General features: G+C 43.2%; 2 protein-coding genes, 2 non-coding genes and 2 pseudogenes across 12 annotated transcripts; 4 read left to right on the top strand and 2 right to left on the bottom strand.

Moving 5' to 3' along the window:
• Window positions 1-18,454: 18,454 nt before the first annotated feature.
• Window positions 18,455-27,938, top strand: LOC149455018 (embryonic protein UVS.2-like; annotated as a pseudogene).
• Window positions 27,939-38,485: 10,547 nt separating this feature from the next.
• LOC149455017 (embryonic protein UVS.2-like) lies at window positions 38,486-55,075 on the bottom strand (annotated as a pseudogene). Its single transcript, XR_016314129.1, has 8 exons — window positions 54,964-55,075; window positions 52,939-53,114; window positions 51,418-51,499; window positions 50,778-50,812; window positions 48,992-49,285; window positions 43,789-43,907; window positions 40,360-40,582; window positions 38,486-38,674 (listed from the first exon to the last, which is right to left on the bottom strand). The product of XR_016314129.1 is annotated as an embryonic protein UVS.2-like (transcript).
• Window positions 55,076-82,603: 27,528 nt separating this feature from the next.
• Window positions 82,604-174,389, top strand: CKAP5 (cytoskeleton associated protein 5). Of its 8 annotated transcripts, none has more exons than XM_089686753.1 (46): window positions 82,604-82,752; window positions 116,710-116,806; window positions 123,100-123,293; window positions 125,170-125,376; window positions 125,558-125,729; window positions 125,838-125,961; window positions 127,205-127,308; window positions 127,978-128,091; window positions 128,200-128,304; window positions 128,494-128,583; window positions 128,686-128,850; window positions 130,184-130,312; window positions 130,408-130,602; window positions 130,705-130,809; window positions 131,585-131,695; window positions 131,773-131,865; window positions 132,752-132,937; window positions 133,453-133,547; window positions 134,263-134,320; window positions 134,396-134,521; window positions 136,022-136,161; window positions 136,494-136,668; window positions 136,780-136,893; window positions 137,742-137,870; window positions 138,306-138,500; window positions 145,635-145,770; window positions 145,909-145,991; window positions 146,687-146,776; window positions 147,168-147,293; window positions 150,191-150,340; window positions 150,440-150,643; window positions 152,835-152,970; window positions 153,055-153,248; window positions 153,346-153,515; window positions 154,707-154,730; window positions 157,807-157,983; window positions 162,388-162,508; window positions 162,592-162,771; window positions 163,216-163,403; window positions 163,476-163,551; window positions 165,589-165,777; window positions 165,955-166,092; window positions 168,719-168,799; window positions 170,846-171,005; window positions 171,108-171,265; window positions 173,656-174,389. In XM_089686753.1, exons 2-46 carry the CDS (start codon window positions 116,750-116,752, stop codon window positions 173,905-173,907), a joined length of 6,216 nt encoding a protein of 2,071 aa, XP_089542879.1. In that variant the 5' UTR covers window positions 82,604-82,752; window positions 116,710-116,749; the 3' UTR covers window positions 173,908-174,389. The 8 variants fall into 8 exon arrangements, with proteins under 8 accessions (XP_089542879.1, XP_089542883.1, XP_089542882.1 ...); XM_089686757.1 differs by lacking the exon at window positions 82,604-82,752 and adding an exon at window positions 101,892-102,045 and having other exon boundaries at window positions 171,150-171,265; window positions 173,659-174,389; XM_089686756.1 differs by lacking the exon at window positions 82,604-82,752 and adding an exon at window positions 101,893-102,045 and having other exon boundaries at window positions 171,150-171,265.
• Window positions 146,887-146,994, top strand: LOC149455016 (small nucleolar RNA SNORD67). The gene has a single exon (XR_016314131.1). It is a non-coding gene; the product is annotated as a small nucleolar RNA SNORD67 (small nucleolar RNA).
• LOC149455015 (small nucleolar RNA SNORD67) lies at window positions 150,682-150,789 on the top strand. The gene has a single exon (XR_016314132.1). It is a non-coding gene; the product is annotated as a small nucleolar RNA SNORD67 (small nucleolar RNA).
• A 5,311-nt stretch (window positions 174,390-179,700) lies between the features above and the next one.
• On the bottom strand, window positions 179,701-250,382 carry F2 (coagulation factor II, thrombin). Its single transcript, XM_089686760.1, has 14 exons — window positions 250,217-250,382; window positions 243,011-243,171; window positions 228,905-228,929; window positions 221,991-222,044; window positions 218,999-219,104; window positions 215,296-215,432; window positions 211,593-211,898; window positions 209,221-209,325; window positions 207,772-207,895; window positions 202,942-203,109; window positions 191,809-191,982; window positions 187,224-187,402; window positions 186,395-186,465; window positions 179,701-180,005 (listed from the first exon to the last, which is right to left on the bottom strand). Exons 1-14 carry the CDS (start codon window positions 250,278-250,280, stop codon window positions 179,844-179,846), a joined length of 1,836 nt encoding a protein of 611 aa, XP_089542886.1. The 5' UTR covers window positions 250,281-250,382; the 3' UTR covers window positions 179,701-179,843.
• Between the last annotated feature and the right edge of the window lie 36,700 nt (window positions 250,383-287,082).

The following is a 287,082-nucleotide window of genomic DNA, read 5'->3' as shown; positions in this document are numbered from 1 at the left end:
TCTGACTGGAGGAGAGAGATACAATGTATCTCTCTCTCCTTGCAGGGAGAAAAAAAATGCGTGTAAAAAAAAGATAAATAAATATTTGAAAACAAAAGAAAAAATACGTAGATCAAGGTTTGATCTAATTCAGTGCCAGGGTTAGTGTTTGGGTCAGGGTCAAAGGTCAAGGTCATGGTCAAAGGTCAGGATTTTTTTTTTTTTTCATTTAATTGGTATCAGTGTCAGTCTCAGTGTGTTTTAGGTAAAAAAAACAACAAAATGTGTACTATTGTTTCTGGGCTGTAGTACAAACAACAAATAACATATACATATATGATATCGCTGTGATCGTCAAGAGCTGGAAATTTATTTTGGGTTGTTCTTTGGTGGTTGGTTTTTCAGCTAAATAAAAAAAAAAAACAATTTTTTGTACTATTTTGGGCCAGTTTTTCTTTGATAATAAAAAAAATCAGGAGATATCCATTACCATTTACCACCAAATGAAAGCCCAATTTCTCCTGAAAAAAAAGCAGTTATAATTCACCTGGATGTACAAAGTAGTTATGATGATATGTACGGTTTTACTAACACATGTCAAAGTTGTCAAATTTTACTTAGGCTTTAAGATTTGTTTTACCCTCAGGCATGAAGGGGTTAAGAAGTCCAAACTGAGAAATTTGAGAGTATTTTGCTGAAATTTCAACCCTGTGAAATCAAATTTAGCAAAATCCTTCCACTGATCCCCAGTTACATCGAATTTTTCTTCTGTGAAGTCAGTGAGGTTAGAGGTGAGGATAGCAGCATGGCACAACCTATGGATGATTTTCTGCACTCCTCATATTCATATATTGTGTTACAAGCATACCAATTCTGTATCATTATATTAGGCAACTCTTGTTCTTTCTGCTAGTATTGATTTCATTCCTGCTAATGTTCTGATGCTCGGTATCCGATATCGAGCTGCCCACGCCCTTAGAAGTCTTTGTTGTTATTCATTGTAGTTTCATAAAAGAAAAATTATAATAGTTATGGCACAATTTTACTATTTTATTTAAAGTGTATGCATAGCCAAAACATTTTTTCATAAATACTGCAGGGTTCAAACCCATCTTGGATCATTTTTCGCTTTTTGTGTCCAGCTAGACATATTTCCTTCCACTCCTCACTGTATTGAGGACACAGCAGACTGTGAAAGGAAATCTCCTCAAAGTGAGGATTGTCAGCAGAACATTACATCCCGTTAAAAGATTTCATCTCACTTCCTGTTCTCGTGGCAGCTCTAAAATTTAGGTTTTCCACCTAGTTTCTGTCTCAGTGACAATGGCCACCAGGACAAATAGAGGGGTGGCTCTTCACTTGCTTCCTACTTTAAAGGGAATGTGTCACTTTGTCTATGCAGGACAAAGTGACAGGTTCTCTTGATAGCCACCTCCCAACCCTCTGCCTTTCCACGACAATAGTCACCATTGCAGCACATCTCCACTGCTCCATGTCTGTCGTTGAGCTTGGCCTGATCCCTGGATAAGTTCCATGGTAGTTAGTGTCAGAGCTTACAAAGACCTAATGAGCCTGGGTATTGGCTGATCAAGACCTGGGAGGAAGGTGAGAAGATGGTCGCAGGAGCACCTGCCATAATGTCAAGTATATAGGGCATGTTTGTATTGCACATTGTTGCAAAAAATAAAAATCCCAAGAGAGGTTGTTGAAGGCCATCAATGCAATAGAGAACCAGCTCTGAGTGATCTCATTATTTCACCTTGTATTCATGTATGGCCCCCAGTGCTCAATCGTAGAGGGAACCTTTAAGCAAACCAAGATAAAATCCTACTATATATATATATATATATATATATATATACTGCATGTTGAAATCAGGGGCAGACTGACAACTCATGGGGCCCGGGCAATAGGGGATCATGGGGCCCCTGTGCCCTTGCCCAAACTCAAAAAAGCCTATGAAAAGGGTACCAGGGGCATCTCATGGGGCCACCTACTGACCCCGGGCCCTCTGGCAGTGCCCGAGTTTCCAAATGGTCAGTCCGCCCCTGGTTGAAGTGCATTTTGATAACAAAATATATGAAAAATATTTTTTAAAATCCATTTCAAATATACTGTATGTCTTTAAAAATCCAAATCTACATTTTTGGAATGCATTTACAGATATATGTAAAAGTATAGGTTAAAATGACTTTTTTCTATGTTAAAACAAATCTGAAGAATATATTTAAAAAATATATATTTTTAAAAATATATTTTTTTTAAATATATTCTTCAGATTTTTTAACATATAAAAAAGTAATTTTAACATATATTTTTACGTATATTTGTAAATTCCAAAAATGTAGATTTGTATTTTTAAAGACAATCAATCCAACACCTCTGGGATATCATGTTTCGGTCCATCTGACGCCGCCAGGTTGCACCTCAGACTGTCCAGGACCTCAGTGATTCCCCGGTCCAGATCTGGGAGGAAATCCCCCAGGACACCATCCGTCGTCTCATTAGAAACATGCCCCGACGTTGTCAGGCATGCATACAAGCACGTGGGGGCCATACAGACTACTGAGGACCATTCTGAGTTGCTGCAATTACATTTCAGCAAAATGGACTCGCCTGCTGCATAATTTCTTCACTTTGATTTTCGGAGTGTCTTTGAATTCAGTCCTCTGTAGGTTGATCATTTTCATTTCCATCAAACGATGGGCATCCTTGCGTTCCTAATACATTACCCAGTCCATATCAGTATAGATATCCAGCAGGAGATTTTTCCCCATTGAGATCTGATGTGTTTTCAAAGTGTTCCTTAATTATTTTGAGCAGTGTATAAATAAAATAAATAAAATGTCTAGATCAGGATATGATCTAGGTTAATGTCAGGATCATTGTCAGGCTCACGGTCATGGTCAGATCTGGCGGCTCACCAACACCAATTTTTTAGCAGTAAGCTTCAAAAGGAAATGTTGGGGTCACCTGCCAGGCAGAGCAATTTAAATCATAAAACATACTGCACAGAATACAAATGTCTTTCAATATGGTCTTGTGTTTCCTCTATTTGACCATCGGGTGGCAGCAGAATACCAGATAGGAGTAATATCTCTTTAGGTTTAGTGTCAACACAAACTTCTAGAATCAGTAACAATATAAAATTGCTGATAAAGCCAATGACAATTCAGTTTGCTGGTACAAATGTTATTCACATGCATGATCTTAAATGCAATTACTGTGATTATTATGGGGTGAGCAAACCCTACCATGTTCAGTTTGTGGGAGGTTCAGAAAACTCAGAGGAAAGTCTAGGAAAACAAGATTTAGTGGTGGCTCCCAATGAGATCTATGGGAGCCAAAACTAGCTATTGTTTTAAAAAGCAATCTATTGTTGAAAAAAAGTCTATGGGGAGCTGAGCACTGCCATCAGAGACAAGCATCAATGCAAGGAATTAAAAACATCTTTTCACATTTTCACACACATTCTCAAATCTGCATTGTTTGCTAAAAATTACTTTAACCCCCCCCCCAAAAAAAAATGACATATTTTCTAAAAGCAGAGACCCTGGAGAATAAAACGGTGGTAGTTGCATTTTTTTATGTTGCAAATATTTACATAACTATTTCTGAAACTCATATTGTCAGTAAAACGCACACTAAATTATTTTTAGTTCAAAGAAGCACAATATTGTTTTCTGTAAAGTATAAAAGATAGGGTTGCCTCAAGTAAAGAGATACCAGACCTGTCAAGCCATAAGCCCGGGTTCACACTGATGCGGTGCGGAATTTGCAGCGGTTTCTGTGATCAGAATCGCACCATGTTCATGCAAACTGCTGCGGGTGCGTACGTTAAGTTAACAACACCCCGACATCGGTCCGCAAAACGCGGTGCGATGTGCAGAATCAGATTGCATAGGTATGAATACCCATGTGATCCGATTCTAGTGCGGACCAAAAAAAGGGTCCTGCACCTTTTTGGTGCGGATGCGGTGCGATTGGAGCCATACAAAATGTATGGCTTAAATCGCACTTCACAGAAATCACAATGGATATGCACAGTAAAGTGGTGCGGTTCCTGAGTGAATCACATGCGATATGCCACACCGCATATGTGTGAACCCAGGCTAAAAGTGCACATCCCCATGAAATCGCAAAAAAAAAAAGCTGTTACCCAAAATTGTTCATTAACCATTCGAGTTAAAGTGTAGCTGAGAGCAAAACTTTTATTTTTTAGTTTTGGATAGATTGGAGAGGGATTAGAACCCCTGTCAGTTTTTATTGATCTCTTTGCCCCCCATTAGGGAGATTCACACTCTCTATTTGTCCTGTTTACTGTTATCATTGAAAGTGAAAGTAAAATAAATCCCACATTTTGGGTTGTCATCATAACAGTGACGTAGGAGAAATCTTCCAATGGGGACACTAGTTCTGGTGACTCTGATGACACCCGGGGAGACAGGAAGTGAAAGGAAATCCTCCAAAGGAGAGAAAAAAACTGACAGGGGTCTGTAAAGGGGTAACAAAGGTGCTTTAACTTTTTTAAATAATATTTTTATTTACTTCATTTTTTTATTACACTTTTTACATTGTTTTTCTTTATTTAACTTTATTGCCGTCACAAGGGGGCCCCCGATGTAATAGCATTGGGCAGATGACAAATCCTCTTTACCAGAGGCGGACTGACCATTTGGAAACTCGGGCACTGCCCGAGGGCCCGGGGTCAGTAGGGGGCCCCATGAGATGCCCCTGGTACCTTTTTCATAAGCTTTTTTGAGTTTGGGCAGGGACACAGGGGCCCCATGATCCCCTATTGCCCGGGGGCCCCATGAGTTGTCAGTCCGCCCCTGCTCTTTATGGAGACATCAGAGGTTTATTAAGCCCCTCACTGCAGCTAATTAAGCAGAGATCGCAGCCGAGGAATGACGGCTGTGACCCCAGAAGAGACGTAAATAAGTCACAGGGGATCAGGAATAGATGTTCCCCTATCACTTCTCACTGTGAGAGCCAGCTGGGGTAGGGGGCACACCTTCACAGCCCCCATAAAAGCGATCTGAAAGCCCTTTGCTGGTTGTACCAATTGATATTTATTTATTATTTATTACAGGTACTTATATAGCTCCGTCAGTTTACGCAGCACTTTACATATATATTGTACATTCACATCAGTCCCTAACCCTCAAGGGGCGTACAATCTAAAGTCCCTAATTTACATTCATACATACACATACTAGGACCAATTTAGACAGGAGCTACAATTAACCAGCATGTCTTTGGAGTGTGGGAGGAAACAGGAGTACCCGGAGGAAACTCATGCAGGGACAGGGAGAACATGCAAACTCCAGGCAGGTGGTGCCATGGTTGGGATTCAAACCAATGACCCTAGTACTGCCAGGCAGAAGTGCTAACCATTATATTGTATCATTGTGGTAGACAAGGGGATAGAGAGCAACATTGAAAATCCACAAATCCTTTAAATAATATGTAGCTATAGTACAATGTAGTAATAAAAGTCACAGTAAATATAAATAAATAAATAAAACATGTAAGGTTTTACCTAATACTCTAACCAGACATCTATCCCAGCATGCAGCTTGGGTGGCCAGGAAATGGAGGCAGCGAGCATGTACCCCCTCCCTTCCTGTACCTGTTCCTGAGATATTCACCCTTCCCTGGACAGTGAGTAGAAGATTACATTAGTACCCCTGGCCTATTCCTACAAAGTGGTGGAAGTAAATAAAGCCACCCTCACTGTGGAAAAGTCCTTTACCCCCCAAAATGTAAGCAATGTCCCCAGATGTAAATCCATAATCAATAACATCGTCCAGAGATGCAGATCCATTGTCAATCAGGATGACCCATTACCCACCTCCCTAGAGACCCCCCGCCAGGCCATGTTGCCATACCACAGCTAAATGGCAGAATCCCCAGCATTGCTGGGTGACATCATTGACTCATTGATCAGATGGGTGAACTGGCCAAATATGACCAGTTTATTGGTCGCTCTGCTATGGAAAATATTTTCCCTGCATCAGTGTTGTCACTGACGTGGAAAAATGTTGCCGCTTTACTGGTGTCAGTCTGGACTGATTGGCATTTGTGTCAGTGAGTAGAAAGAAGAGAGCTGGGAGAAGGGATCTGAGGGGTACATGGAATTTCCCTGCAAGAGCAAATTGGTTCGTGCTTTGCTGGGGGGAGTTTTTGCCTTCCTCTGGATCACCTGTGGGTGTAGGATTATAACTTTTTTTTTCTATGGTTGAACTGGATGGAGTTTTGTCTTTTTTCAGCCAGACTAACTATGTAACTATAGGGATCTATGGGACTGAAAGGGCTCTAAGCATTGGCATAGCTATAGGGGTCGCAATTGGGACCCGGCCCCATGCTCCAGGGGGCCTGTGTGGCTCACCTGTCACATTTGGTTCTACTGGACAGGAGGGGTGGCGGGGGCAGCATATACAGGAACCAATACCGTCCATTTTCCTCTTGCAGATGCTGAAAAACTGCTTCTCCTCCCTCTCCCTTTTAAATTGAAATATAAAAAATGAAGTTGCACCAAGTAAATGGATACCCAACATGCCAAATGTTAAATTTGCATGTGCCGTGAAGGGGTGACAAACTTAGGTACCCTATAATTTCTATAGGCAACAAGTTAAAAGGAGGTCTTGTGGTAGAAATATTGCTCTCACTCTGGCGTGCGTGTCAATATGTAACGTGTCGCAATCAGTGTTTTCATGCATGCATTTATGTCTGTATGTGGGGGTCTGCAATTTTTTTTTGGGGGGGGGGATTTTGTATGCTTGGGTGTAACGTCTTACTTTTTCTTTTCCCTAACAGTTTTTACTCATCACATAGGAGACAGAAAGTCCCCTATGTGCAGATTTTTTGGTAACAGTTTCTCTTTAATGAGACATCCAGGGTCTAAGAGCCCCTGCATGTTTCCTCTGTGCTCCACTGAATGTAATGCAATGCAGATTGCATCGTTTTATATTTTTTCCCGGCCATACTGGCCAGCAACACGAAGGGGAGGGGAGCGGACATGTGTCCGCTCAGCTCCCTTCCTCCTACCCGGCAGAACCCAGGCCTGCAGAATAGCAAGTGGAGGCCAGGATATGTACATGGTGGTGGGGGAGGTTGCTCGGGGGCCCATGAACATTTTTAGATTTTTTTTCTTTGCATTGGTACATAACCCTCATGGCTGTGTCCACATACCTAATGCTTTATATATAATAACATAACCTTTAAAAAGTCCAGAAAAAAATAACCCAATAGACTTCAGTGGGGTTTAATGCTCTTTTCAGGTTTATTGCCGTATTACTTTGACGTTTGAATAAATAAAAGTTGACAAAAGGCTCTAAAATGTATGGAATGCATCCTTGGAAAACTCTCCGTTGGAGCTAATCCTCACAATATGTAGTGTTTCATTTTTATTTGTCCCACTAACACAGATTTTTCTAGTCATGTAGTCATACAATATTTCTCTTGTTTGAGAATACAGTGCAAATGTGGAAGTGCATTGTGGCTTGGAGCCTGTGGTTCCCGTTCCTTGCCCAGTGCCGCTCTCCCTGATTTAAAACTGCATCTCCCAGGGTACAAAGCGACAGTTTCGCCTACCCCCTCAGTGTATTGGCCAGGAGGTGCTGCCAAGGAACGGGAAGAAGAGTGGAGGAGGAAAAGAGTCTTCTCACACAGACCTCCCACCGACACTATGTCCATCTCAAATGCAGCAGTGGTGGGGGGCCCAGTACTGTGGCCACTGACACCCAGCTACATAAAGGATGAGGTTGAGCCAAGTAAATTGATACCCAACATGTCAAGACTTAAAATGATACCTGCCCTTCAAACGGTGACAAATTTTGGTACCCTAAATCTTCCAAAGATGATGCTTTAAAAACCCCTACAGATCACCAGCTTAGAGTTTCCCATGAATAATGATCCTAGAATTATTGCTTTCAATATGTAGCATGTGTATTGCAATTGATGGTTTCGTGTTTAGGCACCCGTGATGTAACAATAAATGCATACAGATCGTCCGTGAAAAACAGCTCCAAAAAATCAAGGGGAGTAGTTAAATTTGCTGAATTCTGGGTTAGGCAGTGAATGGGGGAAGTACGGGTGCTGCAGAATTTGTGGGCTGCCAATCAGGATTTGCAAGCACACCTGGAAGGACACTAGGGGCTCTATGGGCCTGTGTGCAAATTCTTGGTGGCTACTTGTGCTCGCCACCGCACCAGCTTCTATTGCACTTATAGGACTCGCCACGTCACCAAGTGATACTGCAGTGCCTGTATGTGAAAGACCAGGATGTACTCGGCCGCTGGTGCTCGCCAGTTCACCAAAAGGTAGAGCGGCACTAGTACTGGCAATCTGCTGCATATGAGAATCATCATGCAATTGTAACACCTCAGCAACCTGGGAATGGGGTCGGGTATGCCTGACCTTAGCAGGGACCTCTTCTCCATCATCTGAGCTACCTGTCAGGGTGCCACTGCTGTCTACAGGTTCGTATTCTGAGGCTGATTGTTCAGTGAGGCTTCCCCTTCGATCTCATCTGACATGCTCAGAATCCTGTAGGACACTTCACTAGAGTACCTTTCATTGGACATTTTGGACTCTAAATTTACAGATACCTAGTGCGACTCACGGGAAAAAGAGCACCTGGCTGTCAGGGACTGCTTGAACTTCTACAAAAAAATTGTAGGCCTGATTCTGCTAACACTGTGATTTTGTGTGCAATGTATCAAGTGACAGTGATCTACTGACACTGCACTTGCTGGGGGAGAAGGGGGGGTTAAGCGTAGGGGCTAAACACAGCTGCTGGCAGGTGCCGGGACTGATCCCGCTGCGTTTTTGGGGACACTACTTTTGTGAATGCTGGTATAGTGCTGATCTGATCAAAGATATTGATCCTTTCAGACACTACACTAGCAATGGAGGTTTATTGTGTATGTGAACATGTTCCTGGCAATCAAAGGGTTAAATGTGATGACTGATGTAGTGGCGGGCAATCTGACGCTATCTGGAAAGAACGCTAGTGCCAGCTGAAGTCACCCGTGACACTAATACAGTGATCAGTAAAAAAATCTGTACACTGTACTAATGACACTAGTGACAGGGCAGTGAAGGGGTTAACTGGGGGGTGATCAAGGGGTTAAATGGGACCTAGCTGTGCTTTTGCTGTAAAAGCGTGCTGTTTTTATTCACGTGTATCTGCTTTCTTCTCTCTCTGGGATGGAATGTGCCCAGAGAGAGAAGATTTCATCATTTCCTGTACCTGTGTAAGTGCAAACACAGGTACAGGACAGGGGCGGACTGACAACTCATGGGGCCCCCGGGCAATAGGGGATCATGGGGCCCCTGTGTCCTCGCCCACACTCAAACCACACCCAAAAAAGCCTATGAAAGGTACCAGGGACATCTCATTGGGTCCCCTACTGACCCCGGGCCCTCAGGCAGTGCCCGAGTTCCCCAATGGTCAGTCTGCCCCTGGTACAGGAAGATCTGTGATAGGGCAGGGATCAATCATCAGATCCAGGCCGAACATCACTGGCCTGCATTTGCTGATTGATCAGTGGTGCACTGAATCACAGCACCACTGGGTGCATATGCATGTGCCCCCCCCCCCCCCCCGCAATCACGGCGGGAGCACGAATCACATATATATACATGATTTTGCGCACAGAGTCCTCCCTGTAGCAATAGTCTTGCTATAAGAAGGAGCTAAACCGGTTAACTTTAGACTACTAGGGTGTAATATATTTATTGGAACCAATTATACAATGTTGGGACACTAATGGTACTACTTGGACTGATCATATGCAATTGGGACACTAATGGAACTACTGGGACAAATTGTTCACTTCCAGGACACTAATGAAACCAAACACCGGCAACACAAAAAGAAAAGAGTTTAGCGATGGGACATAGCTAGGAAAACACTTGAACCAAAGTTTTCGTTTTACTGCAAAATGTCTTCAATTTTCGATTTGACTCACTTTATGCTCAGTGGATGCTGTCATTACGAATCCATAGGTGGGATTAAATGTGCGTTCACTTTTAATATCAACTCGTGCTTATTAGATAAAAATACGATAAAGATAAATATTTTATTTGTCATTTTATACATAAAAAAAAAATTCTCATGAAGTCAGTTAAGTATAGACCTGTCATGTAGACCTCTCCTAATCTGCACCTATTTTGATGCTAATTTGTTTGCTAAGTGTCCTCCCTGTGTTTAGCAGATGCCTGAGGACAGTGTGCCTCTTTTGTGAACTCTCCATGTGTTATCTTTTATTTAGCATTTTCTTTGTTGAAAGAATGAGCACCTTCCAGTTTCATGCTGCAGACTTTCTGTCTATTCAGGATGGGTGCAGAAAAACTGGAAAAGCAAAACCCTGACCAGCCAAAACTACCATCAGCACCGAGACTTGAATTTAAATATGGCATTAGGATCTTAGTATTTGAATCTCACATTATTAACCTAACAAACTGATACATTTAAGTTACCCATAGATTTTATTTATTACAGGTACTTACAGCCAGACTCATCCACCTTACCAACCGCTCCGTTTCCGCCACCCCCCTCTGCCAATCCCTCCACTGGCTTCCGATTGCCCAACGGATCAAATTCAAACTGCTAACACTGACGTACAAAGCTGTCCATAACTCTGCCCCAAACTACATCACAGACCTAATATCCAAATACCACCCAAAACGCACTCTCCGCTCATCACAAGACCTCCTTCTCTCTAGTTCCCTGGTCTCCTCCTCCCATGTCCGCCTCCAGGACTTCTCCAGGGCATCATCCATCCTCTGGAACTCCCTACCCCAATCCATTAGGCTATCACCTACTCTCCTCTCCTTCAGGGAAGCCTACTTCGCCCTCACCTAATTGCCGATCTCCTCCACTCTTCCTACCACTCCTACCACTCCATCCCCCACAGCTTTTCCTCCCGTTCCACTATCCCCTCCCTCCTAGATTGTAAGCTCCAAGAAGCAGGGCCCTCGAACCCCTCGTGTATCGCACTGTATTGTTATTGTACTGTCTCATGTATTGTCTCCCATTGTAATGTACAGCACTGAGTGAACTGTTGGCGCTATATAAACACCAAATAATAATAACATATAGTGCCATCAATTTATGCAACACTTTACATTTTTATTACACATTCACATCAGTCCTTGCCCTCCAGGATCTTACAATCTAAGGCCCCTAACTCACATTCATACATACACATACTAGGGCCAATTTATCTACCTGTCTTTGGAGTGTGGGAGGAAACCAGAGTACCCGGAGTAAACCCACACAAGCACAGGCAGAACATGAAAATTCCAGGCAGGTAGTGCCTTGGTGGGAATCAAACCTACGACATTAGTGCTGCTAGGTGGAAGTGCTAACCATTTAGCCACTGTGCTGCCCAGGGATTAAAATTTAGCCAGTTCAGCAGGGAACAGCCTAATTTCATTCCATCTATGGCCTTTCCTGTTTGACAGAAGTCCATCTAATGATAAATGTTGAATAGGACTGTTGGAAAATTTTTGTGGATCAATGGCTGCAGAATACAGTGGCATGGGGGGAGGATTCCTGCATCCACCTCATTTGTGTGGATGGGTGAATCCGTTATTTTTTATTTTCCGATCAGCCCCTTGGCTGATTGATAAAAAAAAAAGTGGCATCTATGGCTAGCCTAACCTCAACAATAAATTACCCTGGGCTTAGCCGCTTGTAGTGGAGTAGTTAGGAGCTTCTGTGGAGTGATTGTGTCTGTGCCCTTTTTATTTAGTTGGAGGAGTTTGGGTTGGAGAGTCTGCCAGGTGCCACAGAGAGGAGAGGACAACTGAGGGGTTTCTGGTGTGCTCCCCTTTCAGAGAGGAGGTGATAGAGGACTTTGTCCTTATCTAACAAGAATTAAAGCAGCCATAAACCTCAGACATGAAATATGAACAAAGCATATCCCTCTATAATGTGTACATGTTTCTATCCAGAGCACTAAGTGTCATTTATGTCTGCTGGTTCGTTCCTGTGCTATCAGCACAAATCGCTTCTGACAAGTTTTCCCGACACCAAGAGAAAAATGGTGACAGGGGAGGGACCTATAGAAGATTGACATCCTCAGCTCTGTTCCCGCGAGCTGTGCGGAGGGGTGTGTGTCCCTTTCCTCCAATCAGCTCTCAGAGCTTTCCTCACTTAGCTCTACAGAGTGTACCTTCAGCTCTCCGCCCCCTGTTTCTGACAGCAGTATAAGCTTTATAAATTCATCACTTTCAACTGATGTAGAGAAGAGAAGACTGCAGATACACAGGTACAACTTGGGAGGATCTGTTTAACTCTGTATATCACCCGAGGCCAGTCACTTCAGTGGGTATATGTAAGGGTTTACAATCACTAAGCTATGGACTGTTAGCTAGTTGTGAATACCTTATTGTTCTACTACTGTTACAAGATGCTATGATGTAAAAGACTGATATGATCTTCTACAACATTATCTGGAAAAGGTATTACCATTATTATGGACTCTTTGCTATATCACCAAATAAAGAAACATCAAGAACAACAAGAAGCATCTATGTAATGTTCTAACAGAAGTAATGAGTTAAGTACAGCCAATGCCTGGGGGTGAAGACTTGTGCACTGTACTGGTGAAGTCCTGGTTGGCTCTGGAGTGGGTGGTGATAGAGGGAAGGCTGTCCCCTGTCTGATGGTGAGAGATAACCCTCTCATGTTATAAGTGTTAGGTGGCCCAGGCCCAGGGGCGGACTGACCATTTGGAAACTCGGGCACTGCCCAAGGGCCCGGAGTCAGTAGGGGGCCCTGTGAGATGCCCCTGGTACCTTTTTCATAGGCCAGGCATGTCCAAAGTCCGGCCCGCAGGCCATTTACGGCCCGTGGGTCGGTTTAATACGGCCCTCCAACAGCCCTTCCTGCTCTGTGTAATGTGGCCCTCCCTTCTATGGCAGACAGTCTTCTGCTTGAGAGCAGAGGGCAGTGCACATGCCTGACTGCGGCGCGTTCTCCCTGGTCTGTGTAAATGCGGCTGTCGCACGGCCCTCCCTTCTGTGGCAGACAGTCTTCTGCTTGAGAGCAGTGCGCATGCGTGACTGCGCCGCGCTGGGAGCGACAGAGAGCGGTGACGTCAGGGCCGGGCTTCCAGCGTGAAGTGTGTTTCTCTTCCCCTCCCGGCTGCCGAGCAGAGACTTCAGCTCCAGCTACCTTTTTCACCCTTCACATTAGTGCAGGTAAGTTTTTTTTTTATTTATTTTCAATACATTGTGAATACTCAGCTGTCAGTTGATCTTAATGTTATGAAATGAAAAGTATGTCGTTTGCAATTAACTTGGCATAAAATAATTTATTTGCATTTAATTGTAATGGTTCAAAGAATGTTCGGAAAAATGTTCGGCCCTCCACCATGTTCACTTCATCCAATCTGGCCCTCTTTGAAAAAAGTTTGGACACCCCTGTCATAGGCTGTTTTTGAGTTTGGGCAAGGACACAGGGACCCCATGATCCCCTCTTGCCTGGGGACCCCATGAGTTGTCAGTCCGCCCCTGCCCAGGCTCCTATGTCTCATGGACCCCGGGTGTACAGTTGGGCTACTTGAGCTTCTATCTGGACATGACAAACATAGGCGTATGTTTGAGTACTCCAGGCCTGAAAGCGTCATTGTGTGAAGTGACCTGGAGAATGTGGAGGAGAGTCCCAGGACTGACATCCATGCACACGGATAGTATTTGGGTTTTGGGCTAAACACCTGTGTTATGCCCTGCAATCCTGTAGGTAAAGGTGGAGTCCCAACTGCACATGACACCATGTCAAAATAAGCTGGGACCCCTTACATGCTCACGCCTGATAAATAAGTTATAAAGCAGTATTCAACCACACAGATACAAAACATTGTGTATTCTATACATAATTATATACTAAGAGTCAGTCATCTGCAGCCCTTTGTTAGCCTTTATCCAGGCACCATTCCTCCCACTGATTTGAGGCAATATTCCTCCGACTGACACCAACAGTGCAGGCATAATTTCTGCCACTGACATTATTGATGGGGCTTTATTCCTCCCACTAACATCAATGATAGGGCACTATTCCTCCCACTGACATCAATGATGGGGCACTATTCCTCCCACTGATACCAATGATGGGGCACTATTCCTCCCACTGATACCAATGATGGGGCACTATTCCTCCCACTAATACCAATGATGGGGCACTATTCCTCCCACTGACACCAATGATGGGGCACTATTCCTCCCACTAATACCAATGATGGGGCACTATTCCTCCCACTGACACTATTGATGGGGCACTATTCCTCCCACTGATACCAATGATGGGGCACTATTCCTCCCACTGACATCAATGATGGGGCACTATTCCTCCCACTGACATCAATGATGGGGCACTATTCCTCCCACTGACATCAATGATGGAGCTCCAACAATGGGGTGCTAATTCTTCCACTGATACCAATGATGGAGCACTGTTCCCCCCACTAGTATTAACCTCTTCACACCAGCCATACACATGTAACTTACTGTGCTGAGAGTGTTCTCCCTGCACTGTTCCAGCACAGTAGCCGACAAGGATTAGTAAGCTCCCGATGTATACTTGCGATCGGGAGCTTTCCGATCATGTGACCGCTGTGACAGCCAATCTCAGCAGTCACATGATCCAATGCCCACCTCCACCCCCCAACTTTTAGAACTCTTAAAGGACTAGGAGGCACTCGGTGTGAAGCGGTTAATGGTGGGGCAATATTCCTCCTACTGACACCAACAGTGGGACATATTTCCTGCCACTGACATTAATGATGGGGCTTTATTTCTCCCACTAGTATTAATGATGGGGCACTATACCTCCCCCTGACTCCCACAATGGGGTGCTATTTCTTCCATTAATACCAATGATGGGGCATTACTCCTCCTCCCACTGACCACCAACCCTGGGGCTATGTTTATTCTCACTGATGCTGGGCCCGGGATGATTTGTACCCCCACTGGCTACAATCCAGCCCCCCAAAATCTGAAGGACAGTGAATTGGCCCTTTGAATTTGCTGAATACTGGAATACTGTTATTTGTGCACTCTAATTTTTAGTAATTCATTCTTTTAAACATTTTAAATAAATAAATACGCTAAAAGTTCTTCTATGTTGTTTGAGCGCTGCAAGTCACTTTGAATATATGATCATCTGATTACTGGAATATTTAGCTTAAGTTACATCCTAGTGGATATATACTTGAGTCATGTTATATCTGATGATGGAATGGAGGGCAGCACAGTGGCTAAATGGTTAGCACTTCCGCCTGGCAGTACTAGGGTCATTGGTTCAGATCCCAGCCATGTTACCACCTGCCTGGAGTTTTCATGTTCTCCCTGTGCCTGCGTGGGTTTCGTCTGGGTACTCCAATTTCTGCCCACACTCCAAAGACATGCTCGTAGGTTAATTAGATCCTGTCTAAATTGGCCCTAGTATGTGTATGTATGAATGTGAGTTAGGGACCTTAGATTGTATGCCCCTTGAGGGTTAGGGACTGATGTGAATATATATGTAAAGCATTGTGTAAATTGATGCCGCTATACAAGCCTGTAATAAATTTGGTGACATTTGATCTGCCTATAACTTGGAGGTCAAATAAGTCTGCCAAGTGTTGGTCTTATAGGTGGAGGGTCACATCATGGTGTTGCCACACTTTGGGAAAAGATGGCTGTTATAAAGAAGATCTGGATAATTTCACTGAAGTCACTAATTGGTGGAAAATACAAGAACATTTAACGTGGACTCTAATAAGTTGTTTTTTTTGCTAATTAGTGGAATATACCATAATCAGCCATAACTTTATGATCACCCACCTAATATTGAGTAGGCCTCCCTTTTTCCAGCCAAAACATCCCTAACCCATCAAGTGTTATGACCACCCACCTTAACCTGCCAAGACACGGACTCCACCAGATCCCTGAAAGTATATGGTATCTGGCACTAAGCCGTCAGTAGCAGATCCTTTAAGTTGAAAGGGGCCTCCATGGATCAGACTTGCTTTCAAAAAACACTCCACAGATGCTTGATTGGATTGAGATCTGGAGAACGTGGAAGCCAAGTCAACAGCTTGAATTTGTTGTGTTCCTCAAACCATTCCTGAACCATTTTTGCTTAAAGAGGCCACTGCCATCAGGCATATTATTCTGCTGAAAGAGGCCACTGCCATCAGGGAATACCATTTCCATGAAGGGGTGTACTTGGTCAGCAACAATGTTTAGGTAGGTGGTACGTGTCTAAGTAACATCCACATGAATGGTTTCCAAAAAGAACTTTGCGCAGAGGATAACACTGCCTCTGCACGCTTTCCTTCTTCTCATAGTGCATCCCTGACCCCAATAATAACCTAATTTGACCTTTAAGCCAACCCGACCCCCTTTGCAGCATAGTCACCAAACTTGCAACTCAAACCAAACAGGTCTGAACTGACAACTACTGGCACCAGGCTATTGATACCAGGGAAGCCTATAGAAAATGAGGAATGCACAAAAACTATAATACAGCTTCAAATGTAAACATCATTATATTAAAAAAGAATAAATGATGGGAATTCTTTAACTTAATTATTCAGAGCTTTAAAGTATAACAGCTGTTAATTATTAATGTCTTTTAAATAAAGATGAATATATATATATAATAATATAGTATATAGAAATTCACTTTTCTATACAGTTTATTTTGTATATGTGTTAAAGGTCTCGGTGATTTTGTTTCAGTGGTTGTCAGCAGCATTTGGTGCATATTGAGTCTTTGTATGTGTATTCTCTCATTAGAAGGTGCAAATGCGGCATGCTAATACTACAAGAGTGATACTTGTCACCCTTCTCCCCTTGTCATGTCTCTGGGGTGGAAATTCCCAGCTGAATCCAAATCAGATTGGCTACTGTATCCTGATTGGATGAATTCAGCCCCTCTATATGTTTATAAATCAGCCCCATCCCATGGTGTGTTAGATTTGTTCTCCTACATCTGGTGACTGAGGCTAAGAAGACATGGTACCCGGTGCGATACTCCTCCTTATCTCTGCTTCATTCTGGTCCCTGGGACTTACTTTAATAGCCCGTCATTGTACTGGTCATATAAGTCTGACTTTGGCTCACTTTGTAGATTATCTACACATAGTGGTCATCATTGTCAGTCTGTGTTATGTTTGGTGCAATATAAAGATGAAAGTTTGGAGATTTTATTCCTGTATTATAAGGAATAATGATAAATGATTGATATGAAAGAGGGTCTATTAGGACAGAAATACAACTACCTTCGGTGGCGATGAATGGACCATTTCTCATCAAACAGAGGAAACAAATGAATGTAATGTTAAGGTTACACATTAATCTCTTTTCTATCCAAATAATCAACTGTTGTCTAATGTCTGTCTTAAACTCATAAATGTTCAGGGCTGATTATTTGCACTTTGGGAAGAATTATACTGGATGGCACAAAAGTGAAAGGTTTCTATGCGTTGCACTTTCCTCAAAGGAGAGGTGATTTTGACAGAGAACTGCTAAAAAAGGAGAAATATTGGATATATAAACTTGATACACTGTACCCAAAGGGGTTAAATGTGGAATGTGATCTCCAAGTATTTTTGGATAAATAGATTTACATGGTTAGGTATCCTTATATTGCCATGCGTTGGTTAACCTGTGGCAGTTCTTTATCTTTATCAATGGTTGGACTATATGTTGAATAACTAAGGTAAACCTTTTTTATCTGGGAAATATTTAATGACCTGATGGTATAAATTTGAATATAGGTCTAAAAACGTAGAAGGGATTGACTGTTGAGCTAACCATGTTCCTCTCCCTTGATAATAACTGTATACCAATAAATGGGTATTTGAAGTTTAGGTATCTTTGGTAAAATAATCCACAGTGAGAGTTGTTAATTAACATTGCCATCTTGTGGCGGCTTTGCGGTAATTCATATTGTATCCTTAGGTACTGTTGATTTAATGAATAGGCCTGGTGATTCTTTCATTAATATCGCCATCTCCTGGTGAAAGTGTGGTAATTTTCTAATTGATTAGTATATATAATCTATGGGTTTTGATTCGTGTATGCATTGTTGAAATTGTCAAGCCTTTCCTCTCTCTGATATTTCCAGTCGCCTGCCTTTTTAATTGAATTTAACAATGACCAGCAGCTGTGCTAAGTATTTAGCCCTTTTTTTCTTCCATTGGGAATAACTGCAAGTTAATTTTTGCATAAATGGGTGGGTCTTAACCCACTATAAATAGAAAGCTGAAATGCAGGAATCTCATTGGTCCTGACGAAGCTGAGTGAGATACGCCCATCGGCGAAACGCGTTGACGTCATACGTCAGATACGTCATTTCCGGTCATGCGCACTAGGTGGAACGCACGCTGACCTACAAGGAGGAAGCCATCTTCACATGCCATGAGGCAAGCTTAAGCAGCACAGGCGCCAAGAAGAGGTCGGAACCCGCGGTATGTCGGTTGATGTAAGCGGTGGTTCCCTGGTCTCGCATGGCAGTACTTATGAAGGACATCTTTTCCTTTCCTATTATCCATTGCACAGGTGGTGAGTGGACTGTTACAGGACATTAGATAAAAGGTCCTATGTGATCTATATGACCTATACATCTAATATAGAGTGAAAGCTCCTTCAGTGACTTTCCACATATTGTTTGTTTTACTACAGGATGGGGACATTATGGTGCTTCATATAGGAAACAAGATATACCACGTGTATTTCAACAGGCAGAAGATCCATTGGGCCTTATCTTGTTTTCTTACAGAAAGTGGTTTGTAGTCCACATGCAGTGGTGAAGAAACCATTTTAAGCAGTGCTCTGCTATTTGCATCTATCTTTCCATCCTGGTAACAACCGGGGCTTATTCTCATTTAAGAGCCCTAGGAATCAGTCGCTTTTATTACAGATGAATGGGCCCCAACCACATGTGCCGGCATAGCAGTGTACTGTATTCTATGTATGATATCCATTTTTTTGTGTTATATAGGCCTAGAGGCATGTCTCTCTGTTTGACGCACACTGTGCTTGCTGCATTGCATACATGTGATATTTCATATCTATGGTATAATTTTTGGAAACTCCCTTCCATGGGATATAACCATTATAGTTGTAACATATGTCTTTATATTTACAACATGTAACATTGTATACCTATGGTATAATTTTTGTATACACCTCCTTTAGGAAGTGTTCACCTATGTGCCAGTGCTACAAAGACCTTAGACTCCAGTAGTCATTGTCTTTGTTGCACATGTATCCAGACCGGTCTTGGTGTCATTTTATATGGTTTTAGGCCTGTGTGTATTGTCTCATACTGAGGTGATGGTAAACCAGGGCGATTGCCCATGTGTCAAATTTGCATGTGTAATAAAGCATAATTTTTGGAAATTTTTCCGAGTATCACATTCTGTTCATAATGTAGCCGCTTTTTCTGTGAATTTCTTTTCACAAACCCCCCTCTTTCTGATGACCAAGATCTACCTTTAGATCAAAAGAATGTCCTTTATTATGTATGTTTTAAAAATGTAATTTGCATTTGTTAATGTGCAGCTGCTGGTCCTATGTTGGGAAGTTGGGTGGCAAACAGACGGTGAGCATCGATCAAGATTACTGTATGGGCTATGGTGTAATCCAACACGAAATTATGCACTCACTGGGTTTCTTTCATGAACACACCAGAACCGACAGAGACAATTATGTGGTCATCAACTGGCAGTATATCTCACCAGGTAGGTGGAATGGTCAGATATAAACATGATATGGTGCCCATGTGTAAAACCTCCTAGATATATAGAGTCCACGTGATTCTCATCACTCAAGTGGAGGTCTTCTATGGCAGACATTGGTAAAAATGGGTGTCAGAGAGTCAAGGCTTTTATGATGCTGCAGGAGCCAACCTTCCAAGTAAACAGTGAGGCGGACACTTTGCTGGACATGTGCGTGTATTAAGCTTTTCATCTCACAGCAGTTTAGGTAACAACGACTAGGAAGTGCTGAGATACTGTAACATTAGGAGAACCCAAGGAAATCCAAAAAGCATACAATTTAATTTATTATAGTGCACTATGTTGAATTACCATTTTCCCAGCGTACCACCCAAAGTTTTAGATCATACTTACAGTTGGAATTATTGCTTTGGCTGCTGAAAAAATGCAAAATGAACTGAGCATAGGGAGGATACAAAGATTGAAATCTTACAACCTCTCCTTGGAGGATTGGGAAATCTTTTTATGCAATAATCTGTACTTCTGACTTCTGTATCTCCGTCAGAAGCACCTGTGTATAACCACCCAAAGACTTCCAAAGGAGACTGCACTATTGGAATATCAAGGCTGCCACTCCTAACCTCTGCTTCTAAAAAATTATAACTACCTGTCTGTCATTCTTACCCAATGGCTTTAAAAGAGAACTCCAGATGAAATTCTGGCAATTCTTCAAAACGTTCTTGAGAACAAAATACTGAAACTAATGATTTGTAGTGGAAATGGTTCTTGCTGATGGAAATCAGCCAGCAGGGTTGAGTGTACAGTGTAGAATTGAGGTAGACATCATTGAATTAGCTCGTATACAAGAGACTGAACCAATTTTCTTTATAAGGGGAGTGTTGGGTGGTAGGGAAGAAGGGTAGGGGGAGAGGGTGGAAGGATGTAGGGGTATGAAACATCCATGCTGTTTTGATGGCTCATGTACAGGTGATGTATTTTACAGAATATCAAGGATATTTCAAGATCGGTGATGGGAACTCTACCAATATTCCTTATGACTATACTTCTGTGATGCATTAGGGCAGGTAAGAGAAGACAGTATGGAACCCTGTTCTAAATCTTGACAATAAAAACAAATCACAAACTAGAACCCTGTATATCTCATACATTTTAGTAGTAAAAGTAGATTCTCACACATCCTGATGCAGCAGGAAAAGTTGCTGCATAAAAAAGAGCACCCAACAAGGAGTGGATACCTCTTTAGCAGTGAAGCTGGGAACTCTGGTGCAGAGTCCTTGAGATATATAAGAAGATATTTGATGATTCCAATAGACCACTCTACACTAGACAACAGGATATGTACACATTTTATAGGGTGGTATTTACCATAAGAGCACCAATAGGCTGTGGTCTGGGGCAGCACAACCCATAAAGCTGCCAAACTGTGATACATTTTTTATCTTACTTTGTTCCTCTATTCTGGCCATCTATATATCTATAATTTACAACAGAACTGTAGAGGGCAGGGGATCCAGACAGGCGTCAGAAGACTCTTAATAGTAATTTTCCTTGTTTTGTTGCTCTGCACAGGAAAAGAGAAATGGTGAACATAACACCGACAGCATGCTGCTTCTAAAAGCACATACTGCTAGCTTGAATTAACAATAGCACAATACTGTGTAATTACTGTGGTTTTACTGTGTCCTAAATCTATATCTGAATGTCTTTTTATATTTCCAGGCAATCATTTGTTAATACATCGGGGGAGATGTCAATCATACCGATACCAAACCCCAAAGTTGTAATTGGTCAGACCATTGGGATGAGCAGCCTGGATGTGAAGAGGATAAATGTGCTCTATGATTGCAGTAAGTTTTCTGGAAAAATATATCTAACTTCGGAGTCCTTAAACCTTCTAAACAAAAGGACCATTTCACTGTCCTTGAGAATTCAATGGGCAGAAGGTAAGTAGAAGTAGAGAATGATCTAGTATTGGTGGTCATGGATGTAACAAAATGCCTCAGGCTTGGTGAAAATGGCTTAGTGCCTGTGCCTAATGGGAGGAGAAATATTTGGGGTTTATTAGTCCTCATTATAATCACAGGATAGACATAATGTTAGAACTAGAATTAGCATTTTCTCAGTCCAATTTCCCCTTGTGTTTAATACCAGAATTAAGAGGTGTTACTTGACAGTAACACTATAAAATATAACACATATAACTCTCCGTGAGAACCAGTGTATCTGCGAAAGTATTCTTTAACTGGCCAAACACTTTGCACCAAAATTAAGGTCCCAGTGTATCTTACTGTTCCATGGACCTGTTGCTTCATTAAGACGAAGGGTAAAGCCAAGTGGTTCCGAGGTCAGAGTATGTCAGAAAGTTTTCAACCCAGCAATGTCCTGTTCCCTGACAATGCTGACCCAAAAAATGTCTTCTCAGAGGGTGCTCAGTTGGCTGTCTGATGGCTGATGTTGGAGTTGGAACCAATGAAACTGGGGGACCTAAAACATTATATTAAACCTCTTAAGTGGAAAAAGCATGTGGAACCCCAGTTTTAAAAAAAAGGTAGGGCAGTATAAATGTTGGGCTGTTAGAACTTTTCTCAGATTTTCTAGACAAAAGAGTGAGTGCTGATCTAATGGTGGATCTAATACTGGTCAGGTTCTTTTAGTGGGCTTGGGGCAAAATGATCCTTGGAGGCATGTACAGATCTTTAGCATACAAAGGTTCACATTACTGGCTTTTCTTGTCACCTGAAAGCAAACATTTTACATTAATACATGCCCCCACCAGCTACACATACTCACCTTCCTTTGTGCCCCTGCTGTATATTCAGCTGAAGGGAGTGGAAAGACAAAGCCCTATGTAAATTCTGAGTCGCTCAAATTTTAAACAAGGCTGAGTGTCTCTTCATGCTCAGGTGACAGTGATGGGAGTTAATCACCTTCTCCACTATATCAGAAATGGTCAAGCTCTTTGCTCTTGGAGAATGAACAGAGTAGCATAATAAAAGCAGAATAAAAGATGAGTATGTACCCCTTGGGAGGAAAATGCTAAAGCAAACCTGTTAATTTACGTTGCATGGGCACAGCACAGTTTTGCACGGAGGAAGGGATATATGTACATATTATTTACAATCCTATTTCCACTCCTGAGGATGTAAATATTTTTCCTGTGAGACTGTGAAATTTGTTGGATGTAATAATCTCGGGTCTGACAGTTGTTTTTTTGCACAGATCTATGCAGGACAAAGTTGCTGGGTGCCTCTGGAAATTTCTCTTCAAGTGATGCTACTCCTGTCAACACCAGTGACAATTGTCTATGGCTCCTACAGGCTCCATCACAACTGGTAATTATTCAGTTTGCTCTGTTATTCATGGTGTATTAATGTACCAAGCAGGGGCAGACTGACAACTCATGCGGCCCTCGGGCAGTAGGGGATCATGGGGCCCCTGTGTCCTTGCCTACACTCAAATCACACCCAAAAAAGCCTATGAAAGGTATCAGGGACATCTCATGGGGCCCCATACTGACCCCGGGCCCTCGGGCAGTGCCCGAGTTGTCCAATGATCAGTCCGCCCCTGGTACCTAGTTGTAGAACCGTGTGAAATATGCAGATTTGGTTATTTCATTACTAATACTCAAGAAGAATCTTGTCCCGGTAGGTACCTACTGGATTGTCTGAGCTTGTGTATATTAGGGGTAAAAAGATAAAACGATGCAGGACCTTTGGTTTGGGGGGGGGGGTAATTGGAGGACAGGCAGGAATGGTGCAAATGCCCTCTAGACCTCTTAAATTGTAAAAACAGACGGCCAGACTGAGAGCTGAGATATGTTAGGTCAAATGTATTTTAAATCATTTTTTGATAAATCATACTCAATAGGAAGTAAAAGAAAATCCCTCTACTGTAAAGCAGCAAATATTAATCTTTTTACCCCCAAGAAACCCTTGAAAATATGTTCATGTCTTAAGGAACCCTTACTAAAAATTATATCTATGGCTCACAGTACACAATAATAATAGTTTTAAAAAAATAAAGCACGTGGCAAAGTTTTAGGTGGGTCATTTTTCCAACACTTTCTGCTCTGTATGATAAAATAATTTTTAATAGCAATTGCAAAAATTAAAATTAAAAAAAAAAGTTGAGAAAAGAAACACATTTTAGTGGTCAGTGGAGAAATGCCTGCTTCCATTGGTGAAGGCTCCTCTTACACTGGTGGTCAGTGGGAGGGGTGTCCACTTAAATCTCTGCAGTGTGGAATGAAGAATTCCCCTACATTGTAGATTAGTGGAAAGAATGCATCATTTGTTTGGGGTCAGTTGAAAGATTATATAAATCCAATGAACCTTGTGAGCTGTTATTAGTAGATACTATATTGCAGTGAATCGCCCACACTATTCACAGTCTCATATGCAATGTGTTAACTGACACAATATTCACCTAAAAAGTGCTGCACTTCACTTTAAACCAAAGGATGGAGTGATGCAGGACTTCAGGGTGGGGTGGGGCGGGGAGGGGTAGTTGGAGGAAAAGCAGGAATGGTGAAAATGCCCTCTAGGCCTTTTAAATTGTAACAACAGAGGGCCAGACTGAGAGCCTAAGCTAAGTGTCTCCACACAGTATGCCTTATCAGGAGATAAGAGGGGGGCACTGGAAGGAGGTGGAGGATCAGAGAAGTCAGGATCAAACAGTGTTTTTATACAATGTAGAGGATTAACCCCTTAGGTTCCACAGTGAGTATAACAAGCATACTTTATTGCATATACAGACTGATTTTACTGTTGTGGGCTTAGTAACACTATAAGGACCCTAGCAATCTTAGGAGGAACCCTACGGTTCCACAGAACCCTGCTTGAGACTGGCTTTCTCTAAAGTGAGGGAAATCCCCTCCATGACAGTTGTAAGCAGAACAAGTATCACCATTTGAAGAATTCCTTTTTAGTGACAACTCAAAAGTTTGGATTTTTATTCAATAACAGTGGTCACCAGGACAAATAGAGAGGGTGAATCTATTCAGCGGAGGGGGGGGGGCACAGATTGTAAAAAAAAACTTCACAAGGGTTCTAAACCCTCATCACTGCACTGCAACACAGGTACTGTACACTGGGAAGATGCTTTGAGCATATTAATATCTCAGCAACTGCGCTGATTCACAAAAGCAGGATCTGCAATTAAGGTTTTGTTGGATTCCTGGAGACAGTGGAGACAGGCATAGCTGTTCAGGATTTATTTTTAAATCTCTCAATGCAAGTGGAGATTCCCTTTAAGTTGATGAACATTTTTAATATTACAGATCTTGCTGCAGTTTTCCACATTTGTTTGTTCAACGAACAAATGTAAAGCTAAAATCAACGTGTATGACGGGGTGAGCAAGAACAGCCGTCTGCTAGCCACAGTAAGCGCTGGCCAGCCTCTTCCAGTGCTCATCTCAAATGGCACAATGATGCTGCTGGAATATATTACCGACCCATCTTCTCCAAGCAGGTTTAATGGATCTTATACCTCAGGTATGTATCCAACTCTGGAATGTATTATATGGTCATAAAAACATTTATTCACTGTGCCCTAACCACTTGTGAACCAGCCTGTACATTATACAGTATATCCCTTCATAACCAGGCCATTTATCAATTTTCAATAGTTTGGCTGACAATGGTGTGCCAAAAAGAATTTTATATTATTTCTTTTAAACAGAATATTTTTTTGGTGGTATTTAATAACTGACAGATTTTTTACTGTATAAAGGAGAAATAACAAACAAAATAAAAAAAAAGGTTTCCTTTACTTTCTCTTATAAAATATATCAAAGAGAATTGCCAGGACAGTATAAAACCCCTAAAAATACTCCTCTTTGAAAGTAGACAAAGAAGGTAATCTAATTTTTTTGTAACAACTTTTTGAAAATGAAGAAACATGCTGGTAATGAGGTGGAATAAGATTTGAAAAATATGTCAGGGAGAGGCAGAGGGCCAATCAGTGTAATTCCTACAACTATTGCAGTGCTTTGTATATAATGTATGGTTTTTTTTGTTTAATTTACAGTGACATATGGAGGTACCTATACCACAAATGGTGGGACCGTGACATCCCCAAATTACCCCTCCTCCTACCCAAACAATGTAAATGTCACCTATATCATCATTGCTCCTCCAGGAAATCGAGTGAGTATATTGGAAAAATTATTAATGGAGAACTTTCCTTCCAAATTGTTAAAGAACCTTTTGTTGCAGTATTTTTCGCTGTCCAATATATTAACACAATAGAGCAATGGGTTCCAGCACACCGTATCTCGGTCTTTCCATCTACTGCAGGGGCTCCAGTCAATGGGCCTTGCATTCATGAGTTTGATGTGCTTTTGGGACGCACCTCAATGCAAGTGAGCAAAATCCAATTGACATCCAATTGTAAATAAAGCCTGACAGAGATTCTTACTTTCTCCTGGCTTTATTTAAAATAAAAAAAAACGGTCTGAAGTCAGGCTCGGAGATCAGTAGCTATAGGAGTAGAGGGGCTCCCACTGACCAACAGGATAGGCATACAAGCAGGTCATCCCAGCGAATGACGTGGGCTCGCCCAAGGTCCGGAGTCTAAGCACTAACCGGTATTCACCGGAGCTCCTGATGGTGGAGATGGGTTTTGCTGCGTGTTAGTATCAGGTCGCGGTCCTCAGGATCTCCTAACCAAGAGGTGAGCAAGCCGGGGTCCATTAGCAGATATAGCAATTAGGAATCAAGTAGAAGTGTAGTCAGTAAACAAGCCAAAGGTCTGTAACAAATGGTTGAAGGTTGGGATGAAAGGTTGGGATCAAGCAGAAGGGAAGTCAAGAAACACGCCAAAGGTTGCTGGTAGCGAAGCTACAGACAGTAGCAGGAGTGACGAGTGAGATGTTGGCTGGAGAGAGCACAATAATCTGGCAAAGAGGAAGTGCAAAGGCAGAACCTAAATAGGAAGTTCATTGGAAGAGCAAAGAACTTAAGGTTCACGAAAAACAAGGTACAAGGCAAGATTGTCTAATAAATCAGAGCAGTCCAGCAACTCAGGTAGCTTTGCAAGAAGAGTTGTCAGACATAGCAGAGGTCATGGGTTCAGATCCAGACCCTGACAAAGAAATTTTAGCTGGTGTTTAGTTTTAAATGTAGAGCTTTACAAATGAAATGGAATTAATCCTGTTTGTTTGATAACTAACATTTGTTGGATTAAAGTTATATTCTATGCAAATGCCAAATATTAGTTCTGATGCAAAGCCTGCTGTTGGAAAGTAAGGCAGCTCATTATACTTTTGAACCAATGGTAAGGTATGGAAGAGGGTGGAACTAATTTTCAAGAGCTAAGCTTCATATTTGGCAATGTTGCTCTGGGAATCCTTTGTCATCTATTGATTCTTTTTAACAAAATAAAGAGTTACACTATATATATTTATATATTACAAATAGGGGTCCCCAGCACTTTCAGGCTAGCTGTCAAATAAAAACAGCCAACACATTTGGGGTCAACAAACCTCCTCCTTTATCAGGGCTTAAAAAATAAAATAGGGACTCAAATGGTTTCAAAGGAAACCACAACCAAATGGATCTTTATCTGATTTGGTGCAGAACCATCTTTAGGATTGAAATTCTTAGAATGGAATCAACAGTTGCAAATATGGGTCTGTTATATCCAATATAATTTCCTTTTGAATCCACGGAAGTCCTTATTCCATTCTCCTTGCATATTTTATAGATCTCAAGTGTGACATGGACTTAACTGTACTACCTTTTAAGTGCTTTTAAGTGCTACCTTGCTACTTTGTAAATATTCTATATATAATGTGACTTCATGATTGGTGCATATTTATGAAGCTGTACTAAACATTGATGACAGGTGAATCAATCATTTTAATGTAAAATACACGCAACAGTAAGATACACCTGCAGTGAATTCTTGGTGAATGTTATGTTCAATGCTATACAAATGTCTCAGTCTTACAATAATGAATTTTTGGATTTTCAGATATTCCTGAACTTCAATGACTTTGCCTTAGAACCATCCTTCCAATGCTTGAATGACTACTTGATGATCAGAGAGGGTGGGAACTTTACTTCTCCACGCCTTGCTCTTTACTGTGGACTAATGTACAACATGGTTGTAAGATCCAAGGGGCCAATGGTTCTGCTCCAGTTCTCCAGCAATGCCTGGTTCAGTACAAGAGGATTCAGTGTAAATTATTACTTTGGTAAGTTGATGCCCTGACATACTTTTAGAGATATAGTTATTATTTACTAGCATGAGCTAAAACAAAAACAACAACACCTGGCGGCAGGGACTTAAAAAGACCCTGCATGTCCCAAGATGGCCACAGGGGCCACCTGGAAACAATGTACACAATCGAAACGCTATCCCAAGGGAATCATAGAGAAACCCAGTTTCTCTTGACTTTCTCCCCCAGCTGCATTGTCAGTATGAATGAGCGCCACCTGCAGTGAAGAATGTAGACTGCACCTGCCTACAAGAAGATATTGATTTGTCTCATTCCCAAAAATAGTTATATTCCTCATTTCAGAACAGTAGACAGAGCCATTCCTTTACACTCCAAAGGTACAAATCTCAGGACCACTGGGGTATAATAAAAATATAGCCTAATATCATAGATCCTTAGAATTCATGGTTTTCAACCATGGCACTGATGATAGTCAAAAGCTTGAAATAAATGTGCACAGTTTGGAAAATGTCAGTCCAATAAGATGACACCATACAGTCAGATTTTCACTTGAATGTTTGTATAGAAATTATGAAAAATCCTTAGTCAGAGCATTCTTTATGCCCTTTTTTTTGTTCAAAAGCCCTTCAAATTTCATCCAGATCTGCAATTTAAATGCAATCTCAGAAGCATTAAACAGGTTTCATTACAAAATTTATGGGGTTTTTTCCTGAATGAAAACATCATTCACAGTTTGCATTTTTGCATTTTCTCATCACTATGGCTGAAAATGAACACTGATTTTACTCAGCTAACAAATAAAATATGGAATGAATGTTTCAAGAAAAAAAAATGAACAAAATTCTACTGGTATACGGCTGGCTTTACATTTAGGAATTTTTTATTCAATTCTTTGGCCAAAGATAAAGTATATCAAACCCCTTTTTCACTTTTTGTTGTGTCTTTGCAGTCACTTCCCCTCTATTTGCACCCCACCAATGTCTATATGGTGTTTCTCAGGGTGGGTTGTCAGATGGTGACAACAGTAGATCTCGGGGTTGATTTACTAAAGGCAAATAGTCTGTGCATTGCAAGTACAGTTGCTCTAGATTTGAGGGGAAACTCTGAAACAAGGGGAAGCTCTGCTGATTTCTATCATCCAATCACGTGCAGGCAAAAATGCTGTCTTTTAATTTTCCTTGCATGTGATTGGGTATTCTTTGCAAAATGAAGTTTTACCTCATTTACGAAGCACAGGAGCAAATGCACTTCCATGCACAGTATATTTGCCTATAGCAATCAACCCCCATGCCTTTATAACATGTGATGAAATGGCCACTTGTAGTCTCCATCGGAGGCCCCGTGTGACCAGGAAGGAGCGTTGTTGGGAAGCAGGGACAGAACCAGGGGCGGACTGACCATTTGGAAACTCGGGCACTGCCCGAGGGCCCGGGGTCAGTAGGGGGCCCCATGAGATGCCCCTGGTACCTTTTTCATAGGCTTTTTTGAGTTTGGGCAAGGACACAGGGGCCCCATGATCCCCTATTGCCCCAGGGGCCCCATGAGTTGTCAGTCCGCCCCTGGACAGAACTGAGTCACCCTATGACAGGAAATGCTGGAATGGGGGCTTTCATGGCAGGATCGCCAAATATTTATTTATTTAAGTCAGCTGCAGATTTAATCATATTGAAAATGATTTTTGAACTGACATTAACATGCTGAGTTTAGGAGATTTAAGTGATTGGATTGTAAATGCTTTGAATGTATTACAAACGCATACAGAGTTCTGATCCGATGTAAAGTCTTCCTCTAAAAGATAGATTGTGTCCGTATTCAATTGTATCTCCATGTAACATCACCTGCATTCTATTCTACAATTTCCCGTCTTTCCAGCACAACTGAAATGTATTTTACAATTCTTATCATTTCAGCAGCCACAACATAAAGAGTCCGACTGAACAAGAGAAATAGAACGACGCAGATAGTGAAGATTCCCGTTTCTTGGTCAACACAAACATCCATTGACCCGTGACTGAGAACTCCATCTCCACCAACAGCACCCTAAAATATATTGAAATCCCAATCTTATTAGCTTTAAAAAGACTAGGCTAGGATTAGAACCCCTGTCAGGTTCTTATTGCTGTCTATGTCCCCATTGGGGAGATTCACCTCTCTATTTGTCCTGGTGATGATTATCATCGGGAAAAATGGGAGAGGAAAATCCCAAATTTTGAGTTGCCACTAGACCAGGAATATAGAGAAAATATTCCAATTGCAGTTACAGTGACAACTGTCTGTGAGGGAGCTTTTCTCTCTTTGGAGAGATTTCTTCTCACTTCCTGTCTTGGCTACAGGACAGAAAGTAAAGGGAAACCTCATCAAATGCAACATAGCAAAAAAAACCTGACAGGTGTGTAAAATGATTGTAAAATTTTTTTTAGTAAATAACATGTCATATTTACTCTGCAGGCCCTCATGGCTCTTCCCCCCCCTGCTGAGTGTCCCCATAGAAAGCCCCTTGCTATGGGGACACTCATGTGGGCTCAAGCCCAAGCCAGGCTGTGTTTGTTCATAAGCATTTCCCCACTCTCTCCTCACAGGATTTGATTGACAGCAGAAAGAGCCAATGGCTCCCAATGCTGCCTCCATGCCCAGTGAGGAGAGAGACGCTGATCTTGGGCACAGCGCTGAGTCTAGATCAGGGTCAGATATGCATTAGAGGGGGCTGGGTGGGGGTGGGTGAGCTGCACACAGAAAGTTTTTTCTCTATCTTAATGTATAGGATGCATTAAGGTAAAAAAACCTTCTGCCACTACAACCACTTTAGCTCCGTGGGGTCGACAGTATGCAAATACGTGGCCTCCCGGAGGCTGCGCCTTGACATTGACAGGCCATATATTTGTGTACCCAAACATGTAAACAAACATCTGCATGCTCCTGGCTAGGGGCAGGCTGACAACGTATGGGGCCCCCGGGCAATAGGGGATCATGGGGCCCTTGTGTCCTTGCCCAAACTCAAAAAAGCCTATGAAAAAGGTACCAGGGGCATCTCATGGGCCCCCTACTGACCCCGGGCCCTCAGGCAGTGCCCGAGTTTCCAAATGGTCAGTCCGCCCCTGCTCCTGGCACAGTTACCAGCACCTCACAGAAAGCTCCTGATCCCTACTAGTGATCAAGAGCTTTCCAATCATGTGACCGCTATGACAGACAATTACAGTGGTCACATAACCTTAAACCCCACTTCCCAGCGTCAAAAACCCCTTAAATGGCCAGGAGGCACGGCGCCAAGGGGTTAAACTACTCCAATCCAAAAAAAAAAACTAAATACAAAAAGGTTTAAGCTTTACATATACTTTAAACTGTCAGAAATGATAATTAAGATATAGAAATTTAGATATTAAAAAATTCCTTAGATACGTATTTGCCTGTCCCTCATGAATTCTAGCCATGTTTGCCTAACACATTGATTTCCTATGATCCTCAGTGACCATACTATAGATGATCTCTATAGTATGGGAGAAGGTACTATACTTTTCTCATTCAGGGTTCTGTAGAGCCTTAGGGTTCCTCCAGAGGTTGACAAGCGTTCCTTGATCAATGACCAATATCTCCCTTCCATATAAGCTCTCACCAGGGGCGGACTGACAACTCATGGGGCCCCCGGGCAATAAGGGATCATGGGGCCCCTGTGTCCTTGCCCAAACTCAAAAAAGCCTATGAAAAAGGTACCAGGGGCATCTCATGGGGCCCACTACTGACCCTGGACCCTCGGGCAGTGCCCAAGTTTCCGAATTGTCAGTCCGCCCCTGGCTCCCACTGACACCAATCACTATCTGTAAGGGGGGATTCTTCCCACCGACCATCACACTAATGTACAGTAAGCTATAGATACAATCATCATTCTCAGGGGTTTCCTGAGACTGGAAGTTATTTCAAGGGTGACTTGAAATGCCTCAATTAGGCAAATACTACATCATGGCCACTGGCTAGTAAATGGAGCTGGCCATCATCGGAAAGCACTATAGCCAAAATACAGACAGAATTCATGAAAGCTAAGTGAATGTTTGACATCCATCTAACAATTTATTTTTTACATAGAAAAAATTAGTGAATGAATGAATGGACTGCCAATGCACCCTACTGTGCTGAAAATAGCACATGACCCTTTTTTTGCGGTATATGGCAATGCATGCTAATTGCAGAACACAACACCAATGGTGCATTGCCTCAATGTGATGGGTGCCATTCAAAATGAATTCAAAATGGTACTGCAATGCAGCAAGTGTTGCACCAACATGCGTAGTAATGCTTGTGTTACCACAACATAGAAATGTAAATGGGCGCTAAAAGTGTATTGAGGATGGAATTACCTAACTTTGTAATAATATTTGTTTTATAGATTGCTTTCTTAGCATCAGTTAGAGCTGCTTTGTTTTAGAAATGTGTACAATATAATATTTTGTAATAATTAGTGTAATCATATATTGTAATAATCATTAAAATACATTTTGTTTGTTTCAGTAAATATTTTTTGTGTGTTTTATTTCCTTATAATTATCGTAAAATTATTTTTTACCTAAAGGTTTATCTAAGCCCCCTTGAACTTACCAGTAAAGTCCAAATCGGAGGTCACCGTAATAGTGCCCCCACCCCCACAGTGCTGCCAGGTTCCCTCCTCTCCTCTCCTTCCACCGGCACCTGCAAGCACACAATAGGATCCTTCAGGGTGGAGAGTGGGTGTAGTGTCCAGTAAAAATGTCACATTTACCAGCCCCTTCCTTTCCTGAATGAGCACAATGAGTGATCGGTACTTATCCTTATCACTCACTGTGTTCACTCATAGCTGAAGCATAGTAAACTGTGTAACTTTTTTTTGGGGGGTGGGCTGTAAGGTTGGCTGTATGGGGCCCCCGTGGTTTCCAACAGCAGCCTTGAGTGCAATGCAGGCCAGCCCTCCGTCATGTTTGGCGGGCACTACCGCTTGCTGAACCCAACCTATTCATCTGAATGGGGCCATGCAGCAACCTCAACAGCATGCAATGCACACAGTCGGGGCATGGTGGTGTAGGATTTTAGGGGTTAAAACAGGTGGTGAGTAGGCAACATAACTCCCCTTCACCGTCTGTCAAACGCCCTCTGAAAAGCTTTCCACAGAGTATCGCTCCTCAGAGGGTACCACCAGTGTAAAAGAGTCCTTTCTCCACTGTACTAAGGAAATGTGTCTTCAGTGCCGGCTGTATCCCCATTGGACAAGGGTTTCATCACTTTGTGTCCCAATGACGCTCTGTCACTGGGGCAGGAAGTGAGGAAAAATCTCCTTGATGAAGACTTGGACTACAGTAAAACCCGGAGAGTGCATTTAAACCTCTTCTTGCTATATGAAATCAACAGAAAAACTTAAAAGAATAACTAAACACAACTTATCATACTCCTGTTATGTGCCTGCTGTACCGTTTACTTATATGAAAAGGTATCCAGTTGTCTTTGCATTACTTCCTTTGTGTGAAATCCCTGGTGTTCCCACCAGTCCCTGACCACACTAGGCATGGTAACCATGAGAACACATTGTGGTCAGTTTTCTAGCTGTGCTGGGTACTCAGCCTGCTCTCCTTCAATGATCAGACTTGTCCTGACTCCCCCCCCCCACCACACACACACAACCATTCACTGGGAAGACCAGTGTGCTGCTGTTTCCCTATCCCCAGCTCTCTGAGCACCTTATGCAGCTGAGAACAGAGGATATGCGATGAATTATAAAAATGGGAGGAAACAGTGTTTTTATTTTTTTTTAGATCTATACACAAATGTTTTGCCTTTCATAATATCTATTTTAAACTGAATGGGTTGTTTTACAAGATGAGGGTTTACATATTCGTTAAAGTTGGTCTTTAAACGATAAAGGTTCCTGAGTACTGGTGGGTGGTATTTTGAGGTCAGCATATCTGACAATTATGAAATGAAAGTCCATTCTGTTTTTGACCCATAGAAAACTCTGTAGCATATCTCAAATGGCATCCTGCTGTTCGTGCTTTCAGGACATCAGACCAGCTATTGCACACAATGCAAACAAAGTTAGCAGCTATGGTAGGCAGATTTGAAAATTTTTACCCTTAAGAAAACCTGTACTGTGAGAAATACAGAGGCTGTCATTGGTGATCTGCAGCTGAAAATATGGCTGCCTGGCTGTCTCTGGTCTAAAGCAATATTAAACCCTCAGCTTTTTAAGCACTTTCATCAGCTGATTTAACCACTTACTGAGTATGCAACTTCTTCATCTTTTAATCCTTGCCTGTGCTCCCATTTAAGCTGTGTCATGAACGCTGCTCCAGGTTTCCTGTTTCAGGGTGACTCCTTTCTCTTGCAGTGTCCTATTGAGCCACCCTTGCACTCAGAGTTGTGCCTCCCTACACTGTGTGCATCAATAGAAACACACAGCCCCATAAGCTAAGATGGCAAGGACACCCCTCCCGCTCCTCCTTCCTCCTCCCCCCTATTTCTCCATTGTCCACTACTAATTATTTCCTGTAAAGACCGGAAGTTCGGGGAAGCAGCACTGAGACAGCAGGAGCTGGCAGTATTGAAGGCTGTAAACTGCAAATTCTGTGTTAGAATTATAAAAAAATAATTTGCTGTAGCACTACCCTCTTAGGAGTTGCTGAGTTTTGGGTCCCCCTATATTTCAACACACATTTTCTACCTCCACGCTTGCACACTGGAGCCAGTAGCTAGTCCTTAGGCTTGTTTTGTAGTTTTATTAAGGGATACTGAACTTGGATAGGGTTGAGGGATGCATGGGGTGCCCAAGGAACTGTGAACTGTGAGAAAAACTCTTTAGCAACTATGTACAAGTCTATGGACAAAAAGAAAAGACTGTCTCCTCTCTGAGAGCACTCCAGCTCTCTGTTGAAAATCCTTAGACCCCAGATGACTCCTCCTCCTCATCCAACTGTACTGAGGATATTCCCTGGGCAAGGGAACCCAGAAACTGCCAACTTCAACAGTTCCAGCTGAGGAGCTATTTGGGTTCTCCACCTGACTGCCCTCTCCCCTTATCCATCCCAGGGGGTGTAAAGTTACACACACTGTCCTTCCTGATAGTTTAATGGGTTGGTGGCTTCCTTCAGGCCTTCCACTGGGCTGGGTCCTTCCCTGCTACTCAGGCTGTCCCTCCTGGTAGACGGTGGTACAGTGGAGATCCCCTTCTCCAGCACCTGCTTGTAGTTAGGTCATTTCCCTGAGCGCCCTCCCAGGCTCCAAAGGGGAAGATCGCACACGCCAGCCTGAGACCCCTAGCCAAAGGGGGGAGATCGCACATGCCAGCCTGAGACCTTCAGCCAAAGAAGGGAGATTGTACACGCCAGCCTGAGACCCCCAGCCAAAGAAGGGAGATTGCACATGCCAGCCTGAGACCTCCAGCCCAAGAAGGGGAGACCGCACATCAGTCCTGCCTGAGACCCCAGTCCAAGGGAGAGACCCCACGCATACTCCGGATTCCAGCAGGTACCTGTGTCACACTATCTTGTCCCTTGGGAGACTGGGCACCCTGTTGGATCCGTGAGTACCTACTCCCCCTGTTTTGCCTGAACTGTCCCTGAATTGCTCCTCTACCTCCCTGTGGGATTATAACTGCTGCAGAGACTTTAAATTGGCCCCTGGAGCTGGACTACAAGTGTTTTGCTCTCTCCTTACTATTCCCCTAGTGGGGAGGGCACCCTCCTTGCGATTCCCCCTGTTGAGTGGCTGTCATTTTGCCTCAATAAAGCTTTGTCTGTTTGCTATCCGCCTTGTGTGTTCTGTCCTACCTACCCTCCGTCACAAGTAGTTTAGCCACAACAGCTAAATGTTGGATCAAGCAATCAGACGGCAATAGGTGTATAGCAAGCGCTAGCTCAAGCACTCAAGCAACAGTAGCTTTGCAGGAAAAAGCCATGAGTGTTACTTTACACTTGGAACAATACATTGGCATTCTTGATTGATTGATTGATCGATCAGCAATTTAGCTAAGATAAGCTACCAGTTTATACTTTGTGAAGGGTCCAATATAACAGGAAGGCCTGGAGTAAAAAAGAAAGAAGACCTGAACGAAGGACCGGCATGACAGGTATTAAAGGGGGTTGGGATAGGAGAGTCCCATTAGCAAAAGGGGGAGTCTAAATGGTTTTAAGGAGGAAGTGGGTGGAGCTACAAGTGGGGGTTTGTTAGGGTGTGGCAGGGGGGTCTTCAATCTGAAGAGAGTTTTCACAAGGCAAACTTCCCTCCCGCCTGCCCATTGTTTTATGGTTTGTTTTAGTGGTGGCTGTGCCATGTTGGTAATGGGGGACGACCAGCGGGGTGCAAGGTCCTCGTTGGTTAATGTGGGCACAAGAAAGACACTTTGTAGGAACCCGTCTGAGGTACGGCTTCCAGTTGTTCTGGTGGGGGTATGTGCGGTGGTTTCCCTGAGTCGGTGGTGTTGCGGCTGGAGGCCTAGTTAAGCAGGACACAGGTATTCATTTTCTTGATGCCTATTGGGACCTTGAAAAATGTATATTATACTGTGTTTCTGTTATTTAAATGTTATTTGTTAATGGTTGTAATAAAAGGCCATTTGTGGGCCATTAACTCCATTTTGTTGTCAGTTTGGTTACTTAGGTAAAGGATGGGGGGCAGGTATTGGTTCAGGGGGACTGGATTAAGCCATCTTTAGTCCCCTGGTCATGAAAAATGCATTTAAAATATAGGAAAGGGGAAAGATCTGTATGGCTTTGTGAACATATGGGTGTATTTTAGTATGGTATATTATAGGTTATAAAAATAAACTTTTATGTTTCGAAAAACATGGCTGGTAAATTTAAAAAAATGTGCTTCACCTAAGAATTAGTAGCAACTTAAAATGAACCTGTAGTCTTTCCATACTAGGCAAAGCAGAACAGTGGGCACCATAAAGTGTTTACCCTTTCCTGCACCCCCTTGCCAACTTGATAAACCACTGGACCCCTGAAAACCTTCCCCCCCAATACTAAAAGGTATGGGGAATATGGTTTGTAATACAACACTCAACAACTAGTGCTGGGAAAGAGCCTACTGAGCCCAGCTTGGGACAAGTTTATGGAGGGGATATGGTGTCAGTGGTTTACAGAGATAGTATTATACAGCCATTGTTTGAGGCCTGATGTGCAATGAACCTGCTATTATAGGCAAATGACAGGTCCACTTTAATCAGTCCTTTACTGTTTAGCGGTAGTCAGTTCTCAAAACTTTTACTGCTAAAAAAATAATTTAAGGTTTACTTTTTGCTATTTCTCCATTGGGGCTTGCCTTTTCCACCATTATTGACCCAAGGTCAGCAGCCTTGAAAAGCATCATCGTTTTCTGGTTTTACAAGCCTCATTTCAGGTATGGCAGGTTTAGAAAGGACTCTCATAACTTTGCATAATTGATTCCAGGGGGAAAGGTAATTAAAAAAGTTAACAAATCAACATCAGAAAATTAGATGCAAATCTGCTGCCCTTTTCACCTTTTCATCCTTTTCTCTGGGGCTTGTCATTTCCATAACGAAGGTGCTAACCTGCACTTCCATATCTGATGCTCATTATCCCATAACTATTATTTCATCAGACAATAGTGCACATTTACCCCGGAGGACCCACAGGAAGAAGAACAGATGGGATCCTTGGTCACTGACCAGTGCATGGCACCATGTGTGGGCATGATTCAATTTCTTTTCAGTCCATTTTGCTGAAGTCAGACTAAAAAAGAAACAGGTCTGAAAATTTGTGAACGTTTTCTGCAGGGTTGTGGCATGTCTAGTATCTAATCATTTTTTAATGAATTGTTTGACTGCATGCAGGATAAAAATTGTTTAAATGGAAAACCTTTGTCATCTGAATGAAATTGAAAGAAACCAGAAAGCACAATCAGAGCGAATCAAAAACAAATACGCTCAACAGCAAAACTGAGTAATTGAGCGACTAGAAAAAAATGGATGCAAAGCTGATGTGTGTGAAAAGCTTAAGTCTGGAACAGGTATAAAAAAAAAAGATTTATGCAGTTAATATACTCTGTATAAATAAATATACTGCATATAAATATGAGGGTTCATCAAAAAGTTTCCATACTTTTTTAACATATATATTACAAATAAAAATATATATACACATGTCAGTCAGTCCGCCCCTGCTTCCGGGAGATACTGTAAAATTGTTACACAAGTCACATTGTAATTGAATGTTGACCTTTCCTTTTAAATTTGCAGCGCTTTAATTTTCTGTAAAATGCAATACAATATGGTTACCTGGAGGCGTTCTGTACACAGGTGGTGTACAGAGCGCCCCCCAGAAATGTAATTTCCTGCTTGTGTGATTGGCTTACTTATTTCCCCAGAAGTCTGAATTAAGATACAAGTCAGGTCTCATTGGAGATCTGCAGGTCAAGCAGCTGACTGATCATTATAAAATCACTTCCACACAGATTTACTCTGCACATGGACACAGACAAGCAAACAGCTATTTCTTCAGAACAACAAAAGGTAGGAATCTACCACAAAGTTTAGTAAATTCCCTGCAATGTACATAGATCACCTAGAGGGAATTGTTTTTTTCTCAAAAAATTGGAGTTACTCTTTAAGCAAAGACAGTACAGTCTTTTAATCTTTATTAAATCACTTAAAAATCACATTACAATTTCCTTAATTATCAACATGCGAACACAGCCAGGAGTATGCATGTATAAGTAACAAATAAATACCAAAACTGGAATTGCAGTATATCTTCTCTTATAGATTTGGCTTCTTCCTCTTATATTTGTTGCACTAGAAAGAAAACATATAAAGGGATTTAGAGTAGTGATCAAAGTGTAAATAAAAGGTAAGAAGGAATTCCAGATATGAAGAGGTGTTTATGGCTCAGAGAGGCTCCCACTGGCTATACTTAGGCTGGCCATACATTATACAATTATCTGCAGATTTTTGGTTTAGATTTACCAAAAACCATATAATAGGAGGACAAACCTAAACAACACTTTCAGTTGTATCCAATTAGGCAGGCCCTTGCACTACATAGTTGAAGGTAAATCTAAAGGAAATTGGGCAGAAAATCTGCAGATAATTGTATAATGTATGGCCAGCCTTAGGCTAGGAGCTGTAACTCCAAATTTCACTTACATCTTCTTCTGGTAACAATTAGTATTGTGCCACAGCTGTAAGGCACAAAAGATTTCTATGCAATTAATAAATGAAAGCGTCTCCAAACCCAGGAACACAAAAGGTAATATATTGTAGCTTCCTGGTTCTTAGATTTTATGGCTACCTTGGTTTTCTTTTTAGACTTTTGTTTTTCTTTATTTTCACCAGTGATTCTGCCAGTATCACACTTCCTGTCCTTGTGTGACAACACTCACTCATCGTATTGTAACTAGGGAGGAGAATCATTGTCACCCTATACCAGGACCATAGAAACCTTCATTTCTCCATAGCATAGAGCACCCTTTCTCAACCTTTTTAGCCAAAAGGAACGCTTGAAATAAATTTTAGTGGCATTGGCTTCTGAACGATGAAGGCACCATCAAAAAGGAGGCCAGTCACCCACAGTTCAAGGAACCCCTACCAACCTATGGAGGAACCCAGGTTGAGAACGGCTGGCATATAGGGTAGGGGTAATGAAGCCCATAGAGATAATTGGGAACAACGTAACTCAGGAGAGGCCGAGCCTAGATCAGTGTTTCTCAACCTTCTATCCCAGAGGAGCCCTTGAAATAATTTTTAGGTCTTGGGAGAACCCCTGCTAAAATCAGTTCTTTGAGGGTCACTGGTAAAATGGCTCTCACATTGGTGGTCAATGGAAAAAATGCTCCTAATAGTGATGGTGGTAGTCAGAATGCCCCCTAAAAAGAGCATTAGTATCCCGCAGCTGTCCCTGCCAAGTAGCATTGACCGCACAACTATGGAGGTATCATTAAATGGGAGGTCAATCAACCACAGCTCAAGGAAACTCAAGGATTCCAAGGGACCCTGTTTGAGAATGGCTGTCCTACAAGAAGCTATCAGCTGACAAGATCTCTGGCAGAATCAACTGGTATTTTTTGCAATAGAAATGGTTTTAATGGGATATTTAACTGACCAAAAGTGAGAAAATAAGAGTTGTACATTGTTAGGGTTTACACACGCTTATATCATTACTGCTTTGGATTTAATTTACTAAAGGCAAATATGCAAAGTGAAGAGCCTCTATGTCTCTTGTAAGCCAACCTCTTTGTGTTCTACTAGTGTGCTATCTGCATACAGGGTCCCCAGTACAGCTTGTTCTTTTGTTGAAGCATCATTTCTGGCCTTGACAGGAAATGGTGGAAAATCTCTCCAATGTGGACACTGAGCAATACTAACCTAACAGTGGCACTGCACCTTCCACTCTCTTTCCAAAAAAATAAAATAAAAGGCTTTAGCTGGCCCTGGTCTGTAAGAATAATCTCTTCCCTTTTCTACTTTTCTGATATACTTACCAAAAGCATATTTGGCGAAGAACCCTTTGAGCTGAATAGAATCATTGCTGTGCAACTGAATAACAAGGCTATTGCCTGTGGAGGGTAATGTAGGTATGGTGCTTTTGCCACAATATCTTCCCATCAATGGGGAGGTGGTCTTTGGTCCATTGAAAACAAGCATATAGTCAAGATTGCAGTTGCTTGTGTACTACAGATTGAAGTCTGTCACATTTAAAGAGACCTGGAATAGAATGGAAACATAAGAATTATTGGCTATTTGCACTCAGCAATATTGACGGACTTCCCTGGATAGTTTCAAGGGATAAATGGATCAACTAAGTTGGATTTTCCTTACCAATCTGTATCATTCTTTTAAGATTTGTATACACTTGTATGCTTGACAAGTGTTTTGACTGCTGTCATATCTATGGGCACCTTTAGACAGTAATGGATAGTCCCAGAAAGTTCCTATCTCCAACTTGTTTTCTAATCCATAAAGCAAGACATTGTACACTATCTATTTTTGCCAACAAACGTTTCGGTACCAAATATATATTACAGAAACACATTTATCCACTTCCAACATTCCATTTGACCAATTCAATGTTCGGCTGTAGCACACTTTCCTATACACCAGCCTTTCTTAACCTTGTTACTGTGAAGGAACCCTTGAATTATCTTTCCAGTCTCAAGGAACTCCTACTAATAATTACTATATCTACAGCTCCTTACCTTGGTGGCCAGTAGGGAGAATTCTCCTTACATTGGTGGCCAGTAGGGAGAATTCTCCTTACATTGGTGGCCAGTAGAGATAATTCTCCTTACATTGGTGGTCATTGGGAAGAATGCTCCTTACATTGGTGGTAAATGAGAAGAATACTCCTTATAATGGTGGTCAACGGGAAGAATTCCCCTTACATGGATGGTCATTGGGAACAATTATCCTTACATTGGTGGTCAGTAGACAGAATTCTCCTTACATTGGTGGTCATTGGGAAAAATGCTCCTTACATTGGTGGTAAATGAGAAGAATACTCCTTATATTGGTGGTCAGTTGGAAGAATTCCCCTTACATTGATGGTTATTTGGAAAAATAATCTTTACATTGGTGACCAGTAGGAAGAATTCTCTTACACTGGTGGTCAATAAGAAGAATGCTCCTTACTTTGGTGGTCATTGGGAAGAATGCTTCATACATTGGTGGTCAATAAGAAGAATGCTCCTTACTTTGGTGGTCATTGGGAAGAATGCTTCATACATTGGTGGTCAATAAGAAGAATGTTCCTTACTTTGGTGGTCATTGGGAAGAATCCTTCATACATTGGTGGTCAATAAGAAGAATGCTACTTACTTGGTGGTCATTGGAAGAATCTCTCCCTTACAGATAGCTAAAAAAAAATCAATGGTTTCAACGTTTACACGCATGAGAGGCAAAAGCTGCTTATTGTTCAAGGAACCCCTGGCAACCTCTGAAAGAACCTTAGGGTTCTACAGAATCCTGGTTCAGAATGGCTGCTACACACTCTTTCCTTTGAAGAACATGATGGAACAGGATATCTTATTACAGCAGGCTCACCTATCACCCATCACAACTTGATCTACTGAATGAACCTTCTCTTTAAATTGTTCAGCAACCAGTGTTTTTGTCTGATTCTACAAATCTTTTGAAATGTAATTCCAGATTATATCATATTGTTTTAAAACAATTAAAATGAAGAGAGCATAATGTTACCTAACTAAGGATCTCATGTAGTATTGGAATTATTAACTAGGGCCCCTTTTTATTACTAATGTCTGTAACCTTGTGATGGACCTGCTCAGTTCTTCCCCACATGCCCGTTTATGTTGAGTAGGTTGACATGTTTTAAATTTAAAATAATAATTATGAGTTCAACTATATATAAACTGATAATTGGCCTGTAATAAGTTTCATCTTAGCTGAGGTTATGTGTCTCTGCTGCTCAGCAGATATCTGAGCAGTTGAAATTCAGAGAGGGTTCACCAAGCTACCCCTTCCCCCCACCGCTACTATGCAGAAAAAAGTAAAGTAAGGGGGTTCATTAGGGTGACTTACAACATAAAACCCAGAATTCTGCTGTAACTGTCAGCCTATAAAGGTTCAAGATTAGATAGGTGGTATCAAAAAGTTTCAAGACTAGTTTTGTAACACGCCAACAGATGATAGCACAAGGCTGCACACGCAGTCACAGGGAGCACCGACCTTCATAAGTCAGTGTGCCAAAAGACATCGTCTTGTGTACATCGGGAGCTGTGCAACTGGTGCTATTCTGACCACGTGCGTTACTACACCTGCTATTTTATCATGGACAGCAAGTTAGAACAACGAGCAAATGAGAAATTCTGTGTGAAAAATGCAAATCGCTGTATCTCTGCAATGTTGTCAAAACGGCAACCTTTGAGCTGGGCTTTCATCTTTGGGAAGAAGGCATTTTTGGGGGTTAATCTCGTTGATCTTCCTGGTCTCTCATCATCTTCCAGTGATGTTCTTCAGCTCTTGAACCGCATGTGCAATTTAAAACATCTCGAACGACTCATTGCAGCAATGCCATAAACTTGCTGAATCATGTCAAAAGTCTCTATGGCTGATTTGCCCAGCTTCACGCAGAATTTCACGTTTGCTCTTTGTTCTAACTTGCTGTCCATGATGAAATAGCAGACATGGTAACGCACGTGGTCAGAATAGTACCAGCTGCATAGCTCCTGATGTACACAGGACGATGTATTTTGGCACACTGACTGAGGCTAGGTTGACACCTATGCAGTTTGTGGTTGATCTGTTTCTCCATTGCGTTTTGCACTTCTTTCTTGTTGCTAGGCAGATTTAAAATGCAAAACGCAAAAATGCATCAAAAATGCACTACATGCTTTACTGCAGCATTTCCATTGAAGTCTATAGAACCAAAAACACAACTTTTTGCGTTCAAAAAAGTCCCAGACCCTTTCCAAAAACCGCACTTGGTGAAATCGCGGAGATGTGAACGCGTCCCATAGGAAATCGTGTTAAATGGACTGTAGCACATTTCAGCAAATCGCTAAATGTGGCGGAAAACGCTTAGGTGTGAACGTAGGATTATGAACGTCGGTGCTCCCTGCAACTTTGCATGCAGCCTTGTGCTGCCATCTGTTGACATGTTACAAAACTAGTCTCCAAACATTTTTATAACACCCTGTATTAAAAAAAAGAATACTTTTAATGGAAAGGTATAGTGGTTTTAAATATCATTTATTTTCATTAAAATTTTGCAAGTTTGCAAGCTTATATGCTTTTTTTGCACATTTTCATTATTTTTGTAAAAACCATAAATATAAAATTCACATTTCATACAAGGTGCTACATAAAGCCCATCACCAGCTACACACCAAATAAGACCTAATTAGAAAAGTACATTGTTAGGGTTTCTATACTCTTTCATTCTGGTTACTGACTAGATAACCAGCCGGGGCCGTCACTACCCAGGTACAGTCCATATTGGCGGGATAGTTAGAGGGGTAGTTGGGAGTAGAGAATGTTCCCTGCGGGTTGGTCAGCATTGAGCCGCAAGTCACTAAAATAATGAAAATATCATTACTGGAATATAAACCAATCAGACCAGGACTGTCAAACAAATCAAAGATAAGATAAAAAGAAATAAAAGATTTATATTTGCAGTCAGACTTCTTTCTTAGTAAAGACATTTCAGACATTTAAAAAAATGACTGCAACACTGTGGTGGTTATTTACTAAAACTGCATGGTAAAAAATCTGGTGCAGCTCTGCATAGAAACCAATCCACTTCCAGGTTTTATTGCCAAAGCGTAATTGAACAAGCTGAAGTTAGAAGCTGATTGGCTACCATGCACAGCTGCACCAGATTTTGCACTCTTGAGTCTTAGTAAATCTACCCCTATGTATATATAATACATTTTTGATAAACTGTTTTAAGCTAGGCTCACACCTATGCAGTTTGTGTTTGATCCGTTTTTGCAGTGCTTTTTGCGGTGCGTTTTAGCACATGCGGTTTTGACATGGTTTTTTTTTTTCCAACTTGTTGCTGGGCAAATTAAAATGCAAAATGCATCAAAAATGCACTACATGATTTCTGCAGCGTCTCCATTGAAGTCTATTGAACCAAAAAAGCAACATTTTGTGTTTAAAAAAGTCCCTGACCCTTTCCAAAAAACACACCGGGTGAAAACGCAGAGATGTGAACCAGTCCCATACGAAATCATGTTAAATGAGCTGCTTTGCGTTTCTGCAAAATGCAATGGAAAATGCATAGGTGTGAATCTAGACTTAAAGTGCAGCCTTCAGCCAAGGATAAAGAGTCCAATGGTAAAGGATCAGGTTTTTATTGCAATGTTCCTGCTGAAAAGATTTCTCTCTCTATTAGTAACAGCTGGCCAAAGATGGATGGAACTCAGTCAGTTCAGCAGGGACCAGACATATTTCTTTACATCTGTGGCTATTCCTGCTCGACAGAAGTCACTCTAATAGCCTTCTTTTGTCGAATGGAATAGTGTGAACGGAACTGGAAAACTTTCATTAGATCAGCGGCTGCAGCACCGATCAGTAAATTCTGGCAAGTCCCCACTGTAAGCATACAATGGCACAGAAGGGAGGATTCTTCCATCCACCTCGCTTGTGTGAACGTGGGGTGGGGATACATTTTAATTTTTTTTATAGGACACAAGTAGAGAGGAAATCTTCCAATGTGAACAACTGTTAGAGGTGGAGAGATTTCTGTTCTTTCTTCCTTCTGTATCTCTGGGGAAAGGAAATACAAAGAAATCTCCTTGCATAGGCAGCAATAAAAAACTGGCAGGTCCTATACCTGACATTATCCTAAGGCTCCATGTACATTGGAACATTTTTCTACTGGCAGCAGACAAACGCAAAACGCGTGTAAATGCGGTATCGCATTTAGAGCTTGAACATTTATTCATTTCATTGGCCACAGTACTTGCTATTGAAATGAATAAATGCCCAAGCATTAACACAGTTAGCATTTAGACGTGTTTACACGTGTTTTTGATGCGTTTAGCATTTTATGGGCAAACCGTTCCTCTCCTGAAAGCGATTCTTTTGCATTCAGAAAAAGAATATTTAATTGGCCCTAAACTCTGCGGCTATTAAACTCTGATAAAAATCTATGTGTGAGTGGACACTTTTGCAGGCCATAGATGGGGAGAAAACCGGCCGATTTTTCTTTAAAAATTCGAAAAATCGGTCGTTCAAGTGGCCGACGTTACCAGGAACGGTAAAAAAAATTGGCCGATTTTCATCCAGCCTACAGCCGGCAAAAAGTGTCCCTGCAGAGAGCTCCGCTATTTCTTTGACAGTTCTTTGACATTTATAGCGGTTGCAACAATGTATCTATTTGTATCCATTTAGGATACAGATGTTTTTTCCGGAAACAAATAGATACATTGTTGCAACCGCTATAAATGTCAAAGAACTGAGAAAGAAATAGCGGAGCTCTCCGCAGGGACACTTTTTGCCAGACTGGAATTCCTCTTCTTCATCCTCTTCTTCTTCTTCTTCTTCCTCTTCTTCTTCTTCCTCTTCTTCATCCTCTTCTTCTTCATCCTCTTCTTCTTCTTCATCCTCTTCTTCTTCTTCATCCTCTTCTTCTTCTTCCTCTTCTTCTTCTTCCTCTTCTTCTTCATCCTCTTCTTCCTCCTCTTCTTCATCCTCTTCTTCCTCCTCTTCTTCATCCTCTTCTTCTTCCTCTTCTTCTTCCTCTTCTTCATCCTCTTCTTCTTCATCCTCTTCTTCTTCATCCTCTTCTTCTTCATCCTCTTCTTCTTCATCCTCTTCTTCTTCCTCTTCTTCTTCTTTATCGGTAAAAAAACTTTACCGATAAAAAAATCTGCCAAAATACTTAAAAACGGCCGAACAATTAGCCCACTAACGATCCGAAAATCGGCCGATTTTATTTTCGGCCGAAAAATCGGCCGATTTTTGACCCATCTATGGCCTGCATTAGGCTTCTATTGAGTTTTTGGGGATTTGCCAAAAAAATGCCAAAAGCTCTTGAACTCACGTTTATGAACAGTAGTGTGCATGAGGCCTAATACAAAATGAAACTGAAATACAATATCTTAAAGGAACCTTTAGGCCTCGTGCACACAGGCGCTTTTTTCTCTGCCTCTAAACGCTCCTCTGTGTTAGGTTATGTGTCCATGCGCTCATAGGCGTTTACAGATGTTTACAGGCAGAAAGAAAACATCACTTGTGCGTTCAGAAGAGGTGCGTGTGGGCAGAAAAAACTACAAACGCATATTGAGGCTAGACGCATCTACACCTCCTCCTTGGCAAACTAATACACTCCCACGGCTTCAATTACCACCTCTATGCCGACGACACACAAATTTACCTCTCCACCCCCCACCTCACCCCCTCACTCTCTGCCCGCATCGCCCACCTCCTGAACGACATATCAGACTGGATGTCGCTCCATTTCCTCAAATTGAACCTGTTCAAAACTGAGCTTCTGGTCTTCCCCCCAGCCCGCGCCCCCCCATCCTCTCCATCACTACTAGCTACTCACTACTAGCAACGCCACCATCACCCCCATCCCGCAAGCCAAAGTCCTAGGTGTCACCCTGGACTCGAACCTTTCCTTCCAACCTCACGTCCAATCACTATCAAGGTCATGCAGGCTCCACCTCCGCAACATATCCAAGATACGTACGTTCCTCACCCCAGACACCACCAAACAACTCGTACACTCCCTCATCATCTCACGCCTGGACTACTGCAACTCCCTTCTCACTGGACTACCCAAACAAACGCTATCCCCACTCCAGTCTATCCTGAACTCAGCAGCTAGGCTCATCCACCTCACCAACCGCTCCACATCTGCCTCCCCCCTCTGCCAACCCCTTCATTGGCTCCGCATCAAATTCAAACTCTGACCTACAAAGCCATTCATAACGTCGCCCCAAACTACCTAACCGACCTGATACCCAAATACCACCCAACCCGTGCCCTCCGCTCCTCACAAGACCTCCTACTCTCTAGCTCCCTGGTCTCCTCCTTCCACGCCCTATTGCAGGACTTCTCCAGGACTTCCCCCATCCTCTGGAACTCCCTACCCCAATCCATCAGACTGTCACCTACCCTCCTCACCTTCAGGCGCACCCTGAAAACCCATCTCTTCAGGGAAGCCTACCCCACCCTCACCTAACAACTGATCTCCTCCACTTCTCCCACCACTCCATCCCCCACAGCCACTTCCTCCTGTACCTCTACCCAGGGGCGGACTGACACCTCATGGGGCCCCCTGGCAATAGGGGATCATGGGGCCCCTGTGTCCTTGCCCAAACTCAAAAAAGCCTCTGAAAAAGGTACCAGGGGCATCTCATGGGGCCCCCTACTGACCCCGGGCCCTGGGGCAGTGCCCGAGTTTCCAAATGGTCAGTTCGCCAATGCCTCTACCCCCTCCCTCCTAGATTGTAAGCTCAAAAGAGCAGGGCCCTCGAACCCCTCGTGTATTGTACTGTTACTGTCTTGTCTCTTGTTCTGTCCCCCTCGCCATTGTACAGCACTGAGCAAACCCTTTGGCGCTATATAAATACTGTATAATAATAATAATAATTTTGCTTTTGTGCATTAATCCATCCTAATGGCCAAAATAAATAAATATTCTGGCCAATAGAATGCATTAACGCCCAAAACATATGCAAAACGCAGCTTTGGGAGCTTTTAAGCTGCATTTTCTCTCTCCCCCGGAGCAAAGGCATCCAGGGGAGGAAAAAAACCATCCTGTGTGCATGAGGCCTTACTGATATAACATGCTGCCCCCCTCCGCTGCTGTCCTCCCCTTCTGGAAATTCTAGTTTCTACCGGATCTGATTCCATGTCAGCATTTTCTGAGTCACTGACATATAAGAATTATGGAATTAGGTGCACTCAGCACTGGGATAGGTTCATCTAGCACCCGGGGCAAGGATGTGGGACTGCGCCCCCTCCCCCACTGTTAATACATGCTGTAGAATAGATTTACTGCCCTGTGTCCATTCTCTGCTCCTTTGCTCCGCTGTGCCCAGGGCACTTGTCCCTCCTGCCCACCCCATTTTGGGCCTGGGTGCACTGACGTCATTCTGCTGTTCCAGATCTGCATGCTTATCCCTGCTGGTGACATCAGTGACCAGGACAGTGACAGATAGCAGTTCAAAGGAAGCTAAGCAATGGGAAAAATGTAAAGCTCTCAGTGGGGGCTCATTCACACTAGTGGATGTGGGACAAGAAAACCCCATAGTTGAGCTGTGTTTTTACCGTCCCGCAAATCAAATGCACCCTCTTAGCTGCCTAGGCAGAGGCTGGGGTTGTACACATGCTTTGCTTTGTGGTTGTAGCAAGAATTATACCCCTGTTGGTTTTCACCCGCCAAGCGTGACCCATTCAAGTGGATGCAGTTTTCAAAAGGTTAAAGCAAGCAGTGATGAGGAGATACAATGATACAGCCCCTCCTCGCTGCCTGTCAAATGCTCTCTGAAGAGCAATCTGAATGTGACTGCCCTTCAGAGACCAAAGCTTGTGTGAATGAGTCCTAAAGGTTCCCATTTATTACATTTTATTATTTTCTTTCCAGAACTTCATATGATAAAATGAGGTAAAGCTCGGCACTGTGGTGTGAAGTCTTACCAGTGCTGTATTCAGCCTTGAATCCAGTGGCCTCGGCACTGTTGTCACTGACAAATTCAAGGAGCATTGTATTGGTTGTAGAGATCATCGGGGGAAGCTGGCCGGATCCACAGGCTCTAACCAATAACATCGGGGAGGAAGTGGTGGGCCCATTGTAGATCCTCAGGTAATCAGAAGTACAGTCCATGGAGGTCTGCACATCAAAGGCGAGGAATTGCAGGAAGACCTGGCGGAAGAAGGAGATGTCAGCAAGAGAAGGAAACCTCGGGCATTGGCTTCGTGAATAGCGGCTCTCTGTTATTAAAAAGCAATGAAACTGTATCTGAGCACCATAAAGACAAACTGCTATTACTTTCATTTTTAATATTCAAAACAAACTCCCCCATCTATCCAGGTCTCTGTGCTTTATTCTGCTGAGAACTCATCCCCTAGCATTTCTAGCTGTGGCCATCTTGAGTAATGGCAGATGATTTATGTAGCATTTAATTCCTGGAATCCATCTGCCCATAACTCAGGCAAGCAGACAGGAGGGTGTGCTTAGCTGAGAAAACCCCTGCTCCAGATGACAAAAAAAAAATGCCCATGAAGACTCCTGGGATGTATGACATCATTTTGGCCTAGGCCAGATACCAGGAAGCAACTGAAGAAATAAAAAAAAAAAAATTTAAAAGCCATTTCACATTAGAACTGACAGCTGGCTTTACTTGTCTGGCTGCTGCCCACGTCCTACTGCGCTAGGTGCAGTGTGGTGCGGGATTCAGCGCATTACATGGCTCCCCCCCCCCTTTTTTTATGTTTTGGACCAACTTTATTTGAAGTGTACAAAATGTACACTTTATTCATGGCACTGTACAAGAGCGCAAGAAAGAGTGAGAAAGAGAAGGTGAACCATTCTTCCCACTAACACCAATGATGGGGTACTATTCCTTCCACTAACACCAATGATGGGGCACTATTCCTCCCACTGACACCAATGATGGGACACTATTCCTTCCACTGACACCAATGATGGGGTACTATTCCTTCCACTGACACCAATGATGGGACACTATTCCTTCCACTAACACCAATGATGGGGCACTATTCCTTCCACTAACACCAATGATGGGGCACTATTCCTTCCACTAACACCAATGATGGGGTACTATTCCTCCCACTGACACCAATGATGAGGCACTATGCCGTCCATTGACCCCAATGATAGGGCACCATTCCTCCCACTGACACCAATGATGGGGTACTATTCCTCCCACTGACACCAATGATGGGGCACTATTCCTTCCACTAACACCAATGATGGGGCACTATTCCTCCCACTGACACCAGTTCCTCCATATTGTGGGACCTTTGAATGATGACGGAAAAAAAAGAATTTGTTGATTTGGAGGAGGCTGACAGCAATAGAAGGACATTTTATGAGTTAAGAACACAGGAATAGAATTGTTTTTTTAAACCAGAGTTAGTGTCACATTAATCCAATATCACTGAAGGAGTGCTAAATTGTGCTAAGAACATTTTTTGGAAGTCCAAAAAAATAAAAAAGAACCTGTTGATCCTGACAGAAATCCAGTGTCCATGCAACTCTCTGTGCCCGGAACTGAAATCTCAAAAAAATGTCAGCTTTCCCAGCTATCTTCTGTGAACTACACAACCCCTCCTCCCAATGTAAGGAGATGAGGAGGGGGGGTGTACAATCAAAATCAGAACAGCCCAGAGTGACCACCCCTCCTCCATAAATACAGTGCAGTGATTCAGTGTTGTTACTATAAGACAGGAAGTGTGTTACTGGCAGGATCACCAGGTGATAACAAAGGAGTAATCCTGAAATAAAGAAAATGAATCTGATGACCGATAACCTGCAATATATTACATTTTTGGGGGGTTGAAGAATCAGGATCAGTGAATGTTTCAATGTTAATAGATCCGGCTGTGCCGCGTACAAGGATATTGCAGCAGTTTAATGGTAGATTTAGCTGTGTGCCTAAATCTCCTTTTCCTCTGAAGCCTGATCCGAATTGGGATCGCGCTTCAGAGGCTACTGATAGGTGGCGAGGAAGCGATGTGATGCCTCCTCATCATGTTTTAACCCCATTTTTGCTGACAAACACTCCACAGCCACGTGCATTGCATGTGGTTGCAGGGTGTTTGGAGCACTTACTGATTTGCTTGAGTGTGCTTGTCGCCCACCGATTGCTGCATGTCAGGTAAATTTTGCCGCAGGTGTGGAGCACAATAGCATGAAAACACCCCCATCCGCTGCCTAGTTCAGCATGAGGGGTGGCAAAAACACAGCTCAAACACTATTTTTTTGCCGCCCCCCCCCTCTACCCCACATTTGAATGAAGTCTGAGAATAAAACCGTTTTTCTGGCAAATACAAAGTGCCAAGTTTTTTTTTATCTTTCTATATAATTTCACCATCTGTACCTTGAATAATGCATGACGGAGCCATAGTCGTATTCCATGCCTTGATTCTGTGTGTCAAACTTCTGAAAGTTCCCCTCGGCCCCTGAAGGAGGCAAAATTGCAGCATTATATCACATTATTCCATTGTATTAAAAGGAAACCTTCACAGAGATATGGGTTGGCCTCCATTGCTCACATCCTACAAATGCTAGTTGTCTGGCTGCCATGATGATCCAGTGTTCAAAGACCCAAAACAAACATGGAGTCAGGAGTCGTCACAACACTTGCTGCATGCTTGTTCAGGGTCAGTGACTCAGGCACACTGGGCATTTAGCTGTAGGTGGAGGGCATAGGCGCACCGTCCAGCATTGCTGCCAGCAGCCTGTGAACCTCTATGAGAGACTGACAGCCAGGATGGGGATGGGCAGTGCCCTCGGTGGTACCTCTGTTCAGGGCAGTAGGTGCCTAGGGATGAATGCCCGGAACACAGACTGCTTGCACTCTGAGCATTCGTCCCCTAAAGCATGACAGGCTGCTGGCAGCAAAGCTGGACGGTGCGCCTAAGCCCTCCACCTACAGCTAAACGTGTGCATGAGGCCTTAATGAAAGAGACAGCAACTGGCATCTTCTGAACAAAGGTGCTATGAATAATCACTGGGCCACAGTTTTCTTTTTTTTTCCCCTTGTACCAATGAGGAAATTTCTGCCCATTTCCTGTGTAGTCACTGAGACAGGAAGTAAGGGGAAATCTCCCCACACTTAGGCACGCATAGCTATAAAAACCCCAATGATATTCCAGCCTTTCCACACTCCACCCAAAACACGAAGGCCTCAGGCATTTGCCCAGTTCTTCCGAACGCCTTTTCTCCTAACAAAAATAAAGCAGCACAAAAAATGCACCTAAGGCTGCTTCTAGACGTAATTTAGGTGTCAAGTGTTTGGGCGTTCATTCATTGCATTGGCCAGAATATTACTTTATGAATGGATGCTCAAGTGCTAAATGCACCTAGGTGTGTTTAGATGTGTCAGGCATTTTGTCTGCCAAAAGTATATGGATATATAGGCTAACATGAACGGGAAAAAAAGAAAAATTCAAAACGCCCATAAAAGAGGCATTTTTGATGCCCATTGAGCCTGAGGTCTAAAAATTGTAGGCTGGAGCTCCACTTAAAAGGAAATTTCCACTGATCCACCTCCTCCCCTGCATGTAAAGTCATTCTGTGCATCTTGGGAAAAATCTAATATTCTCAGGCTATATTCTCTGTAGACTGAATATGCCAATGAAGACAATACTGCATTATGGCCACTGGATGGCACTGATGGGCATACCTATTTCCTATGATACCCAGCGCCATCTTGTGGCTACAATGTAGTATTTTCCCCATTTTCAAGTTTGATCTGCAGACAATATAGCCTTAGAACATTCCATTTTGCCTCATTTGCACAGAACAAATTCACATGCAGTTTTGATGGACGATCAGCTATGCAAATGTTTGTAATGATACTCCCCTTGTAATGTAATGAGATCACCCAGTCTGATACCTGGCATGATGTTGCTGTATGTGATATTGATGTAGTTGTCGCGGTCACTCCTACTCTGTTCATGGAAGAATCCCAGAGCGTGGTTCAGCTCATGCTGGACGGAGCCGTGGACCATGCAGCTGCTTGTCACCGATACAATTTGACTTCCTCCAACCTTACCGACATAGGACCAACATCTGCGGGGAACGGGAGAAATCATATTATTATGTCATCACAACGGGCGATGTGCCAGGTGCTGCAACCAGTAGCCGAGCACATTAAAGTGTAGGGAACGGTGTATGTCAGGGCAGCTGCAGCCATGATCTCCCATCTCCTCTGTGACTAATGAAACCCGAATCAACGGGGATTTCATCACTTTTGGTTTCAGAGCTGTCTTGGCCAGGCTGTTACAGCCAGAGAAGCATCTGACCAAACATGAGAGCAGAGGAGAAATCAGGGGTCTAATAGACCCATGATGTCTCCATTAAAAGGACCTGTGACTGCCCAAAGCTATCACAATGGAGCTTGTTGACCCTTTGTGATAGCAATAAAGTTAAATGAAAAATAAAAAAGTGTAAAAAAATGTGAATAAAATAAATATTTTTTTAAAATAATAATTCTAGCTCCAGGACTCATATTTAACTCTAAACTGATAACCTGGAAAGGCATTCAAAGTGTCACCTATGAACAATTTTAGGTACTGCAGTTTTTTGCCAATTCACAGGCAATGTCAAATTTTAAATCTTGGCATGTTTGGTATCTATTTACTTGATGTAACATCATATTTCAGATTTTAAAAAAGGGTATTTTCTTGTGTTTGTGTGCGCTAAAATTCATTGAAGTGTGTTTTTTCCTATCGTGTGATATAAAAAATTGCAACAGCCACCATTTTATTCTCCAAGGCATCAGTTTTCAGAAAATATATAATAAGTAATTTTACTAAAGGCCGTTCACACCACAGAAACGCAGTCCAGATGCATTTCTGCATGCATGTTTTCAGCGCATCCCAGTGCATTTTCCACTCTTGTTTTTTTTACAAGGTTCCTGTTTCCTTGTTTGTTGCTGTAATGCATTCAGTGTATTTTTGATGCGTTTGGAAGTGATCCGGTGTGTCTTTGATGCATTTTGCCGTTTTCCAGTACAGTTCAGCGCAGAAAAAATGCAGCATGTTCTAATTTTTTTGACTGCACTGGAACTAGTCTGAACCAGGGGCGGACTAACCATTTGGAAACTCGGGCACTGCCCGAGGGCCCGGGGTCAGTAGGGGGCCCCATGAGATGCCCCTGGTACCTTTTTCATAGGCTTTTTTGAGTTTGGGCAAGGACACAGGGGCCCCATGATCCCCTATTGCCCGGGGGGCCCCATGAGTTGTCAGTCCGCCCCTGGTCTGAACTATGCCATTGGAGCCCACATAACCTACTGTCCATGTGTTTGTGATGCATAAAAAAAAATGAGCTGGACTGCATCTGCTGTGAACCGGCCCTAAAACAAATGCTGATTTGAACATGTGAAAACGTGAACATTTTCGAAAATCACCCCAGTAGGTAAATGTTTATAAGGCATGTCGCATTCCACGGGTGGTACTGCGACCAAATGTCACCCACTCAAGTGGGTAAGATTGCAGTGCATGTGGTTGCTGTGCAGTGAGGTGGCATTTTGAGGGTTAACACCAGAAACAGGCAGCACCACCTGATCCACCGTGGATCGCTTTTCAGAGGGACCGCAATTGTAGCCGCACATGTGAATGACCCCTTTGAGAAGGGTGTCTTGGAGCAAAAAGCATAAGGCCATTACGAAGAAGACCATTTTTCATCGCGCGGCTGTCTGCAATTTGGCCTCAAGCTCTGAAAAGAGTTCCATAGAAGAGCGATACAACTAGAGGAGCAAAGCAATGCCAGTTCCAGGATGTCTCAACTAACTACATCTGCGATGGTTGTAAGAAAGGGACATTTACATTTTTTGGCAGCTGCATACATATGAGTACTGGCTCTACATTCAAATCAAAAATAAAATAAAAGGTAGAGATGAGAGGAATTTTTCACATACCTGCTGTCAGCCATAATTTGCAGAAAGTTAGATTCTGTGGTGCGTGGGATGAAGCGCACACAGGTGAGAGTCGCAAATTCTTCCATGGCACCAAGAAATACCCCTTTATCAGAGGAACCTGTGGAACCAGAAGACCCCTTTATTAGGCACATCTTGTGAAATAATACTGGCGTTGCGTTTTCCCCACACCCACTTTATTCAGATTTGTATATTATTTCCTATATTCATTTAGCAAAACTTTTCCTCCACACCTTAAAGGTAATGAATGGTGTTTGCAATTATTTTTGGATATACTGTGTATGTAAAAATTTTAACGTACGTTAGTTCATCGACATACAGTAATGTTGTAAAAGGCAAGATTCTATGTATATATATATATATATATATATATATATATATACACGCACACATACTTATATATACAGTATATACACATATCTATCTATCTATCTATCTATCTATCTATCTATCTATCTATCTATCTATCTATCTATTTTTAAAGATAGATAGATAGATAGATAGATAGATAGATAGATAGATAGATAGATAGATAGATAGATAGATAGATAGATAGATAGATAGATAGATAGATAGATAGATAGATAGATAGATAGATATACAGATGAAACTCAAAAAATTAGAATATGGTGCAAAAGTTCATTTATTTCAGTAATGCAACTTAAAAGGTGAAACTAATATATGAGATAGACTCATTACATGCAAAGCAAGATAGTTCAAGCCGTGATTTGTCATAATTGTGATGATTATGGCTTACAGCTCATGAAAACCCCAAATCCACAATCTCAGAAAATGAGAATATTGTGAAAAGGTGCAAAATTCTCGGCTCAAAGTGTCCCACTCTAATCAGATAATTAAGCCATAACACCTGCAAAGGGTTCCTGGGCCTTTAAATGGTCTCTCAGTCTGGTTCACTAGGAATCCCAATCATGGGAAAGACTGCTGACCTGACAGTTGTGCAGAAAACCATCATTGACACCCTCCATAAGGAGGGAAAGCCTCAAAATGTCATTGCAAAAGAAGTTGGATGTTCCCAAAGTGCTGTATCAAAGCACATTAATAGAAAGTTATGTGGAAGGGAAAAGTGTGGAAGAAAAAGGTGCACAAGCAGCAGGGATGACCGCAGCCTGGAGAGGATTGTCAGGAAAAGGCCATTCAAAAGTGTTGGGGACTTTCACAAGGAGTGGACTGAGGCTGGAGTCAGTGCATCAAGAGCCACCACACACAGACGAATCCTGGACATGGGCTTCAAATGTTGTATTCCTCTTCTCAAGCCGCTCCTGAACAACAAACATATGAAGCGTCTTACCTGGGCTAAAGAAAAACAGACCTGGTCTGTTGCTCATTGGCCCAAAGTCCTATTTTCTTATTAGAGCAACTTTTTCATCTCATTTGGAAGCCAAGGACCCCGAGTATGGAGGAAGAATGGAGAGGCACACACTGCAAGATGCTTGAAGTCCAGTGTGAAGTTTCCACAGTCTGTGTTGATTTGGGGAGCCATGTCATCTGCTGGTGTTGGCCCACTGTGCTTCATTAAGTCCAGGGTCAACGCAGCCGTCTACCAGGAGATTTTGGAGCACTTCATGCTTCCTTCCGCAGACGAGCTTTATGGGGATGCTGACATCATTTTCCAGCAGGACGTGGCACCTGCCCACACTGCCAAAAGCACCAAAACCTGGTGCAATGACCATGGGATTACTGTGCTTGATTGGCCAGCAAACTCGCCTGACCTGAACCCCATAGAGAATCTATGGGGCATTGCCAAGAGAAAGATGACAGACATGAGACGGAACAATGCAGAAGAGCTGAAGGCCGCTATTGAAGCATCCTGGTCTTCCATAACACCTCAGCAGTACCACAGGCTGATAGCTTCCATGCCACGCCGCATTGAGGCAGTAATTGCTGCAAAAGGGGCCCAAACCAAGTACTGAGTACATATGCATGCTTATACTTTTCAGAGGTCCGATATTGTTCTATGTACAATCCTTGTTTTATTGATTGCATGTAATATTCTAATTCTCTGAGATTGTGGATTTGGGGTTTTCATGAGCTGTAAGCCATAATCATCACAATTATGACAAATCACGGCTTGAACTATCTTGCTTTGCATGTAATGAGTCTATCTCATATATTAGTTTCACCTTTTAAGTTGCTGCACTGAAATAAATTAACATATTCTAATTTTTCGAGTTTCACGTGTGTGTGTGTGTGTGTATATATATATATATATATTACACACACACATTCTGTCTCCCATGTCTCTGTCATGTTTTGATATGGAGCTCAGCAGAAGGAACCAGTAACAGCTGCAGATGATCCAAAGAATGACTCTCACAGAAGTGTTGGTTTTCAGCAGAGGAAGATTTCTGTTGAATGGAGCTGTGTTCTCTGCAACATGGGAAGCTAGAAAGCCAAGTATTTCTACTTTTATTGTTCAGGTATGCTTTTTACTAACATATGTCATGACAATGTATTCATGCCATCATTTTCAGTCTGTGACTAAGGCTGGCCATACATTATACAATTTTCTTGAGAACTTTGCTTTAGATTTACCAAAACCATATAATATGAGGTCATATTAGTTTCACCTTTTAAGATTCATTACTGAAATAAATGAACTTCTAATTTTTCGAGTTTCACCCGTATACATATACGTATATATATATATATGTGTGTGTATGTGTATATGTGTGTGTATATATTACATATAAATATATGTATGTATGTATATTTATGTGTGTATAAATGTATATAAACGGAGGCAGCCATATTCATCTCATTCCAGGATATGTTCACCTTTGGAACCATTTTTAGGGTGGAACATATAACATGTTCCCATAGCTGCAGCCCCCCCCCCCCCCCCCCTGACAGATAATACGGGGAGAAGTCTCAACATACTATCTGTCAAATTTGAAAACAGTGTGGCCGTGCATGGCTCCGCCCACACAGGCGCGTCATTCATTCATTCATTCGTGGACTGTGAATGAATTGAATGAATGAATGAATGAACTGCAGGTTCCGATAGCTGTGGAGCGCCGTGGTAGTTCATTGAAGCTTCCTGTCAGAATGTACATCCCATATAGCAAGCAAATATACTAACAGGTCTGCAGGAGACCTGCATGGCATCAGCGATATACTGATTGGTGGTGCAATGCTTTCAAGGCTTCTTTGGACAAAGATAATAAATTCACATTATTTTTGTCCAAAAGGTGAACTTATCCTTTAAAGTTGGCACCTTGAAGGGATTGAATGAAAATGGTGCGTTGGCTCCCTCTAGTGGCTGAATAACAATTATCTACTCAATGAATGCAATATCAAAACTATGGAATGACAAGCATGTAAAAATGTGAAACTAACATTAAAAAGTTGTATTTTACTGTAAACAATGCAAGAATACATCAAAGTATGTACTGAATGTAAATACAGTTTGCTGCTCTTTCTGTCACAGCTATGTTCCACGTTATTGTTAGGGTAGATTTTGGACATGTCTAAATCTCCTTTTCCTCTGAATCCCGACTCATGTTCACATCATGCTGCAGGGACAGGTGGTAGGGAAGTGATGTGAAGTCTCCTCACCGCCTGTTTAAACACCATTTTTGCCGACACACATGCTGCAACTGTGTGCACTGCATGTGGTTGGGGGGGCGCTCACAGCACTTAACTATTTGCTTGACTGTGTAGCGTTTGGCGGTCTTGCTGGGTGAACTTTGCATCGTGGAAAAATTGCAGCTATAGCATGTTAACATCCCCATCTGCTGCCTATTGCAGCTTAATGACTTAGTGCCCACAATGTACTGTGGACAGGCGGCTGCTGAAGGTAAAGGTATATTGCTGCCTAATTCCGGGTTTAGGGCACACGCATACGCGCCCCGCCCGGTACCCCATGTGATTGTACACAGCAGGAGCCTGTCATCAAGTCCCAGCCAGTGATTAATGGCCAGTACCTGCTGATCGGCTGTGTGCAATCACAGCCCAGAGCTCTGTGTTAGTAAACAACACAGAGCTCTGTACAGAGGAAGCGATCTGTCTGTTTCTCATCCCTGTGAAGCAGGAATGAGAAACGGAGAGATCTAGTAGTAAAAGCAGCACACTGTACACACATTACACATAGTGAGGCACACATTGAACCCCGTGATCACCCTAGATGTTAACCCCTTCCCAGTCAGTGTTATTAATACAGTGACAGTGTACAGCATTATCACTGATCACTGTATTAATGTCACTGGTGATGTCAGTGTTAGTTAGTGTCAAATTGCCCACCACACTATCGCAGTCCCGTTATAGGTTGCTGATCGCTGCTATTAGTATAAATAAATAAAAAGAATAAAAATTCCAGCTTATATACACTTTAGTTTGTAGACGCGTTCACTTTCACGCAAACCAATCGATAGACGCTTATTGAAGATTTGTTTAACCAAAGGCATGTAGCAAAATTCATTTGGCCTAAATTTTTTGAAGAAATTTGATTTTTTTTATTGGATATGTTTTATAGCAGAAAGTAAAGTTTTCCCCAAAATTTTCAGGCTTTTTTGTTTCTACAGCAAAAAATAAAGACCCAACGGTCATCAAATATCACCAAAAGAAAGCTCTATTTGTTTGAAAAATAATTATATGCTTCTTTTGGGTACAGCGTTGCATGACCACACTATTACCAATTAAAGTAGTAGCGCAGTGCTGAATAGTAAAAAAATGGCCTGGCCATGAAGGGGGTAAAACCTTCCAGAGCGGAAGTGGTTAAGGAGGGGCAATTGGCAGGTGGCAAAAACACAGTTCAACGGCCCAAATTTGTCCGCTCCCCCAAACGAAGTCTAAACGGAGCTTTATTGCTTTATTTTACTAAACAGCTGTAAGTCCCAGTGTCTGGAATATTTCCTGTATTGTATTACCCCCCCCCCCTTCATGCTCCCTTGTTATATCTATCACTTTGCAGGTTGTCACGGCAGATGATGGCGCTATATCAATACATTATTATGTAAATTAAACCAACTCTGCTCTAGGGGAGACACTCTGCTACCTGGAAGCAAAGCTGCCACTGAACTGAGCAGGACAACTGGCTAAACTGCAGCGTACAAGACCCTGAAGAGAAAGAGGAGATGACTGTGTGCCTTTTGAGCTGCAGAGAATCTTGTGACCACCCTCAGGAATAGTGAAGTCCCTTTTCTGCTCAAAGCTATCATACAATAACCATAGGAACCTGCAAAAATCCCTAAATAATTGAAAATGGTGTTGCCTCTTCTGCTCTAGCCGGCTGTCTTACTGTCTTCTACAGGACCTTCAGGATCAACACAGAGAGTAGGCAAAGTCTTCAGTCTCAGTGTCCTTGTGGGAAATGGCCCCCAGGGGCCCCAGCACTGCAGATTCATGTGTTTGCATGGGAGGAGTCAGCATACTCACTGTAGTCGGAGGAGATGGTGTAGGGAACGTTCACGAATCCAGTGCTGTTTTTACTCCATCTGCAGGAGTTGTTATCACACTTTAAAGCGTTGCGTTCAAGATCCACAGCGATGTCTCCTTCCTGCAGCAGCATTTTGCTCTCTATAAACAGTGAAGACATTTGCTAGAAGTTATAAAACAAAAGTGACAGACGGGACTAAAGCCCAACCCCCAATTAAATCTGAGCTCCGGGATCAGCAAATATTGACTAAATACATAAATAATAACGAGTCATATGTATTCTTCCTTGGATCTTGGTGCGCTTTGTGTATTTCTGCCAGATCTGCCCAGTAATCCAGTGTGAACCTTCACCTCTGTGCAGGAGCTTCCTGTCATAAAGACCGCTCTCTGCTGCTCTCTCTCCTTGTGCAGGGTGACTGGTCTTGTCTCCGCCCCTTCCTCTAGTTTTCTGCAGGCAGCCTGTAGTGGGTGGAGTTTGCTGGGTCCCTCCCACAGCTCTGCTGTCTGCAAAGACTATATACAGCACAGTGATGATGTCACTGCTACTTTTACAATTAAAGTAGTAGCGCAGTGCTGAATAGTAAAAAATGGCCTGGTCATGAAGGGGGTAAAACCTTCCGGAGTGGAAGTGGTTAAGGAGGGGCAATTGGCAGGTGGCAAAAACGCAGCTCAAAATCCAGTGTGAACCTTCACCTCTGTGCAGGAGCTTCCTGTCATAAAGACCGCTCTCTGCTGCTCTCTCTCCTTGTGCAGGGTGACTGGTCTTGTCTCCGCCCCCTCCTCTAGTTTTCTGCAGGCAGCCTGTAGTGGGTGGAGTCTGCTGGATCCTTCCCACAGCTCTGCTGTCTGCAAAGACTATGTACAGCACAGTGATGATGTCACTGCTACTTTTACAAGGTAATATCTGGCTTTGTTAAGGAATTTGGTACATAAAGTGAATTTATATCCTTAGAGGCTCCAAGAAATATATTTCAATTAAAGTGTTTGTGTTTTGAGTTCAGCTGTAATTATTGTTTCTAGTTTCAGACAGCGTGGGGAATAAATGTTCAGTCTTTTTTTGGCAGTGACACCCTGTTTGTCACATATTGTCTCTGTGAAGCCTATACAAGAGTAGGAGAGCAAACTGAATTCAGGTCTGAGTCACTAGTGAGGCTGTCCTTAGGCCTCATTTATATTTGGCAGGGAGGGGAAACGGGAAAAATACGTGGCTGAGCCATTTTATTACTGCCCCCAAACTGCAAAGGCAGCGGAGGGGGGAGTACATATGCCACATGGCAAAAATTATTCAACCTATCACATTCAGTGGGAAGTACCACCCGCTGAATGCGACCCATTTAACTTAATGCAACAACATGTGACACATGAGGTTGCAGCACACTATTGTCGGGTTCAAGGGGTTAAATCAGGCAGAGAGGAGGCGATACAACTCCACCTCACCACCTGATGAATGTCTCTAAAGAGCGTTCCAAACACAGATCGCTCATCAGACAACACATGTGTAAACTGGTCCTTAAAGTGACCCCGTGTTTGCTTTGGCTTTAGCAGATAAACAAGCAGAATATATATATTTTATCTGATTAAAGATTACTCCACTTTTGCTGGGAAAAAACATTCCCCTCTGGGGGATCTCTGTACATTGCAGGGATTTTACAAACTTTGTTGCAGAGTCCGTCCTTTTGTTATTCTGAAGAAATAACTGTTTGTTTGTCTGTGTCCATGTGCAAAGTGAATCTGTATGGGAGTGGCTTTATAATTATCAATCAGATGCTGCACCTGCCGAGCTTTGAGGGAAGTGGCAGGGTCTGCACCCCTTTAGACGTGATTTCCTAGTCCCATATCTCACCTAAAATTATATTTTTGTTGCAGAGGATGCCAAAAATCTGACTTGTATCTTATGCAGGCCATAGACGGGTCGAAAACCATCCGTTTAAAAAAAAACGAAAAATCGGTTGTTCAATAGGCCGACGTTACCACCAATGGTAAAAAAATCAGCCGATTTTCGGCCCGTCTACAGCCGGCATTTAACTACTTCTGTCCCTGCAGAGAGCTCCGGTAATATATTTGCTTTGAAAAAGTATACCGGTTGCAACAATGTATCTATTTGTATCCATTTCGGATACAGATGTTTTTATTCGGATACAAATAGATACATTGTTGCAACCGGTATACTTTTTCATGTCAAATATAATAGCGGCCTGGAATTCTTATTCTTTTTCTTCTTCTTCTTCTTGCAGGTCACAGCTCATGCACAGATTTTTTATCGGTAAAAAGATCGTCTGATTTGCCCATCATTGCCACGAAAATCGTCCGATTGGCAAAATCTACCAATGTTTTTCTAACTTTACCGATAAAAAAAATGTGCCAAAATCCCGAAAAACGGCCGACCAATTAACCCACTAACGGTGTGAAAATAGGCTGATTTTTTTTTCTGCCGAAAAATCAGCTGATTTTCGACCCGTCTATGGCAGGGTCTGCATCCCTTTAGACGTGATTTTCTTTTGGGACTATTTCACCAAAAATCTGCCCAAAATCTGACTTGTATCTTAGTGCAGACTTCTGGGAAAATCAGTGAGCCAATCACACAAGCAGGACATGATATCTCTGGGGGGCGCTCTGTACACCATCTGTGTACAGAATGCCTCCAGGCAGCCATACTGCATTGAATTTTCCAGAAATGACAGCGCTGCAGATTAAAAAGGAAAGGACATTTTTATAACATTCAATTACAATATGAATTGTGCAGCAATCCTATATGCTATATTTATTTTTTTTGCTATTTGTTTCCCATGAAAGTGGAATTACCGTTTAAAGGAAACCTGTACTGAGAGGAGCATGGGGGCCACCATACCTGGCCCAGCAAATGCTGATGACCTGGCTGTCTCTGGCTTCATTGGCGTCACAAGACCTGGAACAGGAGTGTAGTGGATGAAGTCCAGATCTACATTCCTGGTTCCAGCCCATAAGGCAGAAAGAATCGAAGCCATGGGATCTGAATAACAGCCAGGCAACTAGCATTTTCAGCCTGTCATTGGGTGCCTACAGTAATGTCCTTCTATTTCTACCTTTGTTGGACTCAAGGATGAGACTGAAAACATCAGGAGGCTCCACCTCTGGGCGCACTGCCATTGTATCAGCTGAAAGACAGAAACATGGAGATAACATCAACACTAATAAGAACCATCTCAGAATGATGAACAAAAACAACCTTCACTGACTGCTCAATGATACTATGGGCTTGGTTTACTAAAGGCAAACAGACTGCGCACTTTGCAAGTGCAGCTGCACTCATTTTCCTTACTAAATGTAATGTGATGAAGCGTCACTTTGTACAGAATACCCAATCAGGTGCAAGGAAAATTTAAAAAAAAAAGCATTTTTGCTTGCTCATGATGCACTTGCAAAGTGCCCAACATATTTGCCTTTAGAAAATCAACCCCAGTATATCTTGAAAAATTCCAATATGTTCTTAACCAGGGGTCTCCAAACTTTCTAAACACAGGGCCAGTTTACTGTCCTTTAAATTTCAAATAGTGTCTCCTCGTTGGTTTGGTACTAGGGAAAGAAATAATGCCCCGTCGTTGGTGTCAGTGGGAGGAATAGTGCCCCATCGTTGGTGTCAGTGGGAGGAATAGTGCCCCACCGTTGGTGTCAGTAGGAGGAATAGTGCCCCATCATTGGTGTCAGGGGGAGGAATAGTGCCCCATCGTTGGTGTCAGAGGGAGGAATAGTGCCCCATCGTTGGTGTCAGAGGGAGGAATAGTGCCCCATCGTTGGTGTCAGAGGGAGGAATAGTGCCCCATCGTTGGTGTCAGAGGGAGGAATAGTGCCCCATCGTTGGTGTCAGTGGGAGGAATAGTGCCCCATCGTTGGTGTCAGTGGAAGGAATAGTACCCCATCGTTGGTGTCAGTGGAAGGAATAGTGCCCAGGGGTGGACTGACAACTCGTGGGGCCCCCAGGCAATAGGGGATCATGGGGCCCCTGTGTCCGTGCCCAAACTCAAAAAAGCCTATGAAAAAGGTACCAGGGGCATCTCAAGGGGCCCCCTACTGACCCCCGGGCAGTGCCCGAGTTTCCAAATGGTCAGTCCACCCCTGATAGTGCCCCATCTTTGGTATTAAGGAGAAGAATAGTGCCCCATCGTTGGTGTCAGTGGAAGGAATAGTGCCCCATCGTTGGTGTCAGTGGGAGGAATAGTGCCCCATCATTGGTGTTAGTGAGAGGAGTAGTGCCCCATCGTTGGTGTCAGTAGAAGGAAAAGTGCCCTATCATTGGTGTCACTGGGAGGAATAGTGCCCCATCATTGGTGTCAGTGGGAGGAATAGTGCCCCATCATTGGTGTTAGTGAGAGGAGTAGTGCCCCATCGTTGGTGTCAGTAGAAGGAATAGTGCCCTTTCATTGGTGTCACTGGGAGGAATAGTGCCCTCCACAAGAGTACAGCCAAATGAGCTCTGGCTTCACTTCTCCTTTAAGGGCCAGTTCACACCAAACCGTGGTGTGGGAAACCTTTGTTCAGTGAACGTTTTCCACACCGCATTCAAAAAGTGCTGCAGTGGGAGTTAATATTATGTTAATGACACCCCAAAATAGGGGCGGACTGACCATTTGGAAACTCGGGCACTGCCCGAGGGCCCGGGGTCAGTAGGGGGCCCCATGAGATGCCCCTGGTACCTTTTTCATAGGCTTTTTTGAGTTTGGGCAAGGACACAAGGGCCCGGGGGCCCCATGGGTTGTCAGTCCGCCCCTGCCCCAAACACAGGTCGCAAATGCAGGGTGTTTGCCGCACTGGATTGAATGGTACAGACGTACCATACGCTCTGGTTACAGTGAGTTTCCAAGAGCAGTGCATGCAGTACTGTGGTGCGGTGCGATTTCAGCCCATTCAAAATGAATGGGCAGTAATCACACCACACAGAACTGCATGTGAATCACACAGGAATGCGCAATGTGCTAAAGGACTGTGAGTAAAAAGACAGTTGCCATTTCTTGTTAAAAACATGAGTACCATTAACTTCAAAACAAAATTGAGTCCCATTGATTTCAATACAAAATCGCGTCCCATTCATTTCAATGCAAAATCATGTCCCCTTGACGTCAATGCAAAGGCGCCCCCTATTACCTTTAATACAAAAGCGCCCCCTATTGACTTTTGCAAAAGTTGAATCCTATTAACTTCCATGCCAAAACGCCTCTATTTAAGTTTTTTATATTTCATTTTATTTTCTGTATAGTTTTTGTTTGGTACTTTTATTACATTTTTGTTACTGGATTGTATTTTTTAAATTCATGTTCATTTAAATTTAATGATATTAATTAAAAAGTTGAGTATAGTACACTTATATATATAAAATATTTTTTTTTAAAAATGGTCTATTTCGGTTTTCGAGTGCATCCTGCATTATCGGTTTTGGTCTAGAATTTTCATTTTGGTGCACCACTACTGCGTGGTATTTCTCAGGGTTGTTTTTTTCCCTTTAAATGTATCCCTCTAAAACGGAACTTCACCCAAAAGGGAAGTTCTGCTCTTTCTCCTCCCCCCACCTTCAAATTTGGCATTTCCATTGCAGCAATCCGAGCAGCAGTTTGGTCTTCCCTCCTTCCTTCCTGGTGCCGGCCGAACGCAAATGTGCGGCCTCCCGGCATCTGGGCCTAGATGCTGAGCGGCCGCACATTTGCGTTCTATTAAAAAAAAAACATATGTGCTGAGGGCGCGCGCCCTGTGCACTCCCAGCACACACGTTCGGTACTCACGAAAAGGTCCCAATCTCCTCTTTCGATTGGGACCTTTCCCGGTCATGTGACCACCGTGACAGCGAATCACAGCGGTCACATGACCCTAAAACCCCACCCCGCCTCACGGTTTCTGGAACCCTTAAAAGGCCGGGAGGTGCCGGCTCCAAGGGGTTAATGTGGTTCTAAAGGTTCAAGGTTTTTTACTTTGTGTATGTAGCAGCCCCCCTAATACTTACCTGAGCCCCTTCTCAATCCAGCGATGTCCACTAGAGCCTCAGCTCTCTGGAGACTCTCACTCCTTATTGGATGAGGCAGCATTGGCTCCCACTGCTGTCAATCACAGCCAGTGAGCCAATCAGAAGGGGGGAGCAAGCCACGGCTCTCTTTGTGAATGTACATGCAGAGCCGCGGCTCGGGAGCATGTCTGCTTGGGTGCCCCCAAAGAAAGCTGCTTGCTCTGGGGGCACTCAGCAGCAGGGAGGGGCCAGGAGCACCAGCAAAACCACTGCACTGAGCAGGTAAGTATGACATGTTTGTTAATGACACTTTAAATCCAATGGATTCACACCAGTTTTTGTGGTTGCGATTCATTTTTAAAAGTCCTGCATGCTACATTTTTGGTGCATGTTTAAAAAACGCACCTCCCCTTTGAAATGAATGGAAAACGCATTAAAAATCTATCAAGCACAGTGGCTAAATGGTTAGTACTTCCACCTCGCAGTACTAGGGTCGTTGGTTTGAATCCCAGCCATGGCACCACCTGCCTGGAGTTTACATGTTCTCCCTGTACCTGTGTGGGTTTCCTCCAGGTACTCTGGTTTCCTCCCACACTCCAAACACATGCTGGTAGGTTAATTGGATCCTGTATAAATTGGCCCTAGTATGTGAATGTGAGTTAGGAACCTTAGATTGTACACTCCTTGAGGGTGAGGGACTGATGTGAATGTACAATATATATGTAAAGCGCTGCGTAAATTTGATGGTGCTATATAAGTACCTGAAATAAATAAATAATAAAACACACCTGTAATGGGTTTTTTTTGTGTGTTTTTTAAGTCACTGTCCAGGTTTTACAGATGCATGTCTGTAGCCAGGAGTTCAAAAACACGACAAAACCAAAAACACATTTTTACTGCAGTTTTTTAAGAGCAGTGTGAAAGCACCCTAAAGGACCCAGTCACACGTATTTACACATTTTGGTCCTCACGCACACTGAGCTTCAAAAATGCAGCTGTTAGAGGCGCTTGACTTTTTTTTTGTTAGAGGCGCTTGACTTTGACTCATTTGTGAGTTCAGCAGAGGAGCATTTGGGCAGAAGAAATGCCCGTTGTGCCTAAATGCTAGCCGCTAGTGTTCATCATCATTCAACTCAATGATCAGAATAAAATAATATTCTGGCCAATGAAATAATTGAACGTCAAAAAGCTGAATGTGCCTAAACGCATCTAAAGAGGATTGAAAAATGCAGCTTTAGGCGTGCTTTTAATGCTGCTTTTCTCCTGCCAGGAGAATGGCGTTCAGAAGAGCTGGGCAAACTGCCTGTGTGCATGAGGCCAAAGTGCGTTGTGTTCTGGCAGCACCTTCCTTCATGCTTTCGGGCAATACAGGGCACAGGTCAGGGGCGTTTCTTCATACCGGATATGTGCGTTGGGGTGTCATTCAGAACTATTGGTAATGCACAGATAGCACCTATTGTGGATGCTAAGGGCCCATTTATTTCTGCACCACAGCAACATGTGCATTGTGGTGCCATTCATTTTGCATGGCACCCCACTGTACTAAGGCAAGTCCTGTGCGTTGCAGTGTGCCCCAATCCACGGCGACACAGAATAGTGCGTTGCAGTGCAACATGTTTGATTTTCACTTTCAGCAGATTATTCTTTCAATGGGCTGCCTTAATGCAATGCATGTTACTGGCAGCATCAGAGACCAGGATAGTGCCTTCCATAACTGAGATCTGGAGCATGCGCAGACATGCCGTGAAGCTCTGCCAGATGTACAGGACGTGGCAGAAATGCCCTTGACGTGTGCGCATGCATGCATCATCCCCCGCACATACACAGATGAGCCAGTTCTGTATCACAGACCCCATGGTGTGCGTGCGCGCATGCATGATATCTCCTGGGATGGCGGTGTCACACATCCACAGAGAAGCTGTGCTAACACATGCCATAGATGGCCAGTTCACACCACATGCAGTCCAGTGCATTTTTTTTACAGCATCAAAAACGCATAGATAGTAGCATAGGTGTTTATGCACCGCAAAGCTCAAACACGTGTGCGTGTATCTACATATATATGGCCCTGGCACATTGATCTCCCTGCCGGCACAGTGAAAGAGAAGTGTGTAAGCACTTCTTTTATGGCAGAGCTGGTAAGAGGGAGATCTTTGCCATTTCCCTGCTGGCACAAAAGTGTTAATTCTAATGCGCATGGAGTGTGTAGGGTGCGCCCAGCACATCCAGCACACCCTGTGCACGCCTATGGATAGTAGGTTATATGGTTTCCAATGGCATAGTTCACACCAGTGTGGTCAGTTCCAGGGCACTCCAGTTCCAGAAAAAAAAGTAGAACATGCTACATTTTTCCTGCACTGGAACATAATAAAACGCATCAAACACACCGGAATGCATAAAAAATGCCCCAGTAGAGTGAGCCTGGGTTCACATATGTGCAGGCTGGTTTTGACAGAGCGATTTCAGGCCCCTCCGGTGCGACTTTGTTCAGCGGTTCAGGTGCGAGTTGTCAAAGTGTATAACATTGGAAAAACCGGACTCAAAATCGCACCAGACTCTTTTTGGAAACCCACTGCGGCCGGCCCGCACATATGTGAACCGGCTCCATTGAAAAGGCTGCAGATTCATATGTTGTGCGAATCGGAGGCGGGTCAAAATGCATCCAATTTGCATACATATGAAAACAAACGGAAAAAAAACAAGTATCTGGAATGCACGCAGAAACACATCAAAAACAAGTTAAACATATACCAAGACCGGTATATAATAATTATTATCAAGAGAGGCAACACCCACAAGAGAGATGGTATCCACCATATGGTGAGGGAAGAAGTCCCATAGAACAGTACAATAGATATGAACCACTGAGAGAAGAATTACCCCAGAGAGATTTTTTAGAGAGAGAGACAGGAGTCCGGAGAATGTAAGGTGGAAAAGTCCACCCAAAGGAGGGGGTGCCGGGCAGGGAGGAAACAACAAAAGAAAAAGAGAATAATAGGGGAAGGTGTTTTTAACTTAAGTGGATGCGAATTATCCAAAGAAGAAATGATGGCCTTAGACAAGGGCCTTAAATTCGCACCACCTAAGGTGGCTAATAAATTTGATATTTATGTAGATGCACAAAAATTTATTCGCAAACTTAATATTAAAAAGTATTTTTTAAATTTACCAGGAGCTAAGAGCAGCATAGCGAATTGCGCTAGCAGCAATTTTTTACATAGCCATCTTTCAAATAAATCGCTTTTTAATCCGCAGGTACATAATAATGACCACATTGAAGTTTTTAAACAGATGATCACTAAAGATTTGGACAATCTGAAAATCCCCAAATGCATTAATAATATAGGCATCCAAACAGGGATTAAGAGACTTACTAAGAGAGACAACATAGTCATCAGGCCTGCTGATAAGGGAGGGTGCATAGTGGTGTTATCCAAAGAATATTATTTACAAGAATTGGCACAACAGTTGGCAGATGATACCACTTATAAAGTTATGTCTAAAGACCCCACATCGTTGTATAAGAAACAATTGGTCAAACTAGTAACAAAAGGGGAAAATAAAAAAATCTTGAATAAAAAGGAAACCAAATATTTGATACCTGAAACTTGCCGTATTCCAGTGATATACACTGTACCGAAAATACACAAGCATATGAAGGATCCACCAGGTAGACCAATAGTGAACGGTATCCAATCAGTCCTATCAAGACTTGGTCAATATGTGGATTTCTATCTACAGCCAGTAGTTAAAAGAACTAAAGCGTACCTACGGGATACGAAACATTTAATTCAAATATTAGACAAAATTGAAGGTCACCCAGAAATTATCATAGCAAGTGCAGATGTAACTTCGCTGTATACCATTATTGACCATGATGGAGCAATGGATGCAGTGAAGTGGGGACTTGAAAAATATAGTGATATCCAACGAGTCCAAAGGAAATATACATTGGAGTGTCTAGAGTTTTGTCTTTTACATAATTACAAGGTTTGCCCCCAGTGTTGCCAATCTATATATGGCCCACTGGGAGGAGGAAGCCATTTACAAACAAACCCCATGTGAACTTATCTCATATTATCGTTATATTGATGATGTTATCATCATTTGGAAGGGAAATAGACAACTGTTGATTAATTTTCTGAATGGATTAAATAATAACACGAAAAATATTAAATTTTCCTTTTGATAATGAAAAAATTAATTTTTTGGATCTTAACATTATGAATCAACAAGGGAAAATTTATACAAGTACTTATTTTAAAGAAGTGGATCGTAATGGATTCATACCATCAGACAGTTGCCATTACCGCCCATGGCTCTATAATATACCTAAGGGCCAGCTAGTGAGGTTGAGAAGGAATTGCTCTGATAAGGAAGAGTATAAGAAACAAGCAAAGACCTTAGGAGATAAGTTTATCAAAAAAGGCTACCCTGAGAAAGAAGTAGAGAAGAGAATAATTGAAGTGCAAAATATGGAGAGGGAGTCACTGATTGTAGACAAAAGTAAAAAGGAGAATTTTGAGAGTCAAATGGCAATTATTCTGGACTACAATGTCCATTATAAAAAAATCGAGAAAATATTTTCTAAACATTGGTCTATTCTTAAGACGGACCCTGATCTAAATAAGATTTTGGGAGATAATCCAAAATTTATATATAGGAAGGCCCCTTCTCTGAGGACGAAACTAGTTAAAAATGTACTTGAGCCACCAGTCAAAAAGAAGAGTATTACATTTCTTGACCAAGTAGGTTTTTTTCCGTGCCGAAAATGTTACGCATGTAGAGCAACCAAGGGTAAAAATGGCAAATGTAACACTTTCAAGGCCAATTATGATGGTACAACATATAAGATTAAAGATTTCATTTCATGCCACACAGAGGGAGTAGTTTATGGCCTTGAATGTGCATGTGGTTATCAGTATATAGGAAGAACCAAAAGGCCTATGTGGAAACGCATGAGGGAACATGTACAAAACATAAAAAAGGGGTTCCCTAAACATAGCGTTTCCCGGCACTTCTTAAAACAGCATAATAAAGACCCGTCAGGACTCAAGTTTTGGGGTATACAGAAGTATGTGAGTCATTGGAGGGGGAGTAATAAGATTAAATCCCTTAGTCAGGCAGAGTCGAGATGGATGTATACCATTCATACACAGGCACCGCATGGCCTTAATATTGAGTTTGATCTCAACTGTTTTATTAGCGATTTTTAAAATGTGTATTTTAAATGTTAAAAGATTGATCTGGTAATAATAATTTATATATAAATTATCTCTGGTAATATTAACTTATTTATTGTATTTTTTAATTTTGTTAATATGACGAATGTATTTTTTGTAAACCCAACCTATTGGTATTTGTGCATGCCACTTTATTTAATTTTAATTTTAATTCTCCTTTTAAAATTGACATTTAACGAGCTCTTTGAGCATTTATCCGAATGACCTTTTTTTTTTTTGTTTTGTTTTTTTCTTTTCATATTTATTATTATTTTTATTTTTATTATTATTTTTATTTTTATTTTATTTTTATTTTTATTTATTTTTTTATTTTATTTTTTTATATTTATTTTTTATTTTTATTTCTATATTTATCTTTATTAATTTTATTTTTATTTTTATATTTATTTTTATTTATTTATTTTTTTTATTTTTATTATTATTTTTTTCAGTTCATTTAGGATATATATATCTATTTAATAAGGAAGCCCATTATGAGTAATGGTTTTAACATTTTTATGATTAATAAAGTTCATGATTCGATAACAGTGCATCTATTTAGTTGTAGATGTGGTTTATATAGGTTTATATATATCATCCGTTCTTTTCCCACATAGATATATCTTGAATATGATATAGGGAGATTCGTGCCCAGCACTAGAATTCATATATGGGATAGATTCATGTATGTGATATGTGAGTGCAGGACTTCAATAAGATGTCCGCCGTATGCCCGCCCTCACAATAGAATCCAATTAGGTTTTTTTTTTTTTTTTTTTTTTTCTCTATAAATACCATTGAGTCACCAGGGGGTGGTACCCTGATGAAGTCACGACGCACGTGACGCAACGTGTCGGTTTGTCTACTTCCTGGTAACGTATGTCCGGACGCAGTGGCCATATTGGATTCCCCCAGGTGCATGCATATCTACCCACAGGCTGGGAAAAACGCTTGTTTATGGAAAGGAGCATGTGAGTGGTTTACTTTGTCACTTTTTACTTTGCCTATTAAAACTTACTACACTATGGAAGGCTTTCTTGTCTTTTTATGAGTTGCATAAGAGAGGAGGAGGATTAAGGAGTCTGCCAGAGGAATACACCACTGAGGTGGTAACTGCTTTGAGGCCCTGTGTGGGTCGAGGAAGGGAGGTGAGCAGGCATTGCTGCCATTTGAAGGAGAGTACTTGCACTTAGAAGTGGAGATCACGTGTGTGTTCCAGCTTAAAGCACAGTCACATGCATGGAATATTTTTTCACCTTTGATATTGTCTTTTTCACTTATGGCATATATTAGTTATGTTTGATTTAGACACCATTGTATGTGGCCAATTATTCTGTTTTCATGTATATATACTTTGTTTAGTATATCTGATTTATGCACTACATATTTAGGTTCTTAATGTGTGATATTTAGCTATTATAGTCATTTCGGTTGACATTATTTTTTCTATCCACTAGAGGGAGTTCACATATTTTTAATATATATAGTGGTCACTTTGATTTACTATTATACTTTATGGAGACACATGATTGTATTCATGAGATACAAGCGCTTCACTAATTTTATGTTTATTTCTTGCACTTATTGGTATTAGTTAAAGTGACAGCAGCTGTATTGTGTTAGTTATTCCCATGAGCGCAGGAGGATCCCATACCATTTAAAAACAAGTTAATAACGCGCATGCAGAAATACATCCGGAGCGGATCTGGCGTGCGGTTTTGTGGTGTGAAGCGGTCCGGAGTCACCATGGTATATTCACACATGCAGGGGAATGTGATGTCATTCTGGTCCAGGCCTGAAAGGTAACAAATGAAAATAAATGAGGATTCCAATGATTTCCAGCCCGCTCTTATTAATCTGAATGATTTGTAGACTTACGTTGTGACGTTTCCCGCTCAGCCACTTCCTGGAATTCTGGGACACATACTCAGTAGGTTCCGCTGTGTCACCCATCTCACAGAGCCCGCCTTCCCTACTACACAGAGGGAGGAGCTTCAGGAGGTGGAGCCAGTACAGGAATCACACCTAGCAGGCAGCAAAGCACCATGGGATATGTTGTCTTTAGAAATTGAAAAGCTGCAAAGCATGCTGGGAATCCAGGAGGGAGGAGATGGCAGCAGGCAGAACTCCTCCTATGAAAGGAGAGTGTGGAAGTTTCTATTGGATTGTCAGATGTAAGTATTGTTTGTATTGTCATCACAATGCCGATGTTGTAGGATGACGGCGTATGCTGCGACCACAGAAATAGACGCGGAACTTCACTCTCTCAGTCCGCATGGACTATTGTCATCCTTAGTAAATAGGAAATTATATCACATTTATTTATTACAGGTACTTATATAGTGCTGTCAATTTATTATTATTATTATTATTATTATTATTATTATTATAATACAGTGTTTATAAAGCGCCAACAGTTTGCTCAGCACTGTACATTGCAATGGGAGACAATACACGAGACAGTACAATACAATGCGATACACGAGGGGTTCGAAGGGCCCTGCTCCTTGGAGCTTACAATCTAGGAGGGAGGGGATAGTGGTATGGGAGGAATAGCTGCGGGGGATGGAGTGGTAGGAAGAGTGGAGGAGATCGGCAATTAGCTGAGGGCGGGGTAGGCTTCCCTGAAGAGATAGGTTTTCAGAGTGCGCCTAAAGGAGAGGAGAGTAGGTGATAGTCTGATGGATTGGGGTAGGGAGTTCCAGAGGATGGGGGAAGCCCTGGAGATGGGCATGGGAGGAGAAGACCAGGGAACTAGAGAGTAGGAGGTCTTGTGAGGAGCGGAGAGTATGTTTTGGGTGGTATTTGGATATCAGGTCGGTGATGTAGTTTGGGGCAGTGTTATGGACAGCTTTATTTACATAGCCCTTTACAAATATTGTACATTCACATCAGTCCCTAACCCTCAAGGGGTGTACAATCTAAGGTTCCTAACTCACATTCATACATACACATACTAGGGACAATTTAGATAGGTGCCAATTAACCAACCAGTCTTTGGATTTTGGGAGGAAACCGGAGTACCTGGAGGAAACCAACGCAGGCAAAGGGAGAGCATTCAAACTCCAGGCAGGTGGTGCTGTGGTCAGGATTTGAACCAACGACCATAGTACTGCCAGGCGGAAGTGCTAACCATTTAGCCACTGTGCTGCCCATATTTACTTATGCAAGGAGATAATAGGCGCATGGAGTCTGCAGACCAAAAGTCCATAGTAATAGGAGTCCAATGACGGAGAAGGGGATGAAACAGTCTGAATACCAGGGCAGGCTATGGCAGAGTGAAGCGGACTCTAATGTGGAGGAAACAGGAAGAAACACAGCAAGTGTTATAGCTAAAATGTAAGTAGGCAACTCGTATGTTCATTGATAAATAACAAGCTCATCATAATATAGATGCTCAGTCCGCCTCATCACCAAGAGGGTAAGCCACAGTGGGATGTAAGATGGTGGAGAGCACTGAAGGTGGAGGAGATCTCCGGGATGTACTCTGCTGTGGTGGACCACTGTGCAATTCCGAGTGGTGGCGTCAGCGTCCAACGTCATCCAAGTGCGACGCGTTTCTGAGTATGCGCAAGGTCCGACATAGACCAGCGCACTCCTTTCTCATGCATCATATTTGCTTTTTTTAATTTTTTTTTTTTTACATTTCTTCAGTTGCTTCCTGGTTTCTGACCTAGGCAACTGACATCATACATCCCAGGTGCCTTTAGGAAAGGAGGAGGGGTTTTCTCAGCTAAGCACACCCTCCTCCTGCCTGTATGCCTGAGCTAAGGGCAGGTGGACTCCAGGAAGTAAATGCTACATGTATCATGTGCCCTTACTCAAGATGGCCAGAAATGGTAGGGGGGTGTTTTTCAAAGTGATTTCTCAGCAAAATAAAGCATGGAGACATGGATAGGTAAGGGCGTTTGCTTTGAATTAAAAATTTAATTAAATAGCGTTTTTGGTTTGTTTTGCTCAAGTGCAGTGTAGTTACATAGTTAGTCTGGCTGAAAAAAGATAAAAGTCCATCCAGTTCAACCATTAAAAAAAAAAAAAAGTTGTAATCCTATTCCACAGTTGATCTAGTGGAAAGCAAATGAACCCAGCAAAGCATGGTCCAATTTGCTCCTGCTGGGAAAAAATTCCTTCCTGATCCACCGAGAGGCAATTGGATATTCCCTGGATCAACTTTACCTATAAATGTTAGTATCCAGTTATATTCTGTGTATCTAGGAAAGAATCCAGGACTTTTTTAAAGCAATCCACTGAGCTGGCCAGAACCAGCTCTTGAGGGAGTCTATTCCACATTTTCACAGCTCTCACTGTGAAGAAACCTTTCCGTGTTTGGAGATTAAATTTCTTTTCCTCCAGATGTAAAGAGCGCCCCCTTGTCCTCTGTGATGACCTCAGGGTGAATAGCTCTACACCGAGTTCACTATATGAACCACTGATGTATTTATACATGGTGATCATATCCCCCCTTATGTATTATACATGGAGATCATATCCCCTCTTATGTATTATACATGGAGATCATATCCCCCCTTATGTATTATACATGGTGATCATATCCCCCCTTATGTATTATACATGGTGATCATATCCCCCTTATGTATTAGACATGGTGATCATATCCCCCCTTATGTATTATACATGGAGATCATATCCCCCTTATGTATTATACATGGAGATCATATCCCCCTTATGTATTATACATGGAGATCATATCCCCCCCTTATGTATTATACATGGAGATCATATCTCCCCTTATGTATTATACATGGAGATCATATCCCCCCTTATGTATTATACATGGAGATCATATCCCCCTTATGTATTATACATGGAGATCATATCCCCCCTTATGTATTATACATGGAGATCATATCCCCCTTATGTATTATACATGGAGATCATATCCCCCCTTATGTATTATACATGGAGATCATATCCCCCCTTATGTATTATACATGGAGATCATATTCCCCTTATGTATTATACATGGTGATCATATCCCCCTTATGTATTATACATGGAGATCATATCCCCCCTTATGTATTATACATGGAGATCATATCCCCCCTTATGTATTATACATGGAGATCATATTCCCCTTATGTATTATACATGGTGATCATATCCCCCCTTATGTATTATACATGGTGATCATATCCCCCCTTATGTATTATACATGGAGATCATATCCCCCTTATGTATTATACATGGAGATCATATCCCCCCTTATGTATTATACATGGAGATCATATCCCCCCTTATGTATTATACATGGAGATCATATTCCCCTTATGTATTATACATGGTGATCAAATCCTCTTTTTTGTATTATACATGGTGATCATATCCCCCCTTATGTATTATACATGGTGATCATATCCCCCCTTATGTATTTATACATGGAGATCATATCCCCCTTATGTATTATACATGGAGATCATATCCCCCCTTATGTATTATACATGGAGATCATATCCCCCCTTATGTATTATACATGGAGATCATATCCCCCCTTATGTATTATACATGGAGATCATATCCCCCCTTATGTATTATACATGGAGATCATACCCCCCCTTATGTATTATACATGGAGATCATATCCCCCCTTATGTATTATACATGGTGATCATATCCCCCCTTAATCTCCTCTTCTCCAGAAAGAATAAATTCAGTCCCTCTGATCTTTCTTCATAGCCGATCTCCTCCATGCCTCGTATCAGTTTGGTTGCCCTTCTCTGTACTTTCTCCAGTTCCCCAATGTTATTTTTGTGAATTGGTGCCCAAAACTGAACTGCATATTCCACTGAACTTAAGTTATAAAAATATTTCACGTATACACATTCCATTTACCCCAATATTACCCCCCGCCCTTCCACCCTCCCCCCAACCCATATTCCCCATCACATCCTCTTTCCTGAACTATATCTTCTCTCATGTTTATCTGTCTTTCTCTGATACTGCTCTCCCTCAAATTCTCAATTAAGGCTCTCTCCTGACTTCTAAACTTCCCCCTCAATTCCAACCAGTTTCATATATCTTGCAGAGGATTTAAATTTCAGCCAACTACACCATGTTTTCCTGAACTTTTCCATTTTATCCTCTTCCATGTGACATAGCTCCTCCATCCTATAAATATTTTCAACTCTATTTATTCATTTGTTAATTCTTGGTGCTTCAGAAACCTGCCAGAACTTGGGAATCAAACCCTTAGCTGCACTAATTAGATGATAAAGTATTTTTATATAGTTTCACCGAGGGCTCAAAGTTATAGAATAAGCATCTCCAAGGATCTCTCTGTACGGTTATCCCACATATCTCCTGAATATATTGGATTATTTCCCTCCAGTAATCTTGTATTTTTGGGCAACCCCACCATGTATGTGCCATAGTACCCCCTTCTCCACATCCTCTCCAGCACAAAGGTGAGGTATCTACTTGTTGTCTGTAAGCTACGTTTGGTGTAATATACTATCTAGTTAAACATTTATAGTTCATCTCCACTGTTCTCATATTTGTCACCTCATGTGTTAATTTGAAAACTTTATGCCATTGCTATACATTCAATTCTGTTCCAAGCTCCTTTTCCCATTTTTCCAAAAACCCCAGAGGATCAGTTCCTTCCATAACCATTAGGATCTCATAAATCCTAGAAGTAACATGTTTTGGAGTTATTTTTCCATTTAATGGTTTTTCAAATAGATACATGTCCTCCGACATCCTCAGTGGTTGAGGGAGACTTGAAACAAAATGGTTTAATTGATAATACCGCCACTGATCAATTTTTTCTTCTTTAAATTTTGAAAAGTGTGCAATTTCCCTTCATTCAATATATCCTTCAAGCGTGCATTCTTATCCCTTATCCATTTCCCAAAAATATTATCCTTCCCAGGGAGAAAATACTCCGTTCCCACCAAAGGAGTCAAAATTGAATTATATTTCCATCCTTTTTGACTATACATTCTATCTCATATACTCAAGACTTTCCTCGTCAGTGAACTAATATTAACATCCAATGTGCGAAACTTATGTGGAATCCATACAATCTTCTCTAACTGTGCTTTACTCAAAATCCCTTCCATCTTCACCCATCCTTTCCCTTGTGAGTTAAATGTCCAATCTACTATTTGTGATAAAATCACTGCTAGATAGTAATTCCTTACATTGGGAAAGCCCAAACCCCCATTCCCTTTTTCTCTACTCAGGACCTCATAACTGATTCTTGGTTTCTTATTTGCCCATATAAGTTTGGTGATCATCTTCTTTATTATCCCAAAAAAAGACTCTGGGAGGTGAACCGGAAGCATGTGGAACTTATACAGTATTTTTGGCATTATCACCATCTTTACCAGATTTATACGTTCTATCAAAGAGGCTCCTCTCTTTGGAAGTCTCCTTAGTTCTTCCTTAATTTTATTTATTTGCCTGATATATACTTTTCGTTGAGGGGGTTAATTTTACTCCCAAGTATCCTATTTCCCTTTCCCTCCAAATAAATGGAAACATTTGTTGTGGACTCAACTTCTCTGACATTGGAAGGTTGATATTTAATATTTCTGATTTTACCGGGTTTATTTTCAAGTTTGATAGCTCACCATACTGTTTTAATACTCTCATTAGGTTAGGCAACGTTATTCTAGGTTTAACAATATAAAACAACATATAATCTGCATATGCGGCTACTTTATTCTCTACTTCACCTATCTTTATTCCTGCTATACCTACACACTTCCTTACCCTTGCCAGAACAGGTTCCAAAGACAGCACAAACAAGGAAGAGAAGGGGCATCCCTGCCTAGTACCGTCATACATTCTAAACAAACGAGAAAGTGATCTGTTAACCTTAACCGCCGCTGATGGATTATTATACAATCCTTTTACCCATTTTAGCCCTATCCCTATTACCTCTAGTGTGTTAAACATAAATCCCTAATTAACCCTATCAGAAGCCTTTTAGGCATCAATCGATAGGAGTATTGCCTGCACTTTCTCTCTCTTAGCTCTTTGTACAAGAATCAAGGACCTTAAACCATTATCCCTACCTTCTCTTCCTGGGATATAAAACCCACCTGATCTAGATGTACCCATTCCGGCATCAAGTCCTTCAGTCTCGTCGCCAACATCTTAGCATATAGTTTAGTGTCTATGTTTAATAATGACATGGGCCTATAACTGGCACGCTGTGTGCTATCCTTCCCTTCTTTAAGAATAAGCGTTATACTAGTTAGCAGTGACTCTGACTATCTTAAGCGAATGTGTATTAATGCATGTGATATAAAGCAATGCACCGGGAAAGTGTGAACACAACCTTATGCATGTGCAGTATTATCTACTCCCCCCATCCCCCTTAATCCCGTTTCCTACAAGCAGTTGTCACAGAATACAGTTTTTACAGTCCCCCTTAACTCAGAGCTTGATGATGTCTTACATACCCTTCCTCTTCACTGGGGTATGGCTAACGCTGGAGTGTACATTCTATAGCAAAGTGTCTTTGTTCACAAAATCTGCATATGTTTGCTATAGCTTGTTGGCTATATCCATATTTATCTACATCGTGAAAAAAAAAATCCCAGTTTATGGACTATGTAGTCCTGGAAAATCTTTTTTTCCTCCACCTCAGGTTTTGCATTCTTATGAAAACCTACCAGAGTTCGATGAACTGACATCTTTTTAGGGTTCCCAAGGCCTGGATCCATTCTCCTAAAATGGAACCACTCTCCATCATCCTCAAGGTCAATGTGGCTGAACAAAGTAGAGGAGACCAGAAGGATGGAGGATCTCACTCTTTCCTCTCAGAACAGGTACATATGTTACAAAACTTAGTTCTATTGGATTAGTTTCTCCCACTCGGATGAAGGCATTGTTCTACTAGGGTGTGCCTCTTATCCCCAGTGCCCAATTTCTCCTTGGTTGCCTGTCCACCACTCCCACCACTCTATGGCCTATTGTGCTCTTCACGTCTTTCCTTCCTCCTCTACTCCTTGTTCCTTCTTTCTTCTTGCTCCCTCTCTGCTACTCCCACCACTCTTTGGCCTACTGTGCTCTCTGCATATCTTTCCTTCCCCCTCTACTCCTTGTTGCTTCTTTCTTCTGGCCCAGCAATCTTTGGCCTACTGTGTTCTCTGCATATCTTTCCTTCCTTCTCTACTATTTGTTTCTTCTTTCTCCTTAGCTCCTTATCCACTACGCCCACCACTCTGTGGTTTACTGTGCTCTTTGCATGTCTTTCTTTCCTCCTCTACTGTGCTCTCAGCATCAGAACCCTACAACCACTGGCCAGGGTTGTGGGGAAGAGGCCCTTGTCCCCATCAACATGGGGACAAGGTGCTATGGGGGGAGCCCCCCGCCCCAAAGCACCCCCCGCATGTTGAGGGCATGTGGCCTGGTATGGTTCGGGGGGGGCGTTCGCTCATCCCGTCACATGTCCCACATGACCCGTCACATGTCCTAGAAGACTACGGGGAGGGGGGGGGTCAACCTCCACTTCCGATCGCCTAGGCCAGTGATGACGACACTTTTAGGGCCCAAGTTCCCAAACTGCAACTCAAAACACACTTATGTGTCGCAAAGTGCCAACACTGCAATTACATCTGAATACTGAGGTTTTCGTTTAGAAAAAAATACAACCCCATACATTAACATCTTTTGTCTTAAAAGTAAAACACAATAAAAGAGCTTCTACTGACCACCAGCACAAGGGGGCAAAGTGCCACTGACAACCAGCACAAGGTGCAAAGTTCCACTGACCACCGGCACAAAGGGGCAAAATTCCACTGACCACCAGCACAAAGGGGGAAAGTTCCACTGACCACCAGCACAAGGGGGCCAAGTTCCACTGACCACCAGCACAAGTGGGGAAAGTTCCGCTGACCACCAGCACAAGGGGGGTAAGTTCCACTGACCATCAGCACAAGGGGGCCAAGTTCCACTGACCACCAGCACAAGGGGGCAAAGTTCCACTGACCACCAGCACAAGGTGCAAAGTTCCACTGATCACCAGCACAAGGGGGCAAAGTTCCACTGATCACCGGCACAAGGGGCAAAGTTCCACTGATCACCGGCACAAGGGGCAAAGTTCCACTGATCACCGGCACAAGGGGGCAAAGTTCCACTGACCACCGGCACAAGGGGGCAAAGTTCCACTGACCACCGGAACAAGGGGGCAAAGGTCCACTGACCACCAGCACAAGCTAAAATCTTGTGTTAATAAAAATGAACGTAATAAAACTCACAGCCAGTCCAATATATACATCCTTGGCAGCGCACTGACCGGCCATGCGAAAGCTCGGACGAGTCGCGGCTCGTGATGTCATCACCTGACGCCACTTTTTCCTTTCCGTGCATGTGCATGGCCCCTATGTACGCTGTTATCCAATGCATGGCTGTTTGGGTGACTTGGTTCTCGTGCCAACAGAGAGGCCTCTACGTGACCACTGGGGCACACGTGCCATAGATTCACCACCACTGGCCTAGGCGAACGCAGCGGAAATGGGGGCGGGTTCCTGTCAAATTCGGGTACCACCGCTCCCCAAAAGGCATCAATCCTTAAAAGGGAGCGGGGGAGACAAAGTCTTAAAGCTGAACTTCCCCTTTTGGATGGACCTCCGCTTCAAAATTCACTAAAAAGAAAGTTGGAGTGGAGGTCACATGCTTCCTGTTCAGAGTGGAGCTCCAGTCTGCAGCCAGTCTGCAACCAGACACCCATTAAAAGTACACACAGCAACTATAGGACAGGAAACATGTGACCTCCACTTCCTTGACTTGTGTCTATTGGTTCTTTGTTGCATTAAAGTTCATTTAATTTTAAAAAAAGTGGAGTGGAGGTCACATGCTTCCTGTTAAATGGAGGTTAAATGGAGCTCCACTCTTCGGGCTTTGGTTGTTTGTTACATTAAAGTTCACGGAAAAAAAAAAGAGGGGAGTGGAGGTCACATGCTTCCTTTTGAAAATGGAGCTCCATTCTGCAGTCTTCACACTCCACCCTCCTCTCTTTTCCATGGGGCTACGCCCATTGCCTTCAAACTACCCAACCAGCTGGCAGCCATAGATGTTACTCTGGGAACCAATCAGGTTGAAGGATACTGCGCTGTTGGTCAGTTCAAACAGTGGTGCAGGAACGGCTGAGAGCCCGGATTGCCGGGTGTATCGCGAGACATCGCCGGTCTGCGGGAGGGAGCGGTGCGGGGACAGGTGAGGGGAGCTCCGTGTGTGCTGCTGATGGGGGGGAGGGAGGCTGGGGACGTGCTGACAGGAGGATTGGGGCCTGTACAGGCCGGGTGTACATGGTGAGGGGTGCTGGGCAGGGCTGGAGGAGACGGTGCTGGCTGCCCTAGGTGACCACTCTGTATATATAGCAGAGTACTGCCTGGAGCTGGGTTGCTATTGGCTGGCCTGTGATATCCATTCACACTGTTGTCTGTAATGACTGAGCTGTAATCTGTACACTGATCAGCCAGAACATTATGACCACTGACAGGTAGCGTGAATGCCATGGATGATCCTCTGACACGTATTAGGCAGCCAGTGAACATGTTGTCCCTGAAGTTGATGTGCTGATAGCAGAAAAAAACCTAGCAAGTGTACTGCCGAGCGGTGGATTGTAATGGCTGGATGATTGGGTCAGAGCAGTGCCGAATCTGCAGCTCTTGTGGTCTGTGCCCAGCTTGCGGGGGTCCAAGGAAAGAAAACTGGCTACAGGGTCAAGGGCCATTGATGCACATTGGGAATGAAGGGTTGCCTGTGTAGTCTGACCCCATAGAAGAGCTGTTGGGGGTCAGTGGTGTATTTTGGTTTTGTGCTGCCCTAGGCAACACAGAAATCATCTGCCAACATGGACACCGACCAACGCCACCCCCACTTCCCCCTCCTGCAGAGAGAGAAATGACAGTGACCAACAACACCCCTGCACCCCACCTGGGAGAGCCTTCCACTTACTCCCCCCCCCCCCCGGCGATAGAGAGACACTCATCTTCACAGCTCTGGACATCCCCAGGAGTGAGAGCCAGACTCTACATACACCATCAAACAGCCTGCAGCCTCTCTAGGATCCCCCCTGTAGTGGAGAACAAAACAGCGCGCACAAACCGTATGCATTACCTCAGTAAACAGTGACCCTAGGTTCACATCTGTGCAGGTGGTGCAGCATCGGATCCGAATGAAAATCCATGCAGCCGCACCACGCGTACAGAGAAATGCCGACCTGCTACATGCCTGCTAAAAAAAAAAACACCCCAATACTTGTAAATTGGTTTACGTGAAAGTTATAGTATCTACAAATGGCGGTATATATTGGATTTTTTTTATTTTTACTAGTAATGGCGGTGATCAGGGACTTATAGCGGGACTGGGGGGAACTGACTTGGTGTCACTGACATCCCCAGTGAAACCAATACAGTGATCAGTGCTAAAAAAAAAAAAGCACTGAGACTGTACTAATGGCACCGAGCAGGAAGAGGTTAACATGAGGGGTGATGTACTAATGGCACCGAGCAGGAAGGGGTTAACATGAGGGGTGATGTACTAATGGCACTGAGCAGGAAGGGGTTAACATGAGGGGTGATGTACTGTCACTGAGCAGGAAGAGGTTAACATGAGGGGTGATGTACTAATGTCACTGAGCAGGAAGGGGTTAACATGAGGGGTGATGTACTAATGGCACCGAGCAGGAAGGGGTTAACATGAGGGGTGATGTACTAATGGCACCGAGCAGGAAGAGGTTAACATGAGGGGTGATGTACTAATGGCACCGAGCAGGAAGGGGTTAACATGAGGGGTGATGTACTAATGTCACTGAGCAGGAAGGGGTTAACATGAGGGGTGATGTACTGTCACTGAGCAGGAAGGGGTTAACATGAGGGGTGATGTACTGTCACTGAGCAGGAAGGGGTTAACATGAGGGGTGATGTACTGTCACTGAGCAGGAAGGGGTTAACATGAGGGGTGATGTACTGTCACTGAGCAGGAAGGGGTTAACATGAGGGGTGATGTACTAATGTCACTGAGCAGGAAGAGGTTAACATGAGGGGTGATGTACTAATGTCACTGAGCAGGAAGGGGTTAACATGAGGGGTGATGTACTAATGTCACTGAGCAGGAAGAGGTTAACATGAGGGGTGATGTACTAATGTCACTGAGCAGGAAGGGGTTAACATGAGGGGTGATGTACTAATGTCACTGAGCAGGAAGGGGTTAACATGAGGGGTGATGTACTAATGGCACTGAGCAGGAAGGGGTTAACATGAGGGGTGATGAAAGGGTTAACTCCTGTTTTACATGGTGCTGTTAGTGCTTCACTTTAATCACATTGCTTTGCATGGCTGTGTTGTGCACAGTCATCCAAAGCAGTGTGCTAGAGCTGACAGGGAGAACTGTTGTTTACAAACGGTTCTCCCCCCACCTTCAGAGATGCTCGACAATCACCGGGCACCGGTGAGTAATCACTGATTGGCGTGCGTGCCCCCTACCCGGAAATGCAAAATCATATATATATGCGTGACTTTGCGCACCCGTGCGCCCCGTAACAGTATTTCTGCTATAGGGCGGTCGGGAAAGTGGTTTAAGGCAATTTTTAAAATAAAACATGTTATTCTCATGTGCTCTGTGTAGTGGTTTTTGCTCCTGGCTTTTTCCTCCTGCCTAGTGCCCACTGAGCAAGCAGGCTCGCTCCGGGGGCACCCAAGCAGGCTCGCTCCGGGGGCACCCAAGCAGGCTCGCTCTGGAGCCACTACTCCATGTCCACACACAGCTGTGGCTTGGACCCACCCCCTCTCTCCCCTCATTGGCTCTCTGGCTTTGGTTGACAATGGCCGTCTCAGCCAATAAGGGGGGAGAGTTCCCAGAGAGTTGAGGTTCACTTGCACATTGCTAGATCACAAAGGGGCTCAGGTAAGTATTCGGGGGGGGCTGCCGCACATAGAAGGTTTTTCATGTATAGAATGCATGAGGGTGAAAAAAACCCTTGAGCCTTTACAAGCACTTTAAAAGAGAAATGTCATTTCCCCCCCCCCCCCCCTTATACTTACCTAGGTGGATGCAGCGTCTGTCTCCTGCCGGCTCTGAGGGTGAAAACTCGGCGATCACTGAGATCTCACAGCTGCTCTGTCTCTGATGTTTGCTCTGCCCCCCCAAATCTGTGGGAAATGCTGGAAAAAGAAGTCCATGGAGACTCCGCTTCACAGCCTACAAAACTTAGGATCTTCTATTGAAGGCTTGCTGCCAGATATCACAGAATACCCTCAGCCAGGGTTCACACCAATGCAGTGTGGGAAATGCTGCAAATCCTGTGCGTTTCCCACAGTGCATTGCGATCACATCCCATTCATGCGATCTGGTGCTGGTGTCAATGGTAAATTAATGACACCCCAAAACAGATCGCAAAACTCAATGCGATTGCCAGAAATTGAGACCACCCATGTGATGCGATTCAGGCGCAGATTTAAAATATGGTCCAGCACCTTTATGGTTCAGATGTGATTTGAGTGATACGAAATGGCTGAAGTCGCACCACACAGACATTTGCATGTAATTCACACAGGAATGTGGTGCGATTCCTATGGGAATTACATGCGGTGTCCTACACCGCATAGTGTGAACCTGGGCTCAGAGGTTTAGTGGAGTCCAGGCCTGGATGGCTCAGGGCTGATTTGTGCATTAAAAGGGAATCCGCTCAATATTAGGCAGGTGGTAATGTTACGGTAGGTGGTCATAAAGTTATGGCTGATCGGAGCAGGGCCGTAGTTAAGGGGGTACCACTAGTCATCCTGTAGAGGGCCCAGGCAGCTGGGTGAATTAGACGTGGTCAGCACAGTGTGGGGGGCAATTACTGGAACCAATGGCTCCAGTATGGCTCCCTCTGCAGCAGTTTTTTTTTTTTTTTTTTTTTTAACCTTCACCAGGTCCCTCTATATACATTCAAACAATTTCAGCCGTATTCATGAAATTAAATACAATGGCTAGAAAATTATTGGAGAATAAAGTTTTTCTTCAACAGAATGTTTATTTTTTATATATAATGTTGATAAAGTGCTGAGCAAACTGTTGGCGCTATACAGGGGCGGACTGACAACTCATGGGGCCCCCAGGCAATAAGGGATCATGGGGCCCCTGTGTCCTTGCCCAAACTCAAAAAAGCCTATGAAAAAGGTACCAGGGGCATCTCATGGGGCCCCCTACTGACCCCGGGCCCTCGAGTTTCCAAATGGTCAGTCCGCCCCTGGCGCTATATAAATCCTGTATAATAATAATAATGAGAAAAAAATATGGGTTCAAATGTGCCCCTCCTTCCATGAGTTACCAGACCTTAGAGCTGTGCCTAGCAGAGGGGAACGTCCTCCTGAACGTTTGTATGACCCATAAGAGCTAACTAAAGCTTTCCTCGACTCTGTGCTGCCTTTTATCAGCGGTGTGACAGGGCTACACAAATCCCTGATGGGGAGGCTGAGATATTGGTTCCCCATCCGCTCCACTTTTTTTTTTTTTTTTTTCCTTGTGTTTGACAGCAGGCAGTAAGTGGTTTGCAAAGCCAATAACAGGCTGTCTTATTGGCTATGTATCCTCCCACTGCCTGCTGTCAGCCCCAGGGGGGTGGACATGATGGAGAACTAGTCTGTGAATCTCAGTCGGGCTCCACCGACTTGGCTTTAAAGCTCCTCTGCCGCCGCTCTCTGGCAGCCTAGAGTGTCCATATGGTCCCAGTGTGTGTGCCCCAAATCTATAAACCTTTCTACAACTGGTACCTGAATTTGTCTCCTACACAGACATTTGATGTGTGGAGGGACAGGAGAATTCTAATGAGTTTAAAGTGATTGTAAACTCTCATCTTGTAAAACAACCCATTCAGTTTAAAATTTATAAAACATTTTGTATATCGATATAAAAAAAATTATGAATACTGATCACATTCCCTCTGTTCTCAGCTGTATAAAAACTGGGGCAGGAGAAACAGCATCACACTGGTCTTCCCAGTGAAAGGCTGTGTGGGGAAGAGGGGGGGGCGGTGTCAGGATAAGTCTGATCATTGGAGGAGAGCACTGCTAGAGAACTGACCACACTGTGTGCTCCTGCTTTGTGTAGTCAGTTTTTATTAGGAAAGCAGAGGGACTGGCGGGATCACCAGGGATTTCACACAAAGGAAGCAATACAAAGAGATAAGGGTACTTGTGCATACAAGTACATGGTACAGCAGGCACATATCAGGAATAGGATGTGGGGGGGGGGGGGGGAGTAATCAGCTGAAAAACTGTGGCTGCTGACTTTTAAAATATAGACACTTACCTGTCCCTCGGTCCAGCGGTGTCCTCACCACTGCTTGTTTCACTGGCCGTCTTCTCTCCCTGGAGCTGGCATCTTCTGTGTAGGCACCTGGCTGTGACAGCTTACAGCTTCACAGCCGGGTGCCCACTGCGCATGCATGAGAAGTGCTGCGCTTTGTGAATGGCCCCGTAGTCGTCTAGGACCTGTCGCATGTCCCAGAAGACTGAAGGGAGGGTAGGAGGACAACTTCCACTTTCGATCGCCTAGGTGATTGCAGCGGAAGTAGAAGCGAGTACCTGTCAAATTCGGGTACCCACTCCCCAAAGGTGCCAATCCTTAATGGGGAGGGGGGACAAATGCTTAAAGCGGAACTTCTTCTTTTGGGTGGAGTTCTGCTTTAAGCCTCAGTTCAGAGCCGCAAGCGAATTGAACAGGAACCAGAGCGCTTTCCTGAGCAATTCACATGCGATTCAGCGTGGTGCCATCTGAGTCATTCATTTTGACTATGCGATCTGATGAAGGCAAGGGCACTGCGTTTTATGATCTGTTCGGGGTGTCGTTAAGATTGCACTGACACACACTGCAGATTGCAAGGGCAGTGCGATTTGTATGCAGTGCAGGAATTGCGGCGTTTCCCACACTGCATTGGTGTGAACCCACTGTGAATTCTCCCTGATGTTTTGGAGGTTTTGTCATTTTTCATGTTAATGTGGTTTTTAACATGTGCAGAAAATAGGAAAACTGGTCTGGCAGTGAAAGATTTAAACCTGCTCTCTTCAATATTGTGCATGTTCATCTAGATCAGGGGTAGGCAACCTGCGGCTCTCCAACTGTTGCAGGACTACAAGTTCCATCATGCCTCTGCAAGTCATAGCTGTAACTGTCAGTTTTGTAATGTTGCAATGCCTCATGGGACATGTAGTTCCACAACAGCTACAGAGCCGCAGGTTGCCTACCCCTGATCTAGAATAATAATTGTGTAGCTGTAAACATACAAAGGGCTATGTAGTCCAATCAGGCACAGTGTTCATTGATGTAGCTCTTTGGTGAAAATGAATCCTTGTATCTTTTATCTTTGTGATGAGCGTCTGTAGGAGGAGGTCAATCACACTGCAACTTATAAGTAACATTTGCCAGATGCTCAGACCCCACAATGGGGAGAAGTCGGAGCACATGTAGGGAACCCTTCCGGTTCCTCTATTGTACATATATCAATGCTTTAAACCTGAACTCTGGTGTGGATTGTACTTGTGTCCAAGCTGGACCAATGTTAGTATACATTTGCTGACACCGATGTGGAAGTGGAGAATCCCTGTAGTAGTTGCGGCTACTACAGCATTTACTGCTGTCTTCACGGTCCAGCGCTGAGTGGATTCCCTGGTCCACATTAACCAAAGAGGGTCACTTACAGGGTAGATTTGATTTAAATCACTAGTTAAAAGGCTCGATTTCTAAATTATAATTGTTAAAGAGCGACTGTCATCTCTATCCTGCAGCGGCGGCTCCTCTGACCCGCTGTTGACTCACCGACGGTCCCATTCACTTTAACCTCCCTGGCGGTATGATTATTTCAGATTTTTGGTGCTGAAAGCGGTACCATTTTTTTGCATGGAAATATGTATTTTTTTTATTGTAGGCTGTAATTTTTAGGAAAAACTCACTAAAATCTGTCCGAACAAGAGTCTAGTAAACATCCCGGGTATCATATAATTTGAAACACGAAATCATAAATTATAATTTAATAAATAATCATAAAAATAATATAAAAATAATAAAAAATTTAATTCAATAATATAATCAAACCAAAAACACTGAAATGTGAAATAGAGCGCCAAGTTCGCACATTGCTGAGCTCAGTCGCAAAATCGTTTTCAGTGTCTGATGACGAATTTCCCCCACGAATCATTATCACTCAATTCTGCAAGTGGTTCTGATTTACTATCGCTGTTCTCTAGCTGATCTAAACCGCTTTTGACCTAAAGGGACACTTTTTGGACGCCATGGACATTTCTCAGTTTCCAAGCAGAAAGAATAGACAAAATGCAGGCAGGGCACAGGACAAAGCACTCGGGACAATATGTATGTGAAATTGGTTGAGACAGCAATGTTTTACTAGGTAAAATGTAAAAAAAAAAAAAATGACATTTTTTAAAATTTTTAAATTTCCCGCCGCCGGCGGCTGCGGCGCCCGTACGTCCCGACGTCACAGGGACAGGACACAGAAGCCGGATGCCGGCATCGGCCGGAGGAGATGGCCGGGGACGCTGCAGGGGACATATCGCAGAGCGCAGGGTAAGGTAAGTGAACCTTGCCGGAGCAGTGCCTCAGGGTAAGCCCGAGTGTAGCTCGGGGTTACCGCTTTTGGTACTGAAATGTTACCCCGAGCTACACTCGGGAATACCGCCAGGGAGGTTAATGGGACGGCTGGTGATGCGGCAAAGACACAACAAGGTGAGGGACGTGGCGGCAGCAGGTGAGTGGATGCCCGCGAACAGGCGCTGCCATGATGAATCTAAGATGACAGGTGCTCTTTAAATGTTAGGGATCCGACTCATTCTTGCTGGTAGTTAGAATCTTTAATATTTCCAAACCAAATGAAGGTTTCCTTTTTAGAATAATAAGCTGTCAGGTTAAAGTGGAGTTCCACCTGGAAAACAAAAGGGGGGGGGGGGGAAATCAGCAGCTACAAGAACAGTGATCAGTGCTAGAAAAAAAAAAACAGCACTGAAACTGTACTAATGACACTGGGCAGAAAGGGGTTAGTGAGGGGCGATCAAAGGGTTAACTGTGCTAAGAGTGTTTTTATTAGGGGGCGAGGGTGTGTACTTCACTGTCAGCACACTGATCCTCACTGTGCCCAAGCAGACAGCGAGGAAGACTGTAAACAAAACAGTCTTCCTCCCTGTCTACGATTAACTGGCCGGGACCCGGTGATTGATATCAGTGGCTGCGCGGGTAGGGCGTGCGGCTCGCGTGCGCCCCCTACCCGGAAATTCAGTATCACGTGTGTGTGTGTGTGTGTGTGTATATATATATATATGTGATTTTGCGCACCCGTGCTGCCGTGTAGCAGTATATCTGCTATACTGTGGCGGGTAAGCGTTTAAACAGCGATATCCGAACTGATTTTAGGTTAACAGGTTAATCACACATAGCGGGAGAACAACTTTAAATTCTTTTATTTCATGTTTTTTTCTCATGGTTCCTGTGAAATTGTGTGAATGCATCAATGCAGTTCATGTTATCTCAGCTTGCAGAGCTTGGATTCATTGAATGAGTTTACCAAAAATGTAAATATTGCAGAATATACAGATGCATGTTACATAACGAAGCTCCATTTCATGCTGAATAATCTAAATTATTAATGTATCTTAAATAGAAAACTATCTTTAGATATATTTTTACTCCAAAAGCATTGTATTAAAAGAAATTTGATAAAAATGAAAAAAGCCGATTTTAAATTAAAAAAATCGGCTTTAAATATTAAAAATTGGATTTAAATGTTAAAAATATATATATATATTCCTTCCCCCCCCCCCCCCCCCCTTTTATCGATTTCTATCCACCCTGGTCACTTGCTTGGCATGGGTACCATTCAGAGAACATCCTCCATTTTTTTTTTTTTTTTTTTTTTTTCCTAAATGAATACAAGGCATTTTGTAATTGGACGAGGTGGAGAGGCAGGGTGGTTATGTCACAATGTCCACCTCATCCACTCAAGGAACACCTTGCATTAATTGAGAAAAATGCAAGTTGTGCTGAGCAGTTAGCTCTTTCCATTACTATGCAGCTGGGCAGCCACTTAGCATGCCACCCAGGAAGACTGCGTCAATCCTTGTAGCACTGACATCTACACTGATTCTCCTCCAACATCCATCCCACAGAAATGGCAAATGCATACTTAAATAAAATCCATACCTGCAGTGAAACCTTAGGCCCAACTTTTAGTTTCAGGTAAATCGGAGAATGGGCGTCCTGTTTTTATTGCTGTCTCTACTGGGGAGATTTCCTTCCACATCAGGCAGGAAATGGTGGGAAATCTCTACAACTGTGATGCAGACACTATACAGTAGAGGAAGGAAGGGTTATTATTGCCAATGCCTTGTCTCTTTAGTAATGATTGCACCCCATTTTGTGGTGCCGCAGGGGTAAAGGGGAGGGGGGAAATCATTTTAATGGGGTCACAACAAAAGCTTTATCTTAACTCCAGCCTTCCCCTTCAGTCTTGCATAGCTGTATAGGTTCCTCTCATGTACTGGAATTGCTTACTGCCATTTCACAGAACACTGTGAGCTTCACACAGTGTGCACTAGAAGTTACAGCAGGTTAGATAGAGCCCACCTCATTTCCTGGCTGGAGGATGTCCAGTGTCTAGCCCTTTCCTCTCCAACCTGACTGTCCCTGGCCCACCACCTCCTGCATTAATTGGGCTTTCAATCATGGAGGCTTGGAAACGTGTGTGGGCATTACCTAGGGTGCTCTGCATGTAAATATAGTCTTCTTCCAAACTGACCCTCAACCCATCAAGGCATTTTAAAATGTGCAAGTCACCCACTGCATGTATCAAGGCCGAAGGCTCTTCACTTGTTGGAATTATCGCAGCTTCCTGTCTTTGGTAAGCCATGTATGATACTCTGCCAGACCCTCCCACCAGCATGCATTGCATAGAAAAGCACAGAGACCCATTTTTTTTTTTTTTTTTTTTTTTGTCACTGGGAGCCAAATTAGTTTTGTGATGAAAACTAGGGGTGCACTGAAATTTCGGTGGCTGAACACCCCTGTTGGTCGATATGAAAATAAGCACCGATACAGGTGCTGAAAATAACCCCGCCCCCTCGCTACTGCCCGCCGCTGTTGTCACCCGAATTCACTCGGTAGTTCTCAGCCTTACCTGAGAAACCACCGAATGATGCTGAGCATAGAGATAAGTGAAAGGAAAGATGGCCTCCACTCATCTCTATGCCCTTGGATGGCCGGAGCAATGTCACTTTTGGTTCCGGCGCCTTGTAAATAAGGCCGCTTTTTTTTTCTTATTGACCCCATATCTCTCCTGTCACTAATTTCTATCACAAGGGATGCATGCATTCCTTGTGATAGGAATAAAAGTGATTACAATTTTTTTTTTTAAAGGGACAGTGTAAAATTAATTTTAAAAAAATTAACTACGTAGTGGTGAACGCTTACGTAGGCCACACCCACCCTCTAAACAGTGTTCAAACCACACTTGTGAGGTATCGCCATGAACGTCAGACCAAGAGCAATAATACTCGCACTAGACCCCCTCTGTAACTTTACACTGCTAACCTGTAGAAATTTTTAAAGCACCACCCATGGAGATTAAGTACTGCAGTTTCACACCATTCCACGAGCGTGCACAATATTAAATCAATATTAAATCATGACATGTTGGGTATGTATTTACTCGCCGTAACATCTTTCATATTTTACAATAAAATTGAGGTATATGTGTGTATATATATATATATATATATATATATATATATATATATATATATATAATTTTTTTTTTTTTTTTTTTTTTTTGTAATCCGTGTATTTTATGCCCTAAAAAAATATATTAATTTTTAAAAACTGCATTTCGGTTTTCGGCCAAGTGCATCCTGAATTTTCAATTTCAGCATCAGAATTTTAATTTAATTGCAATTTCGGTGCACTACTAATGGAAACAGGTTTTGATGAAGATGATAATCATAAAATACAAAGTCATTAGCCTGTTGATGAAGGGGTACAGTGGAACAAGCAGGAAATGTAAGCAGATTATACTTCAACTTTATATCATAAATCTGAAAAATACATTTTTGACTAGATTTGGGATTTAAAGTGTTATTAAGAAAAAAAATGGAACATGGAACCCCCTATTGCTGTCTGGAATCTCTAGCAGAGATTCATGTGTGTGGGGTTTTTTTTTGGGGGGGGGGTGGAAACTATCCAGGACAGGAGTTAAACGTCATCCTCCTCCCAGCCCATACCTTTTTAATACTTTATACAGATTTCCTCAGATTTCTTTATCTCTGGTACAGGAAGTAGAGAAAAATCTTCCCGTGTGTGTGTGTGTGTGTGTATGTGTGTGTATGTATGTATATATATATATATATATATATATATATATATATATATATATATTCATTCATTCATTCATTACACCTTGGCTAAAAAAAAGCATAGCCTTTTGTTCTCCAGTATCGGGGGATGAAGAGCACTGCAGGTTGTATATCACTGACAATGTATAGAGGAGAGTAATGAGCCATATGTAATGCTGTTCAACTGACTCCCGATTTCTGTGTTTCTCTGGTTTGTTGTGGTTTGCTTTCATTTGTATTACTATAGCTTCTAACTGCCATTCATTCCTCCTGGTGGCTGTTGTGTTTGCTGAAATTTTCTGGCCTGTTCTCTTGGAATGTGTGATGTGACTGTGGCCTGGGGCACGGCATACTTGATACCATAGACTTTCTATTTTGTTCATTTATAAAGTGACCCAAAAAAGTGTAATTGTATGATCACTAAATCGCGCCAAATGATGCTCTTTAAATATTATTATATCCATTTAGCTGCCACTATAAATGCTATGTCAAAACTTACTTCAAATATTACCACCTTCAATGCTAGTGATTATTAGCGGCGCATTATGTATCTATAACACATTAAAACCTATTGTCAATCTCTGTGCATAATTCCTTGTCTTCACTGCTGCAATGCAAACATATTGTGCACAAAATATATAAAAATTATTACAACAAATTATATGTGACATTATATATGTGACATTATATAGTGCCCGGATTAAACACCATAAATCATAAGTCTCGTGAAAAAATTAATAATAAAAAGTCCAAAAAAAATCCTTCCGCAATGTGAGTCCTCTATTAATGTGATTCCCAGTGAAAAATGTAATAAACCGCGTGCTGTGCCCTTCATACACACCCTCTCAGGTATGCACTCACCAGAACATAGCCTTTTATTAGCCTTGTTACATAGATTCCAGATACTAGGATCACCAGAACACAGCCTTTATTCCACCTTGTATAGATTCCAAATGTTGAGACCGGGAGGTTCCTCCAATAATCACCCATGATACCAATGGTAGCCAGGATCATAATATATACTCCTCTCCATAGTTACATAGAGAAAAAATTCGCTCTAATCGTGTATTACCCAAGGTAAGCAACTTTAATAAGCCACAATATTGCACTTACAACAATCAAAAATTAGGTAAGCCTTTAATTGTGGAAGGAAATTTTTTTGGACTTTATAATTTTTATTAAATTTTTCACGAGACTTATGATTTATGGTGTTTAATCCGGGCACTATAATTTGATGTCACATATAATTTGTTATAATTTTTAGTTTTTTTTTTTTTATATATTTTGTGCACAATATGTTTCTATTGCAGCAGTGAAGACAAGGAATTATGCACTGAGATTGACAATAGGCTTTAATGTGTTATAGATACATAATGTGCCGCTAATAATCACTAGCATTCTATTTTGTTCATTGTTAACATTTTCATAAACTGACCATCAGGAGATGACTCCTAAGAACCGGCAAAGAGGCAGAGTTGTCTGAACAGAAAGTGAAACTCGGGTTGCCATGGGATGTTTCTCTTCTGTGTGTCTTTCAATCAAAGCACACCTTTTGGTATAAGCTGGATGTACAGTGGCTAAATGGTTAGCACTTCCGCCTGGCAGTACTGGGGTCATTGGTTTGAATCCCAGCCATGGCACCACCTGCCTGGAGTTTGCATGTACTCCCTGTGCCTGCGTGGGTTTCCTCCGAGTACTCCGGTTTCCTCCCACACTCCAAAGACATGCTGGTAGGTGAATTGGCTCCTGTCTAAATTGGCCCTAGTATGTATATGTATGAATGTAAATTAGGGACCTTAGATTGTACTCCCCTTGAGGGTTAGGGACTGATGTGAATGTACAATATATATGTAAAGTGCTGCGTAAATTGACAGCACTATATAAGTACCTGAAATAAATAAATGTTCTTTCGGAATAGAGAGCCACCAGAATTGCTGGATGGGCACCTGATATGCAGTACAACATGCAACACCGTGGAATGTTATCGGTGCAGCTTGTCCCTCACATCTGATGGAATAGCTGAGTGCAGACTTTAAGTAAAAAGTTGACAGGTTTGTCTTGCTGTTGCCTTTAATGCGGTATTAACCCAAAAACCAAAATTGTAATATATTGCAGCTTACCAGTCACTAAATGCAGTGGCTGCATTAGTTTTCTTTTCTTATGCTTTCTTCCCTCTGTTTTCACCTGGTGACCTGGCCAGTAACACACCTTATTCTGTGTCAGAGTGCCCCCACTCTGGATGAAGGAATAACGGAGATAACGTTGGACAGCAGCATTGTTAATCTACGGGGGACAGGAGTATTAGGTGTACTAGCAGATTTAAATGCACTAACCCTAAACTCCAACTAATACTTTTTAAACCGTTTCAGTGACAGTTTTGTTCATTATAGGATGCAGAATTTGCCTAAATATAATCTGATCATTGTAAGCACTTCTTTTGCAGGGGTGTGGAAATCTTTGAAAAAATTACTTGTCCTGGTACTAAATCTGGGTACAGCCCAAGATCTGGATTTTTTTTTTCCCCCTGAACCACTTCACGTCCGGACACTTTTACCCCCCTTCCTGTCCAGGCCAATTTTCAGCGCTATCACACTTTGACAATTGCGCGGTCATGCAACACTGTACCCATATGAATTTTTTTGAGACACACATCTTTAATTTGGTATTTATTCACCTATATAAATGAGAGTCAAATTTTGAAGAAAAAAAGTGTTTTGCAAATCTTTCTTCATAAATCTTGGCCAAAATTTATTCAGTTATCTTTTTAGTAAAAAAAAGAAAACCCAAATTAGTTTATAACCAAAAATTGTAATTTAATTTTTTTTTTTTTTTTTTTTTTAACATACTGTCACCCTAGCAGTACAGTGTCACCATAGTGACACTGTACTGCTAGAGTGACAGCATGTTAAAAAAACAAATATAATAAAATAACGTAAACATTTTTTTTTTTTTGAAAATTACAATTTTTGGTTATAAACTAATTGGGGTTTTTTACTAAACCCATAGTGACACTGTACTACTTGGGGGGGATGAAGATTTTGTTTTTTTTTTTTAAATTTTTTTTACACTAATTGCTTTTACAGCCCTTATGGGAGTAAAAGCAATCTTTTCTCCTTCTCCCTGGCTGCGTTCTTGCAGTCATTGAGAAATACTGTGCGAGCTGTGATTGGTCACAGCTTGTCACATGGTACAAGGCTGTTGTGAATAGCCTTGTACCAGGTGACCTCTGTGATCATTCACAGGTTTCACATGTAGTAAGCAATGAATGTCAGAAGTGACATCTTGCTTACTACTATTCACTACTACTGATTGGCCAATCAGTGATCACATGAATTGGGACCTCACACAGAGGTCCCGTACAGTGCGGTGCCGTGCGCTCCCAGGGAGCGCGCACAGGCTAAAATGGCGGGTGCCGTTTATGAATGGCAACCCGCTCTTGCACTGCTCCCCTCTGGCCCATGTATATAAGCGGTTAAAAGTGGAACTACTAACATTTTTAATTTCAGTGTCTCTGATTTCAGAAAAATAATTGGGGTGTCAATGTTCAGGCCTACAGATGTGCATTTTACCATGTGTAAATGGTTCTTGTAGCAAAAGAGTTGGAATATGCAGCATAATTTATTGCTTATAAAAACTCAAAAATCATCCAGCAACATTTCAGGCATTCCTGCCCTTTGTCAAGTTATTTTATTATGAATCCTATAATGTACAAGGCAGGAAAGTGGAAATGATGAGAAACGGATACAGAGTAAGCATTGGATAATACAAGTAAAACATTGTAACAATCATCATAGCCTCCTCCACATGGCTGTTGAGCTGCATTCACCGGTTTCCAGCAGCAAGAATCAGAAGATTCCTGTGGCTGGAATGACAGGCGCATGAGAAGAGCGGCTGCTGCTCAGCCTGTACAAAGTATTGACCGGCTGACCGCGGCTGTCGCTGTTCACACATAGCAAGTGTACAACCGAAAGGCACACGTTCCTGCGTTATAAACGGCTGTGTGTATAAGTGGGTGCTGCAGCGACCGTCGGCTGGAACCGAACAGAATCGGCAAGGGAGAATGTCAGCAGCACACTGAGGATCACCAATATGGGTCCAACAGTTTTAATAAAACAACGCCACCATCAAACCCGCCCGCAGGCCAGAGTACTGGGTGTCATTCTGGACTCCAACCTATCCTTCCAGCCCCAAGTCCAATCTTTAACAAACTCGTGCAGACTCCACCTCCGCAACATCGCCAAAATCCGCACGTTCCTAACCCCAGAAACCACTAAACAGCTCATCCACTCCCTCATCATATCACGACTGGACTACTGCAACTCTCTCCTCACTGGCCTGCCTCGCCACTGGCTATCCCCGCTTCAGTCCATCCTGAATACGGCAGCCAGACTCATTCACCTTTCCAACCACTCCATCTCCGCCACCCCCCTCTGCCAATCCCTCCACTGGCTTCCGATTGCGCAACGGATCAAATTCAAAATCCTAACGCTGACGTACAAAGCTGTCCACCACACTGCCCCGAACTACATCACTGACCTAATATCCAAGTACCACCCAACACGCACACTCCGCTCCTCACAAGACCTCCTTCTCTCTAGTTCCCTGGTCTCCTCCTCCCATGCCCACCTCCAGGACTTCTCCAGGGTGTCACCCATCCTCTGGAACTCCCTGCCCCAACCCATCAGATTATCACCTACTCTCCTCTCCTTTAGGCGCATCCTGAAAACCCACCTCTTCAGGGAATCCTACCCCACCCCCTGCTAACCTGCCGACCTCCTCCACTCTTCCTACCACTCCATCCCCCACAGCTATCTCCTCCTGTGCCACCATCCCCTCCCTCCTAGATTGTAAGCTCGAAAGAGCAGGGCCCTCGATCCCCTTATGTTTTGCATTGTATTGGTATTGTTCTGTCACATGTTCTGTCCCCCTTTGTAATGTACAGCGCTGAGCGAACTATTGGCGCTTTATAAATACTGTATAATAATAATGAATGATCACATAGTTACAGCAAGGCAATGTTTCGGAGTCTCGCAGGACCCCTTCATCAGGCATCGTCACATTCCTGAGACTCCAAAACGTTGCCAAAACGAGTTAGGGACCTTAGATTGTACACCCCTTGAGGGTTAGGGACTGATGTGAATGTACAATCTATATGTAAAGTGCTGTGTAAATTGACAGCGCTATATAAGTACCTGAAATAAATAAATGTTTTTGATGCATTTAGCGGTTTTCTGCTGCCAGTAGAATGTTACAATTTATATGGAGCCTTAGGGGGATTCACCCTTATTTTTGTCCTGGTGACTGTTAATCTGTAAATCTCTTAAATTTTGGTTTGGCACTGGACTAGGAAGAGATGGGAATTGTCCAATGGGGACACAAGTGATGACCAGGGATTACCTCACTTTAGGGAGATTTCCCTTCACTTCCTGTCACATAGCTAAAACAGGAAGTGAGAGGAAATCCCTCCAAATGAGCCGCAGATGGCAATAAAACCCTGACGGAATATAACCCTCCCTTACTGTCTATAAATGGAGGAGGGTGTGTACACTTACTGCAGTGTTGGTACCCAGTGGTACTAATATACAGAGTTCAAAAATCCATTGAACATCCTTGCACTTTAGTACAGGAAAGCAATCACCACCACAGCTTGGGTCCTTTACCATCCTTCTCTACAGTGGTTGGTGCGGACATTGACTTGGGTGTCTCGGGCCCCTCCCACACAGGAAATAAAATCAGATCTGCATTTTTTCCTTTTTTGACCCTTTTTTTTTCCTCCCTCTACCCTCCCCCCTCTTTTTCCGCTCTCCTTTTTCTTCTTGTTTTCCCCTCCTTTTTATTCCCCCTCTTTTTCCATTTTTTTTTTTTCTCTCTCTCTCTTCTTCCCCCCTCCTTCCTTTTTTTTTTCCCCCCTCCTTCCTTTTTTTCCCCCCTCCTTCCTTTTTTTTCCCCCCTCCTTCCTTTTTTTTCCCCCCTCCTTCCTTTTTTTTCCCCCCTCCTTCCTTTTTTTTCCCCCTCCTTCCTTTTTTCCCCTAACTCTTTTTTCCTTTTTTTTTTTTTTTTTTTTCCCCCCTCCTTTTCCTTTTTTCCCTTCCTTCTCCCCCCCTTTCTAGTTATATCATTGCATTACAAAACCATAATCTGACACTATAACTGACACACATGTTGATATTGTACTGGAAGTTCCAATAGCAAAAACAGACAGAGTGACAGATCAGGAATTTATCCAGGTCTGAAAAGGTGGAAAAGGTCTGCATCCTCTCCTGGACTTTAGTAACAAATCAATGGAAATCTGATGTAAAAAGAAACAAGTCCTTCTTCCCTTTTTCTGTCCATCCCGAGTTTCAGCTTGGGTCTGGAAGTCTCTGGTTTTTTAATGTTTCAGCAGGGAATCTGTTTTCTGGGTTTATTGCTGATCAGCACCCATGTGAAAGGGGCCTTAGAAGAGGCTTCAGGGGGCCGTGCGCACAGATGGAGGGGGCCTTCTAGAGCAAGAAATAAATGCTCTATTAGCCCAGATTCACATATATGGGGCTGTGTGGGCCGCGTTTTGCACAGGCATGAGAACCTATTCATTTGAATGGACTCCCGTGCCCCGTGACACGCAGGGAAGAAGTCCCTGCACTTCTTCCGAAAACGAAGCCCAAACAGGAACCTCGGTTCCCAGTACGGTTGTGTTTTCCAGTGCGTGCGACGTGCCATTAGAACTGATGGCGCCCCCCCACGGGTCTGCATTTCTCTGTGCAGCTGCACGGATTTTTGTGCGGATCCGCAGTGGCACCACCCGCATAGATGTGAACCTAACCTTACACCTTATTCCGCTACCCTCATGCAGGCCATACATGGATCCAATTTTCTTTAGAGAATTGGAAATTTTGTAAATTGATGGCGCCACCATTGATTACAAAATTCGACCAACCAAGCCTTCAATGTCACATGTTGCTACAGAAGAGTTTTCTTTTGGCTAAGAATTTTCTTTTCTTTCCAGGTCACAGCTTGTACCTTTTTCCATTACATTTCTCGCACGAGTCTCCCATCACTGATTAGAGATTTGTTCATTTTTCAAAACATTTCCAACGTGCCCGATCATTCGATGGTCGCACGAACATCGGCCATTTCTGTGGCCCACTAATGGTGTGAAATGCGAATGAAAATTCTTAGAAAAGATTTTCAAAAGAAAAATTCTTTCAGAATTCGACCCGTGTATGGCCGGCTTTAGGCCTCATTCACACTCAAGCATACCCCTTGTGAGGGCCGTGGTTGTCCACATGGGGTTGCACAGTTGGGTTGTGGCTGCCATGTAGGCACTGCCACTGCGTCCCAACTGACATCGGATCTCCGTCACAAAACCCCTGCACATCCTGGGGGGGGACCCTCACATGGGCGTTTTGAATAAGTACCCCTTTTGTGAGCAAGGCATTCGACTGAAAGGGGAACTCTGCCCAACCCCCCCCCCCCCCACCACCACCACCTTGGGATGAGCTCAAATGCAGGTCGCCCACCCAGTGAATCCATGGCTGTGATCTGTCAATCCCATGCCACCATTATATATAGATAGATTCTGTGCCATCCGGACAGGCACCTACATGACATAGTTGTTGGGAGATTGTACAATCACATTGTGACGTGTGGTGCGCTTACAGGATCTTGTACAATCTGGTTGTATGGTATATGGCCCGCTTGTTTTGGGCTGGTTGCTGTCCTCGCTCCAGTGTCACGTGCTGCCTTTTTATATTTGTAGCGGAACAATGATTGGAGTTGCTATAGGAAACGGTCAGCTTCCAGATTGTCTGCAGTGATGATCGGATGGGGGTCATGTGCTGCTTTTGTTGGGTGGGTGTGTCACCCAGCGATGTGCTGCCATCTCCAGCAGGGGGCGTGGCTGGCTGGACGTGTGCGGCCGGCTCTGTGAATGGCCGCTCTCCGAGGAGGGGGCGCACGCTCGCTCTGGGTGGTCCTGATGCTGATGTCCGGCGTCTCCCATTGGCTTGTGGCTGCGGAAGAGGCGGGCTGCGGGTTTGGGCCGTGACATCATTGGCTGCGCCGGTGTGGTTGGAGAGCGGCGATTTCCCGGAGGATGCGGCCGAGTCTATTGTGACAGCCGGGCCTCCCGGGCCGCCCCGCCCGCCTACAGGTACCAAGACCGTACCGCTGTGATCGGGGGAGCTGTGCGGGTTTATGGGGGGGTACCTGGCCTTCATCCCGAGATGTCTGGCCTGTATTGCACTGCATGCTGTCTGTGTATTGCAGTGTGTGTAAGTGATTGCACTGTCTGTGTCTAGATTGCAGTGTGTGTAGGTGATGGCACTGTCTGTTTGTCGATGGCACTGTGTAGATTGCACTGTCGGTGTGTCGATGGCACGGTCTAGATTGCACTGTCTGTGTCTCGATGGCCCGGTCTAGATTGCACTGTCTGTGTCTCGATGGCACGGTCTAGATTGCACTGTCGGTGTGTGCAGATGGCCCGGTCTAGATTGCACTGTCGGTGTGTGCAGATGGCCCGGTCTAGATTGCACTGTCGGTGTGTGCAGATGGCCCGGTCTAGATTGCACTGTCGGTGTGTGCAGATGGCCCGGTCTAGATTGCACTGTCGGTGTGTGCAGATGGCCCGGTCTAGATTGCACTGTCGATGTGTGCAGGTGGCCCGGTCTAGATTGCACTGTCGGTGTGTGCAGATGGCCCGGTCTTGATTGCACTGTCGGTGTCTCCAGGTGGCCCGGTCTTGATTGCACTGTCGGTGTCTCCAGGTGGCCCGGTCTAGATTGCACTGTCGGTGTCTCCAGGTGGCCCGGTCTAGATTGCACTGTCGGTGTCTCCAGGTGGCCCGGGCTAGATTGCACTGTCGGTGTCTCCAGGTGGCCCGGGCTAGATTGCACTGTCGGTGTGTGCAGGTGGCCCGGTCTAGATTGCACTGTCGGTGTGTGCAGGTGGCCCGGTCTAGATTGCACTGTCGGTGTCTCCAGGTGGCCCGGTCTAGATTGCACTGTCGGTGTCTCCAGGTGGCCCGGTCTAGATTGCACTGTCGGTGTCTCCAGGTGAAGATTCCTGCTCTCCAGTGATCTGTGCAGCTATCCCCCCCCCTCCCCTCCCCTGCCCTCCCCCTCCATAGAGCCTTGATGGGGTTTATTTCTGTCAGATGACACATCACACTGGGCTCAGTCCTGCCTGCAGAGATGAGATGGGGGGGGGGGGGGGGGCAGGCTGCATCTATTCTTCTTCTCCATTATTCATCAGAGAGGAAATGTATCTGAACTGTAACATTGACTGCAGCCACCAACCCGGATCAGTCACCTTTCTATGGACACGTTCCATTGCTGGTGGCTGTCGGTTTCCCTTCAGCAGATTTGTTACAAGGGGGATTCTGCTGACCTTCTGAAAGTTGTGATGTGCCTGGCTGTCCTGTCTGACCTCACCGGAGGTTCCTTCCTATCTAGACAGGGTAAAGCCAGAGGATTGGAATGACTGGCAACTAAGTTGTAGAACCTTTTACTTATTCCAATAGTGATCATACACATTGCAATCTTCTTTAGCTCTGACAGCTACTTTGAACAACAGCCTACACCAGGAATATACACCGGATTGCTTGGGTTGGCCGGTCCTACATGAACGTTTGGTAAATCGGACGATTGTACGGTCTGCCTGGAGTTCAGCTTTCGGCTTCACCAATCCCAGACGCTGTATATTTTTACATGGTGACCTTGTCCCAGTTTGGGCCATTCTGTCCCTTTATATACCATACCCAGGTGGTGATCCTGGAAGCTGGAAATCCCTGAAGTGTACGGCTACTCCACTGATTTCCACTTCCATGTCCTGTGCTGAGCGGCCAACCTGATGATTTTCGAACACAGGAGGTCAGCCACTCAGCACTGGTGCCATTCAGAGAATGCTTTGCTTTTTTTCTGAATGAATGCAAGGGGTTCTCTGAATGTGGTAGAGAAGTTGGTTGATGACCTTAGATTGTACGCCCCTTGAGGGTTAGGGACTTATGTGAATGTACAATATATATGTACAGGTGAAACTCGAAAAATTAGAATATGGTGCAAAAGTTCATTTATTTCAGTAATGCAACTTAAAAGGTGAAACTAATATATGAGATAGACTCATTACATGCAAAGTAAGATAGTTCAAGCCGTGATTTGTCATAATTGTGATGATTATGGCTTACAGCTCATGAAAACCCCAAATCCACAATCTCAGAGAATTAGAATATTACATGCAATCAATAAAACAAGGATTGTACATAGAACAATATTGGACCTCTGAAAAGTATAAGCATGCATATGTACTCAGTACTTGGTTTGGGCCCCTTTTGCAGCAATTACTGCCTCAATGCGGCATGGCATGGAAGCTATCAGCCTGTGGTACTGCTGAGGTGTTATGGAAGACTAGGATGCTTCAATAGCGGCCTTCAGCTCTTCTGCATTGTTCGGTCTCATGTCTCTCATCTTTCTCTTGGCAATGCCCCATAGATTCTCTATGGGGTTCAGGTCAGGCGAGTTTGCTGGCCAATCATGCACCGTAATCCCATGGTCATTGAACCAGGTTTTGGTGCTTTTGACAGTGTGGGCAGGTGCCAAGTCCTGCTGGAAAATGAAGTCCGAATCCCCATAAAGCTCGTCTGTGGAAGGAAGCATGAAGTGCTCCAAAATCTCCTGGTAGACGGCTGCGTTGACCCTGGACTTAATGAAGCACAGTGGGCCAACACCAGCAGATGACATGGCTCCCCAAATCAACACAGACTGTGGAAACTTCACACTGGACTTCAAGCATCTTGCAGTGTGTGCCTCTCCATTCTTCCTCCATACTCGGGGTCCTTGGTTTCCAAATGTAATGCAAAAGTTGCTCTCATCAGAAAAGAGGACTTTGGACCACTGAGCAACAGACCAGGTCTGTTTTTCTTTAGCCCAGGTAAGACGCTTCTGGCGTTGTTTGTTCAGGAGAGGCTTGACAAGAGGAATACGACATTTGAAGCCCATGTCCAGGATCCGTCTGTGTGTTGTGGCTCTTGATGCACTGACTCCAGCCTCAGTCCACTCCTTGTGAAAGTCCCCAACACTTTTGAATGGCCTTTTCCTGACAATCCTCTCCAGGCTGCGGTCATCCCTGCTGCTTGAGCACCTTTTTCTTCCACATAACTTTCTATTAATGTGCTTTGATACAGCACTTTGGGAACATCCAACTTCTTTAGCAATTACCTTTTGAGGCTTTCCCTCCTTATGGAGGGTGTCAATGATGGTTTTCTGCACAACTGTCAGGTCAGCAGTCTTTCCCATGATTGTGATTCCTACTGAACCAGACAGAGAGACCATTGAAAGGCTCAGGAACCCTTTGCAGGTGTTATGGCTTAATTAGCTGATTAGAGTGGGACACTTTGAGCCGAGAATACTCCACCTTTTCACAATATTCTCATTTTCTGAGATTGTGGATTTGGGGTTTTCATGAGCTGTAAGCCATAATCACCACAATGATGACAAATCACAGCTTGAACTATCTTGCTTTGCATGTAATGAGTCTATCTCATATATTAGTTTCACCTTTTAAGTTGCATTACTGAAATAAATGAACTTTTGCACCATATTCTAATTTTTCGAGTTTCATCTGTAAATTGACAGCCCTATAGAAGTACCTGAAATAAATGACATTGCACTTCCTCTCCACCTCACCCATTCAGAGAACACTGTACAATCGTTCAGAAAATATATCAGTGTAAAAATATACCATGTCTAAATTTATTTATTTTATTTTTTTTTCAACCTACAATTGTGACTGAGTGGACGCCCCTTAAATTGTAAAGCAGTGTATGCACTTCACTGCACATTCACAGCAGTAATTCCACAGCTAAACACAGATAAAACTGTGTGATAAAATGTTGTTTATATTTTTTACTTTTTTTTTTTTTCAAGTGCATAGATTTTGAAGAATGTGTTTTGTTTGGTGGTTTTTTTGTTTTTTTTGTTTTTTTCTGTTTGTTTTTTTTCCTGTGAAAGGAATTTGTACTTGTGCCCATCCAGTCTGAGGATTTACACAGCTCTGCCACACAACACAACCCTGTCTAGCCAGGTTGAGCAACATTATCTGCTGCAGGTTTTTCTCCCTTCTAGTTCCCCTCCCCTATCCCACCCTAGTGAAGAAACAGTCAAAGGTGAAGCAGAACACAAATGAGTTCCTGTCTGTACCTATGAGAATGCTTCTTGCAGTGCATCACACCTGATTGGCTATTAGTGCTGCATCTCCCTCCCTCTTTAGGCTCTGCTGTACAGGGACTGTAAGGCTGATACCAAGTCAAACCCGGGTACTTCCACAGATTGCACTGGTGAGAGCTGCAATGTGTGCCTTTTATGTGTGTCTGAAGTTGGGTTTTAAAGGGCTGTGTTGATCATCTTTGGTCTTGTCGTTGGACATATGCAACCTAATATTTGATATTCATCAAAATGCAGCAATGCATTACAGGTGCAGCGACTTCCCTCTGCTCAGACCTGGATTTGCATTCCCTCGACTTGTATGCAGAGAGAAGCGGCTCTAATGTGAACAATAAGGCTGCTGATGCCGGACCTTAAATGCTATAAGTTCACCTTTTACAAATAATAAATGCACCCACATTTACTGAAAATGAACTATTATAATTTCGTGGGGGGGGGGGGGGGTGTTAACCACAAAGCATTGCATCCTCTATCAGTTGATGGCATTTTGCAGTGCACGGGCTCCTGCAGACTCTTCCTCCAGCTCTATATAGAGTTACAGGCTTTCATTTAGAGATCCAGAGGAAGTGTCAATGGACTACCAGTGCTCTGATTATTGCATTCTATGTTCCATTGGCAACTACAAGTCAGTCTGCTGCAGCAGCCGATGGGACTTTGTAGTTCATTCTCAAATATCTATGAATGTTTGAGGGTTATGAAGGGGTTTGGGGGTGGGGGGGTTGACTTGCCACCATGTTGCCCCCTAAATATGGGTGTAATATACTCTGAAAGGTCTGATTTGTAGAGTCTGTGTGATTATCAACTATGTACCACAGAGGCCTGCCTTTGTCAGGTGTTTTGGTTAAGTCTGAAGGAGATTGTATGTATGATCATATTGTACGGTTTATGGCCAGCTTTAGACAGATTTCGTTTGAGATCGAATTCTGATCATTTAATTCAGCTTTTGAGTCAAAATACTGCTTTTAACTGGATCACTTTTATAACACATTTTTGTGAATTCATGACATGTGAAAATAGAGTGTGACAATAGATTTGTGAGCTGTCAGTTTTATAAAGCAGAACTCCGGGCAAACATGTTTAAATTGATAAATCTCATGGTGTATGCCACCTTCAGGATCACTGCCTTGGCTTAGAATCCTCTCATTTGTCTCATACTGGATAGTATCGTATTCACTGGATTTTAGGCCCTCTGTGTCTGTCCAACACTGAAGATGTCCTATTTAACTAGTATGGAGAGGAGGAGAGCATAAACCGTATGACTTCCATGTATGAGGACCACAGAGGGACAGAAATATAGTGATTGCTTTACTAGGCCGCTTGAGTCAAACCTGTAGGCTATATTGGGCATAAATAATAGACTTCTACTGTTTCAAAACACAAAAAAAAACACCTCCTGATTCAGGACGACAGTTGGCTGCCAAGGGGGAGAGAAATGCCCATCTTTGCTCAGCCTGTTCCAGCATCACAGTAATACTTTCCATATTCTTGCAGACAACACACACATACACACCCTTTTTGATTCTTTTCCTCTGTGAAGTGTGGCACAAATACTGATTGATGTAGAATTGAAATGAATCTGCTGCACAGTGATTGTGTTTGACTGCTCTGCTCCCTTGGTGCTGTTCTTTGTCATCACAGACCCTTAAAACCTGATGATACTCCTATAGTGCTGTTATCAGCGGTTCAGCCTGTTAGGGGGTATACACCGATCAGCCATAACATTGTGACCACCCAACCAAAACCTGTCAAGGCATGGACTCCACTAGACCTCTGAAGGTATGCTGTGGTATCTGGAACCAAGCCTTTAGTGGCAGATCCTACAGTGGTTGAAGATACCAAGTGGAGTGACTGGCCTCAGGTGATACAGAGATTAAATAAATCCTGCATACGTTGTATTTGTATATCTGCAGTAGGGATGCACTGAAATTTCGGTGGCCGAACGTTTCGGCCTAAAACACCCTTTTCGGCTGATATGAAAAAAGGCACCGCTACAGGTGTCGAAACCCCCCCCCTGTTCCTTGCTGCCGCCACCGCTCCATAGTTCTCAGCCTTACCTGAGAAACCATCGAACAATCTCGGCACTGGGCATAGAGATGAGTGAAGGAAAGATGGCCTCCACTCATCTCTATGCCCTTGGAGGACCGGAGCGATGTCCCTTCCGGTTCCGGGGTGTTTTTTTGTTTTTTATTTTTTTGGTTTTTTTTTTTTTTAGCACTAGATCAATGCTTTTTTTGATCCCATGCTTTACATTTAGAGGAGAGATGTGGGGTCTTATGGACCCCATAAAGAGGACTTGTCACTTATTTCCATCACAAAGGATGCATGCATTCCTTGTGATAAGAATAAAAGTTATTAAAAATGTTTTTAAGGGACAGTGCAAAAAAAAAAAACGAATTGAAAAGAAAAATTCCCCTCCCCCCGCTTTTCTATTGGATTGGACTACACCGGTCAAGCTTTGCTCTCCACATACATTGAGTCATGGCCACCCATGACCCTGTCACCTTCTCACCAGTTTTCCTTCCTTGGACCACTTCTGGTCGGTCCTGGCCACTTATCCCTTTGGGATAAACGTTTTACATACATACTGATCATTGTAAGCACCCTTGTCAGTGTTTAAATGGTTGTCTCAGCCCTCTAACTACTACATCTGCAGGACAGCTTGTTGTGTTGAAAAACAGACTTACTGTCTGGATCGCCTGGTGAAACTAATGGAAAGAGCCTATAGAAAACTAATGTAGCCACCACATCTAATAATTGGTAACAGTGGGCCAGAGTGTTCTTTTACAGTGACACTTTGCTGCATGGGTAAAGTAAGTATATTTTTTAGCACACATTTTTGTAGCTATTGGGTATGTGGAGGAAAAATGAAAATCATTTGTTAGGTATTTGTGCAGAATGTGTAGAGGAATTGTTCTGTGTTCCAGGTCTCCCAGGACTGCAGGGTATCGCCCATCTCTGCATTCTACCTGCTGACATCTCTGTAGCTTGACTGATGCTAATAGATGGTTTGCTCACTGTAGCTACTATCCACCCTTCATAAGTGCTTGTCAGCATGTTTTTCAGAGTGCTGCTTAATGCTACCACAACAGGAGTTATGCGATCATAAACCAGTTCTACTGTGTGCAAGGCAGCAGGTTAACAGTCACACCCTTGGTAGCCAATGTTGGTTCCGAGGAGCAGCAACTCATTTTTTTAGCCATTTTTATTCTGCATAATTAATGTACAATTTAGCTCCTGATTTCTATTTTCTTGTGTCGGGTCTAACGCTTTCAATACAACCCCCCTAATTCCCAAAAAGTAGGGACAGTGGAAAATATACATAAAAACAGAAACGAAATATACAGTAAAGGACTATTGAGCAGTTAGAACTCTATATCAGGCAATAATGGAACACTATTCCTCTCCCAAAACTCCAGCAATTGGTCTCCTTATTCCCAGGACATTTACAGAGTGTTGTTTAACTACTTGCCAACCGCAGATAGGCGAATGACGGCTACACTGCGGCCGGCCAGTTTTGGGAGATCGTCATATGATGTCCTCCCAGAAGGCGCTCTCCTGCGCGCCCCCTGGCGATCTCCGTGATCGCTGTGTCCCGTGATGTGGTAAAAGGCCAATCACAGCGGCCTTTTTCCACGTGATCAGCCGTGCCCAATGACATGCTAATGCTGATAATCTCCCTCGATCTGGGGCTCCACGCAAGATCTCACTCCATGGGGTCAAAATGATCACAAGAACGGTGAGCAAAAATCCCAGGACCACACGGGGGGACCTAGTGAATGACCTGCAGAGAGCTGGGACCAACGTAACAAAGGCTACCATCAGTAACACACTACGCCGCCAGGGACTCAGATCCTGCAGTGCCAGACGTGTCCCCCTGCTTAAACCAGTACATGTCTGGGCCCGTCTGAAGTTTGCTAGAGAGCATTTGGATGATCCAGAAGAGGATTGGGAGAATGTCATATGGTCAGATGAAACCAAAATAGAACTGTTTAGTAGAAACACAACTCGTCGTGTTTGGAGGAGAGAGAATGCTGAGTTGCATCCAAAGAACACCATGCCTACTGTGAAGCATGGGGGTAGCAACATCATGCTTTGGGGCTGTTTCTCTGCAAAGGGACCAGGACGACTGATCCATGTAAAGGACAGAATGAATGGGGCCATGTATCATGAGTGCAAACCTCCCATCAGCAAGGGCATTGAAGATGAAACGTGTCTGGGTCTTCCAACATGACAATGATCCCAAACATACCGCCTGGGCAACGAAGGAGTGGCTTCGTAAGAAGCATTTCAAGGTCCTGGAGTAGCCTAGCCAGTCTCCAGATCTCAACCCCATAGAAAACTTTGGAGGGAGTTGAAAGTCCGTGTTGCCCAGCAACAGCCCCAAAACATCACTGCTCTAGAGGAGATCTGCATGGAGGAATGGGCCAACATACCAGCAACAGTGTGTGCCAACCTTATGAAGACTTACAGGAACGTTTGACCTCTGTCATTGCCAACAAAGGATATATAACAAAGTATTGAGATGAACTTTTCATATTGACCAAATACTTATTTTCCACCATAATTTGCAAATAAATTCTTTCCAAATCAGCCAATGTGATTGTCTGGATTTCTTTTCTCATTTTGTCTCTCATAGTTGAGGTCTACCTATGATGCCAATTACAGGCCTCTCTCATCTTTTTAAGTGGGAGAACTTGCACAATTGGTGGCTGACTAAATACTTTTTTGCCCCACTGTATAGGTACAAGTGAGCTAGCAATGTTTACTATGGCTTTAAAAGAGTGGATGCTACGCTGTGGTGTTTGTGTATATTTTGATATTTGCAAATCATTGCATGCTGTTTCTTTAATGTACGCAGCGTCTTAACTTTTTTTTTGGATTTGGGCTTGTAATTGCATCTGGCTGTTAGATGTATCTGTACACCTGGGAGACTTTCTGAGAACTGTCTGAATTATTTAGCACGGTTGGCTTCCAAGTTCTTAGTACTGGTGCCTTATGGATGACAAGTGTCTCTCACGGCAGCCAGTTGTTTTCAGCGCAAGCTATAAAAGATTGTGAAATGTTGTTACGGACGTTCTTTGTATTCTGGTACATTTATAGCATTACTGTTCTATGTCCAGTGCTTTGTGATCAGTACTAGTTTATGCTATTGGAGCTTCTTGGTGTTTATTACGTCTTTAGATTGTAAGCCCCATGGGCAGGGTTCTCCTTTTCCTTTATTGTAATTGTACTGTCCCCCTATATATTGTAAAGCGATGCATAAACTTTTGGTGCTGTACAAATCCTGTATAATAATCATGAGGATGCCCAGTAGAGTACAGTAACCAGTTGACTTGTGGAGCTTGTACTAAATCGGTATGCTGTGGACATGTTTCTCCTATGTTTACAGTGCTTTAAGAGGAGGTACATGCAGAGAGACCTTGACGCCTAATTGAGATTTCAGTTTAAACTGGCTAAATAAGTTTTATCAAAACAAACGGAGTGCAAAGTCTTGTAGTTCATTTCCTCTAGAAAGCAGCCACAGCTTGAGTAGAAAAGCCTGTCCCCCGCCAGCATGCTGCACAGGCAGATACTTGTGTGGAGGCATTGGTCTCTCTGCAGGGATCTGATGCATTCCCTGATCAGTCAGAGATGGAGCTCTCCAAACAGAGCATGATCTTTGCTTATGGTATCGATCAGCCTTTCTCAACCAGGGTGCCCAGGTACCTTGGGGTGCCTTGAAGTTTCTTCAGGGGTGCCTTGGCAAAATGTCTAAAAATTGCCCAAAATTTGTATACAAGCCAGCGGGTGGAACAAGCCTGCCGTTTAGTTACTTAAGTCACAGGTTTTCATTGTGCACCATTACGACCTTCTTGCCGCTGGCAACCAATTACATAATCGGTTAATAAGGAGGATGTCAGTTACCTGCACAGCATCCTAGTTTGACCCTCCCTGCCCGCTCCATCAGTGCTGGGGTCACATTAGCTCAGAGATTGAGAAAAACTGAGGGAGAGGAGAAACAATGGAATACTAGTCAGTACCAGTGGGCAATAGTGTATTTGCTTTGGAAGAATAAATCATCTCTAGCGTTGGGTGTCCTTCATGTGTGGATGTTGCTGCGTTATATGAAAATATTAGAATAGTTTTTCATATTTTAGAATGGGGTGCCCCTTTAAAATCATGGACCACCTTGAGGCACCCAATTTTAGCATGGGGTGCCTCAAGACTGTCCATAATTTTAAAGGGTGCCTCGGGACTGTCTATAATCCTTAAAGGGTGCCTTGACTGAAAAAGGGTTGCGAACCGCTGGTATAGTCCATAGATTTGACTTGCTGGGGAGTGTGTCCAGACCTTTGTAGAGAGACTTCTGCTTCCATACAGCCAGGGTCCTTTGCTACAGCCTTCTGGCAGGGAACAGGTATTTTGACTGTCTTCCAAAGTAGACAAATTTTGAACAACTTTTTTTTCTTTTGAAGCTCCTAGAATATATTTAGATTTTAAACCTAAAGAACTCCAGGATTGAGATTATACTCTTGCTTGGGTCATCTTGGCTCAAACTATCCAGATGTCACTGCTGTGTGACTGATTAACAAGCTGTAATTCATTTTTTTTTTTAGCCCATCTCCATATCACGGGTGTCAAACTGGCGGCCCTCCAGCTGTTGCCAAACTGCAAGTCCCATGAGGCATTGCAAGGTTAACAGTTACAAGCATGACTCCCAAAGGTAGAGGCATGTTGGGACTTGTAGTTTGGAACAGCTGGAGGGCCGCAGTTTGACACCCCTGATTCATACAGTGAGTGGTGCCCTGTTCTCGTGAGTGCATAAGATTCCTTCTCTGTAGACTAAACAGTCACTTCCCACCTCCTACATTCAGGAGAAGCCTTTTATTTATTTTGGGGTGGGTGGTGGTTGCCTCCTTGTAATGCTTCCAACCTACCAAACTCTACTCTTCTTCTTTTTTTTTTTTTTTTTTTTCTCTTTTCTTCTAAGAATAGAAGTTGTATTCTTCTCCCTGACCTACTCTGTGCCACGTAAAGCATTGTGAAAGGACTTCCATCTAGGGGTTTTTCATGTTATCCCAACCCCCTCAGTTTGAGATTTCACCTGTTCTTTGTTGGTATGATATCACCGGTACATGCGCTTTTTTTCCCCCTCCTATTGACAGCAAGCTCATTGTGCCATCAGTCTCTTTAATACAGGTGCCATGCCTCCATCATTGCACTCTACAGCATTGCATAGCAATCCCGCGACAATTCAGGCCCATTTCTATTCACTGCAAATGTGTGCGTGATTATCTTACAGACACAGAAAAGGGCAGAAGTATACCGCTGTATGGAAACAGACTGCACATGCACTATATTGCCAAAAGTATTGGGACGCCTGCCTTTACATTAGAATTATTCAGGATTTATTTAACGCCTGCAGTTTGCACAGCGCTTTACAAAATGAACACATGAACTTCAATGGCGTCCTTAGTCTGTAGGGTTCAATATTGAGTTAGCCCGCCCTTTGCAGCTATAACAGCTTCAACTCTTCTGGGAAGGCCGTCCACAAGGTTTAGGAGGGTGTCTATGGGAAGGTTTGACCATTCTTCCAGAAGCACATTTGTGAGGTCAGACACTGATGTCGGGGGAGGAGGCCTGGCTCGCAGTCTCCGCTCTAATTCATCCCAAAGGTGTTCTATGGGGTTGAGGTCAGGACTCTGCAGGCCAGTCAAGTTCCTCCACCCCAAACTCGCTCCTCCATGTCTTTATGGACCTTGCTTTGTGCACTGGTGTGCAGTCATGTTGGAACAGGAAGGGGCCATCCCCAAACTGTTCCCACAAAGTTGGGAGCATGAAAATTGTCCAAAACTTTCTCCTGGCAACCGCCAAACCCAGACACATCCATCGGATATCTAGACAGAAAAGCGTGATTGGTCACTCCAGAGAACACCTCTCCACTGCTCTAGAGTCCAGTGGCGGCGTGCTTTACACCACTGCATCTGACACTTTGCATAGCACTTGGTGAAGTAAGGCTTGGATGCAGCTGCTCGGCCATGGAAACCTATTCATGAAGCTCTCTACGCACTGTTGTTGTGCTAATCTGAAAGCCACATGAAGTTTGGAGGTCTTTAGCTATTGACTCTGCAGACAGTTGGCCACTTTTGCGCACTGTATGCTTCAGCATTCGCTGACCCCGCTCTGTCATTTTAGGTGGTCTACCACTTCGTGGCTGAGTTGCTGTTCCCAGTTGCTTCCACTTTGTTACAATATTGCTAAGGGCTCGTTCACACTTGACTTTATTTCTAACTCTTGCCAAACGTCCCTATAGCGTTTGACAAGCGTTAGACAGGCGTTTGTAAAGCATTTTTAACGCTCCCAAAACGCCCTATGCACGGTTTTGAGGCGGTTGATAGGTGTTTACCAAGCGTTAAAACCGCACCACAAACTCCTATAATGAAGTTTAAATGAAAGTATTAACACTCCGCAACTGCACCGCAAACACCGGCCAGGCACCATAGACTTGAATGGGAGGCTTCAACTCCTCCTGACTTGACCAGAGGTGTCAGTTTTGCCGCGACGCTAACACTTCTGTGTGAACAGCACTGTGTGCTGCTGTGTGCAGATTTTCAGAGGCGTTTGGGAAGCGTTTTTAACACTTCTCAAACGCCTGTCTGATGCCTGCTGACAAAGCTAGTGTGAACGTAGCCTTACAGTTGACCCTGGAATATATAGTAGTAAGGAAATGTCACAAATGGACTTATTGCTCAGGTGACAACCTATCACCGTACCACGCTTGAACTCATTGAGATCCTGAGAACGACCCATTCTTTCACCAATGTTTGTAGAAACAGTCTGCATGCCTAGGGCCTTGATTTTATACACTTGTGACCATGGAGTTGATTGGAAAACCTGAATCCAATGATTTGGAGGGGGGGCCCAATACTTTTGGCAATCTAGTGTATATGGCACCTTCTTCGGACAGAACATAGGAAGTCAAAGTACAGTAAGAAACATGCTGCGGGGATAACTAGTTCTGAGTTGTGTGGGGAAATACTTAGTGTAGTGGCCTTACGATTTCTGAGGATTTGTGCACCATGGAATGGTTGGGGCATTGATATACTCTAGACCAGGGGTGGGCAAACTTTTTGACTTGAGGTCCGCAATGGGTTCATATATTGGACCCGGGGGCCGGACCAAGAGTAGATGAATGATGTGTATGTGTCATCCATAGTAAGTATAGTAATATTCCCCCATAGTAAGCATAGTAATACATCCCCCATATAATAATTCATCCCCCATATAGTAATTCATCCCCCATATAGTAATTCATCCCCCATATAGTAATTCATCCCCCATATAGTAATTCATCCCCCATATAGTAATTCATTCCCAATATTAAGTCCCCCCTGTGTCAATTCACTTACCTTTGCTCCGCGCGTTCCTCTCGCCGTGTTCCCGCGCCGTTCTGGTGTAGCATGAAAATCTGTCTCCTATGAGGATCTGTCCCCCTCGACGTATCTGCGCATGTGCCAGTTTCAGGCATTAGCAGCTGATCGGCGATCTCCGGCACATGCGCAGATACATCAAGGGGGACAGATCCTCATAGCTCCGCGGGCCGGATTAAAAAGTCCGCCGGGCCGTAGTTTGCCCATTGCTGCTCTAGACTCAGACCTGTCCTTCCAACCCCATGTCCAATCATTGGCAAACTCATGCAGGCTCCACCTCCGCAACATCTCCAAAATACGTTCGTTCCTAACCCCAGACACTACTAAACTACTCGTTCACTCCCTTATTATCTCACGTCTGGACTACTGCAACTCCCTCCTCACCGGCCTACCTCATCACAGCCTATCCCCGCTTCAGTCTATCCTGAACTCAGCGGCCAGACTCATCCACTTTACCAACCGCTCTGCTTCTGCCACCCCCCTCTGTCATTCCCTCCACTGGCTCCCAATTGCCCAACGCATTAAATTCAAACTACTAACACAGACATACAAAGCCATTCATAACACTGCCCCAAACTACCTCACCGACCTGATACCCAAATACCACCCTACCCTTAATCTTCGCTCCTCACAAGACCTACTTTCTAGCTCCCTGGTCTCCACCTCCCACGCCCGATTGCAGTACTTCTCCAGGACTCCCCCCCCATCCTCTGGAACTCACTACTCCAATCCATCAGACTGTCACCTGCCCTCCTCACCTTTTGGGCGCACCCTGAAAACCCATCTCTTTAGAGAAGCCTACCCCACACTCTCCTAACTGCCGATCTCCTCCACTCCTCCCACCACCCCATCCCCCACAGCCACTTCCTCCTGTACCACTATCCCCTCCCTCCTAGATTGTAAGCTCGAACGAGTAGGGCCCTCGAACCCCTCGTGTATTGTATTGCTACTGTATTGTCTCATGTACTGTCCCCCACTATAATGTACAGCGCTGAGCAAACCTTTTTAGCGCTATATAAATACTGTATAATATTGATGTAAGGCTGGGTTGGGTGAAGATCTGCTGACTCTTTGAACCCCTAATATTTCAGCCTTAATGATTTTTGCTCCTTTTTTATCTTCGAGATCCACCTCTGTAGCAATGCATTAACCTGCTACTAATTTTGTTTTGTTTTTTTGTTTTTTTAGCTCTCCACTTTAGCACTGAAACAGAGAAAGGGAAATCACCATGGGGGACGACAGCGAATGGATGAAACTTCCTGTTGACCAGAAGTGTGAGCACAAGGTAAATTATACCGGATGCCGATTCAATATGATCCTTGTCAACACGTATGTGTTTAAAGGAGTACTTAAAGTGATTGTAAATCCTTACATATACCAGTGAAATGACTGCTTCTGGTGATGCACAGAGATAAAACTAATACTCCTTCATAAATTGAATGGATGTAGAGCATATAAGACTGCAGATAAACTGGTACAGAGTCAAGAATTTAAACATGTCTGCGTTTTCAGAAAATAGGGAGCGGAGAGATAAAATTACACACTGCAGAGCTCAGTGAGGAGAGCTCTGAGAGCTGATTGGAGAAAAGGGACACACTTCCTGCACAAAAGAAAAGAGCAGAGGCTGTCAATCACAGGCTGTGCCCTCCTTTGTCACCTTTCTTTCTTGGGGTCAGGAAAACTTGTCAGAAATGATGCATGCTGATAGTAGAGGAATGGGGCAGCAGGCAGGAATGACACTTTTATGCTCTAGATAGAGACAAATACATACTATAGAAGGATATGCTTTGCTCATTTTTCTGTTTCAATATTTTTATTAAAGTTTTGTTTTAAGAATAAAACAAGCTCAAGATACGCCCACACAGGGGCAGAGCAGAACAATAACACATAAACAGACATCCCGCTGATTTGTATTCGTCAAATAACGAAATGTCCAATGACATCAAGGAGGGACGGCAAAAAGCCGAACCAAATAGCAGCAGTAATCCAACATAATATCAGAAAAATAACAGGAAAAAAAAAAGTTTAGAAGAATGGGGAAAAAAAAAAAAAAACAACAAAAGGGAAACCGAAAACATGGAAGAAGGGAAACTAGAAGGATCACAGATTCAGGGCTAGCACAGGCAGCGACTATAACAGGCTATAACTAGTAGGAGGCAGGGATGGCAAGGAAGAACATATCCAAGGTTCCCAAACCTTAAGGAATCTCGGATGAGAATCATGAAGAATGCTAGACATCTGTTCATTGATGAGCATAGCATTCATCTGGGTCTTCACCCCCTGGGAGACAACTGAAGGGGTTCGCCAAGGTTGAGCTATAGCACGTTTGGCCAAAATAAATAGGTAGGATGCCAGTTTCTGCTGAGACCTAGACAGACCCAAACTTGGGCAATGCAGGAGGGCCACCCTTGCATCCCTACGGACCGTAATATGAAAAAGCGTTTGTAGCAAACCAAAAACCCTAGACCAGAAGCCTATCAGTCGCGGGCACGACCACCACATGTGCAAGACGTCCCTGTGTAGACCACAGTTCCGGAAACGCCTATCTCCGCCAGTTGGATTAAAGTGAGGAGTCCGGCTTTGCTCATTTTTCATGTCTGAGGTTTACAACTGTAAACCCCTTACCGCCACCATGTGACTAATGCCTGAGAAGTGGCACAGCTGCACTATCATGTGATCATTGTAAATTGCACTCACAGCAAAAGACTGAGTGCCCATCCTGCTGATTCCCAGTTAGTGGTTGTAAACCCCAAAAATATAAATTTTAGATAATCACATTACCGTAATCTGCACAACTGGACAGTGCATCCACCCCCAATCTGCCTGGAAAAGGATCAGGCACTTTTTTTTTACATCTTCCTCTTTATCGCTCATTGAACAAAACTGTCACAGGCTATAACGTTTTAAAGGAAGTTGTGAGCGCTATGGACAAACAAAGCAGCCACAGCACCAAAAAGGATACCAAAAACCTTGCAAAAACATGAACTCTAAAAGATGCGGCGCTATATCACAGATATTATTATGCAAAACGTCCAAGATATCAATATATAGTGATTATAAATCACGTGACTAATGTGATCACAGACATTGTCACAAGCAGAGTAACATGCAGTGCAAAATAAACAGTCTTAGTGACAATCCCTCTCCTTCAAAGTACTTCTTCCAAGTGGTGATAGTGAGAAGGGTAAGGCTGTGCACTCACCAGATGCACAGTGTAACTGCGCATTTAGAGATAAATCTCTACTGGATCCACTGGTGGCTCCTAAAGATCAGGTCAGGCCAGGTATTCCTCCCCCCGCTGGATGTTGCTGACAATCCACGGTCTCCCTTTTGGGTGGCTCTCTAGGTGATAAGTGACTCACCAAGGGCCACAAGGAAAGGAGACCAATAGCGTGATACCGTTTTTAAGGAATTAATTTTCTTTCAATACAGTATAGCATAGGTAAAGGAATCAGAAAATGCCACTGACCATGAGGTGAATTAGAAGATGGCCGACGGTACCTCCATGGTGCCGGTGGCAGAAAGATAGTGACGCTGTAGCTCCTTCCCTGATGCGTTTCGTGCTAATCGCACATCATCAAAGGGGATAAAGTGGTGTCGCCACGCTCCCTCTCCTTTGATTGACAGCCTACATAATTCTACTCCTGTACGAGAAGTGGCCGTGTCTTTTGAGCACTCCTGTACAGATCTCCCTCCTGCTGCCCCTAGATTGGCAGCTCTGTTCCTCAGCATTGTGGAAGGGGTGGAAATCAGGTGGTGCAGATCCAGGTGTCAGATTGGACAGGACTCACCAGGGGACATAGGCAGCCGACATGAGATCATTCGATCCAGCCAGACTCCCGGTCTTTTGCCAGAGCAAATGTTACACTCATTAGCAATCCTCACCATTGTGTCCAATAGAAGTTATGCTGTGATTAGAGACAGGTAGCAGGCCAGGAGTTCTCGCATGTGTGCAGGTGCCAAGTAGATTTGACATGGACGAGCATTGTAGCACAGTGCACGGGCCGGTGTGCACGTACTAGCACTCACACTGTGCGCACCACTATGCTGGGGATGAGGGCGTGGAGGGGAGTCCGATGATGTCACTGCTACACCTTCCAAGCTTTGGACTGCTACCGCGCCCACAGAAAGGGACAACTTCGGAGGGCTACATCACAAACAGAAAAATGTTTACAATAGGCGATCAGACTCTGAGCACTCAAAAGTATTTATGGAAGGCAGTCTTCAGCATTTGACTAACATTGGGTATATGACCGCTCGGTTAGAGAAAAGTGAGCACGCTCTCTGCACACAACCTCAAGCTGTCGTGGACGCATATGTGCGGCAGATTACTAAGAGGTTAAGGTGTTACTAAACCCAGGACCCTCCATTCACTCTATCTGGTCTCCCACAGTACACACAACATGGAAATGCATCTATTTTTTTAGTAAATATAAACTGCTATATGCCCTTTCTCATCAGCAGTTAGAGCAGTCTTGTGACTTCTATCAGTGTTCAGCAGAGCACTGGTTACAGCTTGTTGGAGTTTTCGTTCTGTAGCAGGATGCAGGATCTCTGACTGCTGTCTGGAGAGTGCTGATTGGCCCTGTGCTGATCACATGCATTCTCCCAAGAAAAAAAAAACTCTCTAGCAATACACACCAAACTAAGCATGTGCAGCTTGCCCCTAGCCTCTGATCCTCCCCTATTTCCAGTGTGTCCCAAATATCTCCTGATAGAAGAGGATCAAATATCCTTTTTCCACAATGCAGAGGATTAACCCCTTAGGTTCCACAGTGAGTATAACAAGCATGGTTTACTGCATATACAGACTGATTTTACTGTTGTGGGTTTAGTAACACTTTAAGTCAAGGGTGTCAAACTGGTGGCCCTCCAGCTGTTGCGAAACTACAAATCCCATCTTGCCTCTCCCTTTGGGAGTCATGCTTGTAACTATCAATCTTGCAGGGCCTCATGGGACTTGTAGTTTGGCAACAGCAGGAGGGTCGCCAGTGTGACACCCGTTCTTTAAGTGAAGGGAGCATCATTCACTGCACATCCTCCATGTTGCTACCACAATGTGAAACTCCTTTACCTGCTCTAGAGATCCACTGTGTGGCCTTACCTGACGCTGCATAGCCTTTGCTTAATTGGCTAAAACAGGGGTCTCCAAACTTTTCAGACAAAAGGCCAGTTTACTGTCCCAAAACTTTTAAGGGGCTGGATTGTGGCCAGTGAGGGTAGAAAATATTACAAGCCCAGAATAAACATGGCCTCGGGGTTGGTGGTCAGTAGGACGTGGCGTAGTGCCCTATCAGTAGGAGGAATATTACCCCATTACTGGTATCCGTGAAGAAATAGTTCCCCATTGTTGGTGTCATTGGGAGAATAGGGCCTCATGTCATTGGGGAAAAAGAGCACCTCAAGGGCCAGATAAAGGCTAGCAAAGGGTCGCATCTGGCCCTCGGGCCACAGTTTGGAGACCCCTGGGCTAGAAGGATAAAAGTGAGCTTCAAAAAGGTGTGTGTGGTTTTTTTTTTTTTTTTTTTTTCCTTTCACCAGGATTTCTCTGCACTGAGACATCTGTATTCACAATTTAAAGGGATACCTTCCAGTAATCTTAGGAGCAGTAAAATCCCTCATGTATAAAGTACCTCCCGGAGGAATGGTCTGTTTTTCCCCAACCAAGCAGTCTGTTTTATTTCCGGTTGCCAGGGAAGCTTGCAACAGCAGCGAGAGAAAATTAACTGGTTAGTCATTCTGATCTCCAGGCAAACCTCTCAAGACAGTGGTGAGATGTGTATATGGGAGTTGTTCTACCTGGTCAAAGAATATATCTTCTCATTCCAGTTCTCAGATCTGCATAGCAGATGATATCGCTTTGTCTGTTAGACTGTAGAAGAGATGCTTTGGTATCTTCTCTCCACTACCAACTTACTGAACACTAGAAAAAGCAAAAGACTGATGGAACCATCCTCTGCTCAACCCTATCTGCCTTCTCCTTGTCCACATTTTCATGCTACACGCCTGATTGGCTCCTATTCTGAGTGCTGATGTACAAGGCTCAAGTAAATTTTTAGTACTTCCACTAGTTGCCTGCGGGGAAGTTCGCTTTTAAAATTATTGTAAAGGCTTAAAGTGGAGCTCCACCCAAAAGGGGAAGTTCCGCTTTAAGGACGGCTCCCCATTAAGGATTGGCACCTTTAGGGGGCAGGGGGGGAGCGAGTACCCGATTTTTAACAGGTACCAGCTTCCGGCGGGCCAAAGCGGAAGGTGTCCTCCCTCCCTCCCCTGTAGTCTTTTGGGACACGTGACAGGTCCCAGAAGACTACAGGACCATTCATGAAGCGCACTGGGTACTCGGCTCTGAAGCCACAAGCTGTCACAGCCGGGTGCCCACACTAAAGATGCCGGCCTCTTGGAATACAGGACGGCCGGTGAAACGGGCTGCGGGGGACACATTGAGGAACAGGTAAGTGGCTGTTTTTTTTTTTTTTTTTTTAAAAAGTCAGAAGCTACAGTTTTTGTAGCTGCTGGCTTTAATTTTTTGACAGGGTGAGTGGAACTCCGCTTTTAAATGTTGTTTTTTAAAAATTGTTTGTTTGTTTGTTTTTTGCTTGCTTGTTTTTTGCTTGCTTGTTTGTTTGTTTTTTGCTTGCTTGCTTGTTTGTTTGTTTTTTGCTTGTTTTTTTTTTTTTTGTTTTTTTTTTCAATGTATTTTCTGTATAAAGCTAAAAAAAAAACAACCCTGTGCACAGGCCCCCTTCTATATACCTACTTGAGCCCAATCTCAATTCAGTGATGTGTCTGAGAGCGGTGGCTCTATCCGCTCTCTCATCCTCACAGGACAGAAGCAGCTGCTGTCAGTCAAATCCTGTGATGAGAGGGCAAGGCTGAGCCATGCTGTCTGTGTCTGACACATTAGTACCCCCATCACAAGTGGCTTCTTCTGGGGGCAAGCGTTGAAGAGGAGGAGCCAGGAGCACTGGTGTGGGAGCCTAGAAGAGGAGCATTGGGGCTGCTCTGTGCAAAACTATTGCACAGAGCAGGTAAGCGTGACGTTTGTTTAAAAAAAAAAAAAAGTAAGGCTTAGAAATGCTTTAGGAGAGAAAACTGACCTTTACGTGTCTAAAGTGAGCTGAAGTACAGATGGAATAAAAGTTTTTAAAGCAGGTTGAAGAGATGTGAAATTTGTAGCTATAGCAGACAGGAAATCGGCCAAATACAGTTTTCACCCTTCTTATGGATTTCATTTTAAACCGTTTTTTATGCTTTTACAAACCTCTGCCACACTTTACAGACATGCAAGGAGTGGATTTATTTCCTGGTTCATCTTGGGTATTCTCTCTGCACCTAGATTTTTCATTGTGCAAAAAATAAACATTCTCTCATGCCCAGTTAGCTGACTGGTGATCAAAGAATCTAAAGCTGGATCAGGAAGTAGATGGTTGCACAGTGTGTCAAAGTTAATTGAGTTAATAGTTATCTGGCAAAGGATGGTAATTCTGTACAGCTGGTCCTTCACGGGTGTAAACCTTTATGTCTAGGATGTCTCCTGTTTCTCTGCTCATCTTGTTTGCCTTTTTCTCCTTTTTGCAGTTATGGAAAGCCAGATTAAATGGTTATGAGGAAGCTCTAAAAGTATATCAGAAAATCGTAGATGAGAAGAGCCCAGAATGGTCCAAATACCTGGGCTTGGTCAAGAAGTTTGTCACAGACTCCAATGCTGTTGCCCAACTAAAAGGCTTAGAAGCTGCCCTGGTGTATATAGAAAATGCTCATGTTGCTGGGAAGTAAGTGCAATATTTATCTGTACTCTGTGCACAACTCACATCCTTACCCATTCTGTTGTCTTATGACGCTAAAGTATACGATTTGTTAGTTTTGGCCGATTTTCATTCATATCATGTTCATTTTTATGCAAAGTATCCATTCAGTTTTAACCTCTTGCTGTCCGCCTGCTGTTTATAAACGGCAGGGCGGTGGCACTCCAGGGGCGGGTTGTCGTTCATAAACGGCACCCATCTTTTCTATCTGTGCGCGCTCCCTGGGAGCACGCAGCACCGCGATCCAGTGCCTGCTGTGTCCTCAGGACACAGTGAAACGCCGATCGTTGCACGGGACCTCTGTACGAGGTCCCGATCATGTGATAATTGATAGGCCAATCAGTGATCACATGCAAAGTAGTAAGCAAGATGTCACTTGTGACATCATTGCTTACTACGTGTGAAATCTGTGAATGATCAGAGAGGTCTTATGGTACAAGGCTATTCACAACAGGCTTGTACCATGTGACAAGCTGTGACCAATCACAGCTCACTCAGTACTTCTCAATGGCTGCAAGAATGCAGACAGAGAGAAAGAGAAATGATTGATTTTACAACCTATATGGGTGTAAAAGCAATCACTGTAAAAAAATCTTCATCACCCCCCACAAGTAGTACAGTGTCACCATGGTCACACTGTACTGCTAGGGTGACAGTATGTAAAAAAAAAACATAAATAATATAAAAAAATAAAATAAAAATGTTTAAAAATTATAATTTTTGGTTATAAACTAATTTGGCTTATTTTTTTTTTACTAAAAATATAATTGAATAAATTTTGGTCAAGACTTATTATGAAATTATTTATTTGCAAAATGTTATAAGAAAAAACACACTTTTAAAATTTTTTTGGACATTTCCATTTACATAGCAAAAAAAATAAAAATCCCAGCGGTGAATAAATACCACCAAAATAAAGCTTTATCTGTCTCAAAAAAATGGTAAAAAATTCATACGGGTACAGTATTGCATGACCGCGCAATTGTCATTCAAAGTGTGATAGCGCTGAAAGCTGAAAATTGCCCTGGACAGGAAGGGGATAAAAGTGTCCGGACAGGAAGTGGTTAAAGGCTGTATGTTTGATTCAGGTCAGTGGCTTAGTAAGTAGTATAGCGGATATCCGAGTGACAACTGTAGACCCTACATCTCTAAAAGGGAAGAACTATTAAACGCATTTGATATTTTAACTGTATGGCAAAGTAAAAACAAATACAGTTCATTTCCTCAAAATATGTACTTTCCACTCTTTTTTTTTTAAAACACTATAGTACAGTAAAAATCCTGATGATACTGTCAAATCTTTTTAGCGCCTAACTTTTTGTTGGTTGATGCCCTAGAGCTGCTACACTGTAATCCCAAGCAGCGTTAATTGGCCTTTTCTGAGTTCCCTCTGCTGGACTACAGAACTTCTCCTTTCCCCATCCCTTTTCACAAGCATACATAGATAAAGTTCCCAGCAAAACAATGCAAATGACTTGACTACCGTGAGCCTACATGCCTACTGTGTAGTGAAAGGGTTTCTTCGAATATTTAGTTCTGGGGAGAGTTGCCTACATCAATAAGAGCTGAGCCGGGCACCCTGATCATCCCTCCTTCCAGCATCCACCCCTGCAGGAAATTTTACAACCCTATGTTCAATCCTGCAAAAATTTTACAACTCTAAGGTTCTCATAAGTTGTCTTGCTACAATAATAGGGTAATAGAATTAAATGCTAGAACATGCTGTAGAGGCGAAGAAGGCTTTTTTGGGGTTATTTTTGGGTCATGCCTGAAGATCACTGTTAAAGTCATCCTCCCGATCTGTGATGTAAATGCACTAATGCAAAGGTTTCTTCACGTGCAGGACTGCTGGGGAAGTAGCTTCAGGAGTAGTAAACAAAGTGTTTAATCAGCCAAAAGCTAGAGCCAAGGAGCTTGGATCGGATATCTGCCTAATGTACATAGAGATTGAGAAAGGTGAAGCTGTACAGGAAGAACTGCTCAAAGGTCTAGATAACAAGAATCCAAAGATTGTGGTGGCTTGTGTTGAGACTTTAAGAAGAGGACTAAGGTAAAGGTTCTTCTTGTTTAAAAAAATATATATATATATATATATATATATATATATATATATATATATATATATATATATATATGTAATTTATTTATTTTTGGATGAATGATCTTCTTTACAAACCACTTGTGTGTGTTTTTTTTTTTTTGTTTTTTTTTGTTTTTTTGTTTTTATGCAGTGAGTTTGGTTCAAAAATTATACCCCTGAAGCCAATAATTAAAGTATTGCCAAAATTGTTTGAGTCTCGAGAAAAGGCTGTTCGAGATGAGGCCAAGTTGCTGGCTGTGGAGATTTACCGCTGGATCAGAGATGCCCTGAGGCCTCCTTTACAGAACATTAATCCCGTGCAGGTGAGCAAAGTCTGGTGTATGGAGAATCGCAGATTAGTCCAGTTCATTTTACATGTTGAAACCATTTATGATTGGCCAACCTTAAGATTTACTTTTATATCTCTGTAGCTTAAAGAGTTGGAGGAGGAGTGGGTGAAACTACCCCAGTCGGCTCCTAAGCAGAGCCGCTTCTTGCGCTCACAGCAGGACCTTAAGGCCAAGTTCGAGCAGCAGCAAGCAGCCGGAGATGATGGTGGGTTTTCAAAGTTTTAGTTATTTATGTTCTTGTTTAAAGCGGGACCACACTGCATCTGGGTACCACAAAATGCTATTTCACTCATTTTTAATTTTCAAAGCATACTCACCCATCCATGTCTCCATGCTTTTATACTGAGAAACCACTTTTGAAATACATCATCCTAGCATTTCTGGCCATGGTCATCTTCAGTACAGGAAGATGATTCATTTAGCATTTTCTTCCTGGACTCCATCTGCCCTTAGCTCAGGCATGCTTGTAGGAGGATGTGCTTAGCTGAGAACCCCTTCTGGAGTCTCCTGGGATGTATGACATTTTGCCTAGGGAAGAAACCAGTAATTAACTGAAGAAATGTACACAAGTTTACAACATGTAAATATACTATCCCATCCATTTTCAAGTGCTGGCAGCATTAGGATTAAGAAGTCAGTGCTGATTAAAAGAATGACGTTCCTGTTTAGGTGGGGGGTGCTAGGGGATGTTAGGATGCTTTCTTGGTACCAGTTAGATTAAAGTTTAACTAAAGTAAAAACATTTTATTTTTTATTTTGGCTAGAGTGGAGCGGTGTTAGAATGTGTTGTTGTTTTTTGTTTTGTTTTTTTATTACTGTTGGTGTCCCTGCTAGGGAGTATCACCCTCTTTGTCCTGTTTACCATTCTCATTGAAAGTAACAGGAAATCCCAAATTTTTGTCCCCAGAAAAGTAATCTTCCTATGGGGATACTAGTTGTGGTGACCTGGGGGTCTCCAAGAAATTCCCTTTAATTTGCTGGGAATTCTTCTCACTTGCTGTTTGGCCATGGGACAGGAAGTGATGGGAAATCTTCATAATGGGACACAAATGGCAAAAAAAAAAAAATCTGACAGGGGTTATAACCCTCCCTTGCTCTAGCCCCCTAAAATTTGGCTTTAGTTCTACTTTAACTCTGACTGAAAGGGATAATAGAACATTTTTAAAATTGGCAACAGAACATAAAACTTTAAGTTGGGGTGCTTGTTTCGAAGACAACTAAATAACACTTTTCCTTCTTGAAGGTTGTGTTTTTTTTTTTTTTCCTTCTCCATTGTCCCTTTTGTGTCTACAGAAGAAATGGTAAATGGAAAGTCTCTAGTAACACAGAAGGCTTTTTATTTTTTTAACTATTCTCTACTGTATCCTATATTTGGGGGGGATCGGGCTTCATATATAGGTTAGGAATGGATCTCTGACCCATGATTTCTTTCCCTTCCTCTTCTTCAGATGAAGATGGAGATGAGGAAGCTGCACCTCAGGTGGATGCCTATGAGCTACTGGAAGCTGTTGAGATTCTCTCCAAACTGCCAAAGGATTTTTATGACAAAATCGTAAGTGGCCTTGTAGATTAGTAACGAAGCATATCATGCTCAGTAACTGTTGTGTTTTAAAGCTGAACTCCAGGATTAGCGAGTATTGCCAAAATACAAGAGGCATGTGTATTCGTACAGTGATCTAGCATGAAGCTTTCTCTGTGCTGGAGCTTCCTATAATGCAGCACAGTGATGGTGCCAGATGTTTGCTGCAATGACTGATCAGTGGTCTCCAAACGGTGGCCGGATGTGGCCCTTTGCTTGCCTTTTATCAGGCCTTTGAGGCACTATTCCACCCATTGATACTGATAAAACTCATCAGGTGTCATTTGCCTTTCATTTTGGTTTGGGAAGAAGCCATTCTGAGGATATCGGAAGCCCATATACACAAGCCTTTATAATTGTACTTCAGTTAAACTTGAAACTTCTTCTTTTATTTTTGACCCGTATGCAGTTACTGACTTAGCGACTCAGGGTTTATGATCTGTTCTTGTTACTGGTTTTCACTGCAAGTTAAATAAATCTTTGACAAAGTATTAATCACTGCAAATAGGGAGTGGGTTTCACATTGGGGGGTTACAGGTGGGATACTCCTTACAGCCACTTAAAAAAAATTGTCCTAATTGTTCAGTGGATATCTATTAAAATTGAAAACTTACTGACGTTTTCCCTTATAACTTTGCATAGGAGGCCAAAAAGTGGCAGGAGAGAAAGGAGGCTTTGGAAGCTGTGGAAGCCCTTGTTAAAAACCTGAAGCTGGAGGCAGGTGACTATGCAGACCTTGTCAAAGCTTTGAAGAAGGTAAGATTCTGAGGCAAAAAAAATGAAGGGGGTTTTGTTTTAGAAATTTTTGGTCTTCTAAAATTGTGATGGTCCCGTTTTTTGTTTTGTTTTTTTTTTATCTTGCAGATTGTTGGAAAAGACACAAATGTCATGCTTGTAGCACTGGCTGCCAAATGTCTGGCAGGGCTGGCCGCCGGTCTGAGGAAGAAGTTTGGTTCGTACGCTGGACATGTAAGTAGAAACTATACCAAAACTGCATCTTACATGCCACAGAAGAGCAGTGCTTTTCAGTTTTAGTATATTAAAGGCCTGATGTATGGATCTTAACTGTAATGGCTGGTTTCAGCTTTTTAGGAGTTCAAGTATATAATATCATTAATTTTTTATAACCTCATAACTTTTTTTTTTTTTCTTTTGCAGGTTGTGCCAACTATTTTTGAGAAATTCAAGGAGAAGAAACCTCAGGTAGTCCAAGCCCTGCAGGAGGCCGTAGATGCTATTTTTCTCACAGTGAGTATCCATGAAGCATTGTGCGAAAACCCATCGGTCATAACATTGTGCACATTGGTGTCATTCTCATGGGGTTTTTTTTTTTTTTTTTTTTTTTTTCAGACCACTCTGCAGAATCTCAGTGAAGATATCCTGGCTGTTATGGATAATAAGAACCCAACAATAAAGCAACAAACCTCCCTGTTTCTTGCAAGGAGTTTCCGTCACTGCACTCCATCCACGCTGCCCAAGAGTTTGCTGAAGCCTTTCTGTGCTGCTCTCCTCAAGGTATACTCATTTGTCCATTTCTGTTGAATGTTGTTCATGATTGTTTCATGGCAGAGCATCGAAGTCCTTTATAAACAGTCTAAGGACTGCAACAGTTGGCATTTATTTTATGCATAGGAGGTACTGAGGTGTTGTCGGTCTGACCCATATGCGGACTTGTTACTTGCTAAAGAATACTACTAAATAGTGTTTGTAAGACCGCTTTACACCACTGCAACTTCCAATTAAGTCATTCCTTTCTTAAAAAAAAAAAAATGGTTTTGGAGTCTTTATGCCTGTAACATCTGGAAGCATTAAAGTGATTCTAAAGGCTTAAATTAAAAAAAAAAAAAAAAAAAAAAAAAAAAAACACTAGCATGTCTATACTTGTTGAATGCAGTGGTTTTGCACAGAGCAGCCCAGATCCTCCTCTTTTCGGGTCCCCCACTGGTGCTCCTAGTCCCTCCCTCCTGTTGGGTGCCCCCACAGCAAGCAGCTTGCTACGAAGACACCCGAGCATGCACACTCCCCAGCCGCTGCTCCGTGTTATCCATTCACACATGGAGCTCTGGCTCAGCCCTGCCCCCTTCCATCATTGGCTCATTGGCTGTGATTGACAGCCAATGAGGAGAGAGTCCCGGTATAGCCGAGACTCCAGTGCACATTGCTTGATCAAGAGGGGGCTTAGGTGAGTATTAGGGGGGGGACTGCTGCTGCTGCTCAGTGGTTTTTTACCTTCATGTATAGAATGCATGAAGATAAAAAAAACCTTGAGCCTTTACAGCCACTTTTAAAAGCATAAAATTAGAGGCAATTTTTATCACGGATAGCTTCTGAGGTCACAACGGAAGGACCACATTACCCATGAATCTCCGTAAACAATGCTCCTTTCAACTGTCTTTGCAAATTTCCCTTATAAATTTTCTCTCGAATTGAGACACAACTGGCAAATAGATAATAATGCAGGTTTTAGCAATTAGTCTTTTTGCAGGTAAAAACATAGATTGCCGACCTATACTTAGAAGGTAGGGTGTGGAGGAGACAAGGACGTCACTGTGCAGGAGCACGTTTAAATAGAAGGGCTTTCAAGTTGGCGCTCTGCTTGTTTGATAAACTTGCAAAGTGCTGGATCTGCTGTCTGTCCAGGCATAGCGAACCTTCTTTTTTTTTTTTTTTTTTCTTTTTTTTTTTTTTTTTTTCTTTTAAAAATTAAAATAACATCCTGTGGTGTGTTTGGTCCTGTTATGGGCTGATCTAGGAAAGGTGGTATTGATAACTGTCACCCTCCTAAAATAATAAACTCAAGATCTGGTTGTGTTTGCATGTTTATCCAGTTTGTATTGCTTCTTTACAGCAAATCAATGACTCTGCTCCTGAAGTCAGAGATGCAGCCTTTGAAGCGCTGGGCACAGCACAGAAAGTTGTTGGGGAGAAAGCCGTTAATCCTTTTCTTGCGGAGGTCGATAAACTGAAGCTTGACAGGGTATGACAGAGCTGCTGACTTTCTGCAATATATGGAGAACAATGTCTATTGTATGATGGTATATTTAACTTTTTTTTTTTCTGGTGGGTACACAGATCAAAGAGTGTGCAGATAAAGTAGAACTAGCCCATGGTAAAAAGGGGGGTGCTGCTTCTGGAGAGAAAAAAGAAACTAAACCACTTGCTTCCGCTGCCGGGAAGGGTGCTCCATCTCTGACTGCAGCTCCTGAGAAAGATGCAAAGGATTCTGCCAAACCAGGCATGGCTACTAAGAAGCCACCTGCAGCCAAGGTATGTTTTATTCTATGCTCTCTTCAGGGAATTCAAAGCCTGACATCTCCCTGCTACCCTGACACTTTTTATTTTTATTTTTTTTTATCCTCTCACTTAAAGACTGGAGGACTGGTCAAAAAAGCCAAACAACCTGCGTCTGGTGGAGGTGCTGCAAAGGGCAAGAAAGCGGCTGATGTCAAAGAAGTTTTTGAGCAGGAGCTCTCGGTAAGTGTATTTTGAAGTCCTTTTATTCAGCATTTTATGAGCGTGTAAGTGATCTTCCAGGTATTTATGTGGCGATTATGGGGGGGGGGAAGCAAGCCCGGCAGGGGAGAAAGCAGAGACCACACGAAGGCAGGCGCCTGGGGCATAGAGTTCAACCAGCTCCCAGGGCCACCGGGGCTCACTGTCAGCTCCTCCATGTGTCGTCCTTGCCATCTTCCCAGCCAGCCAATCAGAAGCTGCCATCCTCCACTCGTCTCCTGATTGGGGGAGGGTCAAAAGGGAGTTGGAGGTTTTGGCCAATGTAGAGTGGGAGGCTGACAGGCTGCCCAACCATCGCTCGCCCACGCAATGCAGACATGTGATACGTGGCCAATGGAAGAGAGAAGGTGAGGAGCTCAGTGGACGGCTGCCCAAGGAGTTGCTCCTGCCTGGTGCTAGCGGTGGACGGGCTGGTGGGAGCCTGGGCACCAGGATGCATTTTCTGGGTGCTGTGGCGACCTGCCGCCCGGGATTTGTCGAGCCCTGGCTGTTAACTTGGCTAAGGAAGCGCTCATAACTCTATGAAGTTGCACTCTGAGTTGGCTGCAGGTCAAAAGTGAGTGGCAGCTGAATATAAAACTTCCTGTTCTGAAATTTTACAGTAAAGCCAACAGATTTAATGCAGTGGTATTGTGCTATGTCGCTTCTGTAAGTCCAAATGAATTTAGAAATGTTCGGTATTTAGAAGGCTTGGTGATGTTTGTCTAGTTCTGACACTTCTCATCCCTTTTTATAGCCTGAGGCCTCTGAAGAGAAAGCAGCAGCAGTTCTTCCTGCTTTATGCATGCAGCAGCTGGATAGCAGTAACTGGAAGGAAAGGCTGGCAAGCATGGAAGATTTCCAGAAGGTATTTATTTTTAGGTTTATGCTTTTAGAATGTTTGAACTGTTTGATCAAAGGGCTAAAACACTGATTTTTCTTTAGGCTGTGGAGTCTATGGAAAGAAATGACATACCATGCCAAGCTTTGGTCAAGATGTTGGCAAGGAAACCTGGATTTAAGGAAACAAACTTCCAGGTATGCCTCCTCTTCTGTTTGAACTAAAGAAATATTTGCTTTTATTTTCTCAATTAGCCCTAAGACTGAACAATATGTAACTCATTTGAAGTAAATGTTTGGGTTTAATTTTTATGCAAAAAATCCTCATGAAAAACCCTGGAAAACGTACAAATCCCTGACGATGGTTACTTCTGTTAATCATCCAGTTCACCATGAGTTGTACACCTGGAGTTTTTGCCACCTTCAGATGATTGAACACTGGAAAAAGCTTTGCTGATCCTGTTCCCTTTGCCCTTGTATATTCCTCCCACTCTTAGACTCCAGTGTTTTTGTTTGTGTTCTTAGGTGATGTATATCTTTTCCTTTGGAAAAGTCATAAAAACAATTATCGTTGTTTTTTTCACTACTTCAACTGACCTTTCTTACTTAGCATGAGCGCTCTTTAGAAATGTACATTTTTCTTTAATTACGGGTTCACTCTTAAGCAGCCTCATACTCATGGACACATATTCAATTTTTTTCTTGGAGCTTTTTTGAAAACAAAACAAAAAAAACCTCAAGAAAAAATGGAATATGTGGTCATGGGTATGACGCTGCTTAAGAGTGAACTTGTAATTAAAGAAAAATGTACATTTCTAAGTAGCGCTCATACGAAGTAAGCCCATGATGGTTTGAGTGTGTCTCCCGTAACCCTCACACAAATACACCATTTTCCAGAACGTGGTAACTGAATGTCGTGGAGCAGAGTGAATTCATTTGCTCACCCCTTACAAATTGTAAACTGCTTTATAATTGGGCTGAAATTCTTCAACAAAGTCTATTTTTATTCAACATTACTTGTGACTGGTTTCTAATAATGTCTTGCTGCAGTAGTTTGACAAACAAGCGTGCTTTTTACCTCTAGGTCATGCAGATGAAGTTGCACATTGTAGCTCTTATCGCCCAGAAAGGCAATTTCTCCAAAACCTCTGCCAATGTGGTCTTTGACGGCCTAGTAGACAAAGTGGGAGATGTGAAATGTGGCGGTAATGCCAAAGAAGCACTTAGTGCTATTGCAGAGGCCTGTACCCTGCCTTGGACTGCTGAGCAGGTAAGATGCCAATTTACCACCTTTTTGTTACATGTAGTGAATTGACCCACTTCAGTGTTTTGAAGGAGGGATTGTACCAAAGAGTGAGCACAAGAGCCGGCATTCCTTTAGGCTCTTTAAAGCAGCCCTGTTGCTGCTTAACAGAAAAACTTGTAATAGGAAAATCGCTTCCACCACCTGTCCTTGCTTTTAACTCTATTCAGGAGATACCGTCTCACAGCAAAATCTCTCCATTTGCCATGTCATGAGGTTCCAGCTGCTGGTCACTACAGGACATTGCACTGTAGACGCCAACCGATGTAAAAGAATCTAAAAGCACATTGGCTGTGAAGATTCTGCTGTAGAAGCAATATTTTTTTCAACAGAGCAAGGCTCAATCAGTCTTTTGTGTGGAGTTAGTGCTTTTGTTTTTTGTTTTTTTTTTTCTTTTTTTTTTTTTTCTTTCTATCCACTACAGGGTCAATTTTAATAATTGGGGTTTGCTGTAAAGCGCAACTGCTGCTGTTCTCTTGTAGGTTGTATCTTTGGCTTTCGCTCAGAAAAACCCCAAGAACCAATCTGAAACACTAAACTGGCTATCAAATGCAATTAAAGAATTTGGGTTTTCAGGGTAAGTATTTAATCTTCTCATTATTAAACTAAACCTCACTTTAAAGCCTCGCTAAGATCTGTAGTCACAAAAAAAAAAAAAATCAAATTCAATACCATTTGTTGTCACTTTGTACTTCTACAATTGTAGCATCTGTCTGCACATCCTGAAATCCTGATTATAAAAGCTGCTGTGCTTTAACTTCTGTTGAAACTGTATGTGGTTATGGAGTGGCCCTGTGATCACTCCTGAGATGAACTACAGTACTGTGTGCTGACTAAGCCGGCGGCGGTATGTAACGGCACAACATGGACTTGTGTATGGATTGCTGACGAGGTCAGCACTGGCGCGTAATAGCACCATTTGACAAAATCCTATAGGAAGTTCACTCTATTGGTGGAGCTCAAAGATAAAAACACCAAAAAAAAAGTAAAATCTTGTGTGCGAGTTATTTTAGTGTGTAAGATTTAGTGACCCTCTTATGAGGATAAAGCTGCCCATGTTTGATTGTTCCAAATGGCATTCCCATTATTTCTCTGCCATTTTCCACCAGTTAAGACCTGTTTTTCAAAATTACCTCTGTATTTTAATTTATATTTCCTATATCTGGCCAAACATGTCAAATGTTGTTGCATGCAATGTGGTAACCTGGTCTTCCAGGAGCCCTTTTTAATGTTGTAAATGAATTCTTCACACCAAAAAGGGCTCATAGTAACTGATGCCAATTTCTTTTCAGGCTTAATGTCAAGGCTTTTATCAGCAACGTAAAGACAGCCCTCGCTGCCACAAACCCAGTAAGTAAGCGGAGAAAGAGGGTAAATGTCTTGTGTTGGAGCTGTTTTCGCTAACTCTGATAACCATCCTTACAGGCTATTAGGACATCTGCCATTACCTTGCTGGGTGTGATGTATCTATACATGGGGGCACCACTACGAATGTTTTTTGAAGAGGAGAAGCCTGCTCTCTTATCCCAAATTGATGCAGAATTTGAGAAGGTATGTTGCCCAAGTGTTGTGTAACCACTTTAAACTGGACAGAGCAGAACCACAGTCTCTAGTAATAGTTGCACCTAAAATGTTAATGCTGGTCATCAGAAGCATGCTACTGGCACTGTAATATAGAATAGACTACCTTTTCCTGCCAGGTTCTGAGCTTGCAGGTTAACTACTTCCCACAGCAGAAGTGTTTTATAGAGTTTTTATGTTCAGATTTAAGACTTCTCATATTAACCACTTCCCGCCACATGTACATAAACAGCTGGACGGGAGCAGTGCAGGAGCGGGTTGCTATTCATGAACTGAACCCGTGTTTTCAGCCTGTACGCACTCCCTGGGAGCGCACGGCACCTTGATCCGGTGCCCCCGTGTCCTCCAGTTGATGTGCGGGACCTCTGTGTGAGGTCCCGATCATGTGATCACTGATTGGCCAATCAGTGATCACATGAATAGTAGCAAACAAGATGTTCCTTCTGACAACATTGTTTACTACTTGTGAAATCTGTGAATGATCACAGAGATCACATGGTACAAGGCTATTCACAACAGCCTTGTACCATGTGACAAGCTGTGACCAATCACAGCTCTCACAATAATTCTCAATGGCTGCAAGAATGCCACCAGAGAGAAGGAGAAATTATTGCTTTTACAGCCTTTATGGGTGTAAAAAAAAAAAAAAAAAATCTTCATCTCCCCCACAAGTAGCACAGCGTCACTATGGTGACACTGTACTGCTATGGTGACAGTATGTTAAAAAATATATATATTTATATATTAAAATGTAAAAAAAAGTTTAGAAATTAAGATTTTTGGTTATAAACTAATTTGGGTTATCTTTTTTTACTGAAAAGATATCTGAATACATTTTGGCCAAGACTTATAAAGAAATTATTTATTTGCAAAATTTTATAAAACACTTTTTTCAAAATTTTTGGACGTTTTCATTTATATAGCAAAAAAAAAATCCCAGTGGTGAATAAATACCACCAAAATAAAGTTTTATCTGTCTCAAAAAAATGCTAAAAAATTCATATGGGTACAGTGTTGCATGACTACTCAATTGTCATTCAAAGTGTGACCGAACTGAAAGCTGAAAATTGGCCTGGACAGGAAGGGGGTAAAAGTATCCGGACTTGAAGTGGTTAAAAACATCTAGTGCTGTCATTGTTGCTAGGGGAACATAGCAGAACTTTAGGGATAAGCCATACCTTTGAGGACTCCTCTGTTGAGAAATATTGTTAGCCATTTTATTTATTGATAAACATGGAAAGAGATTATGCAGCAGAAGAATCTTATCTTATAGCTTTGCTTCATAACTCCTCCAATCAGCAGGCTGGGGTTGTGTTTTTGTTTTAGCTGTTAAATTGAAAGTCAATTATTTGTCAATTCTACTAGATGGGGAGTTTAAATCGCTGCACTTCCAGAACAGAATAAGAAGTTCTTGCAGGTACAGGTCTTTTGAATTTGTGTCTGATGTTGGTATGATGTTGAAATTGACAGATGAAAGGACAGACACCACCAGCTCAAACCCGAGGGTCTTCCAAGTCTGGTGCAGGGGGAGATGAGGGTGATGAAGCAGACGAGCAAGAAGAGGACTCCCATGCTGATGTCATGGATATGCTGCCCCGGGCAGACATAAGGTGAAATGAAGCACTTTCAACTATGCAGGTCTACTGTAGGTGATCTATAATATGTATGTCAAATTTTATTTTCTATACACCTACAAAGCAAAAAAAAAAAAAAAACTTTGAAATGTGTCCTTCCTGCCATGTGTACAGTTAAGTTTAGAATTTGTTCATTGTCTAATGCAAAGGGTAAAACAAAAACATAACAGAACAGTATCAATATTGGTTTCTTGTATATTTTAGTTATGTTGGGTATTATAAAATGTACATTCTTGTAGGATCGCAAAATATAAAAGCAATGTTTTATTGTACCTTTATTATTATTATTTTTTTTTTATTTTCTTTAGTGACAAAATCACTTCAGATCTGGTATCGAAGATTGGTGATAAAAACTGGAAAATACGCAAGGAGGGACTTGATGAAACAACGGCCATTATTAACGAGGCTAAGTTTATCCTTTCAAATATTGGAGAGCTTCCAATTGCACTAAAGGGCCGTCTCAATGACTCAAACAAGATCCTGGTATGCATTGTTAATTTTAGCATCTTTTAAAACTTCAACATTTCTTTTCGGTGCAAATCTTGAAGGATGTCTTGGTATAAGTTTCTTTTTGTCTGTCTTTTTATCTGACAGGTTCAGCAGACACTGAGTATCCTGCAACAGCTGGCCACTGCCATGGGTGCAAACATTAAACATCATGTTAAGAACTTGGGCATACCGATCGTAACTGTTCTTGGGGATAGCAAGGTGAATAACCTATGCTTAATTTTATAGAGCTGAGCAGCCTGATGACCTTCAATTGTCAACACTGTGGCGAGACCAGATTGATGGGATTCTTTCCTATTTTTTTTATTTTTTATACCATTTTCTCTCAGCAGCTTCTTGTCTGCTCATGTGTTTTTCATGTAGCCTTTAATTGCTGCCAGTTTCAATGCTGCTGTACACAGGATTACAGAAGCTGCTGTTTTTTGAAACTGTTGGAATGGGGACTTGAAGGAGCTATTCTGCATAGCTTTGAACGCTTGATACTTTCATGAGGGTTATTGCCCTGATTTTTATATATATATATATATATATATATATATATATATATATATATATATATATATATATATATATATATATATATATACTCTGTACTACATCTATTGTATGCTGTTACAAAAATTGTATTCCTGCTTTTTGAGTTAGATAATACTTTAAACCAGTGGCGAGGTGGATGGGTAAGAGTTTCTGGTATCAGCATAACTAACCTGCGTTAACATGGGGATCCTGCAATTTCAAGTGTCAATCTAATGAGCCAAGCCTAGCACAGGTCATGCTGCATACCTTCTAGGTGTAAAACTACCGTAATGTTTAACTCTGAAGGTTCTGGTGATGTCAGCAATCCTGTCTATAGCTCAAATTTGGTCACATGACTCTCATAGCAATTGGTTACATGGCCTATAAAGGTAGCTCAGCATTATTCTTGTATGAGTGGACAGGAAGTTTAGGCTGTTTTTAATACCACTGTGCTGATGGTTTTTAAAGCAAATTCTGTCTTGCATTTAGATTTGCATGAGATATAACTAATCTTTTTCTTCTTCCTTTATCAGGCAAATGTTCGAGCGGCAGCACTGGTGACTCTCAATTCTTGGGTGGAACAGACTGGTATGAAGGAATGGCTGGAAGGAGAGGACCTGTCTGAAGAGCTGAAAAAGGAGAATCCTTTCCTGAGGCAGGAGGTAGGATATTTATAAATGTGTTTTTATTTACAGGCTGAATGTTTTATAATGTTAAAGTGGCGCTCCACCCAAAATGGGAAGTTCTGCTGTAAGGTCTCATCCCCTGCTCCTCGTTAAATATTGACACCTTTTTTGGAGGACTGGGTACCCAATCTTGACAGGTACCTGCTCCCACTTCCTATTTGATCACCTAGACACCGAGGAGAGAGGATGGCCGGGGAAACCGGCTGTGGTGAGGACACCGCTGGATCAAGGGACAGGTGAGTTTGTTTTTTTTTTTTGTTTTTTTAAGAGTTAGCAGCTAGTTTTTTTTTTTTTTGTTTTTTTGAAGTTGCTGACCTTTTAACATTTTGACTAATGCTCCACTTTAATAGTACATTAGTCTACTGTTCATTTTATTAAATGTGTTCTCGTGTTTTTTTGTTTTTTTTGTAGTTGCTAGGGTGGCTGGCTGAGAAACTGCCTACGTTGCGAATGGTCCCTTCAGATCTTCAGTTGTGTGTTCCGTATCTGTATGGGTGCTTGGAGGACCGCAATGGGGATGTCCGAAAAAAAGCCCAAGAAGCCCTGCCTATGTTCATGATGCATATAGGATTTGAAAAGATGTCCAAAGCTACTGGAAAGCTCAAGGTATATTTTTATCACCTATGACCAGTGATCTTCTAGGGCACCTTTGCAGTAACTAATCGGTAACTTTTGTAATGTATAGTAAGAGGTGGATGCTGTACACTCTCATCCCTCTGTTTCAAGGCAAGCTTCCAAATGACTGAAAAATGGAATTCCTTCTTGGTCACTTCTTCTCATACATATCATTTGCCACTGGTAACCAGTCACAGCAAATGGATACAACCAGTGTTTTGCACACAAATTTGCCAGGATGATGAAGCCTTATTTACTAACTTGTGTTACAGTTGCCACATTTTGTACACTGCCACTGCTAAATTGAAAGGCAAGTTGAAACCTGAGCTTAAATCTACTCCCACCTCCTTTCTAAGCCTATTCTATCTACTCTGTAAAAGGAAAGATGCCTGTTCTTCCTATTCTGAAGTTGCTCTGGTCCAGTCACGTGATCGGGTCCCAGCACTGACTTCAGTGTAGAGGGACAGCCAACAACAGATTCCCCATAGTAAGACTATGGGTGACATCAGTGCCCAGGCACTACAGCCGTTGCTGGCGATTTCTCTCTTCCATGTGACCATAACAGTGCAGCTTTAGAAATTTTGGTTAGGTATACAGATCTTTCCTTTACAGGGTAGATAGAATTGGGATGGGAGCAGGTTTAAGCGTAGTTAGGTTTTAACTTGCCTTCTACTTTCAGATGAACAGCTTAATTATCTAGCTGTCCTTTTTCAACAAAGGTTTGAGTTGACTTGGGCAAACAGTTGGGGTGTGTGTGCGTGTGTGTGCGTGTGTGTGCGTGTGTGTGTGTTGCCGTAAATGCTCTCTCGTTCATGACGGACTACAGGAGGACTGGATACTGGCAAAAAAAAAAAAAAAAACCTGTAGACTAGTCCAGGGTAATTTCACGTATTACCAGCATGCCTCAGGTTGTTTTTATTTTTTTATTTATTTTTTTTCCCCCCCCCCCCCAAGGAGCAGAGGATGTTTTTTAGAAACTCAACTTATTTTTTAGCATCTTTTGGAGAAAAAAAAAACACTCAACTCTTTTAAATCACTGCTGGAGCTTTGTCTTTTGATTGCAGCTCTCTGGAGGAGCTGCCTTTTTGTAGTACCTTGTCCAAGTGGATGGATTTAGCAATGATTGCCTGGAAATAACTCTCAGGCACTCCATGTAGGGAGCTTTTCTCACTGTGGAGCACTTTCAGTTCTGGAGCTGCTGACAATATCTCAGTGCTTGTTGATTGGCAGGTAAGCCTGACAGGCCAAACTCTCAGACCTACATAATTTACCATTAATCTCTGGGTGCCATTACTCCCTGTTCCTGCCGGCTTTGCTACAGGCGGGGTTGAAACAGTAGGATTAAGTGCTGCGGTCATCCGCTGGGTGAGGGTGATGTACTCCGCTTTTCCCAAAAGCAATGAGAGAATACCCCCCCCCCCCCCCCTCTTACAGGGAGCTAGGTGGAACTTCGATCTGTTCTGCTGCACACCAGCAGGCCACATGTGGCCATCCGGCACTCTACCAGCTGTTTGAGTTTTGTGGATACCCCTTACCCCCACATGGTCACAACACATCTGTTTTTCTAGACAAGGTTGAGGGCAGTCCTATTGTACGAAGTGCCCTCAAATACACACCATCTGTTGCAGCCTTCCAACATCTGCAGCCTGCAGTTCTCTGCTCGTAGTCTGTTCTGTCCTCAAAGTATTCAGGCTCGGTTAGATGTTGCTGGACCCAGACCCATTTTTTTAGCTTTTTCAGCCACAGGCATACTCCCACGCTTCCTTAAGCTGATTCTATATCGGAATTGACCAAGGCCGTATCGACTTCTTCTGACCCATTGGCCACAGTCTGATTCTGAGTTGCTCCAGTCCTTGATTGATGAGCTCACTCTTGAGGAGTCTGTCTACTGCTGAATCTAGAGGACCTGCATATGCGTAAGACTGTTATAAAATGCAAAAAAAAAATTGATCCTCATGGCCTTTTGTGGTAAAGCGTATTATTAAGGTTGCTACAAGTAGCAAGAGAACCTGTCTTCCTCAGCAGAAGGCATCTAAATAACCGACTGCAAATTATTCTACTTCTGACTTTTAAAACTCCTCCCTTGGTTTTCTCCACATGCCCTACCTCTACTTTGAGACTCTACTCGAAGGTTGTACATTTTGTGCACATGTGGTTAGCTTGCATCTCAGGCAGGTTGCAGGATTTGGTATCCCTGGATTACATACTGGCATTTCCCTCTCTGCCCCTTCCTTGGTATCTCCCCTCAAATATTCCTTTGTCAGCAGATCTCCATTGAGCCATCTCAGGCCCTCTGGATCAGGGTGTCATTGTTCTTGTGCAAGAACAGTTCCAAAGGTTTTATTCCAATCTGTTTTGTTTCCATGCCCAAATGGGGCATTTGCTCCATTCTTAATCTCAAAGCTCTGAATGTCTGAGTCCAGACATTCTGCACATCTACTAAATCTGTCATGACCCTCTTCACAAAGGGGACCTTCTGGCTTCTGTGGACAGTAAAGATGCTTACCTAAGTGTTCCTATTATTCCAGGGCGTCATCACTATTTATGCTATGAAGTGGAGCCCCTGAGCTACTAGTTTGCAACCCTGCCCTTTGGCCTCTCATCTGCACCTCGGGTATTCACCAAGATGCTGCCCCCAACTGTGCTCTTGTAGCATCCCCCTTATGAGATTCTTAGACCTCCTGTGGAGGAAATAGTTGGTGCAAACTGTGGGATAACTTAACATGTACCATACTGATGTTAAAGCAATTAGGATGGGTCCTGAACGTTCAGGAATCACTGCTGGAGCAGTCTCATGGTTTTAGAGTATGTGTATCTAGAGCTGGACACAGCTAAGACTTGAGTGTTTTATCCACAGAAGAAACTTCAGTTGCTCTGGTCTTCGCTTCAAATTCTTCAGTCCAGGAGCTGTCCAACTCCATGCTTTAGGTCTGATGGTAGCCTTTTTCAAGGTTATTCAATCTGCACAGTTTAGGTCCAAACCTCTGCAGCGTAACATTGTCTTTTGGGGCAAATCAATCTGGTCTCTGGACTGATTCATCTGTCACAGAGGACTCTGTAGTCAAATGCCTTCCTGGCTGAGAGAGTACTGGACACCACCTCAGTGCAGGGGATTAGGTTGTCATAAACTTGTCTACCAATGAACATCCTGGAACTTCAGGCAATTAGGGTTGGACCATTCTGCTGGATGGTCATTGGGTTCAGTTGGACAACCCCGTGGCAGTGGTGGTCATCTGGGAAGTACCAGAAGGTAGGTCAGATTTTTTCCTGGAGAAAACGCAGCCTTGTCCACTGTGTGCATTCCAGATGTGGACAGTTGGTAGATTTTCTCTACCAGCAGGAACTCCATCTGGGAGAATGGTCCCCTTTTTTTTTCTTTTTTTTTTTTTTTTTTTTTTTTTTTTTTTTTTTTTTTAATCTGAAGGTGTTCAAGAACCTATGTCAGAGTTGAGGGACAGCGATGGGGACCTCCAGGTTCTACAGCAAACTGGACAGGCTTCTCTCCAGGGATCCTCTGGCATCAACAGTGGATGTGCTGGTGGCACTCTGGGATTGCTTCAACCTGATGCATTTATTTTCTCCTCTGAAACTTAATGTCTGCTTCAAAGGCTAAAGCTGAAGGTCATTCTGGACTGGTCAGGGCATGGGTATTAAGGCTCCTGGATCATCCAGCATTTTCTGTCTCAAGGACAAATTTGTCATTCTGTTCAGTTGCTGGCTTTAATGGTATGGCTGTACCAGGCCCAGGTTCTGCTGGCCAAGGGCTATCTTGGTCTGTAGTTCTTTAAAATGCTAAGAATTGACATGGTGGATTCATTTTTAACCGCTTGCCTTCTGGGCACTTTTACCCCCTTCGTGCCCAGGCCAATTTTCAGCTTTCAGCGCTGTCGCACTTTGACAATTGCACAGTCGTGCAACACTGTACCCATATGAATTTTTTTTTCCCACACAAATAGAGCTTTCTTTTGGTGGTATTTAATCGCCACTGGGTGTTTTATTTTTTGCACTATAAACAAAAAAGAGCAAAACATTTTAAAAAGTTTGTTTTTCTATTATAAAATTTTGCAAACAGGTAATTTTTCTCCTTCGCTGATGTGCGTTGATGCTGCACGGATAGGCAGCACTGATGGGCACGGATGATGTGACACTGCTGGGCACTGATCATCAATGCCAATCTGTTCTAGGACAGTTGCCGGTTATCAGCAGTACTTTCCTCATGCTGTGACAGTGTGAGGAAAGTGCAGCCGATAACCAGCAACTGTATTTACTCCGTGATCTGTGTTATTGGACACAGCTGATTATGTCGTAAAAGGCTGCTATGATTGGCCTTTTACCTGATCACAGAGATTGCTGGGGGCACACAGGAGGATGCGTTCTAGCAGGACGTCGTATGGCACCCTCCCAGAACAGGAGAACTGTGCTGTAGCTGTCATTCGGCTATAGCGCAGTTGGCAAGAGGTTAAATACAGGGTTTGGACAAAATGTATGGAATAACCAGGTTAAAGAACAAAATTGTTAGTCAGTATTGTTTTGGACCACCTTTTGACATCCAGATGCCCTGAATTCTGGGAATTGACAAATCTAAGTCTTGGATGGTGGATAATGGCATCTGGTACCACTTTTCGTGCAAAAATCTTTCCAGTTCCCACGGAGGTGGAAAATGCGCCCGAACCTTGTTGTCCAAATTTGACCATAGAGGCTCTGATATTGAGGTCTGGTGACTGTGGCACCCAGGGAAGTTGCAAGGCTTCATCTGCATGCTAGTCAAACCACAATTTGACAACACCAGCTGTGTGTATTGGAGCATTATCATTTTAGTAAATGGCTGCGGTCTTCAGGAAACTATGCACTGTGTGTTGCACATGGTCGGCCAAAATGTGTACTTTGGTGCTGGTGGTGACTCTACCTTTCAGTATGATGATGGGGTCTGCAGAATACAAAGATATGACTGCCCAAACCAGGATTATTCCGCCGCCATGCTTTACCATTGGCAAAAGACAGTCGGTCTGCTACAGCTGTCGGTCACCAGGTCCCGGCCAGAGATTCCCCTCTGGCACCCGACAGTCGCTGAGTATTACTGACGGAGAGGTCTGTACGTAAACAATACAGATCTCTCCCTTGTCAGCTCCAGCATGCTGCAGAGCAATACAAAACAGCATGCCTTCCTAGTAAAGCACAGCACACAGTTAACCCTTTGATCGCCCCAGTTGTTAACACCTTCCTGCCCAGTGTCATTAGTACAGTGATCGTGCTTTTTAGTAGCACTGATCACTGTATTCGTTTCACTGGGATGTCAGGGAGTCGGTTCCCACCACAGTTCCACTATAAATCGCTGATCGCCTCCATTACTAGTATTAAAAAAAAAAAAAAAAAAAAAAATGCCAGTATGTGTGTATATATACCGGCATTTGTAGATGCTATAACTTTCACGTAAACAAACAATTTAATTTTACACATATTGAGATTATGTTTTTTTTTTTTTTTTTTTTTGTAGCAAAGACTTGTAGCAGAATACATTTTGGCCTAAATTTATGGTAAAATTTGATTTTTTTTATAATTTTTTTTTTAAATTGTCAGTCTTTTATATAGCTCAAATTTAAAACTGCACAGGTGATCAAATACCACCGAAAGAAAGCTATTTCTGGGGGAAAAAGGACATAAATGCCATTTGGGTGCAGCGTAGCATGACCGTGCAAGTGTCCGTTAAAATAACGCAGCGCTGTATCCAGGGTGGATTTGATTTAAATCACTAGTCAGTAAGGCTTGATTTAAATCCTAGTTTTCTACATAAAGACTAATTCTTGCTGGTATAACTTTAATATACAAGTAGATGAAGATTTTTAGAATAACTTTTCATATTAGTTTTTTTATCCCCAGTTTAATAGGTTAATCATTCATATTTGGACAACTTTTCTGTTGTACTTAGAAAGGAGAAAAATAATCATTACCTTAATAACAACAATTTAAATAGATTTATTCAACTGAAACAATAACATTCCAGCATATGTGATTTGCTTAAACATCCATGTTTGGTAACTAATTTGGCAAAACAAAATATATATATTTTAAGAAACTTCGACTGTCAGCCCCTTCCTCCTCACACTTAGTTTCACTTTCTTCTTGTGCAGATCTATTCCACTCCAAACAATCAGAAAAATATTGTTTCTATTCTATTCACTGAACTTCTTGAAACTTGGCACTGAAGGGGTTGATTCTGTATTCATAGGTTTGTAGAAGTTAGGATGAAGGTCTTTTTCTTAACTCTGTTCATGTTATAACATTTTTGCTGTGAAGAAGAGGCATGTGATCTCCGCTGAGTCAAATTCAGTTTTGAGAACTGCAAAAGTAAACCAAACATCTGTGATAATATCTTGTAGGCAGAGAAACTGCCCAATAATCTTACAAAAACCTCTGGAAGAGCATGACATTGTGAATGGATTCATGGAATTTATTTACCAAAAAAATTAAACATATACAGCCTTATTCTACATAATTAAAAAACTAATCTTTATTTCATGATGGAATAACCTTTGGATGGTAATATATTTTCCTCAAAAAGCATTTTATTTAAAAAAAATCCGATTTAAATAAAATCTGATTTTTTTTTTTTTTAAATTTTTAAAAAAAAATCATTGATTTTTATCCAACCTGGCTGTATCACAAAAAATGGCCCGGTCAGGAAGGGGGGTAAATCCTCTGGAGGGCAAGTGGTTAAAGAAAAAGCCGTGTGCTGCTGATATTTAGCCACAAAGAAACCACTGCAGAAGGAGGTTAACAAAGGATAATTTTGCTACGAAAGGATGTCCCTCATGTCTGGATGTAAGCTAGAAATGTGTTTTTAGAACTGAAATGGGGCACAGTCTTGCTCCACAAACTTTGCCCAATTCAAACTTTTTTTTTTTTTTTTTCCCGTTTTTGAATACAGCATTTTTTTAGCTACCTAGTCAAACGAGAAACCTATAAACATGATGCCTTTATTTAAAGTAACTGAGACACCAGCCAGTGTTTTGTATGTTGTGCTAAAATATGTAGATCTACTTGGTCACCATAAACTGTAGGCAAGTGTGCTAGACTTTTAAAGAACAATCTGGCCAGTTTCAGCATGTGACATACTTGATATTACAGCCAGCATCCAAGGACCAAGTTATTGCTATGTTGGAGAAGGCTAAAACCAGCATGCCAGCCAAACCTGCTGCTCCTGCAGGGAAGACCAACACCAAGCAGGCAGCTGCACCACCTTCAGCTCCTGCCCCAGCTCCAGGTAAGCGTGTGTAGTTTTGACTCTGACTTTCTGTAGTGTGTGGCTTCAAAACTTTTCTTTTTTTTTTTCCTCTAACAAGGTTTGGTGCCTGCTGTACCCTTTCATCATTCATTTATTTTATTTTTTTTCCTCTTGCAGCTTTTGATGCTGGACCACCAGCACCTGAGAGTAAGCCAGACCCCAAAAAAGGCAAACCAGGTGCCCCAGCAGCTAAAGGAAAGGTAAGTTGTCCTGTCCTAATGTTATAAGGTGTGTGTGTTTTAAATGTGTAATATATTGGGGTGATATTTTGTTTCACTTTATTTTTGTGTATAAAACCGATTTTAGGTTTTGTGTTTTTTTTTTTTCTTGGGTTTTTTGCTTTTTCTCTGACCAGGAAATCCTAGTGGGGGCACACAAATAACAAAACCCTGACTGTGGTTTTACGATTTCCTTAGTCTTCGCAGAAGTAGTTTTTTGCTGAAGTTAATGTTTTTGTCTATAGTTTACCTATTTATTGAAAACCCATAAAATTTCCACTGAACAAAAACAGTTTCCTTCCAATACCCCCTTACCCCTACTTGTAGGCAGGACTCTTCTATTCAAGAGTCTCTAGACTTGACTTCAACTGCCAGAAATTCAGTATAGCGACCTTTGTAGGAAGTCTAGGAGAGAGTCATTGGACCTTCTTGTTGGAGCCTAGGAAAGCAGAGAAACTAAATTCTTGCAAAGAGTATGTTCCTGCAGAGTGCTGGAGTCACTTTTCACTTAAGTTGGGCTCCTGCAGCATTTCCAGGATCCCGCAAACAGGCCCGGTGGCACCATAATCGCTTACAGTAAGCAGCCATTAGTGCTAGAAGCTGTTTTGTATGCTTAGACGGAAGTTTTGTGTATCTTTTTGTTAATATTGTGTAAATGAGGAGTCCTTTCTCTGTAGACCCAGTCTGTGTCATCAGAGGGTAATACCAGCATGACCCCAACGAAAGTAAACACCAGCATGTCCAAAGCCAAGACAGCTAAACAGGCGGTAAATAAAAAGGCACTAGGAGGGGATTGATTGCTATCAATGCACGTGTGTGTCTTCTCTCCTGCACTCTGGCTATATTGGCGCACACACTCCGCATAGGCCTGTTTGAGATGGAGGATGATGAGTTGCACTTATGGGTGCTGCGGTGCCGAGCACTGCACACTCTGCAGAGCCAGGCTGCTGACATAACCATGTGCACAGGGGCCAGCTGACTCCATATTACTTATCACTTTCTCTGACTAATCTCAGTGCTGTGCTAAGCATGACTGAGACCTAATCCACACTTTTTTTTTTTTTTTTTTTTTGTGGCACCAGTAATAGACCTTAATTAACCCAGTCATTAATTACCCTTGGCTACATTATAACTGGGTCTAATGTTACCACCCCCCAGGCTGTGTCTGCTAAGAAAATGCCCAGCAAGCCGACAGCGAAGGATGAGGAAGACAAGTCTGGACCCATTTTTATCATTGTTCCAAATGGAAAGGAACAGAGGGTAAAGGAAGAGAAGGCTTTAAAGGTGAGTGAAGTGGTGATATGGTGGTTGTGTGTGCTGTTTGATTACTGCATTTGAAGATGATTTGCAATTTATTTTTTTTTTATAGGCAACATTTAAATATGTTAACTGCCAGTAGCATGACCGCGCAATTGTCAGTTAAAATAACGCAGCGCTGTATCACAAAAAATGGCCTGGTCAGGAAGGGGGGTAAATCCTCTAGAGGGCAAGTGGTTAAAGAAAAAGCAGTGTGCTGCTGATATTTATCCACAAAGAAACCACTGCAGAAGGGAGGTTAACAAAGGATAATTTTTCTACGAAAGGATGTCCCTCTTGTGTCTGGATGTAAAGCTAGAAATGTGTTTTTAGAACTGAAATTGGGCACCGTCTTGCACCACAAACTGTTTGCCCAATTCACACTTTTTTTTTTTTTCCTTTTGAATACAGAAATAACTTTATTATATCCTGGAATTGACTGAAAAAAAATTTGGTGCACATCGTACAATGTCACTATGGCACTCTTGTGCTTTGTTCTTCATAGCTGTATAACTACAGTTTTAGAACTTTGGACATTGCTGCCTCCGACTGCAAGTCTGATTTTAGGTTTGAAGTGAGAGTTGGTAATGGCATTGCTATGCAGCTTCCTGATGTTCTGAGGGTTTGCTGGAGGGAAAGCTGTTGCAGAGGATTTGCCAGGTTTTCACCTTTCTGCTTTATTTAGTGAACATATACCATGTCTCCTGCTTCATGTGTAAAACCCCCACCACATGCTTGTGACATGCAGGTCAAACTAAAAAAGAAACTGTCTTCTGTGTGTCCTTTTTTCACACTACAATGCTGCCATTACCTTGGTTGGGTTGCATTGCATTAAAATTCAACAGGTATGTATTTTACAAAGGTCTACAACAATGCTGCGCTGACTTGGGTTGTGTTGCATTAAATGACAACATGTGGGCATTTTAATGGAATACAGGTTAACGCAGCTCTATAGGGTGAACAGGACACACACAATGTTTTTGTGTTTGTTTTGACCTGCATTTTACATGTGTGCTAAAAGACAGATTAATGCATGTAAAAATAAAACCCCCAAATCATAAAGTGTTTATAGTGGTGCTAAATAAATGATCAATAATATGTCCCCTGAATACCCATAAACATTAATGGTGACAACACAAACTGTCCGTGATTAATGCGACAGAAATCAATGTAAAAATAAATATAATAAAAAGTGAGTCAATGAAAACACATGATCGTGATCCAAAGTCTATAAAATCAAATCTTCTCCTTCACCATGTGCTTCATAGGAATCCCCCACATGGATGTAAACTCTCCACAAATATTTTCCTTCCGCTCGTGGTTGGCAAACGAGCTTCCTGGGATACTTTTCCCAATTAAAGATGACTTCTAGATAACTTGAGATAAAGATTCCACTGCATCCAAATAGACCATGTAAAACAAACAACAAACCGCTCCAATGGTGTAGTATGAACAACCAGATCCTTTAATTAAATGATTGGACCTTACTCACAAGAGAACTGATAAAACGAGCCCAAATGCTGTATCCTTTAATAGGTCTGACGTGAACATAGACCAGGTGCTCTCACCACCTCCGGTTTGTTGGTAACAGATTGCATCGCATCACTTCCGGTCACGGTCCACATCACTTCCGGTCACGGTCCACATCACTTCCGGTCACGGTCCACATCACTTCCGGTTGCCGCACTGTCACGCTCTGAGGTGTTTTTGTCACTTCCGACTTACTCATAGGGTCGATTAATACATTAAAACATGACAAATTTAAATTTTCCCTGCATTTTATCGCAAGGCAGTTTGCATTTAACCTCATTGTGGGTTGCCCAGCTGGCATGACCAGAGCCTTGTGGTGGCTTTTTTTTTTTTTTTTTTTTTTAATATTGGTCTTAACCACCTCCCATCTGGCCGTTGTGTATATAAACGGTGGCAGTGCAGGGTTGGGTGGCCGTTTATTAACTGCCTCCCCGCCCCTTGCTTGTGCACGCTCCCTGGGAGCGCGCAGCACCGCGATCCGGTGCCTGCTGTGTCCTCCGGACACAGTGGAACACCGATCGTTGGACAGGACCTCTCTGCGAGGTCCAGATCATGTGATCACCGATTGGCCAATCAGTGATCACATGCAGAGTAGTAAGCAAGATGTCACTTCTGACATCATTGCTTGCTACATGTGAAAGCTGTGAATGATAAGACTATTCACAACAGCCTGGTACCATGTGACAAGCTGTGACCAATCACAGCTCACACAGTAGTTCTCAATGGCTGCAAGAATGCAGCCAGAGAGGAGGAGAAATGATTGCTTTTACACCCATAAAGGTTGTAAAATCAATTGGTATTAAAAAAAAAAAAAAAAATCTTCATCACCCCCCACAAGTAGTATAGTGTCACCATGGTGACACTGTACTGCTAGGGTGACAGTATGTTAAAAAAAAATAAAATGATATTGAAAAAAAATTAATAAATGTAAAAAAGTTTTAAAAATATAATTTTGGGTTATAAACTAATTTGGGTTTTTTTTTTTTTTTTAACTAAAAAGATGATGGAATAAATTTTAGCCAAGATTTATGATGAAATATTTATTTGCAAAATGTTGTAAAACACCTTTTTTTTTCAATTTTTGGACTTTTTCATTTATATAGCAAAAAAATTAAAATCCCAGTGGTGAATAAATACCACCAAATAAAGCTTTATTTGTCACCAAAAAATGCTAAAAAAAATTCATATGGGTACAGTGTTGCATGACCGTTCAATTGTCATTCACAGTGTGATAACACTGAAAGCTGAAAATTGGCCTGGGCAGGAAGGGGGTGAAAGTGTCCGGACTTGAAGTAGTTAAATCACTTTTGTGCTGTGGTTTGCATACAGTCATTTACAGTTGGTATTTATTACAGGTCTTGAAATGGAACTTCCCTGCCCCTCGTGATGAGTACATCGAACAGCTCAAAACCCAGATGTCAGCGTGTCTTGCAAAATGGCTGCAAGATGAGCTTTTCCATGCAGATTTCCAGCACCACATAAAGGGCATAGCTGTGATGACTGAGGTGAGCAGAGATACTTTGGTGCAGGAACACAGCATGCTTGGCGATACAAGCTTTTCTTGTTTGGTGTGCAGTTGTGATGAGTTCTTGATGTCATTTTAGCATCTGGAGAGTGAAAAGGAAGGTGTTATGAACTGCTTGGACCTCATCCTTAAATGGTTCACCTTGCGTTTCTTTGACACAAACACCAGCGTTTTGATGAAGGCCTTGGAGTATCTGAAGTTACTCTTTGCTATGCTTAGCCAAGAGGAGTACCACCTAACAGAGTTGGAGGCCACCTCTTTCATTCCATACCTGCTGCTGAAGGTGAGCGATTTTCAGCAATTTTTGTCTGGTGGCTGCTTGTGGAGGATGATGAGTTGCACTAAAGGGTTCCACGGTGCTGTGTAACTGTGGTGCTCCAGAGCCATTGTGTTGACAAAATCATGTGCACAGGGGCCAGCTGACTCCATAATGCTTCCACCAAGTTCAAACTTTCTGAAAAACTTAGTTTTGTAGGTAATTTGAATGCTGTATGTGGGTAATCTGACCTCCTGTATGTGGGTAATCTGAACTCTGTGTGATCTCGTCCCAGTTTATCAGATTTGTTTACTCGAGGAAATGTTCTGGGCATTTTGCATGTTCACATTCAGTTTTATGGTGGTCACCTATTCTTAAGCAAAGGATTGTCTAATCTTGGTTATCTGAAGCTAAAAAGAGGTGCTATTGGTTTGGGACCTTTTGTTTCAGTGCAAGGATGGCAATTATTAGCAGTAAGGCTTTTTATCAGCACTAGAAGCTGTGGGAAGCATGTTGGCAACAGTATGAATAAATGTTTTCCTTGTTAACCTCACAGGTAGTTGTCGGTAAAAATTGTCAAATGTCGCTTGCGTTTATAGTTTCCCCCGGACTGTCTAAGGTGACCCTTTAACCTCCTTAGCGGTATTCCCGAGTGTAGCTCGGGGTACAATTTCTATACCAAGAGCGGTAACCCTGAGCTACACTCGGGCTTACCATGCGGCGTTGCTCTGGGGGTCCCTGCAGCACTTACCTTGTCCTTCGCTCCCGCGATGTGTCCCCTGCAGCGTCCCCGGCCATCTTCTCCGGCCGATGCCGGCATCCGGCTTCTGTGTTCTGGTCCCTGTGACGTCGGGACGTACGGGCGCCGGAACCGGCGGGAAATTTGAAATTTTTAAAAAATGTCATTTTTGCTGTCATTGCTGTTTCAATGCATTTCACATATATTTGGTCCCTACTGCTTTGTCCTGTGCCCTGCCTGCATTTTGAATGTTCTTTCTGCCTAGAAACTTAGAAAAGTCCATGGCGTCCAAAAAGCGTCCCTTTACGTCAAAAGCGGTTTTAGAACAGCGATAGTAAATCAGAACCACTTGCAGAATTGAGTGATAATGATTCGTGGGGAAATTCGTCATCAGACACTGAAAACGATTTTGCGACTTTGCTCAGCGATGTGCGAATTTGCCTCTGTATTTCAAATTTCAGTGTTTTTGGTTTGATTATATTATTGAATTAAATGTATTATTATATTATTTTTTATGATTATTTATTAAATTCTTATTTATGATTTTGTGTTTCAAGATTTATCCTACCCGGGATGTTTACTAGACTCTTGTTCATACAGATTTCAGTGAGTTATTCCTAAAAATTACAGCCTACAATAAAAAACTACATATTTCCATGCAAAAAAATGGTACCGCTTTCAGCACAAAAAATCGGAAAAAATCATACCGCCGAGGAGGTTAAAATTACAAGATCTGCCAGTTATGCATCACAGATCTACTGAGTCTCTTCCAGCAGAAGAAGTCCCAATCTTTTAGCCCCGGTTCACACTGATGCGGTGCAGAATTTGCAGCGTTTTCAGTGCGAATTCTGCATCAGAATCGCACCCCGTTCATGCGAACCGCTGCGGGTGTGTGTTAACAGCACCCCGAAAGCGATTCGCAAAATGCCGTGTGATGTGCAGAATTGGATTCTGCACATCGCACAGCGATCAGATTCTAGTGTGGACCCAAAAAAGGGTCCTGCACCTTTTGGGTGCGGTGCGATTTAGAGCCATACAAAATGTATGGCTCCAGTCGCACCGCACACAAATCACACGTGATTTGCACAGGAATGCGGTGCGAATCACATGCGATATACCGCACTGCATGTATGTGAGCCCAAGCTTAGAGTCCTGCAGTTACACTTTACTTTTCTGTTACTTGCTAGTGAAAATGGTGTTGCCTTTTTAATCCTAATTTACAGCGAACACCAAAATTAGGACTTTTTTTGTTTTTTTTAAAAAGTGTTTTCATCTTCAGTGAGATTTAAAGATTGGTCCATGTCTGAAAGCAAATATTACAACCTGTTACAGCATTGGGAATTGAGCCCTTTGTCACTACATGAAAGGGTCCCCTTAAAGTAATCTGTAGTATTCTTGGGAGAGTTTTGTGTTTTTTCCATTGTTATATGATACTCGTTGTTGTTGTAAGTTATACCTGACATGATTCTGCACTCTTAGGTGGGCGAGTCAAAGGATGTTGTGCGGAAGGATGTGCGTGCCATACTGAACAAGATGTGCCAGGTGTACCCAGCTAGCAAAATGTTTAATTTTGTAATGGAGGGAATCAAATCCAAGAACTCCAAGCAGCGGGCAGGTAATGAGGAGCAAAGTTTTTAAAAATGTTGAGGGGAGGAGTATTGTGTGCAACACGTCTGCAATTGTTTTGCCTCTTCCATAGAATGCCTAGAGGAGCTGGGCTGCTTGGTGGAATCCTATGGTATGAATGTTTGCCAGCCTACGCCTGCCAAAGCTCTTAAAGAGATAGCTTCCCAGATTGGAGACCGTGACACGACTGTACGCAATGCAGCACTCAACACAATCGTGACTGTTTATAATGTGCACGGAGAACAAGTCTTCAAGCTCATTGGAAATGTGAGTTTATCCTACAGATTGGTGTATGAAGGTAGTTGCTAAATAACTCGCTGTGTATACATGTGCTTATTGATTCTCTTTTATTTTTTTCCTGCAGCTCTCTGAGAAGGATATGAGCATGCTGGAGGAGCGAATAAAGCGTGCTGGGAAGAAGCAGACAGTGGCTGCCCCAGCTAAACAAGTAGAAGAGAAACCTCAGCGTGTTCAGAGTGCCAATGCCAGTATGCTTAGGAAAGCACCACCTGAAGATATGTCTTCCAAACTGAAGTATGTTCAGCTGTGCGCTTGTAGCACCCCCCTCTCGTTTTGTTGTGGTTTTGTAGCAGTCTCTTCCAATTTTAGATATGCATTAAACACAGTAATCCAGTTCTGGTACCAAAAGAGCTTGGACACATCAAAGTGAAATGTACATAAATATAATCTGCATAAACCGTGCAGTATGTCCAGTTCATCCAGCCTACCTACATAAATTGTAGCGTAGGTGAATGAATTGAGCGACTTTATTGGTTGTAGTGGAGAACTGCACTTCATAAAAATAGTGCAGCGCTTAAAATGATAGTCCTTGTTCCTGATCAGTAAATGTTCCTCACAATCGGAATAGAAGACGTGCCCACTCACCAGAACCACACTTGGTGTGTTGCAGAAAGTTAGAATTGATTCCTGGTTTCCCTGAAGAAAAGCCTCTGGATCAGCACATGGATGGATATCCCTCTTATGGTCAAGCAAGCGCAGGATCATAGATAATTAGGCTCCGGCACAGAGTTCCCCTTAAGGGATATGTGGGTGTTGCTCTATAGTAGTAGTAGGAACCTCCCTCTCTGGTTATACTCGGAGCAGTACTGATTCTGAAAAGTGCTCCCCATCCGGGGTCAGAACAAAAGAGTACCCATAGTGTAGTATGGTTGGAAGAAATTAAACATTTATTCTAATTCGCAGGATGCATCCACAATGTATCAAAATCAGAGCGGCAGATAGCAAAAGTACACTGACCGTCCCTGAAATGAGATGGCCGCCGGAGCTCCACGATGCTCCGACGGCGTGACGTCAATAGTGCGAGCAGGCTCCTCCTTACGCGTTACGTGCCACGCACATCATCAGAGGATTGAGCTGGCTTTTCTTCAGGGAAACCAGGAATCAATTCTAACTTTCTGCAACACACCAAGTGTGGTTCTGGTGAGTGGGCACTTCTATTCCGATTGTGAGGAACATTTTCTGATCAGGAACAAGGACTATCATCATTTTAAGCGCTGCACTATTTTTATGATATTCTATATTGAGGTTTGTTTGGTTACCTTGAGTGCATAGCTGCTGAACTAAATTGCGCTCGCTTTATACTTTAATTGGAGAACTGCACTTGTCTGCGCCGTATGTTTTGCAAAGCCCATGCATTTGTTTTTGGGTTGATGCTGCATGACCTCTAAATATTCTGTTCTTCTATCACTGCTTCTCTTGGGACAGAATTATGTATCGCACTTATAGAATGTAAGTAGCCTCTTCTACTTTTTCCTTTTCCTACTATCTGTGATTCATGGTTTCATTGCTATGATAGAAAAACATTTAGTGTGCTAATCACAACAATCAGTGAAATGAACATTCTTAGAACAATGAGTGCTGAGTTTACAAATGCAGGGGTAAATCTAATGGGAACACATCCTGCCCATTTAATAGTACAGCCGGTGCTTTTAATGTGAATGGGATCCCGTTGCATTGTGCAGTACAAAATGTATTGTAAAAGAAGTCTTGTAAGAGGTTTTGTTTTTGTGTTTTCCTTTTTTCCATCCATTGTGGTACGTTTGTGATTTTAGAATGGGCTACCTTAATGCAAAGCATGTTGTTGCATGCTGTAACGCATGTTAATTCACTGCAAAGGAACGCTTTGAAAGTTTTTTACAGTAAGTTTTTACAGAAATAAGCCAATAAAATACATCACAGTACAGAGACTGAGGCCTGTTTCACTCACATTTCAGCTTATATAGGAGCAATGTGAACAGTAAGTTTTTATTAACCTCCCTGACGGTATTCCCGAGTGTAGCTCAGGGTAGAGTTTCAGTACCAAAAGCGGTAACCCCGAGCTCGGGCTTACCATGCAGCGTTGCTCAGGGATTCCCTGCAGCGCTTACCTTGTCCTTCGCTCCCGCGATGCATCCCCTGCAGCGTCCCCGGCCATCTCCTCCGGCCGATTCCGGCTAACGTGTTCCGGTCCCGGGCGCCGGAACTGGCAGCAAATTAAAAAAAAAAATGTAATTTTTTAAAATTTTCAAAATGGTTATTACATAGTAAAACATTCCTGTATCAACCCATTTCACATACATTTTGTCCCGAGTGCTTTGTCCTGTCCCCTGCCTGCATTTTGACTGTTCTTTCTGCCTGGAAACTTAGAAAAGTCCATGGCGTCCAAAAAGTGTCCCTTTATGTCAAAAGCGGTTTTAGACCAGCTAGAGAACAGCGATAGTAAATCAGAACTACTTGCAGAATTGAGTGATAATGATTCGTGGGGGAAATTCGTCATCAGACACTGAAAAAGATTCTGCGACTTTGCTCAGCGATGTTCGAACTTTGCGCTATATTTCAAATTTCAGTGTTTTTGGTTTGATTATATTATTGAATTAAATGTATTATTATTATATTATTATTTTTTATGATTATTTATTAAATTATAATTTATGATTTCGTGTTTCAAGTTTTATCATATCCGGAATGTTTACTAGACTCTTGTTCGGACAGATTTCAGTGAGTTATTCCTAAATTACAGGCCTACAATAAAAAACGACATATTTCCATGCAAAATAATGGTACCGCTTTCAGCACCAAAAATCTGAAATAATCATACCGCCAGGGAGGTTAAACATTCAATGATGTTTTGCATAGCTTTTGGCATGCTTCAAGCGGCTTTCTCTAAGCCTTTAAAGCACCCTTCAGTACCCATTTGGAAATGTTGTGCAGAGATCTTAACCGCTTCCTGTCCGCCCTATAGCAGATATACTGCTACAGGGCGGCATGGGTGCGCAAAATCACACGTATATACGCGATTTCACATTTCCAGGTAGGGGCGTGCGCCCTGCCCGCACCGCCATTCACTGCCACGGTCATCAATCACCGGGTCCCGGCCGGTGATTACCAAGGATCTCCGACTGAGGGGGAGAACTATTGGTAAACAAAACAGTTCTTCCTGTCAGCTTGTGCACACTGCTTTGGCTGTGCCCAGCGTTGCGTGACTGCGCAATGTCAGTTAAAGTAACGTAGTGCCATAATGCAAAAAATGACCTGGTCGGGGGGGGGTATTAGTTAATAGGAGTGCTGATTGTCACTTTAGGCAAGCTGCGAGCAGGCATTAGAAGGTTTTTAACAAGAGGGTGCACCACCAAAATGTGTAATGTGTAAAAGAGGTAATCTACTCAAACGCATGACATGCATTAGCATATAATAGGATGCGGGTGAGACCTCCTCCAGGTGCACAGTACTCCAGCCAGTGGTGTAGGAAGTCTCCGTAGTGTCCAAATGCTTACACGTTTCAGATATTGGACTCCCTTCTTCAGAACCATAGGTTTTAACAAGCTTCAAGTAGTGCTCAAGCCTGTTGACATCTTGTTTTGAAGTGACAATCAGCGCTCCCTTTAAGATCTGTGTTCAGCCTTTGGAAAGCTGAAGCTAAATAGTACTTGAAACTTCAACAAAGCTTTCTTAAAATCTTTGTAAATTTATTTCAGGTACTTATATAGCGCCATCAATTTACACAGTGCTTTACATATATATTGTACATTCACATCAGTCCCTAACCCTCAAGGGGTGTACAATCTAAGGTCCCTAACTCCCATTCATACATACACATACTAGGGACAATTTAGACAGGATCCAATTCACCTACCAGCATGTCTTTGGAGTGTGGGAGGTACCCGGAGGAAACCCACGCAGGCACAGGGAGAACATGCAAACTCCAGGCATGTGATGCCATGGCTGGGATTCGAACCAACGACCATTTAGCCACTGTGCTGCCCAATGTTTTGTAAAAGCTTGTTCACTGTTCTTATAGAAGCTGGAGCTTGTGTGAAAGAGGCCTAGATGCTTTTCAATATGGATCATTGAACAAAACTATTTGCACTACAATATCCCAGATTTAAGTATCACTCTTACTTTTTCATGGACACGTTTTTTATGCTGTAGGTGGTTTAATACAGAAATAAAAAAGTTTGTGCTTTCGCTAGGTACACAGCTCACTGGATTATGTGATGTACCCTCCCATGTAATGTTTGAACTGGGCTCACGGACTTATTTTTTGACATGTCATGACATCCCCCTCTTCTTCTACAATAGATGACCAGGCTTCTGCAAGGAGTGTGGATGTTATTCTTGCCATGGCAGTGCAGTAGGGCTACTGCCCATTAGGCCACAGTAGGTCTGACTTAGGTGTCACATTATGGGTCATTGGGTGTGGACTCAACTTGGGAAGGCGCTGCTCTGGGATGGGTTATCAAAGTGTTAGCAGTGATTCCCCTTTTATTGTTCTACAGTTAACGAAGCAATTTTTGATTGTCATTAAGAAGTTTTATGTTCCACACAGCCAAGCCCGCAACATGGGAGGACATTCTGAGCCTGCACATAATACTGTTCCACGAGAATTTCAGCTGGATCTGGATGAAATTGAGAACGACAACGGTACTGTAAGGTGTGAGATGCCAGCATTGGTTCAGCACAAACTGGATGAGATTTTTGAACCAGTCTTACTCCCAGAACCTAAGTAAGTGTCCCTTTACTTCTTACAGAACCCTGTTGCTGTTGGTTTTGCCTTACTTTTCTAGAATTCAGGTGTTAGGTTCTGGACTATTTATTTCAGGTACTTGTATAGCGCCATCAATTTACGCAGTGCTTTACATATATATTGTACATTCACATCAGTCCCTAACCCTCAAGGGGCGTACAATCTACGGTCCCTAACCTACATTCATACATACACATACGAGGGCCAATTTAGACAGGAGCCAATTCACCTACCAGCATGTCTTTGGAGTGTGAGAGGAAACCAGAGCACCCGGAGGAAACCCACGCAGGCACAGGGAGAACATGCAAACTCCAGGCAGGAGGTGCCGTAGCTGGGATATGGACTAGTTTAACCCATCATATGCAGGTGTTTTAATCTTAAAATTCTTCTCATGGTTGCGTGTTTCGGCTGGTGGCAAGCTGAACTGCAGGCTTTTTAAATTTATTTCCTCAAGGATTTCAGTGGTAAGGCAGGCACACAAAAAGTTCTTTTTTTTTTTTTTTTTTTTTTTTTTTAGCAATTATAAAGCTGAATGATGACTCTCCCCTCATGGCTTGTTGCCAATATATAATAAATACTATCAGGACTCTGATTTATTATATGTTCACTAAATCTTTGTGAGGGAGAAAAATGCAAGCTAGCATTGAATTCCACTGTCAAGTCTTAAGATGTGACAGAAGGTAATTCTGTACCTGCTCAAAATTAAGTTAGACGTTTTGGGCTTGGCTGGGTTTTAATGAATCCTTTATTTCTGAAAAGGTTAAAAACAAAGGCTACAAGAATCAGATTAGTGATGAATAAGAACCTGAATCCCAAAATATGTTAAACACAATCACAAGAATCTGTGGCCCCCCCTGCAGTCTAATTTCTGTTGATTTTGTCAGTCCACCGAATGCATCTTCCAGTGGTGGTGTGGCAACTATGATGCACTGCGCCTGTATTCTGAGAAGAGTTGCCACACTCATGTAGGCTGTTCCTCCTTGTACTACATTGGGATAAAGTTACAGGGAGCTTTAACCCATCAACCTGTAGCTTGTGAATCTGCACACGGTCATACCTGGCCTGGCCCCACTGCTTTCAGTATTGACAGTACAAGCTATTGCTGAAATGACAATCGGCGCAACTCAAACCCAAATTCACTGAATAGTGCTCTCTAATAGTTGCTGCTAAAACAGTGTTAGTGATTTCACCACACCTTTGCACAAATATATACATATGTGTATGTATATATGTGTGTAGTGCAACATGCAGATATAATCTTTTAAGAAAAAAATGAATAAATAAGATAAAAAAAAAGGAACTGTAGTACTCTCCATTAAAAAAAAAAAAAAAAAAAAAAAACTAATCTTACTAAGGAATCCCAATCATGGAGTGTAACGCGTATAGGTGGGAGGAACCGAGCCCTAGACGTCTTCTCTGATGACCAACTAATGCGTAGTGGCTCTGGGAGCAACGATCTGCAGAGATGTCAATGACTCCTCAACCTTGTTAGCTGAACAATCCACGTGTAGGTATATGGAACCATATGAGAGGAAAGGGAGAGGAAGCTGCATAGCGTGAAACCATAAAATACTTTAAAAATCAAAAAAATGCAGCTCTGAAATTATGATTGTGGTAATGACCATCAAATGCAAACAGAATGTTCGAATGGATTATCCCTTCATAAAGCAAAAACTTGAAAGTCCTGTTGATGTAACGTTTTCAAATATTGCAGAGGTCAAAGTGATGTGATATACTTCTGGCTACTCCGTGAGGTGATAGTACAATAATGCATTTACCAGAAGTACATACAAACTGAGCGTTGTATGTAAATAATCCGTGGAGATTTCAGGGTCTGGTCACCGGAATGGCGTCATCTAGGGCTGCAGCAGACTCCCAGGAATGGTGTCACTCACACACTTGGGGGTCATCACAGGCTCACCAGAAGGTCCAACGCCGTTCAGACTCCTGGATCCACTCCTCCCTAGTTGGCTCGAGATATAACGAGCCCGGGAGGCAAAATGGTGCTAATAGTGTAATCCCGTTTATTGAATCCACAAATATGTTTAAAAAATGCAGAACACTCACATATGTTACAGCAGAAAGGTTTTCAGGCATAACCTTAAGGAATTCACCATCTGGTAGTCAAACAGCGTCAAAATAGGGGATTCCCCTGACATGTTTCGTGCAAAACGCACGTTATCAAAGGGGAATAAAATACTTTATTCCATTAAGAAATAAAAGTCACACTTACAATACACCGTGTCATCGCTGACACTAGCATGAACAGCATGTGTATATTAAGACAGGTGAACTCCGGTCTCAACAATCACCGACTGTTCACCCATGGTACGTGGTGACGTCACCTCCAAAAGCCCCGCCCTACGCGGTTCGTCCTCCAGGACCGTCCTTCACAAAAATTTCACTCTAAATGTGCAAAGCTGGTAGAGACATCCCCTAAAGACTTTTTGGGTAATTGAAGTGAAAGGTGGTTCTACAAAGTGTTTACTCCGGGGGGCTGAATACACATGCACACCACATTTTTCGGACATTCACTTGTAAAAAAATTGAAAACCATTTTATAATTTTCCATCTACTTCACAATAATGTGCCACTTTGTGCTGGTCTATCACATAAAATTCTAATTAAATACATTTAGGTTTTTGGTTGTAACATCACAAAATGTGGAAAATTTCAAAGAGTATGAATACTTTTTCAGGGCACTGTATGTAAAAGTGGAGAGTCGGATGAGCTCTGGACTAGAGGCTTTAAACCAAAGAGTCTGAAGTTTCTACTGTGGAAGAACACAATGGCCTGAGCTTTTGTCCAGGACTAGACCCAGATATTTCTAAAGCAAAGCATGTGTTCCAGCAAGGATTTCTGATAGAATTTACCCAAATGGCTGTAGCATGTGGTCAGTCAGACATTGTGCAACAGAGTTCAGAGATTGTCCAACTATATCACGCTAGGTATGCTACAAGATTACAACATGCCCAATACTGGGCACCAGCACCTAGGTGAACACCTGAGGTGCAGATATTTACATGTTAGGTTGTAACATGACAAAATTTCAAGGGATATGAATAGATTTTCAAGTCACTGTAAGTCCTGGGCCTGATGGAAGCTTTCTTCAAGGCAGTTCCCTTTGTCCAGTTTGACTTCAGGTATCTGCAGCAAACTATTGTGGGACAAGTCACTGTGGTCTCTGGAAAGACCAACATGTTGGCCACCATGCAGGGAAGTCCTCTGTGTCAGAGAGCTCCATCTCTGGAATTAGAAGTCCTTTATTCCTTAATTTTAACATGCTGACCTCAGCATGTCTCCCAGTGCAGAGGACTTAGTCATCAGAGGAATCTTGCCTACTGATCAACACCTGGAGCTTGTCTATTGGACAATATGGTGAGGCCCAGGACTTCTTTCTTCGTAAGGTAATTTCTGCATTTCACCTCAACCAGGATATAGTTCTTCAGTTCCTCTGGCTCCAGTTCACCAAGATGGAATTTTCCCACTTAGAAGGCACTGCTTCTTTCAGAAAGTCTGTCATCCCAAATGGTCCCCAGAAGGTTGCGCTGGCTTCTTGCTACACCATCTCTAGGTTGTTTAGACAGACCATCATTGATGCTTACGGTCTCAAGCATCACATTCCACCCTTTTCCTGTCGAGGCACTAGTAGATCACTGATGCCTTCTTGGGCTTTGAGCCATCAAGCTTTGGTTCCTCAGATTGCAAGGCTACCACCTGGTTGTCTTGACTTTTTTTTTTCCTCTCTCCACCCCCCCTCAAGTTCTGCTACGTAGATGATTTGCCCTCATATGATAGCTTCTGGGTTTAAAGCTGAAGTCCATGAATTCAACTGCTTTGTAAAAAGTGATGAATTCACTATGAATTCAGTTCAGAGAATATACATGGCGTCTCTTGAATTTCTATCACCTACATGTGACAGGTATATAGAACTCCCAAATCACTGTAGTTCCTGAGGCTGTGGTCTCCGCTCCTTCAACAGAGTTACTCAATAGAGTTGGTGCAGCTACTTTGCCCACTGCTCCTCTCCTCCTGAACTATCACAGAAATCTTTGTATTATGTGAACTCATTGACAAAATACAAAGGCTTCTGTGAATAAAGAGCAGCAATGTTGCCCACCATCAGTTGTGCTGCTTCTAGGCTTCCCAAAGGTTCCTGTGTCCCACAAAAGATGAGAAGACTTCCTGAGCTCTGTTGGTAGTAGGTTTTCCCTTTTTTTAGTCTCTCAGCACCAAATGGGGAACAATTCTGTAGCGCCCAAAATCCCTATGATATGACTTTTGTGTTTTGTTTTTTTTTTGTTTTTTTTTTTTGTTTTTTTTTTTTGTTTTTTTTGTTTTTTTTTGTTTTTTATGGTTTTTAATTGTTATATTTATCAATAGGATCCGAGCTGTCTCCCCGCACTTTGATGACATGCACAGCAACACAGCCTCCACCATAAACTTTGTAATCTCCCAAGTTGCCAGTGGGGACATAGGCACCAGCATACAAGCCCTGGCTCAGGTAAGCTTGAGGTCTATTATGTGCCATTCAGAGGTTATGATCTGATCTGGTGGGTTGAGTTTGCTGCGCTTGATGTCTTTCAGATTGATGAAGTTTTGCGCCAAGAAGATAAGGCTGAGGCCATGTCTGGACACATAGACCAGTTCTTAATTGCCACCATTATGCAATTGCGTCTGATATACAATACCCATATGGCAGATGAACGGCTGGACAAAGATGATATTGTACGTTTGTACAGCTGCATCATTGGCAACATGATCTCGGTAAGAGTTTGAGTGCTTACTAAGCTGGTCTTTCTTAATTGGCATAGTCAATTTGAGGAGCAAGCCACATATCTAGTAACCAGGAGTAGAGCGAGGCTATGCGGAAGGAAAGACATTCTGACTCTTTATCCAGTTAACCCATTTCAGTGTTCCCAGATTGTACTCTTCAGTCATTTTGGTGTTGATGTTGAAATTAGCTTTGTCTCGATTGTCTAGCACCTCCTTCTGGCAAGTTTCCGTACTCCTGCTGTGGGGTGTTAAGTATTCTACAGGCCTTCATGGCTCCCAGATTTCAGAATAGACTTAATTCTTACTGTGATCTCATGCATCATGTACAGTTCCTCCTAAATTCATTTAGAATAAGAGTGGGAATGGCGTTTCATGACCAGGTCTCCTTCCTTATGCACAAGTGAATATTTGTTGATATCTGAAATATGTTCCCAGCTCTTTCAGATGGAAAGCCTGGCTCGGGAAGCTTCCACTGGTGTGCTAAAGGATCTGATGCATGGCCTCATTACCCTCATGCTGGACTCCCGAGTGGAGGATCTTGAAGAAGGCCAGCAAGTGGTGCGCTCAGTCAACCTCCTTGTGGTGAAAGTACTGGAGAGATCTGATCAGACCAACATTCTCAGGTAAGGCTTGGTGGCTTTTATGGGACTCCTGCAGACTGCGGTACTTGACCTAACCTGTACCTTCTTCCACAGTGCTCTTCTGGTGCTGCTTCAAGACAGTCTGCTTGCTACTGCCAGCTCACCCAAGTTTTCTGATCTTGTCATGAAGGTAAAACTGTCTTTTTAGAGTGAATTATTATTGTGCAGTTTTCATTTATTGATATCCAGAAACAATTTCACAGGTTTTTCTAATCTAGAAGGCTTATTTGGGTAAGCACAGTTCTGCCAGTATCTGGAATACATTAAGCCTGCATCCTACGTCCAAAGTGGTTTAAGCTTTGATTTTTATATTGTCTTGTGAACTTTATTTGCTGTATAACGTTTTTTTATAAATTGTCACGCTCAAATGTCCCAACTCAGAATCTGTCACAACCATATAAGAACATAAATGTAGAAATTAATAGTCCCAGTGTTATGAACCATATAGTAGATCATGTCTTCATAATTAGTGCTCCACCACCAGAAGATGGTAGGACTCTTTGCATGGCCATACTGAGAGGTATTCTCGTGTGATTAAGAATGGGGAGGGATTGAAGGTGATACTTCCATCCAGTACCATGATATAACATCCAACTCTGAGGGATTTGGTGGATATATTCTCATGCATTTGTGACTTTTATAAGGGTCCACATGTTCTGGTAAGAGTCCTACCATTTTCTGGTGGTGGAGCACTAATTATATTGAAGATACGTGGTGATCTACTATTCATAATACTGGGACTATTTAATTTCTACATTTGGACTTGTCTGTTATTACTTATATCAGGCATGTCCAAAGTCCGGCCCGCGGGCCAATTGTGGCCCGCGTTCCGGACTGAAACGGCCCCACAGGTGAGCTACCCAAATATATAACTTACGGCCCATGGTAGTGATTCCCTGAAAGCTACTGAGGACTCCAGCGGTCTCTAGCTGCGGCACTTGACATAATCAGCTGGCGCAGGAAGGAGAGCCAAAATCTCTTGACGTCCGAGATCTCGTGAGATTTGGGCTTACCTTCTCTGTGTGCCAGCTGATGACGTCAATTCCCGCTCAACAGATCCCTGGAGTCCTCAGTGGCGTTCGCAGAATCACTAGTGGAGGGCCGTAAGTTATATATTGGGCAGCTCATCTGTGGGGTCCGGAACGTGGGCCGAGGGATCCCAGGTGGTGCGCAGGGAATTACTACTGGGGCTACCATTTTATCAATTTGGGCTATAATGGATTGGTGCTCAGGATCGCTTGACGTCATCAGACAATGCAAGGAGAAACAAAGCCCAAATCTCGCGACCTCCGAGATCTCGCGAGATTTGGGCTTTCCTTCTCCCTGTGCTGGCTGATGACGTCAAGTCCAACGGCAAGAGAGTGCTGAGCCTCCACACAAAGCCACAAGGGCCACCATTAAGGCAGAATATTAAAAGAAGTAAAAAAAAAACAGAGATTAAAGGCAGAGTGATTTAACACCTGTTTAGATTTGTCATCCAAGTCACAAAATGAAAAGTATGCCGTTTTTCAATAAACTTTTGCATAAAATAGTTCATTTGCATTTAATTTTAATGGTTCATCAGAATGTTGGGCAAAATGGTCGGCCCTCGCACATGTTCACTTCATCAAATCTGGCACTCTTCCAAAAAAGTTTGGACACCCCTGACTTATATGGTTGTGACAGATTCTGAGTTGTGACATTTGAGCATGGCAATTTATTTAAAATATTTGTATACAATTGACCTGATTGTCTCGCAGCTATTTTTCCACTTTTTCTATTTGCGCAGCTTTTTTGTATAACATTTTTACATTTTTGGGATGGTGTTCAGTTCTAAAAGTTTTTTTTTTTGTTTTTTTTTTTAATTCTCACGTGTGTTTGCTTTCTTAACTGTTGGATTAAGATATGGTAAATAGTTTCCTGCTCATTTAAAACATTCGAGTATTGTCTGTGATACTTTATTTGCACTAACACAATTTTTCAGGGCAAGATTTCGAGGTATGTCCCCTTCTTCAAGGTCCAAGCAGTACTAATACACAAAGTTTTGGCAATATGTTAATGCAAATATAAAAAGTATCATGGACAGTGTTCAATTGTTTCCATCACAAGTGCACGAATATGCCTACAATCACCTCAAGCAAGATGGAAGACACTTAACTTCACTTTATTTCCATTTTTTTACTTTTAGTGTTTGTGGCGAATGATACGGCTTCTCCCAGAATGTATTAACAACGTCAATCTAGACCGAATTCTTTTGGACATCCATAATTTTATGAGGGTCCTTCCTAAGGAGAAGCTGAAGGCACACAAGAGTGAGCTGCCTATGAGGACTCTGAAGACCCTTCTGCACACCCTCTGCAAACTCAAGGGCTCAAAGGTGAACTGATGGAAGAGGTGGTGGCTGATTTAGACAACTGTATTGTGGGTTGTAGGAGGCTCCCAATAAAATGTGTTATGTTATAGTCAGAAATGATGGAGCGCCTTGTTTGTGGTGTAGTTTTGCAGCTTTGGTGGCAATTCCAGCTTCTAACTGATCTGATGAACCTTTTTTCAGATCATGGATCACCTGGGGATGATTGAGAACAAGAATGAATCTGAGCTGGAGGCTCACCTGCTGAGGGTTATGAAGCACTCTATGGATGGAACTGGCTCCAAAATGGACAAGGAGACTGAGAAGGGAGCATCCCGCACAGTGAGTTTCCTGCATTCAGATTTCATACAGCTAGCAATAAAACACGAAATGCTCAGCATTTGTCACGTTGTGAACTTTTAAGAACCTGTTCTGCTAAAACTAATTTCACTTTGTGTGGGCCACTCTTCAGATGTTGCTGTAAACCTAGATTAAAGCCCAACTTCAGGATAATTGTGATTTGTCAAATGTTTTGTCTAGGGTAGAGGAAAAAAACGTTTTATTTTCCTGATTATCTACTTTCCCTTGCTCGGCGGGTGGACTATTCTCTGCTTCCAATGTAGTGATATAGACCCTGTATTGGTCTTGATGTCAGGAATGGAGGAAAGATGCTATGTGACCCCTTTAGCAGCATGGGGGAACAGAGGATTGAATAAATCATTTTATTGTTCCTCTTAGACCTAAATGAGCAACTAACACCTTGCATTGCAGGCACAACCCCACTGCAAGGGATACATTTTTTAGATGCTTGGCATCGGGCTTTAAAGTATACTTGGCAAAATTAGGAGAAACACATCTCTGCAAGAGCACATTTCACCACGTTTTATCCGTCTAAAATGCTGAAATACAGAAAATTGCCTGTTGAACTGCCAGACACCCAGTATGTTTCTGAGTTTTGTTTAGGCCAAGAGTCTCTCTGCTGCACTGAAATTCCAGAAAGTGTTGTCAGCCCTATCCAGTTCTTTCATATTGCATTACAGAATACCTCCCCCTGTTCTGTATTGAAGGGGGGAGGTGTTCTGTAGCCCAGCAGTAGAGGGGTCAGGGCAGGGATGATGACACTGCTTTGGGGTTTTAGCGCAGCCTTATAATACTGCTGTATATAGGTGAGCGCTGGAAATAAATGAATATAAAGCTGCTAGCACACAAGGTATAGGTAACCATCCCCACAAATATAAAATATAAAAAAAGTGCAGCACTAAAATCACAGTAAAAAGCTTAATAAATCAAGTGGGAACAGTGAAGTGTAACATAAGTGCACTGAAAGTGCAAGTAAAATAAAAAAAGAATATTCAGTAAATAGCATTATGGTAATAATGTCCGTGATTACAAGTGATTAGCGAGGCAATAAAAATAAATAAAATGATATAGTCCGAAAAAGTATAAATGTCCGTAGGACCACAAGGTGCAGCAATCTTAGGTGCAAAATATAAATGTGGTAATGATCAAGTGAGGGAACCACCACCTCCGTCAGATGTGCACTTACCAGAAAGTTACTGGCAATAGACATGTATGTATATCACATCTGAAGACCTGGGGGCAGCCAGGGGGCCTAACACGGCCTGGGGGCAGCAAGGGGGCCTAACACGGCCTGGGGGCAGCCAGGGGGCCTAACACGGCCTGGGGGCAGCCAGGGGGCCTAACACTAACTGCTCAGTCGTAGGCAAAGTTGAAAGATGAGCCCTTGTCCTAGGAGAGAGAGCTCACCACAGGAGCCAAGATGGCTGCCGCTCCGTCCTCTGTTTTTCCTAAAAGCACCAAACCTGTAAATATTTGGTCTATGGCAGGGCTTGACATTTCCACTCACCTGTTCGCCATTGGCGAGTGGAAATTATGGTGGGGGTGATTGTGTCCCCCAGGACCGTCTTGCTGAGCAGGCTCGGAGCTCAGGCCGGATCTGTCATTGGCACTGGGAGCCGTCAGACTGCTCAATAGCTGAGCGCAGTGAAAACAAAGCAAGGAGTGTGTGCTGTGCTCTCTGCTTCCCCCTAGAGTGCAGTACCCTCTGTGCGTGAACGACGTACTGCAACTTTTTATGGGGGGGGGGGGGGGCCTGTACGTGTCTGTGTATGCATGTACAATTGTACGTGTGTGTGTGTGTACGTGTGTGTGTGTGTGTGTGTGTGTGTGTATGTACGTACCAGGGGCGGACTGACCATTTGGAAACTCAGGCACTGCCCGAGGGCCCGGGGTCAGTAGGGGGCCCCATGAGATGCCCCTGGTACCTTTTTCATAGGCTTTTTTGAGTTTGGGCAAGGACACAGGGGCCCCATGATCCCCTATTAACCGGGGGCCCCATGAGTTGTCAGTCCGCCCCTCGTATGTACGTACATGTCTGTGTATGTATGTACATGTGTCTGTGCGTGTGTATTTCTGTGTATGTACATGTATCTGTGTGTATGAGTGTCTGCACGTGCCTGCGTGTGTATACATGTCGGTGTGTGTACATGTGTCTCTGCGCGTGTATTTGTGTATGTGTGTGTGTGTATAGGTGTCTGTTTGTGTGTGTGTGTGTGTGTGTGTGTGTGTGTGTGTGTATACATGTTTGTGTGTGTGTTGGTGGTGAGTAACTCTAAGGCCTGGCTAATAGCTGAGGACTTGAAATTTTAAGCCCTGGTCTATGGCATGTGACTTTTGGATATGTGGCGATCTCCACCACCTCCAGATATCCCATTATTCTTTTACATTGTTTCTGTCAGACTTACTACAAAGTGCTGTCTTTAGGAACCATCAACCTGCACTTGTCCTTTCTTAAATGAATAAGTATTTTCTGTAGGATTTTGGGATCCTCATATCTGCACTAACCCGGGGCCTGTAAAAGTGCACGATTTGTGTATAAAATGGCATACCTGTGAAAAGTTTGTACCTTGAGTTAATTGAGGGGTGTGTGTGTTTTTTCCCAATGAAGGAAAAGGCATCAAAACCGAATGTCGGTGATTATCTGGCAGAGATATTCAAGAAGATTGGATCAAAAGAAAATACAAAAGAGGTCAGTGTGCACAGCTCAAATCTGAGACATGGCCATGAATGTCACATGTTTACAAATTTCTACCCACAGTTCCATACCTAATGCATGATACCTGGCAATGAAAAGGACTTCACAGTGGTAGCATTAGTCTGAAATTCTTTCTTGTGAGTCTTCCGTTTTTAATGAGTGTCGTAAAATACCCCGAATTTTTCTAATACCTCTACCAGACAATATGACAATCCACACCTTCAGCCATGCATGTCAAAGAATTGTCACCTTTGCAAACTTCTGATGCCAAAGGATGGGATTGTGTAACTGGAACAGTGTGGTTCCTCACGTTTTTACCCTCCCATCCGGTTCCTTTGGAAGGTAGACATCTGCCTCTGACATGGTCCATGGTCTTTGCATTAAGATGACTTACTGTGGATATAATTGCTGGAATATGTTCCTGACACTCATTACAACTGAAAATGGCTTGGACAATCTGCAAGATGTCTTCAACATTACAGAATATGTCCAGTTTCTCAACTAGGGTTCCTCCAGAGGTTGCTCGAGGTTCCTTGAGCAATCAGCAATTTTGCCTCTCAGGTAAGTTCCCACTGACACCATTGATCTTTTTAGCAATCTGTAGGAGGGTAATTTTTCCCAGTGACCACAAATGTAAGGAGCATTCTTACCTCTGACTAGATCTACAATTCATGATACATTAGTGTGATAGTCATTTTTAGCAGAGGTTCCCTGAGACCAGAAAGTTATGTCAAGGGTTCTTCTGTGTTTGAAAAGGTTGAGAGTCAGACCAGCCTTTCTCAACCAGGGTACCTTGAGGTTTCTTCAGGGGTGCCTTGGCTAAATGTATAAAAATTGCTCAAAACTTGTATACAAGCCAGCAGGTGGAACAAGCCTGCCTTTTAGTTACACAAAGTCAAAGGTTTTCATTGCGCACCATTGCCACCTTCCACACAACGGCGTAATGACAACCAATGACATCAGTTGATAACTAGGATGTCCGCTGCCTAAACAGCATCCTAGGTTGACCCTCCCTGCCCCTCTCCATCAGTGCTGGGGTCACATTAGCTCAGTGATGGAGAAAAACTGAAGGAGAAGAAAAACAATGGAATACTAGTCAGTACCAGTGTGCAAAAGTGTATTTGCTTTGGAAGAATAAATCACCTCTAATGTTGGGTGCCCTACATGTGTGGATGTTGCTGCATTATATAAAACTATTGGAATAGTTTGACATTTTAGAATGGGGTGCCTCGGGGCTGTCCATAATTTTAGAGGGTGCCTCGGGGCTGTCCATAATTTTAGAGGGTGCCTCGGGGCTGTCCATAATTTTAGAGGGTGCCTCGGGGCTGTCCATAATTTTAGAGGGTGCCTCGGGGCTGTCCATAATTTTAGAGGGTGCCTCGGGGCTGTCCATAATTTTAGAGGGTGCCTCGGGGCTGTCCATAATTTTAGAGGGTGCCTCGGGGCTGTCCATAATTTTAGAGGGTGCCTCGGGGCTGTCCATAATTTTAGAGGGTGCCTCGGGGCTGTCCATCATTTTAAAGGGTGCCTCGGGGCTGTCCATCATTTTAAAGGGCGCCTTGAATGAAAAAAAGTTGAGAACCACGGAGTTACTGTTGCATGCAAAGCCTTTGATATGCCCCTTTTAATGTGTGTTTACTAATTATTTTGATGGCTATTATTCTTGACTTACACATTTTTCCTAAATCCTGTGTTTTTTTTGTTTTTTTTTTTGTTTTTTGTTTTTTTTTTGTTTTCCCTCTCACCAGCCTTAGTCCATGGTGGTAGTACCAGTCTCTGCTTGTGAAATAGGGTACTTTGTTGGCCTTTTATAAAGCGGAGAATTTGGGAGAGAGGTTCCACCTTTCCCACACCTTGTGTTCCATGTTTTAATGTTTTGACGTAGGTGTGGGCTGAGACTGGTGCTCCAGTTACTGTCATACAGCTGACATCCATAAAGTTAGACAGATGTGGATTTTTGCCCAGTGTATACAATACAGGAGTGCATTCTGTGTAGTGCTGTCATTCAGCTGATCTGTTTCTAAATAACTTTCTTTGTAGGGTCTGGCTGAGCTGTATGAGTACAAGAAGAAATACTCTGATGCAGATTTAGAACCTTTCCTCAAAAACTCCTCGCAGTTCTTCCAGAGTTACGTAGAGCGGGGCCTTAGGCTCATCGAGATGGAGCGAGAAGGAAAAGGCCGTATTGCATCCTCTACAGGTGAATACCCTGTCCTGTCAGCTTCATTAGGCTGTATGTCAAGGACCGGGTCTGTTTTTTAAAAAGGAAAAAAAAAAAAAAAATGTTGCCTCCCTTTCACAGGTATTTCTCCACATGTGACTGAGACTAACCCTCTCCCATCAGTTACCAGCGTGACTCAACCCAATATAAACACTACTAATGGGGAAGAGGTAGGACCCTCTGTGTACTTGGAGAGACTGAAAATCCTGCGCCAGAGATGCGGGCTTGATAATGCCAAGGTAATAACTTGTAGCCGTAGGGTCATGAATGTTAGAAAAAGGTGTCTAAAGTGTGTTATTCCAAGAATAAAAATGTAACCTTTTTACCAGTCCTTGGAAGTGTAGCCTTCATACATCATGGAGTACAGGTTTCCTAGAACTGTCCCACATGTATGATTGGGGAAAATAAAATCTTTCCCTATAAAATCCTGCTCTAGGTTTCCTCCAGTGCTGTTGACATTACATACCCCTTGGTGGTGGTCACATGATCTGATGGGAAGAATCAGAGTTTACGTTCCCTTCATCAGAAAATATATTCTACCCAAATACTTAGGTTTTTGGTTGCAAATATTACTGAAGGTGTCCTGAAGCAGCTCTTTCTCCAGAAATGTCATTTTCAGCATTTCCAGTATTCATGGTTTATCAAAAACACAAGTTTTTTGAGCTTGCTGTAAAACTCCAAGCAAAAAAAGATAAAACCCATACATTTACTGTTCTCTTTGCAAAAGGATTTGCAATTTTTAGCCAGCCGTTCTTGATGCTCGGACTTCTGCTAGTCAGATTTTTTTTTTACCGCTTCCTGGGTCTAATTGGACAGAGATGACGATGCAGATTTAGGCAGGCCATAGATGGAGCGGATTTCTTTCCTGCAACCACAGATTGCATAGAATTTTGTAAGGGAAATACCTCCCGCCGAGCCATTGTGTTCTCCCGGAGGGGGAAGCCGTCCTCGCTGGAAGAACACAGTGATTGCTAACGGCTATAATATCTGCTAGCGATAAACGCATGTAAAATATGACAGGGTAGTTGTACTCGGGTTGATCAACTTGGGTGCATTCAGCCTGCCCATACCTATTGAAACAGCCCACGATTTGAACTGTCTATGGCTGGCATTACTGTCCAATACGGAGGCAGAAATCGTGATTATGTACTTGGCTGCTTGCCTGGAGTTTTCCTCAGCGAACTATATTGTTTAAGACTTTATATGGTTTAAAGTAGGGGAGTCAAACTCCATTTCATCGAAGGCCGTATCAGCATTATGGTTACCCTCAAAGGGCCGGTTGTATCTGTAAGGCTAGATGTCCAGAGCACTCCACCCCCCATTACATCAGATGTCAAGAATCCCACACCCTCCCTAACATCACCGTGCACCCCCATTGGGGGCAGAGCTGGAAAGCAGAAAGTTCAGGGTCTGGAGGAGGACCAGAGGAGGAGTGGAGTCAGTTACAAGAGTCTGCTGAATGCTAAAACCAGGGGAGGCAGAGAGGAGGGGGTGCAGGATTTGGCAGAGGAGTTTTATTTTCCTCTCTGCTGCCGCCTGGTAAGACAAAGTGGGGGCTGAGGCAAGGGGGCACGTGCAGGAGAGGTGTAAGGGCCACATGAAATGGCCTGGACGGCCAGATGCTGCCTGCAGGCTTTGTGTTTGACACCTGTGGTTTAAAGCGTTACTAAACCCACAGCTGTAAAATCAGTCTGTATATGCAGTAAAGCATGCTTGATAAACTCAATAAGGAACCTAAGGGGTTAATCCTCTGCATTGTGTAAAAAGGCTGTTTGATCCTGACTCTCTGATCCTCCCCTTCTTCCAGTGTCACCCTCTTATCTCCTGATAAGACAAATCCTGTGGAGACATTCTAGGAATACACATCAAACTGAGCACATGCAGTTTTTTTTTTTTTTTTTTTTTTTTTTTTTTCTTGGGAGAGTGCATGTGATCAGCACAGGGGCAATCAGCACTGTCCAGACAGAGGTCAGGGGTTCTGCATCCTCCTAGAGCAGAAACAACTCCTCATCCAAGCTTTAACCAGTGCTTTGCTGAACACAGAAGTCACAAGACTGCTCTAACTGCTGATGAGAAAAGGTATTTAGCAGTTTAGATTTTCTAAAATAATTGCATTTCCATGTTGTGTATGTGGGAGACCAGATATTGTTACTAAACCCAGGACCCTGCATTCACTATAAAGTTTAATACAGAAGTAAGGGTTAGACGGTTTGCCTTTTTTGTCAAGTTTTCCATTTGCCTGTTGGGTAGATTGACCCCTCAGTTTATCCTGGTGACCCTTGTCACAGAAACAAGGTGAGGGGAAATGTAAAATGTCACCAATGCAGGTGGTGGGGGAAATCCTTCTAGTAGAGATCAATATTCTGCTGACATTTGTCAGATGGAAACTCTTCTCATTTTGGGGAGATTCTTCTCTATTTCCTGTTGCATCTGCAGGACAGGAAGTGAAGGGAAATCTCCCCGGTGGGATAGACGGCAAAATAAACCATAATGGGGGTTTTAACCCCTCCCTCTACCCAAAACTAAATACGATTTGGCTGTATATATGCTTTAACTTTGAAATATGAGGAGGTGGTTTGGGAAGCTGTTTTGCATGTTGGGCATTGGCCATCTTTTCTTTCTCTTCCAGCAGGATGAAAGGCCTCCACTCAGCAACCTGCTCTCGAAGTCCTCTACCCCAGGAGTGCTGTCCTCCACAGACATGCTGCACAGCAAGCTTTCTCAGCTCCGGGAATCTCGAGAGCAGTTCCAGAACATAGATGTAGACTCCAACCAGACCAATGCCAGCACCACCACCTCATCCAATACATCCTCGGCATCCTCTGCTAACATAGATGACTTAAAAAAGAGACTGGAGAGAATTAAGAGCAGTCGAAAATAGTAACTCTTCAGCCCAGTGCTGCTGTCTTCTTTTTTTTTTTTTTTTTTTTTTTTCTATTTTTTTTTTTTTTTCTTTCTGCCCTCTAGGAGCCTCGTCTCTAGCTCGGTGGTTCCTTATAGGCCTATTGTAAACTATCATTTTATGTATCATATGTGTATTTTCTTTGGTCCTGGGGAGGGAGAGCAACATTTACCGTGGCTGAGTATTTGTACATACATTGCTGTTCTAACTCCCCTCTGTGTGTTTTAGTGTACAGACTTCCCCCCTCGTCCTATACATAATCCTCAGCTATCTAGATCTTTTGTCTGGTTTTAATTGTCCGTTTTCATGGCTCTTATCTTTGTAGCTCTGTGGCAGTTTATTGACTTGCTTTTAATTTAACATAAAGCAGTGGATCGCTGATTCTGTATGGAATCGTAAGGCATGGCATGATTATGTTTTTGTAAATAAAGTTTAAAATAAATAAAATGTAAGTAATTATAGACCCACTTTTTTTTTTTTTTTGATCACTTTAAACTGGTAAAATTGGGTTGTGTCACACCTCTTGGAGACTTTATGGAAACGAGAATAAGCTCCTCTATTGAATCCTAGTCCTAAATTCTGTTCTGTTTTTAGAATGAATTGTTTTTGCCTGAGGGCTGGATAATATTAGGAACTGCAGATGAATTGCAAAATCTCCTCCCTTTTTTTTTTCCTTGCTGTGAACCTGATTGTTCCATCTCCACACAGGATCTCTTGAGCTCTGTCAGAGCGACCAAGTCTCAGAAGGACAACCATCACTGAAGCCTTCCACCGATCTGGCCTTTATAGCAGATTGGATAGATGGAAGCCTCTCCTTGGTGCAAAACACATGAATTCCACTTGGAGTATGCAAAAGCTTGCACTGAGAGGCTTCCATCTGGCCACTAAGCCCATATCGGTGTGGGGCTGCAGTCATGGTTGTCCTTTTGAAACTTTGCGTTCCAGAGATCCTGTGTGGAGATGGGATAGAGTGACCATCACCTCTTACTGAGGTCCTTCTTTCTAAAAGGCTCAGTTTTGGCTGGGCAACCAGCTCTTGGGAAAAGTCCTGGTTGTTCCAAACGTCTTCCATTTGTGAATTATGGAGGCCACTGTGCTCTTGGGAACCTTCAGTGCATTTTTTTTTTTTTTGGCCTTCCCCAGATCTTTGTCTTCATGGCATTTGCTCTGATACAGTATGCATTGTTAGCTGTGAGGCCATTTATAGAGAGGTGTGTGCCCTTCCAAATCCTGTCCAATCAATTGAATTTACCACAGGTGGACGCCAATCAAGGTGTAGAAACATCTGGCAATGGTCAAGAGAAACAGGAGGCACCTGAGCTAAATTTCATGACGATGTGATATCTCAGGTTTTTCTTTTTTCATAAACTTGCAAAAATTTCTAAAATGTTTCACTTTGTTGTCATGGGGTACGGAGTGTAGATTGAAGACAAAAATGAATTTAACCCACTGTATACTTTATGAATGCATTGTATGTACACTATATTGCCTTAAGTTTTGCCCCCCCTCCAAATCATTGGATTCAGGCGTTCTAATCCCCTCCATGGCCACAGGTGTATAAAATCAAGCCCCAAGGCATGCAGACTGCTTCTACAAACATTTGTGAAAGAATGGGTTTCTCTCAGGAGATCAGTGACTCCAAGCGTGGTACTGTGATAAGTTGCCACCTGTGCAATAAGTCCATCCGTGACATTTCCTGGCTACTAAATATTCGACAGTCAACTGTTAGTGGGATTATAACAAAGTGGAAGCAACAACAGCAATGACAGAGCGGGGTCAGCGCACAATGTGCAGAAACGCTGTCTGCAGAGTCAATATCTAAAGACCTCCAAACTTGGTGTGGCCTTCAGATGAGCCCAACAACAGTGTGTAGAGAGCTTCATGGAATAGGTTTCCATGGCCGAGCAGCTGCATCCAAGCCTTACATCACCAAGTGCAATGCAAAACATCAGATGCAGTGGTGTAAAGCATGACACCACTGGACTCTAGTGCAGTGGAGACGTGTTCTCTGGAGTGATGAATCGTGCTTCTCTGTCTGGCAATCTGATGGACTTGTCTGGGTTTGGCGGTTGCTAGGAGAACAGTACTTGCCTGACTGCATTGTGCCAAGTTTGGTGGAGGGGGGATTATGGTGTGGGGTTGTTTTTCAGGGGTTGGGCTTGGCCCCTTCCAGTGAAGGGAATTCTTAAGGCGTCAGCATACCAAGAGATTTTGGACAATTTCATGCTCCCAACTTTGTGGAAACAGTTTGGGGATGGCCCCTTCCTGTTCCAACATGACTGCACACCAGTGCACAAAGAAAGGTCCATAAAGACATGGATGAGCGAGTTTGGGGTGGAGGAACTTGACTGACCTGCAGAGTCCTGACCTCAACCTGACAGAACCCCTTTGGGATGAATTAGAGCGGAGACTGTGAGCCAGGCCTTCTCATCCGACATCGGTGCCTGACCTCACAAATGTGCTTCTGGAAGAATGGTCAAACCTTCCCATAGACACCCTCCTAAACCTTGTGGACGGCCTTCCCAGAAGAGTTGAAGCTGTTATAGCTGCAAAGGGCGGGGCCAACTCAGTATTGAACCCTACGGACTAAGACTGAGATGCCATTAAAATTCATGTACGTGTAAAGGCTGGCCGACCAATACTTTTAGCAATTTAGTGGGGGGGGGGGGGAAGCCAAATGTAAGCAGATTGATGCAGCCACCATCTGATTGGCAAGCTGCAATACATTAACATTTTGGGTTTAATACTGCTTTAACTTAGAAGCCACTACCCAGCATGCTCTTCTGTTTCCTACCTTTTTTTTTTTTTTTTTTTTTTTTTTTTTTTTGGAGGTCACTGTGAATACATCTTAACATGTTAAGGACAATATGATTTGAGGTTGTTTGTATTTGTTATAGAAAGCCATATACTTCTAGGAATTGTAGTGCAAGGTTTCTCTATCGGAGTGTTTCATGGGATTCCAGTACTTTAGCAAACATTTTGGCCTGCAAATGTCTCAACATCTTTCATCTCTGGACCTTTATAGAGTAGCAGCAATGGGTGATGAGCTCTCCCAGCATATCCTGATCTGCTCCCCTATAGAAGCTGGTGCAGTTTCTGTGTTCCCGTTATTTTTGATAACAGAAGCTGATTGGTTGCCATGCACAGCTGCTCCCATTTTGATAAATTCCCTTGATGTGTCTGGTCTTTTGCTGAATTTAGCATTGATGGTTTTGACATCCTACAATCCAGGACCTCCAATGAAGGCAGGCTCAGGATTTACATTTACTTGTTTCAACTAGATAGTTTCACCTCTTAAAACTGTCATACGGTAAGTTTTGGGTTTGATCTTTTCTTCATTTAAAGTGGTAATAAATCCAAAAGCAAACCTTTTGATATATTGCAGCTTACCACCAATTCTTAGATGTGATGGCTGCATTAGTTTTTGTTTTTTTTTTGTTTTTCTTCAATTAAAATGAGACTTGGGTGCATCATCAGATAATAGAACAAGCTCTCTTGCAGATGTATCAGATGACACAATCCACTTAACACTGATGGGGGTCCTTACAATGATCAAAGTTTATATAAAACCTTTTATCCCAAAGAGGGGGGAAAAAATGTTGCTGTAACTGCTTATAAAGTGTGAGCTGGAGTCTGGCTTCAATTGTTTGTGTATCTAATGTTTCCCTCCCCCCAGACTGGCAATGCTGCTGTCCAAATGTGCCCCCTGTGCTCTTTCATCCAGAATTGGGTCACTCAGCTGATCACCAGGTTAAAACAGAGGGAGAAAAGCCTACCACAAAATGCAGCCACCATGTCAAAACAGGAAGTGAGGAAATCCCTGAAAATTAAGGGCATCTCTTGGGGGGTAAGGTCCCCAGAACTAGTGTACCTAGTGGTAGATTACTATTCTGGGGATGACCCAAAATTTGGGATTTACTTTCAATGATGATGGCAAACAGGACAAATGGAGAGAAAATCTCCCTAATAGGCAGAGATAGCAATACAAACCTGTCAGGTATTCTAATCCATCTCCATTCTAGTTATATTTTGTTGTGGATAAAGGCATTTATTTTTAAAGGCTCATTCACGCTTCTTGTGTGCTGGTGCATTTTGTTAGACGGCGTAATATCCACCCAAATGTCCAAAAATAGGACACGCACCACTTTTTTTTTTTTTTTTTTTTAAAGCACAATGCACAGTAGCATTACCATGTATTGTGGTGCTGCAACACCTGTGCATTGGAGCTGTTGCCTTAGTGCTTATGGGGTCAAAATGTACATTTGTGCACTTCACTGGAGAGGTGTGAATGGGACTTTTTAAGTTTCAGGAGCTTAAAGGAGAAGTACAGCCAAAGCTCATTTGGCTGTACTTCTGTGGATCACACACATCACTCTGCACTATTGTGACCTGTTTTTTCAGCCGACAGGGAACTGAAGCCCGCTGACGTCACTCAGCCGTCCAGGATGGGGAAAGACCCTGACTTTGGGGTGGATCCTCAACTTTAGAGTCTGTAGCGGTACCTGGCTCATCCTCTCAGCGAAGCACTGGGAGACTGAGCCAGCAGCTGCTCCCTCCCCCCTCCACAGCCCAGCGCTCCAGTGAGCACAGGCAGCAGAGAGCGGTGACTGACAGTCATCACTCTGCTGAGAGCAGCAGTGAGAACTCAATGGTCAGGTGATCGCTGAGTTCTCACCCTTAGAATCAGCAGGGGGGGACAAATGCCGCATTGGACCAATGGTGCATCCACTTAGGTAAGTATAAATGGGGGGTGGCAGGGAAGCTCTCCTCCAAGACGGAGCACATTAAAATAGTTTTGCACAGAAGCTTGATGTTTTGCTATATTACAAGACTGCTCCCAAAAGCTAATTTCTAGCATCACTTTTTACTGACATATCCTAGGGGGTGGAGCTTGTAGAAAAGGGGCACCTTTAGATTTGGCTAAAGCAGACTGATGATTAACATCCTTGCAAAGCCTTACCCTAGGTTTGCAGAAACGCACTATACTTCAATAGAAACGCACTATACTTCAATAGAAACGCACTATACTTCAATAGAAACGCACTATACTTCAATAGAAACGCACTATACTTCAATAGAAACGCTGCAGAAAAAGCATGTATTGCTTTTTTGATGTGTTTTTAATTCTGCCTAGCTGCAACAAAAAAAAGAAACAAAACCTTGCAAAATGCGGAAACTCAGGTCCAAAATGCACTGCAGAAATGTTTCAAATGCAATCTGCATAGGTGTGAACCTAGCATTAAGCTGGCCATATAGAATGACATTCATCTGGTCCCTGCTGAACCAGCTGATGTTCGATCAATCAATGCTTGCCTATTCCTGCGCAGCAGAAGTTGATCATGTGACTCCTGTTGAAGGGGACATGCAGGAAAATTCTTGATCAGTGGTTGCAGTCACTGATCAGTGTTTTCTGACAGCACTGGGTCCCACTGTTAGATTACAACATCCCAGCAGCAGAAAGTCATCTATCCATCTTGTTTGTGTGAATGGAGGAATCTGTGAGTGGTTTTTTTTTTTTTTTCTTTGGTCAGCCTATTTTTATTATATATATATATATATATATATATATATATATATATATATATATATATATATATATATATATAAATTTTTTTTTTTTTGTTAGTGTGTGTCTATGGTCAGATTTTTGATTTAAACCAATTAGAAGTTGGTGGATTTAGAAGCTATGGAACTGACATTTTCCCATAATTCCCTGTTCGACTAGCAAAGCACAGTTGTGTGATTCCTAGATCATGGAGATGGAACATCATCTTTGAGGAGGTGTTTTAAATCACTTTATTGATATGCACAGATATACTATGTTGAGCTGCAACATGCTGAGAAGGCAGAGGGTGGTGCACTGTAGATCAGTGGTATTCTTACACAGTTCAGTAAAGGATGCTGGGAGATTTAACTTATATATGCCCGCTCTCAGAAGAGGCACATTGCTCTATAATCTTCATAATCCATTTCCGCAAACGGTGCACATGTGTGTAGAAGCCAAACTTGTCATCACGGTCGCAGCCTTCACCCCAGGAGACTATTCCCATTTGGTACCAGCGATTGCTGACTGGGTCCTAAGTGAACAATGAGAGGAGTTGGAATCTGCACATATTCATACAACAGAAACGTTTAGTCATTTGCAAACATGTACATGGGAGCCCCTGCTTCCACATTGGGGTTTATTTACTAAAGCTGGAGAGTGCAAAATCAGGCTCACTTTGGCAATAAAACCTGGAAGCGGATTGGTTTTTATGCAGAAGTCTAAGTTAGAATCTGATTGGTTTCTGAAGACAGAAATAACACCTCCTGCGCTCTAGCAATCAGAATAGGGGTGGAAGGATGAAAGGGAACCTTGAAAAACTTTGAGAAATTGCAACCACCAATGCATGGAAGGTTGTGAAGCCTCTAGCACAAGGCAGGGGAATCCCGACCGATCGTGTAACAAAAAGCGCACCAACATTGCGCATTGCCGCATTAAAACTGATTTTATTGAATAAAGAATAATACAAATGAAGTATAACCAGCATTAAAGGTCCTCAGAGGAACTTGGGAGAGTAGAACCAGTGCGAGTCACATCACGAGGGTAGACTCTCAAAGTGATGCGTTTTGAAGGGGTCCCTTCTTCATACGATTGGTTTCTATTCAGAAGTGAGTCTAATTTTGCGCCATCACTTCTGATAGATTTGCACTTTAACTACCTGCCGACCGCAGATAGCCGAATGACGGCTGCACTGCGGCCGGCCAGTTCTGGGTGGACGTCATATGACGTCCTCCCAGAACGCGCACCCGGCGATCTCCGTGATCGCTGTGTCCTACGGACACAGCTGATCACGTGATGTGGTAAAAGGCCAATCACAGCGGCCTTTTACCACGTGATCAGCGGTGTCCAATGACACGCTGATCAGAGGAAAATGCAAGTGCCGGTTCTCGGCTGCACTTTCCTCACGCTGTCAGATCGTGAGGAAAGTACTGCCGAGAACCGGCAGTTGTCAGAGCGGGGATCGGCACTGATGATCAGTGCCCTGATGATCGGTGCCCAGCAGTGCCACGCACAAGCTCCGCCCACCTGTGCCCAGCAGTGCGCCCACTAGCTCCGCCCACCTGTGCCCAGCAATGCACCCACCTGTGCCACGCTGCAGTGTCACACACCTGTGCCCAGAAGTGCCCACCCACCTGTGCCACCCACCAGTGCTGCCAGTCAGTGCCCAGGGGTTGTGCCAGTCAGTGCCCAGCAGTGATGCCAGTCAGTGCCGTCTATCAGTACCTATCATCAGTGTCACCTATCAGTGCTGCGTATTAGTGCCGCCTCATTATTACTGCCTATCAGTGCCCTTTAGTGCTGCCTATCAGTGCCGCCTCATCAACGCACATCAGTGAAGGAGAAAAATTACCTGTTTGAAAAATTTTATAATAGAAACAAAAACTTTTTTTTTTTTTCAAATTTTTTGCACTTTTTATATTTATAGCTCAAAAAGTAAAGCGCCCAGTGGCAATTAAATACCACCAAAAGAAAGCTCTATTTGTGAGAAAAAAATGATCAAAATTTCATATGGGTACAATGTTGCATGACCGCGCAATTGTCAATCAAAGTGCGGCAGCGCTGAAAGCTGAAAATTGGCCTGGTAAATAAGGGGGTATAAGTGCCTGGTAGGCAAGTGGTTAACCACTTCCAGACTGGACACTTTTACCCTTTTCCTGACCAGGGCAATTTTCAGCTTTTAGCGCTATCCCACTTTGAATGACAATTGCGCGGTCATGCAACATTGTACCCAAATAATTTTTTACCATTTTTTTGAGACAGATAAAGCTTTATTTTGGTGGTATTTATTCACCACTGGGATTTGTATTTTTTTTGCTATGTAAATGAAATGTCCAAAAATTTTGAAAGTGTTTTTGTTTTTTTTTTTATAAAATTTTGCAAATAATATTTCATCATAAATCTTAGCCAAAATTTATTCCGTTATCTTTTTTTGTAAAAAAAAAAATCCAAATTAGTTTATAACCAAAAATTAAATTTTTAAACATTTTTTTTACATTTTTATTTTTTTGTTTTTTTTATTTTTTTTTACATACTGTCACCCTAGCAGTACAGTGTCACCATGGTGACACTGTACTACTTGTGGGGGGGTGATGAAGATTTTTTTTTTTTTTTTTTTACACTGATTGCTTTTACACCCATATAGGATGTAAAAGCAATCATTTCTTTCTCTGTCTGCATTCTTGCACTCATTGAGAAGTACTGAGTGAGCTGTGATTGGTCACAGCTTGTCACATGGTACAAGGCTTTTGTGAATAGCCTTGTACCATGTGACCTCTGTGATCATTCATAGATTTCACACATCGTAAGCAATGATGTCACAAGTGACATCTTGCTTACTACTTTGCATGTGATCACTGATTGGCAAATCAGTGATCACATGATCGGGACCTCGTACAGAGGTCCCGTCCGACGATCGGTGTTTCACTGTGTCCGGAGGACACAGCGGGCACCGGATCGCGGTGCTGCGCGCTCCCAGGGAGCGTACACAAGCAGGGTGTGGGGAGGCCGTTTATAAATGGCCACCCAACCCTGCACTGCAACCGTCCGGTCGTTTATATGCAACAGCCGGTCGGGAAGTGATTAACCACAATCCCCAAAATTTTAGAATTAAAAGTAACTAGAAGATTCCTTCCATAAGTGTGTAAAATATAGCTGAACATCAATCAGGTTTTTCTTGGTCTTCCTTGGGAAAAATTTACAGATCAAATCCAGTTGAATGTCTATTTTTAACTATACTATGACTTGGATAAATGGGAACTTTAGGGGATTAGGTCACATGTTCCTGGTTTTAGGGTGGAACATGTGACATGTTCCCATAGTTGCAGCCGCGCCGGCCGCCCCGCTCCCTGTGATAGATAATACTGGGAAACTTCTCCCCGTACTCTATCAGATTTGAAAACCGTGAGACTCCACCCACGCGGCTGCATCATTCATTCATAGACTTCCGTGAATAAATGACCTGCAAGTCCTGGCAGCCTTTGCGGCTGTGGGCTTGTAGTTTTTCGTTTTATTTGTATTTCTGAATGAACAGAAATATAAGCGTTAAATAGCTTGTGTGTCAAAAAAAAGAAAAATTACATCCCAAGCGAAAAGTATAATAAGATCATGTCATCTGTCAGGACTGATACTGTGCTAACAGGTGCAATCTCAGTGGTCCAAAGGGTAAGGCTGGCCATACACTATGCAATTTTCTGCCCAATTTCTTTTGGATTTACCTTCAACTACGTAGTGCAAGGGCCTGCCTAATTGGATGCAATTGAAAGTTTAGGTTTGACCTCATATTATATGGTTTTTGGTAAATCTAAAGCAAAATTCTCATTCCACAAGCGTCACAAGTTCCTAAGTAAAGACATGAGTAATGTTGACTATAGGCGAGTAGTACTACACTCAAAAGTAAAAGCTGGGAGCGAGCACTAAAAGCTGAAAATTGCCCTGGTCAGGAAGGGGGTAAAAGTGTCCGGTCTGGAAGTGGTTAAAGTGCAAATCTATCAGAAGTGATGGCTGTGATGGTGCAAAATTAGGCTCACTTCTGAATAGAAACCAATCTTATGAAGAAGGGACCCCCTTCAAAACGCATCACTTTGAGAGTCTACCCTTGTGATGTGACTTGCACTGGTTCTACTCTCCCAAGTTCCTCTGAGGACCTTTAATGCTTGTTATACTTCATTTGTGAGTATTCTTCTTTATTCAATAAAATCAGTTTTAATGCGGCAATGCGCAATGTTGGTGCGCTTTTTGTTACACTATCGGTCGGGCTTCCCTGCCTTGTGCTAGAGGCTTCACAACCTTCCATGCATTGGCGCTCTCAGCACATATGTTTTTCTTAATTGCACACAAATGTGCACCCGCTCGGCGTCTAGACCCAGATGCCGGGAGGCCGCACGTTTGCATGCAGCCGGTCGCCAAGAGGTTAAGTAGAGATCTATGGTATTTAATTTGAGAGAGGAGTCTGATAACTTTATAAGTAATTCTTAACCTGACAGGGAAATGTGTGAATTTATAAATTGCAGGACTTGCTGCCAGTATGGACAAATTACAGCACATTCCCAAAAGATGTGGAGATGTGTACCCCAACGATAGAGAAGAAAGTAGAATATATTTACTTGTTTTGTACTTTGTTTTAGATTTCTTCAGTTGCTTTCTGGTTTGTGGCATAGGCCAAAATCATGTCATACATTAATCATTAATAAATGAGTCTTCGTGGGCATTTTTAATTTTTTCATCTGAAGGAGGGGAAGTGGAGCTTCCCAACGAAGCACACACTCCTGTCTGTATGCCTGAGCTAAAGGCAGATGGATTTCAGGAAGTAAATGCTACATGTATCATCTGCCCATTACTCATAATGGCCACAGCCAAAAAAAATGCTAAGGGAGTGTTTTTAACCACTTCAAGTCCAGACACCTTTACCCCCTTCCTATCCAGGACCATTTTCAGCTTTCAGAGCTGTCACACTTTGACAACTGTGTGGTCATGCAACACTGTACCCATATGAATTATTTTAGCATTTTTTTGAGACCAATAAAACTTTATTTTGGTGGTATTTATTCACCACTGGGATTTTTTTTTTTTTTTTCGCTATATAAATGAAAAAGTCAGTTTTGAAAAAAAGTGTTTTTCTTATAAAATTTTGCAAATCTTTCTTCATAAATCTTTCCCAAAATGTATTCATCTATCTTTTTAGTTACAAAAAAATATGAAAAAATTATAGTTTTTGGTTAAACTAATTTGGGTTTTTTTTTAAACATACTGTAACCCTAGCAGTACAGTGCCACCACTTTTTTTTTTTTTTTTCTACACTGATTGCTTTTATAGCCTTTATGGATGTAAAAGCAATCATTTCTCCTTCTCTCTGACTGCATTCTTGCAGGCATTGAGAAATACTGTGAGAGCTGTGATTGGTCACAGCTTGTCACATGGTACAAGGCTGTTGTGAATAGCCTTGTACCATGTAATCTCTGTGATCATTCACAGATTTCACATGTAGTAAGCAATGATGTTAGAAGTGACATCTTGCTTACTACTATTCATGTGATCACTGATTGGCCAGTGATCACATGATCGGGACCTCACACAGAGGTCCCGTACAGCAATCCGTGTTCTGCGCGCTCCCAGGCTTAAAATGTGGGTGCTGTTTATGAACGGCAACCCGCCCTGCACTGCTCCCGTCCAGCCAAAATAAAGCATAGAGACATACAGTATAGACAGGTGAGTTTGCTTTGAAAATTGAAAATGTTTTTGGCTTGTGGTGCTCAGATACATTTATTTAATTCAAGTTCCACTTTATAGCATATCTAAATTCAAAAATGTAATTGATTGACGCTTACCAGTCCTTAGATGTGGTGGCTGTATTAGTATTCATTTTTCTGCCTGAGAACATTTCTAGAGATTACACAAAATACCTGTTGATTTTCCCAGATCTGCAATGCCCTTGTCACTTCCTGTGAGCTGTAAAGCCAAAGCTCTTTTGGCTGTACTTCTTCTGTGAATCACACGAGTGCAGTTCGTCCAGCACTGCTGTGACCTGTTTTCAGCTGACAGCAGGCTCAAGGGTCCAGGCTGGGGAAAGATCCCGACTTTAAAGATGGGATCTGCCTGAGTCTGGCTCAGAACCTGAGCCAGCCGCTCCCTCCCCCTCCACAGCCAAGACCTCCAGTGAGCGCTGGGGGGGCAGAGCAGACAGCGGTGACTGACAGTCATCGATCTCTGCTCACAGCGGCTGTGAGAAGTCAGTGGTCATGTGATCACTGAGTTCTCACACTTAAAGCCAGCGGGGGGGGGACAGATGCTGCATCCACCTAGGTAAGTATAATTTGGGAAAAAAAAACTTCTCTTAGAACAAAGTGCAAATAACTTTATTGGATAAGCTAATTGTCCCATTCACCATGTAATGGAGATTAAAAAAAAAAAGACAGACATGTCCAACCACGGAACCACCTGCCTGGAGTTTGCATGTTCTCCCTGTGCCTGCGTGGGTTTCCTCTGGGTACTCCGGTTTCCTCCCAAACTCCAAAGACATGCTGGTAGGTTAATTGGATCCTGTCTAAATTGGCCCTAGTATCTGTATGTATGAATGTGAGTTAGGGACCTTAGATTGTACGCCCCTTGAGGGTTAGGGACTGATGTGAATGTACAATATATATGTAAAGTGCTGTGTAAATTGACAGCGCTATATAAGTACCTGAAATAAATAAAATAAATGTCTGAAGTCCAGCCTGTGTGAAAACTATAGCTGTCCCCAGAGATACAGTGGAAAAATGTGTAGACATGAAGGGACTGGAAGTGTTATTCATCAGTTCACTAGGTGAAAATAAAAAACAAAAAAAAAAAAAACAATGCAGCCACCACATGTAAGGAATAGAAAGCAGGGGTTTGAGTACACTTTGATGTAATTGTGCTTCTGGTGAAACTTCTAATGAGCCTTACCTTCATAGTAAAAGGACCACCGCTGTCTCCTTCACAAGCATCTCCTCTTTTGTTGTCTTCTGGCTTGTAACCTGACAAGAACGATAAAATGATTAAGTGTTGCTGCTGTCATTTCCCCTGGATTCTGGGCAGATAGACGTATACAAGGAAAAGTGTCTGAGCACAGTAATGGCAGCAAGTATGTGCACTTGGTATTTGGCCATATTACTCCACTTTACAATGACCCAGCATGCTCTGTTCCTTGAGTATTACTGTTGGTATGTAGGCTCTCTCTCCCCCCTTTCCCCTCTCTCCTCCCCCCTCTATCTCTCCTCCCCCCCTCTCTCACCCCCCTCTTTCTCTCACCCCTCCACCTCTCCTCACCTCTCCTCCTCTCTCACCCCCCTCTCTCACCTCTCCTCCCCTCTCTCTCACCCCCCCCTCTCCCTCACCCCCTTTTTCTCTCTCACCCCTCTTTCCCCTCCTCTCTCCTCTCTCTCTCCCCCCCCCTCTCCCTCATTCACACTAGCATTTGATAAGTGATAAGGAGGCATTGTATCTTCACACTGCCTGCTTGAACCCCACACTATAGCGCCGAAACTGTGTGCATTGCACCTGGTTGCAGGATTGCATAGCACCCCTATTCACTTGTCATTATAGGCAGTGTAATTCCTGCCATAGCCAGGAAGCATGTGTACACCCCTGGCCACTGCTCTGCAAATAAAGGGGGTAGCAGGTGGGGGGCGGTAAGTGCAAATCAATTGTTTGTGTGAAGAAGCGCTTAATGACATGCGGTTTTTCAACCCCTTGAAGCTCGGTCCATTGTTCTAGTTATGTCCATTCATCTTACCTGCACAGAACATGTTATCTGTGACCTTGACCTTGGTGGAGGATTTGCACCTCTCCTGCTCCACAATGGGAAGGTTAATCTGCTGTAGGACCTGTGGGAGCTTAGGACCTCCAGTGCTCCAGTTTTCCTGAAGATTCCCCCAACCTGTCACTCGACCTTTGTATCCTGCCTGAAAAAGTCTGCAGAGAGACCATATAAATGTTATACATCATATTAATAAAACCTATCAAAGCCTTTCGTAAGAGAAGCATCTTCTTACACAGTGCCTGTTATGTATTCACCTGGGAATGGAAAAAAATGTCTCTTATGTAAAAGTGAGACCAGATCTGTACCAGGTGATTTCAATTATTTACAATGAAAAACACAAAATCCCCGGCTGTGTAAGTATATATCTCCTCAAGTTATTTCATGGATTCAACTTTTCAAGCAGCTATAACTGAGTCTATGTAGAGAGGTCCTTATCAGATGTTCCCCATAATACTGCAATGTTTCCCCATTCCTCTTCACAAAACTGTTCAAGCTCTGTCATGTTGTATGGGGATAGTAAGCAAACAGTAATTCTCAGCTTTTTTTTTTTTAAAGCAATCCTGCTTCTTTATCAAGAATATCAGGATTTCTTCAAAATGTGTCCCTGTATATTGGGGTACACAGTGGTGACCGCAGGAGGCTTTCAGATCCTGAACTCTAGACCTTGCAGCAGCTCCATCCATCTCTGCCGGCACTGTCATTTACTTCAGCCCATGCTTTTCCCCAGTCAGTGGCCAGGGCGGAGATCTGGGATAACTCGTACACTGACTCTGGACTTATCCTCCAAGCCACCTGACAAGCCTCTATACCCCACAGTTGTTCGTGAGTGCAACCATTGATTTTATTTTGTCCATTAAACTTCTTATGCATGCTACACTATGGGAAGTGTGCTCCTTTCTCTGATTTCTTGTTTTACAAATCTCCCGTAGCTCAGGTTTCTTGTGTCAGGATATCCCTTTATTCAATCTACTCCTTACACTCATAGGCCCTTGAAGGACACCTGCAAAGAAGCATCAGCACAGCCTGGTGCTCCCACCGCTATGCTTCACAGTGGGGATGGTGTGTTTATGAGGATATACACTGTAAGACTTATGGTTTTAATTGCCAAGTTCCATTTTGGTCTCATTAGACCAGTGTTTTGTTTTTTTTTTTTAACTGGGGTGTCGTCAAGAGTCCTCAGGGGTGCCGCAGCAGCAGCCCGATCTTCTGTCAACTCCTTTGATAGACGAGGGAACAAGCAATGCTAACTCCCGTGTACAGAGGAGGCAGAGAGCTCAACCCGCCTGACCACATCATTGGTTGCTAAAGACAGGTCAGGCAGCCAGCTTTCAGTTTTGCTGGCAATAATACAGAGAGGAGAGAGTCAGGAGGAGGTGCAAGTTGAGCTCTCTACCTCCTCTGAACACAGAGGTTAACAGTGTTCACTCAGTCCTCTAACACAGGAGTTAACAGTGTTCACTCGGTCCTCTAACACAGGAGTTAACAAAGGGTCACCCTAGGATCCAAATGTATAAGAGGAAGAGGAGCTGTGAAGGGAGGAGAGAGAGAGCACAACTCACACCTCCTCTTGGCTTCCTTCTCCTCTCTTCTGCTGTGACTACTCCTGTAGTGACAGAATTTATGCTAGAAAGGGGATGGGGGGTAGTTGTGCTAGGAGGGGGGATTTGGGAGGGTGTGTGCTAGGAGGGGGATTTAGATTTACAACCTACTTTTTTTTTAGGGCTTTTTCACTCCAAGTGCAGTGTGGTAAAGGCACGAAATCACACGTCCAATGCTAAATCTATACGAAATAGGGAAGAGAAAGAACTAGAGTGGCAAGTGGATTGCTTGCAGTCGTCTTAACTTCCGCGAATCTAGCTCGCTTACGCTGAAATTCAGAGAAATCCGGAAAGATAGATATTTTCCCACCATGGATTTGCATGTTCTATTGTTGCCGGGGCGAGTCTAAGGATAATGTCTCTGTCCTTATAGTGTAGGAGTTTCAGCAAGAAGGGTCTGTCTGGATTCCCTGGTGGTGGAGGACAAGATGGCACTCTGTGGGCTCTTTCCACAGAAAAGAAAGGGGTAAGATTATCTTTACTGAAAGTAGTTAGGATCCAATTCTCAATACATGTTACAGGGTTCTTACCCTCCGCCTTCTCCGGTAAGCCAACCAAACGGAGATTATTTCTGCGAAGACTATTCTTCATTTCGTCTATTCTGGCAGAGTGCTCTGAGGTCAGTATTAGAGTGAACATCTTGTTGGAGAGAAGGAAAATCATCCTCAATGGTGCTTACTCTACCCTCCAGAGCGGTGGCCCTTTCTCTGATTTTCTGCATTTCATGGTGGATAAACAGGATATTTTCTTTCGTACTCTTAAATTCCACCCTGAGCTGGGTTAGGGAAGTGCCATATGTATGCTAATATTATCTTGAGAGATGGCTCTGGAAAATTTGAGTCATCTGCCTGGCTGGCATTAGAGATTGAGGAATGACTTACACTCACTGTTTCAGGAGCTGGAGAGGGCAATGCCAAGGCCATCTGGCTCTTAGCTGGTGGATAACCCCCGCACCTGCTAGTTTCCTCCCTTCATCTTGCTGGATAGGTGGTGGAGATCTCTCCTTGTTGGCAGTGTGGGCGAATTTGCCCAGTTTAGCTGCTACATCTTTCTGGCGGTCTTTAGAGGGCTGTTGAGAAAGTGTATCCCCCCCGTGTTGAGAAGGCAACGCTGCAGCAACTCCCTCCTCCTTTTGTTTTGTAGCGGCGGTGACAGGATGTAGCCGGTAACAAGATCGTCCATGTCCCTATTAGGTACAATGAGTGGGAAGGTCTCCTTTCAGGATAACGATCAGGATTCTGCCAGAGCTGTACGGGAACACTACCGCTCACATGGACGGCCAAGCCATGCCCCTCAATCAGGTGAATTTTCACACATTATTTTGCTCATGCCCTGCTATAGGGCTGTATTGGCAGGTTATGTTACAAATTATTGAAAATACAGATCATAGTACCCCTTGAGCTGCAATATTTTCTGCTGGGGCTGGTGGAATCATTGACCCACACAGTGGCTAAACATACTCTCATGAGCCTTTTGCTATTTTATGCCGTAAGGCAATTACAGTGTGCTGGAAGAAAGCCTCTCCTCCCACAGTACATTTGTGGATGCGATTGGGGAACTCCAATTTGTCTCTGTATCAAACCACCTACGCTAATAGAGGGTGCCCCTGCAAGTTTCAAAAAAATATGGCTAGATGTACTGCTCTATATTGAAAGAGAAGATGCTACCATCACTTTGTGCCCAGGGGCGGACTGCCCATTTGTAAACTCGGGCACTGCCCGAGGGCCCAGGGTCAGTAGGGGGCCCCATGAGATGCCCCTGGTACCTTTTTCATAGGCATTTTTGAGCTTAGGCAAGGACACAGGGGCCCCATGATCCCCTATTGCCCGGGGGCCCCATGAGTTGTCAGTCCGCCCCTGTTCGTGCCCTTGGTCGTCGTGCACTTTTCCAACATGACAATGATCCAAAACACACATCTAAGGCCACTGTTCCATTTCTGAAGAGGAACAGGGTGAAAGTGATTCAGTGGCCAAGTATGTCTCCTGATTTGAACCCAATCGAACACCTATGGAGAATTCTGAAGAGACAAGTTTAGCATCGCTCTCCATCCAGCATCCAGGCTCTAAAAGAGGTCGTTCATGAAGAATTGAAAAAGATAGATGTTGCAATATGTTGCCAACTTGTTCATTCCATACCTAGAAGACTTGGTGCTGTCCTTACAAATCATGGAGGTTATACAAAATACTAGATGGAGTAGTTTTTGTTGTGGGGTGTATTCATTTTTACAATCTGAGCAAAACTGAAGATTTTGTGATCTAAGTTATATGAGCTAAATCAAATGTTCTGTAAAACTCAGTTTTGGTAAAATTTTGGAAATTCTTTTAGCGTTCATTGAGATACAGAATTAAAATCTTCATTTTCAAAAGGAGTGTACACATTTATGCTGAGCACTGTATATATATATATATATATATATATATATATATATATATGACCCAAAACCGTAATAGTTTCCTCTTAGAAATTCTAATCTGCTTTGTTCATGCATATTTGTAAGGTAATTAAAACCTGTGCCTGCACCCATGACCATGCTCTGTGGTTCCATCCAACCCTTAGCCCTACAGCAGTGATGTAGTGATTGGAGGATGGAAGGACAACATGCTGCTGAGAACACAGCCATCCAACACCACTGAAGTGTTGAATTCTGCATGGAGGCTGCAGCTCTGAAATGCAATAGAGGCAGGAGACACAAGCAAACAAAGAGGTGAATATAACAGCTCTTCCATTAGAATGATTTGTTTTATAGTCTTACAGGGTCACTTTACGTGAACATCCAGATATAGGACATTTAGCAGGACATGCCAAAACCTTTAACACACAACCACTGCATTCACAGTACAGCCGCACAAATGAATGCAGTGGGTAAGGAATATGGGAGCAGGCAGATGTCTGGCATCTTCCCCATGTGTGATCAGCCAAACAGACGGACAGCTCATATCAGGTATAAGAGGGCTCCTTACGATTGTACGATCTCCTTGGTGGGCAGGCACACAGGGTGGATGTAGCTGGTGAAGATTAAAGGTCGTTTCAACTGCATAAGTGCGATGTCTCGGTCAAGATTTTCCTTCCAGTTGTATTTTGGGTGCTTGACAATGCGTTGAACCTTTAGAATTCTTTCATCTTGCTTTTCATACCTGGAATGACAGGAACATACATGAATGTCATGCTTACTTTTATATCTTAGTGAGGGCTGTGGGCCAATCAACTGAACACACCAGACCAAACTTTACTATATTTGGTCCAACGTTCTTCATGGGTGTTCCCGAGCCATTTGACGTAGATACCTATGCATGTTCCACATCTCAGACTATCGTTCTGGTACTATTTAGGAAGTATTTCCAGCTTGCAACATGCCATATCAAATACAAAAGTGGAAGTAATTAATATACAGTATGTCTTGATAAAGAGATTTGGGATATATTACACATCAGATCTGTTATTGCTTCTTCTAGTGTCAGATTAATGTCTTCTAAAGCTGGGTAAACTAAAGCCTGTGTAAAGGCAAAGGTTTTTTTCTTTATTTGGACAGAGAGGTGAGGGGTTGGATCCCATGTTGGGTTTTATTTACAGCCTGTGTTTCTGCTAAGAGGGTTCATTTTATTTGTCCCTATGAATATGGTCACCAGGACTGAAGATGTGGGAACAGCCAAAATTTTGAGCTGTCACAAAAACTGGAAGTGGGAGGAAATCTTCCAATGAGGACATTTGCTTCTTCTACAAGCGCCCAACAACCACATGCAATGCATACGGTTGCAGAGTGCTACTGTCAAGGGTCTAAAGCAGGTGGTGAGGAGGCGATACGGAGTCTTCTCACCAACTTGTCAAATGTTCTCTGAAGAGCGATCCGAACACAGACTGCTCTTGGAGACAAAAGCTAGTGTGAACGAGCCCTAAATGGGTGGTTAGCACTTCCGCCTGGCAGCACTAGGGTTGTTAGTTCAAATCCCAACCACAGTACTACCTGCCTGGAGTTTACATGTTCTCCCTGTGCCTGTGTGGCTTTCCTCTGGGATACAGTACAGAAAAGGGCAACCAAACTGATACGAGGCATGGAGGAGATCAGCTATGAGGAAAGATTAGAGGAACTGAATTTATTCTCTCTTGAGAAGAGATTGTAGCAATCTTGATCAGCTATGAGGAAAGATTAGAGGAACTGAATTTATTCTCTCTTGAGAAGAGATTGTAGCAATCTTGCGCTCAGATATGGACACAGTGCCACCATTTTGTCAAGGCACATCCAATTTGATAAGAGCATACATTTCTCCCTCAATGCTTCATTCCCTACCCCCTCCCTTCCTGAGAAGCACAGGGACAGATGTGTAAGTGTTAAAAGTTTCTGGCAGGCTGGAATAGCAGGGGGCCCAGAACTACAAAGCCCCCCCATAGAGACAGCAGCCTCTCTGTCCCAAAACCTGTGTAACTTCGCACCTCGGGAAAAGATAACAGGGCCTTCTCAAGAGTTCACGGCATTCCCCAGAAGCACAAAGCGGATAACATTTTTAAAAGATCCAGTTGTCACCTATGTTTCATATCATGGATTATGAAGATGTCAGTTTTAATTCAGAATCCGCCCGACATCCCTCCCTAAACAGGTATTGGCCAGTACTCAAAGCTAGACACATCTCCTAATTTTAACATCGTAACAGCAGGAGATCAAAGACCCTTCGCTCTGCAACTTGGATCTGCTTACCTTAAGGCTGAACATGGCAAGTAACTTAACCTTTTAACTTCTCCCTGTTATCTCTTTGCTGTGCTGAGCTGTTTTCTTTTTATATATAAATATATATCTTAGTTACATTTTCTTTGTAAATATTTTATTGCACCTGTTTGATTCTTTTAGTAATAAATCTTTCTTTCTGAAAGTGTTAAACTGTTTCTAAAGCGCTTAATTGCAATTTACGAATTCCTGCCTTTTGAAGAGACGCTACTGTGTTTGTTTAATCCTCTGCCCAATCGGCCTGCGGTGACCGCATTGGACAGGCGACTTTTCAACCATTACAGTATATATTGGATAAAGAGAGTTTTCCCTTTCTCTGTACAGAAAGGGGTGGTGGCAGTGAAGGGTTAGTTGCGTAATTAACCCGACCCAGTAACAAGCGCATTCAAGCTGCCGGTGCGTCGATTGCGTTGTATTAGCTGGACAATCGTTGTGCAGGGCGCAGCTGAGTGTGGCATTGTTATGCACGTCACACCACGGTTTTAGATCGGCCAGTCCTTCGGTCACGAGTTGGGTGAGAAGGTCTGGGGTCTGATGCCGCGGGCGTGATGTATTGTTGGTCGCGGTCGTGCGATTGTCGCATGTTGAGGGTGGCGATCGTGCATCTGTGACAGAGATTAAGGGGGATATGATCTTCATGTATAATACATAAGGGGGGGATATGATCTCCATGTATAATACATAAGGGGGGATATGATCTCCATGTATAATACATAAGGGGGGATATGATCTCCATGTATAATACATAAGGGGGGATATGATCACCATGTATAATACATAAGGGGGGATATGATCTCCATGTATAATACATAAGGGGGGATATGATCACCATGTATAATACATAAGGGGGGATATGATCTCCATGTATAATACATAAGGGGGGATATGATCACCATGTATAATACATAAGGGGGGATATGATCTCCATGTATAATACATAAGGGGGATATGATCTCCATGTATAATACATAAGGGGGGATATGATCTCCATGTATAATACATAAGGGGGATATGATCACCATGTATAATACATAAGGGGGGATATGATCTCCATGTATAAATACATCAGTGGTTCATATAGTGACCTCGGTGTAGAGCTATTCACCCTGAGGTCATCACAGAGGACAAGGGGGCACTCTTTACATCTGGAGAAAAAGAAATGTAATCTCCAAACACGGAAAGGTTTCTTCACAGTGAGAGCTGTGAAAATGTGGAATAGACTCCCTCAAGAGTTGGTTCTGGCCAGCTCAGTGGATTGCTTTAAAAAAGTCCTGGATTCTTTCCAAGATACACAGAATATACAGGTGAAACTCGAAAAATTAGAATATCGTCCAAAAGTTCATTTATTTCAGTAATGCAACTTAAAAGGTGAAACTAATATATGAGATAGACTCATTACATGCAAAGTAAGATAGTTCAAGCCGTGATTTGTCATGCTGGACAATCAAGCACAGTAATCTCACGGTCATTGAACCAGGTTTTGGTGCTTTTGGCAGTGTGGGCAGGTGCCAAGTCCTGCTGGAAAATGAAGTCAGCATCCCCATAAAGCTCGTCTGTGGAAGGAAGCATGAAGTGCTCCAAAATCTCCTGGTAGACGGCTGCGTTGACCCTGGACTTAATGAAGCACAGTGGGCCAACACCAGCAGATGACATGGCTCCCCAAATCAACACAGACTGTGGAAACTTCACACTGGACTTCAAGCATCTTGCAGTGTGTGCCTCTCCATTCTTCCTCCATACTCGGGGTCCTTGTGCCTCTCCATTCTTCCTCCATACTCCGGGTCCTTGTGCCTCTCCATTCTTCCTCCATACTCCGGGTCCTTGTGCCTCTCCATTCTTCCTCCATACTCGGGGTCCTTGTGCCTCTCCATTCTTCCTCCATACTCGGGGTCCTTGTGCCTCTCCATTCTTCCTCCATACTCTGGGTCCTTGGTTTCCAAATGAGATGCAAAAGTTGCTCTCATCAGAAAAGAGGACTTTGGACCACTGAGCAACAGACCAGGTCTGTTTTTCTTTAGCCCAGGTAAGACGCTTCTGACGTTGTTTGTTGTTCAGGAGAGGCTTGACAAGAGAAATACGACATTTGAAGCCCATGTCCAGGATCCGTCTGTGTGTGGTGTGGAAATAAATGAACTTTTGCACGATATTCTAATTTTTCAAGTTTCACCTGTAACTGGATACTAACATTTATAGGTAATGTTGATCCAGGGAATATCTGATTGCCTCTTGGAGGACCAGGAAGGAACTTTTTCCCCTGCAGGAGCAAATTGGATCATGCTTTGCTGGGTTTTTTTTTGCCTTCCTCTGGATCAACTGTGGGTATAGGATTATAATTTTTTTTTTTTAATGGTTGAACTGGATGGACTTTTGTCTTTTTTCAGCCAGACTAACTATGTAACTCCTGTTTCCTCTCACACTCCAAAGACATGCTGGTAGGTTGATTGGCTCCTGTCTATATTGGCCCTAATATCTGTATGTATGAATGTGAGTTAGGGACCTTAGATTGTACGCCCCTTGAGGGTTAGGGACTGATGTGAATGTACAATATATATGTAAAGCGCTGCGTAAATTGATGGCACTATATAAGTAATTGAAAAAAATAGATAAAATAAAAATACTTTCTTTGTCTTTCAATTCTTGCCTATGTTCTAGTTTAAGCTAGGGTCATGACCACCATCCTGGATTCTCTGTTTCAAGGTGGCTCCTTTCTCTTGCAGCATTCTATGGAGCCACCCTTGAATGTAGGGACTAGAGTTATGTCTCACCTACACTATGTTCATCAAAAGAAACACACAGCCCCATAGCCAAGGATGGCAAGTAACTCCACTCCTCCTCCCTCAACCAAGATAACTGACCGCAGACTGCGCTGTTCACAATAACTCTTGTGAAGACCAGATGTTCAGGGATGCAGCACTGAGAGAGCAGGAGCCAGCAGTATTGAAAGATGTAAATTGAAAATGCTGGGATAAGAATTTTAACAATGTTTATTTTATAGTACTGGTGTGTCAAGTGTTTTGGCGTTCATTCATTTCATTGGCCAGAATATTAATTTATTGTAGCCACTGAAATGAATGAATGCCTAAGAGATAAAACACACCTAATGCTTAAGCGCAGTTAGATGCATTTACAAGTCAGGCATTTTTTTTTTGCAGCTCCTTTCCTGAACATGCTAGACCTGTTTTTTTTCTGCCTCTAAATGCCTGGACACATAGGCTAACATAGAGGAGAGTTTAGAGGCAGAAACAAACAAAAAAAAAAAAAAGTTAAATGCCCTTCAAAGTGACATTTGTGATGCATAGCAGTTGATTTACTAAAGGCAAATAGGCTGTGCACTGCAAGCACAGTTGCTCCAGATCTGAGGGGAACATGCAAGGAAAATAAAACAGCATTTGTGATTACACATGATTGGATGAAAGAAATCATCAGAGCTTTGCCTCATTTCAGAGCTTCCCCTTGGATCTAAAGCAAATGCACAGCATATTTACCTTTAGTAAAGCAACCCATAGTGTGCATGAGACCTTAAAGCGGAGCTCCATCCAAAAGGGGAAGTTTCGTTTTAAGTCGTTGTCCCCCACTCTCCATTAACCTCCCTGGCGGTCTGATTATTTCAGATTTTTGGTGCTCAAAGCGGTACATTTTTTTGCATGGAAATATGTAGTTTTTTTATTGTAGGCTGTAATTTTTAGGAATAACTCACTGAAATCTGTCCGAACAAGAGTCTAGTAAACATCCCGGGGATGATAAAATTTGAAACACGAAATCATAAATTATAATTTAATAAATAATCATAAAAAATAATAATATAATAATAATACATTTAATTCAATAATATAATCAAACCAAAAACACTGAAATTTGAAATATAGCGCCAAGTTCGCACATTGCTGAGCAAAGTCGCAAAATCGTTTTCAGTGTCTGATGACGAATTTCCCCACGAATCATTATCACTCAATTCTGCAAGTGGTTCTGATTTACTATCGCTGTTCTCTAGCTGATCTAAACCCGCTTTTGACCTAAAGGGACACTTTTTGGACGCCATGGACATTTCTCAGTTTCCAGGCAGAAAGAACAGACAAAATGCAGGCAGGGGACATGACAAAGCACTCTGGACAAAATGTATGTGAAATGGGTTGAAACAGCAATGTTTTACTATGTAAAATTTGTTTGGAAAAAAATGACATTTTTTAAAATTTTCAAATTTCCCGCCGCCGGTAGCGCCTGTACATCCCGAAGTCACAGGGACCGGAACACAGAAGCCGGATGCTGGCATCGGCCGGAGGAGATGGCGGGGACGCTGCAGGGGACACATCATTATTATTATTATTATTATTATTATACAGTATTTATAAAGCGCCAATAGTTCGCTCAGCGCTGTACATTACAAAGGGGGACAGAACATGTGACAGAACAATTCCAATACAATGCAAAACATGAGGGGATCGAGGGCCCTGCTCTTTCAAGCTTACAATCTAGGAGGGAGGGGATGGTGGCACAGGAGGAGATAGCTGTGGGGGATGGAGTGGTAGGAAGAGTGGAGGAGGTCGGCAAGTTAGCAGGGGGCGGGGTAGGCTTCCCTGAAGAGATGGGTTTTCAGGGTGCGCCTAAAGGAGAGGAGAGTAGGTGATAATCTGATGGGTTGGGGCAGGGAGTTCCAGAGGATGGGCGACACCCTGGAGAAGTCCTGGAGGCGGGCATGGGAGGAGGAGACCAGGGAACTAGAGAGAAGGAGGTCTTGTGAGGAGCGGAGTGTGCGTGCTGGGCGGTACTTGGATATTAGGTCAGTGATGTAGTTCGGGGCAGTATGGTGGACAGCTTTGTACGTCAGCGTTAGGATTTTGAATTTGATCCGTTGCGCAATCGGAAGCCAGTGGAGGGATTGGCAGAGGGGGGTAGCGGAAACGGAGCGGTTGGAAAGGTGAATGAGTCTGGCAGCCGTATTCAGGATGGACTGAAGCGGGGATAGCCAGCGGCGAGGCAGGCCAGTGAGGAGGGAGTTGCAGTAGTCGAGTCATGATATGATGAGGGAGTGGATGAGCTGTTTAGTGGTTTCTGGAGTTAGGAACGTGCGGATTTTGGCGATGTTGCGGAGGTGGAGTCTGCATGAGTTTGTTAAAGAGTGGACTTGGGGCTGGAAGGATAGGTTGGAGTCCAAAATGACACCAAGTACTCTGGCCTGCGGGGCGGGTTTGATGGTGGCGTTGTTGGACATGATGGAGAAGTCAGTGGGGGGTGGTGTCCGGGCTGGAGGGAAGACAAGAAACTCGGTTTTGGAGAGGTTCAGTTTAAGGAAGTGGAGCGACATCCAGTCTGATATGTCGCTCAACAGGTGTGTGATTCGGGCGGAGACCGAGGGGGTGAGGTGGGGGGTTGAGAGATAGATTTGTGTGTCGTCGGCATAGAGGTGGTAGTTGAAGCCGTGAGAGTGTATGAGTTGGCCAAGGGAGGAGGTGTAGATGGAGAAGAGAAGGGGCCCGAGGACAGAGCCTTGAGGGACCCCAACAGAGAGGGGGAGTGAGAGGGAGGTGGTGGCATTATAGGTAACGCTGAAAGAGGGTTGTGACAGGTAGGATGAGAGCCAGGAGAGAGCAGAATCTCTGAGGCCGAGGGAGTGTAGTTTTTTGAGGAGGAGGGGGTGGTCGACTGTGTCAAAGGCCGCAGAGAGGTCAAGGAGTAGGAGCACTGAATAGTGGCCATTAGCTTTGGCGGTTAACAGGTCGTTGGAGAGTTTAAGTAAGGCAGTTTCGGTGGAGTGTAGGGGACGGAAGCCGGACTGTAGGGGATCGAGGAGGTTGTTGTCGTTGAGGTGAGAGCATAGGCGGGCGTAGACTAGGCGCTCGAGGAGTTTAGATGTAAATGGGAGCAGGGAGATGGGTCTGAGGTTGTTCGGGTCATTGGGGTCCAGGGAGGGCTTTTTAAGTATGGGGGTGATGTGTGCATGTTTCAGAGGGGAAGGGAAAGTGCCGGAGGAGAGGGAGAGATTGAAGATGTGGGTGAGGGAGCGTAGGATGGAGGGGGAGGGAGGTTGTAGGAGTTGTGAGGGGATAGGGTCAAGGGGGCAGGTGGTGAGGCGGGCATCAGAGAGGATCTTGGAGACTTCTTCGATGGTAGTAAGGTCAAAGGTGCGGAGTGTTGGGGGAGCTTCAGTATGAGGAATGTAGGGTGGGGTGGGAGAGGAGGTCAGAGCAGTGGTGGGGCCGTGGGAGAGGGGTGTAGAGGGGGTAGCTGAGTGAGGGGGAAGGGGGTTGGAGGGAGTTTGAGCAGCGACGAAGTCCCTGTGGGTTATGTCGAGGGGGAGGGGGGATGAGGGGGTAGCTGTGTGAGAGGGGACGGGTTGAGAAGGCGTGTGAGTTGCGGCAATGTCCTTGCGAATTGTGTCAATCTTGTTTTTGAAATGATTGGCAATCTCAAGGGCAGTGAGTGAGGTGCTGGGTGGAGGTGGGGGTGGCGAGAGTAGAGAGTTGAAGGTGGAGAAGAGTCGGCGAGGATTGGAGGAGAGGGCCTTGATGAGGGTCAGGAAGTAGTTCTGTTTGGCAGTATGGAGGGAGGAGGTGTAGGTGTGGAAGGCAGATTTGTATCGGGTGAAGGCTTGTTGGGATTTGGTTTTGCGCCATAGTCGCTCCAGGGCACGACTGTGTCGTTTGAGGGTTTTGGTGTGATCAGTCTGCCAGGGCTGGAGCGGTCGGGGTCTGATGTTGCGTGTGGTTAAAGGCGCTAGTGAGTCAAGGGCTGTTGACAGCGCATTGTTGTAGGCGGTCATAGCCAAGTCGGGGCAGGACAGGGGGAGGATGCGGTCATGGAGTTGATCAACTGCGGAATGGAGGGAGGCAGGGTTAAGGTTGCGGAGGTTACGGCTGGTAGTAGTGTGACATTTGGAGGGGTAGGCGTTGGAGGACGAGGAGATAGAGAAGGTAATCAGGTTGTGGTCAGAGAGAGGGAAGGGGGTGTTAGTGAGGTTGTGGGGAGCGCAGCGGTTGGAGAAGACAAGATCAAGGATATTACCGTCGGAGTGGGTGGTGGATTGTATGCACTGTGCAAGTTGAAAGGAGGAGGTTAAGTGGAGGAGACGGGCTGTGTCCGGGTTGTCGAGGTTGACAGGGATGTTGAAATCCCCAAGGATGATAGTGGGTAGCTCAGAGGAGAGGAAGAAGGGTAGCCAGGAGGAGAAGTCTTCCAGGAAGCGGGGTATGGATCCAGGAGGCCGGTATATCACAGCAATCTTCAGGGGGGTTGGGGAGAATAGTCGGACGCAGTGGGCCTCGAAGGAGGAGAAGGATAGGGAGGGGGGGTTTGGGAGGATTCGGAAGGTGCTCAGCGGTGACAGGAGCAGGCCAACCCCACCACCTTTACGACCGTTGGGCCTGGGTGAGTGGGTCCAGGTGAGACCGCCGTAGGAGAGTGCAGCAGGGGAGGTAGAGTCAGTGGGCTGGATCCAGGTTTCTGTAATCGCCAGGAGGTTGAGGGAGCGGGAAACAAAGAGGTCGTGGATGGCGGTAAGCTTGTTGCACACCGATCGGGCGTTCAGGAGTGCACATGAAAACGGGGGGGAGATTTTAGGGAGCAGGGGGACAGATACTAAGTTGCGGCAGGACGTGGAGGCGGGAGGGTTTTGTGCGGGTGAGGGCGGTGGTGGAGGGCCAGGATTCGGGGAGATGTCCCCCGCGGTTATGAGGAGGAGAAGGGTGAGAAAGGTGGCATGGGAGCAGGATGTGCAGGAGCGTGAGAAACTACTAGTGGAGGTGTTGGGGTCAGTGGGAGAGTGGAGTAATAGGAGGAGGTGGTAGGTGCCATAGAGGGGTGAAGGAAGCAGTGAGGGCACAATATACAAATGTTTGGGAGGAGCAGAGGGATATAGTGAATGGATTTTGGGAACAGAGGAGAGGAAAATGAGAAGGAGGAGTGGAAGAGGCATTTTGGGGAGGTGATGAAAGCAATAGTAGGGAGATGATAGCAATGAGGGGTAGATGTACAAGTTTTGGGGTGGAGCAGAGGGGTAAAGAAATGAGATTTGGGAACAGAGGATAGTAATATGAAGAGCAGAAGAGGGGTGTATTATATAAAAAGGTACACGGAGTGGGACTCAGGTATGTAAGAGATGTTTCCCAGGGTGTTTGCTTGCAGTCTGTCCAGCATGCAGTAGAGTTTCTTGCTGTTGTTGTGTCTTCCTGCTGCTTAAGTTCAACTGCTGTGTTTAACTGCTCTGCAATCATTCAAAGCCGCACTCCATCATAAGCAGCACCCCCATCAGAGACTGTGCCCCCCATCAGAGATCTCCCCCATGAGCTGAACTAAATTTATAGGGAGATGCTCAAATGAGCATTCAACTCCGCCCCAATTAGAAGCTGATAAGGCTCACATGAATAGGGGGGGGATGATTCTTAGGAACCAGGCCACAGTCATAAACCTGAGTGCGCCTAGAGGTGAGGACAAGTCAACAGATACACAGATATAATTACAACATTTGTTGAGAATTTAACAGGAGTCAATGCGTTTGTCTGGTTAAGAGTGGAGGTAGCAGATAAATGCAGTTACCCAGAGAAGAACAGCAGGAGAGCAGGACAAGGTAAGTGCTGCAGGGACTCCCTGAGCAACGCCGCATGGTAAGCCCGAGTGTAGCTCGGGGTTACCGCTTTTGGTACTGACATTTTGCCCCGAGCTACACTCGGGAATACCGCTAGGTAGGTTAAGGATTGACACCTTTAGGGAGCAGGGGGGGTGGGCACCCGAATTTGACAGGCATTCGCTCCCACTTTCTCTGCGATCGCCTAGACCAGGGATGTCAAACTGGCGGCCTTACAGCTGTTGCAAAACTACAAGTCCCATCATGCCTCTGTCTTTGGGAGTCATGTTTGTAACTGTCAATCTTGAAATGCCTCATGGGACTTGTAGTTTGGCAACAGCTGGAGGGCCGCCAGTTTGACATCCGTGGCCTAGAAGATGATTGGAAACGGAAGTTGTCCTCCCCCCCTCCCTCTCCTTAGTCTTCTGGGACAGGTCCCAGAAGAATATGGGGCCATTCACAAAGCGCAGCGTCTCGCACATGCGCAGTGGGCACCCGGCTGTAAAGCCGCAAGCTCTCACAGCCGGGTGCCCACACTGAAGATGCCGGGGAGAGAAGACGGCCGGTGAAGCCAGCTGTGGTGAGGACACCACTGGACCGAGGGACAGGTAATTGTCTGTATTTTGGAAGTCAGCAGATACAGTTTTTGCAGCTGGTGACTTTTAATTATTTTTTTAAATTTGGAACTCCGCATTAAGAGGGAAAACCTTTAGGTAGATCCAGTTATTTATTGGCAAACCCCAGGGATACCCAGCACCTGTTGCACTGTGTGGCATAATGCAGTTCAAACTTTTTTGATAAATGGGTGAATTGTCTTACTTCAAGCGGTTGTGCTTTCCAATGCGCACCAGTAGGTCGTCCTCTGTGAAGTTCTTGTCCCAGGGTGGGTAGAAGATGCAGTGAGCTGCTGTGAGTATCCAGGTATCACTTATAAGACTTGCCCCACAGAGCAGCTCCTGCGGCTGTTTTTTAAAGATCATCACCTGCCTTGGTACAAAAATAAAAAGGATCAGACAACAGGGCATTCAGAAAAATACATGGGTGTATCCTAAAATCGCCAATGGAATGTCTACCTTTGCCTCCTAACCTGTATTGGGAAACCATAACTGAAATCTCACTACTGCTGAATCGCTGGGTCAGGGTGATGGAATAGACAGATGGTACTGCCCCCTCCCCCCCATGACATTCCAGACATGGGGGGGAAGAGCATTGACAACCTATAGGAAATGAGTAAGTGATCTCTACATGGTATTGTTCTTTGCAGCTTTCTCCTTTGAGCCAGGGTAACTCAATGATGTACTGCCCAGGAGCGGGCCTGACACCCTGAGCTCACAGGAAGTGATTTAAATGATGCTGGGTGTCGTCCAACTTGGAAGAGGGCCGACACAGCATGACAAAGCAGGGGACAGCACACAAATAGGGCGAGCACTGCAGCCATAGCTGCTTTTTATTATTTCAAAGTTAAAGTTGTAAACCTCTGAAATGAAAAATGAACAAAGCAGATCCTTTTATAGTGTGCACTTGTCCCAATCCAAAGCACAGAGTGTGATTTCTGTCTCGTCCTACTATCTGCCTGAGTCACTTTGGTGGTCCCTTCCCCCCCCCCCAAGCAGGTGATCGATAGTATCAGCTGTGCATGTTTCCCTATGAGATTGTGGCAAATGTGGTTTATGTGGCAAATGAGGTTTAATGTTGATAAATGTCAGGTTATGCACTTGGGGGCTAAGAATACACATGCATCATACATACTAGGGGGGGTACAACTGGGGGAATCAAAGGTGGAGAAGGATCTGGGGGTTCTGGTAGATCACAAGCTTAATAATGGCATGCAATGCCAAGCTGCAGTTTCTAAAGCGATCAAAATCCTCTCTTGTATTAGGAGAGGTATAGACTCCAGAGAGAGATATAATTTCCCCCGGTACAAATCATTAGTAAGACCTCATCTGGAATATGCAGTTCAGTTTTGGGCACCAATTCACAAAAAGAACATTGGGGAACTGGAGAAAGTACAGAGAAGGGCAACCAAACTGATAAGAGGCATGGAGGAGCTCAGCTATGAGGAAAGATTAGAGGAACTGAATTTATTATCTCTTGAGAAGAGGAGATTAAGGGGGGATATGATCAACATGTATAATACATAAGGGGGGATATGATCACCATGTATAATACATAAGGGGGGATATGATCTCCATGTATAATACATAAGGGGGGATATGATCACCATGTATAATACATAAGGGGGGTTATGATCACCATGTATAATACATAAGGAGGATATGATCTCCATGTATAATACATAAGGGGGAATATGATCTCCATGTATAATACATAAGGGGAGATATGATCTCCATGTATAATACATAAGGGGGATATGATCTCCATGTATAATACATAAGGGGGGATATGATCTCCATGTATAATACATAAGGGGGGTTATGATCACCATGTATAATACATAAGGAGGATATGATCTCCATGTATAATACATAAGGGGGGGATATGATCACCATGTATAATACATAAGGGGGGGATATGATCACCATGTATAATACATAAGGGGGGATATGATCTCCATGTATAATACACAAGGGGGGATATGATCTCCATGTATAATACACAAGGGGGGATATGATCTCCATGTATAATACACAAGGGGGGATATGATCTCCATGTATAATACACAAGGGGGATATGATCTCCATGTATAATACACAAGGGGGGATATGATCTCCATGTATAATACACAAGAGGGGATATGATCTCCATGTATAATACATAAGGGGGATATGATCTCCATGTATAATACATAAGGGGGGATATGATCTCCATGTATAATACATAAGGGGGGATATGATCACCATGTATAATACATAAGGGGGATATGATCTCCATGTATAATACACAAGGGGGGATATGATCTCCATGTATAATACATAAGGGGGGATATGATCTCCATGTATAATACACAAGGGGGGATATGATCTCCATGTATAATACATAAGGGGGATATGATCACCATGTATAATACATAAGGGGGGATATGATCACCATGTATAATACATAAGGGGGATATGATCTCCATGTATAATACATAAGGGGGGATATGATCTCCATGTATAATACATAAGGGGGGATATGATCTCCATGTATAATACATAAGGGGGGGATATGATCTCCATGTATAATACATAAGGGGGGGATATGATCTCCATGTATAATACATAAGGGGGGATATGATCTCCATGTATAATACATAAGGGGGGATATGATCTCCATGTATAAATACATCAGTGGTTCATATAGTGAACTCGATGTAGAGTTATTCACCCTGAGGTCATCACAGAGGACAAGGGGGCACTCTATGTCTGGAGGAAAAGAGATTTAATCTCCAAACACGGAAAGGTTTCTTCACAGTGAGAGCTGTGAAAATGTGGAATAGACTCCCTCAAGAGTTGGTTCTGGCCAGCTCAGTGGATTGCTTCAAAAAAGTCCTGGATTGTTTCTTAGATACACAGAATATAACTGGATACTAACATTTATAGGTAACGTTGATCCAGGGAATATCTGATTGCCTCTCGGGGGATCAGGAAGGAATTTTTTCCCAGCAGGAGCAAATTAGATCATGCTTTGCTGGGTTTTTTTTGCCTTCCTCTGGATCAACTGTGGGTATAGGATTATAACTTTTTTTTTTTCTATGGTTTAACTGGATGGACTTTTGTCTTTTTTCTGCCAGACTAACTATGTAATTGTGTGTTGGTGGGGGGGTGTCTTTTCTCTCTACACATGTCACAGATTACACTCAGCTCCCTGTTCTATGCTGTGCAGTGTGTGACATCAGGTCTTCGTCCCCTTTCCTTCTGGAGCTCAGAAATGCTGAATAAAATGTGTGCTACCCTGGGTTCACACATGTGCAGTGCAATGTTCAGGTACGTTTTCAATATAAATTTCCAAAGCAGATCAGTGGCTTCGTTGCAATTTAGATGCAGTTCTGATGCGAACTGGCAAGGCTCAAATCATGTTCACAGCTGATGACATGTGCGATTTAGAAGCGTTCCCATTTAAGTCAATGAGCCTGTAATTTGAACCGACCCGCACTGCACTGCTCAGAATACGCACAGGACTCTAAATTCGCACTGCGACTGCACACATATATGCAAACGGTCACAATAGAACCCGATGTTATTTTACAAGTCATGCAAATCAATGTGTTCTATAATGCATCTGAATTCACACGTGTGAACCGGGGTGGCTGTAAGGAAGAGAGGCTGCAGAAAAACAGGTACAACCTATGTAGGAGGATTTGTTTAATCTCTGTGTATCACCTGGGGTCAGTCACTTCACTGGGTATATGGAAGGGTTTACAACCACTCTAGGAGCAATGGATTTTTATTATTTTTCTTTTTTACACTTGAAGTTTTCTTGAAAATCTTCAGAAACCTAGAGTGTGAGCTTACTTGTTTCTGTGTGCTACATACGGAAAGTTTCTCTTTTTATTGTGTCTGACTTTGTATTATGTTATGTAATGGGAGAACCCAATAAAAATCTATTAAAAAGAAAAAAAAAATCCGGACTTAAAAATGTTTTTATTCTCAACTGGAATTGGGCTTTAAGAATAAACACTTAACATAGAAAAAAAAACGGCAATCAGCACCTGCTACCAGCAGGCCAGACTTCCTCACTCTGTCATTCAAGGAGCCACCATTCTAGTGGAATCACGCGTCGCACTCTTACCACGGTGCACTGCCCCGCTCGCCATTCTACTGGAATCGCGCGTCACACTCTTACCACGGTGCACTGCCCCGCTCGCCATTCTAGTGGAATCGCGCGTCACACTCTTACCACGGTGCACTGCCCCGCTCGCCATTCTAGTGGAATCGCGCGTCACACTCTTACCACGGTGCACTGCCCCGCTCGCCATTCTACTGGAATCACGCGGCACACTCTTACCACGGTGCACTGCCCCGCTCGCCATTCTAGTGGAATGACGCGCAACACTCTTACCACGGTGCACTGCCCCGCTCGCCATTCTAGTGGAATGACGCGGCACACTCTTACCACGGTGCACTGCCCCGCTCGCCATTCTACTGGAATCGCGCGTCACACTCTTACCACGGTGCACTGCCCCGCTCGCCATTCTAGTGGAATCGCGCGTCACACTCTTACCACGGTGCACTGCCCCGCTCGCCATTCTACTGGAATCGCGCGTCACACTCTTACCACGGTGCACTGCCCCGCTCGCCATTCTACTGGAATCACGCGGCACACTCTTACCACGGTGCACTGCCCCGCTCGCCATTCTAGTGGAATGACGCGCAACACTCTTACCACGGTGCACTGCCCCGCTCGCCATTCTAGTGGAATGACGCGGCACACTCTTACCACGGTGCACTGCCCCGCTCGCCATTCTAGTGGAATCAGGCGGCACACTCTTACCACGGTGTACTGCCCCGCTCGCCATTGTAGTGGAATCACGCGTCACACTCTTACCACGGTGCACTGCCCCGCTCGGCATTCCAGTGGAATCACGCGTCACACTCTTACCACGGTGCACTGCCCCGCTCGCCATTCCAGTGGAATCACGCGTCACACTCTTACCACGGTGCACTGCCCCGCTCGCCATTGTAGTGGAATCACGCGTCACACTCTTACCACGGTGCACTGCCCCGCTCGGCATCCTCTCCCTTCACAACACGACCCTGCATGGACAATATTAACTCTTCCTCGCCCTTGTCTTTCACTTTCTTCTGTTCAAAGAGAGGCCTCTGTCCACACACTGCAGGAGGAGGACCAAAAGAGACAACATTATTAATCGATTCCGAGTCGCCCTATAGCAGAAATACTGCTACAGGGTGGCACGGGTGCACAAAATCACATGCATATATACGTGATTTTGCAGCACCGGGTAGGGGGTACGTGTGCACCCTACCCGCGCCGCCCTTTTGCGGCCTCGGTTGTCAATCACCAGGTCCCGGCCAGTGATTCCCCACCGACACCCAGCAATCTCCGACTATTACCGATGGGGGAGAGACCTGTGTATAAACAACACTGATCTCTCCCCTGTCAGCTGCAGCACACTGCTGTGTATGGCTCTGCATAGCAAAGCCATACAAAGCTGTGTGCTTCAGTGTAGAGCAAACACACAGCCCACATAGTAAAACAACACACAGTTAACCCTTTGCTTGCCCCACATGTTAACTCCTTCCTGCCCAGTGCCATTAGTACACTGTCAGTGCTTTTTATTAGCACTGATCACTGTATTGGTGTCACTGGGGATGTCAGTGACACCAAGTCAGTGTCAGAATGCCCACCGCAGTCCCGCTATAAGCCATTGATCGCCGCCATTACTAGTAAAAAGAAGAAGAAAAATTCCAGTATATATACCACTATAAACTTTCACATAAACCAATTAATTTACACGTATTGGGTTTTTTTTTTAGTAAAGACATGGAGCAGAATACATTTTGGCCTAAATTTATGATGACATTGGATTTTTAAAATTTTTTTACTGAACATGTAGCAAAAAGTCAAAAATAGTTTTTTTTCAAAATTGTCGGTCTTTTTTTGTTTATAGCGCAAAAAAGAAAAAACGCACAGGCGATAAAATACCACCCAAAAGAAAGCTCTATTTGTGGGGGGAAAAAAGATGTAAATTTCATTTGGGTGCAGCATTGCATGACCAGATAAATTAACGCAGCGCCGTAACGCAAAAACGGCCTGGTCAGAAAAGGGGGTAAATCCTCTGGAGGGCAAGTGGTTAAAAATGAGAGCTGGGAACGGTCTATTTTCCAAGGAAAAAAGAGCAACCAAGACCGTGAAGCTTCATGTACATTTGTTCTGTGTGAATCTTCTCTCCAAGCCCAATGTTATTCATCCCTTTAAAAATAAAGCAGCTCAGAAAAATACCACATTATGACCAGCAGATGGAGCCAATGATTGTAGTAAACAAATATTTATTCCTTATGCTCACCTGCTCCATCTAGGGGCCATGATGTGGTATTTTCCTGACTTGCTTTATGCTGTATGAATGAACACAGAAGGATATACAAGCATGGAAAAACCAATTTTTTTATAAATACATTACATCAGTAATTTCCTTACCCAACTCTCCCAGGCCAAAGCATTTCTCATCAAAGAAGGTCTGATGCTGTACAGTGTCTGTGCGTCCCCCAATGACAGAGGGTAGTTCTTCATCTACAGGGTTGTCTGTCAGAGACAGGGGGTCGGCCCAGTGACAAGATGTGACCATCAATGAATGAATGGAAAAGAAAAACTGACATATGAGCAAAATTAAAGGGGATGTATAGTCTTTTCTCTGATTTTTAGATAAGTACATAAAAGACATCAGTTTGATGAAAATAATGGCATCTATGAGCGTTAATGTTTTAAAAAAATTCTGTGTAGTTCTTGTATCTATAAATATACTTGGAGGCAGCCCTTTTTGATCTTTACATACTTAGGTTCTGCATCCTGATTGTCAATGTTTCACAACAGTTGTGCTTTACTGCACCTTCTCACAATACAAATCTGTGAGACGGTCGACATAATGAAAACAACGCATTGCTTGGCCAATAGGATTTTTCACTTAAAGTCTAACTGAAGGCAGAACTTTGTTTTTAGATTTGGACAGAGTGCAGAGAGATTAGAATGCTTGTCACTTCCTATTGCAGTCTGTGTCCCCGTTAGGGAGATTCATCCTCTCTATTTGTCCTGTTTACCGTTATCATTGAAAGTGAAAGTAAAAGAAATCCCAAATTTTGGGTTGTCCCCAGAAAAGTAATAGAGATGAAATCTTCCAATGGGGACACTAGTTCTGGTGACCTGGGGGTCCTCAAGGAATTCCATTAATTTGCAGGGATTTCCCCTCACTTCCTGTTTTGCTGGGACAGGATTGAAGGGAAATCTCCGCAATGGGGCATAACAAACAAAAATAAATCAGAAGTTATAAAACTCTCCCTTGCGCTATTCAAAATGAATAAAAAAAAAGTTTTGTCTATAGTTCTACTTTAACCCCTTCACGCCGGCGCCTCCTGGCCCTTTAAGGGTTTCAGAGGCCGGGAGGCGGGGCGGGGTTTTTATTGTCATATAACCTCTTCACGCCGGCCGAACGCAAATGTGCGGCCTTCCGGCATCTGGGCCTAGACGCCGAGCGACTGCACATTTGCGGTCACATGATTGGGAAAGGTCCCGATCGAAAGAGGAGATCGGGACCTTTCCATGAGTACAGGACATGTGTGCTGGGAGCGAGCAGGGCGCACGCTCTAAGCACATATGTTCTTTTTTAATAGAACGCAAAAGTGCGGCCGCTCGGCGTCTAGGCCCAGATGCCGGGAGGCCACACATTTGCGTTCAGCCGGCGTGAAGAGGTTAAAGTGGTTTTAAAGGCTTAAGGGTTTTTTTACCTTCATGCATTATATGCATGAAGGTGAAAAACCTTCTGTGTGCAGCAGTGCCCCCAGCCCCCCAATAATCACCTAAGCCCCCTCTCGATCCAGAGATGTGCACTGGAGTCTCAGCTATCCTGAGACTCCCTCTTCTCATTGGCTGAGCCAATAGCTGTCAATCACATCCAATGAGAACAGAGAGGGGGCGGGGCCAATTCGTGGCTCTGTGTGAATGGACACATGGAGCAGCAGGTGTCCCTATATCAAACTGCTTGCTGTGGGGGCACCCGACAAGAGGGAGGGGCCAGGAGTGCCAGCCGGGTACCCAAGAAGAGAAGGATAGGGGTGCTCTGTGCAAAACCAGTACACAGAGCAGGTAAGTATAACATGTTTGTTATTTTTAGAGGGAAAAAAATGTAAGCCTTTAATATCGCTTGAACTAAATCTTTGCTTTACATCAGCAGAATACAGTTCAGGTACATCAAAGCAAAGATGTTAAAAGTCTAAAGCTGGGTACAGACTCTGAATTTTTTTTATTCAACCAACCCTCCCCCTCTATCAAAATACACTGATCAGCGCTCGCACCCACTGGCCACTTGTCAAACTCTGCAGCCCAAGTTAAAAATTCCACAGTCACAAAGCTACGTTCTGCAGCTGCGGCATGAGAACAGCCCCATCCAGCTGTTTTTGTACAGTTCTGGTGGGTGGCAAAACTGTGGCCTCTTGTTTTTACCACCCCCTGACTGTCCATCTGAAGCATGTTTAGTCTAGGGGTGCAGGAATAGGATGAATAACGTGCCCTATCCTCAGGTTTGGGAGGCTCCAGTACTTTTCTCTTCCACCCAAAGCCCCAGGATGTGGGCAGGTCATCTGTACCATCATGTACAGTGCAAGGCTATGAACCCTGCATTGTATGTGAGCAGGCGAGCATGGATGGAGGCAGCCTGCCGAAACCAGGAATGAGGGAAGTATTGCACCTCTACTTATTTTCAAGTCTGGTTTTGGCATAATTGCTTCAGATATAAAAGAAAATAATACAGGGAGTTCTCCAGAGACACGGGTCATAGGGCGATTATCAGCTGTGCTTACCACAGTAGATTAAGTGACAGTAATCAAACGTCATGTTGATGTGCGATACATAGCACCACACTCCCTCATCATCCCCGTCTGGGTTCCTGCAATAATTTTCCTTCAATACAACCTCTTTACGGAAGTCCTTGCGACTGTGTAGTTCCACATCTGCTGAGTCCCAGGGGAGACATGGCAGCCCTGATATGGTCACCGCCAGAGTCCCTTCATATTCTAATCCGCGGTTGGGCTCGCAGTGTTCCTCTTCTGTCTGTACAGGTTCCTGTTTTACTATAAGGATCGGCTCCACTGTGGTTTTTTTTGTACCTGCAAGGAGAGAAACTCAGTTTTAAAAATTAACAGTGTGTGGACAAATGAATCCGGCCACATCCTGGATGCAAATAGGCAACCTCTAGAGAAAGCTATAAACTTCATGTTCTGTTATGGTAATGTCAAGCATACGATTTTATGCTTCATTTATATGGGACGTGTGATATCAATTATATGAGCGCAACTCTCAATCCCCTAATAAAATCTAAATGGGAGTTGCCTGTAATAGAAGAGCTATTATACTCTCATCTCTGGTAGCCAATGTCTCCTACAGTTGTGTCCAAAATTATTCAACCCCCAATGCTGTAAAGGGGTTTAGGGACTATAGTGTACATTTGGAATTGTATTCAGAATCAAATCCTACAAGGACGTTGTAACTACCCAAATGCAACTAAAATGACATCAATTGTTTATGTAATACAGTAGTAAATGGTTCTTATGTGGTTTCTTCATTGCCACAATTATTCAACCCCTTAAAGACTACCACTCTGAAGAACAGAGGTTCATACAGGTGCTTTCCATCAGGTATTGAAAACACCTGTGGATGTCACCGAGCAGCAATCAAGCATAATAAGCACCAATTAGGCAGCTTTAAAATGACTGTGATACTCAGCTCCTTCTAGACATTTACTGGTGTGGTTACAAACATGGTGAAGGCAAGAGAATGGTCCAGGAAGACAAGAGAAGAGGTGATTTCTCTTCACAGGAAGGGCAATGGCTATAAGAAGATTGCAAAGATGTTAAACATACCAAGAGACACCTTAGGAAGCATCATTCGCAAATTCAAGGCAAAGGGCACTGTTGAAACGCTACCTGGTCGTGGCAGAAAGAAGATGCTGACTTCGACTGCTGTGCGCTACCTGAAGCGTAGAGTGGAGAGAAGTCCCCGTGTGACTGCTGAGGAACTGAGAAAAGATTTGTCAGATGTGGGTACAGAAGTTTCAGCCCAGACAATAAGACGCACACTGCGTAATGAAGGCCTCCGTGCCAGAACTCCCAGGCGTACCCCCTTGCTGTCTCCAAAGAATAAGAAGAGTCGACTGCAGTATGCCAAAAGCCATGTGGACAAACCACAAAAGTTGTGGGATAGTGTTCTGTGGACTGATGAAACAAAATTAGAACTGTTTGGGCCCATGGATCAACGCTATGTTTGGAGGAGGAAGAACAAGGCCTATGATGAAAAGAACACCTTGCCTACTGTGAAGCATGGTGGAGGGTCAATCATGCTTTGGGGCTGTTTTGCTTCTGCAGGTACAGGGAAGCTTCAGCGTGTGCAAGGTACCATGAATTCTCTTCAGTACCAGGAGATATTGGATGGAAACGTGATGCAGTCCGTCACACACCTGAGGCTTGGGAGACGTTGGACCTTTCAACAGGACAATGATCCCAAGCATACCTCCAAGTCCACTAGAGCATGGTTGCAGAGGAAAGGCTGGAACATTTTGGAGTGGCCATCGCAGTCACCAGACTTAAATCCGATTGAGAACCTCTGGTGGGACTTAAAGAAAGCAGTTGCAGTGCGCAAGCCTAAGAATGTGACTGAACTGGAGGCCTTTGCCCATGAAGAATGGGCGAAGATACCCGTAGATCGCTGCAAGACACTTGTGTCAAGCTATGCTTCACGTTTAAAAGCTGTTATAACTGTAAAAGGATGCTGTACTAAGTACTAAGATTGAATGTCACTTGGGGGTTGAATAAAACTGATAATGCTGTGAGCACAGAAAAGACATTTGTGGTTATTTCATTATAACTGTTATGTTATATTTGTCTGACCTACAAGTGCCTCTTTAATGTAAATGTAAGCAAGATGACTGAATGATCAAAAGCAATGTCAAACTGGCCAAAACACTCAATTTCAGTGGGGGTTGAATAATTTTGGACACAACTGTACCTCTTCATTATTCAAGGTCTGGAGCTCTTTGGCTTTGACATTTCTGGGAGAAACTGATGTCTGTGTCCCCGTCACACACTGAGGTTTTAATCCTCCGGCTCCTATGTCTTGGAGTGACGTATATGTCGGAGGATGAAACCACAGTGCATTCTGAATGGACACAGGCATCTGATACCATAAGTGTTGAAAGCTAAAGAGTCTGATGGCTGCAGAGGTGAAAGGAGGCACAGACTGCCAGAGAGGCTCTTCTATTGTAGGGAGCTACCAAATGCATTTTTTCTTCTTTTAGGTAATTTTTTAAAAATATGTTATAAATTTTTCCAAGAAAAAAACCCCATAAAACGAAAAAATATAAAAAATATAATAAAGACTCTTAGACTTTGTGTGTTCCAAATTATCATGATACAATCATTTACATCTCAGCTTACAGGTGAGAGCAAGTACAGAGCCCCACTCCTGGGGACTTAGAGAGCAGTGCATGGATCACAACAGGAGTGGAGCCATACAATTTTAAAACATTTTGGGAAAAGCTGAGCAATAACAAATGTTCAACAATCAATCGGGGGATAATGAGGCAGCGAATGTCGACTCAGTAGAGGTCAACCATGAGGACCAAATTTTGTAAAAATTTTTCAGGCAACCCCTATGCTTGTATGTCAATTCTTACCTCCTCGAATTAGAATTGACTCCAAAGCAGCATTGCGATAAAGTTGGGGGTGAAATCTATTTCTGTAAAATCAATTTACAGGCTAAAAATAAGGCCCAAGCTCAAAGCATACTATATTCCAACAGAATTACTTCTTGTGGGATAGTTCCCATGACAGCTAATTTTGGATCTTGAGTAGAACATATGCCATTAAGTAATTGAAAAATGGAGGACCAGTAACAATGAAGTTTGTTGCATCTCCATAACATACGGATAAGAGTGCCAATGTCTGTGGTACATCTAGGACAAAAGGGAGAGGACAACGTTTCTCCCCAAGAATGTAATTTTTTGGGCGTATAATGTACTTTTTTATTATAATGAATATTTGAGTTTGTTTTTGTGAAAGTGACAAGGAAACGTCCGAAATTATTTCCAAAGCCTGGGTCCATTGGTCATCATCTATGGTGATATACATTTTTGTAGGCAAACACAGTCACTTTAAAGTGGAACTCCCAATACCGAAATACTCAAATTTTCCCCAACAGGGATATGCTATAGAAACCATAAAGAAAAAACTCAGAGGTTTGAAACTTTGCGCACTCTACCCAAAACTAGAAAAAAATACTTGCATTTTGGTGTGCTTTGCAGATTAATATATCTTTTTGAAAGTCTTTCTGGAAATGTAAAAATATACTTTCACAGTTATAATACATATCAGCTTTGTTAGTCATTGAGTGACTGCAATGTTCAATAAATTTATGTTTCTCCTTAGACTTGATGACACCAGCTAGCCACTAAAAACTGCCCCTGCATTTCGGGCCCTGGATGGAAGATGTGAAGGTGATGGCATCACTCACCACATACAGGCACAGCACACTCCTCTTTGGGCTTTTCAGGGTCTTTTGTGTAACACCATGGACCAAGCGTGTTACCATCTGGGTTTCGGCAATAGTTCCCTGTCAGGTTTTTGTCAGGATGAGTGTTTGGATTTACCCTGAGATAGAAAGGATGTTAAATATGTAATAGCACACAAGAAAATTAAATAATCTACAGGCAACCCATGAACCTCCTTGCTCTAAGATGTCTACATTCATGAATGTAATTTCCAGGCTTTAAAGAACTGGTAAGGTCATATTCCAGACTTAGTTTTATAGAAGGGGACCAGGATAAAGATGACATCTTAATATCGCCACAATAACCCATTGCTTTAAAAAAAAAAGATAGATGTGTTACAGAAGGGTATAGTGGTTGAGCCATCATGGGTCCAATTACATTCCCATTTGCAGCACTACTCCCTTAAGAGTTGCTGAAGATTTGGGTCTCCCTGTAGTCTGGCCCAGCCAGGCAACACACATTTTCCCATACTGGCATTCCAGAGACCGTAAACAGTCCTTGAGCTTGGTTTTTAAGTTATATTAGGGGTTGAGAGATGTATGGGATGCCAAAGGGAAGTGCAAACTGAGGAACACTTCCTGGCAACTATATACAAGTCCAAAGACAGAACTTTTATTCTTGGGGAGCTCTCCTGGTGTACCACCCCAGACCCAAGATAAATCCTCTTCTTTATCCAGCTGTCTGGAGGAATCCCTGAGCAAGGGGATCCAGTGTCTGCTACTTAAGTTCAAATAGTGCCGGGTAAAGAGCTAGTCAGGTTTCCCACCAGAATGCCCTTTCCCCTTAACTGACCCAGGGGGATGTAGGATTACTCACTCTTCCTCTCCTGGGTGCATGTTGGGTTGGTGGCTGCCTTCAGACCTTCTGCACAGGTGGTCCTCTCTCAGGGGTCTCCCAAGGTTGAGTGATCCTCTTTTCCAGCAACTCTTTCTGGAGGTAGGCACCTTCCCACTGAGCCCCCTGCCAGGCTCCTGCATCTCATCCTTCCTCACATCTTCCACCTGAACTCTCCTGCTGCTGAGCAGGCTCAAACATACGTAACGTCCCAACACCATGCCAAACCTCCTGCCTGGGGATTGGTCGGGATCCTTAAAGTATGCAGACCAGCTCCTTCTCACCCCCACCCACTGAGTTCTAGAGACTTCTCCAAATATAGGAACTGATCTGCAGAGCCTCTCAGCCCTGACCAGAGTTTGATCCTGCTATTTCCCCAGGCTGCTACTCAGCCCTTCTAACTAAAAAAATAATAAATAAAAAATTAACTACCTCCCCCTAACTAACTAGGAGGGTGATACACACTCTAAATCCCTTTTATTTGTAAATGTAGTTCGGCCATTGTATTAGCACTACCCACCTTCATGTCACTTCTGGCAGACTGAGCTCCTGTTGTGGTCTCTATATTTTGTAGACTATATTGCTGCCATTACTCATTTTTACCTGTGTATTGTCATGATTGTCCTTTTTAGCTACCCATGTATTGTAAAAAATGCCCCTTTGTTTCTCAAGAGACTATTCATTTTTTCCCTTGAAATACCATGATTACCTATGTATTTGCACAATTGCTTGTTTGTTGTCCACATGCTGTCACAACTGCCCATATGTTACCCATATTCTGTAATGATTGCCATTCCGCAGTATTTTCAAGATTGCTGGTGTGTTGTCCTTGTTTGTTGCCTATACAACATGGCAATCAGCATGACATTATCCATGTATTTTTATGATTACTAGGGAGTTTGCTGCATTTTGTCATATTTGAGGACCATACCCTTGTAATTTCGGGCCTGTCACCACCAAACCGCACCCCAACAGCGTTTTTGACCACATCCCCAGTTTGCAGTGGCTCCATTCACCCCTCTCTTAAAATCTCAGGCTGGTGGAGTTATAAAATATATAAATTGCCCAAAACTGTATACTAGCCAGCGGGCGGAACACGTCTTCCTTTTAGTTACACAAAGCCACAGGTTTTCATTGTGCCCCATTACAACTTTCTAGCTGCCGGCATCATCAGTTGATAAGGAGGATTTCAGCTGCCTAATTTGACCTTCCCTGTCCCTCTCCATCAGTGCTGGGGTCACATTAGCTCAGTGATGAAGAAAAACTGATGGAGAAGAGAAACACTGAAATACTACTCTGTACCAGTGTGCAAAAGTGTATTTGCTTTGGAAGAATAAATCACCTCTAAATGTTGGGTGTTCTACATGTGTGGATATTGCTTTGTTATATAAAACTACTGTATTAGAATAGTTTCTCCCATTTTAGAATGGGGTGCCTCAAGACTGTCCTTAATTTTAAAGGGTGCCTCAAGACTGTCCGTAATTTTAAAGCGTGCCTCAAGACTGTCCATAATTTTAAAGGGTGCCTCAAGACTGTCCGTAATTTTAAAGGGTGCCTCAAGACTATCCGTAATTTTAAAGGGTGCCTCAAGACTGTCCGTAATTTTAAAGGGTGCCTCAAGACTGTCCGTAATTTTAAAGGGTGCCTCAAGACTGTCCGTAATTTTAAAGGGTGCCTCAAGACTGTCCGTAATTTTAAAGGGTGCCTCAAGACTGTCCGTAATTTTAAAGGGTGCCTCAAGACTGTTCGTAATTTTAAAGGGTGCCTCAAGACTGTCCGTAATTTTAAAGCGTGCCTCAAGACTGTCCATAATTTTAAAGGGTGCCTCAAGACTGTCCGTAATTTTAAAGGGTGCCTCAAGACTGTCCATAATTTTAAAGGGTGCCTCAAGACTGTCCGTAATTTTAAAGGGTGCCTCAAGACTGTCCGTAATTTTAAAGGGTGCCTCAAGACTGTCCGTAATTTTAAAGGGTGCCTCAAGACTGTCCGTAATTTTAAAGGGTGCCTCAAGACTGTCCGTAATTTTAAAGGGTGCCTCAAGACTGTCCGTAATTTTAAAGGGTGCCTCAAGACTGTCCGTAATTTTAAAGGGTGCCTCAAGACTGTCCGTAATTTTAAAGGGTGCCTCAAGACTGTCCGTAATTTTAAAGGGTGCCTCAAGACTGTCCGTAATTTTAAAGGGTGCCTCAAGACTGTCCGTAATTTTAAAGGGTGCCTCAAGACTGTCCATAATTTTAAAGGGTGCCTCAAGACTGTCCGTAATTTTAAAGGGTGCCTCAAGACTGTTCCGTAATTTTAAAGGGTGCCTCAAGACTGTCCGTAATTTTAAAGGGTGCCTCAAGACTGTCCGTAATTTTAAAGGGTGCCTCAAGACTGTCCGTAATTTTAAAGGGTGCCTCAAGACTGTCCGTAATTTTAAAGCGTGCCTCAAGACTGTCCGTAACTTTAAAGGGTGCCTCAAGACTGTCCGTAATTTTAAAGGGTGCCTCAAGACTGTTCGTAATTTTAAAGGGTGCCTCAAGACTGTCCAGAATTTTAAAGGGTGCCTCAAGACTGTCCAGAATTTTAAAGGGTGCCTCCAGACTGTCCAGAATTGTAAAGGGTGCCTTGACTGAAATAAGGTTGGGAAACATTGGACTATACTGTATGTGATAAAGACTGGCTAGGCAGGAAGCACAGGAAAAGCAGGCAAAATATTTTTATGCAAAATAAAAAAAAGCGATTTGTTGATGCAGGTTTGTGCTTTATTTATGGGAATTGTGTGTTTTGATGACAGACCCGCTTTACATATTTAGATTAAAACAGCAAGTATGATGATCTATCTACACTCACTTTGTTATGTGCGGAAACCTGCTGCCCCAGTACTGACACTCTGTTCCAGATCTGGTGACACTGATGCTCCCTCTGTAATTCTGCCCGAGTCCGGATGCACAGTCACCTGTCAGAGAAGTAGATATAGGTAATCCAACCACAGCAACATTATGATCAGCACCCACCCAGGCAGGGCCACCAGACAATACCATAGTAAAAGCTAAAGATGGAAAACTACTTGTTTGGATTTGAATTTCCAAATTGGGATAACGCCTACTTTGTATTTGTTACATGTTCCCATTCACAAAGTGTAACTTAATAAAAAATTTGCAAACTGCTGCTTACCTTTTTACTTGCTTGTGGGTGGGGCTTAACACACCCTAATGGGGGCACTGGAAATTTCGCTCACTATTGCCAGAATATGCCGGCAGGGGCCAAAGTCCTGAGAAATCTGCATTAAGGCGGCACTTCAATTGAGAAACTGAAAAACGTTTTGGTACAATGAACTCCTTGAGCACAGCTCACTTCACAATGCTGTTACACATGTTCATCTGGACTAGACTTCCCTACATGGTACAGCATTTCTGAGGGGACACCGCACCGCCTGCACCCCGCTCCTGCAGCCCAGCTTTGATGTCACCTCACTCCCAGTGACATACTTATTTATTTATTTCAGGTACTTATATAGCGCCATCAATTTACGCAGCGCTTTACATATATATTGTACATTCACATCAATCCCTAACCCTCAAGGGGCGTACAATCTAAGGTCCCTAACTCACATTCATACATACACATACTAGGGCCAATTTAGACAGGAGCCAATTAACCTACCAGCATGTCTTTGGAGTGTGGAAGGAAACCGGAGTACCCGGAGGAAACCCATGCAGGCACAGGGAGAACATGCAAACCAGGCAGGTGGTGCCATGGTTGGGATTTGAACCAACGACCCTAGTACTGCCAGGCGGAAGTGCTAACCATTTAGCCACTGTGCTGCCCCATACTTAAGGCTTCCCATTAGTATTAAGTACTAACTTTCTGAGATTCTGTACTTCTGAGGAGCCTCCTTCGCATTCATCCCCGTGACATATGGCTTTAATACAGAGGGGCTCCAGAAACCCCCTCCCTAGCGACCCGTGCCCCGGATATGGGGCACTGGTCGCTAGGGAGGGGGTTTCACTTAGAAACCCCCTCGGTACCGGAGCACTCTCTCTTCCCTGCCAAGGTATACTATGTACCCGCCGGATGGCAGCTTTAGCACCCAACATTTCTCTGATTAGCCATGGCAATGACAACATAACTTCTTACTTTGCAGCATTCACCACTTATTAACCCTTGGCAGCAGGGGCGGACTGACTAATTGAGCACTCGGGCACTACCCGAGGGCCCAGGGTCAGTAGGGGGCCCCATGAGATGCCCCTGGTACCTTTCATTGGCTTTTTCATAGGCTTTTTTGGGTGTGGGCGAGTACACAGGGGCCCCATGATCTCCTATTGCCCAGAGGCCCTATGAGTTGTAAGTGCGCCCCTGCTTGGCAGTGTCCATCCCCGGTTGTAAACCCCGTTCTTTTGTATGCTGTACATGCACCCCTTCAGACCTGACACTTTTGGAACTTTGAAAATATTTGCCTGAACTTCTTGCCAATACAGAATGAATGTGACACAGTCTATCACAGATCCTTCCATTCACAGCTTCTAGTTCATACCACTCAGATAGGAAGAGTCCCTTCATTAAGGTCCATGAACCAACTTCCAGAACCCCATCAGGGAAACCCCGTGCTCAAGGGAGAACTACATTCTGCAGCATTACTTCCTGGACTGCGTTGTAAAGCCTAGTACACATGGGCCGAATATCAGGAGGTATCGGCCGGTTCAATAGAAACCGCCCGACATTTGGCCCATGCTGTTCAGCCGGTTTCTGTCGAAGGGGCATGACCAGAAAAAGTCTGCCGATTGGCTCTGACTAGTGTTCTGGCTGGTGGAGGGCCTAGTACACATGGGCCAAATGTCAGGAGGTATCAGCCGGTTCAATAGAAACCGCCCGACATTTGGCCCATGCTGTTCAGCCGGTTTCTGTCGAAAGGGCATGACCAGAAAAAGTCTGCCGATTGGCTCTGACCAGTGTTCTGGCTGGTGGAGGGCCTAGTACACATGGGCCGAATGTCAGGAGGTATCAGCCGGTTCAATAGAAACCGCCCGACATTTGGCCCATGCTGTTCAGCCGGTTTCTGTCGAAGGGGCATGACCAGAAAAAGTCTGCCGATTGGCTCTGACCAGTGTTCTGGCTGGTGGAGGGCCTAGTACACATGGGCCGAATGTCAGGAGGTATCAGCCGGTTCAATAGAAACCGCCCGACATTTGGCCCATGCTGTTCAGCCAGTTTCTGTCGCAGGGGCATGACCGGAAAAAGTCTGCCGATTGGCTCTGATTAGTGTTCTGGCTGGTGGGGGGGGCGCAAAATAGCTTGCAGTCTGCCCAAAGGCCAAACAAACACCTACCGTAAATAGTATTTTTCATTTTTTTTTTATATGCTTTGTAGTTGGGAACCCATAGCAAACATATAGTGGGAGTTTCACAAATTTGACTGCAAATGTAGAACTAGACTTTAGACCTCATACAAACTTGGTGATTAGCCCCAGTGTACGAGGCTTTCGTGTTTAGGTTCCGGCAGGTTGCAGAGGTGCACTGTCCAGCCCCGCTGCAAGCAGTCCGCGTTCCGAGCATTTGTCTCTGGGCGCTTACTGCCCTTTCGGCCCTCTAAGCTAAAACATCTGCATACTGGGACTGGATGTACTGTATACAGATCAGCAAAGGCTATGCACTCAGCAATTCAATTATAAAAACACTAAAGTATGGTGGCTATGGATAATGAGATAGGTGACCAGTATTGGATCTGGGACTAAACTGGTCCTCAGCAAGGTCATAGTTCTGTATGGGTCACTTAAAATTTTTTTGTTTTTTTTTTATTGCAAGCTTGCAGCTAATAGACATAAAATACTGACAGGGGGTCTTACCTTGCAGACAGGCAAGCAGTGTCTCCCTAGGTGGCTTATTCTCTGGATGACATGCTGCAGATAAGTAAATTACACATTTTAGACCAATTTTAAGTACATAGGAGACATAGACAGATGAGTAAAGTCTGTAGAAATTACTGAAGATGCCATAACCCAGTAAGTCAGCCCACCCAAGGGTGATATTGTTGTTGTGGGTTCAGCCTTGTTGCATGAATCAGCCCCTGGCCTTGTGTATTTATTTTATGGGTGTTCCTGCTCCTTCTGTTACATTTTCCATGGTATAAAATAGAATAGTGGAGACCCCTCATAATGGGCACTGCGGGGGTATAGACCCAGGACCTAGAAATTAGGCAAAACGTTGTTTTTTTTTCATTTCTGATAGGGTAAAGGAGGGTTGTACCACCTGTCAGTTTTATTTTGGCCATCTGTTCCCCATTGGGGAGATTTCCCTTCATTTCCTATCCCATAGCCAAAACAGGAAGTGAGAGGAAACCCATCCAAAGTGAGGTATCCCTGGCTCTCATCAGAACTAGTGTCCCCTTTCAAAGATTTACCCACAATTCCTGTTCTGGTCACAAAGCTAAATTTGGGATTTTCTTTTACTTTTGATGACAACGGTAAACGGCAAATAGAGAGGGTGATTCTCCCTAAAAGGGACAGGCAGCAATACAAATCTGACAGGTGTTCTGACCCATCTCCACTCTACAGACAGTTTTTGCTTTGTCCACCTGTATTTACTGCAACCTATACCATCCAAGTGAAAGATATAACACCAGCTTGTCAGAAAAAAAATTAAAACATTCAAAATCAGAATTGCCGAGTTGGAAAAAGGATCACCCCCTTGTGTCAGAATTTTGTTGAACCACCTTTTGATTTAATTCCAGTCTTTATGCTGGCCATAGATGGTTCGTTTATCGGCTGAATTTTCGGCCAAAAAACAAAAAATCGGGCGTTTTGTTGCCACCAATGCTGACGAAAATCGGCCGTTTTTTGTAAATTTTCCAGCATGACCAATAAAAAAAACGAGGAGGAACCGCGAAAATCGGCAGACGACATTGCCTCACTAACGGTGCGAATATCGGCCGATTATTCTTTTGGACGAAAATTCAGCCGATAAACAAACCATCTATAGCCTGCATTAGTCTGTTGGGATATGGCTCTACTAATTTTGCACATCTAGACTTTGCAATATTTGCTCACTCTTCTTTGCAGAACTGCTCAAGTTCAGTTCAATTTGATGGTGACTGTGGACTGCAGTCTTCAAGTCATTCCACAGATTTTCAATGGGGTTTAAGTCTGGGCTCTGACTAGGCCATGAAAGGACATTCACCTTTTTCTCTAACCACTCTGTACTCATCCAGTTTTCCTTCTATCCTAACAAGTGCTCCAGTCCCTGCTGCAGAGAAACCCCCCATAAAAGGATATTACTACCTCCATGCTTTATTGTAGGAATGGTGGAATTTGGATGATGAGATGTATTGGATTTCCACTAGACATATCGTTTAGTGTCAGGGCCAAATCATTCAATTTTAGTCTCATCTGATCATAACACCTTTTTCCATGTGGCCTCAGAATCTCCAAGGTGCGTTTTGACAAAGCTCATTGGTGACTGCATGTGGCCTTTCTTGAGGAGCTGCTTTTTCCTTGCAACCCTCCCATACAAGCCACATTGTTGGTGAATTTGAGATATTGTCATATGCACACAATAACCACTCTTTGTCATCAATTCCAGCAACTGCTTCAGAGTTGCTGTAGGACTCTTGGTAGCATCTCTGACCAGATTCCTCTTGGCTCTTTCATCCAGTTTGGAGTGACATCCTCATCCAGGGAGGGTCTGTGTTGTACCAAACACCTTCGACTTCTTAATATTAGATCTCACTGTGCTTCTAGGCATTAAAAAAAGGCATTGAGATTTTTTGTATCCATCTCCTGACTTGTGCCTGTCCACAACTTTATCCCAGAGACTTTTGAAAGTGCCTTGCCACCCATAGTTGATTGTTTGTTTCAGTTGCACTACCAGGGACTGAAATGCTCCAGGAAAGCTCTATTCATGCTAAGCTAATCAAAATGACAACAGCAGATCACAGTTAAAAGTCAAATGGCTTTGTGTGCCATTGACAAGGTGATTAGCTACATCTGATTGAGTTTACAAGTCATTTTTAGGAGGGAGGCAATCCTTTTTCCAACTCAATAATTCTATTTTTTATTTTTTAATATTGTTTTCTGACATGATGTTTTTTTTGCCTTCCTCTGGATCAACTGTGGGTCTAGGAATATAACTTTTTTTTTTCTCTATGGTTGAACTGGATGGACTTTTGTCTTTTTTCAGCCAGACTAACTATGTAACTATATGATGGTGTTGTATCTTTCACTTGGATGTTATAAGTAAATACAGCCTGATAAAACCAAAACCCACTGTAGACTCTGCAGGGCACTAGAGTGAAGACTGGTTCCAGTGGCCGGCACTTATCAAACCCCAGACCGGGGAGGATCGGAGGAATTTGGAGAGGCACTAAATGGACTGGATATCCACATCAGACTTTCTGTCTAGTAATCTGATCAGAAAACTACCGACCAGGGGCGGACTGACCATTTGGAAACTCGGACACTGCCTCGAGGGTTTGGGGTCAGTTAAGGGCCCGATGAGATGCCCCTGGTACCTTTTTCATAGGCTTTTTTGAGTTTGGGCAAGGACACAGGGGCCCCATGATCCCCTATTGCCCGGGGGCCCCATGAGTTGTCAGTCTGCCCCTGCTACCGACTGATAATCTGTAACCCTGTTTTTCACAAAATTGCAGGGTACACTAGGGAAGGAAATGAAGAAAAGTCCAACAGTGAGGGAAAATCTCATTTTTTCCATTTGTCACCTAAACAAGTCTGCATTCTACATTTAACAAAAAGTTCCACCTAAAATGTTAGTTCACCTTTACAGAAAAAGTTAAAAGGTGAACTGACACAGGTCACCCTCCCCACCCCCAGGTCCCCACAATGTACTTACCTCCAGGCTTGCCAAGCTGGCAGCACCCCAGCAGTCACTCCAGCAGTCTGGGGATCTGAAATATCAGCTCTTCTCCCTCTTCTCCATGCAATGCTTCCCACACGGATCTGACCTATTCTGACTGGTAAGCACCATCACATTGGCAGTGCTGACCAATCAGAATCCATTTGGTCCATTCTGGATGCTCTGACAGAGAAGAGGAAGAAGAGCAGGACTTTTAAATCCTCAGACTGCTGCAGTGGCTGCAGGGGTGCTGACAGCTCAGCAACCCCGGAGGTTGGGGACCAAGGGTGGGAGTGGGGGGTGGATGGTGTAGAGGGTGTCTGGTGTTAGTTTAACTTTTGATTTTGTTCTGTAAAAGGTGAATTAACCCTTTAAGGCTATATTTGCAACAAGGCACTAAGTCACCATTGATATCACTTCAATGTCTAAGACACTTTCTACTACATATTTAATGCACACAGTTCCAAAAGTATCATTTGTTATTCTGTTAATTTTCCTATGTTAACGTAATGTTTTTAGCCTCTAAGTTTGCATGTCAAGTCTTCTACCATCTAGAGGACGTCTGTTGATGACGAAACGTGTCGGGAGGAGCCTTCCTCTGACGTTATCATGCTGTTGGCCATCTTGGATATGGTTCATGTGAATGCTTTTAATCGTTCTACAGCTTGTAAGTAGGATCCTATTTGTGCATATAAAGACTTTTTTTGATACATATTGCACTATGAGAGGCATGTTTTTTCTTTCATGACCTTGTCTGGCACTACACTTTGAGTTTAAATTCGAGTTGGAGTCCAGGAAGTTCCATGTTTTGGGGAGTGATACGGGAAGCCTGCCAGTGCTCTACATTATAAAGCTGGTTGGGACCCCCCTGTAATTAAGGGGTCTCCATTCCTGGTAAGCCTCCATTTGTTACTTTGGTGGTGGTGTGCACTCTGATGACCAATTGAAGCAAGTTTATTTACATTTGCACTTACAGCATTGTCTACAATAATACCATCGATTGTGGAATTTTCTTCTCGTACTTATGGACTATGGTTTATGTCTATATGGACTTATTGTTTTTTTTGTTTTTTTTAATTTTTGTACTAACCTTTATGTATTTTTTGCACACTGAGATTTGACCTATCCTCATTCTCGATCACTCTTCAGGGGTGTGAGGATCTTCATAGCGCTCATAGATAATGCATGATATTTTAGGTTAATTTGACCAAATATCACAGTTCCTTGCACGTATTTATGATTGCTATACTCGCTCAGTTTATTCAATCAATTTTTTTCAAATTTTGATCGCCCTTTAGAGCGGTGAGTGTCTTCATAGGGTATACATATGCACTTATTACAGTGTTTTATTTTAAAATTTTGATCATTTTTCAGTGGTGTGAAGGTCTCCATAGTGCTCATAAAGTTTTAAGGGTTCACCTAGCGTAGTATGCATTTGAATTGACTTCTACCATCTTTCCCATGGATCTGATAACAATTAGCTTCTTCAACCATGTGAGTCAAACAATTAACACTTGTCTCAGGCTCAATGACATCATGGTGACCAGACTAAGTAGGTAAATTAAAACAGGATGGATTTACAAACTTTCACACCTCCTGTCATGTGTTTTGGATGCTCAACATCTGCCTTGACACATTTCAGACAGCATGGTGATTGCATTAAAGCTCAGATCTGGGAAACTGTCAAATGATCGCTTTCAGTATACCTGCATCCGCACTGCAAGGGTTAATTGCTTGTTTTTCTAAGGGAGAGGAGAAACACTTTTACTTTACCTAATCCTCTGCTCCCCTGGCAGATGGCTCTTCCCCCACACTCCATTAGTGGACTGTCCCTCAGCATCAACACATGCAATACAGGGGTATGTACTCTGCATTGGCCTTGATGACATCAGGACCTTAAACCAGGGGTCTCTAAAGTCCAGCTTGCGGGCCACATCCAGCCTGCTGGTACATTTTCTCCAGCCTGCAGCTCACTCGGGCTGACCTCAGATTCACTGCACTGCCAGTATAGGCTTGCTTAACACAGCAGCTGCTAGCAGTATTCACAGCAAGTCCGGGCAAAGCAGCCTCTCCCCCCTCCGCACTGCGCCACGGTGAGGAGTTGGTTGCTAGAACTGCCAGCATCCTAGCAACAAATGACGTCATCAGTGCAGCACATCCAGGCCCCCACCCCACTGTTTATATCAATGTCCCTCCACATACAGTGTGCTTGTGTAGCAGCAGGGTAGAAGCTGGGAGAAGCAGGGGACCTGTACAGTGCTGTTACCAAGGGACACTGTGCAATAGTAAAAGACAGTATTATAAGGGGCAAATGTGTGCCAGACATACAGTAAATGTACTGAGAGACTGATGGGGACACTGATGTGGGGGAGACTCTGATGGGGACAGAGGTGTGCAAAAAGGTTCTGATGGGGACAGAGATGTACAAAAAGGTTCTGATGGGGACAGAGATGTGCAGAAAAGCTCTGATGGGGACACAGATGTGCAGAAAGGCTTTGATTGAGACACAGATGTGCAGAAAGGCTTTGATGGGGACACAGATGTGCAGAAAGGCTCTGATGGGGACAGAGATGTGCAAAAAGGTTCTGATGGGGACACAGATGTGCAAAAAGGTTCTGATGGGGACACAGATGTGCAAAAAGGTTCTGATGGGGACACAGATGTGCAGAAATGCTCTGATGGGGACACAGATGTGCAGAAAGGCTTTGCTGAGGAAACATATGTGCAGAAAGGCTCTGATGGGGACAGGGAAAGTGCAAAAAGGTTCTGATGGGGATACAGGTGTGCAGAAAGGTTCTGATGGGGACACAGATGTGCAAAAAGGCTCTGATAGGGACACAGATGTGCATAAAAGCTCTGATGGGGACACATACTGTATGTGCAGAAAGGCTTTGATGGGGACACAACTGTGCAGAAAGGCTCTGATGGCGACACAGATGTGCAAAAAGGTCCTGAAGGGGACACAGATGTGAAGAAAAGCTCTGATGGGGATGCAGATGTACAGAAAGGCTCCAATGGGGACACAGATGTGCAAAAAGGTTCTGATGGGGACATAGATGTGCAAAAAGGTTCTGATGGGGACATAGATGTGCAAAAAGGTTCTGATGGGGACATAGATGTGCAAAAAAGCTCTGATGGGGACGCAGATGTGCAGAACGGCTCCGATGGGGACACAGATGTGCAGAAAGGCTCCAATGGGGACACATGTGCAGAATGGCTTTGATTGGAACATAGATGTGTGGGGAGGCTCTGATGAGGACACAGATGTGCACAAAGGTTCTGATGGGGACACAGATGTGCAGAAAGACTATGATGGAGACACAGGTGTGTTGAAAGACTCTGATAGGGACGCAGAGGAGCAAGGAGACTCTGATAGTGATGCAGATGTGAGAGAGATTCTGATGGACACAGAGATGTGCAAGAAGGATACAGGTGTACCATCCAGTCCCACTGCCAGCAGCCTGTCAAATTTGATTCTTTTCTGCTGTTGTGGATTAACGTGTGTAAAATATATACAATGTGGCTCTCAAATTGCAAAGTTTGGAGACTCCTGCCTTAGACCATTAGAGCATGGGGGAGAAGATGCTGCAGGGACCAGTCTACAGTGTGGAGGAGCAGAGGATCAGCAAATCTTCTATTGCTACTCTCATCCTAAATGAGCAATTAATCCTTGCAGTGCAGGCTCAACCCCACTGCCAGGGATGATTTTTTTTTTTTTCGTTGCCTGGAGTTGGGCTTTAAAGTGAGCAGTATGGCTACAAATGAGAAAGAAAGTCACTTGGTTGAGTGGTGAAACACTATTGGGTATACATTGGTCCATACAAACCAATGGTGACCTTGGTCCTCTATGATGAAATCAGCAAATGAACAAACTCAAGCAGACTGACTAATTGTATTGTATAATTGTACTCACACTGATACTGTTGCCAGAATACTTTCTGTAAAACAAAACAAAAAATACAGTTACAAAGACACAGACTTAGAACTCTGATGGTACATCATGTACTTGTATCTGTTGTCAGCACGCTGGACACACAAATATTGGATACCGGCACATAAAGAATGACCACAGTATTCAGGACTGCACTGAAGAACTATTGTTTTATTTATTACAGGTATTCATAAAGGGCCGACAAATTACTCAGTTCACTCACATCAGTCCCTGCCCTCGAGGAGCTTAAAATCTAACATCCCTACCTCACATGCACATACTAACATCAATTTACCTCTCAGCCTGTCTTTTGAGGCCAGGAGAACATCAGAGTAACAGGGAGAACATGCAAACTCCAAGCAGTCTTGGTTGGAATTCAAACCAAGGATTCCAGAGCTGCAAGGCATAAGTGCTAACCACTGAGCCACTGCTCTGCCAATTATCACATAGACCATAACTGGCTGCTTTGGGAATGACACTTTCCTGTTCCTCTAGTTTTCAGACTTCAAGCACAAAGGTTTTTATTCAAAGAAGTTAACCACTTGCTCTCCTGAAGATTTATCCCTCTTCCTGACCAGGCCATTTTTTGCTATTCGGCTCTGCGCTTTTTCAACTGTTAATTGCGCTGTCATGCAATGCTGTACTCTAAAATTACTACGAAATGTATGTCCTTTTTTCACACAAATAGAGCTTTCTTTTGGTGGTATTTGATCACCACTGGGTTTTTTATTATTTGTGATGTGAACGAAAAAATACCAAAAATTTTGAAAAAAAAAAAAAAAGATATGCTACTCTCGGTTACAAATAATTTCCAATAAGCTCAAAGTTAGTTATAAATGTAGGTTAAAATGTATTCTGCTACATGTCTTTGGTACAAAAAAATCGCAATATGTGTATATCAATTGTTTTGTGCGAAATTTATAGTGTCTACAGTGTATACAAACTATGGTATATATACTGGAATTCACACAGGTTTTACTTTCTGACTGCCTATCACATTTCTTGAGGTGCGAAAATGCCAGGGCAGTACAAAGGCCCCCCCCCCCCAAATGGAAAGTAGACACCCCAAAGAATTTGCTGAGAGGCATGTTGAGTCCATGGAAGATTTTATTTTTCTTGCCACAAATTTTGGAAAAACTACAATTTTTTATTTTTTTTTACACAAAGTTGTGACTTAAATTATATACTACTCACCTATGCCATGGCCATATGTGGAATAACACCCCAAATCACATTCTTCTACTTCTCCCGAGTATGGGGATACCACATGTGAGAGACTTTTTGGCAGCCTATCCACATACAGGCCCCCAAAATCCAATGACCACCTCCAGGCTTTCAAAGGGCATATTTCCTCATATCCCTTCCTCACTACCTGTCAGTTTCGGAGGCCCTAAAATACCAGGATAGAACAAACATCCCCCAATGACCCCTTTATGGAAAGTAGACAATCCAAGGAATTTGATAAAAGGTATGGTGAGTATTTTGCAGATATCAGGTTTTGAAAAAGAAAACAGAAAATAAAAAATACATTTTTGTTTTCTTTCTTCATTTTCCAAAATCTTGTGGCAACAAATTAGAAGCTTCTGCCACACATCACCCTCTCTTGTAACCACTTTAAGAACAAGCCTTTTCTGACACTTTTTGTTTACATATAAAACCATTTTTTTGTGCTAGAAAATACTTTGAACCCCCAGACATATATTTTTTTAAAGCAATGGTCCTAGAGAATACAATGGTGGGTGCTGCAATTTTTTATGTCACACAGTATTTGCGAGTCGATTTTTAAAACGCTAATTTTGTTGAAAAAACACACTTTTTTGAATCTTAATGCACACAAACACAATATATTGCCCAATTGTTTGATTAAATATAAAATATGATGTTACACAGAATAAATATACAGTCAGGTCCATAAATATTGGGACATCAACACAATTCTAACATTTTTGGCTCTATACACCGCCACAATGGATTTGAAATGAAACGAACAAGATGTGCTTTAACTACAGACTGTCAGCTTTAATTTGAGGGTATTTACATCCAAATCAGGTGAACTGTGTAGGAATTACAACAGTTTGCATATGTGCCTCCCACTTGTTAAGGGACCAAAAGTAATGGGACAGAATAATAATCATAAATCAAACTTTCACTTTTTAATACTTGGTTGCAAATCCTTTGCAGTCAATTACAGCCTGAAGTCTGGAACGCATAGACATCACCAGACGCTGGGTTTCATCCCTGGTGATGCTCTGCCAGGCCTCTACTGCAACTGTCTTCAGTTCCTGCTTGTTCTTGGGGCATTTTCCCTTCAGTTTTGTCTTCAGCAAGTGAAATGCATGCTCAATCGGATTCAGGTCAGGTGATTGACTTGGCCATTGCATAACATTCCACTTCTTTCCCTTAAAAAACTCTTTGGTTGCTTTTGCAGTATGCTTTGGGTCATTGTCCATCTGCACTGTGAAGCGGCGTCCAAAGAGTTCTGAAGCATTTGGCTGAATATGAGCAGATAATATTGCCCGAAACACTTCAGAATTCATCCTGCTGCTTTTGTCAGCAGTCACATCATCAATAAATACAAGAGAACCAGTTCCATTGGCAGCCATACATGCCCACACCATGACACTACCACCACCATGCTTCACTGATGAGGTGTTATGCTTAGGATCATGAGCAGTTCCTTTCCTTCTCCATACTCTTCTCTTCCCATCACTCTGGTACAAGTTGATCTTGGTCTCATCTGTCCATAGGATGTTGTTCCAGAACTGTGAAGGATTATTTAGATGTCGTTTGGCAAACTCTAATCTGGCCTTCCTGTTTTTGAGGCTCCCCAATGGTTTACATCTTGTGGTGAACCCTCTGTATTCACTCTGGTGAAGTCTTCTCTTGATTGTTGACTTTGACACACATACACCTACCTCCTGGAGAGTGTTCTTGATCTGGCCAACTGTTGTGAAGGGTGTTTTCTTCACCAGGGAAAGATTTCTTCGGTCATCCACCACAGTTGTTTTCCCTGGTCTTCCGGGTCTTTTGGTGTTGCTGAGCTCACCGGTGCGTTCCTTCTTTTTAAGAATGTTCCAAACAGTTGTTTTGGCCACGCCTAATGTTTTTGCTATCTCTCTGATGGATTTGTTTTGTTTTTTTCAGCCTAATGATGGCTTGCTTCACTGATAGTGACAGCTCTTTGGATCTCATCTTGAGAGTTGGCAGCATCAGATTCCAAATGCAAATAGCACACTTGAAATGAACTCTGGACCTTTTATCTGCTCATTATAATTGGGATAATGAGGGAATAACACACACCTGGCCATGGAACAACTGAGAAGCCAATTGTCCCATTACTTTTGGTCCCTTAACAAGTGGGAAGCACATATGCAAACTGTTGTAATTCCTACACCGTTCACCTGATTTGGATGTAAATACCCTCAAATTAAAGCTGACAGTCTGCAGTTAAAGCACATCTTGTGCGTTTCATTTCAAATCCATTGTGGTGGTGTATAGAGCCAAAAATGTTAGAATTGTGTCGATGTCCCAATATTTATGGACCTGACTGTATACCAAACATGACATGCTTTAAAATTGAACATGCGCCTGCAAAATGACAAAGCGACAAACTACGTAAATTGTTAATATCAATAGGCGACAATTTAAAAGCCTTTACAGGTCACCAGTTTTTATTTACACAGGAGGTCTAGTGCTAGAATTACTCCCCTTGATCTGATGTTCACGGTGATACCTCACATGTAAGATGTAATCTCTGTTTACATACCAACACGGGACCAACGCTTGCGTTCACCTTTGCACATGAGCACGGAAAGGGGGGCGGGGCTGGGGTGATTATTTTTTTAATTTTGATTTTTTTTTTTTATTATCTTTCTTTTTTACACTGTTCCTTTTCTTTTATTTTTTTATCACCTTTATTGTTATCACAGGGAATGCATATATCCCCTGTGACAGCAATAGGCAATGACAGGTATTCTTTTTTGATAAATCTGGGGTCTATTAGACTCTAGATCTCTCCTCTGCCCTTAAAGCATCTGATCACAGAATTGGTGCAACAGCACAGAATACGCCTTCTGGAGTGGCCCAGTCAGAGTCCTGACCTCAACCCGATTGAAATGCTGTGGCATGACCTTAAGAGAGCGATTCACACCAGACATCCCAAGAATATTGGTACACTGAAACAGTTTTGTGAAGAGGAGTGGTCCAAAATGACTCCAGATCGTTGTGCAGGTCTGATCTGCAACTACAGGAAATGTTTGGTTGAGGTTATTGCTGCCAAAGGAGGGTCAACCAGTTATTAAGTCCAAAAGGTTCACTTACTTTTTCCTCCTTGCACTGTGAATGTTTACATGTTATGTGCAATTAAACCATGGCAACATCTAATGTTTGTGTAGTATTATGTTCAGCAGACTGTGTTCTTCTATTGTTGTGACTTAGATGACGTTCAGAGCACATTTTATGCCCAATTCATGCAAAACTCCACGTAATCCCAAGGGGTTCACATACTTTTTCTTGCAACTGTATGCCTGTAGCTGCTGCCCGTCCACAGTACATTGCGGGTGGGCGGGCAGATGGTGGTTAATCAGAAAGGAGTTATAATTTACTATATATACTTGTATACAGTGATGTATAGTCCTTAGCTCATCAAAATGAACTTTATTCAGTTTAGATAGAGTGGGAATGGATAGAGCCTCTGTCAGGTTTTTTTTTTTTAGTGTTGCATGGGAGTCTTCACCCACTCTATGGGGTTTATTTACTAAAGCTGGAGAGTGCAAAATCAGACTCACTTCTGCATAGAAACCAATCAGCTTCCAGGTTTCATTGCCAAAGCTTCATTGAACAAGCTGAGGTTAGAAGCTGATTGGTTTCTATGCAGAAGGGAGTCTGATTTTGGACTCTCCAGCTTTAGTAAATAAACCCCTATTTGTCCTGGTGACTATTGTCATCAAGGCAGAATCCAAAATGTTGTCTCTGAAACAGGATTACAGGGCAAATCTTCCAATGGAAAAACCTGTTCCAGTGGCAGTTCTCAAAAGAGTGATTTTCCTTACTTTAGAGAGATTTCTTCTAACTTTTTGTTGTGTCTCCAAAACTAGAGTTTAACGGAATTCTGGACAAAATTGTTCATACAGCAATAAAAATAGACAGGAGTTTTAATTATTTCCTACTCTATTTAACTTGAAATGACTGTAAACCTATTGTTTTATTTATGTAAATAATAAACCTTTCATACTTGCCTGTTCTGCAAAATGGTTTTCTACAGAGCATCCCCTATCCTCCTCTACGGGTGCTCCTGGCTCCTCCTCTTCGGCGAGTGCCCTCATTGGAAGCCAGTTCCTATAGGGGCACTCTTGTAGGCCTGCTCCCAAGACCTGCTGCCTGCGTCCATAGAGACAGACAGCGGAGCTCAGCCCCACTCACCACTCCCTTGTCAGAGGATATGATTGACAGCAGCCAACGGCTCCTGCTTCTATCAATCTGTCTGTGAGGAGGGAGAGACAAGAGAATGCTGCTGCTCTCATGTACAGCGGTGGATTGAGATCAAGCACAGGAAAGGATATGGGGGGCTGGGGGGGACCTGCAGAACAGAAGAGTTTTTAGCTTAATGCAGAGAGTGCATTAAGGTAAAAATCCTTAAGATTTTAGAACCACTTTAAAGAGTTTTGACTAGAGAACTGCTTTATCCTCCATGGGACAACTGAAGGCTTGTGTTGCACTAAAGCCATTTTCTAAAGTAAGGTGTGATGAGACAGATCCTGTAGGTGCTGTGCCAGAACTGATTTAGTACCTGATTAGGTAAAAGACCCTTTTTTTTAAATCTCCAGGCTGCCTCCGCAGAAGCGATTTCAGTTAAGGGCCAGACTTCACGTAGCTCTGAGCTGTCCTATGGAAGACGATTATTTATTTATTTCAGGTACTTCTATAGCGCTTTACATACATACTGTATATTGTACATTCACATCAGTCCCTAACCCTCAAGGGGTGTACAATCTAAGGTCCCTAACTCACATTCATATATACAGTTGTGTTCAAAATAATAGTCAGACATCACTAACCTGATCAATCACTGTTTTTGTTAGAAATGATATTTCTACATGGCAAATAATTTACTAGCAGGTGTAGTAGAGTAATAGAAATCCAACAGACCCAACAGTCATGACATGCATGCTGCTGATTCTGTGTCATTGAATCACTAATTGAAAGGGGCATGTTCAAAATAATAGCAGTGTGGAGTTCTATTAGTGAGGTCAGTCATTCTTTGAAAAACAGGTGGCAATTATTGCCCTTATTTTAAGGAAGGAAGGCAGCAAATGTTGTACATGCTGGTTACAGTGCATTTCTCTCTGAAATTCTGAGGAAAATGGGTCATTCCAGACATTGTTCAGAAGAACAGTGTACCTTGATTAGAAAGTTGATTGGAGAGGGGAAAACATATAAAGAAGTGCAGAAAATGACAGGCTGCTCAGCTAAAATGATCACAAATGCTTTAAAATGGCAACCAAAACCTGAAAGACGTGGAAGAAAGCAAAAAACTACCATTCGAATGGATAGAAGAATAGCCAAAATGGCAAGGACTCAGCCAACAATCAGCTCCAGGAAGATGAAAGAAGGTGTGACGTTCCCTGTGAGTACTGTTACAATTAGAAGACGCCTATGTGAAGCCAAGCTATCTGCAAGAAGCCCCCGCAAAGTCCCACTGTTGAAAAAAAGACATGTGTTGAAGAGGTTACAATTTGCCAAAGAGCACATTGACTGGCCTAAAGAGAAATGGCGCAACATTTTGTGGACTGATGAAAGTAAGATTGTTCTTTTTGGGTCTAGTGGCCGGAGACAGTTTGTCAGGCGACCCCCAAACACTGAATTCAAGCCACAGTACACTGTGAAGACAGTGAAGCATGGTGGTGCAAGCATCATGATATGGGGATGTTTCTCATACTACAGTGTTGGGCCTATTTATCGCATACCAGGGATCATGGATCAGTTTGAATACATCAGAATACTTGAAGAGGTCATGCTGCCTTATGCTGAAGAGGAAATGCCCTTGAAATGGGTGTTCCAACAAGACAACGACCCCAAACACACCAGTAAACGTGCAACATCTTGGTTCCAGACCAACAAGATTGACGTTATGGAGTGGCCAGCCCAATCCCCGGATCTTAATCCAATAGAAAACTTTTGGGGTGACATCAAAAATGTAGTTTCTGAGGCAAAACCAAGAAATAGAGAAGAACTGTGGAATGTAGTCCAATCATCCTGGGCTGGAATACCTGATCACAGGTGCCAGAAGTTGGGTGACTCCATGCAACACAGATGTACAGCAGTTCTCAGAAACAGTGCGACTACAACCAAATATTCATTAAGTGATTCAAAGGAAAGCAAAATCTTCAAACATTTTTCAGTTTATATAGTGAATGTTTGAGTTTGTAAAGAAGAATACAAACACTGCTATTTTTTTGAACAGTCTAAAATTCACTTTTCTTCATTTTTTTTAGAGGAACAACACAAATTTGATATATTTTTCTTCATGTTTTGATTTGGAATAGAATGTGTCGTGTTCCCAATGCATTTGTGTGTATGGAAATAAAAGCTATTAGAAGGATTTTGAGCTTTATTCACTTTTTTCAACATACTGCTATTATTTTGAACACAACTGTACACATACTAGAGTGAATTTAGACAGGAGCCAATTAACCTAGCAGCATGTCTTTGGATTGATCTGAAACCTGCAAATCAACGAACTCTCCTCCATTGGTAAGTGGACAACTTTAGGAACTTGGTGCTTATAATTGATGGTCCACAGCATCCTATTTCTTATCAAGTTTCTAACTGAAATTAGAGAAGCAAGTGGGGATAGATGCAGCAAAGTTAAGGAGTGAAGGACTCTTCATACCTTACTCCTCCTCAGTACCTTTTTAGTTCCATAATCTTTTTATTAGCACTTTTTCCATATATAAAGTTCCAAATTAGCAACAAGAGAATAATTCAGTGAAAAATAATGGTGACATTTCCATCTCAAAGTACCAAATGTTGTAGAACAATACATATTTAGGTTTCGAGGAGAGCAGAGAGTGAATGGGTGACATAAAACTACTGTAAGTTATTATAGTGGTAAGTTGTGCACTAGCGGCCTAGAGAAGTAATCTTAAAATGAGAAGACTTGAGTTGAAATCTACTAGTTACAAACATATGCAACGCAAGGATATCAATTCAAAAGGGATCCAAGAAGAGACTGAAACCATCACTAGGGCTCTCTTCCAATACAGGCCTAAAGCATGGCGTCCGCCATATCTATGACTGGAAACTAAAGTTGCTAAAAGTCGTGCACAAAAGATGCTATTTTTCTTTAACCACCTTCTGCCCTCTCTATAGTACAATGACGGGCGCAAGGTGGTTCTCTCGTTCTGATAGGACGTCATATGACGTCCTTCCATTCTCACCGTGCATGCGCAGCTCAGGGAGCGCGCAGCGCGGCGATCGCTGGTGCGTTGTGTCCCTCGGACACAGCGGATCACGGAAGATGTCGGTTCGGTCATGTGATCAGCTGTGTCCAATCACAGCTGATCACATGTAAACACGGAAATGCCGGTTATCGGCATTTCTCTCCTCTCGAGCTGTCACGCTGACAGCTCGAGAAGAGAGCCGGTAACCAGCTTTCCGCGGAGGGGACATGTACACTGATCATCAGGGCACTGATGATCAGTGTGCCCTGATGATCAGTGTGGCCCCAGAAGTGCCACCTGTCAGTGTCCATCAGTGCCACATCAGTGCCACATATCAGTGCATACCAGTGCACATCAATGCCACATATCAGTGCCCATCTGAGCTGCTTTTCAATGTCACCCATCAGTGCCAGTCAGTGCCACCTATCAATGCCAATCAGTGCCACCTATCAATGCTGCCAATCAGTGCCACCTATCAGTGCCAGTCAGTGTCGCATCAGTGCTGCCTATCAGTGCCAGTCAGTGCTGCCTAACAGTGTCAGTCAGTGCTGCCTATCAGTGCCACCTATCAGTGCCATATATCAGTGTCATGTATCAGTGCTGCCTTTCAGTGCCCATCAGTGATGCCTGTCAATGCCCATTAGTGCAACCTACCAGTGCCTCCTCATCAGTGTCACCTATTAGTGTCCATCAGTGCAGCCTATCAGTGCCCATCACTGCAGCCTCATTAGCGCACATCAGTGAAGGAGAAAAATCACTTATTTACAAAATTGTATAACAAAAACTAAGAAAAAACTTTTTTTTCAAAATTTTCAGTGGTTTTTGGTTTGTTTAAGAAAAAATAAAAATCCCAGAGGTGATTAAATACCACCAAAAGAAAGCTCTATCTGTCTCAAAAAAATAATACAAATTTCATATGGGTACAGTGTTGCATGACTGCGCAATTGTCATTCAAAGTGTGACAGCGCTGAAAGCTGAAAATTGGCCTGGGCAGGAAGGGGGTATAAGTGCCCTGTAGGGTAGTGGTTAAGGATGCGTAGAAAATCAGGGTCTCTCTCATTTGTTGAGACTGCTTGTGCTATAGAGCATGGATCAAAGGATCTGAACCCTCCTCATATGGCTTGTTTCAGCGATGGCACAAGGAGGGTGGCACCATTAACAACAGGGGGGGGGTTCGAAACAGATAAAGCGGGGAGTCAAAAAAGAAAAAAAAAGGGGTGGGTGGGGAAAGGATCAGGGTACAGGGGAAAGGAATAAGTTAGAGGAGAGGCTCCTCAACAGAACAACCCCCTCAGGTGGCAACCCCACTTAGAGTAATCTCAGTACCTTTTTTGCTTATTCCAACCAGTTTCTCTGGGGTGCGAAGTTAGAGAGGATGTGTAACACCCTATTTTAGTTTTAAATAGAGCAAGGACGGCTTCATTTTCTTCAATTGTTCCTGTGGGGAGATTTCCTGTCACTTCATGGAGGCACAACTGGAAGCGAGAGGAAAGCTCTACAAACTAAAGGGAATTCCCAATAAGTGTAACTGGAATTGATGTCCCAATTGGAAGATTTACCCTTGCTTCCCATCACTTTCGGAAGAAGGAATGCACATGAATGGTCAAGGACATGCACACATTAGTGTGGATCCCTCACCCTTTGGCTTGCACACAAACTAAGTAGGGTATTAATACCACTTCCATTATGCTGGGACTTCTTGCTATCTCCCTTGTTTGAGTGATTGCCTGATTTCTACATTTTCTGATGTTGACCCAGATTGCCTGACCCTGGCTGCGTCTTCGGATCCTGTTGCCTAATCTGCTCGTTCCTGACTATTCTTTTCCTGATGCTTGCCTCGACCTCTGCCTACTAATGAACTAATCTTGCCTGCTGCTTGCCTGGACATCTGTCTGGAAACCAGCCTATCTAACTGCTGTCCTTCTGTCTTCTACTTTGTAGCCGCTCTCTTCCTGCTATCCCTGGTGCAGCGATCCTGAGAGCCGCGACCTGGTAACATCTTGCAGCAAAGAAGCCCAATGGCCACTAGAGTCACCAACCCATCACCCATATTTTTTCAGAAGATAGAAAACATATCAAATGTTTAAAGATAAGTTCACCTCTTGACAAAAATTAATAAATGCACATTTTTTTGCAGGTAAAACAAATGTGCATTTGTTTTTTGTTGCAGGAGCCTGTAAAGCATTGTACCTGTCAGGAATGGACTCAGCACTGGTGGTGGGACTCACCTGCCGTGTGGGCTGCGGTACCAGGGCTGACCAGCGGGTGCTCTCAGCAGCCAGAAGCTCACTCCTGCAGTCAGCCAACACCTGGGGCTGATTGCAGGAGGTGTATTTAAGGAATGACCAGGCCTGTGATCAGTGCCTTGGTGTATGTTTCCCATGAGCCCCTGTATCTGGTATCCTGTGTTCCTGCTTATCTGCCTAGTTGCTGACCCTGTTTTGATCCTGACCTCTGCTGACCGTCTCCTGTTGAACCCCTGGCTTGCCTGACCATCCTTCTGCCTGATCTTCTGTACTGCGCTGCTCGTGAGTTACTGAACCCGGCTGACCCTGACTATTCTCTGCCTGCTCCTCCGGTACCTCACTGCCCGCACGTTGCTGACCTGGCCTGCCTGACTACGCCTGATGCTACCCAGACGATCCATCCACTAATGTCCAAACCTGCCAGCCCCTTCACATCAGGCTTTCCCCCGGTACATACCCTCGGCGGACCCCTCTACCACAGTTGGGTGCACTCAGGAGCCGCGACCTGGTCTCAGTCCTGCGCCAAGTTCATCCCCACCATCAGGGGCTCTGGTGAAAAGGCAGACTGGGGCTTAGACTTCGCGCCCTGGTCTGTGGGTCACTAGAGATCCCGCCGGGCGGTGCCTGACGGTACCTTACGGCCCACCTGACCATTCCACCTCTCCAGCCCTGACTACGCCTGTGTTCCTGAAGCCTGCTACTTCCCTGTGTCAGTCCACACATTTCTGGTCACACCCGGATCCCTGACAGTACCTGTGATCAGCAGATCGCTGGTGCCATGCAAGTCTCCATGCAGGTCTCCTGCAGACCTGTCAGTATATCTGCTTGCCCATACAGGATTTACGGCCAACCAGAAATGGGTGGAACATGCTACATGTCTCCAAAGGTGAACTTATTCTTTAAAATGAGGAAATGTACCATTTTAAGAAAATAATAAGGTCATTTTAAAAATGATGGCAGCAGCATGTTTCATAAAAGTACAGACAAGGCTATGTTTACCATGGTGTAGTATCCCCTCTTTTTAACAACACTGGAATGAAAGGAATATTGTCCCATTCTTGACTGATACAGGACTCTACCTGCTTAACAGTCCTGGGTCTTCTTTGTAATATTTTTTGTCACAAGATGCATCAAACATTTTTGCAATTGGTGAAAAGGTCTGGACTGGAAGAAGACCAGTTAAGCACCCAGACTCTTCTACTACAAAGCCATGCTGTTGTCATAGATGCAGTATGCGGTTTAGTATTGCCCATGGGAGCAAATGATTTACTAAAACCTGGATGTATCTTTCAGCATTGATGGTGCTTTTTTCAGATGTGCAAGCTGCCCATTCCATAAGCACTAATGAATCCGAAAACCATCAGAGATGCAGGGTTTTATGTGCTGATAACAATCAGGTTCCTCTCCTCTTTAGTCTGGAGAACACGGCGTCCATGGTTGTCAAAAAGAAAGTCAAATTTTGATTTGTCTGACCACTTTGCAACAGACCATTTTAAATGAGCTTTGGCCCAAAGATGATTGCGGCATTTCTGGATCATGTTCAGCTATGGCTTCTTCATTGCATGATAGAGCTTTACCTTGCATTTTTTGGATGGCACAGTAAGAACTGTTTTCACAGACAGTGATTTTTGAAGTATTCCTGAGCCCATACAATGATGTCCATCACGGAATCATGCCTGTTTTTAATACAGCGCCACCTGAGGGACAGAAGATTACGGGCATCCAGTATTGCATTTTGCCCTTGTCCCTTGCATACAGAGATTTCTCCAGATTCTTAGAATCTTTTGATGATATTATGTACTACAGATGATGATATATTTAAAGTCTTTGCAATTTTATGTTGAGGAACATTATTATGAAATGGTTTTAAAATTTTTAGATGCAGCTTTTCACAGACTGGTGAACCTCTGCCCATCTTTACATATGAGATACTCTGACTCACTAAGATGCTCTTTTATACTCAATCATGTTACCGACCTGTTGTCAGTTTACTTAATTAGTTGCTAAATGTTCTTCCAGCTCTTCTTTGTTAGTACCACTTATTTTGCCAGCTTTTTCTTACCCCGTCCCAACTTTTTTGACATGTTTTGCTGCCATTATTTTCAAAATTACCTTATTTTTTTCTTAAAATGGTACATTTTCTCAGTTTAAACATTTGATATGTTTTCTTTTTTCTATTGTGAATAAAATATGGGTTTATGAGATTTTGAAATCACTGCATTCTCTCTCTATCATATTTTTTGAGAATGTGGGTCCATCACTTCTTTTTGGGAAGAGGTTTTGTCTTTACTACAATTGCTATTGCATACCTCCCTCCCTTTCGAGCCTCTGTATTCTTTTATTGAGCCTGCCTTTTCCAGGCCTCTCCAAACCGTCCAGGATACTCTCCGCGCATGTTCTGACTGCGGCCAGGAGAAGCATTCCTATGTGTTGGTTATCCTCCATACCTTCTTCGATGCCGACTTTGTTTACAATTATTGCTGACGTAAGACGAATGGAATTTTTGACCGCTTTACATGCTTGCTTGATTGCTGTGTTCAAGGCAGTATGGAACCCATGGGATGCCTTTATCTCTGCTCAACCTGCCCAAACTGTACAGATTTAACTGCTCCTCCACTGTTATTTTATGACATAGTATGTCCTATATCCTTACAAATTTCTACCATTGATGAGCTTCTTTCTCTTTTTTCTTTTTCAAAGTTAATGTATGTATATACATGTGAAAACTCAATAAAACTGTTAATTACAAATCACCGCATTCAGTTATTATGTAGATTTTACACAGTGTCCAAACGTTTTTAGAATTAGGGTTGTAATACAAATAGCAGATGATGATAATAGGGTTCAGTCAACATTAGTTTCTTTCTTGTAACAGAGCTTTGTTAGAACTGGTGGATATCATGAGCCTTAAAAACGTTATTACAAGACAAAAAATGGACATTCCTCCATACATTTCATTGTGCACATTACTAGGAAAATAACTCATATAGAGTGTCTCTGAAGACCATTCTAGAGGAAGATAATTTGCTGGATTTAGAGGCCCAGTTTCAGGCCATTTGTGGGCGTTTTAGATATGTAGAATTGATATATATAAAATTTGGGGAAAGCCTAGAACCTCTGCCACGTTTTTATAGCTGTCCATGTCCTCCACTGGGAGATTTTCCTGCACTTTCCCTCTGTTTAAGGTAGAACAGGAAGTGAGGGGTAATCTTGACAAGGACATAGACAGCAATTAGTCCACTTCAAATTAGGGATCATTTACAGGGACACTTCTGACCTAGGTAGGCAGTATAGACAACAATACCAGAATGTGCATATTACAGCATATTCAGTCTGTGCAGTGTTAGCAATTAAAATGACTCTAATTATTTGCATCCTAAATGTGTCCAGATTGATCTTACCGTGGCGTCATCTGACTCTTTGATCTCTCTGAGCTCCTCATAGTTGCACAACTCTTCCACACACTCCCTCTCCATGTTTCCTGGCCTCAACTCCTCCCATAATGCATTAGCTCTTCTTGAGCGTGAAAGGACAGTCGAGGCTGCTTCATTGTTGAGGAACACTAAGGAGACATAATGGAAAGGTAATAACAGGAAATATGAGTCATTTAGTATATATTTCCTTCTGTTTTTATTTTGGTCATGGCTAAAATAAATATACTATATTTATTTATTTTGTCCTTTATGTTAGTTCAGAAAACTGGAAATATTGTATATGAAAATGTATTTTTGTAGGCAGCCAGCATATGAAGCTATTGGCTCTTTTTCTCATGATTTGAAGGCTTTCCTTATCTGCTTTACAAGGGGAAAAAAAACCCGTTGTTTACAGAGCTCAGTAGCTAAAGTTGAAAATTAAACGCACAAAAAAAGAGTCAAAGCAGTAACTGATCAGTTCTTTTTGAAAGAAAATAAAAATCACTTCTGTGCTGGATTCTTAGAAAACACATTTAGGCTCCATGCACATGGGGCGTTTTAATAATGCTGGTAATGTTAGCTGTGTAAAGTCATGTTAAAAATGTGAGTTTTTCATAGTTTTTAGCGTTTTTGTATTAGTGTTTAGCGGATTTTTTTACCGTTTTTTATTTTACCAAAAAAATTAATTTTGTTTGGTAAAAAAAAGTCCAAAAATGCTGGTTTGCCATGATTTACTGTGTTTTACAGCGTTTTTCAGCGTTAGAGTGTTTTTACAGCTATAAAATTCCTCTAGAAACCCACTAGTTCTGGGTTTTTTTACCAGACAAAAAACGCCCTGGCCAAAAAACGTTGATTACAGTCTATGTGTGCATGGACACATAGGATAACATGCTGGGGAGTTTACTGGCTGTAGAAAAAACTGTCAAAAGCCAAAAACAGCCGCTGTAAAAATGTCCAGTGTGCATGAGGACTTAGGAATATAGTTGCACTTAAAACATTGCAACCATGTGAATGTGTGCAAATAATTTGCGGTTCATATTCTACTTCTTGCAGCTGAACAAGTTTGCTGGAGCCGTGCCACTTCCTGTTTTGCAGATCTCTACAACTAATCTATGAATGTTTCATTTGCGTACATTTGTAGCAAGTGTTATGAACTAGATTGTGATAGAATTTCCACGTCCTTATCTAACCAATAAGATATGGACCACTTACTAAACAGATGCATTTGTCTGAAAAATGGAATACATATCGGAAAAGCTAGGCGGGGGAACCCAGCCATGAGATCTGTCAAAGTGAAGTCCTCCAATCACTGTGCTTATCAGAGGGAACTCCATGTCACACTGCAGGCTCAACACCATGGCCTACGTTTTATGAATGGGCAATAAAATGATGCATAGCAAACTCTCCAAAAGTATTGGGACACCCCTCCAAATCATTGGATTCAGGTGTTTCAATCACCTCCATGGCCACAGGTGTATACAATCAAGCACCTAGGCATGCAGACTGCTTCTACAAACATTTGTGAAAGAATGGGTCGATCTCAGGAGCTCAGTGAATTTAAGCGTGGTCCCTGATAGGTTGCCACCTGTGCAATAAGTCCATCTGTGACATTTCCTGGCTACTAAATATTCCACAGTTAACTGTTAGTGGTACTATAACAAAGTGAAAGCAACTGGGAACAACAGCAACTCAGCCACCAAGTGGTAGGCCATGTAAAATGACAGAGCGGGGTCAGCGCAGTGCGTAGATGTAGCCAACTCTCTGCAGTCAATAGCTAAAGACCTCCAAACTTGGTGTGGCCTTCACATTAGCACAACAACAGTGCGTAGAGAGCTTCATGGAATGGGTTTCCATGGCCGATCAGCTGCATCCAAGCCTTACATTCCCAAGTGCAATGCAAAGCTTCAGATGCAGTGGTGTAAAGCACGCCTCCACTGGACTCTAGAGCAGTGGAGACGTGTTCTCTGGAGTGACGAATCTCGCTTCTCTATCTGGCAATCTGCTGGAGGTGTCTGGGTTTGGCATTTGCCAGGAGAACTGTACTTGCCTGACTGCATTGTGCCAAGTGTAAAGTTTGGTGGAGGGGGGATTATGGTGTGGGGTTGTTTTTCAGGGGTTGGGCTTGGCCCCTTAGTTCCAGTGAAGGGAACTTTTAAGGCGTCAGCATACCAAGACATTTAGGACAATTTCATGCTCCCAACTTTGTGGGAACAGTTTGGGGATGGCCCCTTCTTGTTCCAATATGACTGCGCACCAGTACACAAAGCAAGGTCCATGAAGACATGGATGAGTGAGTTTGGGGTGGAGAAAATTGACTGGCCTGCACAGAGTCCTGACCTCAACCCGATAGAATACCTTTGGGATGAATTCGAGCGGAGACTGCGAGCCAGGCCTTCTCGCCCGATATCAGTGCCTGACCTCACAAATGCTATTCTGGAAGAATGGTCAAACCTTCCCATAGACACCCTCCTAAACCTTGTGGACGGCCTTCCCAGAAGAGTTGAAGCTGCAAAGGGCGGGGCCAACTCAATATTGAACCCTACAGACTAAGACTGGGATGCCTCTAAAGTTCATGTGCGTGTAAAGGCAGGCCGACCAATACTTTTGGCAATATAGTGTAACTCTTGATTATTATTTGTCCTGTACTTTGCTAAAGCATTGTGTATCAAAAACTGTAATTTAAAAAAAAACTCTATTCACAATGCTTTTAATCCTTTGTATCAATTTCCCACATGCTCTTTGCATTTATTTCCTGGCATGTGAAAAACATCAGTTTTGACTGAAGTTCATTTAGTAGCAATTTATTCTTCACATACTAAAAATTCAAACAAAACAAAAAACTTGAGTGTATCTAAAACCAACACTTGTTTTCAAAAGGATAGTCAGAACCCCTGCAATTCTTTTGTTTGGACTGATTTCCCTTCATGTAAGGTCAATTCCCTACTTGTCACTAGAATATGTGTCCACATTGAAAGGTTTTCCCTTTTATTACTATTTAGATAATTATTTTAAAAAATCTTAGATTTCCCATTGCTTTCTGTCCCAATGACAATGAACAAATACAGAGGGTGAATCTTCCCAGTGGGGACACCCAGCAATAAAAACTTGCAGTGGTGTTGCACAGAGCAGCCCTGATCCTCTTCTTCTTGGGTCCCCTGCCGTCTCTCCTTGCTCCTCCCCCTTGACCAATACCCCCAATAGCAAGCCGCTTGCTAATGGGGCACTGGTGTGTGTTTGCTCCTGAGCCCTGCTCTACGTGTCCTTAAGACATAGAGCCTGGGCCCATCCCACACTCTGTCCTCACTGGCTGTGATTGACAGCAGTTGGAGCCAATGACTCTCGTTGCTGTGTCTCAGCCAATAAGGAGAGGGAGACCCAAGGCTCCTGTGCACATCGCTGGATCGAGATGGGGCTCAGGGAAGTATTAAGGGGGCTGTGTGGGGCAGCAGCAAACAGAAGGTTTTTTACCTTCATGCATGAAGGTAAAAAAACCTTCAGCCTTTAGGACCACTTTAAACTGTATCTAAACCCAAAACCAAAAAATGTTATGTGTTACAGCTTACTAGTTCTTAGATGGTGGTAGCTGCATTAGTTTTCTTTTTTTCAGCCTTTTTTTCTTCATTTTCACTTGCCAGTAACATACTCACTGCGCTGTAACTCTAGAGGAGCAATGTTTTCACTCTAGGTCAGCCCACAACCAGCGTTCCTCCACAGATTGCTAGGGGTTCCTAGAACAAAGATCGATTTCTGCCTCTCCGATAAGTTCCCACAGACACCAATTGTTATTTTAGCTTTTTGTATTTGTGGTCATTTCCAATGACCACAAATGTAAGGAGCGTTCTTTCCAATGAGCATCACATTCAAATACAGTGAGCTGCAAATATAATAAATATTAGCAGGGGGTCCCCAAGCCCAGGGGCGGACTGACCATTTGGAAACTCGGGCACTGCCCGAGGGCCCGGGGTCAGTAAGGGGCCCCATGAGATGCTCCTGGTACCTTTTTCATAGGCTTTTTTGAGTTTGGACAAGGGCACAGGGGCCCCATGATCCCCTATTGCCCCGGGGGCCCCATGAGTTGTCAGTCCGCCCCTGCCCAAGCCTATAGTTATTTCATGGTACAAATGTCGAGAAAGGCTGCCCTAGGCTGCTCTCCACTGTTTTAAACTGCAGGCTGAATGTGTAGGCTATGGCACATCATGCATCACATTTCTGGATTGGGGTTTACATACAATTTAAACATTCAGATTAGCGAGGATTAAGGTCCAATTGTTTAATAGGTACTAGGGCAGGTAGCAGCTGCAAGGACGTCGATGGCTGAATTACACCACAGGCCTCTATTGCACAATGTACAAAGATCACTCCATTGTGTACATTGTGGTGTGTGGCAGACTCTGTATTGCGTGGAAGGAGACAGAAAATTCCAGTAAAACAAATCTATGGAACATCTTAAAGAAATCAGGCAACCAGGCCCAATCCTACCCAAGGTGACACCTACCAACAAGTATGTCAAACAAGTTATGCTCTTGATAACTGCTCCCTGGTCTCCTCCTCCCATGCACGACTGCAGGACTTCTCCAGGTCCTCCCCCATCCTCTGGAACTCACTGCCCCAATCCATCAGACTGTCGCCTTCTCTATTCACATTCAGGCGCTCCCTCAAAACCCATCTCTTCAGGGAAGCCTACCCCACCCTCACCTAACGGCCATCCTCCCTCATTCCTCCTACCACTTCATCCCCCCCAGCCACTTCCTACTGTACCTTTACCCCCTCCCTCCTAGATTGTAAGCTCGTAAGAGTAGGGCCCTCTTACCCCTCGTACGCTGTCTGTCTTTGTTGTACTGTGCCATGTATTGTCCCCCCCTATTGTACAGCGCTGAGCAAACCCTTTGGCGCTATATAAACTCGTAGTAATAATAATAATAATAATAACTAATTTGCACATTGTATATATCTTAATTTCTGTTCTTATTTCTTATTGATATTTGCATGTTATTACTCTTACTCCTAGCGCTGCACCTTTATTATTTCTATAGTTCTAGGGTGTGTATATTGAGTTAACAACACCCCAACATCGGTCCGCAAAACGAAGCGCGTTGTGCAGAATAGGATCGCATAGGTGTGAATACCTATGCGATCCCATTCTAGTGAGGACCAAAAAAGGATCCTGCACGTTTTTGGTGCGGGTGCGGTGCGAATAGAGCCATACAAAATGTATGGCTCTAATCGAACTGCATACAAATCGCATGTGATTTGTACAGGAATGCGGTGCGGTTCCTATGCGAATCACATGGGATTTACCGCACCGCTTTAGTGTGAACCTAGGCTAAAGCTGGCCAAACACATACAGATTCTTCCATCCATGCTACTTGGTGAGGATGGGAGAGTCTACTGCAGCAGCCCTGCCATCTGCAAAAAAAGCCGAGTAGTGTCTGTATCTGATTTGTTGCAGGGGCTGTTTGGCCAACACTTTTCCATCTGGTTCCATGGATTTTTCAACTGAAGATAGGAGGAGGTTGGCGGGGCTACCCACGGAGTGAATTTTGGCCTGTTCATCAACTTTTAATAAGCCCTTACAGTTGTGTCCAGACCTGCTATTTAAATTGCATCCCAGCCATATTATACAGGTTTCATTAAAATATGCACAATTGTTCCCAAGCCAAAACCACATTCACAGTTAATTTGTTAGTTTAAGAAACATTTTCCATCCTGCTCCTTTGAATTTTCCCGTCAAATACGGTGGACAATGAACATTCATTTGACCACACTAACCATTGGAAAATTGAACGATTGTTCCAAAAATGAACATTTTCGAACAAAATTCTACCAGGAGTATGGCTAGCTTAAGTGATGGAAGGTTGTGAGAAGTATCTCCTCTGCTTATCAAGAACCTCATACCCAGGGGCGGACTGACAACTCATGGGGCCCCCGGGCAATAGGGGGCCCCTGTGTCCTTGCCCAAACTCAAAAAAGCCTATGAAAAAGGTACCAGGGGCATCTCATGGGGCCCCCTAGTGACCCCGGGCCCTCAGGCAGTGCCCGAGTTTCCAAATGGTCAGTCCGCCCCTGCTCATACCATAGACCCACAGACATTCCTTTGCCACTGTTTAGAAAATAAAGCCCAATATGGTTCCAATAATGGAAAACAACCCATTCTGGGAAAAAAAAAGAAATCTGGTATATATTGTTCATCTTACAGAAAGTGACCAGTTAAGGACTCTACTAAATCTGTTAGGTCTCTATTATATGTAGAGAGTTGATCCATGAAGATTTCCCAGCAAAGTTCAAGATGCTTATAACATAAATAAATAAATATATATATATATGTAACATGGAAATCACTTTCTGCAAATAACAGCGATCTTGATATTTTAGCCTGAATTTTCCAACCTGCAATATGAAGAAGCTATGAACTGCTCACTATGAGCGCCTACACTCTTTTTTTGCTTTATCCTGAATCAAACATGACCAGCTGTCCTCAAAAAAAGTAACACCATCATTTGGCATTGTAATACCTGAAGCAGCAGAGATGAGACAGGCCTGTATAGTAACTACAAATACAAAAAGTTGCAATCAATGTAGCCAATACAACAATACACAGCTTACTACTATGACATGAAGACCCTATTCACAGCTGAGCGATTTGAAGCATGTTTCCCAAACTGTCTAATTGCTCAACATCAAAATTCCCATTTGTATTCAACTGTGCCCATTCACACCTGAGCGTCATGCCGCCTGGAACTCGAGGCATGAAAAAGTACATGAGCGTCTTTTGGGTCTCATATTTTTTGCCCCTATAGACTTCAAGGGAAGCCCCTGGAAAATGCCTGAAAATGCATGTCTTGTCTCTCTTCCACCCAATAACTAGCTTTCCATTGCCTAAAACAAAAATGCTGAAGCCTGAAAACACCTTTACAAATCATTTAACAATTTTTTTGGAAGACAATGTTAAAGCCTAACAGACAAATCCCATTTCCTTGCATTGCTCTACAAACAAAAAGGCGATAAGATATTTAATTACAACACAAGCAATGTCCTTACCATTGCGTCCATAGACCCACAAACATTCCTTCAACCAATTTTTTTGGAAGACAATGGTAAACCCCAAAGCCTGCCAGACAAATCCCATTCCCTTGCATTGCTCTACAAACAAAGAGGTGATAAGATATTTAATTAAAACACAAGCAATGTCCTTACCATTGCGTCCAAGAGCTGGAGGTAACAGGGCAATCCAACATATGATCACTATTCTGTGTGGCATGGTGGGGGAAATTCAGTGCAATGCAACCCCACAACTACCACTTCACTAAGAGCTGTAGGAGATCAGCCAGGTCAGAAAAACACAATCCTTCCTTTGGCCTTTCTCCCTCCCCCGCCATCCAACCACTGGGGTCAGGACCGGTTACACATTGACCAGCAAACATTGAGGCCACTGCATTAACATTACCGGGCTTGTCTGCACACACCAAGCACCAATCCAGACCCTCTCATCTCCCATCCAATTTACATCTCTTAGCCGTTCAGCTGTTGTCCAGACCAATCACTTTCCAGCCTGATTTGACTTGGTGGCCCTCAGCAAGTCACTGGCCTGATCATGTTAATACAATTAATATTTTTTTAGAAATGGTTTTACATTTTGTTATGTTAAAAAGACAGACATGAAAAATTTGGGGTAAATGGTTTGAGTTTAGAACTTCAGAAAAATACTTAAGAATGAAAGGTCCCCTGATAGTAGTACCAGAGAATTTAAATGGTTATTATTATTATTATTATACAGTATTTATAAAGCGCCAATAGTTCGCTCAGCGCTGTACATTACAAAGGGGGACAGAACATGTGACAGAACAATACCAATACAATGCAAAACATGAGGGGATCGAGGGCCCTGCTCTTTCGAGCTTACAATCTAGAAGGGAAGGGATGGTGGTACAGGAGGAGATAGCTGTGGGGGATGGAGTGGTAGGAAGAGTGGAGGAGGTCGGCAAGTTAGCAGGGGGTGGGGTAGGCTTCCCTGAAGACATGGGTTTTCAGTGGTGCGCCTAAAGGAGAGGAGAGTAGGTGATAATCTGATGGGTTGGGGCAGGGAGTTCCAGAGGATGGGTGACACCCTGGAGAAGTCCTGGAGGCGGGCATGGGAGGAGGAGACCAGGGAACTAGAGAGAAGGAGGTCTTGTGAGGAGCGGAGTGTGCGTGCTGGGCGGTACTTGGATATTAGGTCAGTGATGTAGTACGGGACAGTATGGTGGACAGCTTTGTACGTCAGCGTTAGGATTTTGAAATGGTTAAATAGATCTATATACATGACTAGATTAATAGGAGGGGAAAGAGAGGATAAGATGAGACTGGACAGGGGTGTGTTGGGGTGGGTATGGGGATAAAGTTTATATGTACGATGTAAAAAGATTTATGATGATTTTGTAAGGTATTTTTTCTTCCCTAAAAGAAAATTTAACAAAAGATATAATAAAAAAAAAAAAAAAAAGACAGACATGGATGAAACGGATCATTCTAAAATAGTAGTTGTGAAGCTATTCAGCCTTGTATATATACAGTAAGCACTTAGTGTAGATGTGGTCTCTAACCAAATAATATATTGTTTGTAAAATCATTGCATATCATAGAGAATTCCTTTTTTTTAATAAATAAAATTTCTGTTTTAGGGGCACATGCTACACATGAAAGTCTAAAAGTTCCCAGCATCTATTTGACAATGTTGTTCCCCCCTGCCCAGGTACTGGTGATCAATAGAAGATCCCCCCTTCTACCTGCAGTGAGAGGCACTAAGGTGGAAATTTACCTGTGTCCCACTGTGTGTCCCAAGGCACTGCGGCCATACCGTGACGTCACCCCAGGAATTATGTAGACCTTGTCAAGCAGGAGATCCCTCTGCCAGTTAGTGCCTGCATAGATCTGGAGATGGCTGATTGAATGTGTGTTCTAGCTATCTGTACAAAAACATGGCTTTGGTTTTTTTCAACAAAATCCTGGGACAGTCTAGGAGGATCTAGGACAACTGGGGATTCTGCTGGTGACAGGATGAGACTGCAGGGGCACATTTGTGAGCCGGGGGGCAGAGCATGGTCACTATAGCAGAAAGCACCTTCACAAGGACCTCCATGGCAGGATAACAGGGATTATTTTAATGTAAACTTGTGGAATCCTCAAAGGAGTCTGTGTATGTGATGTGTATGTGATGAAGACTAGTGCTATCTATACACTCAATAAATTATTATACAGTATTATTATACAGTATTTATAAAGTGCCAATAGTTCACTCAGCAATGTACATTACAGAGTTTTTAGCAGGATTTTGTCTTTTTTTACTTTTAATAAAACAAGATTATGCTATGAAGTTGTTTGAGATTATCATGTTGTTCATGGATACCAAGGAGCCTGATGGTCAAAACTCCAGAACTATGTGTTACTTCTTGGGAAAGTGGTGAAATATTTTAGTTGCATATGAACTGCCTGGAGGTCAGATCATTTTGGCGAGTTCTTGACCACCGGGTGGGGGGTTACTCTACAATAGTGTTGGGTACCCATTGTAGGTGTTCTTGGCTGTGGACATAGGTCAGCATGGGCACCCTGACCAGTCTCCAACTATGCAGCCCCATACAGTTGTGTTCAAAATAATAGCAGTGTGTTGCAAAAAGTGAAAAAAGCTCAAAATCCTTCTAATAGCTTTTATTTCCATACACACAAATGCATTGGGAACACTACACATTCTATTCCAAATCAAAACACGAAGAAAAATATATCAAATTTGTGGTGTTCCTCTAAAAAAATTAAAGAAAAGTGAATATTAGACTGTTCAAAAAAATAGCAGTGTTTGTATTCTTCTTTACAAGCTCAAATATTCACTATATAAACTGAAAAATGTTTGAAGATTTTGCTTTCCTTTGAATTACTTAATGAATATTTAGTTGTAGTCGCACTGTTTCTGAGAACTGCTGTACATCTGTGTTGCATGGAGTCACCCAACTTCTGGCCCCTGTGATCAGGTATTCCAGCCCAGGATGATTGGACTACATTCCACAGTTCTTCTCTATTTCCTGTTTTTTCCTCAGAAACTGCATTTTTGATGTCACCCCACAAGTTTTCTATTGGATTAAGATCCGGGGATTGGGCTGGCCACTCCATAACGTCTTGTTGGTCTGGAACCAAGATGTTGCATGTTTACTGGTGTGTTTGGGGTCGTTGTCTTGTTGGAACACCCATTTCAAGGGCATTTCCTCTTCAGCATAAGGCAGCATGACCTCTTCAAGTATTCTGATGTATTCAAACTGATCCATGATCCCTGGTATGCGATAAATAGGCCCAACACCGTAGTATGAGAAACATCCCCATATCATGATGCTTGCACCACCATGCTTCACTGTCTCCACAGTGTAGTGTGGCTTGAATTCAGTGTTTGGGGGTCGTCTGACAAACTGTCTCCGGCCACTAGACCCAAAAAGAACAATCTTACTTTCATCAGTCCACAAAATGTCTCTTTAGGCCAGTGAATGTGCTCTTTGGCAAAGTGTAACCTCTTCAGCACATGTCTTTTTTTTCAACAGTGGGACTTTGCGGGGGCTTCTTGCAGATAGCTTGGCTTCACATAGGCGTCTTCTAATTGTAACAGTCCTCACAGGGAACTTTACACCTTCTTTGATCTTCCTGGAGCTGATTATTGGCTGAGTCCTTGCCATTTTGGCTATTCTTCTATCCATTTGAATGGTAGTTTTTCGCTTTCTTCCACGTCTTTCAGGTTTTGGTTGCCATTTTAAAGCATTTGCGATCATTTTAGCTGAGCAGCCTATCATTTTCTGCACTTCTTTATATGTTTTCCCCTCTCCAATCAACTTTTTAATCAAGGTACGCTGTTCTTCTGAACAATGTCTAGAACGACCCATTTTCCTCAGAATTTCAGAGAGAAATCACTGTAACCAGAATGTGCAACATTTGCTGCCTTCCTTCCTTAAATAAGGGCAATAATTGCCACCTGTTTTTCAAAGAATGAATGACCTCACTAATAGAACTCCACACTGCTATTATTTTGAACATGCCCCTTTCAATTAGTGATTCAATGACACAGAATCAGCAGCATGCATGTCATGACTGTTGGGTCTGTTGGATTTCTATTACTCTACTACACCTGCTAGTAAATTATTTGCCATTAGGAAATATAATTTCTATCAAAAACAGTGATTGATCCAGTTAGTGATGTCTGACTGATATTATTTTGAACACAACTGTACACAGCAAACTGTGATGCACTGCGTGTTCTGACATCTTTCCATGGGAACCAGCATGAACTTTTTCAGACATTTGAGTTACAGTAGCTCTTCTATTGGATTGGACTACACAGGCCAGCCTCTGCTCCCCACCACGATTGGCAACCATATATATTTACAGGCAGTTTGTAATTTTCTAACTGTCCATAAATATCCATTACAGACAGCAGCTACCAATAAAAAATATGGCCACCTTGATACCGTCCTCTTCCCACACACCTCCATACCATCCTGTGTTATATTAACCTGACCTTCATGTAAATGGAGAAATATATTTTTTGTTGTTTGTTATACCTTAAACACATTGCTAATAGCACTTGCTATATGTTTGTAGCTTAAATGTTGATATTTGCGCTGTTTTGTACCCAAAAACAGTAATTTTTAAGTACTTTTTTTAAGTGTCAAAAAAATTTAGCTAGGTCAGTAAATGTATTGTGTCAGAAAAAAAAGTATGGTGCTGTCAGTAAATTTCACTTCAAGAGGTTGGCAACACAGCTCCTCGCGTGCAACAATGAGACTTTGCCTCCCCTTACCCTGTTGCCGGTTTTTCCGGGCTAGAACCTGTTCTCAGATTTTTATTTTTGGAGATTTTGCCTCGCTTACTGTTTGGAAAACCAAGTCAGCAGAACAGAACTTGAGGGAAGGCGCTCTAATGCAGGGAGAATCCTGGTGTATGTTGGTAAGCTTACCCTCGTTTGGTAGAGTGAGCTATGAGTGCTCCGATTCTCTTTGCTACTAACAGGGGCGGACTGACCATTTGGAAACTCGGGCACTGCCCGAGGGCCCGGGGTCAGTAGGGGGCCCCATGAGATGCCCCTGGTACCTTTTTCATAGGCTTTTTTGAGTTTGGGCAAGGACACAGGGGCCCCATGATCCCCTATTGCCCAGGGGCCCCATGAGTTGTCAGTCCACCCCTGGCTACTAAATATCTTTGTGAATCAGGGTTTTCAGCACTTGTCTCTATAAAAACAAAAAGTTGAAACAGATTGGATGCCAAAGATGATGTGCATATCACATTGTTAAAGACCACACAGCTCCATCTTCCAACGCAAAAACAACCTTCTCATTGAAATAAACTAGAAAGTTGGGGGGGGGGGTAATTGGGATAGAGAGAGAATTGCAGTAGTAATGGTAGTAGAAAACATAGTAGTTACTAATAATAGTAGTAGTTAGTGGTGCACCGAAATGAAAATTATGGTGCCAAAACCGGAAATTCAGGATGCACTTGGACGAAAACCGAATCTAAAATGGACAGTTTTTAAAAATTAATATATTTTTCAAATGCAATTTTTTGGGGAAAAAATACACTTTAATGATAAAAAAACAAACAAACAAAAAAAACCACAATATATACCCCAGTTTTTTTGTAACATATGAAAGATGATGTTACGGCAAGTAAATAGATACCCAACATGTCATGCTTTAAAATTGCACACGCTCATGGAATGGCGTCAAACTACGGTACTAAAAAATCTCCATGGGTGATGTTTTGAAAATTTCTACAGGTTACCAGTGTAAAATTACAGAGGAGATCTAGTGCTAGAATTATTTCTCTTGCTCTGATGTTCGTGGCGATACCTTACGTGTGGTTTGAACACAGTTTACATATGTGGGCGTGGCCTACGTATGCGTTCCCCACTACGCGCAAGCACAAGGGGACAGGGGCACTTTAAACTTTTTTCTTTTTACACTGTCCATTTAAAAAAATGTTTTTCATCACTTTTATTCCTATCACAAGGAATGCATGCATCCCTTGTGATAGAAATAAGTAGTGACAGGTCCTCTTTATGGACAGATATGGGGTCAATAAGACCCCACATCTCTCCTCTACAATGTAAAGCATTAGATCAAAAAAAGCATTGATCCTAGAGCTTTAAAAAAACAAATGGCCTTGTTTACAAGGTGCCAGAACCGGAAGTGACGTTGCTCCTCCTCCAAGGGCATAGAGATGAGTGGGGGCCATCTTTCCTTCACTATTCTCTATGCCCAGCGTCGGGATGGCTCGGTGGTTTATCAGGAAAGGCTGAGAACCACCGACGGGCGGTGGGTGGTGGCGAGGGGTGGAGTTATTTTGGCACCTTATTTTCATATCGGTCGAAGGCCAATAGGGGTGTTTTTTTTTGACGAAACGTTTCGGCCACCAAAATTTCCTGGGCATCCCTAGTAGTAGTAGTAGATTTGAGCAGAATCAGAACCACTTGACAACCGCGCTATAGCCAAATGATGGCTACAGCACAGTTGTCCAGTACTGGGAGGGCGTCATATGACGTCCTCCCAGAACTCGCCCTCCCGGCGATCTCCGTGAACGCTGTTTCCTACAGACACAGCTGATCACGTGATGTAGTAAAAGGCCAATCACAGCGGCCTTTTACTACGTGATCAGCTGGGTCCAATGACACAGCAGATCACTGGTAAATGCAGTTGCCGGTTATCAGCTGCACTTTCCTCACGCTGTCACAGAGTGAGGAAAGTACTGCCGAGAACCGGCAATTGTCATAGGATGGATCAGCACCGATCATCAGGGCCACCCACCTTTGCCCAGCAGTGCCATCCACTTGTACCCAGCATTTCCTAGCAGTGCCACCCACCAGTGCCCATCAGTGCCACCTATCAGTGCTGCCAGTCAGTGCCGTCAAACAGTGCCACCCATCAGTACCCATCAGTGCTGCCTATCAGTGCCCATCATTGTTGCATATCAGTGCCAGTTCATCAGTGCCAGCTATCAGTGCCTTCCTATCAGTGCCCATCAGTGCTGCCTATCTATGCCACCTCATCAGTGCTGCCTATCAGTACCCATCAGTGCCACCTATCAGTGCCCATCAGTGCTGCCTATCAGTACAGCCTCATCAACGCACACCAGTGAAGGAGAAAAATTACCTGTTTGCAAAATTTTATAATAGAAACAAATTTGCACAAGATGATTGTATTTCATTTTCGTAATGAGCGGTCATTACTTTTCGCATTTTCTTGATTGGACACCTGTGCTCTCCGCCCGCAGCTAAACGCCAGAACCCCACACACCAGGGCTGCACGGGGCCTAAACCGGACAGCGGCACTAATCCTCCGCCACTCTACAAAACAACTAAAACATTTCAGCTAGGCACACAATTTGAAGTCGATTTGTAGCCGCATCACAACTAGAAAACTGAATGAACACGCACCGCGGTCTGAAAATGTGAAATGAAGGTTATAGTAAAGCTAAAGTGAAACATTGTACAGCGCTGAGCAAACTGTTGGCGCTATATAAATAATAATAATAATATTGTGCTGGAAGAATAAAGGAGCTTTTAGCTGTTTGGTGTAAGTAATGGGGGGTCTTTCAGGATCAATCACTGCCATAGGCCCCCCTTTATCTGTTCTGTCCTAAGAGATTTCTGTAGATCTATGTTGTTGCAATATGACCACAATGCAGTTTTGTGAATTTGGTGTCTAAACTTTACGTAGCTGTGTGCTCTTCCATGTCTAACAGAGCAAATATTTATTTTAGGACAAGAGGGAACTGACAGATGGGACAGGGGTCCAAAGAGCAGGGTCAGAACTATGTTCAGAGAGCTGGATATGAGGGAGGGTACAAGCGGGGCCCCACGTTACAAAATACAGCAAATATTTAAGGGAACCTGACAAGAAGCCTTTTTTGATGTCACAGCCAATGTCCAGATCCTGGAAGTAACAGTGCGCTTGGTGATGTTCCTGCCCCGGATCTAGCACTGTGTCCAAAAGTCTGTAAATCAGCCCGAAGAGCGATCGTACTGAAGGGTTGTCCTAACATTCATCCTTTACTATTTTGCTGTGTTTTGCAACCTGGGGTCTGCTTGTGTACTCCCTCTATCCTATTCCTGGATAAATGCAATCTGACATGTTGGGGTTTATTTACTAAAGCTAGAGAGTCCAAAATCAGACTCCCTTCTGCATAGAAACCAATCAGCTTCTAACCTCAGCTTGTTCAATGAAGCTTTGGCAATGAAACCTGGAAGCTGATTGGTTTCTATGCAGAAGGGAGTCTGATTTTGGACTCTCCAGCTTTAGTAAATAAACCCCGTTGTGTTTAACCACTTCAAGTCCGGACACTTTTACCTCTTCCTGCCCAGGCCAGTTTTCAGCTTTCAGCGCTGTCACATTTTGAATGACAATTGCAATACTGTACCCATATGAAATTTCTAGCATTTTTTTGAGACAGATAAAACTTTATTTTGATGGTATTTATTCACCACTGGGATTTTTATTTTTTTTGCTATATAAATGAAAAAGTCAAAAAAATTTTGAAAAAAAGTGTTTTTCTTATAAAATTTTGCAAATAAATAATCTTTCTTCATAAATCTTGGCCACAATTTATTCAGCTATCTTTAAAAATAACCCAAATTAGTTTATAACTAGAGATGAGCGAATCGAACATGGCGAAGTGGAATTCGTTTCGAAGTTCAGGAAAAATTAGATTCGCGACGAATCCGAAAATTAGCAAACTTCGGATGCACGAATCGAATTTTCCCAAAAATGGCGGCGACATGTGTGGCGACGGAGCGGGGATCTCTGGGAAGGCGCGCAGACAAGGCGCGCTGACCCATAATGCATTCATTCATGACATGTGATCGCATTAGCCAATCAGCAGCCAGCCAGCCAGCACTGTGTAATGGTGGAGCTATAAATTGCGGCCATCTTACAATTCTCCATTAGCCTCCGGTCATTCAAGAGAGACAGACCTGTCTGTATTAGGGACAGAGTTAGGGCCAGAGAGACTTTAGGGCCACAGAATCGTTACTTAGGGACACAGAATCGTTACTCAGGAACACAGAATCGTTACTCAGGGACACAGAATTGTTACTCAGGGACACAGAATTGTTACTCAGGGACACAATCGTTACTCAGCGACAGACACAGAATTGTTACTCAGGGACACAGAATTGTTACTGAGGGACACAGAATCATTCAAGAGAGACAGACCTCTGTGTATTAGGGACAGAGTTAGGGCCAAAGAGACTTTAGGGCCACAGAATCGTTACTTAGGGACACAGAATCGTTACTTAGGGACACAGAATCGTTACTCAGGGACACAGAATTGTTACTCAGGGACACAGAATTGTTACTCAGGGAAACAGAATTGTTACTGAGGGACACAGAATCGTTACTCAGGGACACAGAATTGTTACTCAGGGACACAGAATCGTTACTCAGGGACACAGAATCGTTACTGAGGGACAAAGAATCGTTACTCAGGAACACAGAATCGTTACTCAGGGACACAGAATTGTTACTCAGGGACACAGAATTGTTACTCAGGGACACAATCGTTACTCAGCAACAGACACAGAATTGTTACTCAGGGACACAGAATTGTTACTGAGGGACACAGAATCGTTCAAGAGAGACAGACCTCTGTGTATTAGGGACAGAGTTAGGGCCAAAGAGACTTTAGGGCCACAGAATCGTTACTTAGGGACACAGAATCGTTACTCAGGGACACAGAATTGTTACTCAGGGACACAGAATTGTTACTGAGGGACACAGAATCGTTACTCAGGGACACAGAATCGTTACTCAGGGACACAGAATCGTTACTCAGGGACACAGAATCGTTACTCAGGGACACAGAATCGTTACTCAGGGACACAGAATCGTTACTGAGGGACACAGAATCGTTACTCAGGGACACAGAATCGTTACTCAGGGACACAGAATCGTTACTCAGGGACACAGAATCGTTACTCAGGGACACAGAATTGTTACTCAGGGACAGACACAGAATTGTTACTCAGGGACACAGAATTGTTACTCAGGGACAGACACAGAATTGTTACTCAGGGACACAGAATTGTTACTGAGGGACACAGAATTGTTACTCAGGGACACAGAATCGTTACTCAGGGACACAGAATCGTTACTCAGGGACACAGAATCGTTACTGAGGGACACAGAATCGTTACTCAGGGACACAGAATCGTTACTCAGGGACACAGAATCGTTACTCAGGGACACAGAATCGTTACTCAGGGACACAGAATCGTTACTGAGGGATACAGAATCGTTACTGAGGGACACAGAATCGTTACTGAGGGACACAGAATCGTTACTCAGGGACACAGAATCGTTACTCAGGGACACAGAATCGTTACTCAGGGACACAAAATCATTACTGAGGGACACAGAATCGTTACTCAGGGACACAGAATCGTTACTCAGGGACACAGAATCGTTACTCAGGGACACAGAATCGTTGAATTAAAGAGTATGTCAGACAACACGCAGAGGAGTGGCAGAGGAGGCAATGTTTCAGGAGCGAGCAGACGTGGCAGCAGAGGAAGGGGTCGAGGCAGCACTAGTCGCAGCCAGAGGCCAGTGCTCCCGGTGTCATCCAGCGGTCGTGTCTTCACCGACAACCCTGCCGTCATCGATTGGTTGGCTCGGTCGTCTTCCTCTTCCCAGGTGACCTCTGACACCTACAGCCAACGGTCGGTGGGTACGTCAGACACAACCGTTAGTTGGCATGGCCCGGGAGCAAGCCCACTGAAATCACGTGTCCTCTACCTGCCCCTGTCCTTTGTTGTTCCCTCACCAAGCGAAGTATCGCATGCTGTGGGCTCAGCCCCACTGTACAGTGAGGAAGAGCTAACAGAGGGCGGTCAGGAACGGGGGGAGACATCCGCCTCTTCAGCAGCCAGGCGAAGAAGTACTGGCGAGGAGAGTGGCTCGGTAGCCGGTCTAGAGACAGGTCTGTCTCCTGACCCACACGCAGCCGAGGGGGCTAGTAGTGAGGCGGAGACCCTAATTGATGATGATGAGGCTGATCGCACTTGGCAGCCTCGTCGTCATCTGCCAGGCCCGTAATCTGCCATGGGCCCCCGTACCGACTCCTCATGCTGCTGCCAGGCCCGTAATCTGTCATGGGCCCCTGTACCGCCTCCTCATGCTGCTGCCAGGTCCAGAGTGTGTCATGGGTCCCTGTACGGCCTCCCATTGCTGCTGTCTCCATCGCCACACTCTGCCATGTACCACTTTCAGGTCTCCTCACACTGCTGGTGGGTTCCATTTTGTCATAGGGTGCTGGCAGATTACAGGCCTCCCATTGCTGCTGCCAGGCCTGTAATCTGCCATGGGCCCCCGTACCGACTCCTCATGCTGCTGCCAGGTCCAGAGTGTGTCATGGGTCCCTGTACGGCCTCCCATTGCTGCTGTCTCCATCGCCACACTCTGCCATGTGCCACTTTCAGGTCTCCTCACACTGCTGGTGGGTTCCATTTTGTCATAGGGTGCTGGCAGATTACGGGCCTCCCATTGCTGCTGCCAGGCCCGTAATCTGCCATGGGCCCCCGTACCGACTCCTCATGCTGCTGCCAGGCCCGTAATCTGTCATGGGCCCCTGTACCGCCTCCTCATGCTGCTGCCAGGTCCAGAGTGTGTCATGGGTCCCTGTACGGCCTCCCATTGCTGATGTCTCCATCGCCACACTCTGCCATGTGCCACTTTCAGGTCTCCTCACACTGCTGGTGGGTTCCATTTTGTCATAGGGTGCTGGCAGATTACAGGCCTCCCATTGCTGCTGCCAGGCCCGTAATCTGCCATGGGCCCCCGTACCGACTCCTCATGCTGCTGCCAGGCCCGTAATCTGTCATGGGCCCCTGTACCGCCTCCTCATGCTGCTGCCAGGTCCAGAGTGTGTCATGGGTCCCTGTACGGCCTCCCATTGCTGCTGCCAGGCCCGTAATCTGCCATGGGCCCCCGTACCGACTCCTCATGCTGCTGCCAGGCCCGTAATCTGTCATGGGCCCCCGTACCGCCTCCTCATGCTGCTGCCAGGTCCAGAGTGTGTCATGGGTCCCTGTACGGGCTCCCATTGCTGCTGTCTCCATCGCCACACTCTGCCATGTGCCACTTTCAGGTCTCCTCACACTGCTGGTGGGTTCCATTTTGTCATAGGGTGCTGTATGGCCTCCCATTGCTGCTGCCTCCACCGCCACACTGTGGCTCCACACTCTGGTTTTGGCCCCGTGACTGCCCAAATGAGTGAAGTGTGCGGTGATTCTAAGATCGACGGCACTCATCTGCATGTCATACTGACTGACAGTATTATTTCTCTTCCCCAGCAGACTCCAAGGGCATTTAAATTAAAGGTACAGTGTTCTGCACTAATATAAAGGCTCTCTGAAGCCTAGAAACACCCTTTTTATAAGTTAAATTTGCAGCGAATATATTCGACTCGAATCGAATTTATTCCGCGAATTCGCCGAATCAGCCGAATCGAATTTTTGAATAATTCGCTCATCTCTATTTATAACCAAAAATTATAATTTTTCAAAATTTTAATTTTATTTTTTTATATTATTATTTATGTTTTTTTTTAACATACTGTCACCCTAGCAGTACAGTGTCACCATAGTGACACTGTACTACTTGTGGGGGGTGATGAAGATTAGTTTTTTTTTCTACACTGATTGCTTTTACACCCGTAAAGGCTGTAAAAGCAATAATTTCTCCTCTACACTCTTGCAGCCATTGAGAAATACTGTGTGAGCTGTGATTGGTCGCAGCTTGTCACATTTTACAAGGCTGTTGTGAATAGCCTTGTACCATGTGATCTCTGTGATCATTCACACATTTCACTAGTAGTAAGCAATGAGGTCCTGTACAGCGATCGGGGGAGTGCACGCAGGCAGTGAATGCGAAGGCCGTTTATAAACGGCCACCTGCTCCTGCACATATTCCTGGGACATATTCCAAAGAAGGAGATTGGAGGTTTGGGCATAAACTAGAGTAAGACCTGCACATACGCTTTAAGTATTACAGGAAGTGCAATAGACTTCCATAGACTTAGGCTTACCAAACACTATACAATTTTCTGTCCAATTTCTGTCCAATTTCCTTTAGATTTACCTTCAACTATGTAGTGCAAGGGCCTGCCTAATTGGATGCAATGGAAAGTGTTGTTAGTTTTGACCTCCTATTATATGGTTTTTGGTAAATCTAAACCAAAAATCTCAAGAATATTGTATAATGTATGGCCAGCCTTAGGCTGGTCATACACTATACAATTTTCTTACAAATTTCTGTCCAATTTCCTTAAGATTTACTATCAACTATGTAGTGCAAGAGCTTTCCTAATTGAATACAATTGAAAATGTTGTTTCGGTTTGACCTCATATTATATGGTTTTGGTAAATCTAAAGCAAAGTTCTCAAGAAAATTGTATAATGTATGGCCAGCCTTAGTCACAGACTGAAAATGATGGCATGAATACATTGTCATGACATATGTCAGTAAAAAGCATACCTGAACAATAAAAGTAGAAATACTTGGCTTTCTAGCTTCCCATGTTGCAGAGAACACAGCTCCATTCAACAGAAATCTTCCTCTGCTGAAAACCAACACTTCTGTGAGAGTCATTCTTTGGATCATCTGCAGCTGTTACTGGTTCCTTCTGCTGAGCTCCATATCAAAACATGACAGAGACATGGGAGACAGAATGTGTGTGTGTAATATATATATATACACATACACACACACGTGAAACTCGAAAAATTAGAATATGTTAATTTATTTCAGTGCAGCAACTTAAAAGGTGAAACTAATATATGAGATAGACTCATTACATGCAAAGCAAGATAGTTCAAGCTGTGATTTGTCATAATTGTGATGATTATGGCTTACAGCTCATGAAAACCCCAAATCCACAATCTCAGAAAATTAGAATATTACATGCATTTAATAAAACAACTGAAAAGTATAAGCATGCATATGTACTCAGTACTTGGTTTGGGCCCCTTTTGCAGCAATTACTGCCTCAATGCAGCGTGGCATGGAAGCTATCAGCCTGTGGTACTGCTGAGGTGTTATGGAAGACCAGGATGCTTCAATAGCGGCCTTCAGCTCTTCTGCATTGTTTGGTCTCATGTCTCTCATCTTTCTCTTGGCAAAGCCCCATAGATTCTCTATGGGGTTCAGGTCAGGCGAGTTTGCTGGCCAATCAAGCACAGTAATCCCACGGTCATTGAACCAGGTTTTGGTGCTTTTGGCAGTGTGGGCAGGTGCCAAGTCCTGCTGGAAAATGAAGTCAGCATCCCCATGAAGCTCGTCTGCGGAAGGAAGCATGAAGTTCTCCAAAATCTCCTGGTAGACGGCTGCGTTGACCCTGGACTTAATGAAGCACAGTGGACCAACACCAGCAGATGACATGGATCCCCAAATCAACACAGACTGTGGAAACTTCACACTGGACTTCAAGCATCTTGCAGTGTGTGCCTCTCCATTCTTCCTCCATACTCTGGGTCCTTGGTTTCCAAATGAGATGCAAAAGTTGCTCTCATCAGAAAAGAGGACTTTGGACCACTGAGCAACAGACCAGGTCTGTTTTTCTTTAGCCCAGGTAAGACGCTTCTGACGTTGTTTGTTGTTCAGGAGCGGATGACAAGAGGAATACGACATTTGAAGCCCATGTCCAGGATCCATCTGTGTGTGGTGGCTCTTGATGCACTGACTCCAGCCTCAGTCCACTCCTTGTGAAAGTCCCCAACACTTTTGAATGGCCTTTTCCTGACAATCCTCTCCAGGCTGCAGTCATCCCTGCTGCTTGTGCACCTTTTTCTTCCACACTTTTCCCTTCCACATAACTTTCTATTAATGTGCTTTGATACAGCACTTTGGGAACATCCAACTTCTTTTACAATTACCTTTTGAGGCTTTCCCTCCTTATGGAGGGTGTCAATGATGGTTTTCTGCACAACTGTCAGGTCAGCAGTCTTTCCCATGATTGTGATTCCTACTGAACCAGACTGAGAGACCATTTAAAGGCTCAGGAACCCTTTGCAGGTGTTATGGCTTAATTAGCTGATTAGAGTGGGACACTTTGAGCCGAGAATATTGCACCTTTTCACAATATTCTCATTTTCTGAGATTGTGGATTTGGGGTTTTCATGAGCTGTAAGCCATAATCATCACAATTATGACAAATCACGGCTTGAACAATCTTGCTTTGCATGTAATGAGTCTATCTCATATATTAGTTTCACCTTTTAAGTTGCATTACTGAAATAAATGAACTTTTGCACGATATTCTAATTTTTTGAGTTTCACCTGTGTGTATATATATATATATATATATATATATACACACACACACAATGTATATACACACACAATGTACGTACATATGTATGTATATATAGCGGTATAGAGGTGGTTAAAAATCAAGTCAGCAACAGGAGACTCCCTATGTCTTTCCTGACAGGTTCTCTTTAAGAGAATAATTTATCTCACAATACATGCCATGCATACCATTCCTTTCATTTGTAAAGTGTATGCATAGCCAAAACTTTTATTCTGCATAGAGTATGTAAGGAATAAAACCCGTCAGGTTTTTATTGCTATCTGTGCCCTACTAGGAAGTTTGATCTGGTAACCATTGTCACAGAGACAGAAAGTGAAGGGTAACCTAAAATTTTACAATTGTCACCAGAACAGGAAGTGAGGATGAATCATCCAATGGTAACTCTTGCTTACGTGGTGACAACTGTTCAAGAGAGCAATTGCTCTCCCTTTGCAGATTTCCTCGCATTTTCTGTTGCATCTTTGAGACAGAAAGTGAAGTGAAATCTGTCAAAAGAAAATACATTTACGGGTTGTAACATTTTCCTACTCTATCTGAACAAGAGTTTTGACTTTACATACACATTAAACATGCAATCAAAAATGACAGTTGGCAGCCAATTGAAATATGTGGGGTTTTACAACGTTGATAAATACGGTTATGCTATGTAACAACCTGACAGCTAGAGTGTAATCCAGGCTTCAGTCTCCTGGGTAGGAAACCCACATATGTACTCTTGCATGTTTGAGGAAGATGTGTACTCTGCCTAGTTAATATTTACATTTTATGAAATGGGTTTGATTTGTGGTGGGAGTAAATTCAGGTAATCCATTCAGAGGTCATAAACAGATTTTCCATACATGTTTAGAGGTAACTTGCGTAATAAATTAAGGACCCTAATGTATTTGATGTAAAAACAACAAGTTAGGCACATAATAAAATAAATAAATAAAAAAGTGATTTAAAGTATCAATGTCACCATAAGTTTATTTGTAAACTAAGAACATCCTGTAAAAGAAAAGTTTGAGGGCCCATCTCCATGAGGGCCCATCTCCATCGCTGGTGCCTCCTGTAGGTGACGGTATAACCTCATAGTATGAAACTTCCTGTGTCCCTCCAATGGACAAGAAAGTAAAAAGAATTCTACATTCTCTAATCTGAAGCAGTGGACCCGAAGGACTAGCTACAGATTCATTTCACAAACTGTAGTCATATTATTGAAGATTCTGTAAGCACTGTTCCATTTTTTCATTGTCTTGACAATAAAAGTTGTTTGGATTAAAAAAAAAAAAAAAAAAAAAGCAGCAAAGTGCTGAATAGCATAAAATGGCCTGGTCATGAAGGGGGTAAAACCTTCTCGAGGTCAAATGTTTAATGGCAATGCAAAGCACCAAAACCAATAAGGTGCTTGATTGCAATGAGCTGGTGTGAATGGACCCAAAGGTACTTCTGATGTTACGACTCGTGCACACGATAAGAAAATCGTATGAAAAATTTAGCGGAACCACTGATTGAACGATTTTCTCTTCGTTGATGAGCAGGATGTTTTAAACGATAACGATATTGTGGATGAAAAAAATCCGGTTGAACAACAGTGAAAAATGTTGCCGTTTCACATACGAACGACCGATTTTCTATGCATTTTTCTATGAAAAAAATCTATCAAGCGCTATCACGCATGAGCGGAAACAGAAGATGACCCGGATGTTTATGTCCAAGGAATCTTCGGAAACATGAACAAAAAATCAAAATGTTAAAAGTAGATTGGCCTAATGAGATAATGAAACCAGAATTCTGCAGATTATATTTTATGTATCACTATTTATGTATATAGATCATGTAATAAACAATATTATACTCACTGCTGGTAATTGTTGTGTATATCGCTCGTTCTGGCCGGAAGGGCGTGGCTACAAGGTCACACGCACACTGCATCACTTCCACTTGTATGGAAGATGTCAACACTACGTATTGCCTGACAAACGATTTTTTTAGATTAGTTATTCTTTCCAATAAAATATTCCAATAAAATTTTCTGCCCCTGTTCAGGAGATTTCCATTCACTTCCTGTCTTGGAGTCATAGCAAGAAATATCAAAATGAATGTAATGGAAGCAGTAGGGCAGCTTAGTAGTTATCTGTATGGAGATTTGGTCAGCACCAGCCGTTTCAGAGACAAAGGGGGTTATTTACTAAAACTGTAGCACTCAGAATCTGGTGCAGCTGTGCATGGTAGCCAATCAGCTTTCAGGTTTCATTTCTAAAGCTTAATTGAACAAGCTGAAGTTAGAAGCTGATTGGCTACCATGCACAGCTGCACCAGATTCTGAGTGCTCCAGTTTTAGTAAATCTACCCCATAGGATTTTCATGCAGGCTTGGAGTGGTGACATCTCTTTATATTTCTCCACAGAGATAGCGTGCTAACTGGGATACAAACTGAGAACCCCAGGGCGGGTAATCAGGATTGCCAACCGCTAAGCCATCCTGCTGCTTCCATTACATTCGCTGACCAGATATGACCTGAATACTCCATGAACTTTGCAGGAAAGTAGGAAGGTGCACACAGATGAGGTCAGATCACATTTAACTTTATTAAAGCCAGATAAAGCATACTGCAACAACTTACTATGTTCCTACTATCTGCATGGAGTTTGCGCATTCTCCCTGTACTTTCCTCCCACATTCCAAAAATATGCTGGGTAATAGGCTCCTGTCCAAACCCTAATTGGTGTATGTATGAATATAAGATAGGGACCAAAGGACAACCATCTACGTATGGAAATTTCTCTGGTTCAGCAGGAACCGGCCAAATGTCTATCCATGTATGGGCAGGCTGGTTGTACTGAAGTCGTGGGAGGAAAAATAAAGAAAGATCATGGAGTAGAGGAAGAAAGACATGTGGAAAGCATATTAGGTCATAGAGTGGTGGGAGTAGCAGGCAGGGAGCAAAGGAGAATGAAGGAACAAGGAGTAGAGGAGGAAAGAAAGACGTGAAGAGCACAGTAGGCCATAGAGTGGTGAGAGTAGAAGAGAGGCAGCTAAGAAAAAAGAAAGTAACAAGCCACAGAGGAGGAAGGAAGGACATGTGAAGAGCACAGTAGACCATACAGTGGTGGGAGTAGTGAAGAGCTAAAGAGAAAGAAGAAATATGGAGTAGAGGTGGAAGGAAAAACATGCAGAGAGCATTGTAGGCCAAAGAGTGGTGGAAGTAGTGGAGAGGGAGTCAAAGAGGAAAAAGGAACAAGAAGTACAGCAGAAAAAAAAGATATGACCAGAACACAATAGGTCAAAGTGTAGTGGGAGTAACAGAGGGGGAGTCAAGAATAAAGAATTAACAAAAAGTTTCAGAGGAAGGAAAGACATGTGAGGAGCACAGTAGGCCAAAGAGTAGTGGGAGTAGCAGAGAGGAAGCTAAGGAGAAATAAGGCACAAAGAACAGAGGAGGGAGGAAAGACTCGTTAAGAGCACATTAAAAACTTTTGATGTTAAGATCACAGTAAGCCAAAGACTGGTTGGAGTAGTTGTGAGGGAGCCAAGGAGAAAGAAGAATTAAGGAGTAGAGGAGGAAAGAAAGATATGCAAAGAGCACTGTAAACCACAGAGTGGTGGGCGTAGTGGATAAGAGGCTAAGGAGAAAGAAGAAGCAAAGAGTAGAGGAGGAAGGAAAGATATGCAGAGAACAGTAGGCCAAAGGGTGGTGGGCAAGAAGAAAGAAGCAACAAGGAGGAGAAGAGGAAGGAAAGATATGCAGAGAACAGTAGGCCAAAGGGTGGTGGGCAAGAAGAAAGAAGCAACAACGAAGAGAGGAGAAAGGAAAGATATGCAGAGAGCACAGTAGGCCAAAGAGTGGTGGGAGTAGCAGAGAGGGAGCAAGAAGAAAGAAGGAAAAAGGAGTAGAGGAGGAAGGAAAGACATGTGAAGAGCACAATAGGCCATAGAGTAGAGAACAGGCAACCAAGGAGAAAGAGGGCACTGGGGATAAGGGGCACACCCTAATAGAACATTGCCTTCATCCGAGTGGGAGAAACTAATCCAATAGAACTAAGTTTTGTAACATATTTCATACCTGTTCTGAGAGGAAAGAGTGAGATCCTCCATCCTCCTGGTCTCCTCTACTTTGTCCAGCCACATTGACCTTGAGGATGGTGGAGAGCCCTTCCATTTTAGGAGAATGGACAAGTGTTACCCAGGCCTTGGCAGCCCTAAAAAGATATCAGATCATTGAACTCTGGTAGGTTTTCATAGGAATGCAAAACCTGAGGCGGAGGAAAAAAAGATTTTCCAGGACTACAAAAACTGGGATTTATTATTTTTTTCACGATGTGGATAAAAATATCAACATCGTGGATATAGCCAACAAGCTTTAGCAAACATAAGCAGAATTTGTGAACAAGGACACTTTGCTATAGACTGTACACTCCAGCGTTCGCCATACCCCAGTGAAGAGGAAGGGTAGGTAAGACATCATCAAGCTCTGCGTTAAAGGGGACTGTAAAAACTGTATTCTGTGAGAACTGCGTGTAGGAAATGGGATGAAGGGGAATGGGGGGTAATACTGCACATGCATAAGGCTGGGTTCACACTTTCCCGATGCACTGCTTTATATCACATGGATTAACACACATTCTATTAAGACAGTCAGGGCCAAAAATGCATGAAAAATTGGACATGTATTTTTAAAAACATGCTGTACTGCAGGGCTGAGGTCTGAACTGACACTATCTATAGTAAGGGAAACCATGGTACATGCCCTGTAGCACTTCAGAATGCTTGCGTTAAAGCATGACATTGTAAATATGCCCCTAATGGATTGATTTTTTACTGACTGTACCACTCCCACCACATACAATAACAGATGAGCACCTGTGAGTGAAGCGTGAATGGGATCACAGGGAGCGTCACCCATGAATTGCAGCAGATCTGCAGCGTGTCACTGATCCCATTGGTCATGTAGATGTACAAACACCTGGGTCCGGGAGGGTTCAGGTCCGCAGGTTGGTGACAGGTGATTATTTGAGATCTATAAAAAAATCACTGGGGTCAAGAACATTAAAAAAAAGAAAACTTGGACAATTTTGAGCTGATGCGGTGGACTTATCGCACCTTTTCCAAGAAAAAAAAATAATAATAATAAATGCTTTTACATTTGCAGAAAAAATATGCAGTTATTTAGTTTACTTTTTTCTTTTTTTTTTTTGCAAATGAGCCTGCAAAGAGTTGAAACCATGATTGGTAAATCGCAGGCGCAATGCAAAGGCTCCTCCAGCTCCTTGTCTGTACCAACATATGGACTTTCAGCTAGGTCTTTAGTACAACTGCAGCTGGGGGCAGTAAGAGCCATGATTTTTACCCCCCCCCCCCAACTGCTCTCCCTTGGGCTGCAAAGGCAGCATAGGGGGGTGTGGCACAAATTATCCCCGCCATCACATTCAGCAGGCAGCACCACCTTGTATATACCCGATTCAACTGAATGAGATCACTGTGTGCACCACACGGGGTTGCAGCATGGTGGTGTGGTGTTTTAGGGGTTAAAACAGGTGTCAATGAGACACAATAATGCTTCCATGTCATTTGTTTAATGCTCTCTGAAAAGTGATCTGCCATGTATCACTCTTCAGAGTGCAAAGCAAGTGTAAACAAGCCCTTACATTTGTGCACATGCATTTTTTACGCTTTTTTAATGTGTTTTCGGCCAACTTGTTGCTACGCAAATTAAAATTAAAAACGCATAAAAAATGTGTGAAAAACGCGTCAAAAAAGCACTACGTTTTCTGCAGTGTCTCCATTGACATCTATTGAACCAAAAACACGTTCTGCGTTTAGAAAACTCTCTGACTCTTTCCAAAAATGAAGTGGCTCAAAAAAGCATAGATGTGAACATGTCCCACGGAAGCCATATTACATGGACTGTAATGCGTTTCTGTAACTAGCACTAAAAAACGCAGGCCTTAGGGTTCGTTCAGAGGTGCTCTCTGAAGAGTGATCTGCTTTCTGATCACTCTTCAGAGAGCATTTGACGAGGAGGTGTATCTCCTCTTCGCGGCCTGCTTTAACCCTTTTTACTAGCGCACCACAACCGCATGGATTGCATGCAGTTGCAGGCATTGGCAGACTGAACATTGGGGAACTCAGGCACTGGGGTCAGAAGGGGGCCCATGAGATGTTCCTGGTACCTTTCATAGGCTTTTTTGGGTGTGGTTTGAGTGTGGGCGAGGACACAGGGGCCCCATGATCCCCTATTGCCCGGGGGCCCCATGAGTTGTCAGTCCGCCCTTGGTTGCAGGCAGAGGCGGACTGACCATTTGGAAACTCGGGCACTGCCCGAGGGCCCGGGGTCAGTAGGGGGCCCCATGAGATGCCCCTGGTACCTTTTTCATAGGATTTTTTGAGTTTGGGCAAGGACACAGGGGCCCCATGATCCCCTATTGCCCTGGGGCCCCATGAGTTGTCAGTCCGCCCCTGGTTGCAGGGTGCTTGCAGAATCACTTGAATGAGTTGCACTTGGAGGGTGCTACACCTGTGGAAAGTGTCAGGGGGTATAATTCCTGCTGCAAAGCAAAGCAAACCATCATGGCTGTGGTGTGTGTAGATCCCCAGATCCTGCCTTTGCAGCTAAAGTGGATAGCTGCCCATGTCAATGGGCCCTTAGAGAGCTGGAGGAAGTGTCAAAGGACTAGGAGTGCCGGGAGGACCACACGTGTCTTCTATTAATAACTACAAGTCTGCCTGCTACAGATGGGAGTTGTAGTTCATCCAGTCACAGATCTCTCGGAATGAGTGATGCCGCCCCTCACCTCACACGTGACCAGGGGCGGACTGACCATTTGGAAATTTGGGCACTGCCCGAGGGCCCAGGGTCAGTAGCGGGCCCCATGAGATGCCCCTGGTACCTTTTTCATAGGCTTTTTTGAGTTTGGGCAAGGACACAGGGGCCCCATGAACCCCTATTGCCCGGGGGCCCCATGAGTTGTCAGTCCACCCCTGCACGTGACGTACCAAATTACACTCATTTGCACGTGACGTACCAGTTCTCACCATGCTCACATCTGAATCGCACATGGACACGCCGTGCTTTCCTGTGCGATCCAACCCACAGGCAGAATGCACTACATTTGTGATCTGCAGCGGGTGTCATTAAAAAGTTAACGGCACCCCAAACGCAGGTCGGAAAAGCAGTGTGCTTGCCTGCACCAGATCGCATGGTACTTTTGTACCATGCGATCTGGTTACAGTGCTTTTTAAAAAGTGCGCTGCAGTGCGATTTTAGCCCATTCAAAATGTGTACAGAAACGCATGTGAATCGCAGAGGAACTGCACAATGCGTTACTGTGCGATTCAGATGCAACCATTGTGTGAAGCGTTCCTTAGCTCTAGCAAGATCTTCGGGGGAAGGTTATTTTTGTAAAAGTCAACAAATGCATGTAATGTCGTACAACGCATGTATGAGATGAGGCGTTTGATGTCATGTGCTTCATTTCACACATGTGCAGTATGAATAATTAGCAGCATAAAGATCTAAGGTACTTCCAAGGTAAAGTCGCTGAGAGACCCGGTGAGGAGTAGATCCCTGAACACTCAGCCCCCCCATGGAAGGTCACAGGAGAGGCACTGACTACTCCGGGCCTTTCTACACTGACTCCACCAGGGTGCCAAACACGGTTCTTTACTGGTCCATCGCACAGTCCTCATCCCAGCTCATACTGACCGCTCCGGAGGGGTGACATTTCAACGGTTTTTCTTAAAGTGGAACTACACTGCACCTAAGCAAAACAAACCAAAAACGCTATTTAATTCATTTTTAGTATTCAGAACAAACTCCCTCACCTATCCATGTCTCCAGGCTTTATTTTGTTGACAAATCACTCCCTTGCATTTCTGACAGTGGCCATCTTGAGTAAGGGCAGATGGTACATGTAGCATTTACTTCTTGGAATCCATCTGCCCTTAGCTTAGGCATGCCGGCAGGACGAGGGTGTGCTTAGGTGAGAAAACCCCTCCTCCCTTCCTAAAGGCACCTTGGATATATGACATCAGTTGCCTAAGAAACCAGGAAGTAACTGAAGAAATGAATTTCTGACAGTGGCCATCTTGAGTAAGGGCAGATGATACATGTAGCATTTACTTCCTGAAATCCATCTGCCCTTAGCTCAGGCATGCCGGCAGGAAGAGGGTGTGCTTAGGTGAGAAAACCCCTCCTCCCTTCCTAAAGGCACCTTGGATATATGACATCAGTTGCCTAAGAAACCAGGAAGTAACTGAAGAAATGCATTTCTGACAGTGGCCATCTTGAGTAAGGGCAGATGGTACATGTAGCATTTACTTCCTGGAATCCATCTGCCCTTAGCTCAGGCATGCAGACAGGAAGAGGGTGTGCTTAGGTGAGAAAACCCCTCCTCCCTTCCTAAAGGCACCTTGGATATATGCCATCAGTTGCCTAAGAAACCAAGAAGTAACTGAAGAAATGAATTTCTGACAGTGGCCATCTTGAGTAAGGGCAGATGATACATGTAGCATTTACTTCCTGGAATCCATCTGCCCTTAGCTCAGGCATGCAGGCAGGAAGAGGGTGTGCTTAGGTGAGAAAACCCCTCCTCCCTTCCTAAAGGCACCTTGGATATATGACATCAGTTGCCTAAGAAACCAGGAAGTAACTGAAGAAATGCATTTCTGACAGTGGCCATCTTGAGTAAGGGCAGATGGCACATGTAGCATTTACTTCCTGGAATCCATCTGCCCTTAGCTCAGGCATGCAGGCAAGAGAGGGTTGTGCTTAGCTGAAAAAAACCCTCCTCCCTTCCTAAAGGCACCTGGGATATATGACATCAGTTGCCGAGGAAAGAAACCAGGAAGTAACTGAAGAAATGTAAACAAAAAGCAAGGTAAATATGGGCAGCACAGTGGCTGAATGATTAGCACTTCCGCCTGGCAGTACTAGGGTTGTTGGTTTGAATCCCAACCATGGCACTACCTGCCTGGAGTTTGCATGTTCTCCCTGTGCCTGCGCAGGTTTCCTCTGGGTACTCCGGTTTCCTCCCACACTCCAAAAACATGCTGGTAGGTCAGTTGTCTCCTGTCTAAATTGGCCCTAGTATATGTAAGTTAGGGACCTTAGATTGTACACCCCTTGAGGGTTAGGGACTGATGTGAATGTACAATATATATGTAAAGCTCTGTGTAAGTTGATCGCGCTATATAAGTACCCGAAATAAATAAATGTGATATAATTTCCTATTTACTAAGGATGACAATAGTCCATGCGGACTGAGAGAGTGAAGTTCCGCGTCTATTTCTGTGGTCGCAGCATACGCCGTCATCCTACAACATCGGCATTGTGATGACAATACAAACAATACTTACATCTGACCATCCAATAGAAACTTCCAGACTCTCCTTTTCATGGGAGGAGTTCTGCCTGCCTGCTGACATCTCCTCCCACCGCTTCCTGGATTCCCAGCATGCTTTGCAGCTTCCCAATTTCTAAAGACAACATATCCCATGGTGCTTTGCTGCCTGCTAGGTGTGATTCCTGTACTGGCTCCACCCTCTGTGTAGTAGGGAAGGCGGGCTCTGTGAGATGGGTGACACAGCGGAACCTACTGAGCATGTGTCCCAGAATTCCAGGAAGTGGCTGTGCCGGAAATGTCACAACGTAAGTCTACAAATCATTCAGATTAATAAGAGCGGGCTGGAAATCATTGGAATCCTCATTTTATTTTCATTTGTTACCTTTCAGGCCTGGACCAGAATGACATCACATTCCCCTGCATGTGCGAATGCATCATGGTGACTCCGGACCGCTTCACACCACAAAAACGCACGCCAGATCCGCTCCGGATGTGTTTCTGCATGCGCGTTAATTTGTTTTTGATGTGTTTCTGTGTGCATTCCAGATACTTGTTTTTTTTCCTGTTTTTTTCATATGTATGCAAATTGGATGCATTTTGACCCGCCTCCGATTCGCACAACATGTGAATCTGCAGCCTTTTCAATGGAGCCGGTTCACATCTGTGCGGGCCGGCCGCAGTGGGTCTCCAAAAAGAGTCTGGTGCGATTTTGAGTCCGGTTTTTCCAATGTTATACACTTTGGCAACTCGCACCTGAACCGATGAACAAAGTCGCACCGGAGGGGCCTGAAATCGCTCTGTCAAAACCAGCCTGCACATATGTGAACCCAGGCTCACTCTACTGGGGTCTGGTGCGTTTTTTATGCGTTCCGGTGTGTTTTTGATGCGTTTTACCATGTTCCAGTGCAGCAAAAGTGCAGCTTGTTCTACTTTTTTTTCTGGAACTGGAGCGCCCTGGAACTGACCGCACTGGTGTGAACTATGCCATTGGAAACCATATAACCTACTATCCATAGGCGTGTGCACAGGGTGTGCTGGATGTGCTGGGCGCACCCTACACACTCCATGCGCATTAGAATTAACACTTTTGTGCCAGCAGGGAAATGGCAAAGATCTCCCTCTTACCAGCTCTGCCATAAAAGAAGTGCTTACACACTTCTCTTTCACTGTGCCGGCAGGGAGATCAATGTGCCAGGGCCATATATATGTAGATACACGCACACGTGTTTGAGCTTTGGGGTGCATACACACCTATGCTACTATCCATGCGTTTTTGATGCTGTAAAAAAACGCACTGGACTGCATGTGGTGTGAACTGGCCATCTATGGCATGTGTTAGCACAGCTTCTCTGTGGATGTGTGACACCGCCATCCCAGGAGATGTCATGCATGCGCACACGCACACCATGGGGTCTGTGATACAGAACTGGTGCATCTGTGTATGTGCGGGGGATGATGCATACATGCGCACACGTCAAGGGCATTTCTGCCACGTCCCTTACATCTGGCAGAGCTTCACGGCATGTCTGCGCATGCTCCAGATCTCAGTTATGGAAGGCACTATCCTGGTCTCTGATGCTGCTAGTAATGTGCATTGCATTAAGGCAGCCCATTGAAAGAATACAAGCGCACCTCGGTTTATGAACGCCTCCGTTAACATAATTATCGGTTTACAAATGAAAATCCATTGAAAGTAATGCCGCGGTTTACTAATTGTTTCAGCAATACGAACGGATTCATTGGTTTTCAATGCATTTACGATTTTTTTTTTAATCATGTCCTTGTACAGTACTATGCCTTTAACCTCTTGGCGGTGACCGAACGCAAATGTGCGGCCTCCCAACGTCTGGGCCTTGACGCTGAGCGGCCGCACATTTGCGCGCAATTAAGAAAAATGTGCTGAGAGCGCGCGCCCTGCTCGCTCCCAGCACACATGTCCGGCACTCACGGAAAGGTCCCGATCTCCTCTTTCGATAAGGACTTTTCCCGATCATGTTACCGCCATGGCAGCGAATCACGACAGCCACATGACCCTAAAACCCCGCCTGCCGGCTTCTGAAACCCTTAAAGGGCTGAAAGGTGCCGGCACCAAGGGGTTATAGTTTTGAACAGATAAGACTTTTTTATGTCCTCCACAACTGATTAATTGGTTTTCAATGCATTTATGAATTAATTTTTTATCATGTCCCTGTACAGTATTTATGCCTTTAAAGTGCACTTTATAAAGAGTTTTGAACAGATAAGACTTTTTTTTTAACTTTTTTCTTTCGGATAAATTTGTTTTTAATGCATTCCTATGGGAAACCGCGTTTTGGTTTACACATTTTTTGCAATACGAAAAGCCCCACAGAAAGCATATCTGTGCAGGTCTGTTTTTGATACTTTTTGATGTGGTTTCAATTCATTTCAAAGGGGAGGTGCGTTTTTTAAACTTGCACCAAAAATGCAGCATGCAGGACTTTTATAAATGACCCGCACCCACAGCGCCCTGGTGTGAATCCATAGGATTTAAAGTGATATTAACAAACATGTCATACTTACCTGCTCTGTGTAGTGGTTTTGCACACAGTAGCCTGGATCCTCCTCTTCTTGGGTCCCCTACTGGCGCTCCTGGCCCCTCCCTCCTGCTGAGTGCCCCCAGAGCAAGCTGCTTGCTCTGGGGGAACCCAAGCAGGCATGTTCCTGTTCCTGCATGTTCATTCACAAACAGAGCCATTGTTAGGCCCCGCCCCCTCCCTCTCCTGTTTGGCTCACTGGGTGTGATTGACAGCAGCGGGAGCCAATTCTGCCTCAGCCAATCAGGAGTGAGAGTCCCCAGAGAGCAGAAGCTCTAGTGGACATCGTTGGATCAAGAGGGGGCTCAGGTAAGCATTAGGGGGGCTGGGGGGCTGCTACACACACAAGGTTTTTAACCTTCATTCATAGAAGCATGCACTTGGTCAAAAAACAAAACTGAAATGAACAGTTTTTAAAAAATATATATTTTTTAGATATAATTGTATTATATTCAACTCTTTCATTAATATAATTAAATTTAAACGAATATGCATTTAAAATCTACAATCCAGTAACGAAAATAACTTTTAATAAAAGCACCAAACAAAAGCTGGACAGAAAAAAAGGTGAAATATATATCAAATTAAAAAACTTAAATAGAGGCGTTTTTGCATTGAAGTCAATGGGACGCAATTTTGCATTGAAGCCAATGAGACACAATTTTGCATTGAAGTCAATGGGATGTGATTTTGCATTTAAGTCAATAGGATGTCATTTTTGTATTTAAGTAAATGGAACGCGATTTTGCATTGAAGTCAATAGGGGCACTTTTGCATTGAAGTCAAGGGGACATGATTTTGCATTGAAATCAATGGGACACAATGTTGTATTGAAGTCAATGGGATGTGGTTTTGCATTGAAGCCAATGGGACACGATTTTGCATTGAAGCCAATGGGATGCAATTTTGAATTGCAGTCAATGGGATGCGATTTTGCATTGCAGTCAATGGGATGCAATTTTGAAGTGAAGCCAATGGGATGTGATTTTGCATTGAAGTCAATTGTCATTATCGGCACCTTTTTTTTTCCGTTGGCAAAACTCCGATAACCCTATTTTTGTCTGATAAATGTCGTCGGTTGATATATTGGTGCAGGAGACCAGCATCACTGAGCTGTAATATAAAATGAGAGACTTGTGAAAACATTATGTTTTTAATAAGAAATGGTAATTGTCTTTTTATACACAGCGCTTTAGCAAATGACCGGTTCACAATGCGCATTCCTGTGTGATTCGCGTACAGTTCTGTGTGGTGTGATTTCTGCCCATTCATTTTGAATGGGCTAAAATCGCACCGCACCACACTACTGCATGCACTGCTTTTGGAAACTCACTGTAACCAGAGCGTATGGTACTTCTGTACCATGCAATCTAGTGCAGCTAACACCCTGTGTTTGCGACCTGTGTTTGGGGTGTCATTAACTTAATATTGACTCCCGTTGCAGTGCGTTTTGAATGCGGTGCGGGAAACGTTCACTGAACAAAGGTTTCCCACACCACGGTTTGGTGTGAACTGGCCCTTAAAGGAGAAGTGAAGCCAGAGCTCATTTGGCTCTACTCTTGTGGATCACAGGAGTGCAGTGTGTTCTGCACTCCTGTGACCCGTTATCAGCCAGCAGCAGGGTAAGGTCAACTGTCAGCTGTCGTCACAGAGCCGGTCCAGGCTGGGAAAAGATGGCGACCATATGGCCGGGATCCACCCCAGAGCCATCCATCTAGGTAAGTATAATTAAACAAAAACACCAATACTTCTTCTAAAGTCTATTTGATATTTTAGTGATCAGGTTTAGATGTCCTTTCAATAAACACCTTTGAACTATATAACATTTGTCTTATGCAAGGATTTCTGAGCAGCTGATTTCATAAATGAAGCCTCTCCCCGGCCCACCCTGGACATGGCAATTATCTGTATCAATGGGAAAATGTTGGTTTGTTCCATGTTTAGAGAATGAAATGTCATAATTACTACATTCAAAAATGATTTGGTTTTAATCCGCTCACCTTCCTTGCCCACAGCTGGAACCCAAGGATGCCCCCGGGCCCTAATACCATGTGATTTATCAGTGTGGTACTAGCAGCTCATTGGCTTTTTCCCATCCAGAATGTGAATATAAACGGGGCATCTTGCTAGTGTTAAGCAGAAAACGGCGAATTCTACACAGCACAGGGGTACGAAGACAGATCAGATATCTACCGCAGGATGGCCATCAGAAGAGTTTCTTTAGTTCTCTTGGCCTCTCTGATTCACACTTCCATTGGGATTCCCTTACAGGTAAGCTTAGGACCTACATTTCTAGACTTTGCAAGCAGAAGTGTACATTAATATATATATATATATACATATATATATATATATATATATATATATACAGTATATATTTGGTGGTCCTGTCCACTTATTCAACCATTCTGGCAGGAGGTCCACCAGTTGGTGACTTCAGTGACCACTCTGCCCATAGTTTTCTCTGCTGCTCAGCTATTGCTTCATCATACCCCCATTCCTAGGAGTCAATATTTCAAGTCCCTAGCTATGCATACGATCAACGCAGCCAGACTCTGTCTTCCTGTGCTATGGGGCTCCACTCACCCCCCAACTATACGCGATTGGCTCAATCGAGTAGGCAAAGTGGCGGAAATGGAGGAACTGATTGCGACTGCACTTGATATGCCAACTAAATACTCACATGTTTGGGCCTGCTGGACCCACTTTGTAACTACCCCTGAATTCGGATCTCTCATGGGTCAGGATACCTGATTGAGCTCAGCCCTACCTCTGGTTATGCCCTTGGTTCTTTCATAATCTGCATGGTTATGACCTCCTTTCCAGTAATTTATATTTGCCTGCTTAGCTTTGATGAGTGTTTAAGTCCTTGACACTCTCATCAATAGCAATGTTGACACAAACTTCGCAGCCCGGACCTTTCGCTTCCCTTGCTTCCTTTTTTGGCCTCTTATCCCCCCTTCTCCCTCTCCCCCTACTCCCCCCCCCCCTCTTTCCCCCCCCTTTTTTTTTTTCTTTCTTTTTTTCCTCTTTCTCTCCTCTCTCTCTACTATGACTCCCATTCTTTTCCTTTTCTTGTCCTTTTCCTTCTTTCTATTCTTTTTTTTTTTTTTCTCGACAAGCTCTTAGTCTTCCATCAGGCTTAGTCTTCGTTTCATTCAGGATTACTTGATATATGGTTAGCTTACCTCCTCTAGGATAGTCAATGCTACTCACGACATCTCTTATACTGCGATGCTCACTTAGCCTCATGATAGCGTACTACTTTTGGTTTCGGCTCCGAAGGTTCATTTCCTCCATGCATAGGCCAGTACGCCAATAATCAATTGGTGGAAGTAAGCTTTTATTACCTTCTATATTGTATATTTGTGAAACTTGAGTACTACAGGCCTATCTCTGCCGTAACTTGACATGCTTATGTTGTCCACAGTGTCGCACTCTACCATGTTGTTTCTTCCTGTATTTTGGTTTAAGCTGTGTCTATGACCTGATTGATGCTGTGTGTATACTGTGTATATACTGTACATATATTGTGTGTGTAACATTTTCATTAGGTAAATATAAAATGCTGCATATGTATGGATATTTCCTACTTCCATTTTCAGCCAGAAGGTAGAACTCTAGGCTGCCTTTTACATGTTTACCTGCCTGTATTTAGTTGCATACCTCTCAACTTTTTTAGAAAGGAAAGAGGAACATCATTTGGCACAAAGTGTATAGGCAAAGGCACCCCCCCCCCCCCCCCCCCCCCCCCGCGCTATTTGACCTATGAAGAAGCCAAAATAAGCCAAAAATGATTTGCTTAAGAAAAAAAAATGCTTTTTTTATTCCACAACGTCACAATGTGCCGGTACGCTACTGGTCTTCAAGTGGTTGTACTGATGCCTGCAGCTGCAGAAATCACCCCAGTAATGTTTTTAAGAGCTGGCAGTTGGCTCTCTTGTAATAGCAATTGGAGCGGCTAACTAGCCACTTGATCGCTATTACAAGCAGTAGGAATGGACGTCTCCCTCTTCTTCCAACTTCTGCCGCTTGCTTGGGATCTCATGTCCCACCGGGAGACCCGAGCGACCAGCTGATGCTTCCGCTCTACTGCATAATGGGAGGTGTTGGGCTTTACTGTACAATAGGATGCATTGGGCTCTACTGTACAATGGGAGGCATTGGGCTTTATTGTACAGTGGGATGCATTGGGCTCTATTGTACAGTGGGATGCATTGGGCTTTATTGTACAGTGGGATGCATTGGGCTCTATTGTACAGTGGGATGCATTGGGCTCTATTGTACAATGGGATGCATTGGGCTCTATTGTACAATGGGAGGCATTGGGCTCTATTATACAATGGGAGGCATTGGGCTCTATTGTACAATGGGATGCATTGGGCTCTATTGTACAATGGGATGCATTGGGCTCTATTGTACAATAGGATGCATTGGGCTCTATTGTACAGTGGGATGCATTGGGCTCTATTGTACAGTGGGATGCATTGGGCTCTATTGTACAGTGGGATGCATTGGGCTCTATTGTACAGTGGGATGCATTGGGCTCTATTGTACAGTGGGATGCATTGGGCTCTATTGCACAGTGGGATGCATTGGGCTCTATTGTACAGTGGGATGCATTGGGCTCTATTGTACAGTGGGATGCACTGGGCTCTATTGTACAATGGGAGATGTTGGGTTCTACTGTACAATGAGATGTATTGGGCGTTACTGTATAATGGGAGACGTTTTGTTCTGCTGTACCACGGGAGGCATTGTACTCTACACTACAATGGGTTGCATTGGGCTCTACTATACAATGGGAGGCATTGATCTGCACTGTACATTGGGCTGCATTGGGCTCTACCGTACAGTGGGATGTGCTGGGCTACACTTTACAATGTGTTGGGCCACGTTGAGCTCTTCTTTCCAAAGCATTGGGTTCTACTTTACAATGGGTTGTGTTGGGCTCTACTGTACACTATGTTGGGCTACATTGGGCTCTACTTTACAGAGGTGTGTATTGGACTATGTTGGGCTATTCAGTACAATGTGTTGGCTCTATTGTACAATGGAATGCACTGGGTTCTGCTGTACATTGGAGTATTTTGAGCTACATTGGGTTCTGTACAGTGCATTGAGCTCTACTGCACAATGCGTTGGGATGCCATTCACAATGAACAGCACCGCAATGTATGTAGGGCAGGTGTGTTTCGATTTATTGTGGCAATGCCCATTATTGCATGCATTGCCACACCGTACAAATGTGAATGGACCCTTATTTTTTATTATTTCTAGAAACAACTGTTTCAGCTAAGGCAGCTTGTGTTCTTACTGATCCCTCCAATATTTTAATGGCTAGCTGTGTTTGCTAATACACCAAATTGTTTCAAGAGGTACACTGGGAATATTTACTGAACCAATACAGTGAATGACCCCATAATATCCAATCTGATTTCATCTTTTACCAGCATTTACTCAGCCCTCACAAATTCTAATGGTATTTTGATGAATAAATAAAATGTACTCACCTCTCAAGAATGTTGACTGTACTTTGCCTAATATGTTGATTTCCTATGATTGTCAGCTCCATCTAGTGGCCATGATGCAGTATTTTAGAGATTGAGGTATTTCAGAGAAAATACTGCATTATGGCCACTAGAAGGAGCTGATGGTCATTACAAACCAATGTTTTGTGTCAACCAATGTCAAGTGCCGTCGTCATTAAACCCATTACTGATCTATGCTGCTGAAAAGTCTGACTGCCATTTGACTCTAGCCGTGATAGTATGATCTTATAGGGAACTTGTTTCTGTTTTGTTTTGCAGATTAACTTTGAAAGTATGAAAAAGGAAGGTAAGTGTCATTTGTTGTTTGTGTGCAGGTTAGGGTATGTACACTGCGGACTTCAAAATGTCATCATAGCTTATTAAAAGGGAAACAGACATGGATCAGAACATGTTCCAGAAGAATCCGATGAAAGCTGAGCTTTGTCCATATCCTGGAGCTGCATGCTGGAGAAGAAGAGGGGGGGAGGTGTTTTGTAGTTCTAATGTGACATTGATGATCCTCTATTGATAAGAAGTCACTCCAGAGAGTTACCTGTGATAGCTTCTTTTTAAAGTATATCTAAAGTCAAAAGCACACATGTAATATATTAGGTGTGGTGCCTGCATTTGTTTTCTTTGTTCATGCTATGGACATTTTTTGCAAATAGCTATTCACTAGGGTTTATTTACTAAAGGCAAATAGACTGTGCACTTTGTAAGTGCAGTTGCTCCCGAGCTTAGTAAATGGGAGGATGCTCTGCTGATTTTCATCATCCAATCACGTGCAAGTAAATTTTCTTTTTCCTTGTATGCGATTGGGTATACTTCAGTAAAGTGAAACTTTACCTCTTTTACTAAGCTCTGGAGCAACTGCACTTGCAAAGTTCACAGTCTATTTGCCTTTAGTAGATCAACCCCAGTATGTTTCCTCTGCATTAAAAAAACAGGCTGATCATAATTTTTTTTTTGTTCTAAAGTGTTACTAAACCCAGGACCTGCATTCGCTTAATCCAGTCTCCCACAGTACACAGAACATGGAAATGTCATTATTTTAGTAAATATGAACTGCAAAATACCTTTTCTCATCAGCAGTATATAGCAGTCTTGTGACTTCTATCAGTGTCCAGCCGAGCACTGGTTAATCTTGTAGGAGGAGTTTTCATTCTCTGACTGTCCTTTGAGGTTGCATGACCTATGACCCTCTGTCTGGACAGCACTGATTGGCTCTGTGCTGATCACATGCACCTTCCCAAAGAAAAAAAAACTCCCTAGCAATACATACCAAGCAGAGCATGTGCAGACTTTCCACTGTTGCTCTGCACTATGGTAGATGGATTGGGGACAGTAGAAGAAGGGGAGGATCAGAGAAGACAGGATCAAACAGCCTTTTTACACATTACAGAGTATTAACCCCTTAGGTTCCACAGTGAGTATAACAAGCATGCTTTACTACATATACAGACTGATTTTACTGTTGTGGGTTTAGCAACACTTTAAGTTCCACTTTAAGAGTTCACCAATGGTAGCGTCCATATTGTTCTCTGTACAGGTTCCCAATTAGGCATGTCTGACCCAAAAATTAAAATATTACAGCGTATCAATCCTTACATATAGCTTGCTGGATTTTTGGACCTTGCCACTGACATATTTCCTGTCCTAGGGGGACAACGCGCACACACTGTGTCACTGGAGGAACAATGTTGTCACTCTGGGTTGATCTCCTAATTTAAGCCTGGTACACATGATGAGAATATCGCAGGAACGATCGTCCGTTTTTTTTTTCATGCTAGTCTCATATTGAAAACGAATAGGTTACTAAAGATACAAAAAATTCTCATAAAACAGATTACAACTTCCTGTGATGATGTAATGTATTGTATTGTATTCTTTCATTTCTGAGCACGAGCAGTTTTGGTCACTCGATTTTCTATGGACGAATACTGTACTGATCAAAGGAAAATTGTTCAGTTATCTTACAAGAAAAAAGTTTGTGCTTGTCCCTTCGCATATTTTCGCATGAACTGTCGTGATTGGCTCTTGAAAGCCGTGTACTAATGATCAGATTATTATCAGACGATCGATCCGAAAGCGGTATTTTTCGTCCGATTTTCTGATCATGTGCACTAAGCTTTAGACTACTAACCCCTCCTCTACCTGGGAACAATAGTACATTTTATATATCAGTTTAGTGCAGTGGTCTCCATAGTGCGTCCCAAGGGCTGGAGAAAAGCAAGCAAAGGGATACATCCCCCCAATGTCAGTAACAGTGGGGCATAGTTCCTTCCATTGCCAATGGGGCACTTTTCCTCCCACTGATACTAATGATGGGGCACTATTCCTACCAATGATGGGGCACCATTCCTCCCACTGATACCATTGACGGGGCACCATTCCTCCCACTGATATCGATGATGGGGCACTATTCCTACCAATGATGGGGCACTATTCCTCCAACTAATACTGACGATGGAGCACTATTCCTCCCCCTAATACCAATGATGGGGCACTATTCATCCCACTATCACCAACATTGCAGCATTATTCCTCCCACTGACACCAACGATGGGTCACTATTTCTCCCCTTAGTACCAAAGAGGGGACACTATTTGAAGTTTGAAGGACAGTACCCACCAACAATGGGCCACTATTCTTCCCTCTAATACCAAAGATGGGGCACTATTCCTCCCACTAATACCAATGATGGAGCACTATTCCTCCCACTGACACCAATGATGGGGCACTATTCCTCCCACTAATACCAATGATGGGGCACTATTCCTCCCACTAACACCAATGATGGGGCACTATTCCTCCCACTAACACCAATGATGGGGCACTATTCCTCCCCCTAATACCAATGATGGGGCATTATTCTTCCCCCTAATACCAATGATGGGGCACTATTCCTCCCACTAATACCAATGATGGGGCACTATTCCTCCCACTAACACCAATGATGGGGCACTATTCCTCCCACTAACATCAATGATGGGGCACTATTCCTCCCACTAACACCAATGATGGGGCACTATTCCTCCCCCTAATACCAATGATGGGGCATTATTCTTCCCCCTAATACCAATGATGGGGCACTATTCCTCCCCCAATACCAATGATGGGGCACTATTCCTCCCCCTAATACCAATGATGGGGCATTATTCCTTCCACTAATACCAATGATGAGGCACTATTCCTCCCACTGACACCAATGATGGGGCACTATTCCTCCCACTGACACCAATGATGGGGCACTATTCCTCCCACTGACACCAATGATGCGGCACTATTCCTCTACCTAGTACCAAAGATGGGACACTATTTTAAGTTTGAAGGACATTAAAGTGGGCTTTTGTTTAGAAAATTTGGAGACCCCTGGTTTAGCACATACTGTATTTTTTTCAGGATATACTGGGGTTGATTTTCTAAAGGCAAATAGGCTGGGCACTTTGCAAGTGCAGTTGCACCCTTTTCCCCAGAGCTTGAAAGTGAATGAGGTGAAGCTCTGCTGATTCCCATCATCCAATCATGAGCAAGCAAAAATGCTTTTTTTTTTTAAATTTTCCTTGCACCTGATTGGGTATTCTGTACAAAGTGACACTTCATCACATTACATTTAGTAAGGAAAATGAGTGCAGCTGCACTTGCAAAGTGCGCAGTCTGTTTGCCTTTAGTAAACCAAGCCCATAGTATCATTGAGCAATCAGTGAAGGTTGTTTTTGTTCATCATTCTGAGATGGTTCTTATTAGTGTTGATGTTATCTCCATGTTTCTGTCTTTCAGCTGATACAATGGCAGCGCGCCCAGAGGTTGAGCCTCCTGATGTTTTCAGTCTCATCCTTGAGTCCAACAAAGGTAGAAATAGAAGGACATCACTGTAGGCACCCAATGACAGGCTGAAAATGCTAGTTGCCTGGCTGTTATTCAGATCAAATGGCTTCAATTCTTTCTGCCTTATGGGCTGGAACCAGGAATGTAGATCTGGACTTCATCCACTACACTCCTGTTCCAGGTCTTGTGACGCCAATGAAGCCAGAGACAGCCAGGTCATCAGCATTTGCTGGGCCAGGTATGGTGGCCCCCATGCTCCTCTCAGGTTTCCTTTAAAGGGTAATTCCACTTTCATGGGAAACAAATAGCAAAGAAATAAATATAGCATATAGGATTGCTGCACAATTCATATTGTAATTGAATGTTATAAAAATGTCCTTTCCTTTTTAATCTGCAGCGCTGTCATTTTCTGTAAAATGCAATGCAGTATGGCTGCCTGGAGTCACCCTGTACACAGA

The sequence above is a fragment of the Staurois parvus genome, unplaced genomic scaffold (genome assembly GCF_062004578.1).
Source record: "Staurois parvus isolate SC_StPar_1 unplaced genomic scaffold, SC_StPar_1.0 ptg000410l, whole genome shotgun sequence".
NCBI classification, from domain to species: Eukaryota; Metazoa; Chordata; class Amphibia; order Anura; family Ranidae; genus Staurois; species Staurois parvus.
Note: the sequence above shows the minus strand (reverse complement) of the source record. Positions and strands in the feature narration are given on the sequence as shown.

Bases quoted from the DNA above. Each gene is read 5' to 3' on its own strand.
- F2 (XM_089686760.1), bottom strand. From the start codon at position 250,280: ATGCCACACAGAATAGTGATCATATGTTGGATTGCCCTGTTACCTCCA. The intron at 209,326-211,592 runs GTAAGCACAGCT...TGTCTCTGACAG, and splicing joins CTGTCACTTAATCTACTGTG to ACAACCCTGTAGATGAAGAA. The intron at 203,110-207,771 runs GTAAGAGTGTGA...TTTTGTACCAAG, and splicing joins GAGCGGGGCAGTGCACCGTG to GCAGGTGATGATCTTTAAAA.
- CKAP5 (XM_089686753.1), top strand. From the start codon at position 116,750: ATGGGGGACGACAGCGAATGGATGAAACTTCCTGTTGACCAGAAGTGT. The intron at 128,851-130,183 runs GTATACTCATTT...GCTTCTTTACAG, and splicing joins TCTGTGCTGCTCTCCTCAAG to CAAATCAATGACTCTGCTCC. The intron at 131,866-132,751 runs GTATGCCTCCTC...TTTTACCTCTAG, and splicing joins TTAAGGAAACAAACTTCCAG to GTCATGCAGATGAAGTTGCA.